The sequence below is a fragment of the Hydra viridissima genome, unplaced genomic scaffold, assembly GCF_058129835.1.
Source record: "Hydra viridissima isolate aposymbiotic clone 2 unplaced genomic scaffold, HvirCarnegie_v1 scaffold_2, whole genome shotgun sequence".
Lineage (NCBI taxonomy): Eukaryota > Metazoa > Cnidaria > Hydrozoa > Anthoathecata > Hydridae > Hydra > Hydra viridissima.
Genome location: NW_028324301.1, coordinates 2,922,044 through 3,134,480, shown reverse-complemented (window position 1 = coordinate 3,134,480; position 212,437 = coordinate 2,922,044). Strand labels below are relative to the sequence as shown.

The 212,437-nt window shown below is 29.7% G+C and overlaps 23 protein-coding genes across 36 annotated transcripts; 14 read left to right on the top strand and 9 right to left on the bottom strand.

The window, feature by feature from the left end:
• The first annotated feature begins 2,873 nt into the window (after positions 1-2,873).
• On the top strand, positions 2,874-5,081 carry LOC145198456 (lysosomal cobalamin transporter ABCD4-like). The gene has a single exon (XM_080074124.2). It carries the CDS (start codon positions 3,238-3,240, stop codon positions 4,981-4,983), a length of 1,746 nt encoding a protein of 581 aa, XP_079930250.2. The 5' UTR covers positions 2,874-3,237; the 3' UTR covers positions 4,984-5,081.
• A 2,567-nt stretch (positions 5,082-7,648) lies between these two features.
• Positions 7,649-12,504, top strand: LOC149891567 (uncharacterized). Its single transcript, XM_090079149.1, has 6 exons — positions 7,649-7,921; positions 9,449-9,580; positions 9,734-9,823; positions 9,915-10,066; positions 10,153-10,254; positions 10,374-12,504. Exons 1-6 carry the CDS (start codon positions 7,777-7,779, stop codon positions 10,389-10,391), a joined length of 639 nt encoding a protein of 212 aa, XP_089935275.1. The 5' UTR covers positions 7,649-7,776; the 3' UTR covers positions 10,392-12,504.
• A 3,907-nt stretch (positions 12,505-16,411) lies between these two features.
• Positions 16,412-19,109, top strand: LOC149891566 (uncharacterized). The gene is made up of 2 exons (XM_090079135.1): positions 16,412-16,788; positions 16,906-19,109. Exons 1-2 carry the CDS (start codon positions 16,527-16,529, stop codon positions 18,918-18,920), a joined length of 2,277 nt encoding a protein of 758 aa, XP_089935261.1. The 5' UTR covers positions 16,412-16,526; the 3' UTR covers positions 18,921-19,109.
• Positions 19,110-28,256: 9,147 nt separating this feature from the next.
• LOC145193322 (uncharacterized) lies at positions 28,257-30,526 on the top strand. Its single transcript, XM_080070778.2, has 2 exons — positions 28,257-29,647; positions 29,858-30,526. The coding sequence occupies exons 1-2, from the start codon at positions 28,282-28,284 to the stop codon at positions 30,346-30,348; spliced, it is 1,857 nt and encodes a 618-aa protein (XP_079926904.2). The 5' UTR covers positions 28,257-28,281; the 3' UTR covers positions 30,349-30,526.
• A 4,424-nt stretch (positions 30,527-34,950) lies between these two features.
• On the top strand, positions 34,951-36,412 carry LOC149891565 (uncharacterized). The gene is made up of 2 exons (XM_090079145.1): positions 34,951-35,473; positions 35,591-36,412. The coding sequence occupies exons 1-2, from the start codon at positions 35,188-35,190 to the stop codon at positions 36,079-36,081; spliced, it is 777 nt and encodes a 258-aa protein (XP_089935271.1). The 5' UTR covers positions 34,951-35,187; the 3' UTR covers positions 36,082-36,412.
• A 1,483-nt stretch (positions 36,413-37,895) lies between these two features.
• On the bottom strand, positions 37,896-39,298 carry LOC149891564 (uncharacterized). Its single transcript, XM_090079146.1, has 2 exons — positions 38,835-39,298; positions 37,896-38,717 (listed from the first exon to the last, which is right to left on the bottom strand). Exons 1-2 carry the CDS (start codon positions 39,118-39,120, stop codon positions 38,227-38,229), a joined length of 777 nt encoding a protein of 258 aa, XP_089935272.1. The 5' UTR covers positions 39,121-39,298; the 3' UTR covers positions 37,896-38,226.
• Positions 39,299-42,107: 2,809 nt separating this feature from the next.
• Positions 42,108-57,786, bottom strand: LOC145193195 (ADP-ribosylation factor GTPase-activating protein 3-like). Its single transcript, XM_090079137.1, has 19 exons — positions 57,643-57,786; positions 57,185-57,303; positions 56,854-56,926; positions 55,814-55,872; positions 55,455-55,530; positions 54,950-55,088; positions 54,805-54,855; positions 46,249-46,304; positions 46,114-46,149; positions 45,139-45,374; positions 44,792-44,911; positions 44,122-44,187; positions 43,914-43,961; positions 43,601-43,639; positions 43,426-43,469; positions 43,266-43,333; positions 43,095-43,182; positions 42,905-42,960; positions 42,108-42,795 (listed from the first exon to the last, which is right to left on the bottom strand). Exons 1-19 carry the CDS (start codon positions 57,715-57,717, stop codon positions 42,727-42,729), a joined length of 1,518 nt encoding a protein of 505 aa, XP_089935263.1. The 5' UTR covers positions 57,718-57,786; the 3' UTR covers positions 42,108-42,726.
• Positions 57,787-61,240: 3,454 nt separating this feature from the next.
• LOC149891563 (uncharacterized) lies at positions 61,241-63,455 on the top strand. The gene is made up of 2 exons (XM_090079144.1): positions 61,241-62,516; positions 62,634-63,455. The coding sequence occupies exons 1-2, from the start codon at positions 62,231-62,233 to the stop codon at positions 63,122-63,124; spliced, it is 777 nt and encodes a 258-aa protein (XP_089935270.1). The 5' UTR covers positions 61,241-62,230; the 3' UTR covers positions 63,125-63,455.
• Positions 63,456-64,938: 1,483 nt separating this feature from the next.
• LOC149891562 (uncharacterized) lies at positions 64,939-66,341 on the bottom strand. Its single transcript, XM_090079147.1, has 2 exons — positions 65,878-66,341; positions 64,939-65,760 (listed from the first exon to the last, which is right to left on the bottom strand). Exons 1-2 carry the CDS (start codon positions 66,161-66,163, stop codon positions 65,270-65,272), a joined length of 777 nt encoding a protein of 258 aa, XP_089935273.1. The 5' UTR covers positions 66,164-66,341; the 3' UTR covers positions 64,939-65,269.
• An 8,105-nt stretch (positions 66,342-74,446) lies between these two features.
• LOC149891561 (uncharacterized) lies at positions 74,447-76,716 on the top strand. The gene is made up of 2 exons (XM_090079136.1): positions 74,447-75,837; positions 76,048-76,716. Exons 1-2 carry the CDS (start codon positions 74,472-74,474, stop codon positions 76,536-76,538), a joined length of 1,857 nt encoding a protein of 618 aa, XP_089935262.1. The 5' UTR covers positions 74,447-74,471; the 3' UTR covers positions 76,539-76,716.
• A 1,115-nt stretch (positions 76,717-77,831) lies between these two features.
• On the top strand, positions 77,832-80,181 carry LOC149891560 (uncharacterized). Of its 5 annotated transcripts, none has more exons than XR_016449917.1 (6): positions 77,832-78,265; positions 78,511-78,675; positions 78,875-79,065; positions 79,281-79,358; positions 79,588-79,889; positions 80,016-80,181. XR_016449917.1 is itself a non-coding variant. In XM_090079141.1 (6 exons), exons 1-6 carry the CDS (start codon positions 78,190-78,192, stop codon positions 80,034-80,036), a joined length of 855 nt encoding a protein of 284 aa, XP_089935267.1. In that variant the 5' UTR covers positions 77,832-78,189; the 3' UTR covers positions 80,037-80,181. The 5 variants fall into 5 exon arrangements, 4 of the variants coding, with proteins under 4 accessions (XP_089935267.1, XP_089935266.1, XP_089935269.1 ...); XM_090079141.1 differs by having other exon boundaries at positions 78,875-79,123; positions 79,317-79,358; XM_090079140.1 differs by having other exon boundaries at positions 78,875-79,123.
• A 3,234-nt stretch (positions 80,182-83,415) lies between these two features.
• Positions 83,416-97,273, top strand: LOC145197263 (staphylococcal nuclease domain-containing protein 1-like). The gene is made up of 19 exons (XM_090079134.1): positions 83,416-83,598; positions 84,263-84,403; positions 84,642-84,765; positions 85,613-85,697; positions 86,806-86,881; positions 87,123-87,201; positions 87,421-87,512; positions 87,652-87,914; positions 88,107-88,197; positions 88,340-89,089; positions 94,478-94,747; positions 94,901-94,958; positions 95,068-95,191; positions 95,676-95,745; positions 95,823-95,875; positions 95,974-96,028; positions 96,321-96,368; positions 96,782-96,982; positions 97,125-97,273. The coding sequence occupies exons 1-19, from the start codon at positions 83,557-83,559 to the stop codon at positions 97,182-97,184; spliced, it is 2,682 nt and encodes an 893-aa protein (XP_089935260.1). The 5' UTR covers positions 83,416-83,556; the 3' UTR covers positions 97,185-97,273.
• A 4,826-nt stretch (positions 97,274-102,099) lies between these two features.
• On the bottom strand, positions 102,100-104,258 carry LOC145186637 (small ribosomal subunit protein uS12). 2 transcript variants are annotated; one of them, XM_080062807.2, is made up of 3 exons: positions 104,149-104,258; positions 103,713-103,872; positions 102,100-102,392 (listed from the first exon to the last, which is right to left on the bottom strand). In XM_080062807.2, exons 1-3 carry the CDS (start codon positions 104,150-104,152, stop codon positions 102,125-102,127), a joined length of 432 nt encoding a protein of 143 aa, XP_079918933.1. In that variant the 5' UTR covers positions 104,153-104,258; the 3' UTR covers positions 102,100-102,124. The 2 variants fall into 2 exon arrangements, with proteins under 2 accessions (XP_079918933.1, XP_089935274.1); XM_090079148.1 differs by lacking the exon at positions 104,149-104,258 and having other exon boundaries at positions 103,713-103,909.
• A 2,569-nt stretch (positions 104,259-106,827) lies between these two features.
• On the top strand, positions 106,828-122,189 carry LOC145194728 (E3 ubiquitin ligase Rnf121-like). 2 transcript variants are annotated; one of them, XM_090079138.1, is made up of 8 exons: positions 106,828-106,954; positions 110,315-110,424; positions 113,632-113,773; positions 119,147-119,301; positions 119,417-119,645; positions 119,816-119,958; positions 120,073-120,174; positions 121,613-122,189. In XM_090079138.1, the coding sequence occupies exons 2-8, from the start codon at positions 110,375-110,377 to the stop codon at positions 121,731-121,733; spliced, it is 942 nt and encodes a 313-aa protein (XP_089935264.1). In that variant the 5' UTR covers positions 106,828-106,954; positions 110,315-110,374; the 3' UTR covers positions 121,734-122,189. The 2 variants fall into 2 exon arrangements, with proteins under 2 accessions (XP_089935264.1, XP_089935265.1); XM_090079139.1 differs by lacking the exon at positions 106,828-106,954 and adding an exon at positions 108,785-109,022.
• A 3,864-nt stretch (positions 122,190-126,053) lies between these two features.
• Positions 126,054-128,840, bottom strand: LOC145193186 (inositol monophosphatase 3-like). The gene is made up of 4 exons (XM_080070619.2): positions 128,526-128,840; positions 127,946-128,156; positions 127,289-127,417; positions 126,054-127,176 (listed from the first exon to the last, which is right to left on the bottom strand). Exons 1-4 carry the CDS (start codon positions 128,748-128,750, stop codon positions 126,689-126,691), a joined length of 1,053 nt encoding a protein of 350 aa, XP_079926745.2. The 5' UTR covers positions 128,751-128,840; the 3' UTR covers positions 126,054-126,688.
• Positions 128,841-129,208: 368 nt separating this feature from the next.
• Positions 129,209-139,018, bottom strand: LOC145193181 (zinc finger protein 277-like). Its single transcript, XM_090079206.1, has 13 exons — positions 138,776-139,018; positions 135,443-135,537; positions 134,268-134,350; positions 134,070-134,161; positions 132,863-132,927; positions 132,660-132,705; positions 131,046-131,178; positions 130,640-130,728; positions 130,434-130,533; positions 130,126-130,168; positions 129,995-130,044; positions 129,607-129,731; positions 129,209-129,521 (listed from the first exon to the last, which is right to left on the bottom strand). Exons 1-13 carry the CDS (start codon positions 138,988-138,990, stop codon positions 129,431-129,433), a joined length of 1,227 nt encoding a protein of 408 aa, XP_089935332.1. The 5' UTR covers positions 138,991-139,018; the 3' UTR covers positions 129,209-129,430.
• A 2,911-nt stretch (positions 139,019-141,929) lies between these two features.
• LOC145180954 (tubby-related protein 3-like) lies at positions 141,930-150,255 on the top strand. 3 transcript variants are annotated; one of them, XM_090079717.1, is made up of 15 exons: positions 141,930-142,136; positions 142,512-142,535; positions 143,291-143,360; positions 143,485-143,530; positions 144,353-144,433; positions 145,421-145,515; positions 146,231-146,434; positions 146,848-146,912; positions 147,351-147,465; positions 147,629-147,741; positions 147,834-147,948; positions 148,088-148,186; positions 148,260-148,347; positions 148,571-148,654; positions 149,507-150,255. In XM_090079717.1, the coding sequence occupies exons 1-15, from the start codon at positions 142,108-142,110 to the stop codon at positions 149,638-149,640; spliced, it is 1,362 nt and encodes a 453-aa protein (XP_089935843.1). In that variant the 5' UTR covers positions 141,930-142,107; the 3' UTR covers positions 149,641-150,255. The 3 variants fall into 3 exon arrangements, with proteins under 3 accessions (XP_089935843.1, XP_089935844.1, XP_089935845.1); XM_090079719.1 differs by having other exon boundaries at positions 142,128-142,200; XM_090079718.1 differs by lacking the exon at positions 142,512-142,535 and having other exon boundaries at positions 141,952-142,136.
• A 3,346-nt stretch (positions 150,256-153,601) lies between these two features.
• Positions 153,602-165,467, top strand: LOC145202376 (uncharacterized). The gene is made up of 11 exons (XM_090077490.1): positions 153,602-153,913; positions 154,018-154,584; positions 161,525-161,770; positions 161,876-162,309; positions 162,412-162,539; positions 162,627-162,704; positions 163,068-163,151; positions 163,450-163,559; positions 163,648-163,911; positions 164,093-164,302; positions 164,406-165,467. The coding sequence occupies exons 1-11, from the start codon at positions 153,777-153,779 to the stop codon at positions 165,022-165,024; spliced, it is 2,877 nt and encodes a 958-aa protein (XP_089933616.1). The 5' UTR covers positions 153,602-153,776; the 3' UTR covers positions 165,025-165,467.
• Positions 165,468-169,663: 4,196 nt separating this feature from the next.
• Positions 169,664-171,510, bottom strand: LOC149891559 (uncharacterized). The gene is made up of 3 exons (XM_090079811.1): positions 171,352-171,510; positions 170,862-171,021; positions 169,664-169,846 (listed from the first exon to the last, which is right to left on the bottom strand). Exons 1-3 carry the CDS (start codon positions 171,493-171,495, stop codon positions 169,701-169,703), a joined length of 450 nt encoding a protein of 149 aa, XP_089935937.1. The 5' UTR covers positions 171,496-171,510; the 3' UTR covers positions 169,664-169,700.
• Positions 171,511-173,250: 1,740 nt separating this feature from the next.
• Positions 173,251-175,335, bottom strand: LOC145185859 (coiled-coil domain-containing protein 63-like). The gene is made up of 3 exons (XM_080061897.2): positions 174,419-175,335; positions 174,004-174,271; positions 173,251-173,916 (listed from the first exon to the last, which is right to left on the bottom strand). The coding sequence occupies exons 1-3, from the start codon at positions 175,057-175,059 to the stop codon at positions 173,308-173,310; spliced, it is 1,518 nt and encodes a 505-aa protein (XP_079918023.2). The 5' UTR covers positions 175,060-175,335; the 3' UTR covers positions 173,251-173,307.
• LOC145182533 (uncharacterized) lies at positions 175,156-180,818 on the top strand. 3 transcript variants are annotated; one of them, XM_090078270.1, is made up of 7 exons: positions 175,156-175,271; positions 175,422-176,591; positions 176,697-176,972; positions 177,887-178,126; positions 178,458-178,547; positions 178,796-178,975; positions 179,522-180,818. In XM_090078270.1, the coding sequence occupies exons 2-7, from the start codon at positions 175,967-175,969 to the stop codon at positions 180,724-180,726; spliced, it is 2,616 nt and encodes an 871-aa protein (XP_089934396.1). In that variant the 5' UTR covers positions 175,156-175,271; positions 175,422-175,966; the 3' UTR covers positions 180,727-180,818. The 3 variants fall into 3 exon arrangements, with proteins under 3 accessions (XP_089934396.1, XP_089934397.1, XP_089934395.1); XM_090078269.1 differs by having other exon boundaries at positions 175,166-175,328; XM_090078271.1 differs by lacking the exon at positions 177,887-178,126.
• Positions 180,819-187,979: 7,161 nt separating this feature from the next.
• LOC145180370 (eukaryotic translation initiation factor 4E-binding protein 3-like) lies at positions 187,980-190,089 on the bottom strand. Its single transcript, XM_080055246.2, has 3 exons — positions 189,823-190,089; positions 188,745-188,945; positions 187,980-188,639 (listed from the first exon to the last, which is right to left on the bottom strand). The coding sequence occupies exons 1-3, from the start codon at positions 189,941-189,943 to the stop codon at positions 188,611-188,613; spliced, it is 351 nt and encodes a 116-aa protein (XP_079911372.2). The 5' UTR covers positions 189,944-190,089; the 3' UTR covers positions 187,980-188,610.
• A 3,175-nt stretch (positions 190,090-193,264) lies between these two features.
• Positions 193,265-208,652, top strand: LOC145183428 (protein PAT1 homolog 1-like). Of its 4 annotated transcripts, XM_090079015.1 has the most exons (21): positions 193,265-193,549; positions 193,958-194,021; positions 195,279-195,421; positions 195,775-195,942; positions 196,130-196,219; positions 196,581-196,701; positions 196,800-196,830; positions 197,262-197,355; positions 199,921-200,110; positions 200,326-200,573; positions 200,696-200,855; positions 201,177-201,271; positions 201,562-201,624; positions 201,706-201,773; positions 201,850-201,936; positions 202,012-202,093; positions 202,175-202,249; positions 202,360-202,479; positions 202,867-202,937; positions 207,850-207,883; positions 208,503-208,652. In XM_090079015.1, exons 1-20 carry the CDS (start codon positions 193,526-193,528, stop codon positions 207,854-207,856), a joined length of 2,001 nt encoding a protein of 666 aa, XP_089935141.1. In that variant the 5' UTR covers positions 193,265-193,525; the 3' UTR covers positions 207,857-207,883; positions 208,503-208,652. The 4 variants fall into 4 exon arrangements, with proteins under 4 accessions (XP_089935141.1, XP_089935140.1, XP_089935142.1 ...); XM_090079014.1 differs by lacking the exon at positions 207,850-207,883 and having other exon boundaries at positions 193,266-193,549; XM_090079016.1 differs by lacking the exons at positions 193,265-193,549; positions 207,850-207,883 and adding an exon at positions 193,564-193,690.
• Positions 208,653-212,437: the final 3,785 nt, after the last annotated feature.

The following is a 212,437-nucleotide window of genomic DNA, read 5'->3' as shown; positions in this document are numbered from 1 at the left end:
ATAATTTTATCACACGGATATTTTTAACACGTGACTATTCCGTTCCGATTATGTTGTTGTTCTTTTTACATGAATGCAAAATTTATGTTGTGCGTTAAGTTTGGTCTCTAATAAGAGTAATAATTACATTGTACATAATTTTTTAAATTTCTTCATTAAGTTTTCAAAAATTCAAATGTTTATTTATATTTTTAAGATATCTTAGAGAAAAATAAAATATACTAAATTGCAAGAGTTTGACTTTAACTGGATCCAAGTAATTTATGGATATCATTTTTCTGCATGTTGCAAGTTGTCAGAAGTTTTTTTTTAAATCAGTGGAATTAGAGCAAGGACACTAAGTAGTTATGCAATTATCAAACTTCATATGTGATTATTTAAATAAATTTAGGACAATAAAGATAAAGGTAGATATTTTGCTAAAATCTTTAATGGTTTGTTTTACAGTTATAAAAGAGGTTTTAAAATCTTAAATCTTCATGGTTTTAAGTATATTGAATCTAATTATTCTTTTGATTTGATCAATCAAGATGTTTTCATATTTAAAAATTGCCAAAGGATTTAAACGAAGCAAAACGAAGTCCTAATGCACTATTAAGTCTGGAATGTTTTTATATTAAAGTTATTGTTATGGGAGTTAAACTCTTTTCAAGTTTAAATTTAATGAATCTACAATTCAACAATTTATTAAACGTAATAGGTATGTACAGTATTGGTCTAAAAAATTAGCTGCATTAAAGTTACATTCTGTGGATTTGTCATTGTGTGTTCATTGTGTGTGATTGCATTGCTGAAAAGTTGTAGCAATATTTCCTTGAGTTTCTCGTGGAAGTTAAGCTTATTATAAAATTTATGCACCAAACATATCAGTGTGGAATAAATGCTTGGTTTGATAGACTTTTAAAGCTGTCATTTAATATTAAAAGTTTAATTTGGTACTTGCATATTGTTAACTCTAACCCTGAAAAATTTAATTGAAGATTTTCATAATAATTGTAAGCGATCACACATCATCAAAGCAACTAAATGATCCAGTTATTCCAATTACTAGAGACATGTTAAAGTCTGTTAAATCATCTAGAATGTGATATGTTGCGTTTGAAAGTCCCCAAAAAAGTAAAAGCATTATCAACTAAGTTCAAAAAGAAACGTTGAAATTGATGACATGTAAAAAAAGAAACTAATTCAAGCACCAGCCGATGGTTTAATAAAAACATGAAAAACTTGATAGTTTAGAAAATCTTTTATGTTTAAAAGGAGACTGTTATTTATATTTTAAAAAAAATTTTTTGTGAAATTTTTATTGTGGTTATATTGTATAATAAAAGAGTTTTTGATTCCATTAAAAAATTCTGATCAATTATATGTTGTTATCTTTATTTTGCAATATTAGCTAGTGTTGTAATTGAGTTTAATTAAATCAACTAAAAGTCACTTATAATCTTTGAAAAAATTGAGTAGTCAATCAATTAAGGATTTCCTACCAATAGACTAAAAGTCGATTTAGTTGGTTAATTATCGTGACATTCTTATTTCTAAATTCGATATAAGATTTCTAACTTAAGTCTGATTTCAAAAGTGTAAATATCGATTTTGGTCAACTTTAGAAAGTATATTAGTCAGTTAAAAAATATTTTGATTAAAATTTTTTTCTTTTTTAATTAAATTATAACAAGAAGATCTGAGAAGTAATAATAAATATTAAGGAGATCTAAGGAAATGCAAAAATTTACTGGTTTGAGGAAATAAGTTATTGAATATTTTAAGTCCATGTAAATACTCTCATACTAAGGACACAATTTAAAAAACTGATGATGTCCTTTCGGTGAGGAAACAGTTTTAAATAGACATTCTTCTTATAGATTAATTGCTTTTTAATATATGATTAATCCATAGAAAGAAGTATAAAGATTGTTGTAGAACGGATAGGTTTGAAATCAATTGTTGATCCTTAAAATTTGAAAAAATTGGGGATTTTTATATACTTTTAAAGCTTTCATTCTATTCATCTAAGTTGTTAACTTTTTCTCAAAGGCTTACGCTAAGGGTTATCCTCATTAAACCTTTATTAGTAAGTTTCTTGGAAAATTTTCTGTTAAAATGTTCATGATAGTTCTTCCCATCTTCATAGAAAATGGGAATGTAATGTAGAAATTTTATTTTTCACTTTTTTCATTTTTTAAGTTTTTCAACTTAAAAAATGAAAAAAGAAATTATTAGTCACGCAATATTAATCTTGTGTTAACAATCGAACAGAAATATCGATCCATAAAAGAACAAAAAAATCAGTCAAGTTAATTACACAGTAGAAGTTTAATTGCCTTGCTTTTCTTCCAACAACCATGTTACTTCAATAACCTAAGAAAAATAATTTTTTGTTATTTCTTGTTATTTTCTTTTTTGTTTCTTTACTATCTATCCTTAAGGGATGATAATTCATTAAAGCGAACTTATTGACTGCATTTATAAAATCAGGGAAAGTATCTCCTAACTTTAAATTTGCGGCCATTTTTAAAAAATAAGTATTTACAAATGATTTTGCCATGGAAATTTATTTAATTTCAGTTAAAATACGCGCGTGTCACATGCCTAAAAAAGGGTGATATGATTGGTGCACTGGTAATAGCAATTTTTGCCGGTTTCTTACCAGTGTATATGCACTGATAATAGCACTTTGCGAAAAATACTTTTAAAAATATTTTTATTGGATAGTCGAGACCATCTTTTTCCGACGTCGAAAAAAATAAAAATACTCCCCGGTTTCGCAATTATCACCTATTGTTTCGCTATTGTTATCTAAACAATACCGTAACACGCATATCTTTTTTATGAAACAATGCGTTGAACGTCCATCTATTAATACGTCCTTAGTTGATCTAAAATTAAAAGACATAAATGTCGCTGTAAGTTATTTGCGGAGGATTAAAAATGGCATCCTCTGTTTTCTCAATTCAGACTCGTAATACGCAAAACACAAAGTGAAGCGTGAGCCCAAATAGTTGTAGAGCAAAACAAAGCAAAACGTATGATTGTTTCCAAAAATACTTTCCAGATCCAATTCTTTTATTTTTATTTTGGTTTATTCTTGCCGATCTTTAAGTAAATATAATGAGTAACAAGACCAAGTATTCTAGCAATAATATATCATACTGTCTCAGTTGGTAGTTATGTAACCTAAATTTGCTGCCGCAGTTAGAAAAACCTTTAAGGTATCAAAAAATACTTCTAAAAACAATAATGGATAAGAATAAAGAGAAGTTTTATATAGATGCCGTTTGCTTATACAGGCTCAAGCTGTGTCTTCAAAAGATTTTTAAATCTCCGAACTCTAGGCTTCTTTTTATTCTTTTACTAATTCTCTGTTTGGGTCAGCAGCTGGTATACTACCGAATTGGACTCACATCTAGTAAGTTTATGCAGGCACTGGGGTACATACGAGAAAATACATATAGTTTTAAAGTGTTGTTATTTGAGACTTTTTTACTTATTGTAACTGTTTCAGTATTTAATAGTGCAACAAACTTAGTCTCTTCATATTTATACTTGAATTGGAGAGATTTTTTCACAAGAGAGTTGCATAAGAGGTACCTCAATCAAAGTGCATATTACTTTATTATTTTTGAAGGTAATATAGACAATATTGATCAACGTGTTACTCAAGATGTAGATAAGTTCTGTTTGCAGTTAAGTAGTGTTGCTGCCAAGATAATTGTTTCTCCATTCACAATTATATATTATTCTGTTCAATGCTATTCAGTTACAGGTTACATTGGGTTATTGTCAATTTATGGATACTTTCTTGCTGGAAGTTTGATAAATAAATTAATTATGTCATCAATTGTTAATTTGATTTTCCAGCAGGAGAAGTTGGAAGGAGATTTCAGGTACAAGCATACAGAAATACGTTCTTTCTTTGAATCAATTGCTCTTTTGAAATCTGTTGAGAAGGAGAGAAAAAATGTGAACGCATATTTCAAAAAGTTGATTTTAAAACAAACAAGTATTGCAAATGCTCGCATTCTACTTGATACTTCAACAAATATGTTTGATTATCTGGGATCAATTCTTAGTTATATTGTTATTGGAATTTCTATACTTTCTGGTAAATATGATTCACTAAAGCCAATTGAGCTTAGTGCCCTAATTGCCAAGAATGCTTTCATTTCTATGTACCTTATTAACTGCTTCAGTGTATTAATTGACTTATCTTCAAGTGCAACAGAAATATTTGGATATGCACATCGTCTTGGTCAATTGATTGAACAACTAAATTCTTATAAAGATACTAGTGCTACACATTTGGAGTTGCAACCTCTTGATATGGAAGGTGTTTTATATGAGCTTCAAGAAATATCTTTTTCAGCGCCAAACTCATCCAAAGTTCTGGTTTCAAATTTAAGTTTGGTTATAAAAGAGAAAAGAAATTTATTAATTATGGGTAAGACAGGGATTGGAAAAAGCTCTCTTTTACGTATTATTTCTGGTTTATGGAAACTATCTGAAGGGAGAATTGTATCCCACATTGAAGATAAAGATGTTCTTTTTTTACCTCAGAGGCCTTTTCTAACAAATGGCTCTTTATTTGATCAGGTTATTTATCCATTATGTGTCTCAGAAATATGCTCCACTTCTGATATCAAAGATAGAGTTTTTAATGCTCTTAAAGCAGTAGGTCTATTAGAAATTGTTGATAGAATAGGTGGTTTAAATGTTGAACCAACCAACCGATGGTGTGACATTATATCGCCTGGAGAAGTTCAAAGGTTAAATTTTGCGCGATTATTTTATCATAGACCTAAGTTAGCCATTGTGGATGAGCCTTCAAGCGCTTTAAGCATTTATGAGGAGGAATGCTTTTTTATGCATTGTCATCAACTTGGTATAACAATGGTATGTGTTGGGCACCATAAGAATCTTAAACAATATCACCATGATTGTCTTAAATTAAAAGGTAATGGTGAATGGGAACTATTTCAAATTTAGTTCTCTGTATAAAGAAGTTTTTGTATTGTTACATGTTTTGTTTCTATTTTTTATAAATTAGTTTTTTTTTTCTATAACATTACTTTTTAATTTACAAATTATGGTTTTATATTAAATGCTATACAATATATATAATGCTTGAAAAATAATTTTTTAAAATAAATGTTACATGATTTACTCAGATAGATATATATGCTTTAATATATACACACTTTACATATAATATTTGTACAAGTATATGTGGTATATATTTATAATATATAGTTACATATGAATGCACCAGATGCATTTTCCAAATGAATGTATATATGTTTTCTATATTTACTGCATTTATACTCTCTTTTTTTGAATTTCTATTTTCCAATTTTTATGTCAAACGTAAATGCCAAATAATAATTATTTACACTGTAAATAAATAATGATGCCAAAAGATGTTAATGAATAAATGAACACAGATTTGTTTCAAAAATTTTCTATTCTAAAAAGTTTTAGATCTTTCTTTTCTTGTCCTTCTAAAGAAAGTTATGGTGACTTTCTGTAGTTACAAACTCACCTCGATTTATATCAATCACCAATTATCAGTATTTACCAATCAACCAACTATATCATTATTTGAAGTGGATTAAGTTAAAATAGTAGAGATTTAACTTTTACCAAGAGTTAAAAAGTTGTAGCTTTTTTCAAAATACTTTTTTGGTAAGTTTGTTTAAAGTTATTATGAAATCTGAGATTACAAATCAAATTAAAGGTAAAATAAGATTGTTTTCCATAGTAAGGTTGTTTTCCATAGTTTTTTTGAATAATAGTTTTGGTTCATAATTCTTTCGAGTTTTCAAGCATTATGCTTTTCTATAAACGAACCAGGTTAGATACCTTTTGCCAGTGATGCATTTTCTGCCTCGACTTCAAAAAAGTAAGATTCAAAAACCTTTCCTGCAGTTATAGTACATCAAACTGTTGCTTTTACAGAAAGCAGGCTACGGTAGACTATTCTTGAATTTTCTGTCTCCCCGAATTGCATACTTTGTTTATAAAAATAAAATCATTTAGGTAGAAGTGGTGAATGAAATGAGCTTTCTGCCTTTCCAATTTTTGGGTCTGGACAGCATACTCTAATCGATTTTGATAATATGCTGACCTCAGTTTCTGCACAAGCTGTGTCTTATACGGATAGACATTCAGCATCGCTTAAATCATCTGGAGCTGACATTGAAGCTCTTCTTTGATACTTCGGAGTACACGTTAAGTGTTTTCCTCTAACCTCCCTGAGTGGATTAGAGAATTAAATGAAATAAATGGACGCATAGAATTGAATAATTTTTTACATGACAGTTTAAAACTTCTTTTAAAAAATGATTTTAAACTGCTTTAATCTGAAATTGAAATGGATTGCATTTCATCTTTTTAAAAAATCGTCTTTTTAATTCGAAATGAATTAGAGTGATGGTACTTGGGGATTAAACATTTTTATCTGCTAAAACTGAAATGATTTTTTTCATTAAGTTCTTTACTTAAATTTGAATATAAAATATGCATCGTTTTTTTGCTATGATAAATACATTGTTTTGATGTAATTAAGACACACAGCCATTATTTATTTAAACCAATAATAAACTCATTAATGCTAATATATCGTGTAAACTCGCTTGTAATAATATATCGTATGAAAAGAAAACTATTTGTAAAGAAAACTAACTTCAAATTTTTCTTACGATTTTAGTTTTTAATTAGGAATTAAAATTAGGTTAAAATTTTTGTATGTAAAACTGCTTTCATGTAAGCTAAATTCATGTAAGAACTAGGTGATGATTAAATATACTTATTGGACACTAATGCAGTTGTATTAGTTTAAATTATAATTGGGGGTAACTAGGGATTCAGTATACTTATAGGGCATTAATACAGTTGTATTAGTTTAATTAATTTTGAAAACTATTTAAAGACCTTGAAGCATTTAGTTCGTGAAAAACATAACTATAAAAGAATAACCTTAAAAAACCATTATTTTAAACGTTTTTCAACAAATGATCTTGTTTTGTTAAAAATAATTTTGATGAAAATTCTAGATGTCCGGAAGATGTATATATATAAAAGAAATACCTGTTTATGCTATAGGACAGGCTCGTAATGGAACTTTTTATTCTTATTAAAAGGAACAAAAAATGTGCTCGATCTAAGCCTACACTTATCTTTTACTTCTGACAATACCCAAGCGAAAAAACCCCCCTTACCAGGATACTATTCTTTATCGAGTTATTTAAAAAATAATTAACATTAAAGACCACTGGGTACTATTCCATATCGAGTTGTTTAAAAAATAATTAAGATTAAATATCACTGAAGTCTTCAAACACAAAATTCTGTTTTATTCAAAAATAGAAAAAGGAGATCAAAGAAATAAACATTTTACGTATGAGACGTTCACCTAACACATACAACAAGAAGTTAAGAAGTGCGATGAAATAAAATATGTTGTTTTTTAAATTCCTTTTATAAAATCAAAAAATTTTGCATTATGAATATACAAAAGCTTTGACAGTTAAATTTAGTAATTTTCAAAAAGTGGGGTTAATCGATTTGTGCACTTTTAACTCATATGTATTTCCTTTTCGAATGGTGTAAAGTAGACTTTATGCCTCAGGTACGGAAAAAATCAGGGTTATTTAATATTTGTGTTATAAGTTGTGATACACGACTCACACTTATCCACGAAATGAACATTTACTTATTTCATTAACAAATTCAATTTAATAAATGCTTCGATTTTTGTTTTTATTTTAGCATAATAACTTTATGGATAAAACTGAGGCTAAGAAGCAGAAAGAGTCACCAGGAATTGTATACTTAAGTAAAATTCCTCCATCTATGAACCCACTTAAAATTAGAGCTCTTCTATCACAGTTTGGAAAAATTGGGAGAGTTTATCTTCAAGCTGAAGGTAAAACTTCTGCGTTTCTATTCACTATTATGTTTATATTTTTTTCTTTCTTTCAATTCACGATCAAAGAGATTTGATCTTGCAGCAATCCTGTAGACCACTGTTTGTAAAAAGTCGGGGTTAGTGTTTATAGCAATTCACAAGAAAACCCTTAAAGGGAATTAATACATAGGTATGGGAGAGTAACTATGAAAACATTCAAAATCTAATAATTTTGTCTGAGGAAAATATTTTTAAAAAGGTTTTTCTTAGTTTTATGTTTACACATAATATTTATAATTGAAAGAGTAACAAACTTGCTAAAAAAGACAGATTTTGATGGTAACCTTTTCATTACTAAATCCAAATATTTAGTCAAGGGGACTCAAAAGTTTGATTGCCTGCACTGCTCAATTTTGATTCTATCCCAATTAAGCTATGCTCTAAGCTCTCTAAACTCTGTGTGTTTAATTTGCAAGATTGGAAAATTAAAGCTTAATGAAAAGCTTCATCAAAGAAACAACAGATACTTGCAGATTCTCAATCTCCATAACCCCATTCGTACAAAAAGCTGAAAAAAGATGTGCATTGTTTAAAAATGGTTGGTCAAGCTTTGAGTCCCTTATTTATAGCTGGAACAAGAATCAAAATTTTAAAACATTAGTTTCAAATAATCCTGTTGGAACTAAACAAGCTGCATCATCAGTCATTGCCAAAACCAAGGATCACTTCATGGTAACATCAAGCTCAGTCAAGTAGCTGTAGACAAACTATTTCCAGTAACTCCAGGTAACAGATATCCATTTTTAGCAAACACCTAATCTGCTAGTGTAAAATTGACTTGGAAAATCTTTCTAATAGAGGAGTCTCAAGAGTATTTAGAAATGTGGAGAAGAATTGCACCATGCTTGTTGGAGCTTGATAAAAAATAAGCAAGTTTAATGCACTAATTTGGTCAAAGACAGCAATTTGATCAAAGCTTCATTGTTAATTGCTGAAAACTCTGAACTTGCTCTGGATTTCAACTCACCAATAGAGCTTCTTTCAAAGATCATTGGAAAAAATAATTGGAAAAAATACAAAAGAAACCGATCCTATTGAGAGAATGGCTCAAACCTTTTGAGGCTCTTTTTTTTTTTTTTGTTACAACAACAAATATTTAAGGAACATTTACTCTGATTTTTTACTAACAGTGAAACGTTTTCAAAATTTACTTATATCTATAGGCCTTTAAAAAAAAACATTCCAAAGTTGAAAATCTCTTCTGTAGTTACAGAAAACAGAGATTTTAAAATACATTACTTCTCAGTGTTTACAGTCTTCAATATCAGATCAGCTTGGTTAAATCTAGTAAATAAAATATAGTCTGTAATGTGTTTGTTGGATTGACTCCTGATCAAGTCTAGAATTGATTGATAATTGTATAAAGTAATATTTAGAATTTTGAATTTGTAATTTAGTTAGAATAATTGGAACAGTTTAACTGAAAGCTTTTTCAATGTTTCATTTTGTAACTTTTTATAAGCATAATAATCATTTTTGACTAAGATGACAGTAAGCGAAAACATCGAAAGAAGATAGGTGGAACTAGTCGCAAACAATTCACTGAAGGTTGGGTGGAATTTTTAAACAAAAAAGTTGCAAAATCTGTTGCCAGAACTTTGAACTGTACAATTATTGGTATTTATTTTTTGTGTTAATGTTAATATATGAAATGTAAAAAGTATAATAAAATTATTTTTAATAAAATTTTTGCATGTAAATTAATAATGTTCAAATGTTGTTAAGATAAAAACAAAACAAAATATACTTTAACTAAGTTTTTACATTCAGGGGGTAAGAAAAGATATTATTACCATGATGATATATGGAATATCAAATACCTATCCAAATTTAAATGGGGACATATAAGTGAAAAATTAGGTATGATTTTCTGGTATTTCTTTTTTAATAAAATATGAAAATTTAAAATTTCTGCTGTCAAGCAACTTTTGATTATATTCCTTTTTTCAAGCTTATGAAAAAGCAGCTCGTGAGCAACGTATGAGAGCTGAAATCTCACAAGCAAAAAAAGAGGCCAATTTTTATTTGGAAAATGTTAGCAAAGGAAAAGCCATCACTGCCATTGTTGAAAAAAAGAAAAAGAAAAGGAAACTTCCAGAAGAAGTAACTTACTTGTCTAATTGCATTTGAGCCTAATCTACCCATAATGCATATTTCTCAAAGATAGTTTCAATGATTTTTTTTTAAAGGATGAGTTTTTTCCTGATGTCGAAAGAAAATTTAACCAAAAATTGGTGAAGTTGGCGAAACCTGATGAGACTTCTGGTTTCAACTCAAAACTTCTATCAAAGGTTTTTAAGAAATTAAAAATTTTTTTGAATATAAAGGTTTAAAAATAATATTGTGAATGACGTTTGAACAACACGGTTTTTAATAATTTTAATAATTTTTTGTTTTCATTTTAATTTAGGTGTTTAGCAATGGCTAATTTATAATGGGTAAGATTGTCTCTGCAAAGCTGATAACTGATTCAATGATGATGTAGTATTGGATTTACTCCTGCATACGTTGCTTGATTTCATGATAAAATGGTATCTCAGTCAACATCTGGCTTAAAAACACTTGAAAAAGGTCACTATTTGCGGTTTTGGCCGTTAGAAAGTTTGTGTCCATGAAAATAGCAATTGCACGCATTGATATTAGATTTTGAAATTTACTTATCAATATTACAAATGTTTTTTTTTAAATAATGTGCAGTTTTTCTCCCTTTTTGTAAGAACGATATTCCATATCTGTCGCGAAGTTAAGTTCAAGAAAGTATTTTGTTAACGAAGTGAACACTAACACTATTTGTTGAATTGCTGTATTATTTAGAGAAATAAATAAATTGGAAATTAACTCGATTAGAGCGTGCTATTTCCCTAAGTTTTCTTAAACACGCTTAATTACTTTTAATTCTAATTTTAAAGTTAAAATACTTAGTTGAAGCTCTTGGATAATTCGATCTGAATTTAACACACAGCCCATAAGAATTTTTTAAAATTTTATATTGAAAATGATTGCTCCTAATGTTTTCGTGATCTCCACCGGAATCCTCAAAACTGTCAATCAATCTCCATCGAAACTTGATGAATTTTATATATGCAGTGTACGAGTTACTCGAACAGAATTTATAATCTGATTGGTGTAAAACTATTTAAGTTAAAAAGACTACATTTCTCAATGAAAGTACTACTGTGATCAAAAAGTAAGGTGAATTTTTAATTTAAACTTCCCGCCTTATTCGAATCGTCCAATCTTTTTTATTTTTAAGTTGGTAGGAATGTCATTAACATTTGCGCCAAATTACATGTCAAACTCATAATTATTTTTTTTTTGTTTACGCTTGTTTCTGAAGTACCAAAAGTGCATTCGGCGATTTTCACGATGTCTAATTTTGTTGAGTAAAGAAGTGCTATTAAATTTTGTTTGCGGAATGATATTTCTGCTGCTGAAACGTATCGAATGTTGCAAAAGGCCTTCGGTGAAGAGACTATGTCTCAAAAAAATGTTTACAAGTGGTACAAAGACTTTAAAGAAGGCCGAGAACGTGTTGATGACTTGGAACGCTCCGGACGACCATCGACTTCGATTGATGATCGCCTCATCAACAAAATCAAAGAATTGGTGCTTGCAAATCGTCGGTTAACCATTCGAGACCTTGTTGACATGGTTGGAATATCATTTTGGTCGGTGCAAGCGATTTTGAAGGATCATTTGGGCCTCAGAAGACTCAAATCACGTTTGGTGCCGAAATTTCTCAATTTCTTTGAAAAAGAGCGTCGCGTTAAAACGTGTGAAGCAATGCTTTCTGACTATCAAAACGTCTACAAACAAATTATTACTGGCGATAAGACTTGGGTCTACGCATACGACCCTGAAACAACCGACCAATCGAGTGAATACCGTGAAAAAGGCGAGCCGAGACCGAAGCAACCACGTCAAAGTCGCTCAAAAATCAAGGTCATGTTGACTGTTTTCTTTGATTATTGTGGTGTCGTGCACTACGAATTCCTTCCAACTGGCCAAACTGTCAACAAGGAATATTATTTAAGCGTTATGCGACGTTTGCGTGAAGCTATTCGCAAAAAGAGACCGGTATTATGGGCCAATAACTCTTGGATTTTGCACCACGATAATGCGCTTTCGCACACAGCACTGGTTCTTCGTGAGTTTTTCGCCAAAAACTCTACCCATGTTGCTCCACAACCACCGTATTCGCCCGACTTAGCACCGTGTGACTTCTGGCTGTTCCCAAAGCTCAAGAGACCACTCCGGGGAAATCGTTTTGAGTCCATTGAAGAGATCCAACGTGAATCGGCACGCGCATTGAAGGCTATCCCTACCGAGGACTTTTCGGCATGCTTCGAAGACTGGAAAAAACGTTGGCAAAAGTGCATTGGGGCCGGGGGGGATTATTTTGAGGGGGACGATACAGATTTGGAAGAATAAATAAAGATTTTTCATTTTATAAAAAAATTCACCTTACTTTTTGATCACAGTAGTATGTATTTCTCAATGAAAGTATGTATTAGGCAGAATAGATTTCTTGTTTCTGTAAATGTCCGTTATGTTGGAGTTTTTTTAGTGGACAAGAGACGTGGAAATGGTTCTTTTTCTAACTATTTTAACTATATCTAACTATAAGAAGACGTTACCTCCACTGGAAGTAGGTCTACCTTGAAGAATTTTAGCTTTCACTCTAATAGCTTTTATGACCTGTACCTTAGCTTGCTTAAAGGTTAATTTAACTTTTCTATCTGCTTCAGACCAAGTATAGGTTGAGCAGCAACCAAATGATATATTTTCTTTAAACATGGATCCAAAGATTTTAACTTTTGACTAAATGTTAATAACAATTATTTATACGTAAATACCAAATTATTAATATCATAAATGCAAATAGTAAATATTAAATACTACAAACTTGGATTAAACATTACAACACAATAACTAAGTTAAACTATGATATGATGTGAGCACCCCAATAAATCGTGTTGAATGCATAGATTACACTGATTGTATCAGTTTACTTCCTAATTTAGTGTCTATATTGCTTAACAACAGATCTGTAGAAACAATTTTAGCATAAAACATTTCATAATTGCGCAACCAACACCGTTAAATATTTTTGAGTACGTTTTTTAAAAAGTCTTTTACTTAAATACCGCGTACTTCCGCAAACTGCCGCGAACAGGAAATCCTACAATCCTATATTTCAATATCTAAGTATATGGATACGCTCAACTTTTCGTTTGTATACTGTTGCGCTTTTTTGCAATTAACTTTTAATCGGCTTTGCAGAATATTGTTTTTACAACGTATGAAAAACAAATTGTCTATTAATAAGGAGATCTATATATTCTAATTTATTTCAATATTCTTTCAGCATTTAAAAAAACTTTAAATCAAGTAAATACCTCGATTTTGAATGTTTTATGAACTTTTTTTGTAAAAGTGTAAAATTTTGTATTACTTGTTTCAAGAACACTGAAATATAAAATCCTAAACAGCTCATCATTAAATAATTGCCAATTAACTTTTGATAGAGCAATCACTCTAAAATTTTTATCTCTGAGAAATTTTATTTTTAAATTTTGTAAACTAAATTGTTACCATCCTGGGTACACAGCAACATGATGGTTCATGCAGATATAAAAATAAACATATAAATACAAACTTTTTACTATTAAAAAATTGTATTTATCAGTTCATTTTTACACATTACGACTGTTACGAGAATTATCCCTTTTCTTTGTTTAAACAATGACAAGCTTTAAAATTCTGTCACACTTTTAGGTTTATTTTAATGGTAAATAGGCAAAATAAATGAATTCAAATGTGTTTGTGTTGGTGTATTATTTTTTTGTATTATTTTGTTTAATTATTAATTCTATTTAAAGCATAAAGATTTTTTTTTCAGTTTTATAATTATATTGTTGTAATTTATGAAATATTAAGGGGTATAGACTTATTTTAAATATTGTTTTAAATTACAGAAGTTGCCATTCTACCTTTCCTAACTTTATCATGTTGAGTAAACCTTAATTATATTTCTAAATTGATTTATATTTTTTACAGTCACACAAGCATAGGTATTGACCATGATAAAGACTACTCGTTTAAAATTGCTTTTCTAGATGTGGGTTGTTCACACAAATTCTTGAAGATCTAAGTGGTTCTCGATCTCTTTAATAATTTCTTGATATAAAAAAAGTTACTTGATTTTATCGTTATTACTAGGAATTATTAATTTTAACTTAAATATTTCTGCCACCTGTTCCTTAGCAATTTTTTTAAGAGATTAATTTTCTTTTTTGTTAAAGTGGAGTCCGCATTTCTAAAAGTTCATTGATGTTGACACTTTCCTTTGTTTTTCGATTGTTACTTTTGTTTTAATTATTGTTTCTAACATGTTTTCTAGAATGTTTGTTTTAAATCTGGTTAAATGATCATGGCACGCGTACTAAGATTCATTTGGCTATCATTAGAGAGTTATTTGTTAAGTTTTTTTTTTGTAAAAATGTTCTAATCAACATTTTTGTAAAAATGTTCTAATCAACAGATTAGTTTGCTCCAAAAACTCTATTCCCACCCAACAACAAGTCGTCTCAAAGACGAATTTCAGACGTCTTGAGATTGGTTTTAAAAATGTCTTAAACTGGTCTAAAATGAAACACTATAAGTTGTCTTAACTAAAACGTCTTTAAGTTGTCTTATTTAAGACGTTTTAAAGACGGATTAAAAAGACATGTATATATTTATTTATTACTTTCCAGTCTCCTTCCAATACAACATAAATATATATATTTATATTGTGTTAAAAGGAGACTGGAAGGTGGCGACAGAATAAAAGAATCTAGAAAGGTGTAAATATATGAACTATCCAAATGCAATAACTGAAAAGATGAGATATGATTTGCTATAGAAATATATTTCACACCATCTACAAAAAAGAGTACAAGCTTATATTATTGATATGATTTTCGTGATGTTGGTGCGTTTTTTAGCATGCCCTGAATAAATTTATGGGCTGTCTTCTCCTATTCCTTAGGATATGTCTTTCGGACAGCCGCTAAAAAGAGAAAATTAGTAAAACAATAATAGCTCAAGAAAATCATTGTTTTTTTGGAAAGCAGCGTTAGACGACACTTACCAATGACACATTTGTAAAGGTGGGTTTCTTTAAAACTTCTCTTTCCGCCTCTTTGTTTATTTATGTTAAAATTTGTCATTAGAGAACAATTTAATTTCTAAATTCGTTTAGTTTCTTAGAAATCTGTAAAATATGTGCTTGTGATAACCTAGCCATAGGACCTTTACGGAAATAATTCAAGATTCTTTTAACAACCCCAAGACATATTAAATGCATATAGTCAAGGCAGAATGGGGAGACACATTTAACACCAGCAGCTATAAGAGGAGACTTATATATCTGATGTTGCTTATACGACTGGCAGCTTAAGTCGTAACCTGTCAGTTTGCAAAATTCTTATTCTTCATTAAACACTACCCTTTTAAAAATGATCTTGCTGGGGGATCATAGAGAAAAACTCTAATTTTAACATTGTGTACAACTGATTTTATTGTCAGACCGGATAACTTTAAACCACAATTATTGACGCCAAATACGGTTTGCATAAATTATAAAGTTCTCGGTAGCGAAGCTTACCGCGGTATGCATAAGTTATTAACGAAACAACCGATCGAATTTAACTAAAGGGTAATTCCATGTCAAAACAACAAGTCGAGATAACCCACCATCTCAGAAATACTTGATTTTTGGCACAAATGCATTTAATACCGTCGTTAGGAATAATCAAAAATAATTTGGAGCCAATTTCATTATTTTGAGAGTTATGGGTCTTTGAAGTTTGAGATTTTTTACATTTTTTTTATTCTCCGCGCTCTTAGCAACGTCTATAGCAACACTTAAATGTTAAAGTATGCACAGTTACATTAACTATATGTTTACAAAATTTAATAGGCATAGAAACTTTTGAAGAAAGAAGTCAAAAATCATTACTTAAAGTTATTAGATCTTATATTTGAATAAAAACTTTAAGATGAAAACCGGGTTTTTATCAATAATTTTTCAGTAAACATGTATAGTTTAAGATTAATTGCAGAAAAGGTATTGATCTATTCATTTTAAATCTTTACAATAATAGTTTATATATAAATACCTGTAAGAGTCAAAAATTATTTCACTGTTTTTTAATGCACATATCTATTTTATTATTGTTTTATTTTTGCAATTTTATTTTTGCATTTTTATTTACCGTTTTGGTTATAATCTCCATAGAGAGATTATAACTAAAACAAATTCTCACAAAAAAATTATAATTTCTCACATAAGTATTATTATATATAATACTCAAATGTTAGAACCATTTGCTCCATTTAATTAGTTAGACAAGAAACCAGAAATTCATTTTTATTTTGAAAATAAATAAGTGTAACAGCTATGATTACACTTATTTATTTTAAAATAAAGTTTTGATTATAATACTCATGTTAGAAATTATTATTTATTTAATGTTGGTTTTAGAAAAATAAAATATTGAAATTAAATATTTTGATAATGGCTGGAACATCACAATGCTCTCTTGGATTGATTTTAAAATCAAATTGTCACAAGTTAACATATACAAACCACATTGGAATAATATTTTTTAAAGATTTAGCTCCAGATGAGCAAAATTTAGTTGCGCTGAGGTCTGGTGTTTCTCCTGATTTGATTATTGACTTATGTTTTCATCATCAAAAGTTCTATCTTGAGAAGTTCCCTGTGTTTCAGAATAAATGCTGTGATCCACTGTTAGTTCACAAAAGACCATGCAAAGGTTAGTAAAGCTTGTCATAAAGTTTTTTATAAATGTTACTTTGTCATAATTTTAAGGTCTTTATGTTTGTTAATACTAGGCATATTTTATTTTATGAAGTTATATTTTTTAATTTAGCATCTCTCAGAGTAGTCACGTTAAGAACCATAGCTTTAAACAACAGGTTCAATATTGTACCTGGTCAAAAAATTTGTACAAATTGCTTAGTCAAATTAAAAGCTTCCACTGAAATTAATACTGATAACATTGATATTTCTGATGATTACACAAATGAAAGTATAAATAAAGAAAATGTATTTCACGTTCAACAAGAAGCTGATATAAATAAAAATAGACAAGAACTTTCGGATTGTCTCAGTATAATTGGCGTGTCACCAGTCAAGCTTCATGGACAGCCATTTGCGAATCGTATGAGTATTGGGAAAAAAAAAATTAAAACTATTACAACAGTTTTCAAAGAAAAGTTATCAAGTTCTTTAAAAATTCCATTGACAGAAGTTGAAGTTTTTGATAATGAATATATTCTTGATTTAAAAAAAAAAGTTGTTCAGTTCGAAAATATGTTAGTTTTGATAAAAGATAAACTTGAAAAATGCTGTTCATTTAGGGACAAAATTCAAATATTGACTTTGTGCCCACAAGAATGGTCAATTGAAGCAGCTAGTGAGTATTTTGGTGTTTCAAAGTATCTAATAATAAAATCTAGATCTTTAGCAAAGAAGGAAGGAATTCTTGCAGTTCCACAAACTAAGCGAGGTAAAATGCTCCCTGATCAAATAAATACTTTAGTAAAAAATTTTTATGAAGATGATGAAAACTCTCGCCAGATGCCTGGTCAAAAGGATTTTGTAAGTGTTAGTTGGAAACTCCATATGCAAAAGCGACTACTTTTATCAAGCTTAAAAGAGTTATTTGTTTCATTTAAAGTTCGATATCCACATGTAAAGTTAGGTTTTTCCAAGTTTTGTGTTTTAAGACCTAAATGGTGTGTTTTGCCAAACTCATCAGGAACCCATTCTGTGTGCATTTGTATCTACCATCAAAACATGAAGTTAATTCTCCTACCCGTTAAAATTGATTACCATGAACTATATAAATTTATTGTTTGTGATATGCAAAACAAAGAATGCATGTTACATCGATGTACACAATGTCCAAAAAATACATCTAAATTAGAAGAAAAGCTATTCGAACTAATAGGACAGTTTGAGGAAGAAGATACTATCGAATTTAACCAATGGGTTACTACTGATAGATCAGATTTAGTTATACAGCTTGTAAGCATACCAGATTTTGTAAATATGGTGATGGAAAAACTAGTCAAGCTAACAGCACATTCATATATTTCTAAATGCCAATCTAAATATTTAAAAAATCTTAAAGAAGAACTGCCATCAAATAGTGCAATAGTTCTAGGAGATTTTGCAGAAAACTATAGTTTTGTTGTGCAGGATGAAGTACAAGGTTTTCATTGGAATAATCTTCAGTGCACACTTCATCCAGTAGTTGTGTACTATAAAGAAAATCAAGTGTTGCAATCCACTTCATATTGCATTATATCAGATGATAACAATCATGATGTACCAATGGTTTACGAGATACAAAAATCAATTATCAATAATCTAAAGCAAAAGATACCCAGCATTGTAAATGTGATCTACTTTTCTGATGGCTGTTCATCTCAATATAAAAACTGCAAAAATATTTTTAATCTATGTCAGCATAAATCAGACTTTGGAATAGATGCAAAATGGGTTTTCTTTGCAACCAGCCATGGAAAGCAACCTTGTGATGGTATAGGAGGAACAGTTAAACGGCTTGTAGCTAATGCTAGTTTGCAGAGAGTTTCTACAAATCAAATATTAAACTCACGTGATATGTTTACATATTGCACTAACAACATCAAAGGTATAAACTTTATTTATATTTCAAGTGAAAGTTTGATAGAAACAAGATTATTACAATCTGAACGATTTAAAAATGTAAAAACAATACCAGGAACAAGAGACTTTCATGAATTTATTCCTGTATGTCAAAATGAAGTTAAGATGAAATACTGCAGTGATGACACTATCCCTATCTTGACTTACAAGTTTAAAAATTGTGAGATGCAAAGTGATGTGCAAAGTTGATGTGGGATTTAAATTTATGCACCAACATGGCCCTTGAATCTTAAAAAACATTTGCTTGCTTCCTTTTATCAATTATTTCTTAGAATTGACAGTTTGCATATGTCTATGATATGTATATGACAATATTTTTTCATTTGTTAACAAATATTACCTAATTTTGTTTTATTTTACAGTCCAAAGAAAAACAAAGGAATATGTGAAGAAGTTCACTGATTTGAATATAAATTTGTCAATTCATAAAAACATGGAATTCAAAGAATTAATGTGTTTTGATATTTAAAATTGAGTTTATTTACGGACATGAATACTATTCATAGACATGTATGTCATGAATATTGCATTTTTATACCTAAGTGAAAATACCTCTTATTTTTGACTAGCTCTGAGTGAAAATGCCTGTTTTTAATATTTAAGTATTTTTAATTGAGTTTATTACATATGCATATTGTAGTTTTACACATAAGTAAGAACTCTTACTTTCTGGTTGTGCCTAAACATAAATACCTATCAATTTTCTGTCTCATTCTCAATATTCTTTCAATCAAAAATAAAAATTAAATTTTTTAGATTAGTGAGTCGAAAAACAACTCAATTTTTTTTTTTTTTTTTAGGTATTTATATATACTTTAAGAATATGAAGTTTGGAAATATATAGATCATAACCTTTTCTGTAATTCCTCTTATAGTAAGCCTGTTTACTTTTAAATTTTATTAAAAATGCCAGTTTACTCTTTTTGATTTATTAATAAATATAAAAAATTATTATTTCTTAGTATAATTTTATGGTTTAGCATCTAATAATATGTGGAAAATTTCAAATTATGAAATAATATAGTTAAGGTAACAACGTATGTATTGACATTTTCTTGTTACTAAGGACGTTGCTAGGGGCGCATGATAAGTAAAAATGTTACAAAGTTTTGAATTTTAAACGAGCATAACTTTTAAAATATTCCGATTTGTTTAAAACAACTTTGTGGAATTCTTTTTAGCCTAGTTAAGTATCTTTGTTGAAAGAATTAAGTCATTTAGAGATAGTGGGTTATTTTTTTGAAATTTTGTTGTTGTTTTGACACGGAATTACCCTAAAGCTTTCGGCTTTTTTTTTAGAAAAAAACTGGTTTCCCGCCTTAGTACACTTGAGTAGTCATCGCTTTGAAAAAACGGCGAATATTAACGTTTTTGTAAGTTTTTTATTTTTTCAGATTGAGTTTAGAGAACATTAAGTTGGTCTAAAAGTATTGTTTCCTATACGTTTTCTTACTTTTGGACGACGATCTTTTATAATCTGCAGTAAAAATAGGGGATGCGAAAGTGAAATATATATGGCTATTTCAACTATGGAAGAGATAAATTTCGTGTTTAAAAATTTCTTTTTTCAAAAGATTTTTTTTCTTCAATTGTAGTTGAAACACCTTAAAATTATTGTTAAAATATATTTTGAGTAGAAAATATTTGAACCGAGTAGATAAATTTGATGAATGTTAGCAACTGTTTTTTCTTTTTATTATTCGAAAAAGTGAGTAAAATTTGAGGGCGAGTTCTTGCAATATTTTAAACAAAACATATTCATATTTTTGTTTAGAAAGAATCTTTGAGATTATATATATGTCTTGAGTAAAAAAACTTTTACTCAAGACATATATATAATTAAAAATAATTCAAGTGTTTTTTTGTCACATACACATCTGCAAAAATTAGGTTGCGTCACTGAACTAAAAGCTAAAAAAGTTTAATTATCACAATGAAATTAGGCTTTAAGGCGAGATTTTTTTAGTAACTATATATTTTAATGTAAACTTTTCATCATTACTAAATAAAATTGTTCAAAAAGCATTATATTAACTTACAGTAATAGTTTAAAAGTTGTTGCGTCACTAAACCCATCAACGGGATAATTAGCGTTTTATAAAATAGCGCGATAAGGAAGTCAAAATATCATCCAAACGTTCGGATTTCGTTGTGGGTTTTCGAATTTTTCGAATTCGAATAAATTTTTGCATTTTAGTATTGCGAAGGGCAATAAGTAAATATTAGTAAACTATTAGATTTATGTTAACATTTTCTAATAAAGTTGTAAATTTTTAAGAAATGGAATCAAAATTAGAAGTAAAAAAAAAACGTTATGCAGAATACCAAGCTAATTATGTTTCTCGGAATGCTGATAAAAAGAAAGAAATGTCCAGAGTAAGATCTAAGAGATATCGAGAAAAATTGAAAGCCGATCCAAATAAAAAGGCAGTTTATGCTGCTAAATCAAAATTAAGAGTTTTAAAAAGTCGCGCTCTAAAAAGAAAACTTTTAAATCAATCTCAAAGACCAAGCTCATCTTTTAAAAACGTTCAACAAAGAGGAAAAGCATTGAAAAAAGTTTTAAAAGCACTACCAACTTCAAAGGAGAAACATTCTGAAATTCTTTCTATTCTTTCAAATAGCTCTGCTTGTAAAGATAATTCGGATCTACCTCCAGCATGTTCAAAGCTGTATGGTCCTTCTGAAAGCGATGTTTTAGCAGTTGTAAACTTTTATAATGAAGATGAAGTTTCCCAAATATCACCAAACAAAAAAGATGTCACTTGAATTAAATTATCTGACGGATAAGCAAACAATATTCAGATACGTCATTTATATTATACGCTAAAAGAAGCTTTCGAATTATTCAAGGAAAAGCATCAGCACATAAAAATTGGACTCAGCAAATTTTGCGACCTTCGTCTACGCAATGTGAAATCAGTTACAAAATTTCCGCATAATGTTTGTGTTTGTAGTTTGCATGAAAATATGCGATTTGCCTTAAATGCATTAACAAAATCAATTCAAGCGTCTTCAATCAAAGCTGGATCTGAAATGATAAATAACTTTGTTTGTGAACCGTACACATACGATTGCGCCTTTGACAAATGCGTTGCATGCAAAGGTATGAAACAGTTCGATAAACACTTGCAAACTGTTAATACATTTGGTTTCGAAGTATCCTGGGACGAGTGGAGAAAGCCTGAAACTAAAACATATGCAAACATTTTAAAAATTTCAAAAAAGTCTACTGTAACAGAACTCATCCAACACATATCAGCGATGCGTGATAAGTTCGTTAAACACGCATTTGTAAAGAAAAACCAATCAACAATTTTTAAGAAACTGAAGGAGGTTTCGATGAGTGTTAATTCTGAAATTGCGGTAATCCAAGTTGACTGGGCTGAAAACGCAAGGTGTTTCTATCAAAATGAACCACAAGCGGCTCATTTTGGTCAAAATCAAGTTTCTATCATGACCCTTGCAGTCTGGAACATTGAGTTAAAAACGTTTGCCATAGTTTCTGATTCAACTGATCATACTAAGTCTTCCGTTATACCATACATTGACAAAATCCTTCACTTTATTCCTGATCAAGTCAAAGAAGTACACATGTTCAGCAATAATACCACTTCTCAGTTCAAAAACAAAAGCATTATAGCTGCAATCGTTGTGTTTGAAAAACATTTTCATAAAAAATTCTTCTGGCATTTCTTTGCAGTGATGCACGGGAAAGGAGTGGTTGACGGAATAGGAGCTACTGTTAAGCGAATCGCAGCCCTGAGAGTTAAATCTAGTCAATACGAGATCAGGTCAGCAGCAGATTTCGCCTTAGCATTACAAGATTTGCAAGTATCTGTAATTCACATGTCAGAAAACGATACAAGACAACAAAAAAATGAACTTGGATTCAGTTCAATTTTAAGTTATTCAAGAAAAATCAAAGATATATCAAAATCATATTATTTTTATGTTCAGAATGATAACGTTGTTCCGATGCTATTTTCACCTGAGTATAGTTAAAATTTATTAGAAAATAACAAAACTTTTTAAAATAATTTTAATTTCATCTTTTTGTTTCGTCACTGAACGTTGCGTCACTGAACTGATAGTTTTTTTTCTGTAAAATAAAACGATATGAAAACTTTGTTGTTTGTGGCTTTTTTTATGACTACCTTATTGCCAAATGAATAAATTACAACAAAAAAATCTAATTAGTCTTGCAAGAATTAAAATTTCAGCGAAAACTCCATTTAAAAGTATGCTGATAAAAAAACACTTTTTTCCGCGTTGCGTCACTGAACTCATGTTTTAATTTTTGCTATGTAGCAGTGTTATGTTAATACAATTGTGTTTAGTTTATTTTATAAAATTTTAATTCAAGATTGATTTAGAGTAATAAAAAATAATTTTTGAGTTATAGAAAAATTTTTATTAAAAAAAATGTCTCCGCATTATGCGTCACTGAACTATGGAATTGGCCATATACAGTACTGTGAATAAGTTTTAGCCCACTTATGAAAACTCGTGTTTTTTTTTTAACAGATTTTGAATAATAGCTACCGATTATTTTTTTATATAAAATAATGTCTAAATTCAAACAATACTAAACACTACTTTAACAAAGAAAAGCAATATTTATCAAAATTTTACATAGAATTTTGAATTTAGATATCTAACGTGTTTATTTTTATTGTATGCTGATCTAAACCCAATTCGTATCAGCTCGTTTGTTTATAGTTTGCTCTTGCATTTTTGTTTATTTATTGCTGTAAAAGCTTCATATTAGATGATAGTACAGTTTACAAATATATTTCATAGATATTGTGTGTTTAATATTATTTTTTGTTTTTTTAAGAGCGAAACTTTTTATTTACGTTGTTTTTTTTGTTTTTTTTTATTATCATTTTTATTGTTATTTAAGTAATAAAATGGGTAAAATTCCACTTCTAAAAAGTAATAAAATTATCGTGCTTCATGAAGAAGGTTATTCCCAACGACAAATTGTCCAAAAAACAAAATATTCAAGGACAGCCATTAGAGAAATTATAAAAAAATTTAAAAACACGGGACCTCTTGTGGATAAAATTCGAAGTGGAAGACCTCCAAAGCTTACAAAACATGACATAAAGTATTTAAAAAAGGTGTCTCTGCGAAATCGAAAAAAAACCTCCAGTGAATTAGCCCAAGACATTCAGGGTGCGACTGGGACAAATGTTTCCTCATCTTGCATTCGACGACATTTGCTAAAAGCTGGGTTAAGAGGGTGTGTTGCAGTTCGAAAGCCTTTACTACGTCGTGGCAATAAAGAAAAAAGACTTAAGTATGCAAAACAGCATAATAATTTGACGCAAGGAATGTTAAACCGTGTGCTATACACAGATGAATCAAAATTTGAATTGTTCAGTAGCAGAAGACGACAGTATGTAAGAAGAAGGGTAGGAGAGGCTTATCGGCCTGTTTGTCTACATCCAACAATCAAGCATGGGGAGGTTCTGTTTTAGTTTGGGGTTGTATTTCATCATCTGGAGTAGGTGATTTAATCAGAAATGGCAAACTGACAGGAGAACAGTATAAAGAAATTTTAAGACATCATGCAATACCATCTGGAATGAGACTAATTGGCAATAATTTCATTCTACAGCAAGACAATGATCCCAAACACTGTTCCCGAGCGACCAAAAAATATTTACAGGACATGTGTAAGGAGGGAGTTCTCGAAGTAATGAACTGGCCTCCTCAAAGTCCAGATTTGAACATTATTGAACATGTTTGGGATTATTTGGATAAAAAAAAGGCTGCATACAACCCCAAAAATGTCGAAGAATGTTTTCGAATATTAAAAAGAGAGTGGGACAATATTCCAAAAAATTTCATTACAAATTTATATGAATTGATTCTCAGGAGATTCGCTTCTGTGATCAACGCAAAAGGCGGACATACAAAGTAATAATTGTTCTTTCTTTTTGTATCATATTTTATCAAATTATTTCTAGATATTTTTGTTTATAATATGTGTCTATAAACCTGATTTTTTTTTTACTTCATAAGTCCTTTATATTTTTACGATAAAATCAAAAATAATTATAAACTTATGGTGAGCTAAAACTTATTCACAGTACTGTATATATAGAGACATTAGAATCCATTGGACTTAAAGTAAGGGCTATAGTGTCTGATGGAGTAATCCCAAATAGAAAATTCTGTAATATTCATAAACTGGAAGACTCTTATACTTCCATCTTAAACTGGTTATTCCAAAAGACGTCTTGTTAAGATGTCTTATGGATCTTTTAAACTGGTTGTCAGAAGATGTCTTAATGACGTGTGCAAAAGCCGTCTTAAACACGTCTTTAACTAGTTAAAGACGTCTTACATTGGGTGGACTTACTTCCCAGGACTCCATTTTCCAGAGAGATTTATCACAACCTCTTGTTTTACATCAATTTTTTTTGTTAACAAAGATAAAATGTTTTTATACGTTGTATTGATTATCAACTTTAACTTATATAACTCGTAACTTGTGAATTTCAGTTTTTTGAAAAAAAAATTTTTATTATAAAAAGCACATGAACATCATAAAGTTAAACATAATCGAGTTATATCTTCTGAGCCTCTTTAATCACTTACTAAATCTTACATTGTTGCACTCAAGTTGTGACGCAAACAAAGTATAAACCTGATTAAAATTCTCTATTTTTATATTTTTACTGGCTGTATGTCACAGAACCTGCTTCATATTTCTAATTCAAAGCATCATTTTTGAGTTCAATGTAAAGACCTATAGCTTTGAATAGGCAGTCATACCTTTGGAAAGGCAGACATCAAGTTTTCAATAATAACCACATGAATATTTACAAGTGAAGCTGTTAAAGTTTAATCAAATTTATTATTATGGAAGGAGTGCGTATAACACAGGATGATTTTAAAAACTATGACTTTTTATCTTTACTGTTTTTTTTTTACAACATAAAAAAATTCATCATACGCCATAATTATAAGCGTTACCTGGGTTTTTTTATAACTGAGGAAACACTTGTAATTCATGTTTAAACAATTTATGAGGTGGCAATTAATTACATGATAAACCTCAGTTTTCTAAAGAAAGCTAAGGTGGCACTTGTGATTCATGTGTTCTCAATTCATTAGAAAAGGCTTCCGAAACATACAATCCTTTTTCCTCCCAAAAAAAACCATTTCTTTTAAATCAAAATTGAAGGCTACAGGGGAAGACCCAAAGTTGCCCACTTTTTCTACTTTTGAGAAAAATGGAATTTTGTGTTTGAAGACTTAGGAAGTCTTTCATGTTAAACCTTTTTAAAAAGCTCGACAAAGCTTGACAAAAGTGGTTTTTGACTTGTATATTGTCAGAAGAAGTAGGTAAGCACCATTATATGATGAAAAGGAAGCAAATGCAAAAATTTATCAAAATGGGACATCTGTTGTTTTTCCCGTGTAGTCTTCAATCATGAATACAATTTTTAGTTCATAATTAAGAAATTAAGAATAGAACCTATTTTATTTACAATATTGAAAATCTCTAATGGTTTTAAAAATTTTGATATGTCCAGAAGTATTACTTTTATTTGGTGCAGCCCAAGCTCAGATGTCTATACAATAGTATCACTCTGAAGAAATTCTATGACATTAGGTTGCATAATATAAATATTTGTTATTTTGACATGGAACTTCACGGAAGAGCTGTTTAGTTTTACGTTGACCTAAGTATGAGTTTTTGGTAAATAATTTCGTTAAGTTCGTTTTTATTTTAAAGTTTTTAAAGAGGGAATTTGAAAATTAGATTAGATAGATTATTTTTCGTCAAACAAAATATTATTTGAAAGACGTCAAGTACATTATCCGTGGCGCTTAAGGTACCCAATCGTGTTTTTTTTTAAGAATTTTTTTCGAGCATAAAGACGGAAAAAAGTAACCCTTTTGTTGGATTGATGTAGTAATAGACTGTTAGTGATATTCTTATCTAATTAAACTAAAGATTTAAAAAAGAATTGCTTTTATTTTTAATTGATGTCGTTTCAATGAGACCGCGCTTTCTATTGTTTTTATTAGTCGTTGTCTCATACTTGAATAATTTGCTTTTAGGATTTGTAAATGCCAACATTTTATATTCTTTTGGTTGTCAGCATTTGATAATTTACGCAACTTTAACGTTTTTTTTTCATTTCTATTTTTTTTCGGAAAATTTCATGGAGATTTTAGGCGAAACAAAAGTGAAGCAAATAATTGCTGATTCGATTTCTGTAAAAGCGAATTTAGACGTAAATGTTATTAGTGAAATAGCTAAAAAGATTATTTGTATGTATCAAAATGGAGGAAAGCTTTTAATTGCTGGAAACGGAGGCTCTGCGTCAGATGCCCAACATTTTTCAGGCGAACTTATGGCAAAATTTACCACAGAACGCAAACCTTTACCAGCAATTGCACTTCACTGCGATACTTCAAGTCTAACGGCGTGGTCAAACGACTACGACTTCAGTTCATACTATGAAAGAGTAGTTGAAGGTCTTGCGAATACAGGGGATATTTTATTTGTAATTTCCACTTCTGGTAATTCTAAAAACATTATCAACGCGGCAAAAAAGTGTCAAAATAAAGGAATATATATTATTGGTCTTCTTGGAAAAGACGGCGGAGAACTAAAAGCTTATTGTAATACATCTCTTATTGTTCCATCCAATGAAACCTCCAGAATTCAAGAATCTCACATTCTCATAATCCACATTATTTGTCAGTTAATTGATGATGCATTTACAGTATGAATAAAAGTTATCGATAGTTATGTTTCATTTTTTCTCTGTTTGTGTTGATATTGTGTTGATAGGGTAAAGTAGGGTAATTTCGGCAGGGAGATAATTTCGGCACCCCTTCAAAAAACACCTAAAAATATTTATTTATTGGAATAATTAAATCATAGTTGGGTATTGTAGCAAGATAAACAATTTTCCTAAAAATATTGCTTTAAACTTTTATTTTTACATTATAGGTGCATTAATTTATGATTATTAGCTTTTTCTTAACATTTTTACCTATTTGAAAATGTTGGATAAATGATTTTTTCTCGAAAATTTTTACCAAAAGTTGTTATTTATTTTATTCAAAAATATAAACTGAATAAAATGTGAGCAGCAATAAGATAAAAATCAAAGTATGTTACAAGATATAAAAGTTTCTCCAAGGACTGCTCTAAGGAGATAATTTCGGCTTATTAATAGTTTTTAATTTCGGCAGTGCCGAATTTGCCGACCTGTGCTTTCTCTGAAACCAAAATGTAAATAACCGTTTGAAATATTATGTATAGAAGAAGTTGATTTTAGTAATTCAGATAGTAATAAGATAATAACGAGTTAGGAAAAACTTGAATTCGTTAGTGTCTCTGTGAAACTTAATAAAATAATAGTTCCCCACCATATAAATTAAATTTATGTCATACAATAAATTAATAGTTCATTAATTATATATATATATATATATATATATATATATATATATATATATATATATATATATATATATATATATATATATTATTGTGTGTTAGCATTATATAATGGATTCAAAACGTGTAAAATATGGTAATTGGTCAAATGAATCATTAAAACTAGCAGTAAATGCAGTTTTAGTTGATGGATGCTCGAAATATTCTGCTGCTAAACAATGTAAAATACCAAGGCAAACGCTACATGACTATATAAAACGAGTTTCTGTTGATAATTGTGTTAAAAAGTTAAGAGCAGGGCACCCAATAACACTCTCAGCTTTTCAAGAAAAAGAACTTGTTGAAGTTCTTCTGACTATGTCACAGAGATTATTTGGTCTGTCTCCAAAAGATGTAAAACAAATGGTATTCCAGTTTTGTGAAGAAAATGGGATTATTCATAAGTTTAATTGTGCAACTAAGTCAGCAGGAAAAGAATGGTTTAGGGGTTTTTTGAAACGTCATAATAAACTCTCTGTAAGAGTTGCTGAATCAACGTCATTGCATCGAGCCATTGGTTTTAATAGAATAAAAGTTAATCGTTTTTATGATGAACTAGAAAAAATAATGTTTAATGCTGATGAAATGCAGATTATTCCACCAGCAAACTTATTCAACGTAGACGAATCTGGATTGTCTATATGCCATAAACCAGGAAAAGTTGTTGCCCTGAAGGGAAAACATAGTGTTGGTGGCTTAACAAGCTCTGAAAGAGGAAAAACAATCACAATAGTTTGTTGCCAATCAGCAAGCGGATTTTTTGTCCCTCCAATGTTGATTTATCCACGTATTCGAGTGAGACCTGAATTTTTAGATAAAGCCCCAATCGGTTCTATTTCTGGTGGCAGCAAAAATGGGTGGATAACAACTGATTTGTTTGAAAAATGGTTTGATCATTTTTTAAAAGCAGTCCAGCCACAGTCAAGAGACCAACCAGTTCTTCTAATTTTAGATGGACATTCAAGTCATAAAAAAAATCTTAGTGTTATTATAAAAGCTCGCAAGACAAATGTTATTATACTATCACTTCCGTCTCACTGCACGCACAAACTGCAACCACTTGATGTTTCATTTTTTAAAAGTCTCAAAATATTCTATGATCAAGAAGTTGGTACTTGGCTTCGTCACCATCCAGGTCGTCCTGTAACTGAATTAGAGGTTAGTGAATTATTTGGAATAGCTTATGGGAAAGCTGCAACTGTTCAAAATTGTCAGTCAGGGTTTAAAAAATGTGGAATATATCCATTTGATAGAAATGTGTTTACTGAAGAAGACTTTGCTGCAGCTAAGGCTACTGATCACTCGTATATTGTATCAAAAATTTCAAAACCAAATATTACCTCTGAAATGCACCCTACTCTCGACAATGGGTTAGACTCTGCTAAAGATTTAGATCATGTTGATTTTGTCACAGAATGTGTAATTGCTTCTCAAAAAGGTAAATCATTTTAAAAGATGTATTATTTTTACTATCTTCCACCATTTATTTAAAACACAAATGTAATTTTTTTAAAATCAAGCAAAATAATAACTTATCTGTTGTTTTATTAACCTAAAAAAAAGTTTCTTAAACAAATAGTTCAAATTTTTTATAATTTATATGTTGCCTAATTTTATTCACCTTTTTTAGTTAAATATTTTTATTTAGAATCTGCTTCACCAAACTCATCATTTACACTTCAGAAGTCATTAGAATTAGCCACCTCTGATGAAACCTCACAACCTCATGGTGTTACATTCGGATCACTAGCTGGACTTGACATTAAAAATAAAAAACGAACAGGTATAAAAAGGAGGGTAAATCATGCTGAAAAAATTACTGGATCACCATATAAATCTCAGCTAGAGGAATCTTTAACTTTGAAATATAAGAACAGGCAGCCACGTAAAAAGTGCATTAAAGAAAATATATCTACACATCAAAAGACGTGTTTGAGTAACCTTGATGCTAAAAGTGCAATTAATAAACAACTTTGTGCAATGTGTCAATACAGTTATGGGGATCCTGTCGATCCATACTTAAAGGATAATTGGGATAAATGCCATAAATGCTGTAGATGGTGGCATGAGACATGTGCTGCTATATGTGGTGTTTATGCTAAAAAAGTATTTACTTGTGATGACTGTATGAAACACTGATTCTTTAAGCTGTTTTTTAACTTTCTTAAATAAATCTCTTTTTATAAAGTTTTCTTTGTATTTTATTTTTTTATGTTTAACTATTGTAGTTATGTAAAATATTATTTTATGAACTACTTATGAGCTTATAAACATGAATTCTTATTTAAACAGAATTTAGAAATAATCATCGAAATCATAGAAATTAGTAATCATTTTATTTACAATTTTACTTTACAGGCACATTTTTCTAATAAGGTTTCTGTTTTGGGTGATGTATTCATACTTTACTAAAATAGGTGGTTCAAAAAATATGAATCTTTGCAATTGCAACGCCCTTAATTAAATGTCAATTAGGTGTAACAAATTCCATTTAAGAGACAATTACTTTATACAATGCAGATTTATAGCTGTTTATAATATTTTAATTATATTAATGCGTTTTCAACGAACATCTTAATTTTCTTAAGTATGCCGAATTTACCGTATCATTGTGCCGAAATTACCATACTAGGTCGCTAATTTCGTCATTTTTGAGTATTTTGTAAAACAAATTTTACATAAAACTTTGTAAGTTTGAAACAATTTTTTAACTATTACTTAATAGATATATCTGCAGGACATCGATATGCATGATTTTTTAACGTTATTAAAGCAACCATTGTCTATAAACAACAAAATAGCTTAATACGCCGAAATTACCCTACTTTACCCTATATTTCATTTTTTCTCATCGCATTTGTTGATATTGTGTAGACTTTACTTAAGAAGACAAACCTTCAAAATTTTGAATTGAGTTTAATTACACTGCTATACCAAAAAAAAAATTTTTTTCTCTGGAGTTTAAGAATAGTTTTAAACTAAATTGAGAGTACTAAATTTAAATCTGAGCTTATATTTTCTCAATCACATCTCGTTTTTGAGTAAAGAAAATGCGGATAAGTTCAAATAGCGTACGTCAATGATAACTTTAATGGAAATAAAAGAGACTCCCTTTAAAAAAAAAAAAAAATTCGCTTATAAGATAAACCATTGATTCCCGCATTTCGCACATTTGTTACATCTCCGTCCGCATATCCGTTACATCTCCGTTTTTATCAATATTAGTAACTCAGGTAGGGTTTTATCAATGAATTTGAAATTAAAACTTAATGAAGAATTTAACAACATCTAGATTGTTCTGGAGAGTTTGCTGTATCACGTTTATTGGTGGTTTATTTTTTGTCAATTTGAAAATAGTTAACTTTTTTTAGCGTCAGCAAGGTGGGTACACAAAATACCCCTATTTTCTGTATTACTGGAACAGTAGAGATATAACAGAGCAACAATTGACTTCGGCATCTGGCAATAAGAATGTCATCAATGATCCTCTAGTGAATAGGAAAAACATTGCCTTTCCTTTCTTGCACATTAAACTTGGATTTATGACGCAGTTTTTCAAAGCTCTTGACCGCAGTGGACATACCTTCAGTGTTATATGTTCAACTATTCCTGGTCTTAGTGAAGAGAATAAAAAGGCTAAAATATTTGATGGACTCAAATAAGAACATTTATGAGAGATCCAAATTTTATCACATCAATGAAATAGACCGAAAAAGAGCTTGGAATTCTGTAACGTGGTGCAGAATTTTCTCAGGAGTAAGAAAACCGACAACTATAAAGTGATTGTGGAAGAGCAATTAATGCGCCTGCAAGATCTTGGATGAAGAATAAGTATTAAAATTCACTATTTATGCAGTCATTTTGACAAATTTCCGTAGAAACTTGGGGATATGAACAAGGAACAAGGGGAGCGTTAAACAATTGAAGAAGGGTATCAAGGACAGTTTCTGATATCACAGTAGGAAATGTTACTTATTCCTCCTAATAATTTGAGGTATGAAAAGTATATTCTAATACTTATTGAATTGTTGTGTATATTACCTCCTGCGTACAAAATGATTCAAGGATAAGGAATTTTTATACAACAAAAGTTAGTTACTTCATTGTGTTTTAAATACTCACACTGGCATTCGAGCTGAAGTGCCAATAGGGAGGGAGCGGGTTGTAATTTTATTACCCATGATATTGCAAATGTATCTGGTATATGGCTTTGTTCATATTAATATTACAAGCAACTGGATAACTTAACCAGATCAACAGTTATCATTTCAATTGAATAAGATAGAGTACAACGTCTGCTAGAAAGATATCAATGATCTGTATAAAACAGACCGCTAAACACCGCTAAGAAAGACAAAAATGACACATGCAATTGTATTTCCAGCAATTCTGCAAAAGAAAAGTGTAGCATTTGAATGGAAGATGCTTGATGACAAGACTGTAGGGTAGTAGCATTTGAAACGGTTAAGGACAATTGAAATTACAGTAAACTTTAATTTTTACAGTAAAAAGTTCGTTCAAAATCTTTAATTTAAAGGATAAATACAGTAACATAAAGCTCCAAGATGGCTGGTGTGAACCCAGCAAACAAAAATTGATTGAGACAGTTTCAAACAATTGGAGACTATTTGTGATGTTGTTAGTGCCTGTAGAGGGAAAGGGACTGGAAAAGGATGTCGTAAGTTGACCAAGTTTACTGCCAACGCGTTTGTTGTAGCTACCAAATTCAAAATAGCAGGCAAGACAACATTTTGGTGGGAACCTTTCCATCAACATCAGCGATGTTTTTGCTGCTGTCAAGGCACAATTACTCCATCAGATACTGAAATTCGATATCAATCCCTAAAGATGCTACAGGAGGTAAAGACGCATGACACTGTGAATCTGATACAGTTTAATGGCAGTTTGATACATACAAATAATCTTTTTGATACATACAAATGATCTTTTTAGCTACTTCAATAATAATAAACTAAGGTTATTTTTGTTGTAGGTTTTTTAAAACTCAAGAATGACATAAGAATGACAAGCAGCGAGAATTCTGATAATACAGAAGGACTTACTCTATGCAGTAAAATCACTCAGCAGTTAGACTGAGAAGGCTTGCCAGTTCCAATATTATCAACGGTTTACTTCGTTCATAGTACCATTCACATCTTCAGCTGGTTGTCGTAAATATGCTGCAGCTTTATTGTCAAATATTAATACACCTATAACCAACAACATCATGGCCGTATTGTTGTAAACGTTTTTTTTTAATGCTCCCATTGTTAATCATAGTGATAGACAGCAAGGGTTTGGTTGTTTGAGACGCAGGGAAAAATTACAATCAACAGTATAACTGCAATGAACTGAATGTAACTCAAATTATTTTTCTAAAACGTAGGATGGTATAAAAAATTAAAGCAAAATATGAAAAACAAAAAAAAAAAAAGAGGACAGCGAGGCAATTTCACCAAAAGTCATTACTTTTTTCCTACGTTTTAGAAAAATAATTTGAGTTACATTCAGTTCATTGCAGTTATTTTGCTTTCATAATGCCCAAAAGACGAGGGCTCAACGATAATATTTATAAGGAAGAATGTTTAGGAAATATATTACCTTAATTTATTAAAAACATTACAAAAGTGTTGAATATATATTTTGGCCGTGTTTAGTTTCTCCTTACTATTTAAAATTTACCAATATTAGCCATGGAAACAAAAAATATCATTTTTTCAAAAAAGGACAATACTGTCAACTTACCGTGCTAATAAGAAATGAATACGAAAACATCATGCAATTAAAGTTTTTTAATATTCATTAAAAAAACGACAAGAAGAGCGTACCATGTTTTTAAATACTCGCTAACAAAAGAATCGATGTAATTAGAAGATTATTTTTATTATAGAATAATTAGGACTGCCGATGAGAGCAATATACACTCGCATTCGTGATCAAACCAAATCATTCAAACAAATTGCTAATGTTACTGAAAGACAACAAAGAGCTATTCAAAATGATAACAAAAAGATGTGAAAACGAAAATCAATTTCAAAGAACAGGCAACGATCAGAGAGACAGTCTAAATTAAGCGAGCGGTACAATTGTTATCCATTCAAAACAATTCTAAACATGGGGGCTTGCTTCTAACACATTGACCGGAAAGAAAAAAATGCAAAACGGGCTTACTTTGAGAGATTCAAAATGTTTTGTTGTATCTCTTTAGATAATCTCGGTTTATATAAACAAATTTTTGAAAAAAAAGCGTTTGAAAGTGAAGTAGCGTTTTTTCTTGGCATTTTAAAGTTAATAAACCCTTTGATCACCATTAGCAGCCACTTATGGTGTTGTTAAACACAAAGAAATGTAGAATATGTATGCGTTTCTACTGCTCTATATACTGTTTATACACTCAATGTACATTCGATTTCATTACATTATACTACTTCTTACATTTATACATTACATTTATACCACTATATACACATTAGATTTTTGTTTCGCTTGACAGAAGTAAACCCTATTTCGTCTCGTCAAACGTTAAACATTCACCGAAACAAATTACGCTGACTGAAATCATTTAGAACAGAAAATCCATTTGGTAACCTTGTTGCACAGTAAATTGTGGTCGATACGTCTTTTAAGAGAACAAGGAAGGAGAGTGAAGCTATAGAAGTTTACAGAAAATCTCCAAGAACGTGCTTGAAAAGAGCCGTAGAAAGTTCTTTTTGACAAACTTTTATGCATAATTATTAAGCTGTTGGAGAACAACGAAGGAGAGTAAAGTCTAGAAAGATTAGGAGATCTCCAGAAATTTTTTTGTAAACAACAGAAAGTTCTTTTTTCTTTTACAAAAACGAAATAAAAACGCCGACGCTATCCGACGATGCAGTAATAAAGTTCAATCAGAAAATCTGCTTGATCAGAGTCTGTCTTGCAAAGTATTTTGCTAAAAGATAGTTTGCTTTACTTGTACGTTACGAAAAATCGATAAGCATGTCACTGTGGCACATACCTGTTCGCGAATTAGTACCAAGAGATCCGTTCTTGAACGATATGCTGGAAATCACGTTTCCTCCCTTGAGATATTATCCTCTGTTCGATGACAGATCGAGTGCTCGAGGGATCAGCAGAGAGTTGGATCGATTATACAAAGACGTGCTGGAGCCTCTCTCATACATATCTCGTCTGAAGGGGAACACTGCTGCTAAACCAGAAGGTTTCGTTGTCAATCTTGATGTTAAACATTACAAACCAGAAGAGGTTTCTCTAAAAGTTGAAGGTATGCTCTGATGTTGAGCTTCTTGTTAAGTCTGAGTTTCTGTTAAGTTTCTCTTCGATGTTGAGTTTCTCTTAAGACTGTACGCTTGCTAAAACTGTGACTTTTTTGACTTTTTAGGTCATGTTCTTGAGGTGAGCGGCAAACATCGTAACGAGAACGAGAACGGTTTTGAGTCGAGCGAGTTTCATCGAAAGTACACCATTCCAGACGACGTAGATCCGACAGCCCTTACTTCAAACATCAGCCAAGAGGGTGTTTTGCATATTGAAGCTCCTAAGAAGCTTCCTTTAAGCTCAGCTTCTGACGGAGAGTCGAGCAAGGACACTTTTAAGTACGCTTTAGACGTACAAGGCTTTAAACCAGAAGAGATTTCGATTCAAGTAAAGGGTAGAAACTTGATAATTCACGGTGAAACAAAAAGCGAAAACAAAGGTGAGCACGGATCGAGTTTACACCAGAAGCAGTTTACAAGAAACATTGTCTTACCTGATGATGTCGATCCATCTCAGCTGAGCTCTCGTTATACCAAAGACTCAAAGTTGTCTGTCGAAGCTCCTCGAGCACTTCCTCAAGCTCCATTGAATCTCGAAATCAAGATGGAGGAATAAAGACAAAACTTTAAAAAACGGCTTTATCTATTGTAATTATATATATGAACATACATATTTATATCTATCCAAATTTTTTACAGTTAAAAAGAAAACTAGTTTATTTTTTCACCATGTTCGGAATTATAGTTTCAGGGCTTAGTGTTCTTCTCTTAGTACTTGTTTTTTAATCAGCTTTCAAATGTTCAGTGTATTTTTTGTTTTCTTTTGCAAAGTTTTGATGTAATTAAGTTCTTAATAATGTCTTTAACTGCGGTTGTATCAGTACTTTTGTAACGTTTTGAGTATCTTTAGATTGTACTTAGTTAAAAAAGAAAATTCGTTAAACAAATCCAATGTCATTTGTGAGCTTCTTCCCTAATACCGAAAAGAACAGACATTAAGCAAGGCTCTAAATTGTAAATTCGTTTTAGCATAAGTAGCGTGGTTTTCCTGCCTTTTCTTACGGACTAAAAACAGTCATGGGCTGTTGCACTGTTAACCTATCCTCGTTATGCCCCAGCAGCTTCTTTGGGGAACAGACATGATTTTTTCTTTTCTAAAGTTTCTTAATTGACCTTGGCATTGGTGAGTCAAAGAGTTTTTAAAGATCTCTTTCTAAAGTGAACGTTTTTGCTGGTGATGAACTCGTCCTTTCACAAGGACGAGGTTATCATCAGCAAAAAGGATCCATGATCCTACTTAATGGTCTCTAGATGTTCACGCGTAGTCATCACAGGTATTTGCGCTTTTGATGCTTCTGATAGTGTGCAACCGTTAGGAGGGTAAAATCCGTATACCACATTTGTGCAAAAGCAAATTATTGATGAGTTTTGACATCTACTATAACAGACCATACTAATAGATTGAGTATGACATCTGTAAACTAAAATCTCGAAAATGGTAATCAAAGCCTTCCTCTCTTTCTATGAAATCTGCATGAACGTGGGTGGGTCACACCTTTTTTACTTTTCGTACTATTAGTGAGGTTTACTATTAGTGAGTATTAGAGCAAGTAAGGAGAAATTACTTTGAGATTGCACAAGGCCATGAAAAATACGATTCTGTTTGCTGAAAAAACTTTAGGATAATACGTGACTGGTAACAAAGTAAAACTCTTATTCGTATATATTCGTATATTATCGTATTTTTCATGACTTTGTGCAATCCCAAAGTAATTCCTCCTTACTTGCTCTAACCTCACTAATAGTACGAAAAGTAAAAAAGGTGTGACCCACCCACGTTCATGCAGATTTCATAGAAAGAGAGGAAGGCTTTGATTACCATTTTCGAGATTTTAGTTTACAGATGTCATACTCAATCTATTAGTATGGTCTGTTATAGTAGATGTCAAAACTCATCAATAATTTGCTTTTGCACAAATGTGGTATACGGATTTTACCCTCCTAACGGTTGCACACTATCAGAAGCATCAAAAGCGCAAATACCTGTGATGACTACGCGTGAACATCTAGAGACCATTAAGTAGGATCATGGATCCTTTTTGCTGATGATAACCTCGTCCTTGTGAAAGGACGAGTTCATCACCAGCAAAAACGTTCACTTTAGAAAGAGATCTTTAAAAACTCTTTGACTCACCAATGCCAAGGTCAATTAAGAAACTTTAGAAAAGAAAAAATCATGTCTGTTCCCCAAAGAAGCTGCTGGGGCATAACGAGGATAGGTTAACAGTGCAACAGCCCATGACTGTTTTTAGTCCGTAAGAAAAGGCAGGAAAACCACGCTACTTATGCTAAAACGAATTTACAATTTAGAGCCTTGCTTAATGTCTGTTCTTTTCGGTATTAGGGAAGAAGCTCACAAATGACATTGGATTTGTTTAACGAATTTTCTTTTTTAACTAAGTACAATCTAAAGATACTCAAAACGTTACAAAAGTACTGATACAACCGCAGTTAAAGACATTATTAAGAACTTAATTACATCAAAACTTTGCAAAAGAAAACAAAAAATACACTGAACATTTGAAAGCTGATTAAAAAACAAGTACTAAGAGAAGAACACTAAGCCCTGAAACTATAATTCCGAACATGGTGAAAAAATAAACTAGTTTTCTTTTTAACTGTAAAAAATTTGGATAGATATAAATATGTATGTTCATATATATAATTACAATAGATAAAGCCGTTTTTTAAAGTTTTGTCTTTATTCCTCCATCTTGATTTCGAGATTCAATGGAGCTTGAGGAAGTGCTCGAGGAGCTTCGACAGACAACTTTGAGTCTTTGGTATAACGAGAGCTCAGCTGAGATGGATCGACATCATCAGGTAAGACAATGTTTCTTGTAAACTGCTTCTGGTGTAAACTCGATCCGTGCTCACCTTTGTTTTCGCTTTTTGTTTCACCGTGAATTATCAAGTTTCTACCCTTTACTTGAATCGAAATCTCTTCTGGTTTAAAGCCTTGTACGTCTAAAGCGTACTTAAAAGTGTCCTTGCTCGACTCTCCGTCAGAAGCTGAGCTTAAAGGAAGCTTCTTAGGAGCTTCAATATGCAAAACACCCTCTTGGCTGATGTTTGAAGTAAGGGCTGTCGGATCTACGTCGTCTGGAATGGTGTACTTTCGATGAAACTCGCTCGACTCAAAACCGTTCTCGTTCTCGTTACGATGTTTGCCGCTCACCTCAAGAACATGACCTAAAAAGTCAAAAAAGTCACAGTTTTAGCAAGCGTACAGTCTTAAGAGAAACTCAACATCGAAGAGAAACTTAACAGAAACTCAGACTTAACAAGAAGCTCAACATCAGAGCATACCTTCAACTTTTAGAGAAACCTCTTCTGGTTTGTAATGTTTAACATCAAGATTGACAACGAAACCTTCTGGTTTAGCAGCAGTGTTCCCCTTCAGACGAGATATGTATGAGAGAGGCTCCAGCACGTCTTTGTATAATCGATCCAACTCTCTGCTGATCCCTCGAGCACTCGATCTGTCATCGAACAGAGGATAATATCTCAAGGGAGGAAACGTGATTTCCAGCATATCGTTCAAGAACGGATCTCTTGGTACTAATTCGCGAACAGGTATGTGCCACAGTGACATGCTTATCGATTTTTCGTAACGTACAAGTAAAGCAAACTATCTTTTAGCAAAATACTTTGCAAGACAGACTCTGATCAAGCAGATTTTCTGATTGAACTTTATTACTGCATCGTCGGATAGCGTCGGCGTTTTTATTTCGTTTTTGTAAAAGAAAAAAGAACTTTCTGTTGTTTACAAAAAAATTTCTGGAGATCTCCTAATCTTTCTAGACTTTACTCTCCTTCGTTGTTCTCCAACAGCTTAATAATTATGCATAAAAGTTTGTCAAAAAGAACTTTCTACGGCTCTTTTCAAGCACGTTCTTGGAGATTTTCTGTAAACTTCTATAGCTTCACTCTCCTTCCTTGTTCTCTTAAAAGACGTATCGACCACAATTTACTGTGCAACAAGGTTACCAAATGGATTTTCTGTTCTAAATGATTTCAGTCAGCGTAATTTGTTTCGGTGAATGTTTAACGTTTGACGAGACGAAATAGGGTTTACTTCTGTCAAGCGAAACAAAAATCTAATGTGTATATAGTGGTATAAATGTAATGTATAAATGTAAGAAGTAGTATAATGTAATGAAATCGAATGTACATTGAGTGTATAAACAGTATATAGAGCAGTAGAAACGCATACATATTCTACATTTCTTTGTGTTTAACAACACCATAAGTGGCTGCTAATGGTGATCAAAGGGTTTATTAACTTTAAAATGCCAAGAAAAAACGCTACTTCACTTTCAAACGCTTTTTTTTCAAAAATTTGTTTATATAAACCGAGATTATCTAAAGAGATACAACAAAACATTTTGAATCTCTCAAAGTAAGCCCGTTTTGCATTTTTTTCTTTCCGGTCAATGTGTTAGAAGCAAGCCCCCATGTTTAGAATTGTTTTGAATGGATAACAATTGTACCGCTCGCTTAATTTAGACTGTCTCTCTGATCGTTGCCTGTTCTTTGAAATTGATTTTCGTTTTCACATCTTTTTGTTATCATTTTGAATAGCTCTTTGTTGTCTTTCAGTAACATTAGCAATTTGTTTGAATGATTTGGTTTGATCACGAATGCGAGTGTATATTGCTCTCATCTGCAGTCATTTCGTATGTTGCTCTCATATTGTTTTATTGTATATTGCTCTCATCGGCAGTCTTTTTGTTTCGGAAACTTTTTCACCATCACCTTTTGCATCATAAATTGCATGATAAAAGAATGATTTGCAGGAGGGGGATTTAATATTTTGAGATTATCTTTGATAAAGTGTGGCCTGACGCTTTTTTACTTTTGAAGCCATACTCTGCTTTTTGTTTGTTTTTTTTGTTTGTTTTTTTTGATTCACTCAACAAAGCAGTTTTATATTTCAATACTGTCTCAAGCAAATTTGTTGAACGCAATACATCGTTGCAAGAATAACTTATGTCAAAAATGTTACTGCGATTTATGATGAACCTGTCGCCTTCTACATCAAGATTCTACATCAAGAAGATCAACTTGTATGTAGAAGTTAGCGTAATTAGCAAAAAATCTTAAGCGGTGCTTCTAAATTATTCTTCTAAATTATTTTACTGTTCAATGCATATTTTTACCTTATTTTCACCTGTCGCCTTTAATCTTTTAAAAACGTTAAAAATATCGGTCGGAAGACATTTAGGTCGGCTGTTATATGTCTTACAACGACACAAAGTTACTTTTTTTGACTGTATGCTATAATTCCGTCGAAAGAGCAGTTTTTTTGGTTGCATTTACATTTAAGTTTTTGATTGCATTCATTTTAAAATTTGGATTTTTTGTTTTGGTTTACTGTTTTTAGACTTAACTTGTGTATCTATACACATTTCGCGGGGAATGAAATAAATATGAAATTGCGGGGAATGAAATAGATCTCATTTTTTAATAAAATTGTACATTCCACCTTTGCCCTTTGAATTCCTTCTTATAATGTCCACGAGTCTTACTCTTCATTTTGCTTCGTTCATGTTGAAGAAATAATTTAGACACTGGAAAGCTTTTTTATTAACAAATCTGAGATGCAGAGTGTATATTTTTGATAGACTGTGAAAAAAATATCTAAAAATATTTCATGTTTTTTTGTTATGGGTACCATTAAAATAGCCAACATTCCAAAATGATTAAACCATCGCGGCAGATCTTAATAACTGAAATTATATGGGATATCAATTTTTGGCCCATGGTTAACATGTTGATCTACAAACTGAATTAAAACTATTTTAAACAATAAGAATTTGACTTATACTAATATTTTCAAAAAAGGTGTGTTCAAAGTATGAATTTTTGAAAGTTTAGACTTGCTGTAAACAAAGAAATCTTAACAATACTGTAAAACTTTTAGTTTTAGTTTTCACCTTCGACCATCTAAAACTTTTAGATGGTCGGAGGTGAAAATTATATATTGAGAAAAAAGCGTTTAAATACTATATTCACAGGTGTAACTATTCTCAATAAAATTCCCAATTTAAAATCTAATATAAACATGAACAAGGATCAGGATGTAGGTTACCTTCTTTTGATTTTAAATTCTTTTAAGGATCTAGGTAAGTTTAACGAAGTGTTTTTAATCATTTTCATCACCATTAACAAGAGCTAATGGTAACAACAATAGGAGCAAATTCCTAATCGAGTTCCATGAAATTTTTATTATAAACCCGTTACTAAGCGTGCTGCTAACCATACCAAATTTTTCCAGTCACAGCAAAGATTGGAGCTACAACTTTTGAAATTTTTATTGAAATAAAATTACATTTAAAAAAGTAGTTTTTTTTTTCAAAAAATCATAAGGAAACTGATAGCTTAAGGGACGTTTTTGGGTTTAAATGTCTCGACTTATACACCGGTATTTATTACATGTGCATATTTATCGTTTTCAATTCTATTACATACTTTGCCGAAACAAAATTTATAAATCATAAAAAATGATAAGCATAATTGAGTTGGTATACAACTTAAGGAAATGTATAAAAATTTACTCGGAAAAATAAACGAAAAAGATTTTGTTAAATATATTGACAGGTTCATACTTTGTAAATTTAATTTCGTCGTGAAAACTATACAAATATGCGCCTTTCGTTTCAGACGAGCTAATACGTAAAACAATAAAAAACTGATTTATCACAATTTGTTACACAAAACAAAAACGCGTTAGTTGTTAAACATTTAATGCAAACAATAAAACCTCTAAAGATTCAAAAACAGGATTTTTTGTCTTTAAGTTTAAGTCACTTGAGTTTACATAAAATTGTTTTTAAAAGACAAACGATCATTCTAGGTATTGCACATCCGAGAAAAAAAAAAGAATAAACTTTAACTTAATTTAGTTCCTAATTTTTTTTAGTTGTGATTTAATATTGCTCCCTCCGTTCCAAAATATTGTTCCCATTTCATAAAAGACGTGGAATAGAAATAAGAACAGAATTTTGGAACAGGGGGAGCATTTAATATTGAATGTTGGATTTTGTAGCATTAAATACGCTTAGTGTAAATCGAGCGCAACGCTGATCGTGTATTTCGCAGGCGCGAAAATAGAATAGGCGCGAAAGTAGATAGCCAATTGATTTAGTTAGCTATAAACATATCGATTCGATAAAAAAATATCAATAACAAATTTAAATTAATGATTTCCGCTTCCACTATATCTGTTTTGCAAACTTCCAATAACTCCAGAAGCTAAATTTGACAGCTAAAGAAAGTAATTGAGTGTTTTTTAAAAAAAACAAAAAACAAAAAAAAAAAACAAAAAAAAAAAAAAAGAACAAAATTTAAGAGACGACAAAACTTATTTTTATTACTTTTCCAGTAACGTTTTGAACACTTTCTTTGATATTCTGCATGTCCACAGACGAACCTAAAATCCACAAAAATTTTACGGCTTCGTGATTCTTAAGAAATACATTCCTTTAATGTTGATTGCGATCAAAGATTTTTACATAATTATATAATTATATATCATTACATAATTATATATAATTTACAACTTACTTTGTTTACGTTTTTCTCCAAATAAATCAGCACTTGAAATTCCACTCGAAGAATGATACTGATCCAGTCTTCCACGCGTCGTATCACTCTATTTAATGCAATTTAATTTGGATTTGAAAGCGATTTAAAAAACATAATTTCTTTCACGAAAAAAAAGCCACAGATACTAACTTGAGAATTTCCGAAAACTTGATCTGATGAAATTCCCTTCGCATTCGCAAACTTTTTCTGCATCTCATCTTAATATAAAAGATTTTATAAGACATTTTAAATCAAGCTAAGAGATTGAGGTGTTTCAATTGAGATAATCGGTAAAAAATAAGTTACGCACCACTAACGGGCTCTTCAGCAAGTGACGGTTTGTTACGGGAACGACTAAAAATGTAGTAAAAGATTTGAATGATAAAAATGAAGTTTAAATTCATCTTCATATTTTCGTATCTGAAATTCAATAGGCGTACATTTTTTTATTACTAAAAGTTGTTTTAAAGAAAAAAAACTTTTACCTGCTATTCTCTTCTCTGTCCGACTTATACTGTCTAGATCTAATAAAAAGAACGAACAAAAAGTAAAAAACAGGACCACTATAAAAGTCTGTTTACAATAACATGATTAGTAATTAAAGTGAATCGGCGCCGAAATTCATAGCATCAGTTTGATTAGGTAGGAATCATGTCTGCTTGTCAATAACCAGTCAAACTAGCAATAAAAACCAGTTTAACTAGCAATAAATTTAATCAGTGAAAAGTAAGGAATCAGGTTTCTTTTTGGAGAGAAAGAAAAAAAGCAAAGTTAAGTTCAAATTAATGATATACATACCCACTATCAGATCCCCAAGAAGTCTTTCTAATAGAACGACTCTCATAACTGAACAACAAGAATCCAGAATATATTAAAGGAATAGGAAAAATATTATAAAATTTTCTTTCTGCTTTTTATTTTCAAGATTATTCATCGGAATATTAAATTATAAGAAAATAAATTTTTATTTTTTATTTTTTGTAAAAAAAAAAAAAAAAAAACAAACCTGGGAGGTTCCTCAATTATATCTTCTTTGTAACTGAACGCAGACGTTCCATCAAATCCACTGACACTAAACATTGATTTAAATTGATGTAAAAATCATTAACTGCATCAAGAACTAATAAAAATATAAATGATAATTCAACTTAAAAAGCACTTTTGTGACACTTATTTTGTTAATTAAAAATATCATAAAATATTTTTTTAATTTAGTTTTATTTTAATGCCACAAAAATGTTTTTTAAAATTAGATTATCCTTTGTATTTTTATTATTTTTTGAATATCATAAGTATCAGTCTTAAGGGTCAATCAAACACAAGTTTGATGTCAAACTGTTGGTCTTTAAAGTTCTTCAATAACCACAAGTAAGGACTTTGACCTCAGAAGATTCTGGAGATTTTAAAAACACACATTTTGTTTGTAAAAGATGCATTTACCACTGTATCACAAAGAAGAGGCCCAAGGGTGTTCCATATGTAAATAGATCAGTCCAAAGCTAGAGCATCATACCCAAGTTAGGCACTTAGACCTAATTTGTCAAGCCAAAAAGTATTCTGAGACCATCAATTTTTGACCAAACATGTAGAACCCTAAATCTTGCTAGAATTAAAACCCCTGTACTTCTCAAACTAGGTAAACATAGTTAAAAATAAAATTTAAAAAAAAATCTAACCTATCAAAAAAATCTGATTTCCCTGAATCATATCGATCTTTGTTATTCAATTCAAATGACTTATTTGGTTTTACTTGTTCAACAGTTTTCATGCTATCTGAAACTGAATGGCTCACTGCGCTAAAGAAACAAAAATTTAGAACCTTTATCGTTATTTTAAGAAAAATGAAATTATGGTATGTTTTCTTGAACAGGAGTGATTTTAAACTTCTTAATAAAATTTCCAAGTCTATTTATAAAATCTTTTAAGTAAACGTATTATAGTTATAAAATAGTTTAAAGTATCAAAATCTAATGTTAAGGACTGCAACTTTTTAAACAATATAATCATAAACACTAAATATTACCTTTTGCCCCCAAAACCCATACCCAATCTTTCTAACTGTTCTGCTTTTTTTGGATCCAAGTTCTTTATTTTTTCTTCTTCTCTTTTCATAGAAGCAGTTTTGTAAATAAATACAGAAGAAAGAGGAGTGTCTTCTGATACTTTGGCTGAATCGGTTTCAAAATATGAACTAGTTTGCTGTCGTATTTTGTCTTGTTCTTGAGCCTCACTTTCAATTGCAGCAAAATCAGCTTTTGACTGAAAATTAAAATTGAAATTATATTTAGTGAAACTAAATCCATCAACATCATAAGCTAAATTATACTTAGTGAAACTAAATCCATCAATATCATAAGCTAAATTATATTTAGTGAAACTAAATCCATCAACATCATAAGCTAAATTATATTTAGTGAAACTAAATCCATCAATATCATAAGCTCAATTATATTTAGTGAAACTAAATCCATCAACATCATAAGCTAAAACAAGGTATGTTCTAAAATCAGATCCGTATTCCTCCTTTTACAGAATATAAGGACCTGGAAAATAGTTTGCAGGCTATCAGGGATGATAGTGTACTAAATTGATTCTATACGTTCTATGTTACCTTTTTATTATTTTCATATCAATATTATCATCAAATGAAAAAAGTTGAACCAATTAAATATTAAGTTTTGTTGTTGTATTATCATGTACAATCTGAAAGTCATTTAAATGTTTATATTTCAAAATTCTCATGGAATTTTTTTTTTATCTGGTTTGTAGTCGTTTGGTTATGAAACAATATAATTAGAATATAACTCAAGGATTTTTAAATTTTTCAAGTTAGCCACTAAAATACATATTTTGTGATAACTTTTAAGTCTCCAGTTAAACAATTTAACATTTTTATGAAAAAAACTACTTTTTCTATTTCAAAATCTTTCTGGGTTTCATAAATCATTTTGGGTCAGAATTATATTTTGCAAATTACCTTAAAAAACATAAATATTACCTTAGCAGCACCAAGACCACCTTTTTTTACTCCAAGCTGAAAAATTAACACAATTATTTCAAAATATAAAAAGGGTAATAAAAAAGTTACTACCCATGAACAACTTGAATCCTATGAAGAAGTGAAATAATATACCCCTTTTTTTTTAGATGTTACAGGCTTCCGACCGCCAATAGTTGATACCCTAATATCTATAATAAAAAAAAAAAGTTAAAATTTTTTAAAAGCAAATGATTTAAATGTATGTAAGATTTAAAATTGAATTTGCTCTGACAGGTAAATAGTTTCCTAACTAAAGCCTATATTTATGTATTTTTTATATCATAAAAAAAACATTTTGATGTTCAAATTTGACAAATAAAAAAAGAAAGAAATTAAATTGTTTTAAATTCTTTAAATAAATATTAGATAAAAAATAGTAGAAATAACTAAACAATAATTTAAAACAATAATTTAGATAAGCAAATAAAAATTTCACTCAACAAATATAGAGACCATGATTTAAATTTTTTTTTAAGATACAGAAATCGCAAACTTAACTTAAAATAATCAAATGAAAAAGAAGTATTTAAAAACATGAATATACTGTCCTCTAAAACTAAGGAAACTTTAAAATAAAACTCTTTTCCAGGAAATAATAACACTCATAAAACAGTTCCAACTTAAAAAACCTTTATTATTTGGTCTAGGAATTAATTCGTGCAGTTTGACAAGGGATTACAAAACTAGCTTTTTGTCTCAGGGTTTCGTTTAGCCACACATGCGTGCGAAGATCACTGTTATTGCGCATCATTTTCATTATAAATCATTTGATTTAAGCGTAAACAACACTATTTTTAATTTAACTGATAATGTCGATTTTTGTTCCTGATAAAGTGTTTTTGCGGGGGATTCTTCTTTATTACTTTAACATGAAGAAAAGTGCTACCAAAAGTCATCGTATTTTGGTTGAAGTTTATGGTGACCATGCTCTAGCTGAGCGAATGTGTCAGAAGTGGTTTGCACAGTTTAAAAGTGGTGATTTTTGTTTGGAAGACCAAGAGCGACCAGGACAGCCGAAAAAATTTTAAGATGCAGAATTGGCAGCATTGCTCGATCAGGATTCTTGTCAAATGCAAGAGGACCTTGCAAAATCGTTAGAAGTTGAACAATCAACAGTTTCCAGACGCCTCAAAGCCATGGGTATGATTCAAAAAATATCTCATTGGGTTCCACATGAATTGAAAGACAGAGATGTGGAAAGAAGAAAGACCATTTGTTAATTGCTGCTTGAAAGACAGAAAAGAAAGGGATTTTTGCATTGAATCATTACTGGTGATGAGAAATGGATTTATTACGAGAATCCTAAATGAAAAAAGGCCTGGGTAAAGCCAGGTGAACCAGGTCCATCACAACCCAAACGGAATATTCACTGTGCAAAGGTTATGCTGTGTATATGGTGGGATATGAAAGGTGTGGTGTACCATGAGCTTCTGACACCTGTTGAAACTATTAATGGAGAACGTTATTGACGACAATTAATGCATTTGAAGCAAGCTCTGATCATAAAACGACCAGATTGGGGTAACAGACATGATAAACTCATTTTTCAGCATGATAACGCTCGACCACATGTCACAAAACCTGTCAAAAACTATTTGGAAAATGTCGGATGGGAAGTGTTACCCAACCCGCCATATTCTCGGGACATTGCTCCTTCTGACTACTACTTGTTCAATTGCATGAATAACGATTTGATTGGACAGCGCTTCACTTCTTCATAAAATATCGAAAAATGGGTCTCTGATTGGATCACTTCTAAGGATGAAGCATTTTTTCGACATGGAATTCGTAAATTGCCAGAAAGATGGGCAAAAGTAGTGACTAGCAATGGACACTATTTTCATTAATGTATTCATCCATTTAGTTTTTGAAATAAACCTTCAATTTTCAATTAAAAACCGCACTAATTAATTCCTAGACCAAACAGATATACTACTTGTTTGTAAATGTAGAATATGTTCTTGTTTTGTTCTTACTTGTGTGACTTGGTTTTAACTGTTTTTTTTTGTATGAATATAAAACAATTAAAAAAAAAAAACATTTCAAAACAAAAGGAGCTTTTATCTTAACACTGTTAAATTTAGAGAAGAGACTTAGATTGCAATTAAATGAAGTTGTGTCAGTTTATTTGAAAATGAGGAAAATTTTAGTTTTCCAAAAATTAAATTTTTGTAAAAATGCCATTACTTGAAATGTAATTTAGGATCATGTTCTAATAAACAGAATTAATTGTAAGCGTTAAAAAACTTCCATTAGCAGTTTGCATTAAAATTTGTAAGTAACGATATGAGTCTTTTTAAAAATGGTGTTTTTTATATATACACTGCAGGCCAAAAGTTTCCGGACACTTGATATTTTTATATTTATAATATAATGATAGCTGACTAAACTGATTAAGAATATTTAGTTTTGTTTAGCTTTAATTTGGTATTAATGATGGTTACATTAAAAAATCTTCAAAAAAATTTTTTAATTTTATAATTCGACTATTTAATTAAAAATATGGGTAAAAAACTTTCAACAACAATGCTAATGTCAACGATGCTAACCATGGTGAGAAGAGAAAGCGTGCTAGAGCCACAAACAAGTTGCTTATTTGTTCAGTTGATCAGCTTACAAGAGATATGGCAACCATGGAATGGTTGGCAAGTGATAATGGTCAGAGTTTGTCACTCTTGACACTGACAATCAATGTTTTTAATTTTAAGTAGTGATCAACCAGAATTCAGTTCGGATCTGGTTCCGGCCCAATTTACAGCCGGAACCGAAATTCCGGTTCTGGGTATATTTAAAATTCAAGTTCCGGCCAGATTTCAGGTTCAAAATGCTGCCGAAAATATATATTATAAGGCTTTATTTAGCATAATAGCGTTATTATCATTTTGATAAAAATGATTAAAAAATTTTTTTAATTAGTAGTTAAGCTTGAGAATTAATGTAAATAAAATTTGGCTTTGTTTGAAAACTAATTAATTTTCTTGTTTAAATTAATTTTAAATCAATATTCATATCTTGTAATGTTTTTTATCGTTACTATTTGAGCTGGGCTTACACCTTTCTGATTCTCACCAACTCATTTGCTTAAATACATTGTCATGACCCAAATGGACAATTTTGAACCTCCTAAAGATGAATTGGCTCTTGCAGCTCAAAATCTGACGACAATGAAAAAAAATTCCATCTTTTTCACACATTGTAAAAATTATTGCACAACCTCGAACAGGGGAAAATGCACATTTAACTTCCAAAATCATTTATGTGCATTTTGACAATCCAAAAAATCATTTAAGTGTTAAATGATTTTTTGGATTGTCCAAATGCTCCTCTATGCCTTGAGTTTCGGAAAAACTCAGAAAAAAATGAAAATGTTTAATTATTTTTATTACCTTAATTTTTGTTTAAATTAGAACTAACATTTTAACAAATTACTTATTTTCGGTTCCGGTTCCTGTTCCTGTTCTGGTTTGGATATATTTCCGGTTCTGGTTAGGAATATTTAGAATCTATTACCAGTTTGGTTCCGGTTCAGGCAAAATTCCTGTTCCGGTTGATCACTAGTTTTAAGTCACTCAAAATGATTTTTTTTATTCTATTCTAGGTACAAGCTACCATTGCTGTGCCAAGCCATGAAAATGTGCTTTAGTGAAATCTTGAATGCAAAACTGCCCAACTGCAAGCGAGTGGCCATAACCTTGGATCATTGGACCTATTGCTCTAATAATGCCTATCAGGTGACAACTTTGTACTACAACAATTATAAGTTCAAGTTAAGATGGGCTTTGGGGGGGGGGGGGGGGGATCAGTCCCTTTTTGATGCGCCATACTGGTAAAAACATAGCAGAATACCTTGATAAGCTTATAGAGGGTAGCAAAGCCTTAAACTCTGTCAAGCGTCAACTTGCTGTAGTTGACCAAACACACAACATGAAGACTGCACTCTCCCTGTCCCTACAAGGGAAATCGTTTAACAAAGGATCAATCCAATTGGCAAATTAGGCAAATATATTCCTATCCCTGCCCCAGGTTGCTTCACATTAAAAACAGTCATCAGATGATGATCTCTGCATTCACACAGCTGCGAGAACCACTGGAGCAGTTGAAAGAAAGCACTCCAGGATGAGAGAATGTGTCAACCATCTGAAAAAAATACTCATGATCCTGTTAGGTTTTAGTGTGACATCAGAGTCTTTCAGCAAACAAAAAGGTATGCAACCACAAAATGCTACTCTACATCAGCTTCCTTAGGTGCAAGATTGAGCAGGTAAAGATTGGTGAGGATCCTGATGACCCAATGGTGCAATGGTGCAAATTTCTTAAGGAAGAACTTGAAAAGAGATTCCTGAGGGAGGCATTAAAGTAGAAGCATACACCATGGAAAACTTTTTTGACCCCCAGTTTAGAGGTTCATTTCTAAAAAAGGCAAAGTTCCAGAGACAACATGAAGACAGGAACTTGATCATCAGCAAAAAGAAGGATGAACTAGTGAAAAAGATTATCAAAAACAAGAAAAAGACATTGATAAAAGCTTAATAATGCACTTGGATGAGATTGCTTTCCCACTGGACCTAAAGTAAGGATCAGCAACCTTGATTGGAAAGAGATTTAAAAGATAATTTTATTTTTTCAAAATTTGACCTAGATATAAGTTTTAATTTGAAATAAAAAAGACATTTACTAATAGTTTGTTATTAGATGTACATAACATTTCATCAGTAAGTGTTGATGATAATACTCACTCAAACATAATATTTTGTTATTGACAGAAACTTTTGATAACATGTGCTTTTGCTCATTATTAATTTTTTTTTTAAAGTTGTGAGAGTTTTCTCAAGGTTGATCCTCTGGACAGGTTGAGATAAAATGAGAAGCATCTATTGTTGCTTGCTAGTCTGGCATGTGCATTCCTGTGTACTCCACCCACATTATCAAATTCAGAGAGGGCCTTTTCACAAGCTGGAATGATCATCACCCAAAAAGGAACAAAATTGAAGCCTGATACAGCTCAGAGACTGGCCTTCATTCAGTTGAACATTAAGAGGCTATTGATTTTGGTACCTCAGGTTCCAATTGATGACTCTGAGAAAAAAAAGAAAAAAAAAAGGTTGTGGATTCAGAGGAAGAGACAAATGATGAAGACAGTAAAGGAGCAATTGCTCTTTAAAATGCTTCTTTGCCGCTTAGTCTCAGTTTTAAGGAACAAAGGTGTCAGGACACCAGCCAAGAAACAACTGAGTAGATATGACAAGAACTAAGTCAAGGCAGTCAAGGCAGTCAAGGCAGTCAAATGACAAGTTGTGATTATTGTTAGATAATGCATGTACAAACTAGCTTTAGATATCTTAAAATTCTATACATTTTTTTGACAATTTTAATAAAAGTGAAACTGTGCTAATGTATACAGTGGCGAGCAAAATAATAGGTGTGAATAATAAATTTCACTCAAATTGACATTTTACAGTATATTTTATAAAGTGACATCTAGGAACTGATTGCTACACAAACTATGCTTATTTTATTATAACAGAGAGCAGTATATTTCCAATTTCTTACAAATTTATGAGCGGAATACCCTATTTATATATTTAACCTACAAATTTGGTGGAGCAAAATAATAGGTGTGTGTTTATTTTAACCTGTTTGCTGTAGGATTAAAAACATTTTATTATTTTTATTTGTTGTTGATATAAAGGTAAGGTCAATATTTATGCAACTTATATAAAATAATAACATCATATTTGTATTGAATTAGAATTAGATATAAAATGGGACAAGGAAAACATTGCACGGCGATAGAAAGAAAACTTATTAGAAATTTAAGAAAACAAGGAAAAACTTACAAGGAAATGTTCTCAAAATAAAGTTACAAATGCCTTAAAACCAGAAAAATCACGTGAGAATAGAGGAAGACCACTCAAAACATGATCACATTACAATTATTTCAAAAAAAGACCCATTCAAGCCAGCAACAAAAATTTTAAATGAAATTAATGAAAATATTAGTGTTTGGACAGTTAGAAGAAGGCTTTTAGAAAGTAAGTTGCCAGCTCGAACTCCGAGGAAAGTACCATTACTTGGTAGAAAGAACATTATGAAAAGAAAAATTTTTGCAAAAAATCATATTGCTTGGTGGGGACCAGATATGACCAAAAAATGGCGTAATATTTTGTAAAGTGATGAAACTAAGATTAATTAATTTAATTCTGATGGAAAACAGTATGTAAGAAGACCATCAAAGCAAGAACTTTCACCTCGCTTCACTGCGAAAACAGTGAAACACGGCGGAGGAAATATAATGGTGTGGGGTTGCTTTTCCTGGTACGGTGTGGGGCCACTTTTTTGGATCAAAGATATTATGACCCAATATATATACGTAGACATACTAAATAATGTCATTTTGCCATTTGCCGAAGAAAATATGCCAATAATTTGGCATTTCCAACAGGACTGCGACCCAAAACATACATCCAAAGCTGCGAAAGAGTGGTTTACGACCAATAATGTAAAAGTTTTAGAATGGCCACCTCAGTCACCAGATCTAAATCCTATTGAAAATTTATGGAGGCAGTTAAAACTTAAAATTTCTGGACAAAGTCCAAAAAATAGAAATGAACTGTGGATGATGCTCCAGGAGGCTTGGTACAGCATTCCTGTAGACGTTTGCAGAAAACTAGTGGATTCAATGCTGTCAAGATGCACGGAAGTATTAAAAAATAAAGGGTATGCAACAAAATATTAATAATTTGCAACCCTATTGACTTCCATCTTCATTTTTTATTTTACACCTATTATTTTGCTCGGTGTGGAATTTATTTTTTTTAAATTAAAACATATTATATATATTTAATAACTTAATTTTTATTAATTTCTGTTTATTTATGTAATAAAATAAAAGTTCTAATAAAAATTCAAATTTTTATTTTATTTGTTTCAAAGATATTCTCGTATTTGTTAATTTTTTGGTTCGCACCTATTATTTTGCTCGCCACTGTATGTATAATATTCTTTAATAGTACGCTATTAACAAATGGGTTTCTAAAAAAATTTTTGATAGTAGTTATCGTAAGCATCGCCAGTTTCAAAATATTATGACAATTTAATAGGAAAGTTTTGAAATAAATTCAATGACAGCTCTTGTAGGTTTTAACAGAAATGAGACTTTAGAGCAAATTACAAACTAATTGAATTAATTTCTAATGGAATTTCAATATTAAAATTTAATTAATAATGTTAATTGTTGTGTTTGTTTAACTTTATGAATGCACATAATTTTAATCTTTAATCTTTATGTTCATAAAAACTTTGTAAGTCTTTCCTCTAGTTAAATTGTAGAACAACAATGTAATATAATCATAAATTGTAAAACAGCACTGTAATTTAATCATAAATCCGTTTTTTGAATCTTAGTTTTAATAAAGGAAGGAGTAAATATTTTATAATTAGTCTTTTGTTACATAAAACACTACAAGTGTTGTTTAGTAAAAACTTTAAGTAAAACTATAGCTGAAAGATGACAGAGTAACACGTAATAAATATAATAGCAATTTAAAACAAAAATTATTGATGATTATAATGCTGGAAAAACACAAAAGAACATTGATATCAGTAAAGTAACAAAAGGTATGTTTGAAGTTGGCAAAGGCTCACAGAAATTGGAAGGTAAGAGTGGATATGAGTATTATGGTCAGATGAGTCAAAGTTTAAACTGAAAGGTTCAGATTGCAATCAAAGGTGAGAAGACCAGTTGACCAATGATTAAAACAAGTGTATACCATTAGAACCATGAAACACGTGATAGCAAAAGCTTGATTGGAGGCTTTTCAAAATTTTCTGGATTAGACTACTTTATTACATAGAAGATATAATGGACAAATAAGTAAATAATTCAATTTTGGAGAATCAAATGTCACCTAAATAAGTCAATTCTGGAGAATCAAATGCAACACATATTAAAACTCATTAAATTATGGTTTGCTGCAAACAAAATCACTGTAATGCAATGACTTGTGCAATCTCCTGACCTAAATCCTATGGAGAACTTATGGAACCAACTTAATGTTAAACTATGTCTGAAATTTTGAAGAATTGTATCAGGAACTTCAAATATACTTTTAAAAATTCCTTTAACTTTGGAGTTGAAAAAGTTTTTCTTTTCTGTAGTTTTTTGTTGTAGTTATGCCAACATGTCTAACTTGCATAGAATATTTTTTTGTATTGAAATCAAAATAGTTGGTAACATACTATAAGAATTTTGTAAATTTCAATGTGTTTTCTTGGTTTTGGTAGATGATATTTAAGAGTGATATTTAAGATTGCTCAACTATTGCATGAAATAGCTCAAATGCCCCCAATTTCCCTCAGAATTTTGTTGATTTTAAACACCTCAGTTATTTATAATCTTGCAAAAAGTACAATTTAATACATACAAAAAAATAAATAAAAAAACAAAAAAACAAAAAGATAATAAAGTTTAGTTATAAAATTAATGTAATTGGTTTTAACATTTTTTTTTTCTTTATGTTATAATATGGATAAGGCTAAAATAAGTACTTGAGCTACTTCATTTTTTTTTAACCCTTTTTTACTCATCTTTACAAAATTTAAGACACTTAAAAATTGAAAATGCAAAAAGCAATTATGCCAAAAAGATACCTTTCTTTGGTGGAGAAGTACTTAAATGGCCTAAATCAACATCTTGGTGGTCTGTAAACAAATAATTTTTTAGAAGCTGTTACAAATTTAACCGAAATATTAAAATAAAAATTCTGAGACTAATCATCAAATGAATAAAACATACCAGGCTCATTAGTAAAAGATGATTTCCCAATTAATGCATTTGAGGATTCTAAAGATGGCACATTTTCTTCAATATTTTGAAAAAAGTCCACTTCTTTTTGTTCAGGAGTTGATGCTGTGTGTTGCTGATCAATAAATAACTGTAAAAAAAATGCCATAACAATAAAATGATAAACAATAGGTTTATGCTTATACTTATATTAAAATTAGATAATAATAAAGATTTTTTTGTTTACAGAATTAAGCATTCTTTACATGGGATATACAATTGCTGATAAACTCAAGTTTAGCAATCATTTTTAACTTAGGGCATTAAAGAAGTTAAAAATGATTGCTAAATGATGACAGCAATAGATAAAGGCGAGTGACTTACAAGTGGTTTTACAAAAATTCAGTTCTTCATAATTCTATAAAAACTGTATTTTATTTTTAAAGATTATTAACTGATATATTTCTCCCAAAAAAGGAGGGTTAGTATAAACAATTTACTAAAAAAAATACTGTACCGAGGAAATACCATTTTCATTTAAGTGTCTTATAGCTATTGAATTCAATTTATCACGGTACATGGCAGCAACTCGACTAAAATATACAATAAAAATAATTTCAAGAAATTTTTCAAAAATGTTGAAGCAACTGTCTTCATATAGTATGGTGTAATTGCTGCAGCATGCAACCATGTAGCATCCATAATTGTTGCAGTGTACTTTGAGTGAAATCTTTTGAATTCAGAAAAAAGATTGCAACCATTTTTATTTACTAGTTTCAAATTTCATTTGCGCAATAGTGTTTCTTGTAAATAAAAATGGTTTAAAAGTTTTGATTGTTTTTAAGAATACTGCTTGTTAAAACAAAAGAATTGTACCTGTTATATTTAGCAGCAGCATCTTGTGTTGTTAGATTATGCTGACGAAAAAAAGCATTCTAAAAAGAAAATTTGACTTAAAAAATGTTGCAGCAGCCTTTTTTTTTATAGTAAATATTTTTTACTAAGATTATATCAAGTAAATTTGCCAAGAAATCTATAAAAATAAAATGTTGAAAAATGAAATAAAATTTTTATTTTTTAATTTAAAACTTTAAATAAATTTAGCAATGCTTTTAGTCCTAAAGAAGTGTAAAAATTGATTCAGCAATTTTATTGAAAAGTTTAACAGTTTTATTAAAAAGTTTTACTGATTTTTCTTAGTTAATTTAAGTTTTACTAAAGTTTATAATGGTTACAGTAATGTTATTTTTAATTTTTTTTAATGTAATCTGATTTGGATGATCTTCAAACTATTAGAATTAATGTAAAAAATCTAAGAAGATTATCCATAAATTCTAACATAATTTTCCCTGAGCAAATGAAATTCTATTCCCAAATTTACACTTTTTTAAAAATCTTTCTTTAGGTTCTCTGTGTGAGTTCTAAAGATATTGTTTCAGAATTTAAGTTTCAATAACTCAATAATAAAGTTTTTTTACTTTAAGGTCCAGAAATACTATTTAAAAGATTTTACAGCTACCATTTTAGTATTGATTATTTAACTATGCTGGTTCAATTATTTGCCTTCAGAGTAACTGACATTTGGATAGTTATTTTAATGATAGTAAATTAAATGAATAAACAAGCTTAGCTTGTTTATTCTGTCTTTTAAGATTAGGCTTTCATTAAAGTTATAATTTCATTGGGATTAATAGGGTTAAGATTTGCTAAGTTATGATTTTGCTAAAATCATAACTTAGAAGATCTTAACCCTAACATAAGAAGAATCTATAAACAATAGCTAGTAAATCAGTGAAGAAATTTTCCATACTAGGATTTTAAACTAACTTTGCTAATAATAACTAACTGCATTTCAAAAACTTAATCATTATGACAAATATGATGTGAGCATTCATAGAACTTAAAACAGATCATACAGCTTTTGCATTCCCTCCTAATTGCATGTGACGAAGTTGAAGCCATGTCCAATTTGTGTCTAACTGTGTAGACCTATAAATAAAAAATTTAAAAATTCTCCTCCTATAAAAAAAGTCAATAAAAGCAAAAACAAAAGAAACTTGAACCATTTAGAAAAATAAAAAAGTGAAATATATTCAGAAAAACTATTAAACAATCTAGTTTCATGAAAAATGAATACAAATGTTCCCATAGTTTGAAGAAATACAAAAACACAAATATAAGGTTATAAAAAAAAAAAAAAAAAAAAAAAAAAAAAAAAAAAAATCAAATCATGATGTATAAAAGTACCTAATAAATGTAAGATGAACTCCTAAGTGTCTATGAACAGCAGAGCAATCAATGCAAAGAAATACTCCATATGTAATAGATGCCCAAGTAGGGTTTGATGCTCTACAGTCAAAGCAGCTCTAAAAATAACAAAATAATAAAAAACCTATAAACACTCGCCTTTAAAGATATGCTAAACAGTTAATCAAGCAATACATCAAGAAGATAATCCTGCATAAAGAAATCAGGGGTATTCTGAAGAATTTGCTGCTTGATTTTAGTTAATCGTCAACTTTTTTTAGAGCACTCCATACTAATTTTTCTATCAATTATTCTTATCAGCTTAAACTTAGATTTAGACAAATAAGTAGTTCCCTGATTAAAAATTGTCACGACTTAAATCCTAATTGCTTGAAAATATAACCGTTAATTATTTGGCAAAAAAAGAATGATTATTTCAGTCAAATTCATATTTTCACCTTATTTTCACCTATTGCCTTTAATCTTTTAAAAACATTTAAAATATCTTTCGGAGGAACTTTTTGGTCAGCCATTATATGACTTACCACGACACAAAGTTACTACAATACCGTCGAAAAAGAACTTTTAAGGTTGTATTTACATGTAAGTTTCCTTTTAAATTTTGGATTTTTTGTTATGGTTAATAGTTTTTAAATTACACTTGCGGAGATTTACAGGCCGGTTGCGGGGAATAAAATAGAGCTCATTGCTCATTTTATTAATTTCCAGGAAATGAGAAAAATAAAAGTCATTCTTCACAATAAACTTGTTTCAGTATTATAGCATTTTTTCAAAAGTAGAAATTGACCTTTTGCAGAGCAACATTAAAGAAAAAGTAAGCTTGAACAAAACATATTCAGGTTTGCAATATCGCACAATCATTTTGAACCAATCAACATTCAGAGACTATCAGAGTTTGCTAAACATTTCTTGTTCAAACAAACAATATTTAGTAATCAAGGGCAGAATGTCCGTCAGGTTTATCGGCTATGATATTACAATGCATTTAAGGCATCAAGTAGCCTTCTAATGTTAGTACTTGTAACTCCTCGCACTTAAAACTAAGCATCGGGGTTTTGTGGCGTTAATTGATTTGAAACATTTCAAGATATTGCACAGAACTGCTATTTGATTAATTCCGTTTAATCTGGTTTTTAAAAATAACAACTTCAGGCCTTCAAACAAAGTTGTCACACCAAAAACTTTCCCTGTTTAAGTAAAGTTCCATTTCTAACAATGTGGTTCATGGGCTCTTGGGCTAACACGAGGCTGAACATTTTGAGCAACTGGTTCAGACTCTCATAAGAATTACGCTTAAACGAGAAGCAAATTTCTTTTGTAAAACTCCATGTTCTTGATGTTCACCTCGATAAGTTCAAGAAGAATAGAAACAATAATCGAGATTGCAAGTCAACAATCCAACACTTTTAAGATGAACACTGTAAATACAGAACAGTTCATCAAAAGTTGAAACCTTATGGTGTTGTCTGTGTTAACTAGTAAACACCTAAAGAAGATGAAGGATTCATTTGCAACCCATACATTAGTGAACATTTAGTAGCCTGTAAAATCAAAACTCCGAAAGACTACGTGATGAATGTAAGAACATTAAGAACCATCCTATGAAGAAGGTCCCTGGTCTAAGATATCTAAAAGATTAAAAAGAACAGGCTGAAAGATCACTTAGAAGAAGGCATTAACGTTTTGTTGAACCTTGTGATAAATATTGTGGAAGACGTTTTTATCGTGGACAACGAAGAATTCTGCTCAGTTGGTCCATTTCAGGTACCATATTGCAAATACTATAATGATGTCGGAAATTGTGAGCTTGATATTGCAGCTACAACACGTGGTAGGACAGACGACTGCATAGGGTGTTGAAGTTTCAAAGACGTGACGTCAGGTTCAGAAATTTGTTTGCTTTAAAGAAAGTGTCGTGAATTGAATCTATTTATAAAAAGTCTATTTTTTAAAAAACTGAACCGAAGTTAAAGTGATAAAAAAAAAAAAACTGATAAAAAAACTGATGACAAAGTTAACTTCTTAACCATGATTTTATTTTTTTAGACAACAAAAAACAAATAAAAAAAAAACAAAAAATAAACAAAACAAGAGCTGAAAAGAAATAAATTCGTTAAAAAATAATACAAAAACCACAGTATTAACAAGAATAGCACAAGAAACACAATATTAATAAGAATAGCACAAGAAACACAGTAATTGTAAAAATAACATAATAAAGATAATAACAACAAACTTTTTTTAATATATGCATAAAAACATTTTTCAACATTTCCAGCATTTCAATCAAGATCAGATTTATACAAAGAGAAACCCAAGAAGGACTTTCTCTGTGCCCCATCCACCTCCCATTTATATTTTTTGAAATCACGTAACATGATACTAAAGTATTTCAATACTATCTTAAGTCAGAATCTTAAATGCAATATATCGTGATAAGAATATATTATGTTAAAGCTATGGCTGTGATGCATGATAAACTAATGCAATAACTAACTCATCATAATTAAAAAGCCTGAAACTAAAAACGTGGAGCGCATTTTGTTCGTAGCCCACGGGCGCCATATATCTTCAGGCCAGTGCCTAAGAAAAGTAACCTTTGAAGAATAAATTAAAAACAGCGATCAGGAAAAGAAAGTACACACGATGACTTATTAACTAGTAATGTAGATTAATGATAAGAAGATAATATAAAGCGTAATGAAGAAAAAAATAAATAAAAACAACCGATCAGGAAAAGGTAAACACACAGAGACTTACTAAACTGTATACAAATGAAGAGAACGAGTAACTATCGAAAACAAGAAAATCGCTTCTTGGTCTAATGGCTAAGATCAAGTGTTGCATCGTAAGGCACTTTCAAAGTGATGAGCTGGTGGTACTAACTTGATTATCTGGCTGCTAAAGTCGGGTAGAGGATCTGGATTTTTATTTGTTATCTCTTTTTTTTGCTTTCGTTCAAACTCGTCTATTTTCTATAACAGAATTTCTCAAGGCGGATCCGTCGGGGTAATAGATTATCTGTCGCCGAGACGTTAAACGGGGTGATGAAGGCTAGCGTCGAGCATCCCACCTTCCACAGCTACCTATGGCTGATGAGAAGTAAAGGGAAAGAAAAAAAAACAACAAGAAAAACTAAGAAAAGCGCAACAAAACAAAGTTCAGGACAGTTTTTAAAGAGGGTTTTAGGGAGGGAAGAGTTTGGGGGAAATCAGTGTTTGAGAAAGAAAGTTTTGCGATAGAAGAGTTTTTGAGTAAACAAAAAGTTTTAAAGGGGAACAAAAAAAAGTAAGCAGATTTTCGGCGATTCCGAAGAATAATGAAAGAAAAAGAAAAATAAGAATAATAAAGAAAAAGAAAAAAAGATGCTCGTTAAACAAAAAGAAGAAAAAAGAGGTTTAATTGATGTGACACTAGAAAGAGAGAAAGAAAATTTTATTATTTGTAAATTTATACCCCATTCACACCAAAAATAAAACTTGTTTTAATCGTGGTTATTTAAACTTGTGACGCATTTTTCCGTTCACACTGCTTTTTAAAACTATGTTTCAAATAAATGAGTTTAAAAAAACGGGTAGCTAAATAAAACACCGTTTTAAAAGCGAGTGTTGTTAAAACTCGGTTTTGTTGGTGTGAATGGGGTATTAGTAATTTAAATGAATAAAACAGTGGTGACCACCATTACACATTAATAAATTAGCATAATGAAAATTATTGTTAAACAGTAACTACAGGGGACGAACACTCAATCTCAACCCCTAATTCCAAGTTCCTTCCGATACATACGAAAACCAAAACTTTCAAAAACCAATCCTCGCACTGCAAACTTTAAACAAAAAACAAAACCAAACAATAATAAAAAGATAACCCTAACAACAACTACAAAAAAAATAATGCAAAGTATGATTCGAAACTAGTTTGTGAAAAAATCTCCGAAACGAAAAGAAAGGACTGCCGATGAGAGCAAAATTACAATAGCATTCGTAACGAAAAAAGAAACTAAAATATATCATTAATTTTACTAAGAGACAGCGAAGAGCAGTTCAAAATGATGACAAAAAGAGGTGAGAACGAAAATCAATTTTAAAGAACAGACAACGATCTGAAAGACCGTCTAAATTAAACGAGAGGTACAATCGTTATCTAATCAGAACAAAACTAAACATGGGGGCTTGTTTCTAACATATTGGCCTGAAAGAAAAAAATGCAAAACATGCTTACTTTGAGAGATTCGAAATGATTTGTCGTGTCTCTTAAGATGATCACGGCTTAGATAAACAAACCTTAGAAAAAAACGTTTGAAAGTGAAGTAGCATTTTTTCTTGGCATTATTAAGTTAAAAAACTCTTTGATCACCATTAGCGGTTACTTCTGGTATTGTTAAACACAAAGAAATGTAGAATATCTATTCGTTTCTACTGCTCTACATACTGTTTATACTACTCAATGTACATTCGATTTCATTAAATTATACTACTTCTGACATTTATACATTATTTGTACCACTCTATATACATTAGATTTTCGTTTCGCTCGACAGGATTAAACCCTATTTCGTCTCCTCGAGCGTTAAACAGTCACCGAAACAAATTACGCTGACTGAAATCATTTAGAACAGAAAATCCATTTGGTAACCTTGTTGCACAGTAAATTGTGGTCGATACGTCTTTTAAGAGAACAAGGAAGGAGAGTGAAGCTATAGAAGTTTACAGAAAATCTCCAAGAACGTGCTTGAAAAGAGCCGTAGAAAGTTCTTTTTGACAAACTTTTATGCATAATTATTAAGCTGTTGGAGAACAACGAAGGAGAGTAAAGTCTAGAAAGATTAGGAGATCTCCAGAAATTTTTTTGTAAACAACAGAAAGTTCTTTTTTCTTTTACAAAAACGAAATAAAAACGCCGACGCTATCCGACGATGCAGTAATAAAGTTCAATCAGAAAATCTGCTTGATCAGAGTCTGTCTTGCAAAGTATTTTGCTAAAAGATAGTTTGCTTTACTTGTACGTTACGAAAAATCGATAAGCATGTCACTGTGGCACATACCTGTTCGCGAATTAGTACCAAGAGATCCGTTCTTGAACGATATGCTGGAAATCACGTTTCCTCCCTTGAGATATTATCCTCTGTTCGATGACAGATCGAGTGCTCGAGGGATCAGCAGAGAGTTGGATCGATTATACAAAGACGTGCTGGAGCCTCTCTCATACATATCTCGTCTGAAGGGGAACACTGCTGCTAAACCAGAAGGTTTCGTTGTCAATCTTGATGTTAAACATTACAAACCAGAAGAGGTTTCTCTAAAAGTTGAAGGTATGCTCTGATGTTGAGCTTCTTGTTAAGTCTGAGTTTCTGTTAAGTTTCTCTTCGATGTTGAGTTTCTCTTAAGACTGTACGCTTGCTAAAACTGTGACTTTTTTGACTTTTTAGGTCATGTTCTTGAGGTGAGCGGCAAACATCGTAACGAGAACGAGAACGGTTTTGAGTCGAGCGAGTTTCATCGAAAGTACACCATTCCAGACGACGTAGATCCGACAGCCCTTACTTCAAACATCAGCCAAGAGGGTGTTTTGCATATTGAAGCTCCTAAGAAGCTTCCTTTAAGCTCAGCTTCTGACGGAGAGTCGAGCAAGGACACTTTTAAGTACGCTTTAGACGTACAAGGCTTTAAACCAGAAGAGATTTCGATTCAAGTAAAGGGTAGAAACTTGATAATTCACGGTGAAACAAAAAGCGAAAACAAAGGTGAGCACGGATCGAGTTTACACCAGAAGCAGTTTACAAGAAACATTGTCTTACCTGATGATGTCGATCCATCTCAGCTGAGCTCTCGTTATACCAAAGACTCAAAGTTGTCTGTCGAAGCTCCTCGAGCACTTCCTCAAGCTCCATTGAATCTCGAAATCAAGATGGAGGAATAAAGACAAAACTTTAAAAAACGGCTTTATCTATTGTAATTATATATATGAACATACATATTTATATCTATCCAAATTTTTTACAGTTAAAAAGAAAACTAGTTTATTTTTTCACCATGTTCGGAATTATAGTTTCAGGGCTTAGTGTTCTTCTCTTAGTACTTGTTTTTTAATCAGCTTTCAAATGTTCAGTGTATTTTTTGTTTTCTTTTGCAAAGTTTTGATGTAATTAAGTTCTTAATAATGTCTTTAACTGCGGTTGTATCAGTACTTTTGTAACGTTTTGAGTATCTTTAGATTGTACTTAGTTAAAAAAGAAAATTCGTTAAACAAATCCAATGTCATTTGTGAGCTTCTTCCCTAATACCGAAAAGAACAGACATTAAGCAAGGCTCTAAATTGTAAATTCGTTTTAGCATAAGTAGCGTGGTTTTCCTGCCTTTTCTTACGGACTAAAAACAGTCATGGGCTGTTGCACTGTTAACCTATCCTCGTTATGCCCCAGCAGCTTCTTTGGGGAACAGACATGATTTTTTCTTTTCTAAAGTTTCTTAATTGACCTTGGCATTGGTGAGTCAAAGAGTTTTTAAAGATCTCTTTCTAAAGTGAACGTTTTTGCTGGTGATGAACTCGTCCTTTCACAAGGACGAGGTTATCATCAGCAAAAAGGATCCATGATCCTACTTAATGGTCTCTAGATGTTCACGCGTAGTCATCACAGGTATTTGCGCTTTTGATGCTTCTGATAGTGTGCAACCGTTAGGAGGGTAAAATCCGTATACCACATTTGTGCAAAAGCAAATTATTGATGAGTTTTGACATCTACTATAACAGACCATACTAATAGATTGAGTATGACATCTGTAAACTAAAATCTCGAAAATGGTAATCAAAGCCTTCCTCTCTTTCTATGAAATCTGCATGAACGTGGGTGGGTCACACCTTTTTTACTTTTCGTACTATTAGTGAGGTTAGAGCAAGTAAGGAGGAATTACTTTGGGATTGCACAAAGTCATGAAAAATACGATAATATACGAATATATACGAATAAGAGTTTTACTTTGTTACCAGTCACGTATTATCCTAAAGTTTTTTCAGCAAACAGAATCGTATTTTTCATGGCCTTGTGCAATCTCAAAGTAATTTCTCCTTACTTGCTCTAATACTCACTAATAGTAAACCTCACTAATAGTACGAAAAGTAAAAAAGGTGTGACCCACCCACGTTCATGCAGATTTCATAGAAAGAGAGGAAGGCTTTGATTACCATTTTCGAGATTTTAGTTTACAGATGTCATACTCAATCTATTAGTATGGTCTGTTATAGTAGATGTCAAAACTCATCAATAATTTGCTTTTGCACAAATGTGGTATACGGATTTTACCCTCCTAACGGTTGCACACTATCAGAAGCATCAAAAGCGCAAATACCTGTGATGACTACGCGTGAACATCTAGAGACCATTAAGTAGGATCATGGATCCTTTTTGCTGATGATAACCTCGTCCTTGTGAAAGGACGAGTTCATCACCAGCAAAAACGTTCACTTTAGAAAGAGATCTTTAAAAACTCTTTGACTCACCAATGCCAAGGTCAATTAAGAAACTTTAGAAAAGAAAAAATCATGTCTGTTCCCCAAAGAAGCTGCTGGGGCATAACGAGGATAGGTTAACAGTGCAACAGCCCATGACTGTTTTTAGTCCGTAAGAAAAGGCAGGAAAACCACGCTACTTATGCTAAAACGAATTTACAATTTAGAGCCTTGCTTAATGTCTGTTCTTTTCGGTATTAGGGAAGAAGCTCACAAATGACATTGGATTTGTTTAACGAATTTTCTTTTTTAACTAAGTACAATCTAAAGATACTCAAAACGTTACAAAAGTACTGATACAACCGCAGTTAAAGACATTATTAAGAACTTAATTACATCAAAACTTTGCAAAAGAAAACAAAAAATACACTGAACATTTGAAAGCTGATTAAAAAACAAGTACTAAGAGAAGAACACTAAGCCCTGAAACTATAATTCCGAACATGGTGAAAAAATAAACTAGTTTTCTTTTTAACTGTAAAAAATTTGGATAGATATAAATATGTATGTTCATATATATAATTACAATAGATAAAGCCGTTTTTTAAAGTTTTGTCTTTATTCCTCCATCTTGATTTCGAGATTCAATGGAGCTTGAGGAAGTGCTCGAGGAGCTTCGACAGACAACTTTGAGTCTTTGGTATAACGAGAGCTCAGCTGAGATGGATCGACATCATCAGGTAAGACAATGTTTCTTGTAAACTGCTTCTGGTGTAAACTCGATCCGTGCTCACCTTTGTTTTCGCTTTTTGTTTCACCGTGAATTATCAAGTTTCTACCCTTTACTTGAATCGAAATCTCTTCTGGTTTAAAGCCTTGTACGTCTAAAGCGTACTTAAAAGTGTCCTTGCTCGACTCTCCGTCAGAAGCTGAGCTTAAAGGAAGCTTCTTAGGAGCTTCAATATGCAAAACACCCTCTTGGCTGATGTTTGAAGTAAGGGCTGTCGGATCTACGTCGTCTGGAATGGTGTACTTTCGATGAAACTCGCTCGACTCAAAACCGTTCTCGTTCTCGTTACGATGTTTGCCGCTCACCTCAAGAACATGACCTAAAAAGTCAAAAAAGTCACAGTTTTAGCAAGCGTACAGTCTTAAGAGAAACTCAACATCGAAGAGAAACTTAACAGAAACTCAGACTTAACAAGAAGCTCAACATCAGAGCATACCTTCAACTTTTAGAGAAACCTCTTCTGGTTTGTAATGTTTAACATCAAGATTGACAACGAAACCTTCTGGTTTAGCAGCAGTGTTCCCCTTCAGACGAGATATGTATGAGAGAGGCTCCAGCACGTCTTTGTATAATCGATCCAACTCTCTGCTGATCCCTCGAGCACTCGATCTGTCATCGAACAGAGGATAATATCTCAAGGGAGGAAACGTGATTTCCAGCATATCGTTCAAGAACGGATCTCTTGGTACTAATTCGCGAACAGGTATGTGCCACAGTGACATGCTTATCGATTTTTCGTAACGTACAAGTAAAGCAAACTATCTTTTAGCAAAATACTTTGCAAGACAGACTCTGATCAAGCAGATTTTCTGATTGAACTTTATTACTGCATCGTCGGATAGCGTCGGCGTTTTTATTTCGTTTTTGTAAAAGAAAAAAGAACTTTCTGTTGTTTACAAAAAAATTTCTGGAGATCTCCTAATCTTTCTAGACTTTACTCTCCTTCGTTGTTCTCCAACAGCTTAATAATTATGCATAAAAGTTTGTCAAAAAGAACTTTCTACGGCTCTTTTCAAGCACGTTCTTGGAGATTTTCTGTAAACTTCTATAGCTTCACTCTCCTTCCTTGTTCTCTTAAAAGACGTATCGACCACAATTTACTGTGCAACAAGGTTACCAAATGGATTTTCTGTTCTAAATGATTTCAGTCAGCGTAATTTGTTTCGGTGACTGTTTAACGCTCGAGGAGACGAAATAGGGTTTAATCCTGTCGAGCGAAACGAAAATCTAATGTATATAGAGTGGTACAAATAATGTATAAATGTCAGAAGTAGTATAATTTAATGAAATCGAATGTACATTGAGTAGTATAAACAGTATGTAGAGCAGTAGAAACGAATAGATATTCTACATTTCTTTGTGTTTAACAATACCAGAAGTGGCCGCTAATGGTATCAATGTTATTAACTTTCGTAGTTTGAGATGATATTATTTTTTTAAATCTTGTTCTACTTATCGTCTTTATATTCCCCATCGCGACACGCATGACCATTTGTTTTATGTGAAAGCGACTATATTTGATAATGGTTAATATAATGATCTTTTTCCTCTTTTGGCCTTCTATTTTAAGCTAAATCGATACTTCGAGCTCATTTATTAGTTCGTTAATCGATCAATATGATTTTAAACAAAATGATGTGATTGTAGTCATTCAATCATTTTCATAATCGTTATATTGTTTATTGCTATTTCCACAAGTTGGTCAATTTTCATTATGGGAGCTGGATGTTATTTATAATTTGGATTTGATTTATATTTAATAAATGACTCACTTAGCAGGTGCAGGTTTAGGGTTAGGCTTGTTAGGCGTGTTGACTAAAATCTTTTTTGGTTAACACTTTTTAATTAAAAAGCTTTCTAATTTTAAAAAAATACATTCTTCAGTTTTATTTTGTGGTTTTTTGGGTGTAAGTTAGCGATATCTAAGGACTTTTTATAAGTATAAAGTCCCCATCTTGCTCGTTTTTTACCGGCTTTCGAATTTAAGAGATATTTGTAAAGTGGATTCTAATTTTGTTATCGGTAGCGTAATTTCGGACTATATTAGGTGCGCCTAATCTGGCCCGTTTATTTGGCTGATGAGATTTCGAAATCGTATAAATTCTTATTAAATTGTTTCCTGTTTATCCTCCGGTAACGTAACTTCAGGTCAAGTTAGGTAAAACATTTTTGCGCTTAACTTGGCCCGTTTATTCGGCAAACGAGAGTCCAAAAAATTATTAAGTTCATTTAACTAAAGGTTTTTTTCATCGTTCGGCAGCGTAACTTTAGGCTAAGTTAGGCTCCCTCCCCCGCCCCTCTCTATACCTAGAAGTGTTAACTTTTCTTAACTAACTTCTTTAAAAAGCTAAACCCGCGCCTGCTTAAGGTGTATCATTTGTTAAATGGAAATCAATGCCAAATTTCAAGACTTTTATTAAATGATGCACGCTGTTGTTGTCGTTGACTTTATTTTTCAAGTTCTTTTAGGCCACCAAATATATCCGGTGATGCTGACTCTTTTACTTTTATATTCACATATACTATACATATTTTTACAGCAATTATTACGTATCTTCCACTCCAGGTACAACAGCTATGTCCTGCATTTTTAAAAATTTTGCAACTCGAAACGATATCTTAACGTTTCTACTCGAAGCGATATATTAATGTTTCTATTCGAAGCGATATATTAATGTTTCTACTCGAAGCGATATCTTAACGATTTCTATATATATTTAAAAAAAAAGAAATAATCACTTATAAAAGCATATTTATAGTCAACATCGATGTTAAGTAAATGTAAGAATAACTCTTGGTTACCTGAAAGGAAGAAATTGTTTGCGGAACTTATTTTTGTGGAACTTATATTTATGGGTTTTGCCCAAATCCAATAAAAAATATTTAATATTTATTTATTTCTATTTGTCAAATACAATGAGCCTCAGTAATATTAACAGTTTTTTACCATTTTGTCTGCAAACTGTTGTTTTTACTTTAAAAAATTATTTAACATTGGCGTTATTTAACATTACGTGTCTTCATCTTCTTTGTTTCTTGCACTATCTTCTAGTTTGATGTAGATTTTCTAGATTCAGATAAATTTTCTAGCGTTGATTCAAATTCATCTAAATAAAGTTAGGACCCAACAACAGAATCTTTTTCCCTGGCATCGTATTGAATGTCCTTATGTCTTCTTTTTGTCGGCTCTTTACTATAATGTGTCATAAGTATTTTAATCAAACGTGGAATTATGAGTCCTTCCTGAACAAGGGGTGAGACATAATAGTTATTTGATGTCAATTCAACGAATAAAGTGACTCATTTGTTCTATAAACATTCTGGGGAATTTCATCAGCAGATGACCAATTATCATGCCAGTATTTTTCAAACAAAACTTTATTGCGAAAAAATCATACGGATTTTCTTCTTCGCGTTTTGCAAACTTTTCTTCTTCTAAACTTTGGTTGTCAATATCGGCAGTAATAGTGAAATCCTCTGACAGCGGACGGAAATTGTGTTTAGTTATTTTTTTCACAAAGCTTTAAATGAAAAATACCAGTTGCAGCACATACAAAATGAAAACATACAAAACTCACCTCCTGTTATAAATCAAAAATGGAGTAAGAACCCTTCAGGAGGTGATAATTTATTGTTATCGAAGCCAAAATTAAAAATCTGTATTTTTCATAGAATATCATCAACTTTTTAAATTTAAAAACATTGCAAAATCTTTTTGCAAGTATTGTCGAGAAATCACTAAATTTTATAACAAAACAAAAAAAAAACTATAGTTATAATAAAAAGGGAATTACATTTTGGTGTCGTCTTTTCTTTGGTTATTTGGCTAAGTTAAGGTGGTCCTATACTAAAAAAAATCAAAAAAATCGATTTTTCAAAAATTGCATATTCTTGAAGCCCAAACATTCTACATTCTAAATATATATAGATCATTATAGGGAGTGAATTTAAAAATGCTCTAAAATAGCAAGTTTTACAGTGAAGTTAAATAATTTTCTTAGCAACGGCCTTAGCAACGGGTTGTTTATATTAGAAAATAGGCGTTTTAGAATATTGCGCCATTTACTTTTAGTTTTTGACACTGGTGCCAGTAACTGTTTCATGTTTATTTTCCTAAATAAGCCATGATTTTTAAGTACAATTACTATGTTTACATATATTACTTATAGAAAAATCAGCTTTGAGTTATACTTTGTGCCTCGTGCTTGTTTTTATTATGGGAAAAAATAAATGTGATTCAAATTTAAGAAGGAAAGCAGGTGGTAACAGGATTTTCAAAAAAAAGTACTTTAGAGGAAATCAATTTTCCTCAGCATCAACAGTCAGCATCAATTTAACTTCTAAATTGGAAATCACTAACTCAACTCAATCAAATATCTTGACATCAACATCTTCAAAAAAGTTATCACATAGCAGTAAAAATAGTAATGCAAAAAATAATGATTCAAATAAATTGCCTTCATGCTTTATACTTATTGACACAGACATTTTAAAATCAATTGTTACTTTGATTGGACATTGTCCTCAATGTCATAATAATTCAATTGAAATCTCAACTGATTTATCAAAAAAGAAAGGCTTGGCTGTGTTTTTAAACATTTCTTGTACAACATCTTCGTGCGATTGGAAACAGTCTTTTTATTCTAGCAAAGAGATTGAAAAGCAAGGTCCAGGAATGTCACCATCTGAAATAAATTATAGATCTGTTGTTGCCATAAGAGAGATAGGAAAAGGTCATTCTGGTTTGGAAAAATTTTGTGGTCTAATGAAATTACCTCCTCCAATGAACATAAAAGCATTTAATGATATTCAAGATAAAATTCATATGATATACCAAAGTGTAGCTGATGTGAAAATGAAAAATGCAGCAAATGAATTTCGATATCTTAACAACAATATCCAACCAAATGATTTTGATATTAATGTATTAGCTGATGTAGTTGTTTCCTGTGATGGAACTTGGCAAAAAAGGGGTCATTCCTCACTTAATGGTGTTGTTACTGTTATTGCTAGTGACTCAGGGAAATGTGTTGACTATCGAGTTCTTTCAAAAATATGCAATGCCTGTACATCATGGGAATCAAGAACGTAGTTATTGTATATTATCTTTTTATATTCAAGCTTTTTTTCATTGAATAATTCTATTTTGGTTAACTTTTTTTCAAATATCAGAGTTTTCACTTTTTTTTTTTTCTGTGTTTTCAATAATGCTCAAGTCGTTTTGTTTTTCAATAATTTTTTGACCTTTTTATATATTGAAAAATTTTTTTTTCATTAAAAATCTTTATAATTGTTTTTCTCAATATGTGAGTTTTAAGCACGCTGCGATAAATATCTTTTGATTGGTTTGTCTGATTGTGTTGAAATTTTCAGGAGTTATTTATTATATATATGCACATTCACCTTACCAAAAGAATTCATGTTAGTTAACTGGTTCTAAAAATAAGGTCTAGGTTCTAAGCCTTTTCAGGGCTTTTTTTTAGGCCTTAAGCCTGTTTTCTTACAAAAGCTTCAATAGTTTGTTAAATTATTTGATTTTGGCAGGGTGAGTGTAATCATCTGATATTAAAAAGCTGTGAAAATTTCATGATCATACCATTATTAGTTTCAGGCTGTTTATCGCAGCGCTTAGTCCATTTTTAGGGTTCATGGACCCAAAATTTTGACCAAAAAAAAAATTTTTTAATTTTTTTTTCCTTTACTGTGCTTTTAATATAAAACACTATTTCTTATATGAAAATCATAAAATATGAGTGTATTTTTAAAATTTTGGTTTTATTAGTATAGGACCACCTTAAGAATACTTTCAGTTGTAAATATTATGCATGATAAATTTTAACTTTGTTAATCAATTTTCAGCATCAGCAAAAATAATTTACGCAAGTTTCGGTAAAATCATGGATGTACAAGAGACGGACGTGCGACGATATTGTTTTTTTTTTGGGAGCCACGATCGTTGCGTATTGTTACAAATCTTTTATTTTAAACAATAGTAATTATATTATAATAAAGTCTGTCGGATTCGTCGAAACCTTTTGGTATTTTCTAACCGGTCACATCAACTTCATTTTAATTATTAAAGATAACAGCAATAGAAGCAAGTTTTAAGCTTAATTTTATATAACTAGACATTCTTAATATTTTAAAAAATAATACTGATGATGATATAGAAATTGAGATTATTTACTTAACTACTTTAGTACATGTATAACTAGAGATAAAATAAATAATACAAAGTATCAACTAGTTTTGTAGCTACCTGGAGCACAACTGTTTCATGTCCAGGGAACTACTCCATCTATAAAATAATAGATGAGTAGTTGTAGACTTCCAGTTTATGAATATTAAAGAATTTGCTATTTTCATGTTTAACAACAGAAATATATACAGTTAAGGATAAATAACTCATACATAATATGAATGTAAATGCAATAAAGAAAAAAATAATTTGTCATAGTTTTATAGAATTTAGCAGAGCCAATTTATGGCAAACTGGAAGAATAACTATTTAATATTAACATAATATGATTTACCAGCTATATATAAACTAAATTTTATTTGACAAAAACTAATGGGTTATTATGTGCATTTTATGACAAATGAAATAGTATATGAAAAAAGAAAACATGAAATATCTGGCCGCATTTTGCAAGATAATTATAAGTTTGAATAAGTTTTTAAAAGGTTTTGCTTTATCAAATGAATTGTAAAAAAGTCCATCAAAGTCCTACTAAAAAAATAATGCGTAGTGGAATATAAATTATGGGGCTTATAGAGTAGTCAAGGCAAAAAGTCGATGGTAACATATCGGAAAAAATACTAAAAAAATACTAAAAATTAAGGCTGGTGAATGAAGGACCAAGGAATTGAATGAAACCAGATCTTGACAAAAAAAATTTATTTAAGCTTTTTTATATTTCGCTATACTTTTTCTAGTCATTTTAAAATTATCCTTACAGGTCTATTTTATCATTGACAGACTTAGTTTACACGAAAAAAGTTCCCCAAATTACAAATGTTCATCTTGAAAAAATGGTAAAATCTGTTCGTGCCGACAACTAATTTCCTTTACCTAGGTGTAATTTGTTTAGTAATTTGTCAACGTCTGAAGTCGTTACTTTATCCTGAACAGTCTTATTAAACAAATGCTATAAAAGTTTAAATTAATACCACGTGATCAGGGTTTCTGTTTTAAAACTGTGGGCGGGTGAAAATTTAGAGTTTATCGGAAACTCGCATGTTTTGCTGATTTCTGCGGCCTCTTTGATGTAAAACAACGAGTTGCACGTCCAGCTCTAAGATCATCTTATACAGGTAAATCCATGGGTAAAATTAATCATCCAAAAACATTTATTCTGCAAAATACAGCATTTACTCCGCAAAATACAGCGTTTTAGTGTCATTCATTCTTTCTAAAAAACAATTTCCGTTAAAATGTCTTCCGCAAACGATTTTTTCCCTTAAGGTAACAGTTGTTAAAGATTTTTCCTAAAAAGATTTACGCAACTTTGTTTAATATTTTTTAAGTATAAAAAGCATTGATTACTTGTTTCACAATTTCTTTAAAATTTCACTTTTTGAATCATTTTTAGTTTAGTGCAAAGTGTAAACAAACAAAAAAGTTATTAACATTTTTTTGTTTTATGAAATAAAAGTTAGGAGAAAATAAGCTTTGAATATTTAGAATAGACATAAAATGCAGTACGTTTTTATGCCTTAAAAATGATGTTTGATGCTTTAACTTTATTATTCTGAAACTATTTTTTATGTTTACATTACAAATTATGATTTTTTAATTTCTAAAGGGCCGGAAAAAAATATTTGAGATGACTGTCAATACTTCCTTAAATTTTAAACCTTTTATATATTAATCAATTTACATATATATTTTTTGTTGTTCTACAGACATTCTAAGTCTCATAAAAGTTTTCTGTAATATTTGAAAAGTTTTATTTAAACTGGTCCGCAAATTGGTAAAGTATGGAGGAAATTTATGTAAAGAAAAAAAAATTCAGCTTGTTGTTGTTAGATTTTTAAAAGCTTTTTCAAATCATACTGAAAAGTTTACCATTACTTACGATAAGATCTGAAAAAAAGTTTGGAAATCAACAAATGATTTTTATGAATGAAGAGTCTTGCTCTAATATGATGAACATAAAAACTTAAAAATTGATTTTCAAATCTTAGCACGCGAACCAGATTTTTAAAATATTTTTGTTGAACCATATACATTAATAATAAACTCATAAAATAGGTTTTGGTCGAGTAAAACAACATGAAACCTGGCAGTTTATATAACTTAGTAATTAGGGTAAAGTAGGGTAATTTCGGCAGGGAGATAATTTCGGCACCCCTTCAAAAAACACCTAAAAATATTTATTTATTGGAATAATTAAATCATAGTTGGGTATTGTAGCAAGATAAACAATTTTCCTAAAAATATTGCTTTAAACTTTTATTTTTACATTATAGGTGCATTAATTTATGATTATTAGCTTTTTCTTAACATTTTTACCTATTTGAAAATGTTGGATAAATGATTTTTTCTCGAAAATTTTTACCAAAAGTTGTTATTTATTTTATTCAAAAATATAAACTGAATAAAATGTGAGCAGCAATAAGATAAAAATCAAAGTATGTTACAAGATATAAAAGTTTCTCCAAGGACTGCTCTAAGGAGATAATTTCGGCTTATTAATAGTTTTTAATTTCGGCAGTGCCGAATTTGCCGACCTGTGCTTTCTCTGAAACCAAAATGTAAATAACCGTTTGAAATATTATGTATAGAAGAAGTTGATTTTAGTAATTCAGATAGTAATAAGATAATAACGAGTTAGGAAAAACTTGAATTCGTTAGTGTCTCTGTGAAACTTAATAAAATAATAGTTCCCCACCATATAAATTAAATTTATGTCATACAATAAATTAATAGTTCATTAATTATATATATATATATATATATATATATATATATATATATATATATATATATATATATATATATATATTATTGTGTGTTAGCATTATATAATGGATTCAAAACGTGTAAAATATGGTAATTGGTCAAATGAATCATTAAAACTAGCAGTAAATGCAGTTTTAGTTGATGGATGCTCGAAATATTCTGCTGCTAAACAATGTAAAATACCAAGGCAAACGCTACATGACTATATAAAACGAGTTTCTGTTGATAATTGTGTTAAAAAGTTAAGAGCAGGGCACCCAATAACACTCTCAGCTTTTCAAGAAAAAGAACTTGTTGAAGTTCTTCTGACTATGTCACAGAGATTATTTGGTCTGTCTCCAAAAGATGTAAAACAAATGGTATTCCAGTTTTGTGAAGAAAATGGGATTATTCATAAGTTTAATTGTGCAACTAAGTCAGCAGGAAAAGAATGGTTTAGGGGTTTTTTGAAACGTCATAATAAACTCTCTGTAAGAGTTGCTGAATCAACGTCATTGCATCGAGCCATTGGTTTTAATAGAATAAAAGTTAATCGTTTTTATGATGAACTAGAAAAAATAATGTTTAATGCTGATGAAATGCAGATTATTCCACCAGCAAACTTATTCAACGTAGACGAATCTGGATTGTCTATATGCCATAAACCAGGAAAAGTTGTTGCCCTGAAGGGAAAACATAGTGTTGGTGGCTTAACAAGCTCTGAAAGAGGAAAAACAATCACAATAGTTTGTTGCCAATCAGCAAGCGGATTTTTTGTCCCTCCAATGTTGATTTATCCACGTATTCGAGTGAGACCTGAATTTTTAGATAAAGCCCCAATCGGTTCTATTTCTGGTGGCAGCAAAAATGGGTGGATAACAACTGATTTGTTTGAAAAATGGTTTGATCATTTTTTAAAAGCAGTCCAGCCACAGTCAAGAGACCAACCAGTTCTTCTAATTTTAGATGGACATTCAAGTCATAAAAAAAATCTTAGTGTTATTATAAAAGCTCGCAAGACAAATGTTATTATACTATCACTTCCGTCTCACTGCACGCACAAACTGCAACCACTTGATGTTTCATTTTTTAAAAGTCTCAAAATATTCTATGATCAAGAAGTTGGTACTTGGCTTCGTCACCATCCAGGTCGTCCTGTAACTGAATTAGAGGTTAGTGAATTATTTGGAATAGCTTATGGGAAAGCTGCAACTGTTCAAAATTGTCAGTCAGGGTTTAAAAAATGTGGAATATATCCATTTGATAGAAATGTGTTTACTGAAGAAGACTTTGCTGCAGCTAAGGCTACTGATCACTCGTATATTGTATCAAAAATTTCAAAACCAAATATTACCTCTGAAATGCACCCTACTCTCGACAATGGGTTAGACTCTGCTAAAGATTTAGATCATGTTGATTTTGTCACAGAATGTGTAATTGCTTCTCAAAAAGGTAAATCATTTTAAAAGATGTATTATTTTTACTATCTTCCACCATTTATTTAAAACACAAATGTAATTTTTTTAAAATCAAGCAAAATAATAACTTATCTGTTGTTTTATTAACCTAAAAAAAAGTTTCTTAAACAAATAGTTCAAATTTTTTATAATTTATATGTTGCCTAATTTTATTCACCTTTTTTAGTTAAATATTTTTATTTAGAATCTGCTTCACCAAACTCATCATTTACACTTCAGAAGTCATTAGAATTAGCCACCTCTGATGAAACCTCACAACCTCATGGTGTTACATTCGGATCACTAGCTGGACTTGACATTAAAAATAAAAAACGAACAGGTATAAAAAGGAGGGTAAATCATGCTGAAAAAATTACTGGATCACCATATAAATCTCAGCTAGAGGAATCTTTAACTTTGAAATATAAGAACAGGCAGCCACGTAAAAAGTGCATTAAAGAAAATATATCTACACATCAAAAGACGTGTTTGAGTAACCTTGATGCTAAAAGTGCAATTAATAAACAACTTTGTGCAATGTGTCAATACAGTTATGGGGATCCTGTCGATCCATACTTAAAGGATAATTGGGATAAATGCCATAAATGCTGTAGATGGTGGCATGAGACATGTGCTGCTATATGTGGTGTTTATGCTAAAAAAGTATTTACTTGTGATGACTGTATGAAACACTGATTCTTTAAGCTGTTTTTTAACTTTCTTAAATAAATCTCTTTTTATAAAGTTTTCTTTGTATTTTATTTTTTTATGTTTAACTATTGTAGTTATGTAAAATATTATTTTATGAACTACTTATGAGCTTATAAACATGAATTCTTATTTAAACAGAATTTAGAAATAATCATCGAAATCATAGAAATTAGTAATCATTTTATTTACAATTTTACTTTACAGGCACATTTTTCTAATAAGGTTTCTGTTTTGGGTGATGTATTCATACTTTACTAAAATAGGTGGTTCAAAAAATATGAATCTTTGCAATTGCAACGCCCTTAATTAAATGTCAATTAGGTGTAACAAATTCCATTTAAGAGACAATTACTTTATACAATGCAGATTTATAGCTGTTTATAATATTTTAATTATATTAATGCGTTTTCAACGAACATCTTAATTTTCTTAAGTATGCCGAATTTACCGTATCATTGTGCCGAAATTACCATACTAGGTCGCTAATTTCGTCATTTTTGAGTATTTTTCATTTTTGAGTTTCAAACTTACAAAGTTTTATGTAAAACAAATTTTACATAAAACTTTGTAAGTTTGAAACAATTTTTTAACTATTACTTAATAGATATATCTGCAGGACATCGATATGCATGATTTTTTAACGTTATTAAAGCAACCATTGTCTATAAACAACAAAATAGCTTAATACGCCGAAATTACCCTACTTTACCCTAATCCATTAATTTTTTTTTTCTAAATTTCTAAACATCTTTATTTTGTTTAAGACCTATTGAGGAAAGAAATCAAAAAAGATTTTTTTTAGCAGGTACAATAAATAACAACCATTTCTTAATACTTTGTGCAATGTGCTTCGTGCAGGTTTGTTGTCATGCAGGAAAACCAAATCGGGTTCAATGTTCAATTGTTGAGCACTTAAGAATAGCATTTGTAGGAGAATATCTTTTTAGATATTGGTCTGTTTTCACATTAACAAAAAGCTTAGTTTTCTTACAATAGGAGCACAACGTTTGAGCTACAGTTTTAACGGCTACCGTTAAATTTTTTGGTTCAAACGTTGTGCCTCACCTGGGGCCAATGCTATAAACATAAAAAACGAAGTTTTTTCCGTAAAACACGAAGTTTTTACCGTAAAAAGCGAAGAAAAAAAAAGTCCATTGCTATAAACATTCAAAAAATTCCGTTTTTAAGATAAAAACTTCGTTTTTAAATCCAATGCTATAAACGAACAAGGGAATCGCCTTTTCAGATAAAAAATGCGTTTTTTCGAAAAAAAACTTCAGATAGATTTTTGATCTCAATTTTAGATATTTTCTTCGTGATTTTTGGCGGCCATTGTTGGAACAACGTTAGCGCTTCAAAATCATTGAACATTCTTTGTTTGTGTTTTTATGCAGATATTTTATAGATAAAGCTTAAAAGGATTTTGGTAACTTCATAATAAACTAATTACTTAAAATCTGCATTTAATCGATTATTCAGTTCCTTGTTGTTTTTCCTTGTTAGGTTTTCGATAGTAATTTTGGTTAAACAAATTTTTCATAATGTTTGACTAAAGAAAAGTATAAATAGTCAACAAATATGCCATATAATACACAAATACACAACAAAATAATACACAAATACACAACAAAATAAAATGCTGTCTAAAGAACTTAAAATGATACTAGCAATAAAGATTAGAGAAAACAAAGAGGTTCTTCTTGGGAAGCTTGGTATGTTTTAATTAGCAAACTATTTAAATAAAAATATGTATAATTGCATTATATTTTATATATATATATATATATATATATATATATATATATATATATATATATATATATATATATATATATAGGTAAGCTTTTTTAGGTATGATTCCTATTATAAAATAATATATTATTATAGAATATTTAGTATTTTACTATATAAGACTATATTATACTATATATTGATTATTTATTTCATCTACTTTTAGGTCCATCTATTACTATGAGGCATAGAAATAGAATTTGGGAAGACATAATGTCACATTTAAATAGTTTAGGGGCAAAAATTGAAGATATCAATCAGCTACGTAGTAGAGAGTGGGATTATTTGCGAAGAGCTACAATGCAAAATTTTGCTAAGAGTCTAAAAACAGGTATAGTTTTGTTATACATATATATATTTATATATGTCTGTGTGTGTGTATATGTATATATATATATATATATATATATATATATATATATATATATATATATATATATATATATATATATATATATATAATTAAATATTTTTGTATATATATATTATATATACAAATATATATATATATATAATTTTTTTTTTTTAAGGTGCTGCAGGGAGACAACTAACAGAATTAGATAATGTTGTTTTAGACATTATTGACAGGAAGTCAATAAATGTATCTGGAATCGATGTTCCTGATTTTAATATCTCTTTTTGTACAACAGATGATGCATTGTCATCCACTCCCAACCAACTTTCCACTCCCACTGCCACCCTTTCTTCATCAAGTAAAGAAGTAAACTTTACTTTGAAACAATCTTCTGATACAGCTTCTTTTATTTCGTCTATGTCTGGTATATTTTTCTTTGTTGGTTAAGACTAGTTGTGTTATAAAATACATATATATATATATATATATATATATATATATATATATATATATATATATATATATATATATATATATTTCTATTTCTATAGTTTATAGAGTTAATTGATTGTTTATATTAGATGGAAGATTTGATTGTATGTCCTCCCCTAATTTAGACAATACCACTCTTGTTAGTGACAGTTGTCAGATACTTCAAGGTAATGCAATTTATAAATTAATTTTTTTTAAATCTCAGTTGTTTAATTTAGTTAATTGTAGGTTTTAGACTTATAATTATATAACAGACAACATCAATTTGTGCTTAATTTTTACACAACTAGTATTTCCAAAACCATTAAAAACTTCTTATTTTTAAAGGAATCTAAACCACCTTTCTTATTATTTTAGTTAACTGATCTTGTTTTGACACCTAGAATTAAATTTTAGATTCAATTCAAAATAAACCATCAAGGGGGGCATTAAAAAAATTAAAAAGAAAACAAGCTAGAGAAAGTCTCCTGGTAGATGGAAGTTTTAAAAAATTGAAAGTAAGTGTTTTACAGTTAGAAAAAGAAAGATTAAAAAAAGAACAAGAATTAAGAGTAAAACTTCTGAAATTGGACGTTGCTCTCAGACAACAGCAAATTCGAAAAGAAAAGGCTTTAACAATATATTACACAACAGCAACAAAGCTAATGAATGAGAAATTGCAACCTTCAAACCAGCAACATTTTGTAAATACAGAAACGGTATTTTAAAATTAATTTGTAATAATATTTAGTATGACTTTATCATTAACAAATTTTTTGTATTTAGTATAACTTGTAGCTTGTATTTAGTATAGCTTTATCATTAACAAATTTTTTTTGTTTTAGGAGGAAATTCTTGAGCATTAAGAGAAGAGCTACATCATAATTTTATGTTAAATTTCGAAAAATGTTGTATAACTATATTTAAACATTCACCTTGAAGGTATTTAACTGTAAAGCCATGACCAATTACATTTTTTAGTAACAATAAAAATATAACTTCAACCTGAAATTGTTCTTGTTATTTCATTTTTTTTATCACCATTACCTTACAGTAATAAGTTCTGTAAAACTTCACACAAACATTAAGACCAATGCTGTTGCGATGTGAAATAGATACAAGCATCACAACTATATATAACTATATATAAGGTATTGCATTGGCTAGTGGTTGATTTTAAAATTTAAACAAAACAATATCTTTCATATTTTAAATTTATTTTGTAATCTAGTTTAATATTAATACGATCATATCTTAATTTTATGCTATTAAGCATTTTTTACCTTTTTAAAATACTCTTAATAAGAATTGCTCCTAACAACAAAAGCTAACAAATCTCCTAATTTTTTTTTAAGCGTGTTCTATAAAAAAACAAAATACACATACTATATAAAAACAGATATAAACATATATTTTTATGGTCTAATATTTTATAAAAATTTCTTGCATTTATTAAAAAGTCATTGTGTGAATTTTTTTCCAATTTTAATTCAACTAATTTAGGCACAAATCTATGATCCATGTCCAAACTATTTTGATAGATCCTATGCTCTAGAGCAAATTGTATATGAATTTTTAAACAATACTTTTAAGTAAAGTAGTTAAGTAGCTGTAATCGTCTATTCAAAGCTCCATCATTCTGATTTTCTTGAGCTAGATTTTCATCAGCTTGTTCTTCTTCGCGTTCTTCAAAGTCATTACCGTTGTCTCCATGTTGAATACACAAGTTATGGATAACAAATCCACACATGATAAGCTTAGAGGCATCTTCGACCTTATGCAAACGAATTCCAGTTTTCAAAGCATAAAACCTGTTTTTGACAATGCCAAAACATCGCTCAATTATGTTTCTAGTTTTTCTCTGTGCTTTGTTGAAACGTTTTTGAGCTCCGTCTGGATCACCAGGAAAAGGTGGAATTAACCATTCTCGACATGGGTACGCAGAGTCAGCCAAAATTACAGCTCCATTAAATGGAAGCTCTCCAATTTCAAACTTGTTCCATAGGTTACAATTTCTTAGAACCTAATAGTAGTAAAATCACAATATTTAAATTTACTGTAAGTTACATTATAATACATTATATTAGTTAGTCTAAGTTACATTTTAATTAGCAATCATAATAGTTCAAATAGTATGTTCAATATGAACATACCGAAGAATGTCACGTACTAGTTGAATACCCAGCATTAGTGAACTAACAGTTGTAAAATATAACTTAGTGACAGGCTTACATGTGCATCATGCCACCTTCCTGGACTGTTGGTCGATGCATAAAATATGGACGTGTCGGGTCCACATACTGCCATTGCATTTATGCTATGGACATGATGGCGATTGATTAGAGAATCTTCATCTGCTTGAGGAGGGTTAGAAAGGAGTATATGAGACCCATCCAGAACACCACATACGCACGGAAAACCTCCGATTTCCATAAACTTTTGTGGAAGAGTGGAGCAATCATTCGGCCATTTTATGATCTCTTGTCGAATCTAATCTTATAAGATAACAATTTTTCTCTTTACTAAACTTAGTTTTTAATTTTCACACTAAAATAAAAATAATAAGCAACTTTATATGACATTGTAAAACTTCCAATAGTTTTATTAACTTAATACACTAACATTGAAAATAGCTTCTCCTACACTGTATAATACTATAAATTGTGTTGGTAAAGATTCCATGACAGTCTCTGAGAACATGAAAAAAAATATTTGTGCCAATAAAATGAAGAAATACCATTATTTGGAAAAGTACTGAAATGCTTTTATTTCGCTTAGTATAATGTTGCAAATCATCTTTAAGCCTAGTTTCTAAAAAATCTAATACAGCTCTTGGGACTCGATACTGCTCTCGAAAAACGTTGTCAGAAACATCTTCGTTAAAAAAGCGACCATTAAACTAAAATGATATTGAAAAACAAAACAAAAATATAATTTCTGCGCCTATTTGGTATGATTTCTGATTTTGTTCGATAAAAAATCATTAAAAAAAAATATATATATAGTAATTTTAAGTAATGTTTTAAACACCAACCTCTCGAGGCAATCGGTGGCGAAGCTCATTTTCTGCAACTTCGAAATCTAAGTCTTCATCCGAAAAAATTAAATTCATGTTTCTACTTTAATTTTACACAGATTTTTTAAACACCAAATACTAGAATTTAAAAATATTCATAAAAATAGAATAGACAGCACAGCATACTTAATGACTAATTAAATTCATTAAGTAGGCCTAATAAATAAAAGTTACAATAAAAATTACTATTATATTACTACTATATATTACGGATAAAAAAAGTTCGTGAATTTTAGTGACGTTTACGTTTTATGCTTTATAGCAATGGGCGAAAAAAATACAAACAGCGATAAATTCTTCGAGATTACGAACTTTTTTTCGTACGTGAAAAATTGCGTTTTTACGAAAGATTTTTTTTCTCGAAAAAAACTTCGAATTGTTTATAGCATTGGCCCCTGTGTTACACTTTAACTTGACATTTTTTTTACAAAAATAGTTTTATTAATCTTTTATCTGACCAAGTTACTTTATTCTAAAAAGATTATTTTCATGACTTGCAAAGATAATTCAATCGCTTGTTGATGTTATTGTTTTCTCTACCCAGCTCGGCTTTGATTTTGTTATCTCCAATTGATAAGCCCTCACCAACCAGGAGGCCCCAAAATTCTTATAACATGATATTTCACAATGTATAGAGTTCATAACTACAATTCATCTGTTATTAATAGTTAATAATATTGTAGTTAAATATAATAGCGGGACGTCATAAATTGACAGTTGGCCGAATACTTCTTTTGTATCAAAAAAATTTAGGTCATCACAGATGTCATAATGATTAAAAGTACATTACATAGGCAAACTGTTGATGTATTTTATTGAAAATGTTTAGAAATTAAACCAAAAAATGAAAGAAAAAAAAATTTTTTTTTTGATGTTTTTTTTTTTACTAAAAGAAAAAAGAAAAAAAACGAGTTTGTTTTTTTTTTGCTGACTGAAACCTTTAAGTGTAGTATTTAAAGTATCAACAAGTGGTTTTCTTTGAGATTATTTAAAATCTTTATTTTTTTGTTGACTGAATATGTCAATAAAAATTTTTTATAAGTAATAATTATTTGTAAAAAACGGGTTTTTTTTAAAAAAAAAAAATAAGGCCGTCTGGCTTTTTTCTGTTGCAATTTTACTTGCGTTATGCAAAGGGAATCCCCAGCACGTTTGTTTTCTTTTTTCCACGTAGTATACTTGTACCCAGTTTTTTATCACGGAAGTTTTTTAAACTTGAACCAAATCTTTTGTTCGAGTCACCCGGAAGAAAGAAGTAGGATCTCTGTTAAACCTAACCTAAGCTCTACTTTTACTGTTTATTCTTTAAAATGGCACAAACACCTACCATTCACAAAGGCATTGTAAAGTCGGTTCGTATTATTACCATAAGTTGTGTTTTTTCATGGTTTTATAGTTCTTTTGGGTAAGAAAAATTTCTGTTAAAGATCTAACTCACCGTTTTAATGAATCGCATCAGCAGTTGCAATGACCAAGTTGTAATTCACTATCGGTCTATAAACAGCTATCCCTTCATATTTATAGTTAACGTAGGTTATAAGGTGTTCATCTACCAAAATTAAGTTAGAAAAAAAAAGCCTTTACAAAAAATTTGATATTATCGTAAAATTTTTTAACTTGATTACTTAAATGTATAAGCATTGAAATTCTGCAGCAGAACTTATGATTTGATTCTGGACAACGATTTTATGATTAAATGGTATGTTACAGCTTACCATTGCTAAAATCCAGCATCATATACAAGCATGCATTAGATGACAAACTAAATTAATTTCTCTTTTATATATAAAAATTAAATTAAAATTATAAATTGTAAAACTAAATTAAATCATAAAGTGATTGAATTCAAGTCAGTTGAGTATTAATAAATTTTTAAGATTGTTTTATGAAATAAATATGGTGTTGTGGTCATAAAATAATAAAATTTTGAACACTTTTGTATGGATTTTATATGCATAACTTTAAAATTGAAATTTTATATTATACTAGAATTACTTTATTCCATTAAAACTTTAGGTTTTATCAGGTGACAGTGTTGTAATACGTGGTCAACCTAAAGGTGGGCCTCCACCTGAGAAACAACTTGCCCTTTCAAATGTGGTTGCTCCTCGTTTAGCAAGGCGTCCAGTAGGAAATGCTGAAACTACAGCTGATGAGGTGAGGCTATTTGTTCAATTTTTTTTGTTTTTGATTTAACCAGAATTTGTTCACTGTGTTTAACAGTCAAAAGTTGTAAACTTGGTAGACACAGTTATCTTAACTGATATTGACTTCTAAGATGGAGCATTATTCAAAAGATTTGTGGGCCATTTTTAATCACGAATATCTTTAGATATGTTAAAGTATTGAGACAATGATTTGTTAGGTGTTACCAATTAGGTATATTGATTCATAGCCATATGCCTGGGAGAGTCGTGAATTCCTCAGAAAGAAACTTATTGGAAAAGAAATCGAATTTTTTATCGAGTATAAAGTTCCTGGATCTGGAAGAGAATATGGTTGTATTTTCTTAAAATCAAGTAAGTTTGAAGTAATTTTGGACAGTATTAAACAGAAAGGAACAAATCCACAAAAAGTTAAATGGTCTGCTATAATAGCTACACAAAGCAAAAAGGACCTAACATCTAGACTTAAAGTTTTTTTTTTTTTTGGTCCTTGAAAAAAAATTTTAAATGACAAAAGAGTTTTCAACCAAGCAATTAATAAAAAGTATTAACTTTTGTAGTTTCATTCCATTCTACTTAATACTGTCCAATAAGTTTTTTCTTCTACAAAAAGTTTAAAGATTTTTTTTTCTTAGAAGTTCTTTTTACTAATTTTTTAAAATCATCCTTTGTTACGTTTAATTTTTAAATCCCTCGTTGGATTAGGTTGAAGTGTGTACTGGCTGTATCAGCATACCAAATCTTTTTTTTTTTTACTTCAATTATCATTAAGAAAGGAAATTCATAATAATTTACTAATTCATAGAATAGTATCTTTTATCTTTTGCTGTAGCCAAATTTTGTATACAAGTTATGTAAACCAAAAAAGACAATTGTTTAAATGGAATGATATAATACAAAAGTTAAATTTCTTTAATAGGGTCATAGGCTGCAGCTATAATTGTATTCTTTCTTTTTTCTAAAGGTTACATATTTTTGATTTTATCAGATATAGCAGATATAAACACTTTCCCAGTCAGCATGGCTGGCTCTTGCAAAAAATTGCTTCAACCTTATAATACAAAGCATATTTATACTTTAAATACTCAGTAGAACTTTATTGATTTTAGCAACTGATCTACTAATAATTGGGTTTTAACTTTAAAGATTTATGTCATTCTCTATAAAGATTCTTAAAGTTGTTGTTTTTTTTTTATCTAAGGTTCTGGTGAAATGCAAAGCATTACTGAAGAACTTGTATCAGAAGGTTTGGTAGAAGTTCGTCGTGGAGGGATTAAACCATCAGAGTAAAGTTTTAATCTCATGTCATATTTGCTTGTTTACAACAATTTTTTTTAAGGGTTGGCACATTAGAATTTTTATTAAAATGGTAAATCTTTTAAGGAGATTTTTTAATCAATCAGTTTTTCTTAAAATGTCCTGATTTCATAGAACAAAAAACTTGAAAATTAAAGTAGTTGCAGTTAAAGAACATTCATCTTGTGCACAGTTAATCATTATTTAGATGTTGGACACAAAAGAAAAGCTTGATCATAAAGTCATCAATAAAGTGCAATCCTTTTCAGGTAAAGACTCAAAATAAAGCCTATAAGCTGAAATATATGGAAAAAACTCATCGTTGTCTTGTTGATGACAAGGAGTTGTAGGTTGTTATCAGAGATAAAACTACACATTAAAAAAAGAATTTGAAAGAATTTTCAGATCACAGTTTTCATTATGGGAAATGTCATAAAGCTGGCTGAACAAAGTTATGTCAAAAGAAGAATTTCCTAGAAAAATATTTTGTTTACCAGGCTATTTATCAGTGTGGAAATAAAAGCAACTATCTCTATTGGAACTATAAGTGCCAAAAGGTATGCAAAAGAGTATCTGTAGAAATACCTTCCTTCTTTCTATCTGGCCTTTCTTAAGGCTCTCAAGAAACCTTCATTTTTTTGGCCTGATCCAACCTTTTGCTATAATTCCCTTAAGGGTCTAAAGTGCCATAAAGATGACACCAATTATGTGCCAAAAAGCATATTTATCTTCCCAATAGTCTTAATATCTGCCTGGTTGCATTATTAGAGTATTATCACAGTGGTTTTGAAGAAGAGATTTAGAGTGTAAATACTTAAGACAATTTGTATATAAATGGAGTCTTAAAATTCTTCAGAACATCAATTGTACAAAAGCACAATGCAAAATGGGAACTTTGTTCAGCAAAGTGAGAAAATTTATGAGATATTCAAGAATAATTAGGCAGTAATCACTTTCATTAGACTAATATATAAACTTTAAAAAAATGATAAACTTAAAAAACAAATTTGTATGATATTTTTATCATGAAAAATTCTAACGCTCCAGCCCTTATTGATTTGATTTTATCAATAGAAAGAATATCTTTTTTTTTTTCAGTGATCAAACAAAATTGATTGAACTAGAAGACCAAGCTAAAGCAGCAAAGAAAGGAAAATGGTCAGGTGAAACTGCAGTAAGTGTTTTTTATCATGTTATAAGTTCAAAAAGGTATCATAGCTAATAGTACTAGTTATTTGATTTCTTTACTAGTTATTTGATTTCTCCTTCATTTTTGTGTACTTTGTGATATAATTTGTGATTTATAAAAGGATTCTAGATAGAACTCTAAAAAGACTTATTCTATTTCATGTTTATTCTATTTGTTTTACGTGATCATTTTTACTTATAACATGGGTTTTTATGTTTACTTCTAGGAACATATCAGAAATATTACATGGAATATAGAAAATCCTAGACTTTTTGTTGACCAAAAGAAAGGGAAACCCGTAAATGGTACAAGTTACTATATCTAAATTAAAATTAGAATAGTAGTAATAAGAGTACTGAATATTTTGCTAGCTATACAAAATAGTAAATAATTTTCATATCAGTTCAAAAAACATTGTATGCTCCTTTTGTTCATAAATTTTGTTGTTGGTGAACTGTTTTAAACAAACAACAAAATCTTGATCCTTTGAGAGTATACTTACACTAGAATGTTATCTTTTATAGCTGTGATTGAAATGGTTAGGGATGGAAGCACTGTTCGTGCATTTCTTCTTCCTACTTTTGAGTATGTCACAGTGTCTTTTACTGGGATTAAGGTTTTTTTTTTTTGTTGTTTTTTTTTTGTCAATACTCTCATTATAATGTACTAACTTGAGATTTTCACTTAATTTAATTTAGTATATGTAAAAAAAAAAAAAAAAAAAAAAAAGTTTAAAAGTACATTTTTATTTTCAGTGTCCACAGTTTAAGCGTGAAGGTGATGAGGAAGTAGCAGAACCATATGCAATGGAAGCAAAATACTTTACAGATTGTCGCTTGTTGCAAAGAGAAATACAAATTGTCTTTGAGGGTGTTTCTAATCAAAATTTCTTAGGTACCATTATACATCCTGCTGGAAATATTGCTGAATTACTTTTAAGTGAAGGATTTGCAAAATGTGTTGATTGGAGCATGGGTGTACTTTCAGTTGGTCATGAGAAATATAGACAAGCTGAAAAGTATTTCATTTTTTTGTTTTGTTTTTTTTTTTTTTTTTTTATAATAGTTGTTGAGGAGTAACAAACTTATAAATTTAGTAAGAATTAAATTTTACTTTATAAATAGAAAATTTACTTAAAACAGAATAACTAGTGTAACAACAAATTTTAGGTGTAAAAGTAATATACCTTCAATACTTTTTAAATGAAAAGGTTTGCTAAAGAGAAAAAATTGCGTATTTGGAAAGATTACAAGCTGTCCACACCTTCATTAGCCATCAAAGACAAAGAGTTCCATGGCAAAGTAATCATTTTTAAGAGATAATATAGTTTTTTATCATTTCTTAATATAATACTTATATATTTTTACTTTGCAAAATGAAAACATATAAATATTATTGTTAAATATATTCTTGACTTGTTTTAATTCTTTGCTATTTATTTAGGTTGTTGAAATAGTTAATGGTGATGCCATTATGGTCAAGGTTTCAGGTGGTGACCCAAAGAAAATATTTTTCAGTAGTTTACGCCCACCACGTGCCCAGCCAAAGGACGATGGTGTTGTTGAAAATGGACCTTCAAGAGATGGAAAGCGTGGCCGACCCCTTTATGATATTCCATACATGTTTGAAGCCCGAGAGTTTTTGCGTAAGAAGCTAATTGGTAAAAAGGTTCATGTTATTGTTGACTACATAAAACCTGCTGGAGATGGTTACCCAGAACGTCTCTGTGCTACTGTAAAAATTGGAGATATCAATATTGCTGAAGCCATGGTCAGCAAAGGCCTGGCCGGTGCTTTACGTCACCGCCAAGATGATGATCAACGTTCTTCATTTTATGATGATTTACTAGCTGCAGAGAGCAGAGCTGCAAAGAATGGGAAAGGTATACATAGCAAAAAAGAGCCTCCATCACATCGTATTGCTGATTTGTCTGGTGATGTAAGCAAGTCAAAACAATTTTTGCCATTCTTACAAAGAGCTGGCAGATCAGCTGCTATTGTGGAATTTGTAGCAAGTGGATCTAGAATGCGATTGTATTTACCCAAAGAGACTTGTTTGTTGACATTCTTACTTGCTGGAATTTCTTGTCCTCGTGTTAAGTCTGTAAATCCAGCTGGAACACAAATTTCTGAAGATGAGCCTATGGGAGTTGAAGCTTATGCATTGAGTAAAGACATGGTTTTACAAAGAGAGGTAAGTTTTTTGGACATGTATCATAGATTCTTGAAGTATTTTGAATATAACTGTTATGCTTTAATGCATACATTTAAACCCTATAAATGAAATATTACATTATTATTGCTGCATCAAAAAGTATTTAATTTTAAATGTGGCATTGAAAATTAAGTCATTGAATTTAAATTGTCAAATTGGTTTATAATAAATCTATTATTTTACAATAAATTTGGTAAATTAAATCTGCTAAAATGTTTCTAAGCTCAAAAAATCTTCTTACTCTTATTTATTGAGGCCAAACTTTGTATTGTTAGGATCTACCTGCCAAATATGTTATGTTAGTTTTCTAATACTTTACTTGATAAAAAAGCTCAACCATAAGTTTTTTCATTAACTATTATTAAATTTACTTTTAAACCTAAAGAATAGTCCTAGAACGATTCTAAACCAGTTTTATACTGGTTTAGAATCGTTCAAAAGAAATTTGGCTTTTGTTTTAATCTTTTAATTCTGATTATGTTAATATTTGATTGAGTCAATTTTGACCCTTAATGTTTAATTTTAGTTATGCTTTAACTTAGATTTAACCAAAGACTAGTCATAACCAATATTTTTTTTTAAAAAAAAAAACATTTTCAAACTGAATGTGGAAACCTCAATATATATATTAGGTGTATATATATACACCTGAGTGAAGCTTATTTTCTTCTTCTTGGAGTGCAAAAGGTGTGGTCTCCAACTGCTTTACACTGCAATGCAGTGGGCATTCACATCTTCAGTTTCTACATTTGAACTTTCTCCTTCAGATGATAAGCTCTATTCTGGTCCAATCTCTACATACTGCATATCTAGATCCTCCAATCATGCCTGGAATAAAGTTTCTTTTTTTTTAAGCTGCCCATTATTATTATTTTTTACTTGTTAATGTTAGATCTAATCCAACTATTGATCCACACCTTCCTTTTGTCTTGTTGTGTAAGTAAGAAGTATTTGTCTTCTTGAATAGTACTCATGCTCATACCATGAGCCTCATCAAATAAATCACTCAATCTGGAGGTAAAAGCATTCTCTTCTGGGGCCAATGCTATAAACATAAAAAACAAAGTTTTTACTGTAGATAGCGAAGGAAAAAAAGTCTATTGCTATAAACATTCAAAAAATTCTGTTTTTAAGATAAAAACTACGCTATTAAATCCAATGCTATAAACGAACAAGGGAATTGCTTTTTCAGATAAAAAATGCGTTTTTTCGGAAAAAAAAGCTTCAGATTGATTTTTGATCTCTATTTCAGATATTTTCTTCGTGATTTTTAGCTGCCATTCTTGGAGCAATGTTAGTGCTTCAAAATCATTGAAAATTCTTTGTTTGTATTTTTATGTAGATATTTTATAGATAAAACTGAAAAGGATTTTGGTAACTCCATAATAAAGCAATTACTTAAAATCTGCATTTAATTGATTATTCAGTTCCTTGTTGTGTTTTGTTAACAAAGCATGCATGTATTTAACATTCCATGCTTATTTATGTAGGTTTTCAATAGTAATTTTGGTTAAACACATTTTTCTTGTTTGACTAAAGAAAAGTATAAATAGTTGACAAATATGCCATATAATACACAAATACACAACAAAATAAAATATGTCATACAAATATGCCATATAATACACAAATACACAACAAAATAAAATATGCCATATAATACACAAATGCACAACAAAATAAAATATGCCATACAATACACAAATACACAACAAATAAAATTAGCCATATAATACACAAATGCACAACAAAATAAAATGCTGTCTAAAGAACTTAAAAAGTTATTAGCAATAAAGATCAGAGAAAACAAAGAGGTTCTTCTTGGGAAGCTTAGTATGTTTTAATTAGCAAACTATTTAAATAAAAATATGTATAATTACATTATATCTTTTATATATATATATATATATATATATATATATATATATATATATATATATATATATATATATATATATTTACAAATATTATAGTATAAGTATGTAATGTATAGTATATATTAACATAATCTAAGTATGTAATCAATCAATCATATTTCTAAATAAAGATTTTATATTCAAGTTTATATACAAATAGTTATAAACTAATGTGAAGTTAACTACTAATAGTGCTAATGATACATAACAAGGGTAATAATAATGGCAATTTAATCATTATATTCCAAAACAGTAGCAACAGCAAAGATATATTACAATATATTAAATTAACAATGATAACATGATATAATGTATAGTATATATCAATTTTATATGTAATATATAAATACATACATACATACATACATACATACATACATACATACATACATACATACATACATACATACATACATACATACATACATACATACATACATACATACACATTTAATTAAATATTTTTGTATATATATATATAATATATACAAATATATAAATATTTTTAAAGGTGCTGCAGGGAGCTCACAGAATTAGATAATGTTGTTTTAGACATTGTTGACAGAAAGTCAATAAATGTATCTGGAATTGATGTTTAGTGACTTATACGTTTTATGCTTTATAGCAATGGCTGAAAAAAATACTAACAGCGATAAATTCTTCAAGTTTACGCATTTTTTTACCTAAAAATAATTTACTAAAAATTTGCGTTTTTACGAAAGATTTTTTTCTCGAAAAAAACTTCGAATTGTTTATAGCATTGGCCCCTGCTTGCTGAGTTTCAGATTTTCTTTCTTTTTTTTTTTTAGCAAATGCTGTTCTTCAAATGATTGTTTCAATTGCTTTTTATTTGACAATAATTGTGTTCTCTCATAGGAATTCCAACCTTATGCCATAACTTATTAACATATATTAATTGACTTAGATTTTTTTTATATCTATGTGGTGATACAAAAAAAATTCAAGAGCTATAGGCTTATAATCGCTATATATTAGCTATAAACTTACATCCTGTATATATAATAGTAATATAATAGCTATAAGCTTACATCCAGTTAATTAAGCCACAGAACCCCCAAGTGGTTACACCTGGGTTTTAAACCTAGTTGCTATTGATATTTTAATCTAAAATCAAAATAAAATTACATTTTTTAGAAATGAAACATACTTTTCATTCAAATTTGGATTTATATTGCAGAATGATAATTGATTTTAATAAGTTTATTCAGATTACCCTGTGTATTTACATTTATTAAATATCATTTAGGGTTAACATATAACCTAAAAATGCTAGATGAAATCTTACACAAAGCTACACAGTATAGTAATCATGGTATTATAATCAGATTTCTTTTATCAAATCAGAAGTTTAACTAAAAATTGATTTAAAAAATACAGTAAGTTGTCTGTCATTGTCAATTACTACCTAATATGGGCTCATTTAGACAAAACTTAAAAACTTTAAGTATTGTCTAAATGAGCCCATATTAGGTAATAGCTATATATATATATATATATATATATATATATATATATATATATATATATATATATATATATATATATATATATATATATATATATATATATATATATAAACGAACAAAATGGCAGGGCAGCATAATCAAAACTTAAACTGAAAATATATATATATATTAAAGAAAAAATTAATGGATGAGAATGAATCAGATGTACAGTACTGTGAATATGTTTTAGACCACTTACATTTTTTCAAAAAATCCCGGAGAATTCTTCTCTGATATTTAAGTTTGTAGTTCTATATTATAAACTAAGTAAAACACAATAACGAACAATAACAAACTTTTTAATATCGAACTTCATAAAAAACTCTTAATATCTACTATGTTCTCCTTTTGCCTTAATCACAGCCGATATTCACCGGGGAATAGATTCATACAAATTAGTTATAACATTTTGGGGAGTATGTTCAACTTTCTTTCTGTCCAGGTAATCCCAAATATGCTTAATTATATTCAAACCTGGACTCTGGGGAGGCCAGATCATAAATTCCAGTACTTGTTCCTCTGCCATTTCATTTAAATAATTTTTTGCCACTCGGGAACAATGTTTTGGGTCATTGTCCTGTTGCAGAATAAAATTATGACCAATTAGTCTCACTCCAGATGATACAACATGGTGCCTTGGGATATCCACATAATGTTCCCTGGTGAGTAGCCCCTCTATTTTGATCAAATCACCTTCTCCAGATGAAGATAAACAGCCCCAAACTTGTAAAGAGCCTCCTCCGTGTTTAATAGTAGGGTTTAAACACTCGGGCTGATAGGCTTCTCCAATTCTTCTTTGAACATATTAGCATCTTTTTGTTCCAAAAATTTCGATAGTGGACTCATCGGTGTGCAGAACCTGTTTAAACATTTCCTGGGCCCAATCTTTGTGTTGTTTCACATATTTAAGTCGTTTTTCTTTATTGCCACACTGTAATAATGGTTTTCAAGTTGCAACACACCCTCTTAATCTCGATTTGAGTAGGTGTTGTCAAATACAAGAAGAGCTGACATTTTTCCCAGTTTCTTAAAGAAAGGGTTTTTAAATATTTATTGTCATCTTTTGTTAGCTTAGGAGGTCTACCACTTTTCTTTCTATCTTCAAGGAGCCAGTTTCTCTAAACTTTTTAATGATTTCTGTAATAGCAGTATTTGAATTTCCTGTTTTGGATGAAATTTGGCGCTGTGAATAACTTTCTTCATGGAGTTCATTAACTTTTTGTCTCTATTAAAGATATTTTACCCACTTAATTTATCCAAAAATGCAAACTAATAACTTTGTTTAATTATTTTTAACTATTTATTTAACTGTGTTCATAAAAAATAACAATTTTTTAAGAATGTACCAAAACCCATAACTATTGTACTAAATTCATTCTATGACTGCACTTTATACTGTCAAAAACAATAAATGAAGGAGTATGAACCCAAATCAGTTTAAACCAGTTTATTTTTATTTCTTATATAGATGAACACTTGGTCGGTAGTTATTATGACACATCATTTTAATAAATAAACAAATCCCTCATGTTCCCCCATCAATTTTATTTATTTATTCAAAATAGCATACTCTTTCAACTTTTCTTATATATTATTAAGCTTAAATACACTTTTAAAAAATTACTTAGGAAAAAAAATTGTGAATACGTCTAATTATACAAGTGGTCTGAAACATATTGACAGTACTGTATATTCAATGTAGCTCTTTCTAGAAAAACAATAAGAAAAAATCACAAACTACAAACATTACATTTTGTGACACCAAACCTTTTGTGTCATTAGATTTCTTTACAATGTAAATTTTCACAGTTCATAAAAATGTATTTGTATTGTAAATATTTATAGTTGTTCTTTTTAACAAAAGAATTAAAAGTAATACTTTTAAATAAATCAAAATGTTTTACTTAATCAAAAATTTTTTTAAGGTGGAGGTAGAAGTTGAGAGCATTGATAAAGGTGGTAACTTTGTGGGATGGTTGTTTGTTGGAAATGTCAATCTTTCTGTCTGTTTGGTCGAAAAAGGCTTAGCTAAAGTTCACTTCTCTGCTGAGAAGTCTGCTTATTATAAGGAGTTACAAAATGCTGAGGAAATTGTTAAAGCTAAGAGGCAAGGAGTTTGGCAGGGATATGTTGAAGAAGTCCGTGAAAATAATGTTGTTGAAGATTCAGCAGAAAGAAAACCCACATACAAAAAAGTATATTTTCTATAAATTTTTTTTTTTTCTTTTTTGTATTATCTTGTGTATGTTATTATTTTTTTCAGTTAATAAAGTTTGTGGCCATATAAGATAAAACTTAATTCAGATAACAATAACCAGTCCTTAATGCTTGTTTTCTTTCTTTTAAAGGTAATTGTAACAGAAGTAATTCGTGGTACAGATTTCTGGGCTCAACACATTGACAATGGTAACTTTTAAAACTCTTTAAACCCCTTTTAACAAAAATCTGTACAGTTGATGAAGGTAATGAGGATTTGATTATGTGTTAAACTGTTAAAAATACTTTTCATTTTCAGCTAAAGCATTTGAACAAATGCAACAACAGCTAAGAACAGATTTAGTCGACAATCCCCCTCTACCTGGATCATTGGTTCCTAGAAAGGGAGAGCTTGTTGCTTCTCTCTTTCTTGATGGATTATGGTACATTGAAAATTTTTTCTGGATCAAATGCTATTTTATAAATTTAAATGTTTATACCAGTTGCTGATTGAAGTCAAACTTCTAATTCTATAAGATCTATTAAGGTCAATAAGAACAATTAGTACTTGTCTTATCCTGCCTATAATGGTTTTAAAAATCTACTTTAGTAAGTACCTTAAGTGTATAAAGGTGAGTTTCCACTCATCTGTTTTTGCTACGGGAAAGGGAAAGGGAAGGAAAAATCAATCACGTGAGCGTGCACAGTTAGTAATTTAATTTTGAAAATTAATCACTGCACATGCTCAAGTGATTAATTTTCCCATCCCTTTCCCTTTCCCGTAGCAAAAACGGATGAGTGGAAGCTCACCTTAAGTTTAATGGCAGTACTTTTATTAAATATTTTTATTGAATATTAAAACTATTTGTTAAAAACACTCATCTAGTCTTGAAATACATATATGATTTTTACAATTTTTTAAATTAGGTATCGTGCTCGAATTGAGAAAGTTGAAACAGCAGAAAAAGTTCATGTTTTATATATTGATTATGGCAACGTAAGACAATTAATTTTTATAATTTTTTTAAAAATGTTTAAAAATTCATTTCATTAACGAGATTTTTTTTTTTTCAGCGTGAAATTATTTCCTCCACAAAATTGGCTTCGCTGCCCTCAAATTACTTGAGGTAAAATATTTTTTAAATGATATTTTTGTTTTGGTGTCTCAAGTTTCGAATAAGTTAGGTTTGAAATTTTAGTTGATACTTCAAATTATTTCTTTCAGCTTCCCCCCTCAAGCTCGTGAATACACACTTGCATGTTTAAAGGTACCACAAGATGTAAGTATGCTTGATGTTTTACAGAAAAGGAATTTTTTACATATTTTTTTAAGTGGGCTGTATGAGCATAATAACTATGAAAATGTTGTATTTTGGTATTCAGCAAATATTACATTTTTCAGTATTCAGTAAATTTTAGCCTTTTAATCAAAGTTTTTCATGGTTCCACAATACCAATTGATGACGTACATCTTTCGATGACTTATTAGAAAAAATTATTCGCCAGAATTGATAATAATTGTTTGATAGAATACATTTCAAAGGTTTTTTCAGAGATTGTTTTAATATTTAGGAGGACAATGTTGAAGATCTCAGTCGAATGTTTGCTAAAGAAGCTTTGGTAAGATTGATATTTTAAAAATTAAACTTTTTGTTCTGTTTAGAACTAGCATTTAAAATAATTTTAAATTTATATTATCAAACGAAATTTTTTAAAATCATTTTTCTTTTTAAAAAAATATATAAAGAAGATAGTAATAAGCTAACTATAATGAAAAGATTGTAAACAAAATCTCATAATTTGCAGTATATTGTATATGGGTGCATGAAAATTATGATGAGCAAAAAACAATTTCTATCCGGGCGATTTTTCCATAAGCTTCATAATTATTTGGTATTCACAGCAAATGTCCGAAATGTATTATTGAAGTTTTATACGTCATCTGCATACTTTCTATGCTTTTGTATATATACCAATTCACTCTTTAATTCTTTCTTTAAATTAAAGTTTCACTTTTTTTTTTCTATTTCTAGAACAAAGAGTTTTCACTTAACATTGAATACAAAGTTAATGGTCAAGAATTTGTCTCGTTAACCAACGTAGACACTAAGCAAGACCTAGCGAGCGTGTTACTTGCGTATGGCGTTGTAATGGTTGAAAATCGTAGAGAGAAACGCTTAAGCAAGCTAGTCAATGAATATAATCTTGCTCAAGATAAGGCGAGAAAAGCTAGAGTAAGTTCCTTTCTGAAATTTACGCACTAATTTAAGATTTACATTTTAGTGATGTAGGTTCATTTTAAGCACTTAAACTTTTACAATTTTAGGTACTTTTAGGTTTATATTTATTTTAAAATGCAAACTAATTTTTATTTAGTTAAACATTTGGCGATATGGTGATTTCACCGAAGATGATGCCCCAGAGTTTGGTGTTTAATAGCAATTTCTTTTCATGATAATCGGACTCAGTTAAAAAACCTATAGTGTATGTGAACTCATTCTAATTGAAATAAATAAATTGATGGACCCAGTTACTTGTTGCTATAGTTTAGATTTAATAGAAATTACTGCGTCAAAGAAGAAGGAAAAAATTTTTATTAATGAATTTATATGAAATTTATATGAAATTTTTCGGTATTTATTTTACGCAGCTCACAAATGGTTTATATTTTTGCTATATTTTTAATTAATTTAAAAGCTGTTTTTAAAAAGTATTCAGCGATGGAATCAGGCGAAGTTTCTTATTGGTTATCTTACTGGTTGTTGTTTATCCTTTTTTGGAATTGTTTTTCTTTCTTTTTTTAACATTTTCAGCGTTATATTTCTAAATATTTTTGTCTGAATGAGCGTCATATTTATTGTTAGCGTAGTATTTTTACAATGCATATTTGTTTTTATCTAAGATTTATTTGGCAGTCTAAAAGATTATTTAGGAGTCTGGTAATTACCCTAAAGTTTCTTTACTAGCTCCTACAACTTTTTTCGTAGAGAACTTTTCCGAAATAGAAAACATGTTGGAGAAAATGATGTTTTCGAAAAATAACTTCGCACGAAGTTAATTTTTTATTATTTTTGAAGATATCCTTAACTTTGGAATAAAAAATCCTCCCTTGCTCTAATTTGCAGCAGCCGATGTTTTTTAGTGTCACTAACTTATATGAGAAAGCTGCTCAATTTTATAATATAGTTTCTATTAGCCGTTACTCTTTTGCCTGTGTAATTCAAATATTAAAACCAGGGGCCAGTGTTATAAACATAAAAAACGAAGTTTTTACCGTAAAAAGCGAAGAAAAAAAAGTCCATTGCTATAAACATTCAAAAAATTCCGTTTTTAAGATAAAAACTTCGCTATTAAATCCAATGCTATAAACGAACCAGGGAATCGCCTTTTCAGATAAAAATTACGTTTTTTCGAAAAAAAAACTTCAGATAAATTTTTGATCTCAATTTTAGATATTTTCTTCGTGATTTTTGGCGGCCATTCTTGGAACAACGTTAGTGCTTCAAAATCATTGAACATTCTTTGTGTTTTTATGTAGAATTTTTATAGATTAAACTGAAAAGGATTTTGGTAACTCCATGATAAAGCAATTACTTAAAATCTGCATTTAATTGATTATTCAGTTCCTTGTTGTGTTTCGTTAGCAATGCATGCATGAGTTTAACATTCCATGCTTATTTATGTAGGTTCTCCATAGCTATTTTGGTTAAACAAATTTTTCATAGTGTTTGGCTAAAGAAAAGTAAATAGTCGACAAATATGCCATATAATACACAAATACACAACAAAATAAAATATACCATAATACACAAATACACAACAAAATAAAATGCTGTCTAAAGAACTTAAAATGTTACTAGCAATAAAGATCAAAGAAAACAAAGAGGTTCTTCTTGGGAAGCTTAGTATGTTTTAATTAGCAAACTATTTTAATAAAAGTATGTATAATTACATGAATATATATATATATATATATATATATATATATATATATATATATATATATATATATATATATATATATATATATATACTTACAATAGTTTTATTAACTTAATACACTAACATTGAAAATAGCTTCTCCTATACTGTGTATAACATGACAGCCTCAGAGAACATGAAAAAAAACATTTGTGCCAATAAAATGAAGAAATGCCATTATCTGGAAACGTACTGAAATGCTTTTATTTCGCTTAGTGCAATGTTGCAAATCATCTTTGAGCCTAGTTTCTAAAAATCTAATAAAGCTCTTGGGACTTGATACTGCTCTCGTAAAAACGTTGTTAGAAACATCTTCGTTAAAAAAGCGGCCATTAAACTAAAATGAAATTGAAAAACAAAACAAATATATAATTTCTGAGCCTATTTAGTATGATTTCTGACTTTATTCGATAAAAAATCATTAAAAAAACATCAAAATTTAGTAATTTTAAGTAATGTTTTAAACACCACCTCTCGAGGCAATCGGTGGTGAAGCTCATTTTCTTCAACTTCGAAATCTAAGTCTTCATCCGAAAAAATTAAATCCATGTTCCTATTTTAATTTTACACAGTTTTTTTAAACACCAAATACTAGAATGTAAAAATATTTATAAAAATAGAATAGACAGCACAGCCTGCTTAATAACTAATAAAGTTTATTAAGTAGGCCTACTAAATAAAAATTAAAATAAAAGTTGCTATCAATAACGCATTTCGGATAAAAAAAGTGCGTGAATTTTAGTGACGTATACGTTTTATGCTTTATAGCAATGACCGAAAAAATTACAAACAGCGATAAATTCTTCGAGTTTACGCATTTTTTTACGAAAAAGTAATTTACTTAAAAAATTGCGTTTTTACGAAAGATTTTTTTTCTCGAAAAAAACTTCGAAATGTTTATAGCATTGGCCCCAGGTGTACTTTCTCTGCATCTATCTACATCTTACTAGATATCTACCCTATCTACATCAAACGTATCTTTTCGATAGCAAGAGCAACTAAATTCTCAGCACAATATGATTTTACCTGTTCATACTATTTTTCATTTACTCATCCTATTAGAGGAAAGCTGTATAAGCTAATATCAGATGGAATTTAAATCACTTTTTACAAAATAACAAAAAGCCCTTATTTGACAGAAAAAGATTGAACATTCTGTCCTTTTTTAAAAATTTTTTAAAGTTTCTACTTAACACGTAATGAGCGACATACACGAAAACTATTTTTTAATTGCGCTGTTCAAGTTAAAGAAGTTCTATTAGTTTTGTAAACTTTTTCCTGAATCTATTGATTGATTTTTTTTAACCCCTTGGCTTTGAATCTACCAATTAAACTGTTGAATGGCCTGTGCATATCTCAAGAGCCAAAAAGAGTATTATTGAGGTTGATGTTTGGCAAATGGAAGCTAACCCTACGATGGTTTCCTTCAACACACAAAGCGTAAAAGATTATTCGGTAACGATGACTTTTCTATTTTATTTTTAAAAATGCTCTTTTACCAGTCATTAATCATTAATTGTGATAAATTGAGTGGATTAAAATTGCACCAAGGCATGATAAGAACTTTAGGAGTTCTTGTTATGCCTTTTTTGTAATTTTTTATTTATTTATTATTTATTATAACTTTTTGTATAATTGATGAGAAAAAAATTCTGTAGTTTTTAATTCATCTTTATAGAGTGTATTTTGAGGCTATGAAAAAGAAGGACGTTGAATGTCGTATGAAATATCTAATTTAGGATGTTATGGGGAGAAAGACACATTGTACCTCGGCTGAACTCTTAACAATTTTTCAACACAAAAACAGTGAAAAGTCATTTGAAGAGATTTCAAGATAAGTATGTGGTTCTGTTGAAATGCTACAGAATGCTTTTAAACTACAAAAAAAAAAAAAAAATGTGTTGAAACTAGAGCATTAAAACGAGAATAAATAACAAATCATTATTTATGAAACTAAAATGGACCCATTAATTTCCAGCAGCACCATTTAAACACTGAATTTAATTAACTATAATGTAACGTAGGATTAGAGGATGTTTAGTAGATGAAAATTAATGGCAAGAACACCAAGAAGTGTGCCTTTATTGAAAAATGTCAGAAAAGAGTTTTTCCATAAATATTCTGCATATGAATAAAAGAAAATGGGTGGACAGATGAATCTAAATTTTAAATATTTGAACCAATGGTAAGCATTGCGTATGCAGACCATTAAATAATTTGATCCTCGTTACACTAAAAAAATTAAAAAATTTGGTGGTTGAAATAAGGTGTTGGGATGTTTCTTGAAGAAATACTTCCATATGTGTGCTGGCATAACTACGTGTTGGCATAAGTGCAAACATGATGCAGAGACTGAATTGATCGTTATCCAGCTGAAATGCCCAAAGAAATACATGATATCATGCACAATCCAAAACGTACAGCTTCTAAAGCAAAGTGATGTTTCCAACATATTGGTGTAAAACAATTAGATTGGTCATAATTCCCAGATTTAAATTGAATAGCTAATTTATATCTATAAATTAGCTATTCAATTTAAATCTGGGAATTATGACCAATCTAATTGTGGAAGAGAGCAGCAAAACAACAACCTTTGAACATAAAAGATCTATGGGAGGTTGCCAAAAAAAGTTCAATACCCCAAAAGGCTGCAGTTTAAGCCTTTTGGGGTATTGAACTAAGTTTAAGAACAAGCAACAGACTTCTTTTCCCCAGAGAGCTGAATAACTTTTTTCAAGATAAGATGTATAACACTAGACTGAACATGAATAAAAAAAATGATTGTCAATTTCTGACAAGATTAATAAGAATCACCCTGTCCTGTACACCATGCTTTTTTTCTGGATATAATTGATCTGTATTTATTCTTATCTTTTTTGTTTAATCAACTAATATCTAATTTCTTCGAAAAAGATATTATAACTAAGGGTAATTAGCTAATGTGCTCGGTTACAAAGATTAGTTTAATGAGAATAAAACGGGTAAGTATTGAGATAGTCTTGATATAATCGAGTAGAAACTCTTTCAGATAGTGTGAAGTTTATATAGATGTGAATTATATCTAAACGATCTATATGATACGTATACATAGATATGATTAGTCGTCACTAAATCCTATGTTGAAAAGATAATTTCAGGCATAAGATCTCGACTGAAAAATAGGACAAGAATTCAAAATATTTTGGATCTGAATACATCAAGGAGGAGTTAAACAGCACAAGCTTGGTGCATGGTAAACTTATCAAAATATTAGATTTTATCCTAATACTTGATATCATAAATTTAACAAAACGTCCACTAACAACTAAATTAGGATTTGCATAAGACCTAAATGAGTCGGAGATATATTTTTAAAGAAAAAACTCTATCATTCTGATGAAATTTTAATTTTATAATTAAGATCTTGGACGTTCTTTCTTGCCTTTAAATAGAGCTAGTAAGGATACACTTGCAACTTTAACAACCTTAAAACGAACACCAGGAATATCACCAACGGCATGACCTTTACGTCCGAATCCAGATACAAGAACTTCATCATTTTCTTCTATAAAGTTTAAGCAACCATCGTTAGGTACAAAAGCTGTAATCTTTTTACCATTCTTGATTAATTGTACACGAACACATTTACGAATTGCAGAGTTAGGTTGTTTGGCTTCAACACCACTAAAACAACAACAAAAAAATTAACTGAAAACTGTCCCCATGTACCATCAATTTGTATAAATAATATGCTGTTCAAATATAATCTAAAAACCTGGCTTACCACTGAGTAGAGATCAACAATCTCTAACAACTTAAGAACATACTGAGAAGTGATTCTGTTAATAGCTCAGAAGTTTAATTTAAACACAAACGAAACTTAAAATTTGTTTGAAATACAGGTGACTGGTATCATCTGATTTATGGCATAGAGGAATCAGGCCTACCAGCGAATAGCAATCAACATTATTTTTGACAACTTTAGCACACACTCTATCAGAGAAAAATCTTAAAGTAGTGACTCTAGTGTCAACAATTTAGGAGTTTTATAACTGATACTCTAAATTTTTTTGAAATAACAATGACTGGTATATTCTGACATGTGGTAAGAAAATCAACCCTTCCAGCAAATAAAAATTATTGATATATTTGACAACTTCAGTACATACTCTGTCAAAGTAATGTCTCAAAGTAGTAACTCAATAAGTCATAAGCCAAGTTCATAAAAAATAAAATGTTAAGTTTGTTTGATATATTGGTGACTGGTATTATCTGACTTTTGGCAAAATAATCAGGCCTACCAGTGAATAGAAATCAAGATTATCTATGAACACTATAGCAAACTCTGTCAAAGAAATCTCTCAAAGTAGTGACTCTTGTGTCAATAAATAACCTGCCTCATTTATAAAACCTTTTTATTGTTTGAATTATTGGTGACTGGTATAATCTGAGTTATGGCATAGATAGTCAGGCCTACCAGTGAATAGAAATCAACATAATTTTTGAACACTTTAGCACTAGCTCTGTCAGAGAAAGTTCTCAGAATAGTGACTCTAGTTTCAATATATATATAAAAAGTAAAAATTTAACTGCTAATAAAATTTGTCACTAGGTATAAAAAAAATCTTGGATTTGAAATTTAAAATTAAAACTAAATTTTTTACTTAAATAATTTAACTCAAAAAATATTAGTTCTTTCAATAGATAAAACCTTAAATGACTAGTTTATATAAATTAGTGTAACAGTTTATGGTGAAACCTTCTTACATCACTTCTGTGGACTCAAATCTACTTAGAAATAGTTAACTGAGACCATTAATGGGACTTTTTTTTTCACTAAATAGGTTAAATATCTAATTTCCAGAAATCATTTTCATAGTTTGTTACCTGTTATTTGCTTGATTGACTTGATGTCAGTAGTTGATTTATCTCTTACACATTTCTTACACAGTATTTAACACATTAATAAACAATATCAAAACTTTCAAAATAGAAAACACTTACACTTTTTCAAGTACAATGCCTTTGGCATGAGAAGCTCCTCCAAATGGATTTGCTTTAAGAGCAGTGCCTAAATGGGCTTTTTTGTAATCTTGATCGTGCCATCTCTGCTCACGTCGATGGTTTTTTAACTTACGACCAGTTCGCAGTCCTCTTGGTTTACCTGATAATTTAAATAAACTCATAAGTATAACTTTTAACAATTCTTGCAACAACTACTTAAAATTTTCAGTTAAGAAAAAATAAAATACTTCGTTTATCTAATTCTTAAATGTTACTATTTAAAAGAAAGTTATTTTGAATCATCAAGCCTGTACTACTAACTTCATTTTTAAAAAACTTCTATTAAAACCTTTTTTTATAATTTCAGTGAGTGTTAATGGAAAAAATTATACATGCTACACCAAACAAACGTTGCTTTTTAAAAGATCTCACGTACCCATGTTGCCGGTTTAAAAAGAGCTACCATTTACCAAAGCACGGTAATGAATTTTTATATTACCCACAGTTCATTTCGATATATTTATCATTAGAGGCTTACTGATGTAGCCGTGCTGCCATTATTTTGAGATGGTTTATAATAAGTAAAAAATTTGTTTTGTTACTCTTAGAAAAGCCACAGAAGAAAACACAATGAGTAAATTGGAAGGCCCGAATGTGAAAATTGAATTTGAAATTTAAAGAATTGACTTGAAATTTCACGTCCGATTCTTGCGTTCGGGCCTTCAGGCAACTTTACATACAGAAAATTTCCTGAAGAATAAAACGGAAAAGAAAAGGGTTTAAGTAGAGCTCTGCGTTACGACTGTCCGATTCCGGCTCGTACCGACTTTTTTGTCGGAAGTTCGACACCTACTCGTAACAAACTTGGAAATTCTGACTTCCATTCCGAGTCAAGTCGTAACATTTGAATTTCCCGCGTTATGAATCGTAAGCTGTCGTAATTTTGCGTAATCTACCTTGGTTCAAGGTTTCAACTAAAAATTTTGCGTGATGATGAAATTTATGAGTTGATGTTGAATCTTGGATATCCTAATCTAGTTTTAGTAAATTGAATAAATGAATTATATTATGACTTAAACTGCAATAAATCATTTTTAAGCTTTGACTAAAAGCTTTGTCTTGTTTTATTACGAACTATTACGTTAGATTACGGTTCATACCGACTTAATTCCGACTTTGTCGTAACATTAGGTTAGATTACGGTTCGACTTCGACATTAGGTCGTAACATTAGGTATGATTACGTTCCGAACCGACAAAGTCGGAATTTTTTAGGCTAACGCAGAGCTCTAGGTTTAAGCATGTATACTTTAGTCATCTATGTCACACAAGTGAAAAATTTTCTTTAAATTCTAAAAATTTAAAATCGATTATTACAACTAAATGTTTTAGTATCTATAACTTTTTTAACTTTCATTACTAAAGCTGTATAAATTTTATCAAACTTTGTATTGAAAACTTCTAGCACCCATGAATAAATTCTAGTTGTACCATAGTTATATTACTGTAATGAAACCATATTTCGAAATCCAGTACAACCAGTAAGAAGCATCGGTCGGGATTAGTGCACATTTAAAACCAAACATGCACATTTAAAACCAAACGTGCAAATAGATCTTTGATTTTGAGGTTACAAAAAAAACAGGTTTTAAAAAAAAGACCAGAAGCAAGTTAGTGATGTAATACTCAAGTTGATAGTCGGCAAGCATAGCAGCCGAGAGAAATTTCGGGCCCCGGGGAAGTTTTATTAAGGGGCCCTCATTATAATCAATTATATACCCGTGACCAAAAGAAGTGTGCTCTGGTCATTGAAAATTAAAAATAAAAGTTAATTAAATCTTTTAGAAGTCAAAACTATTTATTCTTTTAAAAATTATTTTGAAAAATGATTTGTACACACACGGGGCCCCGGGAATCTTCCCCGTCTACCCTTCCCACTCCTCTCGGCGGCCATGTCGGCAACCAAATTCAGAGAATTTGCTTGCTGTTATTTTTTTCAAATGAGAAAATGATGGTTTTCCAAAATACGTTTTGATGATAATGCATAGGCTCATCTATTTTGGGTGTACCCAAAATAGCTGAGCTTATACACTATCATCAGAAAATACTTTACAAAACCTCTTCTTTTTATTGAACTAAGTGGTAAAATTAATGTAAACTGTAAGGAAACATATTTTGAAGGATCACCTGTTACCAAAGACGAGAAAAATACATGTAAAAATGATTATTATCATTTTCAGCGGGACTCAGTACCCGTTTACAAGTAAAAATGACTGTGAAAGGTATGGAAAAAAATTTGACCAACTTCATTGGTCCATAAAACTATCAGTCACCTTCAACCCCAGCAAGCACACAACGTTGAAACAACGTTGAAACAACGTTTTAACAACGTTGATCAACGTCGATCAACGTTATTTCAACGTTTTTTCAACGTTGTGTGCTAGCAGGGACAGATCTTAACCCTGTTAGCATTTGCATACAGAGATAAATGCTTAACAAATTGAGTTCAATAAATTTCGATAATAGTTTTGTTTGACCAAAATATGGAACAGTATACCTTTAGAGGTTGTACGTGCTTCATGCAAGAGGTACGGGTTAGGGTTAGGGTTAAAAGTTTCAAATATATTTGTTGTTACTGTTGGTAGGTTCTATCTAACTTTTGACATCTAAAGTCAGGAAAAATTAACTTTCTTGTGATTCATTTTTAGTAAAGCAAATAACTTTTATGACATACTGCGCTTTAAAAATCGATTTTAAATTCGATGGAAAAAAGTCTAAGCGATGTATAAATCTTTTGATTCAGGGTTTTAAAAATAAGATAATAATATGAATTAAGATAAGATAAAAAAAACATATCATTAACTTTAATAGTAAACAAGAATATAAGACCACTAAATAAAAATACAATTTAGAAATCTAATGTTTTGATTTGACTTTTTATCATAAAATCATCACACAGAAAAAAATTGTTCCATAAATTGATAAAAAGGACGAGATGAACTGATCATAGTTTTTCAAAATAGTCACTTTTCCTTGACGAATCGGTAAATTCTACAAAAACACTGAATTAAGCTATTACCAAACTGAAACAACCTGGAATCAGTTAGTTAAATCCCAGAAACTAATAAAATCAATGTATGACTTGGCGCATGCGTGTAGGAGGACGGACGTTTGAGTCACAGGATTTCAAAACAATTGTTTTTTTTGTGTAAAATATTATATAGGTATCCTGCCAAAATAAAGGTTTGTATAAAGTTATTCAAATATGTTTTATGTTAACTTAAGTTTACATTCTTTTATGTAAACCTACATTACATATGCACATATACAAAAAGTGGTGTGTAAAAGTTTAGCAGCCCCCATAAACTTCAAATAAAAACAAGTTTAACACAGTTCATTATATGTAACGTTGCTTACATAAACATAGTTAAATCACTCTATAATAAAGCAAGCTATTGTGATTGTGTTCTCTAAATAAAAAGTTGAAATCTGGATTTTGTGCAATATTTTTGTGTCTTAAGGGTAATAAGAAAGACTTGACATTATAAAAACAAAACCAAATCAATATTTTGCACAATCCTGGTTACTCTCTTAATTTTATTGCAAGAACTACTGGTGTAAATCAATCAATAGTGTCAAGAAAAAAATCAATAGTGTTCAGAAGAATGAATATGGTGATTATTCATCTGCTGCAAGAAAAGAAAGTACATGAATTGTATTTCCATAAACTGATTAAAGGGTTTAATAACAAACACATGCATCAACTATACATTGTCAGTTGTGTACTACCAACCTGTGAAAAGGCCAGTTTTATCAAATAAGAATATCAAGTGTCTTTCTGAATGCAATACAAAAACCAGACAGTCGATGATTAGCGTAATGTAGTATTTTCTAATGAGTTGACTTTTAAAGCATTTTAGATCATTTAACACCTTATGAGGCATGTTGAGTGCATACAATATCATCACAAATACTCAAGTCCAACTGTGAAACATTCTCTATCTGTTATGGTATGGGGTGCTATAAATTCCACTGGATATTGTGATATATATTTTTTGCCTAAAGATCAAAAGATCAGCATACAAAAGTATCTTGAAATCATTTAAGAAAAAGTGCCATAATTTTTTATGATAAAAAATGGCGCTTACTTCCATCAAGATAAGCTACTCCTTATACAGTCCCAATTGTCACTAAATGGTTTCAATAACAACCTTTTCAGCTGCTCACTGAAAGGCCTGGTAAATCAACAGATTTTAAAGCCATGAAAAACTTTTTGGACTGCATAAAAAACAGTAATGGAGAGAACGCTTACCAGACTTCATAAACATTCAAGTATATCTGGATAGAAGAAATCACAGTTGGCTACTGTCAGATGGTGTTTGATTCAACACCTTAACTTTATCACAACACTTAATATGTACATATATGTATATGCATATATGTATATGTATACACATAAAGGAATATGTGTGTATAGTGCATATGTTAAAACAGAAGGTTTTTCTTTTTTTTAATTGTAACATACTATTTAAAATTACCCCCATGAAGGCTTGATTCTTTAAGTTCTAGATAAAATTGTATGTTCTTTTGAAATCTTTCATCAACTAAATATGACTTTTTTTTTGCTTTAATAAAACACATGCATCATTTTATGATAAGTTTTATTTAAAGTTATGTTAAGTGATATCCCTGTAATATATTTTGACACTTCTATGACTGTACTACCTGCTTTTTCCCTGGCTTAATTTTGGTTAAGAAATTTCTCTATTTAACAGTTGGTTATGGAAATTTTCTACTGTTAAAATTAATGTTTTGGTGATCATTAAATATCTTCTCAAGTTTAGTTTGTATGTTCAGTTGTTGGCACTCTTGCGTTGGTCCAAACTTTACCTAGCTCTGAAATGCTAGATTTTATAGCATTTATTCAGAATTATTTTTCAATTTAATGCTATTGAAAACAGTTTCTGAAGTTTTGTGAGCTATTGAGAACATTTTTTGATAGATCAAAGTGATGTAAGTGGTTTAAAGATACTTTGCTATGGTTTGTAGAAGATTGGTCAAAAATTTCTTTTTAGTAAAAAGTTGAATTTTAAAGTGTGTAAGTGTAAAGCACAAGTGATTATCAAACAGCTGAAAAATGAGAAGTATCTGAAGAAATTTTATGCACCAAGGGCCAAAAAAAGTGTTAGGTTTGTTAGATTCATGTGGGATGTTCAACTTGGTCACATATCCAATACAAATTCTTCATAAAATTGGTTAAGTCAATGCCTGAATGCATCGGAGCATGTTTCAAATCTAAAGGCTGCTTGTTGTATGTTGTAAAGCTAACTTTAAATACTGACATTTTCATTGCTTCTATTTTTAATACCTACTTTTAAATATTATCCATTATCCATTGTGTCTGTTGTTATTTTTTAGTTTATTTATATTTGTTTGTTTTTTTATAAAATAACTTGTTTCTTTTAAAAATATGAGTATAATCATTAATAAATAAATGAAAATAATTTTTTTGAACTCTTAATCTGTTCAAATGCAGATAAATGAAAGCTGTCAATTTTTTAATGAAGATTCATTTATGTCTAAATATCAGGGCTGTGGAGTCGGAGTCGTGGAGTCAGAGCTCATTTTAGCTGGAGTCAGAGTTGGAAAAATTGTACCGACTCCGGTTTAAAAAAAATCTTTCAAAGTTTCATAATTTTCATAATGATTTTATAAATGTTATTCATTAAAATATTTTATGTTCAGTCAGTCTAAAGCACAAGTATCAAACTCTAGCCCTTTTTAGTAGAAAGCTAGGCGTGCCACCATGAAGCACCAAAGAGCTGTTCCACAAGCAGAAAGACTGTAAATATTTAATTAACTTTGTTTCTCTGGAGAAAGAGAGATTATTAGAAAATTAGTGATTGAAGAAGCTGTTAAACAAAAAGAAGAACTTAATGAATCTCTCAAGGGACGCTTTGTGTTTCTTAACATAGTGAACTATTTTGCAATCAATGTCTAATTTTTTTTTGAAAAAATGAAGTAGTTACCAAGACATTGGCAGTAAAAGACACCAAAGCTAATCACATCAGATAATTTCTCCAGGTCTTAGTAGAAAAGGTTCTTAAAGAGTATGAATCTAAAGAAGAAAAAGTTTTTTCTGTCCAACTGACAGTATTTTAAACATGATTTTGACAAATTCATAATGTTATTAGTGACTGCATAAGAGTTTATTGCATAACAAGAGTTAAGAAAATTTTTTTGTTTAGAAATTGTTTTCTAATATTGTTTAAAGCACTAAGTGGTTGGATTATTTGTATCATAGTGACGAAATAGCCAATGTTAACATTTTGCTACAGTATATTTGTTGTTACAAATTGGTTACTTATGAAGGAGCCGGAGTCGGAGTTGGTCCATGATAAAATCAAGGAGTCGGAGTTGGAACAGCAGCTTACCGACTCCACAGCCCTGCTAAATATACCAGGGCAATTGTATAAATACATCTCTTCTTAACATCATAATAATGGTGTTATGATATTCAAAATCAACTTTAAAAGTTAAAAAAATAATTAAAAAATGTTTCATAAGAATGTTGAAAGTTCAGTTTTTTTATTTCATTTCTAGAAATCCGCAAAATCTAGAGACAATTACGTGTATGATATGTGTATGATATAGTATGCAAGAATGGATTTCAAAAATGAAACTGATGAATTGACAGCAGAAATGCAGTTTAGGTTGGTTCCTTATGCTCTAAGTATCAAATTTCTATACAATTTGTATGATTATGCATATATTTATGTATAAAGGTTGATATAAATTGTTTTTTTATTTTTAAAGTTAATAATTTTTTTATGAAAGTATATATGCATGCAGTGTGTACAGTACAATAGTATCAAAAGTAGAGAAATATATACGAGGGGATGCAAAAAATTCTGCTCAACACTTATTTTTGAATATTTAAGTAAAAGTTGACCAAAAAAATGCTTCTAACAAATTTTCGCTTCAAGTTTCTTAAGCTGCTAGTTTCAAGCTGCCATAAAGAACAGAAATTAAATGCTAAAAAATCATTGAGCTAATTTTACCCCAAATGAATCTGTATCTATTTTTATGACACTAATGTTATAGGAAGACTTTTAAGACCCTTTTGGTCTGGCATCAATTAACCTTCCCTTGGAAACCTTTGGTTTATCATTAAAATGCCAGAAAATTAGGTGGAAAATGTTCTTATGGAAATCATGATGCAAACTTAATGTAACTAGAAGCAAAATTTTATCTATAATCTATGATTTTTGCTAAATTTTTAAACAATTCAGGTAGCAATTGTGGTGTATTGTGGTTTTTTGTAGCTATCTATATGTAAATATTCACATGCACACAAATGCAGTCTGTTTTTGGTGCACTGCCTTATATATGATGCAAGTTGTTGGTTATAACTTACTTAGATCAATTCATAAAAGTCTATCCACCATATAACACTAAATGTTGAACAATTTTCATCAAAAAAAAAATGCAGTCTATATAGGTTATATAGTCCTCAGTCACCAATAACTCTAATAAATTTTATATTGGGTTACACTTTTATGTATGTATGTATGTATGTATGTATGTATGTATGTATGTATGTATGTATGTATGTATGTATGTATGTATGTATGTATGTATGTATGTATATATGTATGTATGTATGTATGTATGTATGTATGTATGTATGTATGTATGTATGTATGTATGTATGTATGTATGTATGTAGGTATGTATGTATGTATGTATGAATGTATGTATGTATGTGTGTATGTATGTATGTATGTATGTATGTATGTATGTATGTATGTATGTATGTATGTATGTATGTATGTATGTATGTATGTATGTATGTATTAAGATAGAAGTTAACGAAAGTTATTTTCAATAATCAAACATTAAAAAAAATTTAACTCCAACATCGAGTAAATAATAGCAACAATAATGGATTCTAGGTGAATGGTAACATTAACGCCTTAAGTTTCAGCAAGTTTTTGTTTGATAAAGAAATCTAGAAAATAAAGAATGAAAAAGATATTTATGATGTTGATGACCGAGTCACGTATTCAATATAGAATAGTTTTTAAAATTGCAATATCTTTCAAGTCCAGGACGCTTAAAAATTGACTTAAGATTTGTACTTTTGTTACTTAATTGAATATTTATTACATCATAGTAATTAACTGTCGCATCCATAGTTAAGTAATTACGTAATGATGAGAAAGGGCAGGCTCTTTTTATAAGAAAACACTTAAAAAAATAATGTTTATTGTTACGCCTTTTGTAGGATTTATTCTGTTTCCCTTATTTAATTTTGAATTATAGCAGCTTTTCATAAGTAGCATGTTTTGCTGTAATTAAACCTCACTTCTGAAAGAAAAGTATGTAATGGTTTTAAATTGTTTTAACAGTAGAAAAGATAGCTGTCATTTGAGCAACACATTTGTTCTCAATGCAGCGTTCTAGATGAAATTTAAGTTGTGATGAATGTGTAGCAATTTTTACTTTGTCCAAAGGATTAACAAATCGTGATCTTGGTAGAACATAGAACAGTCAGTAGGGTTCTACAAAGGTTTGTAGAGACCAATGATCACACTAGACAACTTGGCCAAGGCAGATCATGAGCTATCGTTTCCGTGGAGGACCAATGTTTAATGCTTCGAACACTGAGAGAACGATTCACTACTGCTCGCAGTCTTCAAATACAACTTGCTAAAGTTCGTGGAACTGCTGTTAGAAGAAGACTTCGTGCTTTAAACTTATGACCTTGGGCAGCAGCTGCTGGTTCCAGATTGTCTGTAGACCAACGAAGAAACAGACTGGCTTTTGCAAGGAGGCATATCAATTGGGAAATACATGATTGGGGACAGTTCTTATTTACAGATGAGTTTTTTCAAGATTTTGCTTTGTGAGTTCTGATCGCCACCCAAAAGTCTACAGAAGACCAAATGAAAGATATTTTGCTTTTAGCATTCGAGAAACCACTTTATATGGAGGTAGCTCATTGACGGTATAGGGCACAATAACAACTCTTACAGAGCTTTTTATTGTTGATGGTGGGCATCTGACTTCTCAACAATACATAGAAGACATTTTAGAACCTTTTGTGGTACCTTTTGCACTGTACATTGGAGATGGATTCCTTCTTATGCAGGATAATGCTAGACCACATATGGCACATGGCACGTTGTTACTGAATACTTAAATAATATTAATATTGAGGTTTTGGAGTGGCCAGCTTGTAGTTCAGATATGAACACAACAGAGCATCTGGGACATAATGAGATGTTGTGTTAGAAGCCAAAATCCACTACCTAACAGCCTAGACAAGCTGCAACAAAGTCTTATCTGCGTGTGGGAAGATATCCCTCAAGAAATGATTAAATCTCTAATTGAAAGTATGCCACGGCACCGTCAGGCTGTAATAACATCAAGAGGTGGTAACACTAGTTATTGATAAGTCAAAAATGTTTGAGTTTAAGCTGTGTTAGTGTGCATAACAATAACAATCATTTTACTTTATTTTGTTAAACAAACCATATTTTTGGTTTGAGTTTTTTTTCCACCATCCTCAAAGTCAATTTTATTATTGTGATTGAAATAATTGTGTTCATGTGTTATATTCTCAATATGTTTGTCAAAATATATGATAATATTGATGACAACTAAAATGAATCGAAATGTATAATTGGTGTGTTAATTTTGTGGTTAAGTGTATTTATTTAATGTAAGTTTATCCATTTTTTAACTTATATTATTGTAAAAGACAGAAGTTTTACAAAACTGAAAATAAAATTTTTTTTTTTAAAAGTGAAAAGTTTAAAAAAGCTAATTTATGTAAAAATTTGTAATTGAAGGTAATTTCCTTATTGTATTAGAAAAGATTTTATTTTATTTTAATTTTATTTTTATTATTTTAGATCTGATCATGAAAAGTTACATGCAAAGCATAAAGGACATGAGGCCATGCATTTGGAAATGGTAATTATAATGTTTGCTGTACTTGCTCTTTCCCAAGTTTTGCTCATCAAATGGAGACAAGTTCATCTAAAGTCTTATCAGGTACATTTTTAATTTTTTTTATAAACATAAATCTGATTTTAATTGGTTATGTTTATAAATCTGATTTTATTTGGCTTGCAATAGTACTTTTAGTCCCAGTATTTTTCATAACCCCAAAAACTTGAAATTTATTTCACTTTTTTTTTGATTCTCTGAAAATTTAAAATTTGAAAAAAAATTTCTAAGTATCTACTTACTGTTAAAAAAGTTGTAGGTAAAAAGCTATTAGAAATTGGTACTATTTAACAATGGGGTGTACACAAGGTAATTATTTAGAAAGAGCTCATTCAATTTTAATGACTGTGAAATGGACAAGTATTGAGTCTGAGTAGGCATTTTTTTTTGCTGGATTCAGTACTAAAGTTCAACACTGTTTGGGTGATGAAACTTTTGCTGCCATGTGCTTCCTGAAATCATATTTTTTTTAAACACAACAAAAATATTGTGTTTTCTTATTTCTATAAAGAATTTGTTATGTTATTATTTGCTATATTATTTTTAATAATTATATTTTTGTTATAGTTTTAAAAGTATTTATTCTTATAATTTATGGCTATATGCAAAATTAAATTTTCCAGTTGTTTTTTTAGTAAACCAGAGATGTTCTGTTCTATATTTTCTGCTCAAATTTATATATCTATCTGCTAAAATTCTTTTTTTATAAAAAACATTGTGTTATGATTTGGTATACTTATATAACTTATATAATGACTCTCTTTAACTATAGTTGAAGTAAATGGTCTAAAAAAGGCTGGCTGATTGGATTGTTTTTATGAATTTATGTTCTTATAGTACCCAGACTACTTTAAAGTCAATTTTTTGTAATTTACTGTATATGCCTTCGATTGTGGTCTGGACAACTTTCATATCAATCTTTTTAATTGTTGTTTGATCTACCTTGCTTACAAACCATATCACAGAAAAGTCCTTGAATGGCCTGGTTTTTAAAACATTCTGTGAATACATATGCTTCAGCATGAAAGGTGCATTGTGCTTATTGAGCCAATCTGTTGTTATTTTTGTTTAATGGGACATGGCTAGGTCAGGCCAAAAAATATATTTTCTTGTAAATGATCTTTGTTGATGAATTTCAACAAATTTGACAAACAATTTTAACCATCACATCTGGATTGATTGCCTATTAGTCTTCCCTATGTATGGCACATAAACACCTTTACTGGATAATGTCAATCATACAAGGACTTTTGGTGCAATCTTCTCCTTGCATTTAAATCTTACATCTGGTGGTCTAGTTTATTGCATGAATATAATCTGGCATTCCCAGGCATGTTATCTGAAAATATAAAATATTTTTTGTTTTCAATCATGAAAAATTTTTCTTCCTTGACCAAATATTTTGACAAATACAAGATCATGAGATTGAACTTTGAAGCAAGTTTTCTTTGACTCATGCCAACAGTATTTTCCATGAACCTTTTGGAAATGGTATTTGAAAAATCTTTTATGTATCTAAAAACAGAATTATTTGGGCTACAAAACACTATTAAAATAAATGATTCTTGCATGCCTAGTTAATGGATAAGAAAAATGAATTTCTTACATTTTGTATTTTTAAAATGGTGGGTAATACATATTTTTTTATTATTATTTTCAGACTCAGAAAAACTGATTCTTAATCAGGGAAACACCCAAAAACTGAATCTTAATCAGCGAAAATCACTAAAAAAGTTTTTTTCTACTATTGCTGAATTATGTTATTTAAACACTTTGAACTCCATTTTTACATTTTTTGTTAATTTTGTTCTTACCTAAGGGTAATTCCATATAAATTCATCCCCAAAAAAAAATTTTCGACACCCTTACATCTCAGAATTATTCATTTTTACCTCACTTACAGTCCATATTAAAAAAATAATAACTGCAAAAATTTTAGTTAAAAATACACATGGGTTCCAGAGATATCGTCAGTTAAAATAATGCTGACTCAGCATTTTAGTAATTTTCTGAAGCAACTACAAAGCAACTTTGACATATAGTATCTTTATAATGGCTTGGGGAAATTTCCTAAAATTTGGTACCCCAATAGATTTTTACTTGCAGAATCCAAAAGGAGCACTGTCAAGACTCCATTGTCTCAGGAAATGCCTCGTTTATCCAATTTTGTTCAAAATTATTGACTTGTAAGTTCATGATTTTTGGAGGTAAAATGAAGGCTCTGGCCCAAAATCCCGAATAAAAAGTTTAACTGTATATCATTATTTTACCTTAGGTCTACTGAAAAAAATTAGATTCATCAATTGTCTCTCTAATACTTGATCAAAATTTGCGTTTTAAAATTGTGTCTTTATAGAAAAATTTAAATTTTGAAACGAAAGCAAGTGAAATGTTTTTTAAAACATTTATTTGAATAAAACATCAAATAGTGTTATTTATTGACTAGTTTAGGACATTTATAGTCATAGGCCAAGGGAGGGCCAGCAGGATCTGACCAGTTCTTCTCCCCCCCCCCCCCCATCTCCCTGGATTTTTTTTTTTTTTTTTTAATGCATTAAATGATATAATAATAAATAATTATTAAAATTCAATTTAAAGCATAATTTTTTTTTTAGTTTAAGTTTGAGAAACAATTCTTTTCATTATTTCAATTCAAATCGGTGAATGCTTACCTCTTATCATATCAAAAACAAGCAAATGTTTTGTTTTGTTCTTTTTAAAGGTTGCACTTTCCTTGTTTGTATTTTTTAAAAATGATTGTGAATTTTATTGTTTTTGTATTTTTTTAGCAGTTGGTATTATAAATAATAAACATATTTAATATGGAGAAATGTGAAATTAGAAAAAGTCTTAACATTTATTGCCACAAAACTGGATTTTCTAGAAAACAAGGTTTTGTTCAATTCAAAGATCTTTCTTGTGAAAAACAAGAAGTAATAATATGGTGAGCAAATTTAAAGGAAAAATATTGTTCAATAAGAGTTATATGTTGTTATCATGAGCAATTCTATGGAAAATATTTTGAGAGAAAAATTACAAAGTGTTGCAATCCTTTTGGAACACACATGGAAAGTAAAAAAATTACTATAAAAGATAATCTAACATTAATTACAACAGAGTTTATATGGAAATTAAAATAAAAGAAAAACATTTTATTATTTATAAAAAATTTTATATTTTCAATTATTTTAAAAACTTAAAACTAAATTTGTTTCTTAGGTTATATAAAGATTTCCCTAGACTTGGCAAAATTTTTGCAACAAAATAATGTTTATGTAACCCCAGGTTGGAAATTCTGCAGTAAATATTTAGGTGGAAGAACAGTTCCTGGCACAAGGACATATCATCATTTTATTCCAATTGCTTCAAACACTATAAGTCATAAAAAAACAAGTATTGATACATGTATTGAAATATTTGATATCATTCCAAAAAGCAAACATAATAAAGAGATTTCATTAAACATTAAAAAAAAAAGGATTATATTGCATGTTTTTATGACGGATTTTGGTGGGTAGTGATTGCTGAAGATGTAAGTGAGCTTGATATAAAAGTCAGATTCATGCATCCACATGGACCAGGTAAAAACTTCTTTTGGCCAATGAGAAATGATGAGTGTTGGGTGCTCAATTCTGAAGTTATATGTCTAAATTCTTACACCCACAACAATATCAGGTTGTATGTAAAACATCTGATTTAGATTTAGAGAATATAAGCAGTTGGTTACAAAAATAAATATATAAATACATTTAAAATAATTTTGTTGTAATTTTATTTACCTATTTTGGATTTAGAATTTGTCTTTCTTTTTTTCAAATCCTTGGATGGAAGGCTGAGTAGTGTTTAAATAAATTCTACTGTCCACCTTATTATGTCAATCACTATATTAGTATTAATCTACTAAATAATACTATAAAGATATTGATTGTTAAAATGTTTTAAAAAATGTTTCAATATTTTTGGTTTTAAAATTTATGATTTTTAAAATCGTGAAAAGATATTAGTTTACTGTGCTTACTTTAAAATAAGAGGTAAATAATGAAAAGAATTGTTTCTCAAACTTAAACTAAAAAAAAAATTATGCTTTAAATTGAATTTTAATAATTATTTATTATTATATCATTTAATGCATTAAAAAAAAAAAAAAAAAATCCAGGGAGATGGGGGGGGGGGAGAAGAACTGGTCAGATCCTGCTGGCCCTCCCTTGGCCTATGACTATAAATGTCCTAAACTAGTCAATAAATAACACTATTTGATGTTTTATTCAAATAAATGTTTTAAAAAACATTTCACTTGCTTTCGTTTCAAAATTTAAATTTTTCTATAAAGACACAATTTTAAAACGCAAATTTTGATCAAGTATTAGAGAGACAATTGATGAATCTAATTTTTTTCAGTAGACCTAAGGTAAAATAATGATATACAGTTAAACTTTTTATTCGGGATTTTGGGCCAGAGCCTTCATTTTACCTCCAAAAATCATGAACTTACAAGTCAATAATTTTGAACAAAATTGGATAAACGAGGCATTTCCTGAGACAATGGAGTCTTGACAGTGCTCCTTTTGGATTCTGCAAGTAAAAATCTATTGGGGTACCAAATTTTAGGAAATTTCCCCAAGCCATTATAAAGATACTATATGTCAAAGTTGCTTTGTAGTTGCTTCAGAAAATTACTAAAATGCTGAGTCAGCATTATTTTAACTGACGATATCTCTGGAACCCATGTGTATTTTTAACTAAAATTTTTGCAGTTATTATTTTTTTAATATGGACTGTAAGTGAGAAAAAAATGAACATATTCTGAGACATAAGGGTGTCATGGTCTGGATGATTTCATATGGAATGACCCCTAAATATTATTGAAATAAAGATGATGAAGGATCTCCTCTGCCTCATTCTGATAAAAGGAATCAATAGTTTCCTTATCCATTACTTGGCACCTCATGCTTGGCACCTAGGTGGCTGTCTTTCCATATACAACTTTTTTTTAGCAAAAGTTACACTAAAAAGCACTTGATTTAGTAACATGGAATAATGACAGTTAATTCCACATTTGAACTCAGATTTGAACTCAGATTGGAACTGAGTTGGCAACAACAGAATTGGCAACATAATTCAATGGCAACAGAATACCATCATGTTCATGTTCTTCAAGGTTCATGGTTTTCTTAGAAATATTTATTTTCAAAGATTAATGCATTCTCAGTCAAATGGCTCTAGAAATTTCAGCTTTGAGAATGAAATCAGTTCTTGATAGCCTTTGTTTCCAGGCTATTTCATACTAAAACTAAGATCACAGGCTTTATTATTTTTTGAAAATTAGTAAATCTTACTATTAAGTTTTAAAATAAAAAAAAGAATGCTTTTGATGTCAACTTTATGTTACCTAATGAGATGTTTGTTCACTTTATGTAGGCTACTACCTTGTTTGGAATGTGGTTGTTCCCATTGATTTTTAATTTGCGTGTTGGTTGGTATAGGATATTAATAGTTTGGCTTTTTTTTACAATATCAACTATAATTATATTGCGTATTGCAACAAAAAATCCACTTAGTCCACATGCACCTAGGTGAGTGTTTTCTTATTCATTCTTAAATATTCCTTTTTTGTTGCAAGGAATATTTTTAAAATGTATACTTTTTTGTGTGTATAAAATGGATTGGTTTATAAAAAGGGTGTTTTAGGTTGGTGTATAAATGGTTTTTAAATGTCCACCGGTTGACATATGCTGTTGGTATTCTTGGTTATGTTATTATTATGTGCACATTCTTTGGAATCAACTTATTGCTTATGCTACCACCTGATGTTACTATGAATGCTGGAGTTACTATCATTTTTTATGGGTTGTATTTTGGAGTTTTGGGGAGAGACTGTGCAGAAGTATGCACTGAGAAAATGGCAGCAAAAATGGGAGTGAGTTATTATTAACATTCTCACACACCTCTTTATAAATTAACGTTAAATACTTTAACGTTATTTCTTATTTGATGATAAAATTTACACTATAATAAGCTTTCTTTAAATTTTTATTCCTTTAGTATTTAAGTAAATTTATATTATTTAGGTTAATTTTAATTTTTTAGTATTTTAGTGAAGGTGGACTTCCTTCTAAGCGTCTCTTACCAAATATATGTTCAGTGTGTGGGCAAGAATTGTCATTATCTGGTATGGAAGATATGGAGGATGAAAATAAGGAGAAAACATATAAACTCTCTTGTGGTCACTTGTATCTTTTTAGGATGTTGTTTTTTATGTTATGTCGGATCGCGAATTATTCGTTGAAACATAATTTTAGGTTATAGTTACATCCTACCGATTTGAATCTCTTAACTAAATATAGATTTCATGAATTTTGCATTCGTGGTTGGTGCATAGTAGGAAAGAAACAGACATGTCCGTATTGCAAAGAAAAAGTGGATCTGAAAAGAATGTTCAAAAATCCGTATCTTTTCAAGCAAAATGAGAGCTCTTATTCGTTGTATGTAACGTGGTAAAGTTAATATCAATGCTATTTTACACTCAGCGAAATTTCCACAGTTCTCAATTACAATTCTGTACATAAAAATAAATACACGAAACTTTTGGCCTTTATTTTGTTAATTGCAGTAAAGACGTAATATTTTAATTGAAAAAAGTATTTTGTGTAAATATGTCAATAAAACATTTTTATTGACATATTTATATAAAAATTTTAACGAAATTTCTATCGCTCCAACGAAAATAAACCTTGAATATTTGTTTTAGATAATAATTTCTTAATTACATTTTAAAGACAAATGAGGCTTTTACACTGATATTACGAAGATTCGGTTATTCATTCTTTTTTCAAGATTTTCCAAGCAAATATTCAACATATCACTCCATGCTTGCTGGATAGAAGTTTTAAGTTTTTGTATCGTATTTTTGTCTAGATTTTCTATATACAGTTCGTGCAAATATTCCCCATAAATTTTCAATAGGGTTCAAGTCGGCTGAAAGTTCTGGCCAATCCAAAAGCACATATATTTTTTTCTTAGAATCATTGTTTTACACTTCGTGTCGTATGAATTAGTTTTTTCAGTGAAAACAAAATGCGGCTCATACTATAATATGTCCTTTCCGAAGTTACAGCTTATAGCAATTGTATCTTTTTTTTTTATCAAATCATCCCAATTGTACTTAAAATCATCAAAAGAAAGTTTTCCCATTCTACGTTCCATGTTCGACACTTGGGCACAAATAAGTCCAGTTCACTCATTTTGCTGTTAATGACGCCAAACGTAAAATCGAAATTTTGTTGCTTTCTGTTTTTTTTTGTTTTTTTTTTTCCTAACGGAGATTTTTGTTCTGATTTTGACTTAAACTTTTTAAGAGATGAATCACTGCATTATAAGAGACCTTCTGATTTTCTTTGCAATTTGTCAATTGTACAAGCCTACATTATTGTAAACAACAATTTTTGCTTTTTCTTCCATCTTTAACACTCTTCCACGTGGCTTTCTAATTATGTAACAAAGGTTACTTAAAGATGCACAAAACTTCCATAAAAAACAAACAAATCAAAATCCTACATAAATTTCAATCAACTCTAATTAAATGATCAAAAAAATTTGATGGAAATTTCGATTTAAAAAACATTCTAGAAAGTTGTTTCAATTTTCTCAGAAACGCATAAAATTGTCATAAAACGCATCTGTAAAGAACAGTTCTTATAAAAATAATTATGTTCAGTTTTGTTAAAAATCCATTCCACCTAAAATTTATAAAAACTACACAGAACAATGGAAACTCCGCTCAGTGTAAGAGGTTCACGAATAATTTTTGGGTAAGCTAAAAGGTTTAAACGAAAAATATGTTTATAAAGAAATTCGTTTACGTTTCTTTTACCTCGATTATCACAGATGGGAACGACCGCATCTATTGTTTGGACAACTTCTTGACTGGATTCGTTACTTTGTTGTATGGCTGCCAATAATTGTAGTAAGTGTGCGTGGAATTAATTATCTTTTGGGGCTGGAGTAGTTGAATATATTTTTATATTGCTATAACGGAATTTTTGTAAGTTAGAGAATTAAGTGGGAAACAAAGACATTTCTCAACGTTATCATGACGTCATTAGGTTTTTTTAAAAATTTTTATTTGCGATACATTTAAAATGCTCTAATAGAGAGAAGAAAAAAAAGACAATAAGTTTTAAGTTCATTGTTGATTATTGCCTGAATCAGCTTGAAGGGTTTTTAATAAGAAATTGTGTGCATTTATGGGCGTGGATACACGGGAGTATTTTGAGTTTGTCGATTAAGCAAATCATTTATTTATTTAAAAATCGTTTTGATTCGTAAAAGGTTTCTTTTTCTATCATTGTTGTAATTTTTAAGTATATTATTTATTAAAAAGCCGGTATTTTATTATTCCGATGAATATTTTCGATAGATAATGGAGATTCGGTAAAAATGTCTTAAAAATTTATGGTAGAAACAGTTTTTTTTTATTGTCTTGCATATGGTGTTACGAGCATAAACTCTGGAGTACAGATAAGTTAACAGTTTTCGATACATTATTGTCCCCTAATACAAGCAGATGGTGTGCGTGTTTTAGCTACCAGAGTTTTGAATAATTCGTCTTTACTGCTCGTTTTCTACTCTCGGGTATTCTGGTTGTTATTTTTATTATACAAATGTAAGTTTTCTAGCGAGCTTTCAAAATAGAAAGGCTTAGTACTATCTGCGGAACATACAGCATTATTGTGTATTCGTGTTTAAAGATTAGAAGTATTTTAACCCAGGATGAGCAAGCATGAGATTGGCCATCTTACTAACGGGTGATCACTAAAAGTCAGCACAGTTTAATTTTGCCTCCTTTCAAAATACCTATATGTGACGCCACGCATATATATTTGTTAACCTCAGAGTTTTTAGTTTTCAGAAAACACAAAAAGAATTGGTATTAAATATTTACAGATGAAGGTGCAAAAAAAAAAAATAATAAGCGAAGATGAACGCTGAAAACGTTTGTTTAAGTTTTTGGAAAATATGAACCTTGGAAAAACACACGAAAAGCATTTCCTAGCTAAATATTCCAAGAAGGACAATTTATGACAATTAAACGAGCCGAAAACAAATTTGGACATGAAAGGCTAGAGGTGATTGTGAAGCCGAAAAGTAAGTTTAAAACTAAAAACTAAAAAACATTTTTGATCAAGATGGTAATTCTCAAAGTATCGCATAAATTCAGTGTTTCGCAATCATATGTGAATAAATTACTTAAAAATAAGTCTCCCATCAAATGCTATAAAAGACAAAATTATTAAGCGAGATGATCGAATAATACAAAGATTTCTAACATGTTACGGTAGATTTTACTAAAATTACTGGGACTTAGAATGGATCGTTGATGATGAATCGTATTTCACTTTAAATCACAGTTCACTCAATGTATTTAACATTTGATCGAGTCAATAAACTATTCCTTGAGTAAAATTTTTACTCAAGGAATAGTTTATTGACTTGATCAAATGTTAAATACAGTCAAAAAGTTTCCAGAAAAAATCTGGATCGCAAATTCGCCTTAAGGGACCTCTAAACCGTATTTTCAAGAATCTGGCAATGCTATCAACCAATTTTTATACTTGAAGTATTGTATTCAAGAGATTCATCCCTTTTATAAGAGAGCATCATCATAGTGACAAATATGTGTTCGGCCAAATCTTGCATCTTCTCATTACGCCATAAGCGTATTTGATTATCTGAACTGGCTGAAAAGATTGAAATTGTACCAAAAATAAATCATCGGCCAAAATTACCAGAATGAAGGCCAATTGAAAATATTTGGTCAATACTGAAAGGACTTATGTACTAAAATAATCAAAGATATATATATATATATATATATATATATATATATATATATATATATATATATATATATATATATATATATATATATATATATATATATATATATATAGATACACCTTGTACGGAAAGTTTAAACGCACTTGTTTTTTTAACGTGTATAATTCTTTTAAGAAATGATAACCCGATAAATTGATGAGATGAGGTCCGCATTATTTATGTTTATTTTTACTAATGGTTTAATTTGATTAACCATTAGTATAAATAAACATAAAAAATTGCTATATATATATATATATATATATATATATATATATATATATATATATATATATATATATATATATATATATATATGACCTCAAATTCAGCATTATGTAAAATTTCAGTTTTTTTCGTTTTTGATAAAGCTTGAAATTTTTAAAATTTTAAACGGCTTTTGCTGGCCCTTTCCCCTTGGTGATTGGGAAAGCCAACATGATTAGGCTAGGTGGCAATCATTGATCTGGACGGTCTGGTACAGACTATTCAATAAACCCTGATTTACAGATGGATTCGATGCTAGTGACCGATTAAACAACCTCTGTGATTACTGTTTATCATTTTAATTTAACTGCTTATTGTAATTATTCAATGCTTTTTTAATGGTATATAAACTTATTTTGTCATATAAAATTCGCGATATCTTTAAAATAAATCATATATATATATATTCAATGTGGATATATTACTTTAACTTTTGTATAAGATATCATGTAATGTAATTTATGTAAAACGTAACTTTTTTTGTTTTTTATTTTGAGGGAGAGGGGCATGACGCGCTAAATGTACAAGTTATTGATATTTTACAGTATAAAATAATAAATCTATTACCTAAAAACAAAAACAAAAAGGAAGGGTGAGCAGAGAAAATACACAGTATCAACTAATCCAAGGAGGCTGCTGTTTCTCCTAAAGTAGCCAATCAATGAGTTGTTTCTCCTGAAGTACCCAATCAATGAGTTTTCAATAAACTAGTTGCCAACCAATGGAAATATTCTAAGATACACCCAGTTTCTGAAATTTCCTAGGTAGAACAAATAAATTTAAGTTTTTATATAAATGCACTACAAAAAAATGCTAAAATTATATGAATGTTATTAACAATGGCCTATTTTATGCAATGCAGATTTGATTCAATATTCTTCTAAGTTTCAAAAAATATGACACAATAAAGCAAACAATTATATAAGAACAACAGAACCCTAAAGATAAATAACTTTTCTATTTTTATTTTAGATCAATAAGATTTCAATCTAGGAAGTTGGTAGTAATCTGTTCTCAGGCATAAGTACAAGGATCTAATATGCAGAAATCAGATTCTTGTTCTTATGTTTCTGCAAGAATCTGCTGTAATAGATGTTTAGGAGAAAATAGGGTTTCAAGATTTTATCATCAGTAGATCTAGTGTCAGGAAAAAGGATAATAAAAAATTACTGAAGCTCTATAATAAGTACACAAATCTGCATTGTCTAAAATCCTTGGATTCCAGAGCTGGGAACTTTTTTAAGATACAGAATGAGCTTTATGAGGAGAGTTCGGGTTTTGCCAAAGAGGAGGATATTCATTTTTACCTAGATTTGAAACGAAAGAGTTGAAGTAAGCATTCCAAAAATCTGTGGAGAATAAGGATATTCGGTTCAGATGGATGAAGGAGGCAATAGATAAATTTGGAATGAAAACGAATGAAGTAAAGCCCAAAGAATTTGAGGTTTTTTTTCATTTCTCTGGACCTGATTCTTGATCTGAATTAAATTTAGATTCTTCAGATGATGAAGATTTTCCTATAGATTCAGTTGTTCCAACAAGTCTAGGATAATTATAACCATAAGTGCTAAAGATATGGTTGACTTTACTCCTTCGGTTTCTGTCCGATATAGAGTAGGTATACGCCCACAAACTTTGTTAGTAGCTACAATCTGAAATAAAGCAACACAAATATGACAAAGAAATCACATAAATAATGGATACAATTAAAATAAATTTTGATAGTTATAAATTCCTCAGGCTTATGGTTGATGCTCTATAACTTCTTATCCTGAGAATAATGGATAAAAGATTACAAAGATCGAGGAGGAAAAAAATATCGTTAAGGCAGCAGCCTTCTTCACATCTGTCTGCTTTCTACCTTGGTTACTAAATTTATACTTGATTGCAATTCATCATTTATATGGATGGCAGGCTGATGAGTCTTTGTGTTTACGTCTTTTCGTTTTATTATTTATGAGTGTTCGTGTTTTAATACAGGTTTAAAAACAAATTTTTATAGACGAAAATGAGAATTATCTATTTTCAAGCCTTGTTCAATTCTTTTAAAATGGACTCCGGGTCACTTACTGTAAGATTTCGAGATTGTGAGTTTCGAGCTGACCAGTAAGTGCTGCCAATGTAGGGAGAAAGTAGATAAAACCCCAGAAAAGGGAGGGGCTAAATGCAAAAACTGTTGATCTTAATGATTTAATTGCTGAGGACAAATACATTCAACAAATACATTTAACAGGAATAAAATCGGAAAAAACTCTCCAAGCTCGAATTAATTATTTGAAGTTATCTGAAGAACGTTCCGAAGCAAACAGAATTTCACATTTGATCGCATCCAGTTACAATGCCTGTGCAACTATCACTGAGCTAAAATCTTTCCACGATCTCGGAAACTTCTCATTTTCGTTTTAACCTTTTAAGTCAAACTTTAATATTTTAATACCTAATTTTAATATTTTAAGAGTTAAAGAATAACCTTCTACAACTTAAAATGTTTCCACGTAATATTTAAAAAATCTTCGCAGTTTTTCAGCAAAGCATCGAGTTACAAATAAAAGATTGTTCAAATATCTTGATAACTGAGGACTTTTTTTATTCGATGTTACAAATATAAAAAGTGCTGAAAAAGTACTCGATAATTGTAAAACATCGCCGATATTAAAAAACTATTTTTAAGCGGTTTTTAAAAACATTCAGCAGGACAAAATTTAAATATCTACGTTAAAACATTAAATAAAATGGTGGTGAATTAAAAAAAAATAAATATTTTTACACTTTTTTGAATACTTATAAGTTAATCTGGTTAGTGCTATAACATTAGCTCTATCTAGTTAGTGCTATGTTTGCTCCTTGAATTTTTTCCACAATTTTTAAATGCTTTTTAAAAGTGGCGACGATTCCATCTTTTAAAACTAAGTTTGATCGAGTTTTATCGGAAAAGCTAATCGCATTTCCGTTCAAATCTGTCATATCACCACCAAGTTGTTTTAAAAGTGCATTACCAGCACAAATATCCCACTTTTTGATGGCAGTGATATGAATGTAAGCGTTTGCACCCCTCCTTGCTACAAAGAGGGATTTATATCCAGCACCTCCAGCCGAAATAACTTCAGCATCTTCACCAAATACCTTTTTCGCGATTTGTTTTACTTTTCCGCTGTGAGAACGCGACACAATAATTTTCATATGAGATTCTTGAGTTGGTGCAGTTTCTGATATATAATCAATATTACTAGAATGGCCATTTCCTCTCCATGCCCAGACAGTTTTATCTTCAAATGGGAAGTGAATCACGCCTATTACAGCTTCGCCTAGATCATAATAAAAAAAAATTCCAGATATGAAAAATCGCAAAACTATACAAAAAACGGTGAGATAGGTACTTCGACATATTTAGAATTTTTCGCATGTCTACAAGGATACCTTTAACAGCTACGCAAACCATAGTTGTAACAAATTCAGTGAGGTTTTCAGTATATTCTTGCGTTGCATCGAGTGGATCAATCCAGACAGTTAAGTCCTCAATTGGAACTAATGTATCATAGTGGTTACCTAAATATAAACACATTTTTTATTTACATGCAAATGCAATCTTTACGCCAAAACTTTGTTACTTAAAAAAAGATTTTTTCGTGATTTTTTTCTTTTGCCCACAATAAAACAGTTTTGTTGGAACCGAGAATTTTTGTCCTAACAAAAATTAACTTCCAAGTAGATAACATTTTCAGATTGAAGTACACACATAGCGAAAATGCATGATAGGAATTGAAGTTCAAACTTTATCTATCTACCTACTTTTTCACAAGAAAATAGGCTAAATATTCTAGTAAAATATTTTGAGGAAATATTTCGCAAATTAGAGAAAACAATTATCTTTTAAAAAAAAGGTTTTATTTTTAACAAAACCTTCGGTTTCACAAAATCTCTACTAAAAATAGTTTTAGTTAACGAATGTCAAACTGATGTCAAACAAATGTCAAACGAATGTCAAATGCGGAAAATTAAACATCAAAATTCATCAAAAACAATTTCAAAAACAAGAAAGTTTTTTATACTAAGGGCAATCGCAAAGAAACTTGCCTAATTGTAAACTCACTTCTTCGTTCGCATCTAAATCCAAAGAAGAGGTGTCTTGTTGAGGAATTGGTTCATTGTCTGATACTTCTTCAGAAACGATATGCAAACGAGGGAACTCTTTCCTCAAGATGTAGTACATTTGCTTATGAGAAAGCATATCTCCCAGAGTAACAAGATCATTAGCACCTTCTTTTGTGTACCCCTTACTTTTCACCTGCAAAAATATCAAATAATTTCTTTTAAGTGTCATTGTAATAAATTTCATGGAAAAATTCAACTTCCGTTTTTCCATCTAAAATGTATGGAAAAAACATTTTTTAAACCATAAAAAAAAAAAAAAAAAAACTTAACAAATGAAATAGGATTCATAGTTATTTGCAATAATAGTTATTATAAAGTACAATAAAAATACCAATAACATATAGTAACAGTAAAAATAGTAACAATAAAACTCGATTTGTTTTATTTTTATTAAGTATTTTAAATTTTTAATAAGTTTTAATCAACGAATGTCAAAACCAACTGTAACTAAAAAAAAGTCTTAAACGTAAAGATACGAAAAGAACCCAAACTTGATGTTTACCTGCAAGTCTTGTGACACCTTGACATTCTTGACTTTTATTCCACCTTGTTTTGCTGCTTGAATTGATGTTAACAGGAGTCGCCGAAGAGATATTGTGTCTTCATTCCTCATAAAAAGTTGTGAAACAGAAAATCCACGAACGTAGAAAAAAAACAAGCAGCTCAAAGATATTAAGCAAAAAAATCCAAACTTTGAAAGACGAAAGTTCTGACCACACTGCAACATTTATTAGTTTTCTAAAAGAATCTTTGAAAAATGCATACTTGAAAAAAATCATAAATTTTCTTTATAAAACTAAGGCCAGTTGAAATGACTTCAGTTATGCACTCAGGAATGATGGAGCCCAAAAATGACCATAATAAGAAAAAAAAGAGCTTTTTCCAAAAAACTTTCCTCAAAATATTCATTTAAAATTTGTTATATATATCCATTGATATGTATATCAACCTAAGATGATAGTGCTTAATTTTTACTCCGAAACTTAGATCATTTTGTAAACTGTTTACCATGGGAAGACCCTCCTCCATCACCCTTAGTTTAATTCCTGAGTGTACCACTGCATAACTTGACACTAAACCATTTTACATGCATAAATGTTGATTTATGCACAAACTGTAAAGTTTATTTGATAAATAAAATCTCCAAATTTCTTTGAAAAGTTTAAAAAAAAAAAAACACGGATGTAAATTTTTTTTTGTTCTCAAAAGAAGGGGTCAATTGACAAAATAAGATGAGTTTTGGTCATAAGCATTTTAAAAGATGGCTATATGAGTTTAAAAAGACTTGTCACATGCATTTTACAGAACCATTCCCATTGATTTCAAATTAGTAGTCACATTATAGCACTAATTTATTGCTCAGTTCATCTATGTATAAAACTTTCCTTTATGACATAAAAAATAAGATCATGAAAGAGTGATATTTTGATTTTCATCTTCGCCATCATCTTCAAGAAAACATAACAGACTATCATCTTCAAACGTTGGAAAGAAGTAGCTAAAAAAGAATGAAGATTAAATGTTGTAATAGTAATACAAATGAATACAAATCAAAGCATTGACACAACCAACTTTAAAATTACCTTGGTTGATCCCAGTTATTTTTATCTGTCGGTAATTGGCAGTGGCGTTTTGCAGACAAATGAAGTTCTAACTCTCCTCTATTAGCAAATTTGTCCATGCAATAAGGGCAAGTCAACTCAAACACCTAAAGAAAAACATTCTACACATTAAAACTTTAATTAAAAAACTTTTTTTTATAAAACTATTGTTCAAGAATGTTTTTGAAAATGAAAAAAAAAACAAAACGAAAGTGTCAATAATTGTTCTTGAAAGTAAACTCTTTCCATGTTGCGTTATGCTGGATCTTGTAAAGTAATACTATTATATATGTAATTATATATGTATGTAATTATATATCTAAGACAAAAATTAACAATAACTTGTATTACCATTATAAGGTTTTATTACCTTTTTTCGAATGTAATTAACAATCTTTACTTGGTGATAAAAATTCAAATCTGGATTTGGATTTAAAAAGCAACAGTTAGACAAAGTTTTAAAAAAGAAAAAAAAAAAACTTTTAGAACTCAACTGCTTACCATATTTTTTCTTCAATAAACTTAAATTGAAATCATGATCATTCTAAGTAAATAAAAACCAAAAAAATTTTTAAATTATTTTTTATTAAGTAGTCAAATAAAAACTTCTAAACTTTTCTATGTAATAAAGTAAAATTTTTATTTAGTAAATAGCCCAACTCTATTTTTTAAAGAAACAAATGGTTCTTAGTTAAAAAATTAAGTTAGAGCTTCTATTAGAAGCTTCTAATAGAAAAGAAAAAGACTCCTAACCCTGGGGAAATTTTCCTCTAGATTATGTCTGCTCCACTAGACAAGCGACAATTTACCTTCATGTGATCAATAATTTTGTTAACATCAACATCAGTTGTTATGCAAAACAGACAAAGTGAAATAACTCCTTTTCTTTCTGTCCAATCACCCCATGCTCTGAACAACAAATAAACAGCAACAATTCACATCATTTGAAAGGGACACTAATTGCATATTGATTTCATAAAACTCAAAAGTAATTAAAGACAGAACAATTTCATACTTCTCTGTGTTCTCTTCTTCTTGTTCTTCTATGTTTTCTTTTTCATACTCTGGTTCTGATTGTAATTCTTTCCAGTATTTACCTGGAGCCTAAAATAATTTTATGAAAATATTTATGAAAATAATTTTTTTTTTTCTCATACTCACAAAATAAATTTCTTGTGAGTATGAGAAAAAACTTATTTGAAATATTCATTGAATTGATTTACAAATTATGAAAACACATTAAAATCTGTTTTGAAGTGAGATTTCAAATAGAACAGATATTTAAGAATCCTGTTTGGCATTTTATTTTAAATAAATCCTAACTTTTTAAACATGATATAGGATGAATTGTGCTAAATTTTTGAGCTAAACATTAAGTGCCAATAATAAGTTCGTATTACTAAAAATAATTGTTATATTACCAGATAATTGATAAGGTAAAATTTGTCATATTCTTTATTTAGTGGGTCTATTCTTTTATGACCTTTTTTTCTCATATGATCTTTGAGAGTATTCCAATCTTTAAATTGTTTCTCGCAGCACAAACATGTGAAACTATATAGAAAAAAAAAGAATTGTATCAACATTTGTTTGGCTTATAAAATGGGAGATTCAACACAATACAGGGGAGGAGAGATTCAACACATTACAGGGGAGGAGATAGGGGGTGGAGATGGGGGAAAAGGTATGGTGAAAGATTTTGATTTACATCTTTAACTTTTTCCCAACTTTATCAGATTATAAAGCTTAAACGTTTAATAAAAAAAAACTAAAGCACAACAAAGAGCATGGATTTAAACCTTTGCATCCCAAATATTAAAAAAAATAATTTTATGAGCAATACTGAGCTTTTTAGGAATACTGGATTCTAATCTTCAAATATTAACAAAGAATCAAATGATTAGATTAAAAAGAAAAGAAATATCAGAGCTAAAACTATTTGTTTGGTTGCATTTTACGTGATAGGAATTTTTTAACCTTATTGCTCCATCAGGCCATGCAATCAATAAAGATGTCTATATTTCAAAATATCTTGTTAAATAAGGAATTGAAAAAATTCAAAAAAATGCATTGTTAAAAAAAAAAGCTTGTTTTTTTAAAGGACAAACTAAAAACAAAACATCAACAGAATAAGTTTATTCCTCTAAAATGTTACAAAAAACTTTATAAACAAACATTAAACTGCTATTGAGTATGAATAGAAAAAAAAACAATCATGCAAACATTAGATATGTGCTTAAGATCTTCTGCTGTTATTTGCACCATTATAGTTTTGAAGAAATAATTTAATTTCAATACCTAAAATCTTTTAATAAGCAGAATGCAGGCGTTTTATGATGTCTTACTAGCCTACCTTTTGAGGATGGTAATCAAAGCATCATCTCTAATGCAAATGCTTTTGACTTTTGTTCTTAGTTTGTCCCAACTTAAATTCTTATCTTTAAACTAAATAAACTTTAAAAAGAAGTCATGAAAAAGGCAACAATCTTTTTTTTCTTGTTAGTCACAAATAACTATAAAAAAGTTATATTATGCAGACAGCAGAGAGAATTTTCTTTCTGCTCTTTGCAGAATTTTACTTTTTTCATTCACATGACAAACTTTTTTTCCCTTATATTTGTAAAAATAGCTTTTTAGCTGTTCCTTGTTAGCCCAGCAAACTTAATTATCTATATTAACACTCTTGAACACTATTATCTAATAGATTACAAAATGTTTATATTACCATGCTATATCTTTGAAATTATTAAATATCTTTAAATAAATCATGACTCACTAACTTATTTTTGGATTTTAGTGTATACTACTTATGTTAGTATTTATAATAAAGAAGTATACATTAAAATCAGGAAATCAGATGTATAGCTTAAAGGTTTTTATGAACTATTTTATCATAATCTAGGTAATACCAGCGTTCTAAAATTATATGGTTTGATGGGGTCCTATTTTCGTTGACTTGATGATAAGTTCTATTGTGGTGTGACCCCTGCATATTAGGAAATTTTTAAAATAAAATTTGCAGTAGAAAGAAATACCTATCCAACTTGCTTTTTATTAGGTCAATAAACTCAGATGCATGCACTAGAAATTAAAAAAAAAGTTTAAAAATAAAACCAGATTAAACAATATATAGTATAACGTCAAGAGGTTAAACTATCAGAAAATTTGCTCACTTTTTGTTCAAAGGAAAAAAAAAAAAAATTTAAGATAATAAATAAAATAATTAATAAATAAAAACCAATGTTGTCTGAGTTTCCCACATTAAAACTGTGCTCCTTTGCCATATGCCTAAAAATCTTTGCTCTGCAATAAAATAAATTAAACATATTTCATACAATTGTAATCATTCAAGAATATCATTCAAGACAACAAATTGCCATGAATTGGTGAGTCATGCTAATTATGCAAATTTTTTTCAAAAAAAAAGGTTTAGCCTCAAACTATGCAAGAATATGTTCTGAGGATTATATTTTTTTGAGTCTAAGACTTCTAGAATTTGTTGAAAGGCATGGTATACAAGAATAGTTAGTAGTAGTTATGAAATAATGACAAATACTCAATTATTCCAACAGTAGCTATATGATGAAGAATTAGCGATTAAACATAAGTTGTGTAATAAAATATTGCTTTAAAAACTAACAGAAATGTTTAAAACATTTGTTTAATTTTTGGCATGAATAAAGTTTTGGCATGAATGATGATAGTGATGGCAGAATGGCATAATATTTTAGACAGTTCATAATCAACTTGATTTTATTAGAAGGCAATAATTATTTTATAAGCAAAAAGTTCATTTCAAATACTAACAAATTATATTTTTGTTAAAAAACCATCAAGATATTATTGGATTAATATTAAAGTGCTTTTATTGAATAAAAGCACTTTAATATTAATCTTATAATATCTTGATTAATCTAATAATATTATTATTAATCTAATATTATTAGATTAATAGATTATTAGATTAATCAATAGAATATTAGATTAATCTAATATTATTAGATTAATAGATAATAATTAGAATTCAGATTAATAATATTATTAATCTGAATTAATCTAACAATATTAATCTAATAATATCTTGATGGTTTTTTGCATTAAAAAGACAATAAATTTTATTCTGTCTTTTTAATGCAAACTAGTTGTACAAAAAGTTGACATAACTAACTACAAGAAAAAAAGAAAAACAACATTTTAAAATAAACTTCTTGCTGATGTTTTGGATGATAAATTTATTTCAATAAGTTTTAGTTGTAAACTTATCTTTTTAAAAATATGAAAAAAAAAGAGTAATTTTTATACAAGAGTTATATGCTTGACAACAATTAGAAATATTTTATGCTGAAGATTTTCAAAATCTTCACCTTTAAGTATCAATTTATTTGTACCAAAAAAAATTAATATGGTGCATGGTTTATTACCAATAACCAGAAACTTTATTATACCTATTTCCCTGAAATGTTTCTTTACAAAACAAGCATGTTTTTGAGAAAGATGCATCGTTTCTTTCAAGTTGCTGTTCCTCAAGTACATTCTCCTAACAATTAAAAAAGAAGGTTCTTGAAAGGTACACAGTTATTTTCACATTATATAGATTCACATCTTACATTAATAAAATCTAAAAGCAACTCCATAAAACTCACCAGCTTCTCTAGTGTAAGTTCATCACGGATTGCTTCATCTTCAGGAATGAAATTTGTTAGCATATAAAAATACTCTGATGGAGCTAAAATAAAAATACTCTGATGGAGCTTAAATAAAAATACTCTGATGGAGCTAAAATAAAAATACTCTGATGGAGCTAAAATAAAAAAGAAAGTAGAAAAAAAAAAAAAAGAAAGTATGATAATTAGGATAAATACAAACAAAGGAATTTGACAATCCAGAAGAAGTTCAATTTTATCTTTTTTTTACTTCATTTAAATGTTGTTATTTACTATTTTGAAAAATCAGAAAAAATAATTATATCTAAAATTTAAAGCTAAAACAACATAAGTTAATGAAAAGTTACAAAAAAGACCACGGATTACAAGCTTTGTTAACAAAAGATTTCTGCAAAGTGTTTTAAGACACTAATAAGTGGTTTCTTAAAATTTAATTTAAAAGACATTTATGTTTTCCACATGAAAATTAATAATTATGGTTTTTTAAATTTTAGCAAAAAATTTCCTTTTCAGTAGAACTTCAACAGAATATTTAGGCATCTAAGTTGTAAGTTAAGTTGAAAATGTTAGTTTTCATATGCAATTTCTTATTTTATTATTAAATTGGTATTGGTTAATTCTTTTCTTATGCTATCAGCGGTGTTGACAACATTTAGAACAAGAGTTTCAACTATTTTTGGTGTACATATATATATATATATATATATATATATATATATATATATATATATATATATATATATATATATATATATATATATATATATATTAGGTGAATATATTTTTTGTTTTATAGTGGGTGTAATTTTTTTTACCTAAAAATAAAAATTTGTTTATTATTTATGTAGTAAAATTAAAAATAATTATTGAAACATTTGTCTGAACAAAAAAAACAACTGTTTTAACCAATATTTGACTTACCTTACTAAAAGTTTTTGTTTTTTAATTTGAACATTATTTTCTTAACTACTATCCAATTAATATAATGTTGCCTGCCACTTTTCAATACTGAGCCAATAATTTAAATCCTAATTTGCTAATAAAGAAAATTTTTTAACAGCTTGATAATTACAAAACCAGGACATTATCAAAATTATTGAGAATTAAAAAAATGACTTGCTATTTGCTTATTTTCCAAAACAAAGAAAAAAAACCTTTATCATCAGGTGAGCTGTTTGATTTAACCACAACACATACTTCTTTTAAATCTTTAACAGTAGTAAATTTTTCTTTCCAATAGCTTATATACCTAATAAAAGAAAAAAAAGTATCTTTATGGCTGAAAGGGTTATCTTAGCTAGTCTCTATCTTGGCTGAAAGAGTTATCTTAGCTAGTCTCTATCTTGGCTGAAAGAGTTATCTTAGCTAGTCTCTATATCATGGCTGAAAGAGTTATCTTAGCTAGCCTTTATCTTGGCTGAAAGAGATTTCTTTACAACTGATATATCACTGAAGTTTACTAACTTAATCTTAAAACTTATATTGAGTAGTTTTGTTTCAGAAGTTGTTTCATTTGTTTTCTTTTATTTGAAATTAAAATTTACAAATAAAATTTTACAGAGTAAGATATTTAGAACACAAAATTAAACACAGGCAAGAACTTCATTCTCTAGAAACAAGAAAGGTGAACTCAAAACAATAGCATGGCAACCTCAATAGCCTATTTGTCTCCTATAGAGAATTTCTGAGAGTACTTGGTCTGGAATCATAGTGCTAGTGTTCAGTCTGGAATCATAGTACTGCATTATGACTAGAGGTAAAAGATGCACTAAGTGCAAGTAATAAGGACTAAGTAGCAGTTACAATTATTAGTGACAATTAGGTACTTAAACTGTAATTATGATACTAATCCAGGCCTTGTGGATGAAAACAACACAAATTGCCAGGTCACAAATCCCTCACTTTTCTGATGCAGTCATAGTGAAATGGTCACATAAAAATTAGATTGATTTCATATATATGACTTGCTATTCATCAGACATAATGTATGGTGTCTGACGCTTAGAAATAGACTTATTTAGAATTGCCTCCAAGAAAGATAACAGATAATTTTAGAAACCCATGTCATCTTGTCGTTGCTTTACTATTAGGTAGACTTAAGTAAACTGAATATTATCACCTCAAGATGGTGTTACCATTGCTTCCACTGATTTATCTGTTTAAGCTGGTTGAAAATTCTTGCAGTCAATCAACTGCTATTGTATCCCAAATCATTTATAGAGCATACCTTTAAAACCAACAGCTTCGCCACTTGTTGCATTTTATAAAGGTTTGTTTGAGATAGTACAGCATTCTAGGCAACATAATGTTGAATCTCTTTGAGTTTGAGCACCAATAAAAGCATTATATAGCAAAAGGATCACAATATTTTTCAGCATTAGATGATGGCAAGGAATCAGATCTGCCTGGCTGGTTGATGCTTCAATATCTACTTGTGATTGTTGGAAGCGTTCAAATTCAACATCTAAAAGCTGCTTTGCATGCTGCTCAAAGCAAATTTGAAAAACTAATGTCCATAGTTCCTAATAACCCTGGTTGTTCTCTTTGCTATGATAAAATCCTTAAGCTACAGTAGCGTGCAAAAGTTTATAAACAGCTAAAATTTCCAAGTTTTTTGTCACAACGTTTTATCTGTTCATTGAAAATGAATGGAATTTTTAACAATTGTTCTTCTAAAGTAATTACATAATATAATTTACTCAAAAAAATGAAAATTTGTTATGGAAGGAGGAAATTCAAATTTTATTGAAAACATAATTGTGCAAAAGTTTATAAACAGTTCCATGCCCCATTAAAAAAATCAAAATTTCAGTAAGAAAAACATTTTATCATTAAAACTAAATTACTGGAGATAATATTTAACTTAAATTGAACTAAAAAAATAATGGGAAAGTCTAAGGAATTGTAACTAGAAAAGAAAAATTTTATAATAGGTGCTGTAGAGAAGAAGATTCCTTATAAGTAAATTTCTGAGCTTTATGATGTGGCTAAATCAACAATTAGTGAAGTAGTTAAGAGATATAGAGACTGTAATACACTCAAAAACAAACATCGTCTAGCAAGGCCAAGGATAACTACAGAACATCAAGACAGAATTTTGCTAAGACAATGCTGTTGAATTAAATGGTATTTTGAGCAAGAACTATGGTGTTAAGTGCAGCGTAGATACTACAAAATGTCGCCTGCGTCAGTATAATTTGTTTGGTCGTCATTCTGCCAAGAAACCAATAATATTATTAAATAATCGCTTAGCACAAATGAAATGTGCAAAAGATCATTTGAATTGGACTTCAAAAGAATGGTCAAAAGTCTTATTCAGTGACAAATCAAAGTTTTACATATTTGGTAGCGTTGGTATCAAGTACATGAGACATCTGAAATGTAAAAGATTTGCTCCTTAGTATTAAATACCAAGAGTTAAACATAGTGGTGGCAATATAATGGTTTGGGGATCTTTCAGTCATGATTCTATCGGTCCACTTTGAGTCGTGATTCTATTGGTCCACTCATATCGCATTGAAGACAGAATGGATCAGTATGTATATTTAGATATAATCAAGAATGTTATGCTGCCACATGGAAAGGACAAAATTCCTCGTGGTTGGATTTTTCAGCAAGACAAAGATCCAAAGCTTTGTGCAAACTCTGTCAAAGATTTTTTAAATACGAAAAAAATTCCACTTTTGGACTGGCTTTCTCAAAGTCCAGATTTAAATCCAATAGAACATCTTTGGGAACATCTTGATCATCAATTGAAAAGCAAAAAACTGACCAATAAAAATGATTTATTCAAGATCCTTTTGGATTGTTTGGCAAATATCCCCAAACTTGTGCTTATCTACTTAGTTGACTCTATGCCTTGTCAGTGCCAAGCAATATTAAAATCTAGAGGTTATCCAACAAAATACTGATGTGTTGTAATGAAAAAATGTGGAGGAATTAGAAATAATTTCTCTTTTTTGAGTTTTTTTCATTTGTTTATAAACTTTTGCACAATTATGTTTTCAATAAAATTTGAATTTCTTCTTTCCATAACGAATTATTATTTTTTTGAGTAAATTATATTATGTAATTACTTTAGAAGAACAATTGTGAAAAATTCCATTCATTTTCAGTGAAAAGGCAAAAAGTTATGATGAAAAGACTAGAAAATTTTCGCTGTTTATAAACTTATGCACACTACTGTATGATAAAATCCTTATCTTCTAGAATGGTGATCTGCTTTGGAGCACCCACATGAACAATATCCAACAGATTATTGAATAAAAAAAAAGCTTTCCTTTAGGATAATATTCTGCTTTTAGCAGAATTAATACTGTGCAATATAACAAACAAAACTTCTCTAATTCTCGACTTTTGAGAGCAATTTCTTAATGTTACACACACAATGTTAACATGAACTCACTATCAAAGTTTAAATGGAAAAGTTGAAAAAACCTAATTTATAATATAAATATACTAACTGGTATAGTCTTTAAATGATTTACCTTGGGAAATTAGGAATATTTTGAACATCAGCAATCACAACCTTATGAACAGACAGTAAATGAGCAAGAATTGGATTTCCAGTGCCATTTTCAGTTGATTGAAATTTGCTGTCACAGAGCAAGCATTCGATTTCATTGACAAATTTTGATTTTTTAGTTATTTCAGATGTTATTTCATTTATTGAAAGGGGTTGTAAAACATTAACTGCTTCCATTGCTAAATTACAAATAAAGAATGTTCATGTTATAATTTTTGATAAAAAATAAAACTTAACAAATATTATCTTGAAAATAATATTCTCTTCACTAAAATTTCTGAAACATTCATTAAATTCTATAACTTTTAACATCAAGGTTTTACATTGTTAACTTGCGCATGCTCCTATAGGGGACATTTAATTCATTTTTCAAAAAATATGAAATATTCTAAAGTAATACTTGAAACTTAAATTATGCAGAATTTAAACTGAAGTCAAAGATAACTGCACATTATCTGTGTGAAGTTAAATAGGAAAGAAAAAACGACAAACCACAATAATTTCCATATGGCATATCATGTATGACATTTATCCTGTTAAAAATATAATGTATTCTTTACTATATTTATATATTACTGAATAGATTACTGCACACAAGATATATATGATGGAACATGATAGGCTAATCTGAGAAATAATAAAAAGAAGGCATGCCGTTGTTAATGAATTTCAAACAGTAACTGAACTTTTTCTAGTTATACATTTTACAGTTTAGGTCTTTACTAATTGTAGTGTAGATAAGCTTGTATCAAAACAAGTACGCATGTCTTTATTTATAAACTACACTTATAATTTTAATATACGGAGAAAACAGTAACAGTTGCTCATCCTGCGCATTTTAGGCTCGAAAGTTGCCACAACGGATGACCTCGGCGTGGACTCAGGATATATGTTTTAAAACAAATACGTATTTACGTGAACTTTCTCCTCACGAAAGAAAAACCGATACTAAAACTGTTTAAACAACTTTATCTTTGTTTAAAAATCAAACGTCTGCGAATTTGCGATTTTCTTTTATTATCACGAAGATGTTTCGTAGTTTTTCGTAATCGCAAAAATATTTTCATTGTATGTTAATTTTTTTGTTTTCATGAAACTCGAAGTGCAACGTAATAAATTTTAATAACATTAACCCTACAAAAGTTTACATACATACATACATACATACATACATACATACATACATACATACATACATACATACATACATACATACATACATACATACATACATACATACATACATACATACATACATACATACATACATACATACATACATACATACATACATACATACATACATACATACATACATACATACATACATACATACATACATACATACATACATACATACATACATACATACATACATACATACATACATACATACATACATACATACATACATACATACATACATACATACATACATACATACATACATACATACATACATACATACATACATACATACATACATACATACATACATACATACATACATTACATACATACATACATTACATACATACATACAAAAGTAGCGAACATTTCTAAAAAAGTTCAAAGTTTATGGAATAATTAACTAAATTTTCCTCATGTATCCGATCAATTAATACACGCGAAACTTTCATGTGTGTTAAAAACTTACCATGAAACAAGGAAAATATGACGCATTAGACGAACTGTTTGTTATCACAAAAGCTAACGGAGTAGATGTACCAGCTGAAGATAAACAATTCTATTATCTACGAGTAGAAAGTCGAGGAAAAGTTAGTTATGCCACTTATAAAGAAGCAGGCAAGGAAATAATTCATCCTTCAAAGAGAAGAAAATTACCCGACAAACCATCTACATCAGTATCATTCAATCTCTCATCTAATGATAGTGATAAGGAGTCGGATAAGTTTGAAGTTATAGAAAGTGAATATGAAAACGATGATGATGACGATATATATATATATATATATATATATATATATATATATATATATATATATTATTATTATTATTATTACTATTATTATTATTATTATTATCATTATTATTATTATTATTATTATTATTATTATTATTATTATTATTATTATTATTATTATTATTATTATTATTATTATTATTATTATTATTATTATTATTATTATTATTATTATTATTATTATTATTATTATTATTATTATTATTATTATTATTATTATTATTGTTATTATTATATAATAATAATAATATTTATAATTACTTTTAAATCATTCAATAATTCAAGTGATTTTCAAATTATGTAAATAATTCTTTTTTTTCAAATCATATTAAATCATAACAAAGTTGCTCATCAATTGAACCCACGTTAGAAAAGGGTTCAGAATTTTACCCTTGATGTTAAAAGTAAATAATATCGCAAAAAATATTATAAAACAGGAAAAGAACCATAATTTTCAAAAGTAAGCTTTACATAGTTATCATGGTAAGAATTCTCGAACAAGTATAACACAATTAAAGATATTAGCTAAAGCTCTCCGAGCTACAAGTAATGGTTAGGCTAAATACAGGACCGGCTTTAAGGCGGCGAAACCGATGCAACTGCGCTGGGTCCCCAGCTCATTAGGCGCCCCCATATTAACCAGAGGTGGAAAAAGTAAAAAAAAAAAAGCCTTTATGATAATAGTATGTTTTGCAAAAAAAGGGCCTCAAAAATTTTTTTACACCGGGCCCCCAGTATTCTAAGGTTGTCCTGGCTGAATGTTTTGATTATTTTGAAACCAAGGCTTGTTACATGGTTGAGATTCAAGGTAAAAGCTTTTACAGGTAAGTGCTTTAAATAAAACCCTATGGAGATGAATTTATAAAACACGATATTTAAAAATGTTTTGCTTAATGAAAATTTTTATTAATTTTTAGTTATTCTAAATTCTCACGCTCAACTTAGTATTAATTTGTTATAAAAATTTATTGAACGTTTAATATAATTTGTCGTTTTTTTAAATTTGAGTATAGAGGGTTTTAATAAGTTTCTAATTAGAATGAGACGATCTATTTCTTCTCAATTCTATTTCAGGCAGTGTGACCGTGTACCGAAAACATATTAACAAATTATGTGTAGACTGATTATATTTATGTAAACAAAATAGAAAACAAAGAATACGGAATAAATCAGAAAACACAAAATGGTATCACAATAAAGAGATAGTTTGATTAAAAAGATAAAGTAGTTATATGTGCGTTCAAATCTTTATTTAATTTTATAAATTAAACTAGCAGGAAAAAAGAATATCCCTGTTTGCAACAATTACCATGGATCCGTTTAAAGAAGAAACGACAGGGTAAGTGCGTATAACAAAATCGCTATAGTGTAGCTAGGTTGCTAAGTAGTTCATTAGAGCTAAGGTAATAGATAAGTCACTAAATGTATGTGTGTGTGTGTGTGTGTGTGTGTGTGTGTGTGTGTGTGTGTGTGTGTGTGTGTGTGTGTGTGTGTGTGTGTGTGTGTCTATGTGAATATATATATATATATATATATATATATATATATATATATATATATATATATATATATATATATATATATATATATGCACACACACACATACATACATATATGTGGATTTAGATGAAATCTGAATATATCATATGTAAAAAGATTTCATATGGCACCTCATTCTTTTTTTTCTTTTTATTTTTTTACTTGTCAACTTTAGATACACTGGAGCAGTTCCAGGAAGGTATTTTTTTTTGCTCCAAATAAGTTGCTTATCTTTTTCTCTCTTGGCATATGATAACAATATTGCAACTCAATTTTTTTAATTAGCTTTGTTCTATTAGCATTTGCTCTATTAGCTGCTTTGCTTCTTACTTTTGTTTGTCTACAAATAGTTAATATTGCTGAAAACTTTTTTCTTGATTTTAGAAATTACTAAAAGAATTTTAAAAATTTTTTAGCATTCAAGCTAATATTTTTTTAAAACAAGCATTAAAAGTTGTTTAACACATAAAAGTTAGGAAAAAAGAGTAAAGCAAAAATTTTGTTTCATCATGGAAGGAAATTCAGTGTGTAATATAGATTTATAAACTGTACTGATGAACTCTAGAGTAGGCTGTTTGTTAAAGGAGTGTCATGGGCAGAGCAGAAAAACACTTAATTTACCTACAAATAATATTTTATCCAAAATGGTCTTTACAATGATTAAAAAAATTAAACTGGTTTTATACTCCAAAAAAATATTTTATAATTTATTCTCTAATCTTATAATAAAATGATTAAACTCGTAATTTACTAATAAAACAGGTCAATATTTTAATAAAAAATGTTTCTTTAAATAAAATCACAATTATGAAATCACAACAATTGTTGTGCTTTTTTTTTTTTTTGCTGCTAAAAATTTCCTAAAAATTTAGCTGATAGTTAAAACTTTTTTTATAAAGTCAATGTTGGAATAGATAGTGTATGTAATGATATAGCATTAAAACATTTTTACAGTATCATGGATGAGAATGATGTACAAGCATTTAGTCCCACAAACATTCGTCAGCAAAAACTTGAACAAGAGGTTTGTTTAAATATATTTGATCATTCTAAAATTACATTTTTTATTAATAAACTGGCATGAGTATTTTTTGGAGTCAGCTAATCTTGTGTCTTTAGTAATAATGTGGTTATCTTTTTTTTTTAAGAGAAAAAGAATGGCAGCAAAACAAAAACAAAAACGAATGGGGTCTGGTAAGTACTTTGCAAAATACTTTAAAACAAATTTGCTTACACAAATTTGCTGCAAATTTTATTGCTTGTGGTTTAGTTAAAGTTTTATTGTTTTGAGCTACTATTAGAATTTTTCTGATTTTTGTTGTACTTCATTTAAAACTAAAAGATTTCAGATCTATATAGTTTTAAGTAACTTTATGAACAACAATCCTATAAGCAATTATAGCAAAAATAGTAACATAAGTCACCAAAGAAAAAAATATAAATAGATGTAACCTAATTGTTATTACATTTAAACAAAAACTCTTAAGAAGCCATTTTCTTTTTTTTATGATTGTTTGTATAAAGTTCAGTATTATTTTTATATTTATTCTTGAAGTATGTTGAACACATAGTTAAAACTTATTCAAAGCAAAGTATCTTTCTCAATATTTTTATTATTATGTATTCTTTCTCTAATTCGTTTTTTATTAAAGTTAATTTTACAATTTAATGTTTAAACTGTGGAAGTAACTTTTAATTAAAAAAAAATGCTTAGGTAAAATTAAATAATTTCTTAAATCAAATGCACTCACAATTATAATAGTCACTCTGAATATTCCAATCACAAATCTGCCAAAAAATGCAGTAAAAGGTCAATCTGGTATAAATTCTAAAATAAAAGAGGTGTTTTGTTGAAAAAGTAGTTTAAAATTAAAGTTAATAATTTTTCTTTTAAGGTTTATTTATAATTTTTTTGTATTTTGTTTGTTCTTCAGCATCTTTTTATCTAATTAATGGGAAGCATAGTTACAAAACAAAAAAGGTTTTGATGTTTATTCTGTCAATAAATACTTTAAGGTATGATGCAAGCAAATGATATGGGTAGACCTCGCACTGCTGGTTCTCGACCAAAATCTGCTGGCAAAGGCTGGACTGCAGGTTTGTATATATTTTTTTGTGTTAGTAAAGAACTTTATTAAAGACCCAGATTGTGTTTAGGATAGTATCAATACTTTGTGGTTTAAATAGACTTATCTTGAATTAAATAGATGGGTAGAGTAAAAATTGTTCACATATACTTGCTAGTTTCTTTAGATAGTTTAAACTTCAATTTAAGAAGACCTTTTCTCTATGAAAAGTTATGCTTCAGGATAGAGTTAGATATGGATAGGGCATTATCTGTTCTTATGAGAACAAAATAGTTAAAATTCTGTTTGTTTGTTTTTTTAAATTATGTTTTTGGTCAAAAAATTAAACCTTTTGTTGGCCATATTCAATTTATTTCTGTGTATTCATTCAGTTTATGTTTTCAAATATAGATTATATATTCTACATGAAATGATAATTTTTTAAATGACATAAATTTGCTTCAAACATAAGATATTTATACAACAATTTAAAAAGATCTGCTTATTATATTAGTTCTTTATATACCTGATGGTTTTTAATTCTTTTAATGAGCATTTAAAAGTTTTTAGTAATGAATATAAATGAAATTACAGAACACTTCCTTAATTTGTATTCTCTTTCAAAATAAAAATAAGAGCAGATGTCATCATTAATGTCTTTTTTCATATTGTTTAATCATTTCATGTTTTGTATAAAAGTTTTATGATTTTATCTTCTACTTAAATTTCATAATTTGTTTTTTCGTTTTTTGTTTTTAAAAATGTTTCTATTAAATTTTTACTTTTTATTTCTTTGGGTTTTTAAAGATAAAAACTATGACTGTTAAGATCATCCTGATTTTTAAACAACAATCTAATATCTCAAAAATTTACTTTACAATTTTTTTATTTGTTTAGGTGATCCACATTTCAAATCCCAATTATTATTGCATATTTTTGCATATTTTTGCATATTTTCTCATGAAACACAACAGTCACTCAAACAGTTATCAAAATAATTCAAATCAATTTTTTTTAGATGTCCCTTCAACAGGTGTTGTAAATGGAGCTTATATATCAGACAAGATAAATATGAAAGTAAATCAAGATGATGACTTTGATATTCCAACAGAGGTATTTCTATTAAAAATGTAAAAAATCATAACATTAATTGAATTCAGAAGCCTAAGCTAAGCTACACTATTATCTAACCAATAAATTAGAATTGTAGACATTAATTATATCAAATATATCCATTCATCTTAAACTTTTATAGTTGCAGGTTATATACATGTAATTGCTACCTAAAAAAACCTGCATTACTTAACTCTTCTCTAGTAATGTAATAATATTACTAGAAAAGAGTTAGTAAATAGCAGGTTTTTTATGTAATTTTAAAAAAATATTTTTTGAGCCAAAATAAAAACTCAACCAGTTTTAAATGTAGGTGGTTTAGTCGATTTTGAGATAATTAATTTTTAAGTTTCAGGGGTTGGAGAACCCAGCATAGAAATACAAGTATTCTTTTTCATTAAAGATGCCATTAGGCATTATGCAATTTTCTCAGTTGATTTTTATCTTGAATGAGTACATACATGTATGTACTCATTCAAGATAAAGCTTCTCTGAAATATCTCTATTACTTTAAAGAATAAGCTTCATCACATTACAATATTTTATACTAAAAGTTATTTTTTATATTTTGTATAGAAATTAACAAATGCTCTCATAACTTTAAGGGCAAAGAATTTTTGGTTGACCAAAAAATCAGTTCATCAGTTAAATTTATGAGGCAGATAAAAATTTTTTGTTTTTTGAAATATTTTTAAATTGTTTTATATGGCTCTAGATTGTTGATGACAACAAAGAAAAAAATCACCAACGAAAATCTACAGCCATGTCATCTGTACATCGCTCTGAAACTTCAGACGATGAGGAAGATATTGAATCAACTTCACTGCCTTCTGTAGAACCAAGCAAACATACTGATCAGAAATTGTCAACATTAAATCAAGGAGTACTTACAGATATAGCAAGGAACACAGGAGAAGTGGTATGATTAGCTGTTTTTCTTAACTACTCATCATGTAATAAATTTGTAATTTAATCATTGATTCAAGGAGATCTAAAAATATTTCAATATGATAAGAATTGTTGAATATTACTACTATATGTTTAGTCTATAGAGGTAGTTTATCAAAACAATTTTAATATTTGATAATTGTGAGTTTAAACATGCTTTTAAATTTTTTTATTTTTATTTACAGAAGGGAATCAGTTATACTAAAAAATATCAGTCATATACCAGAAATTTAAAAATACTAATGTTTTTTTATAAGGTCTATATTTTAATACTTCAAATCTATCCATGATCAAACTAAAAATGTACAAATATTGTAAAAAGCAATTGTAAAAGTTAATTTTGATAAATATCAAGTTGATTTTTATATACATTTATTTTTACAGAAATCTTCTCCAACAAAAAATGCTGTTGATGTTGACATAGGTATCCTTGAGGAGTTTGTTTTTGCGTAAGTGTTTTCTTTTCTTTTTTTTTACGCTAAAACTAAAAAAAATATTTTTGATATTTTGATTTGAGTTGCATGTGCTTTTTTACTGCTTTTGAAGTATATAGTAGTATTTTGTTGCTTTTTTTTAACTAGTATTTATTTTTTTAATTTTTTTGTTATGTCGAGTTTTATTAAATTACATAGGTAATTTTAAAAAATTTCAAAGTAAAAATTGCTGAATTAGATTTTAGAAAAGTATAACTCATAAAATTTAGAGAAAGAATGGAGTTTCAAAGAATATAGAAAAAACAGAATTTTAGTCAGTTACTTTAGAATGGTGTATAATGATACAAATTGTTAGCTATATCCTAAAAATTCATGATATTTGTATGAAATGATACAATGAAAAAAAAATTTAATTTTTCTTTTTTCTTAGAATTATAAAATTATATATTTTAGACCAGCGCCTCAAGGTCAAACAATGAAATGTAGAATAACAAGAGATAAAAAAGGTGTTGACAGACAAATTTTTCCTACATATTTTCTGCATTTAGAAAAAGATGATGGGAAAAAGGTAAAGTAGATATTTAGCTATTGATATCATTACTATGTGCCAGTTATTCTGAAATGAATATTTGCTATATTCATCTTTATCATCTTCATCATCATTTTTAATGGAAAATAATAACCAATTAAAAGATAAAAAAATTCTAATGATAAATGATTTTTTTGTGCAGATATTTTTACTTGCTGGACGGAAGAGAAAGAAGAGCAAAACATCTAATTACCTTATGGCTACTGATCCAATAGATCTTTCTAGAGGAGGTGAAAACTTCTGTGGCAAACTAAGGTTAATATTATTCATTTATCTTTAAAATAACCACATTTGTAGTAATGCAATATATATTTTTTACAATTTTTAAAACTTAAATTTGATTTAAGGTCTAACCTGGTTGGAACTAAATTCACCTGTTATGATGGTGGGTGTAGTCCAAAAAAAGGGGGATTGCTAGGAGATGGATCTAACTTAAGGGAAGAATTATGTGCAATAGTTTATGTGAGTAGTGTTTGAAAAAAAGATTAAGAATTATTTCACACAACTTTTTTTTAAATTCATTTACAGGTGATTACTATGTTCTGGATGCAATTTATTGCTTACTTTTATTTTTCTGTTAAATTTTAACTTTCTTTACTAGGATACAAATGTACTTGGATTTAAAGGGCCGCGGAAAATGACTGTTATAATACCAGGAATGGGTCTTGATCATCAGAGAGTGGCAATAAAACCGCAAAGTGTAGGTTAATTGCATAACCTTATTTAGTGTTTTTTTATGTTTTTCTTTTTAATAATAAAAATTTCTATTTTAGGAAAGTGATTCATTACTAGAGAAGCATAGAACAAAACAAATGGATAATTTAATTGAACTTCATAACAAAACTCCAGTTTGGAATGATGGTAAGTTCATTCGTTTTTACAAAATGTCAACAGATTAAAATGATAAAAACTCAAGTGAAAATAAGAACATTTTTTCTGGATTTATTTTTTACTTATTGTTATTCTAAGTTTTGTGATATGACAAAATTGTTATATTTACTTCTACATAAATGTCTGATAATATTAAGATTGTTTTTTTTGCTGATACTACTATGTTTTGAAATAGAAATTTGTTTAATTATAGACACACAATCATATGTATTAAACTTCCATGGAAGAGTGACGCAGGCGTCAGTAAAAAATTTCCAAGTTGTTCATGAAAACGATCGTAAGTTAACATAAATTAATAATACAGTAATGTGATTTTTTAGTTAACTTATACACAGACACTCACACACAAATGTTAATCTTATGTTTATTTACAAAATTATTGATTTTCATCAGACACAGTTTCTACATTTCACATAAACTTTTTAACTTGGCATTGTCAAGTAAGATAGAGTTGCTGCACCTGCCAGCACACAATAGCAGTATTTTACAACCACTTGATGCAAGTTTTAAGAAACCATGGAGAAAGTGTTTCATAAACTTTCATGAAAAGATGCCCTTTTGTAATGTTAACAAGAAGCAATTTCCAAAGTTACTAAAGTAATTGGTTTAAAATACTCTCATGTTTAAATTTATGGTTGCTTTTGAAGCTAGCAGTATTTGTCTACTTCAGTATTTGTTCAACTATCATTTTAGAAATATTATTACCTGTTCTTATAACAAAAATATCATGTACCAAAATAAGATTGACTTGTTTAGGTATTTAAATACATTTTTTTTATGCTTAGAATTTACTTAGCATATTCAATATAGTGGTTGGAAATTTACTTTGTGCTATTGATAATTTATTTAGGACGTACATATCTCTGCTATGACTTTAGTATTATGCTTGCAAATTTGACTAGTTACAAATGTAATTATATATGTGTCTAAGGGTTTTACAGTTAAATCAACAATATTTTTAAACCGAAGTTAAAACTTTCGTCCGGTTGACTTTTCGAGTAAGTTAAACAAATTTCTAGGTAGGTTTTGCCCGGACCAATCTTCAAATAAATCAAAGTATCCATTAGTCGTTTGTATGTTATTTTAAATATAGTTTTCGATTTACTAGATAGTAGACCTAAATTTTTAGAGGATTACATTGTCATGCAGTTCGGTCGTGTTGCAGACGATATTTTCACAATGGATTTTAACTACCCACTCTGTGCTCTCCAAGCATTTTCAATAGCACTGAGTAGCTTCGATGGAAAGCTTGCGTGTGAATGAATTATCGAAGTATTAGTTTCAGCGTTTCATAATGATAAAGATATAAAACATAGTAATATATATGAATAGAGATGGTTTAATGTAAATTTTTAGAATTTTTGATTTCATTAGCCTTGCGGAGGCTCTTATAGTTTGCTCTTAGTTAAAAGTTTTGTTTTTAAAAGTTTTTATTTTCGTGCATTCAAAAATCTGGCTTCGATATAATTTTATTTTTAATATACTAACTTTATTTGATCCAGCTTCTACGACGCTGATAAACGTGGAGATAATATTTATATGCATTTAAAAGACGGATTTAAAAAAATATATATATATAAAATTTATTTCGGTTATATAGATACTAACGTCTTGCTGACGTGTTTCTGTTGTTCGCAAGAAGTGTGTTGAATTTGAATGAAATTTGTTTAAAGTTTTAAAAGTTTCTATTTTTAGTTATTTAAATTGATTATGTTGTTGATTTTATTAATTTTTTATCTATTTATTTGCTGTGATTCAGACATGTAGAGTAGATTCCTGATCAAATGAATTTTTATAAGTTTCAGCTTCTAAAGACATTGTGATTTTTTACAAAGCATATTTCAGTTTCAATGAACGATTATTATGATGTTTGCTAAATTCCCTTAAAGTATTTTTTTTAACTGCGTTTTTTAGCGGAATCATTTAAGTTTAGTACCTCCTTAAAATATTTTCTCAAGTTTATTTCCATAAAGAATATTTAACAAAAAACACTGGTTAATTATGCACGCGTTTGAAGCTTGTAAAAAGAAAACCTGCTTACTTGCATAAATTTGATTAAGATAAAGTCATGCAATAAGCAGGGATAGCTTGTTAAAAGTTTAAAGTTAGACGTGTAGACGTGTATATGTGTGTGTAGACGTGCGTGCGTGTTATTTATATTAATTAATTATATTATTACTAAAAGTAATCTTTGTTCTATACGAAAGTCTAAAATAAAGAGACCCTCCTTCGATCAAATACCTTTTGACGTTCTAGGTTGGCGTTCTTTTCTTAACAAATTAAGTATAGTCTAACGAAACCATACAGGGAGCTGAAAGTAAATTAAGTTTTATGATGAAAAAGATACTTCAAAATGTGCGCTAAGAGAACTGTAGTGACGTTTGCAAAAAGGATTTTTGGTTTTTTTAAAGGGAAAATAGAATTTTTGGAAAAATAATTCTAAAATACGACATTTCCTTTTTTATTTTATTTTATTTTCATTTTTTTACATTATAGCATAATAAATAAATTGATTAACTATTATGCTATTATGCCATTCCATTATTTTTGGTGAGAGCAATCATAACAAAGTTAACATTCAGAAAAAAAAGGCAAAAACAATTAACTTCCCTTTTCCAAATAACTTTTCGTTTACTTTCTTATTTATTTATTCATTTTTTTTTTTCTCTTTTTATTGCAAAAAAAAACTAATCGGTTTTTTAGCAATAAAATTCGTTTTTGAATTGTCGTACAATCTAGGGTAGGCAAAAAGTTGCTTTAGCTAGACAATAATAAATAGAAGGTCTCTCATCGAGTGATCAATAGAAAAAGTCTTAGTACTTTTTTTTATCATGTTTTGGTGGTCAAAACTTTCAAAAAACGTGTTACACAACCTATTTTAGTAGAAATGATAAGCACTAAATATGAATTAATATTATAAGGGATTACTTAAAAATCATTAACTGTTACTATATAAAAAATACACGTATTTGTTACATTAGAGCACAATTTTCAATGAGTGTCTCTCTAGTGCTCATTCCATATACATAATAGTATCCATTATTCAATAATCTCTAGTGATAGTATCTGCCTAACAATGTTTATCAAATCGATATCATTTCTTTTACAGACTATTAAATGTTAACTACTACTAAATTATGGCAAGCTCTTGTACGAGAAATAAATGTGGACACCCAGTATTTGTTTTTCCAAAGGAAATTTCAAAAACTGTGCAACTGACATGAGAAGATATTTTGATGACATTTTGTTTGCATATCGTTTGGTTACAAAGATTGATCCAGTGCTGTTGCAGAAGATTTGGAAATGGAGGATAGTTTAGATGACGAAGATATTGATAAAAGTTAGATTGAGGATAAAGAGAAGGAAAATAATGATGGTGAACTCCGTTCCACAAGTGATCCATAAAATAGAAATCAATATTCAGAGCTTTGCAAAGTTATTAATTGAGGAAAATTCAGCAATCAAGATGCCTAATTTATTACAAATCGTCATTGTTTCAAGCAAACCACTTAAGTATATTTCGAAATTTATTTTATTGATGAAAACTGTTGTTTTTTACAAGGAGCATTTGTGGTTAATATCATAGCAGCTTAATTATATTTCAAGTATTGTTACAAGATTATTGAATTCACAAAGATTTATAGCTGATTACATGATATTGACAAAATAAACAGTTTTTTGTATGTCCTGTAAAATTTTGTATTTTGGACTTACGCGTTTTGCTTGCTACAACGATATGCTGTTTTAAAAGATCTTGAAATTTGTGGTTAGTTAAATGCTTTACATCCTAGCGAAATGCATCATCAAAAATCTGCTCAGAGGACATATTAAGGTGGTCGTCTAGTAAAAAAATATTAAAAAATCAAATTTTTGTTTTTGGTGTAGTTTAAAAGAGAAATTTGTGCTCTTTCAGAAAATATATACTTTTGCACATATTTTTTAATTAAATTTTTTTAAAATTTACTTATTTTAAAGACATGCATAAAATTTTTCCCTTAGCAAAGCCCTTAGCAACAAATGCTTTTGGTTGTTTGGGGTCAAAATTATTAACTAAAATTTATAATAAAAATACAATTCAAAAGGTGCTATTCCTGAAGTTGTTAAAAAAGAAATTGAAAAGATTTTTATTGATTTGAGTAGTGATGAGCTTTTGTCGCAATGCTTAGAAGGCACGAATCAAAATGCTAACGAAGCATTAAATCAGATTCTCAGGCGGAAATGCCCAAAAAACACTTTTGTTTCAAAAGATGTACTAGAAATGGGTACATTTCCATCAGTAGTAAGCTTTAATGACGGATTTTTAGCTCTAGCTAATGTCTTAAGAATCTTCATTTAACACCAGGGATATAATTTTTTGATCATGCATTAGCATTTGATAGTAAAAGAGTAAAAAATATACAAAAAAAAATCAACGGATACTATAAAGAATAAAAGAAAAAAGTTAAGAGCTATAAGGAAAAGATTCATTGATAAAGAAAAATGCCAGGAAGGAGGAGAAGGTTATTTTTTTTAGGAAAAAGGATCATTTTAAGTTTTTTTATTTTATTTTGTTAGTTTTCTCTGTTTGTGATATTTCAGACTTAAAACACACACATTTCAGCTTCTATAAATTGTTTTTAAATGAAATTTTCAGGGTTTGTTCATCTGCATATAAGTTAGTATGTGAACCAGAATCTAAATTATTCTTTAAGTATTTTTGGAAATATGGGATGGTTTTTGTTGAATTTTACCCCTTTTTTAATTTCCCCAAATACGTTGAGCTGCCATTATTGATATAAAAAAAAGTTTTTACTGGTTCACATACCAATTTTATATATATCCTGCATGCAAACCAAATTTCATGCAAAACGAATGTACAGATTGCTAGAATTCTTTGTTTTAAGAGGGTAATATTTTAAGCATTTTTTTGCTGATTCAGCATTAAAAAACGTAAATAATTTTTTTTAAATTTATTTTCGTGATACAAATATAACTTCTTTATGTTGAAAAATAAAATAAACTTTCCTACAAATCGTATTTTTTATTTTTTTTACTAGACAACCACCTTAACATTATGATGAGTAATAATTTTATGAGTAAACTATGTTAACATTATGATATGAAAAAAGAAAAAAAAAAATTCTTGGAATTTCCAGACGAAAGTAACCGTACCCTTTTCCCTTTCCAAATGCGGACGCATTTGGCCGAAATGATTGTAATAAGAGGTTGGATACTTAAAACATCTACTTTGTTTACAAAAACTTTTAGAAAGCGCCTGCAATTGAAAATCAATTCAATTTAATTGGTTGAAATGTTAAAACAATTTCGATCGTTTTCAAAAATACTAAAATGGCGATTATTGTTTTACAGATAGTAATATAAATATAGGTAGTAATACAAAAGTCTTACAGTGTTTTAAAATGTCTTCAAAGTATCTTTCAATTACCACACTTTACACTGATGCTCAAGTTAATATAGAACAATTTAATAAAATCCTTGAAGAAAAACTAAGTTGGTTTCAAGAGGTTCAAGAAACTGCGGTTAAACTTTTTGGGAGGTAAAAAAATTTTTTATAAAAGATATTAAATAACTTTTAAAGCTTTTTGGTATAAGAAATTAAATGCAATAGTTTTTAAGTCTAATATGTTTTCTTTTTTACAGCAAAACATGTACTCTTCTTCCAAAAACCCCAAGCATGAAAAGAAAACGGCCATTTCAGAAGCAATCAGAGCTTACTGAAAATAGCATCAGTCTTAGTAAGCACTCAACTTTTGTCGATGATTTACAAATGCACAAAAAAATACGGATTGATATATCTGATATTGAAGAAAAGAGTATGTTAGAGGAGAGTTTAAATAAAAGTTCAACAGATTATTCCTCTCGATTGAGGAACAGAAAGAAAAAAAGCTCACTGGCTAAAAAAAAGCCTAAAAGAGCAGTGACAAAAACTTCAAAAAGTTATTTTGAAAGTCCTTGGAATGCAAATGATAATAAAAACAGTTCAACTTTAGCTTCCATGATTAATACTAGCTTACAAACATTTAGTTCTCCATCTAAAAATTCTAATACCCAGCAAAAAGCTGTATTAGTTATTGAAAAACTAAATTTATCTTCTAAAACTGCTAAAACTACTAAAGAAGATTATTCTCTAAAAAATTCTAAAGACATGGTAAAGCAAGCACTGTTTGTTGAAAATCCTAATAAAGGTCAAGAGGTAGAGAGTTTAATGTAAGTTTTGTTTTAGCTTTTTATGTTTCTTATATTTTATTTTATAAGTAAACCACAAACATAGCAGAAAATATGATTTTTACACTACTGCAGCAAGATATAATTAATTATATAAAATAATCTGCTACTAAAGATGCTGGAGAAAAACATATTTAAAATCAGTGTTCAAAGTATAATCTAGTTCACTTATTCAGATTATTGATGAAAAATCTTTGTTGACCAGGATTATTCCAGCTAGGTACAACAAGTATCCAGAATTAATGTTCTTAAATCTTTTTCACCACTTCTTTATTTCTAAAAGTAAAGTTTTTCCCAAAAACTTGAGCTTTATAGCAATGTATTTTCTTGTTTTGGTGTTTAAAATTTTTTGGATCTTTCAAAAACTTTAACTTTTTGAGTTTCTTAAATTTTGTAAAGGTTCATTATTTTAGTTACCTATTTGATTAAAGTCTTAGCAATTCTATTTATCCAATGATGCCACAAATATTTTCAAAAACAGTTGGAAATAACACCTGAACTAAATTGTTATTCAGATCAATTATTATTGTAAATTAATTATAAGATTTTAAATATGAGCAAATTGTTTTAAATATAAGTCTGCTTGAGCAATCATCTTAAGTTTAGTTCTTTTAATCTGTAAAAGAGTATTGAGAATTTATCTTCTCAAATTATATTATTATGTCATGAAAAATGTCATAAATTGTATCATGAGAAGTGTTGTCATGAAAAGTGTTGTCATGAAAAGTGTCATAAAACAAATGCTCTTTTCTGGTCCCCAAGAAGATGGAAGAAAAAAGCTAGGAAAAAAAGTTTTATATTTTCTTTCAATTTTTTAGCATAAAGAAAAATTGTTTACTGAGTTAAATTGATATAATATTGTGGTGCTTTGAGTTGACCCACATAATTTTAAACACTCTATTCATAAAGATGTAAAAATCCAATCCATAAATAGACCTGAACATTAGATGTCAGTAAATAGCAACAATATTGGAAGTCAATTATTTTGTTTGAAATTCATAAAATTTTATTTTTTTTAAAAGTTCAAAATTTCTTGGTATAATTTGTGTATCACATAAGAAAAATAACTTTGCCTCAAATCAGTATTGACCCTAATAACTGTGTAGTTTCCACTATTCATTCTACATAGTGTGAAAACTGAATTTAGTTTTCCAGTTGCTTAGTTGCCAACCAGGCTATTAAAGAGCCTCCTTCCAAATTTCTGGTTGAAAAGTACTGCTTTTCTTCAGAAAAGCTCACCTTAATTTTTTAAATTGAAACTAGAAAATGTTATATTAGTGTTAGTTTTATTATAGTTTCATAATTACCCGATTCCAATCACAATCCATATTTTCTCCCTCAAATTTTATGAGGTTTTTCTTGTGAATGGGTTTCAGATTTGGTGCTTTATTCGTTTTAGTTAGAACTGTGTTTGGGTTTTCATGGGCTCTCAATAGTTCATCTAATTGTCTTTCTGAAACATGTAGTGCTAGTTCTGACTTAACATGTAGATTGGTGCATTTAAAGTCATTAGTATCCTTTCATGTGTGTTAAATCCTTGGAAAGATCCTCTAATAGACATTTGTTATTTCATTTTGGCAGTTATCCTAAATGTAATTTAATTCAGAAAATTAAGTAAAGTATGTCATATATACTAGTGTGTAAATGTAAAAATAAATCAACCATATATTCTATTTTAGTTTTGATAAAAATAAAAAAAAAGGTATTAAAAAAATTGCTGTTTTTTGACCCCTTTTAAACACCTGAAGTTTGGTTTTATCTGTATATATTGTAGTTAATGGATTTAGCTAACTACAACAAAAAGAGAAAAAAAAGAAAAATCATTTACTTCTATCTTCTTTACAATATTCAATTATTTTTGTAAGTATTAGAAACAAATTCCATAAATGGGATTCTCAAAAAAAGGCAGAGAATTACAAACCTTTTTTAATGTATCCTTAAGATAAAATGATTTTTGTTATGTATACACACACACACACACACACGCGCGCGCGCGCGTAAAAAAATAATTGTACACTTAAAAAAAAAATCATAATTTTAAAGATTGCATTAAAAAATGAGTTTTCCGTTAAAATACTTGAAATTTTTTTTTTAGATATCTTATCAAGTATTGTCTAAAGAATTTATTTGTGTATTGGTGAATTAATTGCTTTTCATACCTGTTGAATTTTACACAATTGATCTAATGATGCATAAAATTGGCTGCAAAAAAAATAATGTCATACTAATCAAACTTCATGAAAGTTAGTGAGTGGGGCCTCCTTTGGCCTTGATGGTCTCAACTAGATGATTTGGCATTGAGTTGACCAAAGTTTGAGTCTCTTTGTTGTTATATTATCCCATGCGCTCATTATAGCTTCTTTCAAGTCGTCTTTGCGTTTAAATGCTCAGTTACCAATTTTTCTGTCCAAAATATACCACAAACATTCTATAGGATTCAAATCCGAACTTTGAGATGGCCATTCCAAAACATTGATGTTGTTTGTTTCAAAGTATACCTTCGATTTCTTAGTGGTATGTTTTGGATCGTTATCCTGCTGTAGTATAAAATCGTTTCCCATTCTCAATTTTTTAGTGGATGGTCACAAGTTGGCTTTGAGAATTTCACAATACATTGAAACATCAATTTTTTCTTCAATAAATTTCAATTTCCCCATTCCTTTCCAACTCATCACATTTCCTCCTCCATGGTTTACACTACCTAGCAAACTACTTAATTTATAAGCTTCTTCTTTTTTTTCGCCACACTTTCTGAACTCCATTCGATGAGACAAGGTTGTATTTTGACTCATCTGACCACAAAAATTTTTTTCCAATATGTAATCAGCATTTTTTCGTACTTTGCAAATTCTAATAGATGTTTCATTTGTTTTGCAGTAAAAAAAGGTTTTTTTCAAACAACTCTACTTCTATATCATTATTCTCTAATACGATTTCTAATTGTTTGAGGGGTTAATGTGATATTTTGATCTTCTTGAACTTTTAAAGCTAATTTAAATGCTGAAACAAATCTATTTTTCTTCACATTAATGATGATATTGCGATCAATTGCACTGGTGGTCTTGCGTTTTCGTCCTCTGCCAGCCACACTAGCAACGGTTCCAATCAAATTATGCTTCTTAACAATTGAGGACACTGTCGTAAAAGAAATTCCTGTTTCTCTTTGGATCTGATGGTAGGATTTTCCTACTGTCAGATCCAAAAAGAAACAGGAATTCCTTTTACGAAAGTGTCCTCAATTGTTAAGATTCTATTTTGCTGAAACACTATATTTTATTTCTAGAACAGAAGTGTATTTAAAAAATTACTATTTTCAATTTTACTAACTTCAGTTTGATCGTTCAATTTGCTCGATTTATGCTAAAATAACGACCTATTTTGTCAGCGTATAATTATTTTTTTTGCAGTCAATTTTATGCATCGTTAGATCAATTGTGTAAAATTCAATAGGTATGAAAAGCAATTAATTCACCAATACATAAATAAATTCTTTAAACAACACTTAATAAGATATCTAAAAAAAATTTCATGTATTTTAACGGAAAACTCATTTTTTTGATGTAATCTTTAAAATTATGTTGTTTTTTTTAAGTGTACAATTTTTTTTTTTTGCATACTGTATATACACATGGTTTACGCCTACTTACTAAAATATCTTAACCCTTTGTGGTCCAAGGTGTGACAATGATTTTTTTTTTTAAATTGTTTTATTTTTTTTTTAATTTGTGATAAATCTACATACAAAAAAAAAAAAAGATTTAATTTTTTTATTTTAGCTGTCTTAAAAATTACTATGGGACAAATAAGTCCCGACAGGCATTATCTAAACCAACAAAAAGTGTATATTATTTACAATGTACAGATAAAGTTGTTCATTCATGAAACTCTTTAAAGCAGTTTCTTTTATCATTTATACATAAGAAAATTTTACAAGTGCTACACTTGAAAAATGGCCTTGCTTCAATCTTCTTTTTTGAACAAACTTCGCACCGTCCTCGTTTTCCATCATGATGTGGCCAATGAATTCCAAGATGTTCTTTACGAATTGATGGCACTACTGAATAATTTGACTTTCTTCTTTTGTTAGTAGTAAGTCTGTTGGAAGGAGATGATGTTATTGGTCTGCCAAGATTTGGTGGCTTCCCTTTCATAACCATGGATTGTGCAACTGATCTTCGAAAGTCAAGAAGATTTATATTTTCATTGGACATTTTTTTATAAACAACATAAGCATTGCAGATTGTTCGCTCAACAAGACCAAAAAAAATGCGATGCCACCACTTTTTGGATTTTCTAGAAGTGCCATATAGCGAACAAAGCATGTCAGCTTTATCAACCCCTCCCATAAAGGCGTTATAATCTTTTACTGCTTTTGGACCGCAAATCATTGATATGGTTCCATCCTTGTTCTTTCTCTTTATTTCTGATGTATCCGTTCCATGATAGTTTGAAATGACATGAACAGGTTTGTTATCCTTCCATTTAAAAACTACAATTCCATCTTTGGATATTCGATAATCAAAGTCGCCTCGCTTTAGGCACCTATCTTTTATAAAGTCTTGTGGCAGGTACTTTCTTTTTGTACGCAAAGTTCCACAACTTAGAACCTGATTAGAGAGTAAGTATTCCATGAGCGGAACAGATGTGAAGTAATTGTCAATAAAAACTTCATGAAACTTTCCTTGCAATGATTTTGTCATTTCATAAATGACTTTTTCTCCTAAACCAAAATATTTAGGCATAGCAGGATCAATTCTACAATTATCTTTTCCTTGATAAACCTCAAATTTGTAAAGGTAGCCATCCATATCTGCTAAGGACCAAAGTTTATAACCTCTTTTTGTTGGTTTCACAGGATTGTATTGCTTTAATGAGCTGCGCCCTTTGAAAAGAATCATGCTTTCATCAATACTAACGGAACGTAATACACTGTACAGTTCAGTAAACTTTTTATTCAAGCTGTCAATTAGTGGTCGCATTTTATAAAGTTTATCAGTATTGGTATCTGGAACTGCGTTATTGTCATTGACATGGATATTAGATAGTATCTGCAAAAATCTATTTCTAGATAATGCATTTGAAATAAACGGTACAGACAAATCTTGCTCGCCATTCCAATAATGTTTCCATGATGGTAACTCGTGATACCCCATCACCATGTTAATCCCCATAAATGCGAATAATTCAGCTTTTGACAATGCAGAAACTCTTTTTTGTGTCTGATTGATATACAAATTACTTTGGAACAAGATGGAATCCATTATTTCATTATCAAAATATTTTAAAAAGTAATCAACTGGTTTTTGGCAGTCAGCAAAATGCACTTTGACAGGTCCTAAAATATTAATGTAAAATAAAGTGAAATCATGTGCTTAACTATTACAAAGAATAATAAGAAACAAATTATAAATGTTATTTGATTAGTGAATGTATGTGTACATTCACATTCAGAAAAAACTCATAGAGAATATATGTATATATTCTCAATGAGCTTTTTCTGGATGAAAAATAAGCAAAACAAAAAAGCATTTTGAATTAATAAATAGAAAGGTACCTTCCGGTTGATTGAAGCTTGAAACAAATTCATTCTTTTCAATCTTGCTCCACTTTCTATCTTGCTCTACATTATAGTCATTTTTACCTGAAAAACTATTATAAGTATCACAGATATTGCCATCATATGAATACTCAGATGACTCATATTCAGAAACATCTACTTCAACTTGATTGGATAAGTCATCATTACACTGTTGTTCAGCTTGCAGTTTATCTAGTTCAAAATTCTCATCATCATCTGAATAGTCAGATAAATCACTGCTGTCTCCTAGGGGAATATCTTCTAAGATTATTTTTGTAGCTTCGGCAGCAGTATAATACTTTTTATGTTTCATTATTATTATCTCTTGAAGTAAATAAAATCAAATTAATAATACCAAATTAAATAAAATACATCCAAAACAGAGTTCCATAAAACCTGAAGGGACATATATGTCCCACAACAAAGTAGTGAAAATAAACAACCTAGAACAAACTTTCACCTATAAAATTTAATATATATTGATCATATTACTATTAAAGAACACAACAAAAAAGTTTGGGAATTCTGTAATAATTTGATAATGAATAATAAAGTTTTTTCTTCGTACTAAAATCAAAAACATGCGCATATCAGTTTACCTTTTTAAAAACTAGTATTTATGCCATAAAAGTACTATATATGCCGCAAAAAGTTGGTTTGAGATATAGCCAAACAATTATAGAAATGACATAATCAAAATATTTGACTTTCTTAACTTCAAGTGAATCGCCATAGAGCCTTAAGTAAACTGGGACATTTATGTCCCGTCGGACCACAAAGGGTTAAACTATGTTTGCCAATAATAATCTTTTAATTGATTAACAAATTTCAGAAAAACCACATCTACAGACTGCAAAATATAGAAAATTAGTAATGTAGCATACTAAACAAAGCCATATTGTATTTTTTCCCTTGAAAGTTAATGAACATTAATTGATGAACACTTAATCAAAATTGCACAAAAAAACTTAAGTTATTGAATTGTTGCTTGGTAAAAAAAGTTCAGTTTTTTGTAATCAAGTTAAGAATTAGCTTAAATACTAGCTTAATATCTATTTTTAAACCTAAAAAACTTTTACAGAAGCATTTAACAACAAATGCTTAAATTAACACAACATCAAAAACTATCTTTAGAAGCATGATTTTTTTAAGGCTTCAAAAGATAGTTTATGTATATTTTTATGTATAGTAAGTTTAAAATGATAATCGTGGAAAAAACTTTTTTTCTTCTTTAACTTGAAAAAAAAAATTACTTCATAAAGAATCTCAATCCTTGCTTACTTAAGGTTTTAAGCTGTTTCTGTTTGATTAATATTTATTTTTAATACTTTTATTTATCTTTAGACAAAGTGATATAGTAAAAAACATTCCATCAAAAAGTTCTTCACCACAACTGTACCATACAAGTTTTTCCATTGTAGTGGAAAAACTGACCACGCCAAAACAATTAAATACACAATCAAGTTCACCTGAGCACACCAACTCAAATAAAGAAAGCACTCCTATTGAAAAGATTAATGGGTCTTCAAAATTGGCAAAAAGCAAGCTTTTTATCAGCATTAATGATCAACTTGATGCTAACATTGATAGGTTTACAATTATTTTGGAATTTTTTTTTGTTTGTTTTAATGGTTTTGATAATCTGCATTTGTTTTAAAAGTATTTGTTTTAGCTATATTTATTTTTTGTTCTCAGTTCTATCCAGAAAAATTATTGCCATGCTAACAGTCCTCTTACCCTTTCTCCATCAATATCTCCATCAGTATCAGTGGAGGACAAAGGTTCTTTCCATCCTAACAGAACTTTAGTATTATCTCCATCGAAATCATTGGAGGATAAAAGGCCTCTACATGCATCTGTTGAGAATGAAAGTCCTTTAGATAGTAATCCAACTGAAGTGCTGTCCCCTCCAATTTTGCATGAGACTCAATATTCCTGCTTTGTCAAACCACAATCTCCTCCTAGATCACCTATGACAACCGATAAAATTGATAAAAACTCAAATATTCAATCCTTACCTTTTCCTTCACAATCAGAACAAGTGGTTGGATATCATAGTATTCAAATACCTAATAATACACAAGATAAATATGATTACACAATGTTAACAAATAAAGAAAATAAAACAGGTTTGTTGTATATTTGATATTTGTTTTGTTCAAATTCCAACCACTTAATTGTTTTAAATCATTTAATTGTTTTCAAATCATATTATCTATTATTCTTATTAGAAACTGATGAAAATGTCAATGAATCTGATCAAGATCCTGTAAAATGCAAAAATGATTGCTCCGAGGCCTCTTCAGACAATTGTGATTGTAGCCAAGATAATGAAAAGAATGAAACCAAAATGGTTAAGGTACAATATACATTATATATTTTTTCTGTGCTTAGATAATACATTAGTATATTATCTAGTTTAAAGTCTTTTCATTTCATGTATTAGGTAACAAAACCTGGCACTAATATCTTATCTGATATCAATTCATTAATAAAGCAAGATATGACTAAAGAACCTACAAATGTAAGACATTTTATTTTTAAAGTATGCCTTTTAAAAGGATTTATTTATCACTTTAAGAGGAAAGGAACTTGCTTTGAAGAACTTTTACAAATGCTTTTGACATAATCATCACAAAAAATATTACTTATATGTAATTCCTATACTCAATCCTTAGTTTCTGAAAGTCTTTGAAGTTTTGTGATTCTTAGTGTTTAACCATTATTGAAATCTGGTTAATAATCAATTAAAAAATTGTACTTAGTTTTACTATAATTCTTCTAAAGATGTTACATTTAGAATGAAATGGTTATTTATCTTACTAAAATGTTTTTGTTGATTTGTTATATATTTGTTATATAGTTGATATGTTTATAAATCTTTTAGCTTGTGAGGATTGGAAATATTGTAAGCGCTGGTATTAAATCATTTATGAAAAATCAAGATAGCCCTAAAAAAGAAACAATTGAGGTAAATACTCATAATTACTGATAGAGTCATTAATCTAAAACATTAATTTATAAGAAAAGATGTCTACTATATTCCTGTCCTTATAGCTTCAAGGTTAACTAAAAGCTGTATTATAGCAGAGTTTTAATGACTCCAGATTCAAAATAAAGTTGAAAGATTCATTCGCAAGATATATATAATGTTTTATGTATCTTTTAATATAAAATTAACTTTTTTAAAAATTATTAATAAAAAGTTAAATTAAAAGTTCGGTTGTTTAAAAATTAGTTTATCTAAACCCCTTTATTATAAAATACAGGAAAAGCAACAGAAAAAACACGCCGAATTGAAGAAGAGAGATGAGCTTCGTCAGAAAGTTATAGAAGAACAATTTTTAAAAAAACAAAAAGAGAAAGAGGATCGAAAAAGGTTTTCTTTGTTTGAATTATTTTCGGAAGATAATCAGAAATATAGTATAATTTTGCAATATACAGTTATCTAATTCATTCCCTTTCAGACAACGTGAAGAGAGAGAGAAACGTTTTGCTGAACAAATAGCAAGGCGGCAAGAAGAAGAAGCAAAGAGAAAAGAACAAATGATTTTAAAATTAAAGCAAGCATCTCAAAACCGGGATGAAGTACGAAAGCAAAGAGAATTGGAAGAAGTTAAGAAACGCAAGCAAAGAGATATAAAAATGGCTGAAGCTGAAGCTCGTCGTCAAAAAGAAGAGGAGGAGTTAAAAAAAAAAGCTATTGAAGCGAGGGAAGAAGAGAAAAGGAGGTGATCAAATTTCTATTACTGTTTTTAAGCATTAAAATTTTTCAGTACAACATTGTTGACAACTTTATACTTGTTTTTTCATTCTTTATCGGATAAGTAAGATGTGGCGCTATTAAAGATCTACGCTTCATTTCGTTGTTGTGTTTTTATTATTAATGTAACTTTGAATTTTGCTTTTCAGAGAAGAAGCTTTGAAAATTAAATTTGAGTTAGAAGAACAAGAACGCCAACGTAGGAAAATAGAGCAGGAAAAAGCTGAAAAAGATCGTCTGCGTCAGATAGAAGAAGAACGTGCGTTGGATTCAGATCGCAAGAGACGAGAGTTTGCGGAACGAGAAAACCATCGTCAAGAAGTTGAAAAGAAAATGAAAGAGGATCGCGAGAAAGAAAAGTGAGATCCTTTAAAAATATAAACTAAAAAAATTACGTTAAAAATTACGTAACCTTTTTTGTTATTGTTTTGAAATTGTTAAATATGTTATTCTTTTTATTAGGATTGAGAAGCAACTCAGAGAAGAAAAAAACAAGTTGGCAGAAAAAGATATAGCACAAGGAAAAAAACATGAACTCGATCGCGATAAGTTGAAAGAAAAATTGCGTGAAGATATTAAGTTAGAAATTCAAAACGAAAAACAAGCTAAAAGTAATCTATTTTCAGGTCAAGTCTCAGTAAATGCCCAAAATCTTACAATGAAAACTTTACATGTTCATGTAGATGACGTGGAGAAACTTAAACCACCAAATGCTCTTATGCCTTTTATCAAATCTCCGGCTGCGTTCAGGGAGCAGCCATCAACTTGGAAACCTCCGACTATACCATTAGTTGTTCAAGATACAAGTTATATTTCATATGGACTGGACTTAGATAGTGATGACTCGACTGATGACGAATGTGAACCTTCAAAAGCTGTGCCCATGTGGGCACAGGGTATAAACTTAAAACGTCAATTAATGCAACAATTTTATACGGATGTTGATCCCGAACTTATTTTTATAAATGCCATGCCGCCTTGCAGTTTGGAAAAAATATTCCAGAAAAGGAAGGAGCGTTATTTTAAGCGAACGAGCTCAGCGCATTGGACGTCTCCCATTTTAAAAGCTAAGGTTTTTTAGAAGTAAACCAGTATGTAAATAAAACAAAGTACCTTGCTCTCAATCACTCGTGGCTCTCTTATAAATGCTCAGAAATGAGTAACTTGCTAATTTGCAAAGTATAAATTGCTATAAACTGTTTTTTTGTTGTTTATTGACAAAGTTGAGCAAAAAGGCAGATAAATTTTTTTTGTTATTTGTTGATAGAGCAAAATTATGTAAAAGTAATTTTTTCTAAATTAAAAATCATCTAATTTTATTTACAATCTTAAACTATGCTTTGAATCTCAATAACTTCTACATTTTAAATATCACAACAACTGATATATATATATATTTGTAGTATCTTTTTCTTTGCTGTTAGCGAATACCGATTTTTTTTACTGATAGGCTATCCTCATGTAATATGTGCACGATATTTTAGTAGGAGATAGCAGAAAAAAAAATATGCAAAGTGGTTTGAATTTTTATTTCTTTTTTAATAACTTTAAGTTGAATTAGAAGAACGTTTTATGAATACAAGGTTCAAATTTTTTCGGTTCTTCAACTAAAATTATATGGAAACTATATGAAAGTTAAAAAGAAAATATATGGATCAACATAATTGGAAACAAAAATGCGTTCTGATAAAAAAAAAATCACCTTACTACACCTAAGGTTTCTTTTATTAAAAAGTTTGATATTTTGAAATCGATTCACTGTAATAGCACGTATATACACAAACAATCATGTCAATAATACTGATAACCATCAGGCCCATCTAAATTGAACTTCTTTTCATCAGACCATGCAACATTCCAATTTAACCTTGTTTTAATGCAATTTCTAGTAAACTCAAGCCCTGCTTCTTTTTGTCTTAGAGTAATTGCCAGTTTTCTTTTCAATTCCTTACGATTAATTAATGGATTTGATTTGATTACTCGATGAATAGTTCGAACACTTGCAACTAATGATAAACTATTTTTTATCTTCTCAGCAGCTCGTCGAGCCCATTTATTATTTATCTTTTTACGCCCTCTTGTCTTCTTTAACACATTTCTATTTCTTCCCTTAAGATAATTATGAACAAGAGTCTTCGATTGGTTTATAACTTTTGCTATTTCAATTTCACTTATGTTCTTTGAATAAAGAACATCAGTTTTACCAAGCTCGTAATCAGTGACGTTTTTTTGCTTTGCTCATTTTATAAAATAAGCAGGATAATCTAAAACAAGTATAATTTTAAAAATTCAATAAATTTATTATTTATTAGAATAATATTCTTTAAATAAGCATTTAAATACTTATTTAATAAAGAAGTTAAAAATTTTTATGAAGTGGTAATAACATTTCGACGCAGAGTGTATATAAACCAATACATTTAATCGATTTCAAATAAGACTCATTAAGTAATGAAGATGAACATTGAATGCGTTAACAAATGTTCTTACTGAATTCCCTGTAAGCATCAATACAATACCTACTGACATAAACTTGAACGAAAACATGTCCTCAGATATGCACTAAGAACATTTAAATATCTCAGATATGCACTAAATAAATTTTGGTTTCATTGATAGATAGCCTGAAAAGATAGAAGGGGAGGGGGGGGGGGCTTGGAAAGTTTTAAGGAGAGAGGAATGGTTCTCTTTCTTATCAGATATTAAGACCCCTACTTATTATTTTGTATAGTTAATACAAAAGCATCATATCAGCAATCAACGAGACACTTAGAAAAAACCAAAGCTTGCCTCAACTATTTAACATTTGTCTTGTTTTAGGGCGTTATTTTAGGTGAAAGTATCTTCGTAAATACTAAATCTTTTTTAATGCCCTATAGTAATATTGGCTAATGATATATTATCTTAGGTACCTTAGCAGATTTATCAAAATAGCTGTTACGGTTCAAAAGTTGTTAACACCGCAATAATAATTTTTAGTTTTACTGGGTAGATTTTGCTGGGTCTCGTTATTTTTTTATTCGAGACGAGACGATACGATCCTAAAAGCTTTGTCCTGATTAGCGATAAATATCGAGACAATTTTAAACTTTCAGTCGAAATCCGGGACGATACCGAGACGAGACGAGATGTCCCGGAGAAAATAGGAGCTTTACAATTTCCCGGAATTTACATCTTTTCAACGGGACATAACGAGATATAACGAGACATACTAGTTAATCCTTAATATAAAATTTAAAATAATGAATTTCTGGCACAATTACCATCATTTATTTCAGCTGCTACTATTGATATTGTTATACCATCTATATAAACACAGCTTTAGCAAAATTAATGGTAGCAGTTGAAATCAGAGAAAAAAAAAATTTTTAGGATCGTATTTAACTTTTTCCACTTAACTATCGTGCAAGAAGGGGATAAATATGTATCCAAGGGCTAAGCTTCTGATCATTTGATATTGTTTATCGCTGAGGTCAGTATTCACTTCTAATGAAAGAGCTTGCTTTATACTCATATTTAAAGGAAAGGTTTTATCCAAAGTGTCTTTAACTTTTTTGATCTATAAAACATTTTACTTTTTTTAAAAAGTGTAATTCTTGCAGAGACTAACAATAGAGCATGATGTTCAACACCTAGTTCTTTTATTTTTTTCTCTTTTCCTTTACTCTCTAAAGACCATCCATTGTTTATGGGGTTTTCCAGAACCAAAATAGCTACTTTTATTGGTCATTAGATTTTCTTGAAGCCATTGGTATTCTTTTTCTATAAAAGAATCATAACTTCTACCAGATTGTTTTAGTTTTTTCTTCACTTTTTAAATAAATTTATTGAAAGTAACCTTTATTTATGTTCTGTTTGCTAATTTCTTAAGTTTTATTTCATTTCGTTATGTTAATCCCTCCATAATCGTAATTTATCCACTCCTAATTCACGTATATTCGGAATAAGATCTAATCTTTTTGTTGTTGTTGTTTTTGAAATCATTGATATATATCAGAAACATTTTGAAGTACTTTATATAATTTTTCACTTTACACTTTTTAACATTTTATGTTATTTTGTCTTTGATAATTATAACATTAAGTTTCCTATAATGTTTAAGTAAATACTGTTACTTGTATATTACAGGAAATACTGAAGTTGTTAAGTAAAGCTATTTCAAATATCTAGTACTTCTCGAATAATAAATCAATATTAAAAAACAAAACATTTTAACAAATTTCTAAGTCGCATATGATGACAAAAATATGTTTCTTGAAACTATATTTGATATGTTAAAACAAGTCATACAAATAAAAAACTCAAATTTAAGAAATACAAATGTCAATCAGTCCATAAAAACCTTGTTTTCCGCCATTTTTATTTGTTTTGATATACTAAACTACTGTTAAAAAACGGCGGAAAAAAAAGTTTTTATGGGTTCATTAACATTTGTATTTCTTCAACAACTCCCTATACCGAAGGTGCCCGCAGCAATTTCTTTGTTTTCTAAAAGTAAAAGTGTTAATTAACTAAAAAAAAAAACATCTCCTTGGAACTCGGTGGAACATTTTTTTTTAGATGATATTTAAAACAAAAAAGGATGTGTGTATTCTATGTTATTTTAGAAAATTCTTCTAACTTGAATAAAAAAAATCATGTGGCAATTTTTTATTCAATATATTTAAAATATGTAAAGTTAAAAGATTGTCTTAAAAGTAAATATAGACTTTAATTTAGATTAAAAGGTCTCCATTTTTACTAAATAAAAATCTCTGATACTTTAGATTTCTTTGAAAATAATATTAAAATAATTAACTTCTTTTAACCATAAAATATAAAATATAAATTTTATGAAAAAAATGTTTTTACTTTTTAAATAAATAATCATTGTAATTTAATAGAATTTAAAAAAAAAGGGGACTATATTTACAAAAAAGTTGTGAGGGTTTTACTACCATTTTTTTGTTGTTTAGAGTCACAGTGTGTCATTTCTGGCTGGCAAAAGAAAATTGATTGGAAAAAAATTTTCTTCACTACATAAGTGCGAGTTAGATATCTAGTTGATATATATCATTGATCTGTCTCGTAACGTTTTATAATATCCGGGACACATTTTTGAATTCCGAGACAAAATTATTGTCCCGATTTAAAACTTACTCCGGGACAAATTTTTCCTTTGTCTCGTTATTTTTTTCCGGGACATTTCTCGTCTCGTCCCAGTTAACAATAGTACATGGGTCATATATCGGACCCATGTGGGTTGTTTTATGGGCCCTATGTAGGAATCCTATATTAGACCCATAAAAATTTGTCCGCGGTTTATCAACGGGTCCTATATGGGCTAGTCCATATAGTTAGCCCATATTGGACCCAACAAACTCCTATGTTTTTATTTTATTTTTCTTAACAGAGTTTTTCATGGTTTGCCCATATTGGACCCAACAAACTCCTCTTTTCTTTTATTTACTTTGAGCCAAACATAATTTTTTATGGTTACCCCATATTGGACCCAATAAACTCCTATTTTCTTTTATTAACTGTGACCTATATGGCGCATTCGATGGTTGGCCCATATTGGACCCAATAAACTCCTTTTTTTTGGGACCTATATGAAACTTTAGTTTGTCAATCCATATGGATTCCAATATATATTAGTATCAATAAACTACTATGTTAAATATTATATTAGATAAAAACAATAAATAATATGTTGAGAATAATATACATTTCCTATCAATGTAAATATTATATTATACAAAAAAAAGTATGAATAAATTAGAGCTTGTTAGACTGTTTTCTTGCTTCGCCACGCTTAGTTCTATTACCATCTCGATCGCGAGCACCAATAAGCCATTTTGCAAGGGACATTTCGAAATCTTTCATCGTGCATGTCGACGTCAGGTTGTTAAGCTTTAAGGCTTCTATAAAAAATAATACATTTCCAGTAGTTAAAGAATCTTAAATACACAATATTCTTATCGTCTTTGAAAATCTGAACCAGGGCCGGATTAAGCCTTTTTAGTGCCCAAGGCAGAAACCCACATCGGTGCCCCCTTCTGCCCGGGGCCCCTGATTTTTCGCTGACTGTGACCGCTGGTATGTTCAATATTATGCAAAGAAAACAGTTGTTAACAAATATATTTGTAGTTTGTACTACTATCACTCATATAAAACCTACAATAAAGTATTTCTGAATTAAAATTAATAGTTAATAAACTGAACACGCTTCATTTTGGGATCTGAAATTGAAAAAAGTATGCAAAAATGTGTAAATAAAAATGATTAAATGATGTAAAACGAAAATGTAATTTACATAAAAGTTAAAAAATTATGCAAAATAAGGCTAAAAAGCAACAAACGTAAGGTGTAAGCTCCTATAAATAATTCCTTAATATCAGAATCAATAAAAATGATAAAACAAATGATAAAGCGGCTTTAATAATAGTTTCACGTTGTTAATAAAAAAATATCCTCAAGTGAAGTCGTTAAAGCGCAAAAAAAAAAGTCATTAAAGCGCGAAAAAAATAATTAGTTTAAATAAAGCTAAATAGAAAAAACCGGCTCATTCATAGCTTAATTTTTAAGCATTCAAGATTTTACCAAACTTGAATGTGAATTTTTATTATAAAGTATTTCTTCATTTTCATAGCACTTGTTCTATTTTCAGTTGTTTCTGGACTTAAATTTGTTAAAAAAAAATATTTCTTGAGGACTTGTGGTGCCACCAAACGCTTGGTGTCCGAGGCAAATGTCTTGTTTGCCTAATGGTTAATCCTGGCCTGATCTGAACCTTAAGGGTTTTTACTAAACATAACTATAGAGTCCACAATTTTTAAAACTAACCAAACAAAATTTACATATGTTCAATTGTATTTAATATCTGACAAAATAGCAGAGAAATATTACCAAAGTTTATTTAAAACTATGAATACTCACTATAAATCACTTGAAATAGCTCAGTACCCTTTAACAATTTTTTTGACTGCCCTCGCTGACAATTAAATTGCAGAGCTAAGTTATTGTTAAACAACTGCTGCATCATACGGCGAACAGCTTCGTCGACTTTTCTCCCTCCGATACCGGCTAGAAAGTTAACCTGCAAAACATTTAATCAAACACATTAAGATAATCTAAAAAAGGTTTTTTTAAACAATATAAAAATTAAAAATTTATTATATAGTAGCAAAAATGCATATACAGTTTGCATGAATGATACATGATATTTACTAAACACCAGAATACTGATATTGCAATCTTAAAATACGATAGACTAAAAATATTATGCTAAAATTAACAAAGCTTAAAGTTCATTATAAAATAGGAAAGAAATATAGATAAGTAGTTGCTTCTACTCATTTATATTGCTTTCCTATTTTATATTGAACTGTAAATTAAACTAATATCTAGGTCATAAGTATTATCTTACAATTATGTTTGCAATATTGATATCTTTTAGCTTCATTTTAATTGCATCAAAAGCTTCCATGGTGTCCATCGGAAATATTATCCCGTCTGGTAAAGGTGAAGCCTGCACCATTTTATTCCCTTGACTAAGGATAGCATTTAGCATATTGGTGTGGACAGTCTGGGTTTGCTGAATATCCACACACACTTTCAGTAACTGTACCACCAATCCATGCATTGTTTGATCTTGGTAAAGTGTAAATAATTACTTACATTATCACATATATAGTCTTTTAATCTGAAAAAAACCAAGTAATCAACAATCAATAATCACTAACTAGATATATTACTGCAAGATAATGCACTCCCAATGTTTTTTACTGTAAAACATCTAAAATAGTGTTAACTGTACTATAATGCCATAAATCATAAATAATAAAAATCAAATTACTAACAGCTGATTCAGCTTGAGATCAAATACATTAAAAAATATGCAAGGTAGACATCCTTATGAGTTTTTTAAGTTATGTAACTCACCAATATTTGAATCTGGTGATGTCGTTGTTACCGTCTTTGACATACAACCTGTTGACGTGTTTGATAAACGAGTTTACTGGGTTGGTGTCATCAATGCTGCTATATCAAGAGATGAAAATAGTGTTTCATAAGATATAGGCATAATCGGTAAAGTTGTTATTAATGTTGGTGAACTTGACGCCGTAACAGAAAATGGCACAGAAAATAAAGGGGGAAGAATTTGAGTTGTGGCACTAAGTTGAGTTTTCCCAGCTAATTTTTTTTTCTTAAGAGGGAAATAATCAATGTCATTTTCAAATTTCATTTCAGATTCAAAATCTGATGAAATTTTTCTAGTTGCAATCCTAAACAATAAATGTAATTATCACCAAATGTTTTCGAAAATAGTTTAAAAACATTTGAAATTATTCAATTAAAAATTATTACTTACATGGAGTAGGTGGAATTAATACTTACATGGAGCATTAGTTCCACCCACTCCATGTAAGTATTAACTTTAAATTAGTTAAAAACTAATACTTACACAAGCTGGGTGGAACTAATAAATAGAAATAAATGTGATATTAAAAGAATTGAAACAAATTTAAATTTTGAAAAAGCACAGAAAAAAAAAAAAAAAAAAAGAACGAAAATACCCAATAGCGCGAAAATTTCGGTTCGAGGATCGGGTTTATTACCTGATTTCGGGTAATTTTATTATCCGAATTATCAGGTAATTTTATTACCCAATTTTCGGGTAACGAAATCGTGTAATAAAATTACCCGTTAATCGGGTACTTCTACGAGTAATACTTGGTTAATTTAAATCGGGTAATACCCGACCCGAAGGCTTGGATATCGGGTAACTAAAGTTATTAAAATTACCCGTCTACGAGTACCCGCTGGTATTCGTGTCGGGTTTTCGCTCCCTAAGATAAGCCCACGTTAAAACCACACAGGTCCAGTAAAGTTGAATTATCTTGCTTTTTAACATTTTTTTTTGTTCCGTTTGCCCACATTGGTCCCATAAATAAACCAACTATCAAACACACTTATGACCTATATAAGTCAGCCTATAATAGGCCTTATGTGGACTTGCCCACTTCTAAATTTATATATGGGAAGCCCATACTAAAACCAGACTGGTCCCGTAAAGTTGTGCTCACTATTTGTTAATTGTGTTTGCCCATATTGGTCCCGCAAAAAAAGCAAACATCAGACACACTTAGGACCGAAGTGAGGTTGCCTACAATCGGCTCTAGGTGGGCTTACTTACGGGGGTTATGCTTGTCCCGGTTCATTTCGAGAAAACGATTCCGAGACGCAGGCGCTTAGTTTATTATAGTGTACCATTTTTTCATTTCCTGAAGCTTTTATCTCACCAACTATGTATGTAAAAAATTACTTTATTTTAATTTCTAATATTTCTGAACATTTCTTCAAGTTTAAAAAATTGTTTCATTCAAGTTGCATGATGGGCACATTCATGCGTTGGCGTTGGGTTGTAGCAATCAGAAACTTCTAATGAGATACTTGGGGGAGTCACCAAATATTGCATAACCTTTCCGACAGACAGAAGAGAGTTTTTCTTTGGCTCGTTGACCGGCGACTTCACTGATAGCATGGCTTTTGTTCGCAAAATTTCGGTAGCTGATTGCTCGATTAGTCCAAGAAATAATATCAGGTTGTTTTGAGTAATTTTTGAACATCCAAGTTTTCCTCTGATTTTAGAATGAATGCATTGTATATTAAACAATACTCTCTCTACCACTGGTATTAAATTAATGAGTATTTTTTGATTGGCAAGAATTAGGGAAGAAGTATTTTGCATTTCTGCATTTAACTTATTTTGTTTAACTTGAAGTTTCTTCAGCGAGTCGTTTAGTTTGTCTTCACCAACCAACTGCTCAGCGTTGAATGACATCTTTTGTTTATTAATTGATTGGATGAGATTTTCGTTCACTTCGATGTCGTTCGATTGCTCTTTGACAAAGTTGTACAAAGCAAATAAATCTTCTTCTTCTTTTTTGAATGAAATTATCATCTCGTCAATATTCTCGGTTGCTTCAACCTTAAAATTTATACAAATCCTTCTCAAATTGAATGATTTAAAAAAACTTTTCTTCATTCCTAAAAAGCGATATTCATTGATGTATACCTTAAAAAGTTGTTTAAAAACATTCTCATAATTTTCAACATCAGCGTTTAATGCTCTGATGTCACCAAACAGTTTCTTTTGTATCCTTTCCTTCACTAAGGCGTCATAAGATTCAGCGCGTTCCTCCATCTTCGTATCCATAAACTGGCGTAATTTGTTTTGGTGATCTATGACTCGTAAAAGGTCCTTTAGCTCAGCATTGTATGCTGTTACGTCTCTATCAAAACGCTCTCGAATAAGTTGCAGTCGATGTTGAGCTTCATCACGACTAAAGTAAATTATAGTGACCTTATAAGTAACACGCTGTAATAAAAAGCATAAATAAATAAACGCATGTAATAAAATGCATAAATAAATAAACCCATGTAATAAAACACATGTAATAAAACGCTTAAATAAAAAATCTGTTGCTCACTTGCTAAAATGTGTTTTTGCATTCTCAATTAAAAACTTTTTTCTTGCTCTGCCCTCGTCATATTTTTTTTGCAATTTTTTTTTCAAATCCAAATATTTATTGCGCTGAATCTTCAAATCGTCAATCTCTTGTTTCATCTTATTGTTTACAGTGAGAGAATTATTTAGTTTAAAGTTTGCCTCGTTTAAACGGTTTTCCATTACTTTATTCAGCTTTTGTATGCTTTCACTCTTTGTTTCTGACTCTTTGGATCCTCTGAGATGTTTTCTAAACAAATCAATCATCTTTTGAAGATTTTTAATTTTTTTGTTAACAAGCTCGTGCTTTTTTGTGAGCTCTGTGAAATCACGCTTAGCGCAATCTTCTGCAAATAACAAATCTTTCAGCTCTTCAGTTACTTGAAACTCGTTGTTTTGATTTTTTTTACTGAAAGCTAGCTTATGCTCTTTCGTTAATTCTTCGTTTTCCTTTTTTAACTTCGATAATGTTTTTTTCAGTTTATGCAGAATATTTTCTGAATTTTCTTTATACGCTCGCCTTTCGTTTTCGAGAAGGCGGAATTGACGTTGTAAGCGCACTAATTCAGCACGCGTGTCTTCCGTAAGATCATCTGTTTGATCTTTTACTTCTCCTTCTGACATTGTAAATGTTTTTTAAAAAAAAATTATTTCTCTAAATGATATCCTCTTTAAAAGCATTAGACGTCATTTTATAGATGTGACGTCACTGTGCGTTGTATAATTTTTTACTATCAGATTAGCAGATTTAAAAACACGCTACTATTACACCTTTAGCTATTAGTCTACGACCACCTTTACCTAAAAACATGCTACCATTACACCTTTAGTTATTAGTAAGTCTACGACTACCTTTACCTAAAAACATGCTACTATTACACCTTTAGCTATTAGTAAGTCTACGTCCACCTTTACCTAAAAGCTTTCTTTGTTTTCTATTTAAGTTGTCTCGCTCTGTAATTAAAAAAAACACTATTTTTCTTTAGAAAGCTTCAATCTGGCGTAGTTCATTTATTCTTAATTTTAATTCAAATTTGCAATCAAATTGCAATTGCAATTTGATTGCAAACTTGATAAATAGATATATCTAACGACGTAGATAAATCTCACAGACTCTTTGAAATTCGATTGCGTAGTTAAATGGTTTTAGGAAATAAGAGGAAAGAGGAAGCAAAAAGACGAAGCAAAACGTAGAAGCAAAAAAATATATAAGCGGTTGTCGAAATAAATGAAAGAAAGTTTTTTTAAATGTTTGCGTTACTACTACTTAGTATACATTAATTTGAACGTGGAAAAACCACTTTGTGAGTTTGATTTGCTTTCAGTCATCGAGTTGTGCATTTTTTTTTTTAATCAAAAATGCTGAAGGTATATAGTACGATATTCATTGAACTCAGTGAATTCACCCGCTGCTTGCACTTTGCAAAAAAAAAAAGTAGCTGAACAAAATGGCGGAAAACATCTAAGTTTGGAGAAATGCAAATGTGATAAAAAAAAAAAAAAAAAAGTCCCCATAACTTTATTTTATAAAATGGAGTTTTTACTTTTTGCTGTTATTTGTTTACATTGGACTCACGGTTTACCGCTCGATGGAAAAGCTTCAAAAAAAGGTTACGATGAAGTTGAGTATGACGTAACACTTCTTAAAAGCCCAGTTACAAGAAAGTATTACGTTAAACCCGAAGAACTCCCAAAATACGAAGAACAATTTAAAAAGATAAAGAATCTAGGGGAAGAAATTGAATGTAAACTAACTGGCTTATGTCCAGGTAAAAAAAGAGGAAAAATTATTTCTAAAATTACGCAAAAAACGGAAAACACAAAAGGGAAAAAAAAGTCATTCAACCCAATGCTCGACGATGATCAACCCAATGATGAGCTTCAATTAAACAATCAAGATCAAATGCAATTTATGAATGATGAAAACATGAACTCTCCTGAGTTTGATCCGTCTCACAGAATGGATATGTTTAGAGGACACTCGCCGTATTCCCAAAAAGTAAAATCTGTCCAATATGGACTACAACCTGATATAAATACGGAAAGATTCAGAGGCCACGGGAAGTATACGCAGCAGGCGGATGCTGTACAATTCGGTCAGCAACCTCAAATGGATTTAATTATGCCGGAATCGATGCAAGAGCAGAATTACGCAGGTAGATTTTTATTCGGATTTGTAACACCTGAAATTGACGAAGAACGAGATGAACAATTAGATCATAAATATGTATTTGTCTGCTTGACTTAAAAAATATTTTTAGGGCAAGAGGATATGCAAGAAGGTGATAATTTAAACGGAAGAATTGCTGGAAGCATGCCAGGAGACGGTTTACTTGGGAATGAAGATGCAGGTGGAAGAGAAAACGACGAAGAAATGACAAAATTTCAAAACCAACGTATGGAGGACGCAATTCACCAATCTGTAGCGGATCGGATGAATTTTATGGTACCATCGTTGAAAGGACAGCAGATAACTGCCATGAGTAGAGGAATGGAAGATGATCCGTATGGAGATCTGGGAGATGGTATGGGAAAGGGTAAGTTTTTAAAAAGAAAAAAGAAAAAGTGCTTGTAACACCTTATGTTTTAATAAATTGTGTCTTAGCTTTTGTATCTTTATAGCATAGACACATTTTTACAGCTCTATTTACAAAATATTTTTAAAAAACATATATATAAAAGTTTTCACGTTTTGTAGAAAATTGAGAAAGAATCAATCCTTTAATGTAGTGAAGTAAGATTAAAAAAAAAAACGGTGAGAAAGACAAGAAAAATAACTATTGGATTTATTTCTTTTTGAAGTAATAGAAAAAGTAAAAAAGAAGTAACAAGAAGAGTTTAGGAGACTTTGAAGAAGTAGTAACAATTATTCAAGAGGCTGGTAATACTAAAGTGTTTATAGAAAAATTTCGGTAAACGTTTGGACAAGCGTTCAGATAAATGTTTAAGTACTAAGAACGTTAGATGAAAAAAAAAGAATATTTACTAAGAAATTTTTAAATGCAATTACTATTATTTTTTATTATTTTTAACTGGTTATCAAAGTACTAATAACAACTTCTTATTAATGATTGACCAATTTGGTGAATAATTGACCAACTTGGTCGTTTGTTCGGAAATATAATTAAACTTGGTCGTTTGTTCGGATACTTTATTATCACCTTTCTGCAAAGTAAGCAAAAAAAAAGGTGAAACTTTATACACCATACATCAAAAGAAATAACGCACAAATACCACGATCAAAAAGAGCATTTAACACAACCAGCGTCAAAAAGAGGCGTCAATACAAACATGAAAACATTTTAAATGCAGTTTATTATACAAAGCAAAACAAGAAGATGCAAATATTAAAAACTACCTGTTTAGCATTAAATACAAAACAACACATCCAACATCAGATAACCAACAAGAAATTTTTATCTGTTTAAAAAAAAAGCAACTTAAATTATAGGAAATAAGTTTGTTGTATCAAGTTTCTCTAATCATAATGATTTGCCACAAGACGGCTCCGTCACAGAAGATGATATAATCAAAATTGAAGCTGTGCAACCAGGAGAAATGGATAGTTTGCATCGGTATTTAAAAAACTCTCAGGGTAGATTTATGTTGGAGGATAAGAATCAGGACATGATGCTAGATGGCAAAAACTTTGAACAAACACGTTGGGACAAATTCGGAAGCCCTTCTTATGGTATGTTTGACCCTTGATAAAATTACATCGCTTTCCAATAATACCTGCAACTTACACGCACGTTTTGAGATATTTTTTTGCGCGTTATTAAAATTGCTCGTGGTTTAATTATCCTTAATAGGAAAATAGAAGCAGCTGTTGAGCAAGGAATCAAAAGGCCAAAAGTTTATTCTTTTCTATTATATATTCTCGTACATGCTAAAATATTCTCATAAAAAAATACTCGTATTAACAATATTTTACTTTCTAATACTTATTACATTGGTTTATTGAATATACATAGGAGAAGTTGTATTAGTGTTGGAGTTTATTGAAAAAATATTTTTTGCAGGCCACCAAAGTTCACCATCTCCAGATTTTGTGGAAGAAAATGCAAAACTCGCAATGCAGAGTAATTCGGATTATGAAGTACCCAGTTCAGGTATAAAATGATTCAAGTTTAACATTGTTTTAGAATATTAAAAAGATTATTGACATTCGTAAGTTTTTATGATTAAAGAAATCTAAGAATTCTGTAAACTAAGCTCAATAGAGTTTAGTTTACAGAATTGGTGAAAAGAAGACTGTGACAGAGCACGTGTTGTATGAGGGAAACTCACATTTTGCATACTTCTTCGTTTAACGAAAAGCAAAGGCTCAAAGCAATAACAACTCAATAATTCTTTTTAGCATTTTCAAGTTTGTGGAAAAGTTTTCTATTGACAACTCAAAGTCAACTTGGTGAAAATGATCCTTCTGCCAACAGTAGAGAAGGCATCAACAAACCTCACTCTCAACAAAAAACAAGAACTCCTAAAGAAAAAACAAAAAAAGATCCAGAAGTACGGCGCTCAAAAAAATCAGACGTAGGTATGCTTTAATTTACGCACAAACACAAAAAAAGAGAAAGATAGTCAGCAGACTTGCAGAATGTTTATTTCAAGAATGAGGTATTCTATAATGGCATGCATGAGGAAGATATTCTTAGCCGTTTGAAGTTCTAAATAACAAATTCTTGTAGTAGTGCTTTTTAACAAAGTACAGCTTTTTCTATAAATTTATGAAATGTTGTAATTTATATTAAATATATATGTATATTATCTCAAGTTGCTTTCGCCAGTTTATTGAACCAATTTCAATTGATTTTAACTTAAAGAATTGACGGAAAGAAACCCGGGCTAAAATACAGTACGCATACGTTACAATGAAAATCTCTACGTCGTATTTGGATAGATTAGTCAGATTAACAAACGAAATAAGGTTTAATTAAGGTTTTATGTGTTATAACCGCTAAATTGAAAATCCCTGCTCAAAAATCCTTCGAATGGAAAAAAATATATAAATTTCAATTATTGAAAGCCATTGTTTCAAGCTATCAAACAACTCATTTGTAATTACTAATTGTCGTTTGTTTAGGTAAAAGAAGCCTCGAGAAAAATTCCACAGCCAGAACAGTAGTAGCAACTCCAAATTTCATGTATATACCTTTATACGTTGTAAAAAACTTATTAGTGCAAGCCAAAGTTGCTTCCAAACCTGAAAATGATACAAATGTAAGTGGAGAGAAAAAAGTATATAAAAATACGAAATTAGTTTCAAACACAGATTCGCCATTTTATATAAAAACGAAACAAGGGAAAAGATATTTGGTAGTTAATCCGAATAGCAAATTTTTAGAAAACTTTTCAAATATGGAACAAACTATGACAACTCTTGAAAAAGATTTTATTCATAAAAGTAATTTTCAAAATAACTTAATAATTCCAAATAACATCGCTAATCATCAAATTCGAAATGGTCCGTATTATGAAAACCTATTTCCTTTCAAACATTTGCCTCCATTTTACGAAAACTCATTATCTTTAAATCAGAACTTCCATGAAGATTTACTACCGCAGGCACAGAGTTATCAACCACTGGAAAACACCGTTATCCCTAATGCAAATTTTCTCGGCGAACATAAAGAAGTGCCTCCGATGTCTTTTCGTGCGAGTCCTTTTGAGAACAAACGACCTGTAATGATCAACGGTTTTAAAGTTCTCCAAGGAGATATAAATCAAGAGGGTTTATATGAAGGTTATGTTGCCATTCCATTTAGCGCTCATTTATCTAAAGAACAAAATAGTTTTACAGATTTCCACCTTGAAGGACCAGAGGGGGATGCTACTGATTATCAGAGTGAATTACCTGAAAGTTTGAGCATCTTTGAAAAAATAACAGCAAAGCAGCCTACTTTTTCTGGGAACTACTACAAAGACCCAGTATACAATCCTCACACCAGCGAAACAGTGTTCAGAGACGAGTCAACCCAACAAGACCCACACCCCTCTAACCCGCTTAGAGCAAGTGCAGAAAATCAAGAGCTCACAAAAAATCTTCAGTTTTCAAATATCATGAAACAGTACAGACACTCTATTGGTAAAAAAACGGAGGACGCGTTAAGAAGTTCATTTTTTAATGGACAAAACAACAGGGAAAATGGTGAAGATAACAAATTCCCTTATGAGGCTGCAGAGGAAAAAAATCCATTTGTATATACAAAAGAACATGTTGGGTTTGGACCCATCACAGTTGAAGCAAAAACTGAGAATGCCCCAATGAATGATGACGACGAGAGATGAAAATTTAACTTTATATTTGTAATTGTTTATATTTTGCACAGTTTTTTGTTGGATATATATAATGCACACAGAAAAGAAAAAAACAGAAAACAGTCCCTTGGTGTTATTGTAACCATTTTAATTGGTAATATTGTTATTCTTAGTACTGAGACAATATCTAATATTTGCCATTTTACAGCTTTTTCATGCCACCTATTTGCTAATTAAATTACCTTTTTCTATTTTCTTAAAAACATTGAATCAACACTAAATATTTTCTCGAACGAAACAGAAAAACTACAAGTAAAAAAAGTACTTAAGGCTTCAAAGTTTCTCTGATGACTGATGTTAAAAAAACAAATTGGATAAATTATATATCTATTGAGTTATATCACTTATATTAAAAACAAGATTGTTAGGACAATAATTTTTATTCACACTAACGGTGCAATGAAAACACCTGACTCACAACTCTCTTTCGAAAGCATCATTCCATCAGTTTCACAAATTGCACTCTTTCAATTATTGGTTTATTTAATCGGAGAAATTATTTTGCATCATGAATTTCTGAATATATGTTTTAAACATTTTTTTTTTACTTCCTACCAACTATGGTTAACAGTCTCTCATTAGGAGAGCACATTACAATGTGCTCTCCTAATGAGAGGTTTCAAAAGTTTTCGTTACACCTACGACCTACGATGCATCCATCGTTTTTAGAACCTTTTAAATCCATGGAATCGTTACGAAGTTCTTGGAGCTGTAATATTGGATTTTATGAAATAATAATGAGGATAATGAATCACGATGCTGTATTTTTAACAGTTTCTGATTTCATGCAGGATTCATTCAAACTCTTCCATTTGTTCATCTGACAACTAATTACAATTCAATGGTTAAAGTTGGCGTAATAACCTAACATCGTAAAGATATTAAAACATTTTCCTTCCTCTTACCAACACAAAAGGTATGATAAAAATATTGAATCTGCAAGAAATTGACTCAGAACTTTAGGATACTAAACTACTTAATTTTAATTCATAAACAATCTCTTTAGATCCTGTTTTATGATTATTAAAAAGTGAAACTGTTTAAAGAGATTTGTTAATCTACTGCATCCCTAATTTCAGAAGGGATACAGCGAGGGAACGCTGAGTTAAAGATGTTATAAATCAGTACATCGAATATTTGCTCGATTAACAAATATTCGTTTAAGGAATATTCGTTCATATTCGTATAATAATATTCCTACGAATATTCGTTTAACGAAATAAACATTGGTTAAACGAATACTTTTTGCAAATATATTTGTTCGGCTGCTCAGTGGCGTAACTTCATCCCAGGCGCCAGAGGCATGATATTATTGACCCATTCTTTCTCCTTTCTCTCGCCCTTTTGCTCCCCACGTTAGACGCCACACTGTCGTATAAAACTACGAAACACCGAATGCAATTAAAGCTGACATTCAACAAAACAAAAAAATTGTAAGCATTGTTTCTCAATTTCTCATGAAAATTTACTAACATTGAACCTCTTACCTACTCTTACCAGACGGTAAGTACTATTTGGTAAAATTTAGAAGACCTTTTGGCGGGAATTTGCGTCCGCAAAATTGTCAATTATCTGGTCTATGTTCAGATCGATAAGGTGCTGACTCTCGATTGACAGTATTCCCAGAGAACTTAGCCGAACCTGACACATTTTGCCACGCAAGTATGTCTTAATTAAATTTAACTTGGAATAACTTCTTTCCGTGCTTGCCATCGTAATCGAAAGAGCCAAGTACATACAAGAATTTGTTATCAGTAGAGTCACACTTGATGGCCCAACTTTTGGTCAGCACCTTGGCACAGGATAACGTTATTTCTAAATTACTTCGCAGTGCAGTCAAGTCTCGTATCAGTGAGTCAAGCAGAATGGTGGTGGTAGACAGATCACCTGACTTTGACAGCATTTCCTTAGAAATAGTGTCCACTGGGCCTAGCATTTGAGAGAGTAGATCTACAAATACACTTTTCCTCACTATTCTTCCCACTGAGTGATAACAAACCAACAGCTTCATAACGTCAACGAATCAACTGGGAAGAGAGATTAGAGTTTCATTAGATGATGACCAACGGGTTGGACACAGTCGTTTCAAGGTAATCGAACAGGTGCGCTCTTTCTGAAAGCGATTCCACCAATTGATTGCACCGAAGAATATGTACAGTTTTTTCATCATGTCAAAAAAATTCCTCAACTCTTTAACATTTTTCACGGTGAATATATCGGGCATTTGGTGCTTTCTGCTTCATAAGCGTTTGAACTCTGCCGTACACTTCAAAAATGTTGGCCGCTCCGTCGTATCCTTGTCCTCTAATTTTCCGGATTTCTGTAACGCTCTCTATTTCTGCAACGGTGGTTGCAGTTAACTCGGCTTCTTTTTGGCTTTCGACTTTCGCTGAAGCCTAAAAAAGTCTCATTAATGTTTAGAGCGGCTGGCATTCCGTCATCTTTTATATCAATTGTTACGTAACAAAAGACTTTACTCAGCTGATCAGTTTTCGATATATCCATTGTAGTGTCCATTATAACAGAAGCAAATGGAGATTCAGCAATATCATCAACAATCTGCTGCTTCAGACGATTGATTAGAATTTTGATAACTTTGTTCTGAATGGACCCACTAAGATATTTAGCTGATCCTTTTGTGTATTTGAGTAGGTTCTCAAGCATGGGGTCATACCTTGCAATCAAATGAATAAATTGTAGGAAATTTCCATGTAAGTCTTCATCATTATTCTGCTCACGGTGTCCACGGTGTCCACGGTGTCCGAGTTCTCGTGCCTTTTTGCGCTACAGATTTTTCCAACCGTTCGTACCTTCAATCTACGCTAGATGCGTTGCTTCACTAAAAAGCCAACACGGGTTGCAGTAGCACTTGTCAGCAACTGCACCATAAGACAGCCATATTCTTTGTTATGTTAACCCTGACATTGTGTGGGGTTTGTAGAAATACTCGCTGAAAAAACGACCCTTGTTGACAACTTCAGTCTGTTTCAGAAATGGTCCCTCCGGGTGAAGCTCTGAAAATGAATTGCTTCTCAAAAACTGTAAGACATTTTGTTCCAAAATTCTTTAGAGGTTGTTGGAGGAAATATTATATCTGAATGGTCATCAGAATTCTGACCTGTAGTTGCACCTTCTTCTTGCATCATCTGAGTTGATTATGCACTGTCTTTATCTTCTTTCTCTGACTCTTCATTCTGAAATTATGAAGATAGGCCTGTTCCTAGGCGCCCCCTCCGGACGCCAGCCCGAATGCCCATCGCCAACGTCAAAGGTATCCTAATGATGGAGTTTCTTTTTTTTTTTTTTTCTTCTAATTTTTTTGCTACTTTTTTTGCTACTTTTTAGTTTTAACTTTTATTAGGATAATAATAAAATTAAATGAATACCAATATATTTTTTAGTCACCTAATCAACCAAAATTACTAAATTTTGTCGTTGTTTTATGTGCTTTTACTCTTGTTATTTTTATCTTTTCTTAGTAATTTTTTTTTATAATTTTTATTCATCACTATCTTCATATCCAGGCCAGATTAAGTCAGGAATAGTCTTCAACTCTTTTTAGTTGATGGTTGGACGCATAAAAACTTCTTTGCTAGTCTGCTAAGAAATATTCGTGGATATCTGAGTCCTTGGGGAAACTTCATCACAATATAGGACAGCTTCACATTTTGCTTCTGTAAAAGAAGAATTTTTTCAATCGTTTTGGTAGGATTGTGACCAAGCTTTTTAAGTGCATTCGTTTAGGCATCTTCTTCAGCAAAGTAATTAATGGGATCTGTAGGTGCTGGCAAGCACTACTAGTAGGGCTTTAAAAAAGCATCTTTCCTTAAAGTCTCTGCCATTTTAGCCAAGCACCCTTCGAAGTCAAGAATGGATCTCAACTGCTTAAGATCTGAATTTTAGCGAGTAGATACGCGCTGAACAAGTGTTGTTCAATTTTCATTACACTCAATAGCAATTTTCTTAAAAACACTAGTTGACTCAATTTGAATTCAGTTGAATTATCCTACCAATTTATAAGGTTTTTCTTGGATTACAATCCACTCAGGAATACTTTGTAAAACTTGTATTACAATCAAATGGATCTGATGATCAGCGCACCAATAAACTGTCGTTGATTCCTTTGCTAAAACGTATATCATCCACAACATAAGAACCACCAATAGTTATCTGTGTATATGTTACTTTCTCCAAATACATTTCTTTTATTAATGAATCAACATTTTTATCAAAATTTTCGCCAGAACATTGCACCGGAAAAGATTCAAATTTGACAAGAAGAAGTTTAATTATAAACTGACTAGTAAAATGAAGTTAGAGTTTAGAAAGCACATTTGTAGCTGAAGCCCAGACGTCAGTTTTGAAAGCCATCAAAGTTGAGCTTTCCCTTATCAACAATTTCCTTCACATGGTCACATGTTAAATTGATGTAATTGAGGAATTCGAGTACGAGAAAGTAATCTTAAAGAAACAGGGTCATACACTCCCTTCGTTGCTTCATAATTGAAAGGAAGGCTTCGCTATCCACCATGGAGAACGGCAAACTGTAAGTGATGACCCATTTTTTTACTTCGGTCACTTTCAGTATGATCCTTTAGTCATGGCATCACAACACAAGATTAATTTGAAGCTTTCAGTGGTTTTGGAGTTTTTGGTACTCGAGGATAAAATTCTTAATTATGGCATTTTTAAACAAAAGAATAAACAAAATTATAAAAAGTAGTCAAAGTCAACCCAGTTGACGGTACCTACATACGATATTCAAAAGTTCTAAATTTTTGTATGATCTATCCCAGGTTTTTAATACTTTTAAAAGATAACTTTTAAGCTAAACTGATCATTCCTCAAGATGGGGAATGTAATATAAAAACTTAGTTCTCAATTCATGTTAGTAATATAAATGGGAATGTAATATAAAATCTCAGTTCTTTATGTATCTTAGTATGTATACTGGAGAGATTTTGTCTTCTACATACATTTAATGTTTAAAAAAAAAAAAACATTAACTGTATATCTAGAAAACAAAATTTATTATCTCATTTTTTCCTTTGTTTTAAAACTGTCGTTTTTAAACAAAGGAATTAAGAGATAATAATCCCAATTGGAAAACGCAAGTAATTGTGTTGTTAACAATATAACAGATTCCAGACAAGCAAACTATATTCATCATCAAGTAGGTTTATTAAATAAAATCAAGAAAGCTCCATTTTCTATTGAAAATATTTACCATGCGTTTATTACAACAAATGACAAGGAAAGTAAATAAAGTTAAAGATAGCGCGTATTTAAAGATGATATTTAGTGAACTTCAGGAATTTCAAAAGTAATATCTTATGTTAACATGTATCTGGATCGAAATACTCTGGTGGTAAATTATTTTTGACTTCGTACCTTGAGCGTCAGAGTTTTTGTTCCTAATACTTTATTATTATTCAGGAAGTTGAATTGTTTTTGCACTCTCGATGAATAACAATAAGTCTTTGTAAAAATATCTGTTTCATAATAATTTATTTTGGTAATGCTACAGTTAAGTGACTTAAAATAATATTTTTTATGCGCTCTCGTTCGGGGAAGTTAAAAATATTTTAGAGAAATTATTAAAAGCAAAGTAGATAAATATAAAAGTGTTTTTTTTTTTCAATTTCAAAGTTTGTTACCATTTTATTATTTAAAAGAGTATGTAGTTGGTAATAATATTTAGTAATATATTATTAGTAACTGATTTTCTTAAATTTATAAAAATTTATTTCAACAAATAATTAAACAAGAACTAAAACTGGTATTAACCTGATTACTAAATATAATAATTAAATATATTAATAAATGTATATAATGACATAGTAGCAAATAGTATTATATTATAAACAGTATGATAAATATAGTATGATAAATAAATATGATATAATAAATAAAAATAGGGTAATGTAAAAAAAGTGTAGCAAATATAAAAAATATATTTGTAATAACTTTTATAACCTCTACTTTTAGATTTTAACTTCTAAAACCGTTAAATTTAAAATCTAAATGAGTACAGGCTTAAATTTCAACCTGAACTCTATTACTACTCACTGATCGAAGGTGAATCTTAGGCGAAGCACTTCGCTTTGTTTCGGTAAAATTTGGGTGTTTTTGAATTTCGAAGGCAAGGTTGAGGTTGCGTGGACGGCTTTTGGTCAAATTATGAAATCGAAATAATATATTGTCCGAGGGAAGATTAGCATGGCATTGTAAATCTTTTCTAAAGAGCATGGCCTTTTTCCAGTGTTTTTAAGTACTGCCATTTCATGTTTAATACAAGTCAAAATTTCTTGAGCTGATGAACTACAAGCTAGTTCTTTAATTCTTCCTGTTAATGAAGTTGTAAGTGATACAATTTCTGCTTTTCTGTTGCTAGACTTTTTTTCCTTGTAAAGAATATCACATACTATAAGATGAATTCCATGGTAATCGCAAAGTTGATGGATAACTCTCATCTATTGTCCTATTTTCTTCATAACCGATGCACAAACAGTAACAGATCCAAAGATATAATTGGTCAAACTTAATCCAAATTCATTTAACTTGTCGGTAACAATATCTGAAGAATACATGCTCTCTCTGAAGGCGATTACTCTAATCATTCCAAGATCATAGTGACATTTATCTGAACAATATACATTAAGATACAAGTGTCTTTTAATCCTATCTTTAGTCCACTCATCAAGAGAAATTGAAAATCCTTCTTGGTTTAATTTTTTTTTGCTAAAGGTCTTGAGCAAATTTTAATTCATTGAGTTTTCTTATAACATCAATTATCAGGGATTTTCAATCTTTGTATTTTCCAGCCATTTTTAGTATTTTATTAGTTCTTTTTTGAAACAATTTTGATTCTCAAGATTGTTTCAAAAAAGTCTAAAACTATACAGCCAATTTTATGAATGCGCTCTAAATGGTACAAGAAACTTGGAGTTGATTAGTAGAATTTAATTCCAACTAAACTTTCTAAAACAGCAAATTACTTGATTAAAAGCACAAAATGGTCAACTTTTTGTCATTTTATTTCTGGTTTCTGTAGATCAAATGGCAAAATATCAGTACACGTTAGTGATTTTCTGGTTTTCTTCTAAGACTTTATCATTACATTTGGTAGAAAAAGATTCAAAAAGCCTCTTCTCTAAAATAACTAGAAAAAGATTCAAAAAGCCTCTTCTCTAAAATAACTAGAAAAAGATTCAAAAAGCCTCTTCTCTAAAATAACTATCTTTTGTTTGTGAATACCTACAGCAGAAAGCTTATTTACAAGAAACTAATCAAGTTGACTATAAAATAGCCGCGTACCACTACTATTTACAAAAACGCAAAAAAACTTTAAAAACCACGCAAATAAATCCCACTTATAAATTCAATAATTAAATGCAAAACTTTCCAGTTCGAAAACAAAAGATTTACCAACAAGGATCTTAAAGAATTAACATAAAATCCATTTTTTAAAATCAGAGGAAATGGAAATCAAAATCAGTAAATGATTGTTGAGTATTAACACAGGAAAATTTCTACAAACAATTAAAACACACAAGATTATTTTCTTAATTAAGAAAACCTGAAATTTTGAGAAAAGAAAAAAATGAAAAAGCATTCCAGAGACAAAAACGAGATCTGAAATTTAAAACCATGACAATTCGTTGTGAAATCAAATATATGTAAATATATAAAATAGCCTAGTTTACAGTTCTCTAGGAAGATTTCTTTATGTGTTTGAGCTTCAAATAATTAAATTCACAAAACACATAAGACAACAAACGCAACTGAAATTTTATCAGCTGGTTAATCAAGTGCCTTGCTATTTACAACCAGGTATTTGATTAGAGATCTCATTCACATATCCATTTCAAAAAGATCGTCATCTAAATATTAAAAAAAGGAGAATCAAAATATTTGAAACTAAAAAAAAAAGGTTGCTTTTTTTACAAACACACACTATTCAATATTTTAGGCAAAACAATTTTTACCAGTAGCTTTCTTCTGATCACCATTTAACTGACTTGTTTTAGGGACTGCAGATGTCTCTTTTACTTCTTCTATTTCTTCAATAATTTTGCCATTATCATCCAATGTAACACCAGGAATTACTGGAAGATTAGTGGGAGTTCTGGAAAGAGGTGAGCTTTTTAAATCCAGCAAAAACTTTCTTTCGTAAATAATTCTTGTTCCTTTAGTAACAAAAATTGTTCAATTAAATAAGGATTAACCATGAGCCAAGATATTAAATAGTTTAGTTTCTGTAAGCTATAAGTATATATATAAAAAAAAATAATTGAAGATCTACAAAGATGTTAGGTATGGTTTGAGGTTAAGTGTAGTTTAATGAATCTTAGGTTTAGTTTCATACATAATTTATACTAGCAATGAGTTCTTAATATTTGCAAAGAAAGTTAACTGAGTGAAGAGTGGAGATATTTAGGATATCTAAAATGAGTTGGCACAGACAGAAGAACTAAAAGATGATCAAATAAGATAAACATTTTAAAAATATTGGAAAGAAAATTACTGATAATATATCACACACAAATTGATGTATACTCAAAAAATGAACTATTTTTAACCACATTATTTCACAAGCGTTAGAGAACACGAAGAAGAGCATAGGATAAAAATCCTCAGATGTAAATATAAGTTTATAAATTCAAAGTATTTAGGGTATAAAGATTGCAAATTTAGAGCTCTAACTTCTTTTTCAAAGAGTTTCTTTTTTATAGCTTGCCCCAAACTCTATTACACACTAATAAGAACAATTTATGATCAGCAACAAGTATAAGAAACAAGCATGCACATGCACAAGGTATTTAGTTTCTATGTGCAAATACCAAAGAAAACACGGTAGCTGTCATAGCTTGGTTGATGTATGTGTTTTTCATTTAGGTCACTGTCAAGTTTTACTATTTTATTTGCCACATAAATTACCAAATATTTATCAAGTTACTTATGTAAATATAAACGTTTTAAAGTTAATAAAGTATAAAAAAATAAAATGATGAGAAGGGCATGCTTTTACTTAAGATATCCAACCAAGTCAGCTAGCTATCTCACCTCCAGGGGTTGTGCTAAATATTGTTCCACCAGGGGTCTCAGAATATCGCGATGGCATATTTTGTGGCTCAGTAATTTGAACACGTCGCACAGGGATACTATTAGATGCATTGCTGCTCATTTTAAAAGTTATAGCAGAACAAAAAAAAGTACTTAAATAATATTCTTAAATGAGTATCTACTAACGCCTCCTGTCTGCACAAGTCGCATATACATGCACGTTGTTTTGTCGATGATATCTGTTCTATTTTCTTGAGAAAAAAGCAGCTGAAAAAACAAGCTATGCACATACTATTTGCTTTTGACGTGTGACCAAGAACAGAGTGAATGTTTTGGTAAAATAAAATTAAAAAAACATCACATGCCACTCGACCCGCGTGACTTTCTGCAAATTTTATTGTGACGAAACTAGTTCCTATCAATTTCAATACATCGTTAGTTAGTTGTTATCACTTTTGAGTTGAGTTGTAAAATCAAGTATTTTAAGAATGCACGATTTAAAAAAAAAATTGTGCAGGAATATGTTATTGCATCGATATACTTAATAAAATTAATCTTAAAATGAAAGATTTTTAAACGCAAACCTGATCTACCAGCCAAACTTATGCAGGAAGAACAAGAGATTTTCCTCTACTTCACCTGCTTCATCCCTCGTGAAAAATATAAGGTTAATTACACATCAAAGTAGGAACATTTATTTGCAATCATCAAAAATATCGAATTAACAGCAGGTTCCATTAAATTCTCAAGCAGGTATTTACATAAACCGTCTCATAATTTCTTAGAATGACACAAATGGCGCTGATAATTGCACGGAATATAACTGAATTTAAATGTGATCGTACAAACCTTGAAGATGATCCACAAGCTCGACGTCATAACAGAAACTGCCGCAGCACAAGAAATCATTTGAAATGTCTAAATGTATATAGTGTGTTTGTTAATTAACGAATAAAAGCATGTAAAAGACCTGAGGCTCTAGGAATCTCAAAAAACTGAAAAAGGTTTAAGCAAAATGGGTGGTGTATTTGCGATCAATTGATCAAAAAAGTGTTTAAAAGTTTTTTAAAGCAAAATAAAAAGGATTTCAAACTTTATTTTATAATTGTTGATTAAACTTGGATTCACCACTATACACCAGTTCCGAATATTACACAAGTCTTTTGGATCAACTCTTTGAAAACATTTGGGAGCTTAGACCTGAATTAGCAAAGAAAATAATAAATTTTTATCAAGACGCACCTGCTCACAGAAACGTTCGCAAGTAATATTATCTATTTCCAAACCTGAAGAAATTTCTAGAGCACATTTTATATTGAATGAAGAAGCAATTTTCAGCTTTGGATGGGTATTTTACAGACAGACTTGAATCGTTTTACAATAAAGGAACTAAATTATTGGAAAAGCCTAGGACAAAATATATTGAAGTTTAGAGAGATTGTATTGAAAAGTAAAACTTATTCATGTCAAAAATATTTTTATTTTTCATTATTGCTCTAAAAAAAAAAATTGAACACCCCTTATACAAGAATTAAAAGAAGAAGCGTGCAAAATTAATTAGACAAAATTGACTCCTCTAAAAGATGAACTATAGGCACTTCACTTTGATAGTGAGAAGATAGGTAATAAAGAAGTACATATTCTAAGTTCAAAAATTAAGAAAAAAGGAATTAACTAACTTTGCCAAATGTTGAATTATAATTATTACTGGTTTACGTGACCAAACATCTAGTTTATGGTGTATAACAAGGTTAAGTAGGTGGAATTCTACCTTAATGACCATCTTTGCTCTTATGGATTTTGTACTACTTCTGCATGTTTATTTCAAAGAAATTATTTTTACATTTGTCTTATTATTTCTTTATTTTGATATTTTTTTTAAGGTTTGTGATTTTATAAGAAAGAAATCGTCAGACATTTGATTTTGTAGGCAATATTTCAATCAAGATATTTTTAAAGCACTGTCTGCTGCTGTAGTACCCTATAAAAAGGTACAAAGATTATTAAAATTGCCATAGATAGCATGAATTGCTGTAGACAATCCATGTTTTAACATTTGTGCTAAATGCAGTGTAAAAATGTACGAAATCACCTTAGCTCTAGGAAATTGTTTTATTTAGGGAAGTATTTACAATTTATTTTAATAAATAAAATGTAAATATTTTTTTTATTTTCCTAAATAAAATGTAAAGTTAATTTTAAAAAGTCATCTTTAAAAAGTTGCGTAAATTTACTTTTTGATTTATTGATTTTCCTTAATCGTGATCTCCTCAGCTTATTACAAGAGTTAGTTTATTATAAACTTTTCAGTTTCTAGCATCGTGGCCTACGAAGTTGCGAAAAAGTTATTACCCTTATACACATCCTTTCGCACAAGCTTATCACACCCTAAATAAACATCGTTGGTTTTTTAACTTTTGAAAAATCCTCGTGCTGTGTTTTTACTTCTTAGAATTATTTTTCAGCTTAGAGCACCTCTATTAATACCAATCGATTTAATTCACCTGAATTCGTTTACGCATTTCAGTCGCGCATTATACGGTTGTTCGCATGGTACGGTTGTTCGCATGGTACGGTTGTTTTGAAGATAACATCGGAATATTATTATCAAAGAAGATTCTCACTCATGCACCAACTTGAATTTTGAACTTCGCTTAAGGAGTCTTCGTTTATATGATATCATTCCACCTTGTACTATAACTTTTATTTTAAAACTAAACTTAAAAGTTTTTGCGGTAATTTGAGAGAAAGTTTTTTTGTTTTTGATTTGTTTGTTTTGAACTCATAAAACTGTGGCATTGAACTAAGTATAAAAAACTGTCATTTTGATATGTTGAACGAAAATTAACCTGCTCACATTGGGTAATATTTTTGAAAAATGGGTAGGTGATCTGAGATAATTGACGCTTTCATTAAATTTTATCAGTTAAAATTGATAAGTTCTCGTAAAAGCGATTATTAAAATTTTTTTTCATATTTCATTTTATCATTGATATAATTATAAACTCCTCGATTTCAAAAAAAAAAAAAAAAAAAATGCACTTAACAGATCAGCTGTACAACGTCAAAACACAGTATCTGTATTTTTCATAATTTGATATGAAAATGATTTTGTAAAGTACGTTGGGCCGCCAACTTAACTTCATACTTATCACTTGAATCTTCATATTATGAAGTTTCAAGTGATAAGTATGAAGTTAAGTTGGCGGCCCAACGTACTTTACAAAATCATTTTCATATCAAATTATGAAAAATACAGATACTGTGTTTTGACGTTGTACAGCTGAGATCAATATTGGAAGGTTATCAAATCCATTTTACGTAGCTGGCTAGCAAAAGTGTTATATCATGCAGCATTATTTACCACTGAAAATGTTTGTTTTTTTTTTGTATCTTTGAAATTATTTTTTTAGCGCCCTAGAGGAGCTGAAAGGGTTGACGACCCCCCGAGCCCTCCTAAACCACCAACCCAAAATTTTATACGTATATAGTCAGTTCTTTCCAATTTGATTGATTTTTAATTGACCAGACAAGCAAGTAACTTGCTGAAAGAATAACTATCGTGGAGGAACTTTTAAAAGGAGTAATACTGCTTTTCCAATTTTATTAGAAAGCGCACCCTCCAAAAAAAAAAATGCTACCATACACCCACCATCACAGTGCACGGAATTTATTTGAGTGAAACAGTTTTTTTCGCCACATAATGGAGGAGGACTTTTATTTTGAGGTAAATACGTATGGTCGAACTACCTATTTATAAGGAATTTACTTTTTAAGAAATTTTCTAAAAAAAACAAATTCTGATCTAATTTTTTACTTGTCATTAATCATCTTCTAAATAAACTGAGAAGTTCTACTCGTTACGTAGGTAAAACATACATCAGAAAAGATATGCCTTCTTCCTACCGTTACGTTCACCTATGATATATATTTTTTAATTACACTGATATTTAAGCAGCTACCTATTGTTCTAGCGTACCTGTTTTCATAATATATATGTATATATATTACAATTATAATTAATACATATGTATATATGTATGTGTATATGTATGTATATATACACACTTATTAATTATAGTTGTAATTGACACACCTCAACATCTCATTAGATAATCATCACTGATTTTTGTAGGAAGATGCAGATTTGTTAAATGAAGAGACTTTTGGAGTAGATGTTGACACTGACTTTAATGATGGTATTAATTTAAAAAGTTATTAAAGAAATGTTAAGTTTTTTTTGTTGTTGTTGATGTAACAGCTTGAATTTATTTCTTAATTCCAACTGTTGCTTTAAAATAAATTTTTGAAATAATATCATATATCCCAAAGAATATACTTTGCAGTAGCATGAAACTGCATTGTTGCCAAAATGCTTAAAAACATTCTTTTATAAATAATCACCTTTTTCTCTCTAGGGAATTTAAACTTTTCCTATTAGTTTTCAATGCAAATGAGCCACTGAGGACCTAATAAAATTTGTTCAACTTCCTGAAATAATCCACAACTTTTTTTAAAATAAATTTCTTATTTTTAAAACACTTCTTTAACTAGTCTCTTATTTTGCTTTAAAATCATGAATGATTTAAGTTTGGTCCCACCAGGTGAGGGTTTGTAAAAATTATATTTTGCTTTTAACAGAATAAAATTTTTTATATTTCTAGGAAATTCTTCATTAAAAAATCCTATTAGCTAAAATTCTAAAAAGTTTTGAAAATATTTTAAGGGAATAAAATTTTAGATAAGATTTGTAAATTCAAAATATATAATTGTTTTATATCTTTTTTTTTAAATCAAAATATTTTGTTATATATATTTTTAAATTGAAGATTTTGTTTCTTTTAAAATATTCCTTTCATTCCTTTGCCAAACAGAATAAAATAAGATAAAAAGAAGGAGATTATAAAGTTTATTTGAGCTGAATGTGTCATGTTATAGGTAAACTATAAAATTAGAGATATAATTTATTGTTTTTCGGATATTGAACCAGATCTAACCATTCTCTGAGCTTTATATATTCTTTTAAATTTACAATGTTTTTCCTATTAGTTTTACCTATTTGTTGTTATAGTTGAACCATTTGATTTATTCCATATATTTTTTACATTACATTATTTGTTGTACTTTATTTATTTTAATTTGAGGCATTAATAAGCAGTAAATAACTATTATAGAAGACTTTTATATTGATATCGTGGTATCAACTTTTAATCAGGTTTCTGTGTGAATCCTTACTTTTCAGTGTGAATCCCTATTCTTACTACTATATGAGTTATCAAAGTATTTATTTAATAACCATTTGGGGGAAAATTATTGGGGTTCAATCAAGGCAAAGTAGTAAACATTTGAAAACAGAAATAATTAGATAGATTTTAATTTTTTATTATTTTTTTTTTAGTAAATAGGCAGAAAAGTTTAATTTTATTTTGACATTTATTTAAACTTTCTTGTCTTAGATTGGGAAGTACAGCACGAAAAAGTTTCAAAGTTCTTTGAAATTGAGCATGAAAATGTAAAAAAAAACTCTCCATTGAAAGTGCCCACAAAAGAACATTTAAAGGAATATTATGAAGAAGAGCAGAATGAAGATGAGGAGGATGTAAGTTCGTGTTTACTTTTGCTAACTATTTACTTTTAGCATTTTTAAGCTATTAATTCCAATCAATTTACTCAATAGTAAACCACAAAATTCAAATGTAGTTAACTTAAAAAGTAATATTAACTTTAACTTAATAAACCAGTAAATCACCATCAAGCCAAGTTTAATATCCTAGTAAATCACTACAAACCACGATAATTGCCATGTCTAATTTAACAAACCAGTACTTCAGTGTGTAATCAGAGCATCAGCATTTATCTTCATTTAACAACCTAAAAAATTATCACCCAACTCAGTTTTTAAAAAACCTCATTTGAAAGTTATAATTTTTTCACAAACCTTTTTGTCTTCAGGTAATAATTGGCAATAGCATCTCTCAACTTGGTTTAGATGATGATAAGGATGATAAGGATTTTGTAATAAAAGATACTCATCATTCACAAAGTATTGAGTTTTTGGAGAGCAAAGAATCATGGATGTCACCCCCAAGGTTAAAAAGTAGAAACTCACTAGATGAGCTGGTTGGTTTTATTTGTCATATGACCTTTTTTTGTTATCATTTTTTGTCATTTTATCATATTTTATGTCATTTTATCATAATTTTTGTTTTTTTTTACTTTGGTGTGTAAAATGTTTATTAACTAAATACTGACTTTTTTTTATAGTTTAACTCTTTTTATAAAAGTAAAATTTTTATTTTGAGTGAAGATTTCACCTGGAGATAGAATATGGGCTTCACCTTCAAGAGAGGCTTTGGAAGGTGAACAAGATTTTCCTGATATGCAAAGAAAAGAAGGAGTAAGTCTTCCTCTTTATTATCATCAGACTTTAAATAGCTTTTATTAAATTTCATAAATAAATGATATAATGTATATTTTATCCATCATACTTCATTAAGTAAAATGATTATTTTTGTAATTATCATTCTTTCAATAGCTATCACAAATCTTCACCACAACTTAATTGATCTACGAAAACAATTACTATTATTAATTAGTCTTTATCATCAGACCTACTATTATCAATTAGTCTTTATCATCATAGGTCATGTGAATTCAAAAATGTGTTTTTTCTTCATATTAAACTAGAAAAATCTTTGTTGTAATTTGTTTTGAAATTTATCATAGGAAGAGGTTATCAAGGAATATTTTTATTATAGGAGGATATTATCAAGAAATTGTTTGGTGGTCACAATATTGTAACTGGGCGTCGAGGTGATCATGCACCAATGACCAATGTTATTCATGCTGAAGATCTTGAAAATGGATTTAACCCTACAGGTGTTTTTGTAGTTTTATTTATATACTCTTAATTTTGTAACTTAATGTAAAAAATGCTTCACTGAATTTCAAAAAAATTTTAACTTCTTTACTTTTAGATAAAAGAAATACACCAGCCAATCTTGCAAGGTTTGTTATATAATTTTGTTGCTATAATTTTGAAACATTTGTCAAGTTATTGAATAGATTTTATCAATCCTTTTACTAAGCTGAGAAAATGGATTCAGCTTTAAAAAATGTATACAAAATTAAAACTTTACAGGTTATATTACATAAGGAATTTTTTTTTTTTTTTTTTTTAAAAGAAAGACTATGAAAAAAGCTTATCTATTCTGAAGGCTTGGTTTCAAACAACTCAACTCTAAAAAGTAAATGACTATTGACTATATAAAGTTGATTTGTTTGAAACCATATATACTTTAAAAATACAATTTACTTTTAAAAAAGTTTTGGAAAATTTAAAAATAAAATCTTCATGGACAAATGAATTTACATACATCATATTGTACTTTTACTAAATTTTAGTGCAATAAAGAGTCAATAAAAAGTCTTTTATTTAGAACAAATTTACCTGGTGGAATGCAGCTTCCTTACAGCCTGAAAATGTCACCCTTTCTTACTGCAACACTATCTGAAAATCCTTTGAATGGCTTGGTAAAATATTTTAAATGTAATTTTGTCTTTAAGCTAAATGAAACATTTGTAATAACATCAGGTCTGCAGATAACTATTTTAAATTTGAAAATAATTGTTTCCAGAAATTTTGGATATAGTTAAATAAATGTATATGTCACCTTGTAGTAGGGAGTCTGCAGTAAAAATGGATATGGCTGACAGTTGAATATGGCAATGTAAAAAATAAAACCCTTTTTTTTGATTTTGGAGCTATTCTGGCTTTAAATCATTACAAAATGCAGGGTTTTTTGAAAGTATTTGTAAAAGACAGCAAGTATTCTCTACAGTGTAGAAGATAGGTGAGAAAAAAGAGTAGTTCCAGATTTTAATAGATTCCTCTTCTACCTCAGCTTATTTTTGTTGTATCTTGTAGTTTTCCTATCTTTATCAAATTCACATGTAATCTAAAGTAAAAAAATTTGTTTTTTTAACCAAAAAAAATAATTTTTTTTTACTTTAGATTACATGTAAATTTGATAAAGATAGTTGTATTACTAGTATTACCCAAATCATGGTGTCACATGGTTTTACTTTAGATTACATGTGAATTTGATAAAGATAGTTGTATTACTATTATTACCCAAATCATGGTGTCAAATGTATACATGAGAAGTGGGAGTATACATGAGAAGGGGTTGGGAGTAAAAGACATACTTCTTATTTAATATAAATTATATTAAACTTTTTTGATAATTTGCTTGTTTTAGATCTAAAAAGTTATCCTAATAGTAGATGTGCTTAAGGTGCAAAAGTTGTAGTTTGTTATTTACTTTATCATTATAGTCTGCGGTTTTTTTTGCAAGTTTACTAAAGAATTTTCTGTTTTGTATGAATTGCTTACAAATAGTCATTTTTAAAAATGGCAGACTAAATAAGTTGTTGATTTAAAATTACAAAAGCATTTGCAAAATAAGTTTCAAATTTTTTGTTTACAAAAGTAGCTTGCAAAAATTAAGTAAAAATCTTTTTAAAAGTTAAAAATGTAAGATAAAGTTCTTATCAAGAATACTTTATGCCATAAAAGCTTTTTTTTCTAGAAATTAGTTGATAGAAAAATTGTATAATCGCAATATCTAAACAGTGTAGTCACAATATTACTTAAAACACATAATACTACCATATGTGACTTCAAATTTTGTAATAAGTTTGGTGATTCCAAAGTAAATGTTTAGCTGTTATTTTTAAGCCCAAAGTTTGTTATTGTTGATGCAAAAATCTTTGAAAATAAAAAGAAATGAAAAAAGCAGCCAAAAAATGAAGATGAGTAGTAAAACAAGTCCAATATTGTCCTTGCTATGAATGGCATCATGCCCAAAGACATTGCCAAAATGCTAAACAAACCTTTAAGTACTGTTTACACTTTGATTAAACATTTTCATAACTGATCGTGTTGAGAGGAAGCCTGGCAGTGGTTTGAAGAGGCCAGTTCTGAATCCTTAGTCAAGGATCAAATTTCTTGGAATCCAGCATGGTCAGTGATGAAAATGGCTAAAGAGCTATCCATCAGTGAGCACACCATCAGAAATTGGGTCAGGAAGGATCTTAAAGCAAAGTCAAGAGCCAGGATTAAGAAATATATGATTTCCCCGAGTGTCAAAGAAAAAAAATTTGAAAGATCAAAGAAACTTCTTAGCCTCCTGAAGAAGAGACCAACAGCCATCCTCTTCTCATTTGAGAAATTGTTTACTGTTGATTCTGTCTCAAATAGCAGAACCAATTGTTTTATTAGTCATCAACCAGTTTAGGCAGTTCCAGAGCATGTAAAGTATACATTTACAACCAAACATCTGACTTCATTTATGATGTTTAGTCATATTTCTTTTGATGGTCTCAAAATACTTCCAGTCTTCATCAAATCTGGTCAGAAAATTGACATGGATAAGTACATTCAAATCCTGCTGAACCATGTTAAACCTTTAGATTGATGTCTACTACTCTCCAGATGGCAATGTTGTGTTCCAGCAGGATGGAGCACCTCCACATACATCCCAGAAGACCCAGAGGTGGCTCCAGGAGAACCTGTCAAAACACTGGTCGAAAGAGGCCTCCTGGATCTCCAGATTTGTCACCTATTGATTAATCAATCTGGGTGTGTGTGGAGTCAAGAGCTTGTCATTGTCCCCACAACAGTGTCAACTCCCTGAAAGCTGCTATCAAGAAGGAGTGGAATAAGATGCCCAAGGACTAAATCCAGACCATCTGTTCCAGGTTCGGGAGTCAACTTGAAGCTGTGGAAAGTCAAATTAATGCTGAGGGAGGACATATCGAATAAAAATGTGATAAATGTAATTGTTAACACTTCTTATTAAATAAATTTTTTTGTTTGACTTCAACTTCTCATTCTACATTAATTTGTCAAAAAAAGAGTTTATGAAATTTTCTGTCGCATATGATATTATTTCATTTGTAATACTTTTCATTTTTTATACTTGGTGAAAAAATGGCACAATAAATATCAGATATAGGGTTTAACATTGGTTTACATTTTTACAAATTAATCTAAATATCTTTTAATGTTTTATCAGAAAGTGTTCTTTCTTCTAGGAATCTACACTTAAGATGAGATCTTCATACCCATATTCAGTTGAAAAGTTCAATATATCACCATTAATGACGATGAATAGACCATTCATGCAGTTAGGAGGATTTAGATCTCCTGGTATGATTGAGATGTTTCCCCCTCCTGTTCTTTCCCCTTATATAATGGCACAAAATCCTTTTCTTCATGATCCAGGTGAAATTATTTTATGAAATTTAATAAAATGATTATAATTTATGAGTTAGGTAAAAATATTGATCATTATCAGTAAAGCATACTATATCAATATAGTAAGGTTATTTTGATGCAGCTGTTTTTAAGCAGAATGAAAATTTTTATTTAATTTTTTTTTATGAATGGAGAGTCTTTCTGATGCACTTTTTGTTTATAAAAGCTTTATTTGATTCCAGTTGGAATGTATAATTCTCCTCACCAATGGAGGAATCACAATGGTCGAGAAGGAAATTTATATCAAAATACTCCAAGAAATAGTCGAACATGGCAGAAATACAATGATAGTGACCTTAAAGAAGAAGATTTATTCATGAAAATGGGGCCTTCCAAATTAATGACAGCCAAAGAAAAAGAATGGATATTTAAAATAAGTCTCATGAGTTTATTATGTGGTGACTCAAACATTTCTGATTTTTATTTCATAGTAAGTTTCATAATTTTAGTATTTTATTTCCCTATGTCGATAAAAAATTTTTATAAACCAATATTAAATCCAAATAAAAGACTATTGTTGTGAAATTTTTTTTTTTTTATCAATTCTTCAAGTCATATATGGAACATAAACAAATAAAAAAGTCACAGCAAGATAAGGAGACAAATAAGAGTAGCAGCGATGAAGAAATACTTTGTGAAAATCTTGAGAAAACAAAGCAGCTTTTGAATTATACTAACAAGCAGCAGCAACCCAAGGAAAGTTACAAACCAGGTAAAAAAATGTTTGTTTTGATTTGGATCGCATCAGTGCTTAATTTTAATAGTTTATCTGCAAAAAAAAAAAGCTCATCAGTTTTTCTTAAGTAAATGTAAAGTACAAAAGTTTATTTTCTTTTGATATTTTTTTTTTTTGTTGATAGTTTTATCTTTATAGAACTTTTTAAATGAAATTTTGTTAAAAATTTATGAATTTTTGATGTATGAAATTGTTTTTAGATGTTCAAATCTGTTTATAAATATCAGTTGTTATTATTATTTAGTATTTAGTAATAGAAAGATTTTGAGTTGCTCAAAGAAACAAAAATTCTTTTAGTTAAATTTGAGGGTTCTTTGGGAAAGCTTTCTATAACTTCTGTGCACCATCCTCGACAAATAATGGATGTAGGTAACTCAGAGCAAGAAAGCCAGGTATTTAAATTTCTAGCAAGATCTATAAAGGTTTTTTCTTTATGCTTGGTTTGATTATGCTCCCATAATTTTTTTTCTTTTTTTTAAATCTGCAGATTAGTAGTCTGTTAATGTTAAAACAAAATGTAATTCAATAGCACAAATATTTAAACATGTTAAACATGTTGAAACATGTTTAGTTCTAAGATAACTATCATTGTGTGTCATGTTTTGTGTAAATGTGAAGTCTTGACTGCATAGAGAGATCAAAAGTTTTTATTTTTCTCAATTTTATTTTGACTATATTTTAGATTCTCACAAAAATGCCTGAATTAGGAAGGAAGAAATTTGCTATTTTTGGTCTCATTGAAAAGGTAATCATGCCTTTCCTAATTAAATTATCTCTTTTTTTTTAGTCTTAACATTATTTAGTTAAGTATCCCCTAAAACTTTAGATGTACTCCATTTACCTTTCTCTAAGTGATTTGGCAAGAAGTTTGTTAGATTCAGCACCTGAAGAACAGTAAGATTTTCATTATTACGGCACATTTGAAAGTTTTCAAAAAAAATAAAAAACAACTGTGCAAATTTGCTTTCAGGGAAATAATTCTTCATGAACGACATGAAAAGATAACTCATATATTTCGCATGATGAAGATTGGTTTGCATAATACTGATCAAGAAAGGTTTCATTATTAAATTTTATGTGAATATATTTTCCGATGGTTAGTTTTTTGAACTACGCCATTTTATTTTTTTAGTGATGCTGAACATTTTTTAAATCTTATGTCAATCTCAAAAGCACGTAAGCTTCTTCCCAGAGTCTTCTTACTTTTTAATCAGGTAACAAACAGATTTTCAGGTTGTTTTTGAATCATTTTTTCTTCCATTGAAACTTAGTTGTTTTTTTAAATTTTACTTAAGGAACAATCTGAATCAATAATTGTGGCTCTCATACATTTTCTACCTGCAATTCTAAAAAAGGACAGCAAAGAGCAGGTGAACTATTAAAAGTTTTACGTGCTAAATGAAATTTGTCTTTTTGTAGATTATATATGATTTTGTCTGTTTGTAGATCATAAGAACTACTTAACTTTTGTTGATTGTAGGTATTGTTATCATTGGTGGAGAAGATAAGAATAGTTATAATGAAAAGCAATGAGACTTTCAAAATAAAATGCATTCATTTGTTGAGAAAAGTCAACCTAAAAATTATTTTGTCACACCAAGTAAGTGTATTATTTAGATTGATACTAAGTTATTTTTTCCATCTTCTTTCCAATTTCCTAAAAACAAAAAAATTAAACAAATAAGAAAATCTATGAAATAAATTAAAGAAGAGATAGAATAACAATATAACTATAATTTGTTATCATCCTTTATTTATTTCTAATTTATTCTAACTCTTGTTTTTGTGTTATTTTTGTAAAAATTTATTTTGTATTTAAATTTTATGTAAGAATATATAAAAAGACAATGTTCATTTTAGGAGTATACTAAATGAATGATAAAAAGTTACTCTAATACTAAGTTATTACTTTTATATTGGGTTATTACTTGTACATTAGTCATCTACTGTGATGATTTTTTAATGTTATATGGTTTTTTTATTTAAGTTCAGTTTGCAGTTTCTGACAGTCATTCTTAAATCATTCACCATTTGTGAATCTCCAGTCAATTTGGATTGGTAAATATATATATATTTTTTTGTTTATTCCAAAACAAAAGGGTTGAAGAAGTCTAAAAGAAAAATCTCTCTGTAGTTTATATATACAAACTTTTAATCTCAAGATATAACTTATAAAAAAAAATTAGCTTTATACAAAGTTTTATGAAATAAGAATCAATAAACAAATTGTTTTTTTTTTTTAAATAAATAAATAAATACTTTACAAGTCGGATGGTGTTATGCAATAATATGGTTAAACCACATCAGCATTGTTTTGATTTTTAATTCGCATTGAAGTTTAGCACTTTACAGAAAATAAAGAAATGTATTTTATATATTAAAAATAATGGGTGTTTCCTCAAAAAATGGAACTATAATAAAACAAGCATAAATATGTTTTAAAATCAAATTGAGTAAATTTTAATTGGGTTACTTAAATTTTTCTTTTAACCTTTTAAGGTGAACTGCTTTTAATCTTCTTTTAGCCAAACTTGTCAACTTTTCTAATTCCTCTCGAGTGACTTTTTTTAAACAATCCTCTATTCTTTCGTTAACGTTTTGAACATTTTTGGCTTCCTACTTTCCTTTATAGGCTAACCTTTCTAATAAAAATGTCCTCTCTCCAAAAGTCTTAAATCAGCCTTATTTCAGTTGGCTTTCTGAAGAAAAAAAGAAAGTGGTACTTTCACTGTCCAGCTAAGAAATTATGTTTTTAGCAAAATCAGCTGAAGTTAAGTCAAGCCAAAAATTGTCATCAGGGTATTGTTCAAATATGAGTGGAATTAAAATATTTTCAATCCAATCTTTTTTGTATGTATATTTGCTAACTGAGTAGGTAAATTGCTTGATTACAGGGTGACCAGAAAAAACGGAGACAAACTTTTTTAATCATTTTTTATTAAACCAACAAAAGTTAAGTAAAACAACGATGAATAACAACAACATGGATCTTCCGCAATAATATACTCAGCCGGTTTCGTATTGGCCTCCTCCCGCGGCGATACATAAGCCCAAACACGTCTTGAAATTTTCAGCGATGGGCCGCAGGTCTTCTGGCGACAATCGATCCCATTCCCGGCGCAGCGATTGCTTCAGCGACTCCAAATTTATGTGGCGTGTAGTACAGGCCCTGGCCTCCAAAATTGACCACACGCTGTAATTGGTTGAGATCCGCTGAGTAGGGCGGCCATTCTGAAGACGTGATGATGTCCGGAAAATGGTTCCGACACCAGTATTAAGTCATTTTCGCCTTGTGAGCAGGGGCAGAGTCCTGTTGGAACATCCAATTCACATCGCCGAAGTGCTGTTGGGCCCACGGAAGTACCACAGTCTCGAGAATGTCGCGTCGGTAGACTTCTTGGTTGATTTTGACTCCTTGATCCACGAAAACGAGGGGGGTCTTACCGCTAGCGCAGATTCCGCGCCAGACCATAACGGACTGCAGATTTTGGCGGTGTTCGACAATTCGTCCGTGAACAGGATGCGCTCCCATCGCTGAGCAGCGGCCCGACGCTTGAGTTGGCAACATCTCTGGAGCCGCCCACGTTTGTTTTCGTCGGTGAGCAATTGAACTTTTTGGAGCTTGTAAGGCATGAGGTTAAGCTCCCTTTTTGCCATTTGTCGCACCGATTCACGTTTCATTCCGGTTTCAAGGGCGATTTTTCGCATGGAGACCCTCGAACTTCGCTTGACTCACTTCCTGACAATCTGGCGGTTGACGGACGTGTTGACGGTGCGTCTTCTACCACTTCCTGGACGGCGACCATCGTGGCCGAGCTCCTTGAAACGATTGACGGCCTTGGACACAGTTTGCTTAGGCACATTAAGCAAGCGAACAATATCACATTGACGCATTCCTTTACGAAACAACTCCAAAATTGCACTACGTTTACTTGACATTCTAAAAATGTAATATATTTCAGAGATATCAAACTAAGAACATATACATACTAAACATAAAAACATGGAGAGTCTGAAAACCAATAAAATTAATTGGATATTGTAAAAAACTTTATTATCAGGATATATTAAATTTTGTCTCCGTTTTTTTCTGGTCACCCTGTAATGACCTAGTCATACTTTTGGGACTAATAGCAAGCAATGCCAATAATTTGCTTTCAAACTTAGCTTATCTTTTGTATTTGAGGTCTAGAGACATGTTCTTGGAGTTGCTGGAGTAAAATGCATCATTTCCAACAACTGTGGAGTTTGACAGAATAAAATGAGTGTTGTCATCCAAAATAAAAATCTTGTTTAAAAAACCTAATATTCTAGCATCTGCATTTAAGATAACTGACAGCTCTTTGCTGCTCAGACTTTTTTGCTAGTAATTCCCAGTGATGTTGTTTGATGTTTTTTCTCTGATAATCAGCCTGGCCAGTGTATTAATCTGATTTCATGCTCTTCTATCCATGCTCTAGGTAGGAACCTATATTCTTGAAACTAGAGAAGAGACTTTCATGATTAAATAAAATTGGATCAGTTTAATTGTGAACAAGGAAAATTCCAATTTTCTGAAAATCGTTTAATTAATTTGATTTTTCATAGAAATGTAATTATTTGGTTAGTAATTTACAATCTTACTTTATTCAACAGAATTAATATAAGATCTTAATAATATCTCTAACGTAGTTACAAAAATTCCATTAATAATTTGGGTTAAAGTTCGTAAAAATATGGGGCTTTTTATAAATGGTGTTTTTTTACATAATTTTCTTTGTTTACAAAATTGTGCTCCACTTAATAAATCAGTTCTCATAAATTTTTAATTTATTTTTTAAAATCATATTTTCTCAGATATTTTCATTTGTATTTATTTGAATTTATTGAATTAATTTATTGAGATTAAAGTTTATTTTTTGTTATTTTTGTTTTAATTATTATGATTGAAAAATGTAAATGTTTGTCAATATTATGTTTCAAATTGAAATTTTATGAAATTTTATGCCTTAATGAAATTTTATGCCTTAAATTCAAATGTGACTATATATTTTTTTCAACTTAATTAAAATCCACAAACTTCCAAACTGGTTGGAAGACTAAACCCTACCAACCTTCAAACTGATCTCTAAACTGATCTCCAAACTGATCCTCCAAACCTCCAAAATTCATTCTAAGTTCTAAGTTCAAAAATACAAACATTCTACAGTCCAGGTATCATTGACATGTCAAGATCTCCCATATGGCAACAAGGGTAGTCAAGCCCAAGTGCAAGGTATAGGAGTCTAAGGTTAAACAAATCACCCTTGAAATGGCAAGGACACCACTTCATGCATCAGATACCAACTTCAGCACTTTCAGAATTTTAAGAGAAAGGGAATATTGAGTTTGCAGATTCTGAGGAAGAAACAGATGATGAAGGCTCCAGCGAAGAAGCAGTTTCTACTCAAATCACTTCTCAGTTTTAGTTCTCAGTTTCCTAACCAAGAAACAACTGAAGAAATACAACAAACACTAAGCTAAGATTGTCAATTGACAAGTTGTTAGAAGAATTATGTACAAACTAGTTTAAGATTTTTTAGAGTTTAAAATTCTATGATTTTAACAAAAATCTAACTTTTCTAATGCATTTGTAAAATATTCTTTGATGTTACATTAGTTACAATTGAGTTTGCAGAACAATTTTCAATGGTAGTCAATGTAACTATGGTTAATCCAGAAATTTTATGTCAAATTAACAGGAAAGGATCGTAATAAATTCATTGATGGCTCTTGTATTTTTTTCATGGAAATTTCAAACAAATTAGTTGTTTTATGTCAGTTATAATGAAACATTCAAGCAAATTAATTGAAGTTATGAATTAATTGAATTAATTACTCGTAAATAATAATAATTTGTAATAATTTGTTGGTACACAGAAATTTTTTAAAAATTTTTATGTACCAACAAATTATCACCTAAGAGTTTTTTCTTTTAAACCTTGGAGTGGGTAGTGATTTTCAGAGATCCATGCACACCAATCTTTTCTCTTTAGAATGTTTTTATTACATTAGAAAAAATGTCTAACAGTTAGCTATAGTTAAAGTTTCTCATAACTTCTTTGCTCTTACTTTATGCAAGACTATTCTTTCGTTTAGCAATTTTTTTTAGGCCTTCTTAACCCCCAGGGTATCTAACACAATGTTCAGAACTGAGAATTGTGTTAAATTCTTGATTATTTTTTTTTGATATTTCTCTATGTTAAGTTAATCTATTATTTGTCACTTATTTGTGTTGCTTCTTGCTTATTGACCTACCAGGATTGAACTTTTTTTTTAATAGTTTTTTTTCTTCTATATACTTCTATATCATATTAGATTTTTATAATGTTTTGAAAAAAAAATTTTTTTAAAGTTCTAATGCATTTAAAAATTTGTTGCCAGATGAATGTCATATTCCTTTGAGTCTTTGTTGTGTTACACATTTTCATGTTAGATGCTACATACTACACCATTTGATATCGCAAAGAAAAAATCATGAAATGATGTAACCTTTTTTTTGCAATATCAAAGGTTTTTTTTGTTAAAGGTAAATTTTTTACTTAGAAATTATGAGATAAAGTTGCTAAAAATGATTTTCCAAATTATTGAAACAGGACCCATTTTTTGTGAAGCAAACAATATGTAAACACTGTCATTGCATAGTAAAAATCAGTAAAATGTAGAAATTGAAATTGCTTTAAATCTCTCACAAAACATCCAACCACAGTGTATAAATTTCACATTAAAAATCGACTCTAAGTTGTTATCTAAGTAAGTTATGCTATGTAAGCATTTTGAAATTGGTCCGAGTTACAAAAGATGGTTTGTTGCAAAGTATGGATCTTAGATCCTCAGTTTCTCATTATGATGTCATTGTCTTTATCAGTGTTTTTTTAATAACTTAGCTTTAAGCAAAACAAATTTTTATCTACTTGAACCCATGCCAAAATATACAACTTTGTACCTTTAGTGTTTAATCTCGTACATCGAGGAAACTCTCGAACGTACGTAACTTTTTCTGTTTTTTAATTGAAAGCGTTTTTACTATTTAAATTAAGAAATTAATTTGGTCTATTTTCTGTTTTTGTATTTAATCTTGAAAATCTCATTAAAAGTATCTAAAAGGACTTTAAGTAGCTCTGAAATATAAATAAGTAAATAATAAGTAGTAAATAAGTGTAATAATATAAGTGTAATATAAGTGTGAATAAGTAGTAAAAATAGTGTAGTTGTTCGAAACGTTTTTAGAAATAGTTTGTAAATTTGTATGTCATGATATTACAATGTGCAGTAGTTTAATGGATATGTGATTGGTATGTAGCAAAATATATATGATTGTATGTGATTTATAAAGCATAGTAGGTTGTGGAACAAATTGATGGAATCACATGACGTTTGTAAATAGAGTAGAATTTTTTGACAATTTCTGGTATTGGCAACCCAAGCTTTTTAAGATAAAAACTTAATATTACTGTTCTCTCTACCAAAAAATTGCATTTTATAAATTTTTGTAAGTGAATACAACCATTAACATTCTCAAAAGATTTGCCTCTAATGAGCATTCAATCGTGGTCAATTAGAGATCTTGTAAATAAGTATTGAGTATCAAAAATTACAATTTAGGATTTATTACGAAGTGGAAGTTCCAAAAGTAATCAAAGAACTAGAAGATGATGTTGCAATTCGAAACAAATCTGACATTTTATCGCTGAAAGTTTTACTGGGCATCGAAGATTTGCTGATTGAGATTGAAGAATAAGACCGCAGTTCGTATATAATTGTCTTTTTCTATTTTTTACTGATTCCTTTCGTTACAGTAAACATTTGCAGAAGTAAAATCATAAAAGTATAATTTATTTTTTAAAACATTTTTTTATTTTCTTTCAAAAAAAAAAGTTCTAAAATAAATCCTATCTAGAAACTCGAATTTAAAAATGTGATTTTTACGTTTTTAGTGATGTACAAATAATTCTTAATAACTTGAAAAGCCGACATTTTTTATGGCAAACTTTATTTATGTTGTGTTGTCTGACCATGGATAAATTAAGCTATTTACAAAGTTTAATGCATATTGTTCATCTAACTAAAGCGTACTGAAGTGTGCTAAAAGGATGAGCTTGGATTCTTTCATATTTACGTAAATTATCGTGTTGGATAATTAGTAGTATTTGTCTTTCGTACAAAAATAATGTTAAATAATGTTAAATAAGTGTTAAAATAATAAATGTTAAAAGATAAAGCTTTAAATGTCTTACATTATAAGAATTATTATTATTTTTTTTTATAAATATATAAATTGTATTTGTATATCGCTCTGCTATTTAAGAATGTTTTTTGTGATAATTTATTGTAGGTTCCAATTATTTTGAAAGCAAACAATACAAATAGTTTGCTTGGTTTTTGTTCGTGCATGCAATGAGTCTGATGGATCACAAAAGGCGCTTTAATTTTCTAACTTTTCTTACTGACCTAATTCTTACGATTAATTAAGATTACACCGCCTTTTGTCATAAATTTAAAATGATAGAAAGCTTTAGAAAGTAAATCGTTATAGGACTTTTTAAAATTATCTTTTAGTTCATGAAAACTAGGAAAGAAATGGTGTTTAACTGTGGGGTAATTTCACGTATCAATTTAACCAGGCCATGCCACCATGTATTTCTAAATTTCTTGATTTTAAGAATTCCGAGAGAATTTATTACAAGAAAATAAATCTGAAAACTTGAACATCCAATTCCGAGGGGTTCCCTGATATTATTAAAGTTTACCCCCTCTTGCAGTAAAAAATAACGTTTATTATAATTTTTTTAAACGGTTTTTTTAACGGTTTTATTAACTTAATAATGGCTCTCGCCATATGAGCCAATAATTTGATTAAAAAAATGTTTAATTTGAAATTTGAACAAAATTGCACACCAAACCCTTTAATGTGAATAATATAATCTTATTATTTATAATTTTACGCGCCAAGTAATTTAAATTTCTCCGAATAACATTAAAAAATTCAAAATGGTTTCTGAACCATCTTTATACCGATAAAATAACCAACTATGAAACTCGTGGATAGACTTCATTCACGATGCATCTTATGATCTATTAATTCACACATGGGTTCATAATGTGTATATCTAAAATTCCAGTTTACAGCATATACCTTCTAATAACTGATGTTGTAAATATATATGTATTTTGTTTAAAAAAACAGTGATTTCTATGTCTGTTTTGTATTAAACTACTACTTAATTGTAATTTAGACATAGTTGTAAACTGGAATTTGAGATCCAATTGAAATTTATCTTTATAAGTAATAACATTGATAGTTAAAGAAACCGTCATTTAGTCTATCCAGCTTATTATTTCTAGTTTTTGTACTAGTTTTTTGATAAATTGAATTTTAATTAGCAGATTTTATAAAAAAACGCATGATATATATTTACACTTTAAAAAAAAATACATAAATTTATATTTATAGCCCTAATTCAATGCTAAAGATGTTAATTTTTTTCAACTTTTCATAAAAATCAAAAGATTGCGGACGTTTTGGACCAAATTTCGTATTTCTTTAAAAAAAGCTTTGGGAATTTTTAAGGCAAAAAAAAATCGCCGTGTCATAAAGCCTTATTTGGGGGTTCTTTTATCTGTTTCAAAAGCAAAAGCTTAAAATTTTGAAGAAAGCTTTTGTCAAATGAGTAATTAAATTATTGGATGAAAATATAAAATTTCCGATAAATATGATTTTTGAAAATATAACATCTCAAAAGTTCCACAGAGTTCCCTAAAAAATGAATTTCACAACTTGAAAACTGTGAAAGTACCCATTTTTTTATGTTTATAACTGAATTGGGATAATAGTTTGATAAAAATGTTAGCTTAAAAAATTGAAGTTTTGGCCGCTTTTTGGCCATTTCGCTTCATAGTGCGGTTTCTCTTTTAAAATCTATATGATTTTACTACATTTACGGTAGTCGGTGCTTCAACGGAAAAAAAAAAATTAACAGGGCTCGGTTGTCATCTGCTGTATTTGGATAATTTAGCTGTATAAATAGTCAATTTGGATGCATAAATTTTACGTCTATTTTTTTTTTACAAAATTTATTCTACCATTGCAATAAATTAAAGTGAATTAAAAAACCATTGAGTTTCAATACGTTGATGTTAATTTTGAATTGCTTCTTTTTTCACACTTTTAAATAAAGAACATTATACTTTAGCTCTCGCTTGTTCGTTTAGAGTTCGATCAAATCGTTAGATATATATGGGCTAAACATTTTAGAGAACGAGCTTGAAGAATACCATCACTTAACTTTACTTTCATTTAACTTTTTCCAATTTGTTAAAAATAATGCCATTAATATTAAACACAAAAAGTCAAACTTGCTATTGCACTTTAATATATGATGACTTAAAGGTCTCTGGAAAGTAGCATTTACTTCTAACCTTTTAACAGTTCGCTCTAATGCGTCGCATACTGACTTTCCATAATTTGTCCCAAAAAATATCCACTCAACTTCAATATTGAGATCAATTTTATGATAACAAAGGTTTGTAAAACTTTTGTGATTTTTATATTGTGCAGCGCAACCATCCGAAAAAGAATTTATCTCATCTGATGATAATTTTTTAGACAATTAACAATCTGAGTTTAAACTTTATACACAAAACAAGTGTAATGTTCACTATCCTTTGAAAGCAGAAATAATAAATAATACTGGATGCAAGTAGCATTCAGCTTTGCTCCAATTGTTACTTTGAATTTCATCTTGAACGACAAGAACATATCTTTCAACAAAAACAAGTTACAGTTTGCAAATTTTTTTTTTTTTTTAATTTTTCAAAATATTTTGTTTAAGACTTGGTACTAAGTCACACTATTACTAGAGTGTGACAATTGGCTATTTAACAGTGCGACATAGGCTTGTCAATAGCTTTACACAAAATTACTTTGTAGCCATTGGCTAATTCAGTTCTATCAGTAGTTTTCTATTGGTTAAAAGAGATTTCCTTATTGTTATCAAGTCAAATAGCTCTAAATCCAAGAATATATTTAAAGCATCTACTCCAGGATAATTTCGACATCTATGATTCATGCACTCATTGCTTTTTATGTTGCATATGAGCTTTTGTTAACAAAATTGTGTTTTATTGTAAGTTGCACCCATAAATTTAATAGGTTCCAGATGCCTGCTGCAACACACCATTTAGGTTTGAGACTACAAAACTTGAAAAATTCAAAACTTGTTTTGAATTCTACGTACAACTCTTTAAGGTTGTCTAATGCAACACGATTTTACATATGCTATTTTATGCTAATGCTTATGTAGTCTTTTTTTCTTTTCCTGTCGTTTGTTCTATCAGCGGGAGAAAAAAACTCCTGAGTATGTTAATCACAAGGATCACTTTAAAATTTACATTTATTCAAACTGATGTAAAAAATGTAGAGTATTGTCTAATAAGCTATAAGCTAAAATACCTTCATGTGTAATTCTTGCCTTGATTTCTTTTATTTGAATTGTAACGAGAATGTTGTCATTTGTAATTATATATAAATTTAGAATATC

What these genes read in the sequence shown, in the direction of transcription:
- LOC145198456 (XM_080074124.2), top strand. Translation starts at nt 3,238, where the DNA reads ATGGATAAGAATAAAGAGAAGTTTTATATAGATGCCGTTTGCTTATAC.
- LOC149891567 (XM_090079149.1), top strand. Translation starts at nt 7,777, where the DNA reads ATGGATAAAACTGAGGCTAAGAAGCAGAAAGAGTCACCAGGAATTGTA. An exon ending in AGTTTATCTTCAAGCTGAAG is followed by an intron (nt 7,922 to 9,448) that starts GTAAAACTTCTG and finishes TTTTTGACTAAG; the next exon opens with ATGACAGTAAGCGAAAACAT. An exon ending in TTTGAACTGTACAATTATTG is followed by an intron (nt 9,581 to 9,733) that starts GTATTTATTTTT and finishes TTTTACATTCAG; the next exon opens with GGGGTAAGAAAAGATATTAT.
- LOC149891566 (XM_090079135.1), top strand. Translation starts at nt 16,527, where the DNA reads ATGGCTGGAACATCACAATGCTCTCTTGGATTGATTTTAAAATCAAAT. An exon ending in TCACAAAAGACCATGCAAAG is followed by an intron (nt 16,789 to 16,905) that starts GTTAGTAAAGCT and finishes TTTTTAATTTAG; the next exon opens with CATCTCTCAGAGTAGTCACG.
- LOC145193322 (XM_080070778.2), top strand. Translation starts at nt 28,282, where the DNA reads ATGGATTCAAAACGTGTAAAATATGGTAATTGGTCAAATGAATCATTA. An exon ending in TGTAATTGCTTCTCAAAAAG is followed by an intron (nt 29,648 to 29,857) that starts GTAAATCATTTT and finishes ATTTTTATTTAG; the next exon opens with AATCTGCTTCACCAAACTCA.
- LOC149891565 (XM_090079145.1), top strand. Translation starts at nt 35,188, where the DNA reads ATGTCACTGTGGCACATACCTGTTCGCGAATTAGTACCAAGAGATCCG. An exon ending in GGTTTCTCTAAAAGTTGAAG is followed by an intron (nt 35,474 to 35,590) that starts GTATGCTCTGAT and finishes TTGACTTTTTAG; the next exon opens with GTCATGTTCTTGAGGTGAGC.
- LOC149891564 (XM_090079146.1), bottom strand. Translation starts at nt 39,120, where the DNA reads ATGTCACTGTGGCACATACCTGTTCGCGAATTAGTACCAAGAGATCCG. An exon ending in GGTTTCTCTAAAAGTTGAAG is followed by an intron (nt 38,718 to 38,834) that starts GTATGCTCTGAT and finishes TTGACTTTTTAG; the next exon opens with GTCATGTTCTTGAGGTGAGC.
- LOC145193195 (XM_090079137.1), bottom strand. Translation starts at nt 57,717, where the DNA reads ATGGCTGACCAAAAAGTTCCTCCGAAAGATATTTTAAATGTTTTTAAA. An exon ending in GCTGCTGCTAAATATAACAG is followed by an intron (nt 55,531 to 55,813) that starts GTACAATTCTTT and finishes TGTATATTTTAG; the next exon opens with TCGAGTTGCTGCCATGTACC. An exon ending in TGCTGAAGAGCCCGTTAGTG is followed by an intron (nt 43,334 to 43,425) that starts GTGCGTAACTTA and finishes TTTTATATTAAG; the next exon opens with ATGAGATGCAGAAAAAGTTT.
- LOC149891563 (XM_090079144.1), top strand. Translation starts at nt 62,231, where the DNA reads ATGTCACTGTGGCACATACCTGTTCGCGAATTAGTACCAAGAGATCCG. An exon ending in GGTTTCTCTAAAAGTTGAAG is followed by an intron (nt 62,517 to 62,633) that starts GTATGCTCTGAT and finishes TTGACTTTTTAG; the next exon opens with GTCATGTTCTTGAGGTGAGC.
- LOC149891562 (XM_090079147.1), bottom strand. Translation starts at nt 66,163, where the DNA reads ATGTCACTGTGGCACATACCTGTTCGCGAATTAGTACCAAGAGATCCG. An exon ending in GGTTTCTCTAAAAGTTGAAG is followed by an intron (nt 65,761 to 65,877) that starts GTATGCTCTGAT and finishes TTGACTTTTTAG; the next exon opens with GTCATGTTCTTGAGGTGAGC.
- LOC149891561 (XM_090079136.1), top strand. Translation starts at nt 74,472, where the DNA reads ATGGATTCAAAACGTGTAAAATATGGTAATTGGTCAAATGAATCATTA. An exon ending in TGTAATTGCTTCTCAAAAAG is followed by an intron (nt 75,838 to 76,047) that starts GTAAATCATTTT and finishes ATTTTTATTTAG; the next exon opens with AATCTGCTTCACCAAACTCA.
- LOC149891560 (XM_090079140.1), top strand. Translation starts at nt 78,190, where the DNA reads ATGCTGTCTAAAGAACTTAAAATGATACTAGCAATAAAGATTAGAGAA. An exon ending in GGTTCTTCTTGGGAAGCTTG is followed by an intron (nt 78,266 to 78,510) that starts GTATGTTTTAAT and finishes ATCTACTTTTAG; the next exon opens with GTCCATCTATTACTATGAGG. An exon ending in CAGTTGTCAGATACTTCAAG is followed by an intron (nt 79,359 to 79,587) that starts GTAATGCAATTT and finishes ATTAAATTTTAG; the next exon opens with ATTCAATTCAAAATAAACCA.
- LOC145197263 (XM_090079134.1), top strand. Translation starts at nt 83,557, where the DNA reads ATGGCACAAACACCTACCATTCACAAAGGCATTGTAAAGTCG. An exon ending in GGCTCAACACATTGACAATG is followed by an intron (nt 94,959 to 95,067) that starts GTAACTTTTAAA and finishes TTTCATTTTCAG; the next exon opens with CTAAAGCATTTGAACAAATG. An exon ending in GTTTAAAGGTACCACAAGAT is followed by an intron (nt 96,029 to 96,320) that starts GTAAGTATGCTT and finishes TTTAATATTTAG; the next exon opens with GAGGACAATGTTGAAGATCT.
- LOC145186637 (XM_090079148.1), bottom strand. Translation starts at nt 103,894, where the DNA reads ATGAGTTTATTTAAATTATCAGGTAAACCAAGAGGACTGCGAACTGGT. An exon ending in GGCATTGTACTTGAAAAAGT is followed by an intron (nt 102,393 to 103,712) that starts GTAAGTGTTTTC and finishes TTGTTGTTTTAG; the next exon opens with TGGTGTTGAAGCCAAACAAC.
- LOC145194728 (XM_090079138.1), top strand. Translation starts at nt 110,375, where the DNA reads ATGGATTTCAAAAATGAAACTGATGAATTGACAGCAGAAATGCAGTTT. An exon ending in ACAGCAGAAATGCAGTTTAG is followed by an intron (nt 110,425 to 113,631) that starts GTTGGTTCCTTA and finishes TTATTATTTTAG; the next exon opens with ATCTGATCATGAAAAGTTAC. An exon ending in AAAAGAATGTTCAAAAATCC is followed by an intron (nt 120,175 to 121,612) that starts GTATCTTTTCAA and finishes CGATTATCACAG; the next exon opens with ATGGGAACGACCGCATCTAT.
- LOC145193186 (XM_080070619.2), bottom strand. Translation starts at nt 128,750, where the DNA reads ATGTTGCAGTGTGGTCAGAACTTTCGTCTTTCAAAGTTTGGATTTTTT. An exon ending in AGAAGTGAGTTTACAATTAG is followed by an intron (nt 127,418 to 127,945) that starts GCAAGTTTCTTT and finishes GTTTATATTTAG; the next exon opens with GTAACCACTATGATACATTA. An exon ending in GGTTTGCGTAGCTGTTAAAG is followed by an intron (nt 127,177 to 127,288) that starts GTATCCTTGTAG and finishes ATTATGATCTAG; the next exon opens with GCGAAGCTGTAATAGGCGTG.
- LOC145193181 (XM_090079206.1), bottom strand. Translation starts at nt 138,990, where the DNA reads ATGGAAGCAGTTAATGTTTTACAACCCCTTTCAATAAATGAAATAACA. An exon ending in GGGAAACTCAGACAACATTG is followed by an intron (nt 132,706 to 132,862) that starts GTTTTTATTTAT and finishes TTTAATTTCTAG; the next exon opens with TGCATGCATCTGAGTTTATT. An exon ending in ATAAAAAGCAAGTTGGATAG is followed by an intron (nt 131,179 to 132,659) that starts GTATTTCTTTCT and finishes TTTTCTATATAG; the next exon opens with TTTCACATGTTTGTGCTGCG.
- LOC145180954 (XM_090079717.1), top strand. Translation starts at nt 142,108, where the DNA reads ATGGATCCGTTTAAAGAAGAAACGACAGG. An exon ending in AACTTCTGTGGCAAACTAAG is followed by an intron (nt 147,742 to 147,833) that starts GTTAATATTATT and finishes ATTTGATTTAAG; the next exon opens with GTCTAACCTGGTTGGAACTA. An exon ending in AACTCCAGTTTGGAATGATG is followed by an intron (nt 148,348 to 148,570) that starts GTAAGTTCATTC and finishes GTTTAATTATAG; the next exon opens with ACACACAATCATATGTATTA.
- LOC145202376 (XM_090077490.1), top strand. Translation starts at nt 153,777, where the DNA reads ATGTCTTCAAAGTATCTTTCAATTACCACACTTTACACTGATGCTCAA. An exon ending in AAATAAAGAAAATAAAACAG is followed by an intron (nt 162,310 to 162,411) that starts GTTTGTTGTATA and finishes TATTCTTATTAG; the next exon opens with AAACTGATGAAAATGTCAAT. An exon ending in TGACTAAAGAACCTACAAAT is followed by an intron (nt 162,705 to 163,067) that starts GTAAGACATTTT and finishes TAAATCTTTTAG; the next exon opens with CTTGTGAGGATTGGAAATAT.
- LOC149891559 (XM_090079811.1), bottom strand. Translation starts at nt 171,495, where the DNA reads ATGCTAAATGCTATCCTTAGTCAAGGGAATAAAATGGTGCAGGCTTCA. An exon ending in TCAATATTGCAAACATAATT is followed by an intron (nt 171,022 to 171,351) that starts GTAAGATAATAC and finishes AATGTTTTGCAG; the next exon opens with GTTAACTTTCTAGCCGGTAT. An exon ending in GCTATTTCAAGTGATTTATA is followed by an intron (nt 169,847 to 170,861) that starts GTGAGTATTCAT and finishes TATTTTTTATAG; the next exon opens with AAGCCTTAAAGCTTAACAAC.
- LOC145185859 (XM_080061897.2), bottom strand. Translation starts at nt 175,059, where the DNA reads ATGTCAGAAGGAGAAGTAAAAGATCAAACAGATGATCTTACGGAAGAC. An exon ending in GCAAAAACACATTTTAGCAA is followed by an intron (nt 174,272 to 174,418) that starts GTGAGCAACAGA and finishes AATTTACTTTAG; the next exon opens with TCGTGATGAAGCTCAACATC. An exon ending in TTTTTAAACAACTTTTTAAG is followed by an intron (nt 173,917 to 174,003) that starts GTATACATCAAT and finishes ATAAATTTTAAG; the next exon opens with GTTGAAGCAACCGAGAATAT.
- LOC145182533 (XM_090078270.1), top strand. Translation starts at nt 175,967, where the DNA reads ATGGAGTTTTTACTTTTTGCTGTTATTTGTTTACATTGGACTCACGGT. An exon ending in GGGAGATGGTATGGGAAAGG is followed by an intron (nt 176,973 to 177,886) that starts GTAAGTTTTTAA and finishes CTTAAATTATAG; the next exon opens with GAAATAAGTTTGTTGTATCA. An exon ending in CTCAAAAAAATCAGACGTAG is followed by an intron (nt 178,976 to 179,521) that starts GTATGCTTTAAT and finishes TCGTTTGTTTAG; the next exon opens with GTAAAAGAAGCCTCGAGAAA.
- LOC145180370 (XM_080055246.2), bottom strand. Translation starts at nt 189,943, where the DNA reads ATGAGCAGCAATGCATCTAATAGTATCCCTGTGCGACGTGTTCAAATT. An exon ending in ATTTAGCACAACCCCTGGAG is followed by an intron (nt 188,946 to 189,822) that starts GTGAGATAGCTA and finishes TTGTTACTAAAG; the next exon opens with GAACAAGAATTATTTACGAA. An exon ending in TGATCAGAAGAAAGCTACTG is followed by an intron (nt 188,640 to 188,744) that starts GTAAAAATTGTT and finishes TTTAATATTTAG; the next exon opens with ATGACGATCTTTTTGAAATG.
- LOC145183428 (XM_090079014.1), top strand. Translation starts at nt 193,526, where the DNA reads ATGGAGGAGGACTTTTATTTTGAG. An exon ending in TGACACTGACTTTAATGATG is followed by an intron (nt 194,022 to 195,278) that starts GTATTAATTTAA and finishes TTCTTGTCTTAG; the next exon opens with ATTGGGAAGTACAGCACGAA. An exon ending in TCCTTTTCTTCATGATCCAG is followed by an intron (nt 200,111 to 200,325) that starts GTGAAATTATTT and finishes ATTTGATTCCAG; the next exon opens with TTGGAATGTATAATTCTCCT.